General features: G+C 44.0%; 2 protein-coding genes across 12 annotated transcripts; one reads left to right on the forward strand and one right to left on the reverse strand.

The window, feature by feature from the left end:
- Positions 1 to 11,992: 11,992 nt before the first annotated feature.
- RASAL2 (RAS protein activator like 2) lies at positions 11,993 to 215,513 on the reverse strand. Of its 11 annotated transcripts, none has more exons than XM_075038588.1 (19): positions 174,088 to 174,132; positions 167,350 to 167,556; positions 127,703 to 127,830; positions 118,512 to 118,638; positions 79,334 to 79,440; positions 66,109 to 66,218; positions 55,631 to 55,784; positions 53,970 to 54,068; positions 52,587 to 53,141; positions 50,109 to 50,253; positions 46,740 to 46,884; positions 45,611 to 45,847; positions 44,705 to 44,906; positions 41,785 to 41,984; positions 39,943 to 40,804; positions 35,447 to 35,581; positions 33,877 to 34,079; positions 33,287 to 33,374; positions 11,993 to 13,126 (listed from the first exon to the last, which is right to left on the reverse strand). In XM_075038588.1, the coding sequence occupies exons 2-19, from the start codon at positions 167,402 to 167,404 to the stop codon at positions 12,902 to 12,904; spliced, it is 3,777 nt and encodes a 1,258-aa protein (XP_074894689.1). In that variant the 5' UTR covers positions 167,405 to 167,556; positions 174,088 to 174,132; the 3' UTR covers positions 11,993 to 12,901. The 11 variants fall into 11 exon arrangements, with proteins under 11 accessions (XP_074894689.1, XP_074894685.1, XP_074894690.1 ...); XM_075038582.1 differs by lacking the exons at positions 11,993 to 13,126; positions 167,350 to 167,556; positions 174,088 to 174,132 and adding exons at positions 23,220 to 28,515; positions 30,539 to 30,569; positions 151,772 to 152,363 and having other exon boundaries at positions 41,785 to 41,963; XM_075038580.1 differs by lacking the exons at positions 11,993 to 13,126; positions 167,350 to 167,556; positions 174,088 to 174,132 and adding exons at positions 23,220 to 28,515; positions 30,539 to 30,569; positions 151,772 to 152,363.
- Positions 215,514 to 243,941: 28,428 nt separating this feature from the next.
- SEC16B (SEC16 homolog B, endoplasmic reticulum export factor) lies at positions 243,942 to 266,161 on the forward strand. Its single transcript, XM_075037541.1, is given in 28 exon segments — positions 243,942 to 243,965; positions 243,968 to 244,009; positions 245,038 to 245,064; positions 245,067 to 245,380; positions 246,480 to 246,586; positions 248,540 to 248,645; positions 248,765 to 248,879; positions 249,588 to 249,729; positions 250,088 to 250,245; positions 250,877 to 250,938; positions 252,194 to 252,329; positions 252,898 to 253,128; positions 253,732 to 253,829; positions 254,519 to 254,600; positions 254,719 to 254,836; positions 255,440 to 255,551; positions 255,798 to 255,903; positions 256,456 to 256,596; positions 259,504 to 259,617; positions 260,347 to 260,419; positions 262,549 to 262,800; positions 263,376 to 263,446; positions 263,966 to 264,112; positions 264,300 to 264,407; positions 265,281 to 265,362; positions 265,477 to 265,524; positions 265,669 to 265,739; positions 266,029 to 266,161. Coding segments are annotated over 28 exon segments (3,156 nt in total). The 3' UTR covers positions 266,098 to 266,161.
- The last annotated feature ends 22,197 nt before the right edge of the window (positions 266,162 to 288,358 follow it).

Here is a 288,358-nt window from a genome sequence, read left to right on the forward strand (position 1 = left end):
CGCTCTTGCCTACTCCTTGCTAACACAGCTAACAGTTAAAATTGGAAGGAATTTCCTACTGGTTTTATCTTCGAAACTCTGAGTCCTCACATAGGTTACTATGCTTCATCTAGCTCAGGTTTCAGAGATAATTGACTTAAAGATTTCCCAGGATCCATTCAGCTCTTGAAGAAGCCACGCAATTGGGACTACACCATGTTTAACTTAGAGGGAAGGGTACAGAGTGGATATTATACTATGTGGGTCACTCCTGTGAGTTTTCCAGTTTGGGTTAACCCAGATTTCGATGATTGCTTGCTTATTATAGAGAAAAGTGCAATCATGAATAATAGTAACAAAAAGTTCTTTTATCTGATTTCGCCTGTATTTTTAAATAAAAATAAAAGCTTCACAAAGTTCAGATTCAAATTGCTGGAATCTATAAAGACAGAAAAATATCAAAGCATCTCTAAACCTGATCCACAAGTGGTCTTCCCTGGAGCTTTGTCCATGACCACTTGGCTCAAAATTATGACAGGTGGTGGATCTGATGGCTTCTGACAGTGGACAATCTCTAACTCTTAGAAGCACAAGGATTTCTTAATTGCACAAATCTTTTTTTGAAAAATAAGCTATAAATGTCTTAAACAAAAGTTAGATGAAACAAAGCAATGAAGAAGGAAATACAGAATCATAACACAGCAAGATTAGGCCTTCAGATGATCTTAAAGCTGTATGGTAATAAAAAGGGCTTTAACCCAGCTGTATCGTATTAGCCCCTTTTAAACTCTGCTACGCAACTGCAGTTACAAATTGCCTTAGAAGATGTGCTGATGCTCAAGGAACAAATCGGAGGTTTGATTTGCAAAAAAGATATTTGTTTGGCTAGTTCTGTATTTGCCATGCACTCTAATCTGGACCCGTTGCTTACAGGAGATAAAAATAATTTCAGGTAAAAGTTGCATAACCCAAAAAAGTCTGTGTTTGTATAGAGGAATTATCAGTTCACGGATGTGAAGTGAAATTAACAATTTGTCTTCGTTATTTGCTGGAGTTTTCACATTTTAAAACACGTGAACTGAGCGCGCTTGTTTATCCAACCTGAGGTAATGCCAGCAGTCACCTCCTCAATATAAGAGGTCTAAACTGCTGGCTGCATCCCCTTTATGTGATAGAGGGAAGTCTGACACCAGAAAAATATCACAGGGGAGATGAAAGAGGAATTTCATAAGATGAGTTATCTAGAAGTAATGAGACTTTTAAGATGGATAATACCTCAGTCCAGTTTTCTTGTTTGTAGAAGTTAGTTATATTCCTTATACATTCATTAGCTTAGAACTACTCACTTTTTACCTTTCTTAATAAAAAGGGTTAAAGTTGACAGGGATGTTTAAAGTACCGCATACAATGCCACATTTCCTGTTGACTCAGATCCTGCACATACAGACATAAGGACAAACTTACTGTAACTGCAAGCTGGACATGGCTAAGGACAGAGCACGTTTGGTGGCTGCAGCTATTCTGTACGGAAGTATTTAACAAGAACTAAGAGAACTACAGTGTTTCTGGTTAAAAACACATACCAGTGTATGAAGGCAGAATGTAAGGGGTAGCTAAACAGAGGGAAAAGGTTTTATTTGCAATGGAAGGTAAAAAAAAAAAAAAATCATAACACATGGAAAGGGATCAGTACAAGGGGTTCAGTGACACGCCTGCCAAAAGCAAGCAATTTGTAGTAATGCATTGCACTCACTACAAATTGGAAAGGAATTTAAGACCAAAACAAATGCATGAACATACAGTCAGAAAATGCTCTATATATGGTAGATAGCATTTTCTTCTTGGGTATGCTAAAATGTTTACAAAGTAGAAGAGTAAAAAAAAAAAGCTTTATAAACATGTAAATAAATGAACAGGAACGAACTGAAATATAGCTACTGTAATGGAATGTAGACCAATTATATGAAGGGTATAAAAATATTACTGGGGGGGCCTACTTGAAAACAAAAGAAGCCCTACTACTCTTTCAAATGTGAGCGTGTGGCAAGCTGTGCTCCTAAGAGCAGATGTACCTCCACGGGATCTGTAAGAGCAGAACAAAAAGTCCCATATGTGCTGAGGTTAAAAAGCACTCCCCAGATAAAAATGATCAAATTGGTACACAAACCTGCCTACAGAAGAGGATGCAGAAGATAATCCTAATGAATTTGATTAAGTGCTTAATAGCCTATAATGCATTCAGGATGTAATACGCTACATTATTACAGGTACCAGTGTATTTATGTATTATGTAAACCCTGTTGGCACTGAAAGTTAACCTAAGGAGTGAGGTTGACCGAATGCTAAAATGAGACTTTATTGAGATAACGTTGATACTGACTGGATGAATTAACTGTTTGGTTCCTGTAATAAAGCATATAAAAAAATGTTCATAGTTCCACTACAATAAAACCAGACAGTACTGAGTGTTCCTTCATGCGGCTGATTGAGAATACTGGTATTTCTAGATAAAGAGTCATTCTGGTACATCCTTCTTGACAGAGAAGCTATAAAAGTTGCACTCATAGCTCACATTCTAGAAACTTAAAAAAAAGGCATCTCAGAATAATAAATTGCATACAATAGTACTGAAATATTGCTATGGTTTAAAAAATAAAAACAGCCCTAAGATCTCTATCAATGTAAAGACACACGTGTTGGGAACTATCCAGCAGGATTCCTTCCCACCAGCATGTTATGTAAAACTGAGGCTTCTATAATGTGGAAGAACATTTCCTACTGCTCAGAAGAACTGAGGCTGTAAAAGCACATATCAGCTGTGAAATACAGGAGCTTCTAATGGCTTATACTTCCCCACAGTAAAATCCAAAAGCTGCAGTGTAGGGTTTAGGGTTAATCCATCTGGGGTCTGGATGATGGAACACCAATATGATGATCAAAGTAGTAGTTTATTGAGCTTAGCCGATCATTTTTATACAATTCTATAAGTTGTTTAGAAATTCTAATTGGTTGCTGCATGCAAGCATTTGGTGTCCACGCGCACAAGCATAAACGGTGATTGGTTACATCGGTACTGTCCACGCGCACAGACGTAAGAAAAGGTTAGTTATACACGCGCATAAACATAGGACATAATTGGCCGTATTAATTAGAGCATGCAAGGCTTGTCTTAGTCCAATTGGTCGAGATAAGTCCTTGAATTGAGGTTGTTTGTGCCAAGTTCCCTTTATTGTGGAATGCGCACCTGTGTTTTTCTAATTGGGATCTTTCTTCTTCTATCTTCTTGTTTAGTCTGTTCAAAGCCTTCTAAAGGCATCTGGAACACTCCTGTGACCATGAGCTACTTTCAGGCCCAATAACTAAGTTCCATATAATTGAACCCTACACTGCAGGAAAAGTTGGTGTTTTGTTGGGGTTTTTTTAGAAATATGACTTGATAGTATTATATCTTTCTGGAACACAAAGTGATACAATAAACTCAAATATGAAATATAAAATGACTAAAGCTTATCAGAGCCTGGGAAAATACCTCGTGATGCAGTTATGGATTGCACTGCTTTAGGTGATGGGGTAGCGGGAAAAACCCTCCATGATGTGCTCTTTTACCCAGGAAAAGTGTCCTCTCCCCTATAAGGGAAAGATGATAGGACTTGGCCTACCTTCTTAACTTGGTCTGTCTCCACACTTCATTTGCATCTGAGATCTTGTTACAGTCATCGTGCCATCCTCTTTTTATTTAAAGAATAAAAACTTACTACACCAGTACTACTCCCAACACCAGCCTTTGGCTAAATATTCACCCTGCATGTGCTTAAATACATACACACTTCACATTGCTGGGGTGCTTTGGGATTAAAAAAAAAGTGACTCGTCAACACCTGATGTCCATAAAAACTAGTTCAGCTGATCAGAAGATGAGTCTACTGTGTCCTGTAGGTGCTCCCAACTACTTTTCCAGAGATGCTGCTCTTGTTGTAGAGATGAATGCAAAGTGAGGAAGGCATGCGGCTTTTATTTTGGTAATAAGTGTTCAGTAATATGTGGTTTGACAGCTTATTTTTCAGACCACAACAGCCCCACTGGCCACAAAGCTTGAAAGGAACAGTTGTAAAGGTCCTGGAGCTATCTAGGAAAAAAAAAAAAATCACCTAAGAGCAATTAATTGGCTGCTATATACATATTGTACTGCTATATACTGAAAAGTAATTGAGCAGTTTGATTTAAGAACATAGGTGTTTAATTTTAAAAGCAGCCTTTCCTTGGCTAGAATTGTAATGACATATTTTTACAAATAGAAGTTTTGCTTTTTGACATTATTACTGTTGAGAGATGCCAAACGTACACACCCTATGTCATAACTCTTCAACTTGGCTTCAAATTTTAAATAGTATTCTTACATATAAACAATAATAATGCTCCACTGAAAGCAATTTTAAAGATCCATGATCCACACTGTCAGCCTGAAAGGTGATGGAGGAATTAAAAATTGAAAGAGAGAAATATTCCAGTAATAAAAGTTACAGCAGAATAGACAGCACAGAGTGCAGCACTCCAACTCTTTTTAGAGCTGAGTCTATCATAGCCTATTCAATTGTATATCAGCACAAACTTTCTCTAGTGCTAACATACCCTTTGTTGTCTCACAGAGTACGAGTACATGCATAACTGTCTTACATATTTTCTTTTTCTTCAGTACTGAAAGCATGGAAAAATAAATTTGAGAAATAGTGTTTTAGGATGCTAGCTCTGGAAAATTACTACCAGAAACTAGACAAATCCATGCCAGAACACAGCCCTGTGGAATAACAATATGTCTCAGCCAAAAGGAGAAAATAAAGGTGACACTTCAAATCACTGCAGAGACTGCCAGCACAGGTACCCACCGACCAACTGAAGCTCCTGCAGAGTGTTTGTGGAAAGCATCAGTGATCTGTCAGGCCTAGAGCAATCGTGTGTAATAAAGCTCATGTGTTACGGGTACCTACTTGTGTTGCATAGCTAGGCAGAGAAAGGATTTTCTTCTTGCTAAAAATACTTCCTTCCCCTCTCTAAAATAGACGAAAGTATAACTTTCCCTGACCTATTTTTCGTCCTTATTCATTCTGTGGAAATCTTGCAAAGTTGACACCTAATTTCCAGGTGCTGTTGCTTAGCTTCCTAAATTATTAACGAGTGTAATAGTTACCCCTTTTCATCATCACATGGGACAGGGAATAGATGCAGAGATTACAATCACATCACCACCCTCATATCCAAGCATATTTACGACATCAGAAGATCCCCCTACCAGTTTCAATCAATAAGCTGTACTACACATGCATTTTATGTCATGGTCTAATGATACGTTATGCTGGTCTACTCTAATTGTATCAGCAGTGACCCAGGGGAAAGCACAAAAAGTACAGGGGAAATATGGACCAAAATCAGGGGTGTCTGACTTGTTACTGTACTCAAGAGTGGAGCCCAGAAGCCTTTGGTGATTGGAGTGCACTGTGTGTGCTGATTCTGACATGGGTTTACAAAGAAGAGAAGAAATGAAAGGAGCAGAGAGGAGGTGAGACTGGTAATGGGGTGTGTCAGGGAACTACCAAGTAATAGGAGAACTTCATACATCTTGAAAACGTTCAGAATGACTTCAAAAGTGAAAACAAGGGATATTCCATGCCACAGTATCTTCACAGCTGTACTTGTACCAGGAGAGCTGTGTCAGCAGGGCTTCCTATCAGCAACGTGGCCAACAGGAAGAGCTTTTCTGCCAAATTAGCTGTCCCATCTCCCAAGGCCAGTGAGCAGACATCCTCATCTAGCCCTTCTGGCTGAGTTGACTGAAGATGCTCTGCTTCGCAGTTGTCCATCAGCATCTGTCAGCTGGGAGTTACCACCCCACAAAAGAAATCCTGTGAGCATTCTCTCACGCTTTGGACAAAGCTGGATGAGTTAGCACTAACCACTTTCTTCAGCACTTTAAATCACTCCATGGACCTTGCCTGAAGTGGGCTAGGACACAATCTCTTCTGCCCGCACATAAAGAGGGCTGCAGCCTCCCTCCAGGAGAAGAACAGTAACAAGCCACAAGAGGAGAATAAGGTCTTCCACAGTCACGGCTGTTTGCAATGTGAATGTCTTTTCATGGCCTGAACAATGTAAATGCAGGCAACAAATGCAGATGCTGGTCAACAGTGGTACATCTACACCTATAGCTTTTTCTGGCACGGCTGTACAGGCAGACCTTTGTAGTGCTAGGGCTTGAAGCCACAGCCTCTGCTGGATTCAGCTGAAGATGTTTTTGCTCCCAGAACTGTGAGGTGCAGAGACGTTCAGCCAGCATAGCTAAATCCAACAGGGATCATGAAATGGAGCTGCTGACCACCAGGATTCACATCTCAGGAAGCTCAGGTCACTTAGTGTTATAAGCTGCTTGTCTAGGTGGTGATCTGTGGCATGCACAGAACAGAGACACAGCCCACCGTGCCGCCTTTGCTGTGCATCGGCCATGCTCCGGGAGAGGGGCAATGGGGACAGGTTGGGGCAGAAAGCTCTTAAATTTCCACCACCTAAATGGCCAGACTTCAAGAGACTAGGCTCTGGTCTGAGCCAGCGGTGGGAAAACAGGGCAGTTTTAGCAAAACACTGAGATGAGAAATCAGAATGAGATAAGGGGAGTCTGGTTGCAGGTGGAAAACAGGGAGCTAAGTGGGACGGGACAAAGAACAAGTAACGAGCACCAAGTGATCTGGACAACTGCTTGTGCCCTCCTGCTGCCCTGCCCATCTGCTTGGAATTTGCTTTCAAAACAAGTCCTATTTTCCTTACGTCTCTCCTGATCCAAGCTCCCATCTTGTCCTTTACGGATCCGGTGCTGTCACTCAAAATCATTTAGAGCAGAAAAGCCGAATTGAGAAACAAAGAAAACTTATTGTTTAACATACACATTCCTCGCCCGGATAAGTTTCTTTCAGCTGTATTTTCCCTTCACTTATTCAGGTCAGAGCCTTCTGGTTGGTTTATTACAGGCATTTAAAGACAACAATGATTTTATATGACTGTCTGACTGCGTTACAAATTCATCGCAAGTCCTGGCTGCGTCTGACATTTAGGTCCAAACAACCGCATACTGTTGGAGAACCCCCACCCCCCATGAAATACATTCACTGACCTCCCCTTCCAGAAGAATGAGGTCATCAGTATAATGAGCTCTCCAAATTGATCTGTAAACAGCCTGATTCACAGTTTTTCTCTAGGAAAGACAAGTTACGAAAGGGGCAGCTTGAACAAAAAGGGCTTCAGCTCCACCCAGTGGTAATGAGAAGGTTTCCAAACCATTCCTCTGCCCATGCTCTGGGTACCTAGTACCAGGCAGGCACACAACACTCTTTTTTTAAGCTGAGGCACTAGAGACTTCTGCTTGGACACTGCTGTCTTACAGCTTGAGCTGTTACACGACTGAACAGTGTTGTTTCCTTAGTAGCCTGTGCCTTCAAAAGCTGGGGATTTATCGTTACTCTGAGATTATATACATCAGCCATCACCATCTTTGGTATTTGCAAATTTTGAACATTTCTTTTCACTAACCATCTTCCAAATAACCAGCTGGCTGGGCATAGCACCATGACCTCTTCTCTCTCTGCAGTGATTTTGGGAGTGGTTAAGATGTAAAACTTCTCCTACTCCTGCCTTTTAATCAATTTTTTTTATTTCTCTGATGAGGCACCGCTTTTTCTGACATAACGCTTGAAACTACTTTTAGAATTGGAGATGCTTTTAAGAAAGGTTTTTCTTGTCCCAGTTTTCAGGAACAGAATGGCTCTCTAAATAAACTTTACAGTTTGAATGACAGGGACCTTGAGAAATTCAAAGCCAGCTCTAGCTCTGTTGGTTGGCCAATAATTAAATAGTCCACCTCTGACCTAATTAATGCTCAAATACACATCAGCACTTCTCAGGCTCTAAGGCATTAATTTGTGATAAGTGAGGGTCAGGCAGATGCCATCACCTCACCCACTTCCCAAATACCCTCAGTATCACCATCAGCTAGATACATTATTGTTTTTTTGAGTGGCACCAAAACTCCACTTTGTGACTCTTTGGGGAGCAGGTTCTGGATTAGATGGACTCAAGTCCTGTGTATAACTGTGAAATGTTAGAAACCTTTATACTATTTCTCATCACTATTCCTGTCCTTCCCACCTGCCCCAGGTGCTCTTTCTTAACTTTTTGGAAGGCATGGCTCATTTTTACCTCTTTATTACCCCCATGTCAGTATCATTATTGTGGTTATATTTACATTTCAAAGTGCTGAGCCTGTAGCATTTGTCCATGAGTTTTGAGATTATAATTAGATGCAGTGCCTCATTTTCAGCTAAATAGTCCAAAACATATGCAAAGTCTGAAATATATTTTAAACCAATGTGTGCTGCATGTAAGCCAAACTGTTTTTTTTCCTATCTGACAAGTTGCCAAACCTATTCACTTCAAGCATTCCCTTGTGCGCTTTCTCTCTCACCTACGTACGGAGGCCCATATTTATTTTCATTTAAATAATATTTTCACCACAAAACTGGAACGATATGTTTAGCTATCAAAGTATATCACATTCACCAATTAAGATTTGAAAATCATGCATGAACAACATGAAAAAAATTCATCTGGCCTTTCTTCTCCCACGCAAAATCTAACTTGTAAAACCAGTATTTCACAACGTTTTAGAGCAGCTATTTAATTTTTTCAGCTCATCGGTGACACAACCAGTTAAAGCTAGTTTTATATGCAGTAATGATTCATACAGTGCATTGAGTAAAGGACTATTATGGTTTTACTTACAGGAGAAAGGGAAGTAGCCAATTCAGGCAGGCTCTAGCACACATGTATTAATGTCAGTCTGTGAAGTGGCAGGAAGGCGGAGAAAAGGTGGGTTGTGCAGGACAGGCAGAATGAGGCTTCCTGAGGGGAACCTGGAAGATAAGGTTGTCCTCTGGCTGCGGCCATGCCCCCCCATCCCCATGTTGCTTCTGCTACCAGGAAAACCAGAGGGAAGAGGCAGAACTGCCTTGATTTGAATTCAGCGGGCATTTTATCATCAAAATAGCTGAAAAATCTGACCCCTTGCTAGGGCAAATCTGTAATGCCAAGGGAGTTTGGGAACCCTGTGCTTTGTAATCCGTTTTCTTTGCCCAAGCAGCCCAATTTCTTCAGCTCTTACACTTGCATTCTGCTCTGTGACACCATGCTGTCAATAGTGCCTTCCGCCCTTGCGCAGAGAGGGTACATTGCTAGACAAGCTGCTTTCGTTTCTAACAAACAGCCACGTTCACATGTGCAATAAAGCCAGGAGAGTTAGCTTAGGTGTACCTTTCCTGGGCAATTCAGTATGTCTTCTTTGGAACCTCTGCCCCGGCTGAATCTGATAACCAGCTGCATGGGTGTGAATCTCAATGCCTGACCAAACCTAGTAGCCTGGCAAGTGGCTGCTAGAATACTGCTTGGGGGAATCAGATGTATGCATTCTCACTGATCTCTCCCTTCTGCATAATTTAGAGAGGCAGGATCTCTAACTCTAACCTTTCTCTGCAGATACAATCAGTTGCCCACCAATTTCGGGACCAAGACCACTTTCTGCATGTTAATCTGATGCCTTGAGTGTACCGTGAGCAAAGGCAGCAGCATCTCTGATGAAATGTAACCCCATTCTCTCTCAGTTTGTGCCCATCTCCCTACCTTTTGCGTAGTGCTACTGGTGGTTTAGGAAATTCTTGTCCATTTAGAGTATTTTCACAGTGCAGGAATTTTATTTTTATGGAAGGGTTTTTTTCCCCCAGGTTGTGTAGGAAAAACAAAACCTAGAAGAGATATGACAAACTTCCAAGAAAGAGGATTCTCTTTACAGCTAAAACAGTTATTATTTCAGTCTTCCCTTTTCTATGTCATATAGCAAAGCCAGAAGATAAATATTTTGGGTTTTGCCCTTCTGTCACTAGCACAAGCACCTTTTTTTTGGCCTTTGATTAAATCTTTGGCCAAATACAGCCTGATGACACAGGTCCAAATATCCCTTTAACACTCAGGAGAATTTTCAGGGAGAAAAAGACATTCAGAGCTCCTCACCTTCCAAAGATGACCAAAGCCGCAGTCCATATTTCACTGAAGTTCATTCAGGTAGATTAAACCCCAGACAGAAACAAGCATCAAGCTGCCAAGCAGATTACTATTAGACCACAACAAACAAACAAGAAAAAAAAAACCTCCAGCTTTTACCAAAGTCAGCAGTAAAGCTGAGGGGCAGAAATGCTTTGATATTTTCATGAAACATTAACCTTCAAACATAATTACTACAGGCACCGAGATTGTACCTGAAGGCTGCACTGTTGGGGAGAATTGCTGTAAAACTGGCCTGCAGGGCAAGAACGTGGCAGGTAAACAAAAGTAATGTCTGTGCAGAGATAATGGGATACAGGTCAGTGCATAAAAAGCATAGCTTTAGGGGATGGAAGTGCTGTTACTGACAGGAGATTTTTCCCACTTTCCACGTACCAGCAAAGGTGATAGTGACTTGTTTGACATTGCATGAACAGTAATCTTTGAAAACAGACACTGCTGAAGCATAATAAGCTGGATGGGGGAGCGTGAAACCAATGTTGTCCCTGCTAAAATCTTGTTGTAATGTTGAAATCATTTTAATATCTGGAAAAAAAAATAAGCTAGATTTACTCTGAGCAGTTAAACATCTACATTCTACCTTGACGTCTGAGATAAAAGGAACAGATGTCTCAGTCTTTGCAAGATTTCCAGCCCGATTTTGCAGAACCGTAAGTTAAGGAAGAGACAAAAGATAAGCATCCAAAATCTTGTGTTGTTATATGCTCCCTATCTCCTGCCTGTATTATCTGGTATCTGTAAAATACAGTGACTGAGATTGTGTGCTGTTTCTTCTGAAAATACGACATGGGGAGGACAAGATAGGACAATGGAAGCTAAAAATCAGCTTTGCATGGCTCCGATTTCTGGAGCACTGCATTATTCAGTGTGATGCCCTTCACAATGCTGGTATCCTTCTGTGTGTATCATCAGGTCAATATCTAGCCCAAAGTGATTTCTCCTTCTTCAAGTGTCTGGGGTAGAGAGATTTATTTAAATTCCCTGCACTTCCCTACTCATCCTGACCTTTAAAATGACTCTATCAGTGCAAAAGTGTCCAGAAGGTGTATGCAAAAATAAAAGATGTAATTGTTAAAGCTCACATTTCAGGGAATGCAAATAAGAGAGAGGTGGAAAGGGGCCAGGTCTGTTTGGGATGTGATTTGCAGAAGCAACTGAACTGGAAGATCCCAGTGTTGGCAGGCACTGGAGAAATGGTACAGAACAAGTTCTGAACTGCTGTGATTTCCACCAGAGCTCTTCTTGGGCTTCCAACCTTTCTGTGCCTGGGATAAGTTTTGGGGTGTGTGTCAGGCATTAAGGGCCCTGGCCCATACCACTTACGAGCACAATCTATTTGAAAATTCAGTTCCTAAATTTTCTTAGTGAAAAATCACAACTTATGGTGCAGCATTTCTTCCCCAGCTTCTCCAGTTATTTGAATCAGTTTTTTAAATACGGGAAGAGAAGAAGCAGTAATTTAACCAGTGCTGATGATTTCTAATCTGCTATAAGGAAAGACGCAGTGTGCGCCCAGCTTTCCCTCCCAACCGGCAGCAGTCCCGCTATCCCACTTGGAATTTGCTGCGCTACATATTGTCTTTACTGCCCCAAAGCAGAAACATGCATGGAGGGCCAGGCCATAAGGTTGCCATATTCCTATATAGCAAGGAGAGCTGGGAGACTGTGGCGGGTTGACCTGGCTGAACGCCAGGTGCCCACCAAAGCCGTTCTATCACTCCCCCTCCTCAGCTGGACAGGGGAGAGAAAATATAACAAAGGGCTCATGGGTCAAGATAAGGACAGGGAGAGACCGTTCACCAATTACCGTCATGGGCAAAACAGACTCGACTTGGGGAAAATTAACTCAATTTATTGCCAATCAACCAGAGTAGAGTAATGAGAAATAAAACCAAATCTCAGAACACCTTCCCTCCACCCCTCCCTTCTTCCCGGGCACAACTTCACTCCCGGATTCTCTACCTAACCCCCACCAGCGGCGCAAGGGGATGGGGAATGGGGTTTACGGTCAGTTCATCGCATGTTATTTCTGCCGCTTCATCCTCCTCAGAATGAAGGACTCCTCACACTCTTCCCCTGCTCCAGCATGGGGTCCCTCCCACAGGAGACAGTCCTCCACGAACTTCTCCAATGTGGGTCCTTCCCACGGGCTGCAGTTCTTCACAAACTGCTCCAGTGTGGGTTCCTTCCACGGGGTGCAGTCCTTCAGGAGCACACTGCTCCAGCGTGGGTCCCCCACGGGGTCACAAGTCCTGCCAGAAATTCTGCTCCATGGGCTCCTCTCCACAGATCTGCAGGTCCTGCCAGGAGCCTGCTCCAGCGCGGGGTTCCCACGGGGTCACAGCCTCATTCAGGCATCCACCTGCTCCAGTGTGGGGTCCTCCACGGGCTGCAGGTGGAGATCTGCTCCACCGTGGACCTCCCTGGACTGCAGGGGGACAGCCTGCCTCACCAGGGTCTTCACCAGGCGCTGCAGGGGAATCTCTGCTCCAGCACCTGGAGCATCTCCTCCCCCTCCTTCTGCACTGACCTGGGGGTCTGCAGGGCTGTTTCTCTTACATCTTCTCACTCCTCTCTCCAGCTGCCATTTCTGTGTCCCAGCAACTTTTTTTCCTTCTTAAATATGTTATCGCAGAGGCGCTACCACCATCACTGATTGGCTCAGCCTTGGCTGGCAGCAGGTCCATCTCAGATGCGGCTGGTATTGGCTGTCACACACAGGGGAAGCTTCCAGCAGCTTCTCACAGCAGCCACCCCTGTAACCCCCCTGCTACCAAAACCTTGCCACACAAAGCCAATACAGAGACACCAGAGCACCAGCTCTGAAAATAAGCCTTGGGCCAGGCCACAGGGTCTGACACAGGGGGACTTTAGGTTGTAGCTGGGACATCCGAGGACACAGATGCAGCACCGGGCAAATAAAAGTGTTGGGAAATAGTGACTTGCTATGCAATCCTGAGCTGGTCACGTTGCCTCCTTGACTCCGTTTCTGCCACTGAAAAACAGAAGCAATGCAGCTAGATAAAGCTCCTTCCCAGATTAACTCAGGAATACATTGCTCTGGAAACAGAAGACCATATGAGTGCACAGACTGCTTTTAGGGTTTTAGAGATAACATTACAAAACTGGCTTTCTCCAATAGTCCGCTGAACTATAAACATAAAGGATTTCTGCTCACGACAGCCAAAGCTGTGCGTTCAAGGCTGCAAGGATAGCGTAGCATTACTTTGGATTTGCTTATGTCATCTCAGAAATCTGCATGCTCTGATGACTATGATAAATTTGTGCTTTAAATCCACTAATGCTTCAGTCAGAGCTGAGCTCAGGGGATTTTACAGCACTATTCTTGTCTGCCTTCAACTCTGCAGGGGGCTCTTCTGGCTCCAGAGACCTGTGCTTGACAAGAGAGGCACCAGCAGGAAAGACTGTGACTCAGGAAGGTGCACGTCTTACCTGATTTCTTACCTCCACAATTTGCAGCATAGAATCACGAGCAAAAACTTTGCTTCTGCGTTGATTTTGTTCCTGGCAAACTGGGTGTCTCAGGAGGAAGCGAATATACCCAATTTCCAAGTGGATGTCATTGCGTTGTAGCTTAGCATAAAGTAAAGGTAAGCCCCACAAAGTCTCTGCTGGGAACATACTATTAAAATCCTCAGACGCAGATGGAACTTCCTGCATTCAGGATTAGGTTTGTCCTGCTTGCCTAGCATGCATTTTGGACTGAGCTGGAAAGGCCAATCTTCACAGGATCCTTCCCCCTTTGAATAACGCACTGCAATGTGCCAATGACATTCCCAGGGCAATTAGCACCCTCCAAAATGTTGCCCAGCATGGCACAAAAGCCACAGAAGTCTCTTTTTAGCCATGTTACCAGAGAGCAAATAATCCAGCCCACGTGACTGTGTAGTTCATTCTCCTCAGGATTTCTGTTGACTTGGAGCGCATGGGAGAAATTAAAATACGTGATATGGGCAACAAATTTCCACCCCTGCAAAGGAAATGCGAACTGCATTGTGCTCCCATGGCTCCAGTATGGTTTGCGTGCAGAACAGCCTTGCTATGCCTACTGTTTAGCTGGCTGATAGGCCAGGTGGGGTTCCATCATGCATTACAACGCAGTGAATCATTAATGATAACATCCAAGCCCCATCACAGTATTCTTACTGTACGTACTTTCAATAGTTTTCTTACTTTTCCCCCACCTGAACCCCTGCTCTTTTTATCCCAGCCCATTCAGTTAATTTTGCAAGATATCCCGGTCCTCACATGTTTGAAGATGGCTCCCAAATTGGCATCCTAAGCAGTCTTGTTAGCACATTACTGCTGTTCATCCTGAGGTCAAAATAAAGACTAAACAAGATCTCGGAACTGCAGTTCATGACAATTTACTACCCTCCTTTTCAGACATATTCTTACTCACCTTCCAGTCTGGTAGTAATCTTCTGATCTCCAGTTTAACCAACAGCTTTCCATGTGTTATCCGGTATTTGTCCAAAGCTTAGGCAGCTAGATCTACCGCATATCCTCTATGCAGAAAGCCCCCAACTTCCAAACAGAGATATTACTGCCCCTCATTCACAGAAACACAAGGTTCTTTACTTATAGTCTCAACATTTGATCTTAACTTGTTTGTTGGGTTGAAAATTTGTCATAGGAAAGTAGGTTACGTTGTGAAGAACCTTCAGAAATATGGTGTGTGGAGGCTACAAACGCAAATATTATCACCTTTATTACCTCTCAGTGTTTAAAAATTTTTCCTGAGTTCCAGAGTGATGGCCCTAAGGCCCAGTAGATGAGGTAGGCTTTCTCAAGACAGAAGAGGAAGGATCTGGATTTATCACTAGTCTATTAATGTGGGTTCTTCACATTATCATCTTGGTTGCTGAGATCTGCAGTCTTGGTTTAGTCAGTCAAAGCAAGAGAAGTCAACATAGGCCAAGAGTTAATTGAAAAAAAAAGTATAGCCCACTATTTACAAGGCACTATAGAAATGGAACGCTACTTGCGTGCACTGCACAGCAAACCCTAATGTTTTTTATTACAGCTGCATGAGAGTGGAAGGGGTGGAGAGGGTCAGGCACAGCAGTTGCCTGCATTGCACTACAACGACATGCTTCTGTGTGGAAGGCAGCACTAGCCAACTTGCCAAACCTGTAGGATGACAGCAGGATCTGGGCATACACCTTGGGAAGACAGCTATCAGCAGGAAAGGACTATACAAAGCAGCCAGGTAAACGTGCTCCGTCCCTAGGACAAATGCTGTTACACTTGTGGGTCAGCTCTCTGGCCCAGCAAGCATGCCTGGGAGGCACTGCATCATCCAGGAGAGCATCCAAACAGAAATTTTCAAGCCCACTCAAAATTCCTCCCCATTGATACGAAGCAGAGATTGAAGATTGCTGCTGCTTTCCCCATGGCCTGCAGTGGTACGGTGTTTTATTCCACTTGGATCCTGGACTTTGGGATTGGGAAGATCTGCAAGCATCACTTTCTCTCATCTTCCAACAGCAAAAAAAATCTTTCTTCCTAACGTTCCCACTCTCTGTGCAGTTGTTCTAGGAGATCTGGTAACAAGTTTGTACTTTGCGCAGAGGCACTGCTGGGAAACTCTATTTCTTTGGACCTTTTTCCCTGACAGTTTCATACAGGTCCTGTTCACATTTTTCCATTTGTCCTTATTCCTAGGATATCTCCTCAAACATCACTAAAGGGCTGGGGAGCAGAGGTCAAGTGGGAGGAAAGGTGTGGGAAAGGGGAAGTCAGTTTGAACAGCGGATATCTATTGGCTGCTAAACAGTCCAAGTTGAGAGTGACTGGAAACCACAGCATTTTATGGTGGTTGTTTGATAGCCCAAGAGCAATCCTTCACCACAGTTCCTACTACATGGACTTCCCCTACACAAAGGCCCGCTGGTGCTGCGGGCTGTTTTGCTCTCTGTAAGAGCAAGGATTGAAATGCCCTTTAATTCTCAGCATGGTTTGTCCAACTCATCCATGCTGATAGGAGGAAAGCCTATTATTATTGCTGTGCGTGCACTCCTCATTTTAAGCTATTTATTTACCACATCAGTGCATTACTGCACAGCTATTAATCATTAGCTAATTTTTCCTAATAAATATCACTTCTGTCAGAGAGAAATATTTCAGACCCATCTGCGGGTGGGAAGGAGAGATTTGTTATTTAGCTAGTCAGCATCTGCTTTGTCCTCCTTTTTAGGTTCCTTGTACTTCAGCAGGACATAAATTGGAGGGCAGTGTGTGTGGGAAGTCTACGTGGACTTTGTCACAGTGACAGATCTTGATGCAGTCTCAGAGAGGACGGGAGTGAGTTAGCAGGATGCCCTAAGGCTTTCAGGAAAGATGAGCATTTTACTGACAGCAATTCAAAGCTTATTGAATTGCAAATGTTATCCCTGAACCAGTTTGCTGATAACGCTTGTAGCTCTGGTAGGTAGCATCTGCACAAGTGTATTTGCACAAGATACTCAACATACTTGTTTTTCATGCTGATAAGGGAGCAGTGGTTAAAGAAACACTTGTAGCAATGAGTGTGTTTGTGTTATGCATGCTTAGGATTCATTTATCAAATTCATTCCAGACTCGCTCTAGTAGAGGCCTGTCAGATAGCTGTGGCCCTCATAAGCCAAAAAAATGCGGTGGGAACCTGGAGAAATGACTAAAGAATGGTCATACAGCCTGGTACCAGTGTGGTACGTACTCTGCCACTTCCACATGTACTAAAGAGACTAAAATGAAATAAAAAACTTGCACGTTACATGCAGAGTCTTGACAATGAAAATGCCAATCCTCACATGCAGGAACTACAGTTAGGTTGAAATAATAACTCCAAGACTCCTGACTCACCAAATTTTCTCCCTCCAGCTGCTGGGGTGACCTTTCCCATGGGGAAGGCACCCAGCTTGCCGCAAACTGGGTTAGGGCCAGTTCTAAGTTAAGCAGATTCCACATTGTTGGACTCCTCCATGTTCATTATCAGCTGATGCAAGACCTTTGGGCTGCCATTCTGGCGAGTCCATCAGAATGGGCTCTTTATGATGATGCACATCCCATCTTTGACCAAAGTCAACTGCAAATGTTGTACTGGAAGGTATAAAAACTTCATTGTCAATATAAATTTTCAAACTATTTAATTGCATCCTGCTTTGTGTTTGTGGGGTCAGCACCCAAAGTACTGATTTGCTGATGCCCCGAAGACTGTGGGACAATAAAAGCCCTTTTACCTTATGCCGAATAGCGTAATGAACATATCTGGAGCAAAAGCTGCTTTTATTGTTTAGGAGCAGGAGGATGCTAGGTTAGTATTTATTTCCCCAGCCTGGAGGGGCATGTATTGCTGGGGAGCGTGAGCATGACATATATACCACAGGCCTGTCCCAGTTAGAATAAATCTGTGTCAGCATAGTCCTGCATCTGGGTGAACTGCAGAGAAAGGTGTGAACACAGGAGAGCTGCACAGAGCAAAATCACCAGGGAAACACCCATACAAGCCTTAAGTCTCCAGAACAGTGAGACCAGAACCAGCCAAATACTCAAGATATTTAAATCCATCTGAAATCAGATGCCTGAGTATTTTTGAACCAAGGACTAGCTGAGCTCCTTATCAAGGGGAGAAATCTCAGTGGCCTGATGGGCACAGTCACATTTCTGATCTGAGAGGCCAGCTGAGGGGCCTGCCTGTAACTGCTGGTGCAGGCAGCGTGAAGGTCCCCAAATGATGGGGCATACATGTTCCTGTCAGCTCTTTTCTATTATGGGCAGCCACAAACTGCTCTTCCTTCTTCACCCAGCTCCTTTACTCCCCTCTCAGCATCTCTGTGACTGACTGGAGCTTCTTGCTGCAGACCTAAGCAGCTGAAGCATCTGGGAAGGAGGCAGCTGGCTTCCACCCCACTCTGCCAAGGCAGCTCATTCCTGACCCACGGCATTGCAGCCACTCCTGTCCTGGGCTGAGCAGGCAGAGATCAACAGCTGTGCTCGCCACTGAAGCTGTGTGACATGACACACACCTCTATATAAGAGGGGTCTGGGACTGCCACCCAGCTTCTTTCAGGAATGGCTGTGACCTGCATTCAGGGTCCCAGCAGTTAGTGGCTAATGAGATAATTCAGTAGTTCTGAATGGCACTTGAAAAGCCACTATCAGCCCTATAACCATAAATGGCTCTTTTTACCCCGGATTTCTGAGCTCTGAGATAACTGATGCTTGCTCTTTGTAGGCTCCTCTGGTGCCTAAACATTTGAGCAGCTAACACAGGCCTCCTAGCTAACGCTCAGCTTGTCCCTAACCAGAACAGGAAATGCTTTGCATACAGGTGGGAGCATGAATGCCTGTGATACTATGCTAACTTCCTAGAGGACAGTCATTATGGCAAAAAACCCAGCCTAGCCCTTCAGGAAAATTTCCTAGCAGCTGTTAGACCACCAACGCATTGGCAGAGGTCTCATAAAAACACATTGGCCGTGATTGAACAGAGCATTATTGTGCACACAATAGCGACCCGCGAGAGCGACCGAGTACACTGCCTGCTACATCTTTCCACCTTTGCCTTTCACGCACACAGCTTATTCCAGCATCACAGTTGTCAAGTCAGCAGTTGGGGCAGGTGGACTTTCTGTTTTAAGCTCCCTATTTTGCCAAAGCCACAGTCTGGAATCTGCCCACAGGGAATGTATTTCTTTCAAGGAAAAAAAAAACCCCAAACCAACCCGCCACCCCATGACAAAAAATATGTTGCTGAGGGAGTGGTGGCAATCTCTCTGCCCTTCAGACAACCCCAGAGGAGATCCTATGTATTTTATCAGCTTTTTTAGCCTTATTGGTTGATGTAGCCATGACTTTCTAAATGCACCCCAGTAGAGCACAGACCCTGGCATAGCAGGGAGCTACCATTCACAGCTTCCCAACAATGGACAAAAATCTGAAAGGCTGTGCTCCACTTAATCCCAATTATGAGACTCTCGATCAGGTCCAAGTTCTTCAGTGATTCCTGATCCTAAAAACCACCCAACAATATAAAATAAAGTACTGGTACTAACAGGGAAAGGGAAGTCAGCCCTCCTCTTTCATTGCCTTCCCACCAGGGAAGCCCTGAGTCCTGAAAAGAGTCCTTTGAAAGTGCTGAAGGAACTAGTGCACACAGAGATATTACTGGAGAGCAAAGCTTTGAACAGTGAAACACAGAGTCTCTAACCACACCTGAGGTAAAGGGAAAAAGGGGGGACACATTCTAGGCATGAGCTTAAGGGCAAGGCCCTGTGTCCAAAGGGGATGTACACTCCCACGCATTTCAGCTCATGTTGGGGCCGAAATAAATTCTCTGACCGTGATGAGAACTGAAATCCAGCCAGTCACATTTCAAGGCCGTTAGAAAGTAGTTTTTTTACTGGACATTCCTAGTTCGTGTCCCTGGTAAGGACAACTCCTCCTTACAGAGACAATGCTGGCTCTGCAAAACAATTTTCTGCACAGAAGTCAGCTGCTGAATGTGCACAGGGTGTCACAGTCAGGCTGCCTGCCAGGGCAGGGGAGCGGCGCCTGCTGCTTTGTCAGGGAAGCTTGCCCTCTAAGGAAGAAAGGGGAAAGCAGCAGCCAGCGAATTTCTCTTCCCTCCTTCCCAAATGCCAGGTCCCAAATCAGGAGAGGCTGACCCAAACACCCAGCCATGCTACTTCTGCACAGACCTTTTCATGGAGACAAACCCCGCTTCTCTGGATGGAAACTGCTGCTGCAGCCACTGCTTCCTGGGTGGGGAAGTGTCAGTCGTTCTCCCCCATCCTGCCAAGGGCTCAGAGAAGTATCTTAACCTTTAACGAGTTCTTGCCACCCTATTATCCACGGTGTGCTCTTGTATATGGGGTCTTGTTCAACCTCCTCTTTTCTACATCTCCCGAAGAGGTGAACCTTGCCTCCCACCTCAGCCAACACCAAGAAGGGTTATGACATCAGAAACAGCACTGATGGATGCTGAGCCTCCAGCCGGGAGTTTGCACAGGTGGTAGGCTGTTTCAAGGCAACCATCTCCCAGGCACCTATCTACTGTGGCTTTACTGTGTTCAGCTTCCTTCCCCAACAAGTTTAGTTTGCACCTATAAACACAAAGCCAACACTTTTGCACAGACGGCCACCTCTGTGAGCCTTCTAGTGATTAACGAGTTACACACTGGCATTGCACGTACTCCCCAGGAGGGACTGTCCCTGCAAGATACCACATGCTGTGTGGTACTCTGCATTTGTTTGGTTATGTTCATTAGTACTCCTGTTTCCTTGTAAATATACCAGGCCTGTAATTCTGAAAATGGATTTTCTCTCACGTGACTCCCTTTGAAGACCAGGAGAATAGAAAACAACAGTTAGTTCAGGGAGGTGAGATGTAGCTCCCATCAACAGAACAGCCAGTCCTACAGCAGTAATTTGTAAATTGAGAGTTTCAGGTAGGGTCCAGCATGGCACCTGCGTGTTGCCTGACTTAGGTGTGCTAAGTGAAGGGGGAGAAGCAACAAAGGGTAGGGGTGAATAAGCACAGTCTGCAACTTAGCTGTAGCTCTTCCTCCTTCACTGCATGCAGGACTTCCTCCCTGCCAAGCAAAATAGGAACTGCTCTCAGCACCTGTATCCTGCTGCAAATAGAAGCCTGGGCAGCAGAGAAAAGGGAGTGAACAAACATCATTCATCTCTGTGCAGATCACATTTCATTCTGCATTAGATTCTGTCATCACTATGTCATCCTTCACTCCTGGTGTCGACACTAGGTATTTGTCCCTCATGATCCCCCTCTCCCCAACAGTAACACGACAGCCCTTAGGGTCATATTGTAGCGTGAAAGCTGGAAGAACCTGGAGGACGCAGGGAACATCTGTCCCGAGTGCCCTGATCCTGGCAGCTACCCTGAAGCCTGCAACATTGATAATAATTTCCTCTCATTTCAGCCAAGGCTGCTCTGCTACTGAGCTGGGCTAAGTGGGTTCAGGTCCACAGAACTCACGTTTCCAGTCACATCAGCAGGATTGTATGGAGCTGACTAAGGACAAGGGATTCATACTCACTGCAGGAATAACTGTTGGGCAGTCAGGTTTCATGCCTACAACCAAGGCATTTGATCTGCCTCTCACAGCAAAAATCAGGAATTTAATACATCTTCTGGAGATATGAGGATATTTAATCTGTGGGACCAGGAGAAAGGGGAAGGACAGCAACGTGAGATGGGTTCTAGTAAGAGCAGGGACTCTCTTCTCATGAGACTCATGTCTCAATGTAAGCAAATTGGTATTCCACCTGCTAATGGATTTAAGCAGCAGCTGCTGCTTACTTCAAGCACCAGCACACATTCTTGCACATAGGAAATCATTAAAGGTTTTACACTTGCATCCTTTGGGCAGGAGGACTCTTGGAGGGGAGCTTCTCCAAAGGAATTTCCCAGCGGGAGTGAGTGACCTGCAAGAGTGATGAGGACAGGCTCCAGAGCCCTGTGCATTTTGTCCAGAATGGCTAGAAATGGGAGAAGGATTTGCACATTCACATACAGGAGTTTAACACAGTGGAAGTAAGGAGCACGTCCAAGGTAAAGCAGAATTTAACATCCTCAGCAGGACAGGGATAGAACACTTGAGTATCAGCTGCTTTGGGACAGTCACAGAAAAGCCCAGACTTCCAACACTTGTAATTGTATTATCCCAGTGCCATCCTAACTGGCATTTGCGCAGTGCTCCTGCTCTACCTCACTCTCCTCCCTCTGCTTCCCTCAGCACACCCTCCGGCTGTCTCCTCCTCCCCTCAACCCTGCTTTCCCCTGCTCATCCCTCTCCCATTTAGATTCCAACCCCCGCCCCCCCCTCCCCAAAACCATGACAGCAAACACAATACTGAGACCCCTTTGCTGCTAGGTCTACATCCCAGCCCATCCCTCTCCTCTTCTCACCTGCCTCCGCCTTGCCTGTTCACATCTGGGCAGCTGGGCCTGCCCCCTCCCCGGGGCAGCGCTTAGCATTGCCGCAGAGGAGCGGGCGACTCTGCTGGGCGAGCGCTGAGAACGGACAGGACAGGACACGGGTGTGGGAAATTACAGATCCACCTCCTTCAGAGACGCCGTTTGTGCTGCTCTCGTGCCCAGAAGCAGCAGGCGCCCGCTGTTTCGGGTTCTGTACAAACACGCAGGAAGACAACTCTTGGCATGAAAAACATACAGCCTAAGCAAGAACAAGGCAGAACACGCAGGGGACTTGAACAGAACAAAGTGGAAGGCCGGGGCGGAGGCACACAGTAGCAACTAAGAGTTTGCTGTGTGTTTTCTGCAGGCTTCAAAGCTATGGAAAAAAATAAGCATGTGAAATGAAAATACAAAGACTGGTAGCGAAACATCCCCTTGAGTACAGATTTTACACTCAGTAAGTTGAGTATGAAAGGTTTTCCCACTCATTATGTACAAGATTTCACACACATATGAAGAACAAGTATAAATCGCTTGGAATCCAGCACCTGTAAATAAATATTCCTCTGTATGTCCATGCCTCAAACACTGCAGCTTTGGGCTGGCGCATGAGAACCTGTAAACTAGGAATTGACTGAACAAGAAAACTGGGCTGATCACATTCACTGGTCTGGCATGAGAGGAATGAACACGTTAATTAATACAAGGTGACTCTCTTTTCACCACTTCGGATGTCATTATTATCCCCCAGATCCCATGCCTAAAAGAAGCAGAGAGCAATTCTCTGTGTCTCCACAGCTTGTCGCTCTCTCACTCCGCAATGCCAGGGCTTCAGAACGAGAGGTCACCAGTACACACAGGGAGGCATTGCTCCGGGATGCAGCCCTGGGACCTGTGCTGCACACACACCCCAGCAGAACACCCAGAGAAAGGAATTAATTCTGCTGCTCCGCTCGGCCACGGAACCCCTTGGTTTACCCAGGTAGCTCCAGGTGTCAAACGGGAGCTACTCTGTCCCAAACACAAAGTTACGCTCTCTGAGTTTCCCTCCTCCGCCCTCCGAAGTTACACAAAACACAAGCACAACCTGAGAGCAGAAAGAGCAGAATTTTAAATCAGCATAGGTTTACTGAGTCCAAACTGTTTAAAGTTAAAGTTTATTTGTATTCTTTGTAGGAATATCAATAAAAGACCTCAAATGTATCTATATCTGTACATATTACAAGAACCTTCAAAAATTATTCACAGAACAAAAATAAATCTTCTTTAGAACAAACCCAGGCAATGAAATGCAGAAATGGATCTCAGAGACCAAACAGTCCAGTGCTACTAGCATAAAAATACGGCTTGAAAAACAAGTTTATTACTTTTTAAGGTGTACTTTGTTGAAATAAAAAATAAATTATTTAGAGCTATCATTGTAAAACAGTTCTGTGTAGTAACACTCTTATTAAGGCCCTTGAGACAGAAAATCTATTTTTACAGGTAGGATTCCTGGCAGGCATGATCTGTAAGGACATGCTCACTCTCATGGGAGTTAACTTACTGTGGAGAAGGAAATACCTAAAAGCATCAGCCTAAATTTAACCCTTTTTGCTCTGTCAGACTCAGCTGGATACCTGTGGCTGACCACACTAACCGCTGATGGAAATATATTTAATGGTTCAAGCTGGGCAGGAATTATTCTCCAGGAACGACACAGACATTTTTGCAGAACACAAACAGAATTTGTACATAGACAGTAACCTTAGCAGATAAGTATTGCTGACACATTCCATGGGCACCGCTGTAAAACTGACAGACTTCAATCATTGGGTTTTCAGATGAAGTTAAAAGCTGGTGGGTTTAAGCAAGCATTAAAACATGAAATTAATATATCACGTAAAAAAGAAAAAAAGCCTAAGCCAACCCAAAGCAATTGCAAAAACATAAAATAAAACCAATTTCTTGCATGACTTATTAGATGGATACAGAATTTATTACTGGATACACCTCATATTCTCTAACTAGCAAATATACACTTTCCTTTCCACGCTCCTCTGGATCCCCTGCCTGAGTTATGCCACTGGAGAGGCATGTTGCAAAACATGTAGCTGTATGAATCTGTGCTTTTATGCATAGCTGCCCATTTCTAATACACCAGGGAAATAACAGTTGGTAATTCCTGGATGTGAAACCTGTCTATTGCCCTTAAAAAAAAGACTGAATTCCTATTGCTGCAAAGAACAAGTGGCATTTACAGGATGCCACTCCTAGGCTGTGCTCCCTCTCTTCTCTGTTAGTGCCTATCCCATCTCACTCTGGTCATCTCTGTTATTCACACACCCTGCAGACGCCACATGGCAAAAGGCCACAGTGCTACAAAATGCTGTTCCACTTCCCTGCCCCGCCATGCTGGCTGCCAGCGTCTACTGGGAACTTGGAAGTCCCGGTGGCTTTTCGGTTTGGGAAGAATCATCCTAGACCAGTATTGAGTAATGTGGCCAGCAAGGACTGAGATGCCAGGATGGGGCAACTTTTCTGTTTCAGTCTTCGGAATACACGAATATTCTTCTATAGGAGATTAAATTTTTCCTGCACTACTCCAGCTGTTTCCAAACAAGAGCAGCAGTTCCTTGCAATGGCGTTAGACACAGCCTGCTGCATTTGCTCGAAGTATGAACCAAAACCTCATGTCTATAAAGCTCATCATCAGACTTTGCATTATTTACTACTACTATCATTGCCGCAGAAACCCACTGGCTACTAGTCTTTAACCAAATGTGATCAGGCCCAGTTAGAGCTCTTGCTCCAAAATAGACAGACCTTTTGGCTGCCACGTGGTTTAGTGCCACTTGAATTTTATCAGACTGGACAAAATAGAAGCTGGCATTTTCACATACTGTCGGCTTGAGGCGGCTTAAAATTTCTCTAGAAAGCTGCTTGGTAACAAACTAGGAGAGACAGCTGCCTGCAGAACTCGGGAGCATAACGTTTTGTTCTGCAGCTAATCAATTTTAGTCTTGCAGCATTTTGAGTCTGCAACCTTCACCCCCTTTTGGGTCAAGGCAGCTTGTCCTCTACAGCGGGAGTTAGAGAAGTACACTTTGCACTTTAGGTTAGAAACTGAAATCGAAGAGAAACAACCAGCCTAGCAATAAGCTGTGAGGACAATACTGATGGGCCAGACTCTTAGAATAGCAACTTTTTTCTACAAGCATTCAACAAGCTTAAGAAATACAAAGGAGAAGGTACGTTATTAGAATGATACCCTACTGAAGACGTCACCAAAACATATCAATCACGGGGCAGGTATTATTTCCCCTCTAAAAATCAGGGCTGAAATGTTGTCCCCCATTGCATTTCTCTGCAGAAACCAAAGTGGATGCCTCGGCGCCTTCAGCATCAAACCATACAGCTCAGCCAGTGATTTTTGATAGATTACCAGAAAGCTGGGGAACTCCGGTGAAATGTGTTTCCCAAATTAATGCTAGATTAACGCTACCAGAATGACATACGTGCTTCTGCCTTGTTCTAGTCAATGTATTCCTACAACCACTTCCTCTCACGTCTCAGTCACAGAACAGCCGCACTATTTGCACTGTGTGATATGTGAGCAATGCACATGCCCATCTGAAAAGGCTACTTTGGGGAACACATTTCCCACGATGCAGCTGTGTGATTACAGTACATAGCAAAGGGGAAATGCAGATCACACAAAAATACTCAACCAAAAGGGGTTTGCAAAGGTTTCTTCTAAGAGAGCTACTCACAAGACAGATTAATACAAACTCGATAGACTGCCTACGGCTGTGACGCATGAAGGAAGAAGGAAAGAAGGAGGAACTTAAAGGCACAGTTTGAGGAAGAAAATATCAGAGGTCAGCAATGACCCAGAGCTGGAAGATGGTTTGGAAAGTACCGAAAAGAAATCACTACTGAGCAAATGCAGAGCACAACCCTGGGTGTGTCAGACAGCGCTGACTTCGCTATGGATGCTCCAAGAACAAGACAGGGATGCTCCTTGGCCTGTAGTACCAAGTCACATTTGAGCAGCCTTGATCTGAAAGAACTAAGCATTACATATAAATCCCAACTCGCTGCAGCCAGGTCTTCTCTCAATGTAAATTAACAGCCAAGACCTTGCTAGGAGAGATTCATACACATTGTTCTTATACGTCCTACAGTGCAGGAGATGCAGTCTCTGTATTTGTGCATAGTTAGTAATGCAACATATGTGATGACGTCTAACTGAAGTATCATAACACATTAATCAGGCAGAACAGTTAACATACACTGCACTCTGTCACAAGCTGCAGTTGCCCACAGAGGTGAGATTAATTCATTTCCAAAGAGCAAACAAACTTGACAACAGACACTGAATTTGGGTCCTCAGTATTGCCAATCCTTCATGTTCAAGGCAACATGGGTCACTTTCAGGAGGTCAAGAAATTGGCTCAGAAATGCCTACATTTTTAATGTAGTACAATTTTAGAGATTCAGAAACTAAGGCCAGAAAGGATAATCAGATCATCAGCTCTGACCTTCTCCATATCACAGGTTATATGGTTTCAGCCAGGTACCCCCATAGCCACCTCATGAACTTGTTGCAGCCTGAACAGTTTGCTAAATACACCCCACACCGGGGCACCCTCTCGAGGTTTTGTCTCATTTTGAAGTCAACTTTTCCAATTTCTAATTTCCATAACATGTTTGAATGGTTAATCACCCTCACTGTTATTAGTATATTTCTATAATTCAAAACTTCAATTGCTGTTGCAATAATTTTGTTTACTTTGAGAGTTTGGGGGCTGGAAATGTATACCAAAAAGTGAAAGCAAAGATTCACACACTATTACTTGACTCTAGAATATGGGGCTTGAGAAAAATCTCTCAGACTAAATATTGTGGCATTTTATGAAATAATGAGAATTGACAATACTGTGTCATTTATTGTTAATCTTTAACAGTTTGTGAATGTCATTATCTTCCACGAGAAGGTCACTTTGTAATTATGCACGCATTCACATACAGCCAGTAAGTATGCTTCTGTGAAACACAACTGGAAGTTATTGGAGATGAAAGCTTAGTCAAAACTCCTTAGGAAAAAACTGGTGTGTACAGAACTTCAAAAAAACCCCTTTAAAGCATCCAGAGAAAGAAAAATTTAGTGGAAATGGAAGATCTTTTAACACAAATGTGCAGAAAGCATCTTTCATTGGAACTAGACTGGCTAAGCTAGCGGCTGAAATAGTGAAATTGAATAAGAGTTAAAATGTAGAAATCCTCTAGGAAAAAGGAAATTTTGCATACGGAAATCTACTTTGCTGGGCACGGGTACCCTTTGGTTAGCCCTTTCCTCAGAGCATTAACCTGACTGTTCCTGATGGGGTGCAGAGAATGAATTCAGGGTGCCACTGCATGGTGCCTAAAGTGGGGATTGGATAGAAATTTGAAAAAAAGTATTTACAGGTCTGTAAATTCTCAAAACAGAAAATATAAAACTGCATTAGAACTGGGGTAAAAAAGAAAGAATCCTACCTTGAAAAACTGCAGATTCCCTCTGTCTGTTTGATGGGAAGCCTGACTGTGTGCAAATGCAAGGAAACAAGCTTGCTGCTCCAATTTTTACCTTGTTCAAAAAGACTGACAATTTTTTGCCAGAGTCCTACCAAAAGTAAGTACAGGATCCAGCAAGAGCTGATTTTCTTGCTAAAATGTTTGCTATTGAGTTTGCATTCAGTTAAAGAACAGCTAGAGAAGAGGGGAATAAAACCAGCAGATGAGTTTTCTTACAGAATTCATTTCACTACTATTTCACTCCACTCATGTACTTGTAACAGTCAGCCTGATATATACAGCTGCTGTCTAATGTAACCCACTGCTCATCTCTCTCTCTCACCCACAACACACATGCACTCACACTCCCCTCTTCCTCCTCCAAGGACTGCAGTGCTTTCAACAAGAGAAAAAAAATAATAATAATAAAAATAGCAATAATTAAAAAAATCTACAGTATTCACTTCCTTTTGGTATATTACATTGGCATTTTCTGTACATGACCCAAGAGCTCCCTCTATTTACACAGTGATATGGAAGGACTTGTTCTCGGGAGCCTGGTTCTCCTGGCCTTGAGTGGGGAAGTAAAGCCCACCTTTCAGAGTTCTTCTTTCTTTTCCATTTTATTAGCAGCATCATGTAAACTTGTAAGGGTAAGGGGGGGCTATTTTGAAGGTTTCTTGAGTCTGCTCCCTCTTGCCCTTCTGGGGAGATGGCTGGCAGCATCTGCCCAGTTAGCAGCTGCTGTTTTTGAATTCACCATTCTCCGTGATGGAAAGCTTGGTGGGATTGGTGGGGGAGATGCCATTGCGGACTTGCATGCTGTAGCGCTCCTTCACCTGTGTCAGGGCACTCATCAGCCGCGTGTTGGCAGAGTCCAGGGACACGATCCGCTTCTCCTGCAACAAACACCCCACAAAGTCAGAGCTCCTTCACAAATGAAATGCCTTTGCCCCACAAGCCTGCTTTATGGGGAACTTCCAGGACGCGGGGCTGTGGCAGTGTCTTCAGATGATTTCTAGGCAGAGGCAGTTTAGCTAACATTCTCTGGTAAGATGGGATGTCTGCCTCTTTCTGTTTTCTTGGGGTAACATGGCCCGTGCTTGCCACAGGCTTTTCACAGGCTGGTCTGGCCCTCCTGGCCTTTTTGCACGATGGAAGGTGACAGTGAGTCAAAGTTACATTGGTGAACTGATCCAGTCACGGTGGCTTTATCCAGACAGCCTCCAACAGAGGCAGATGGAAATGCAGTATTTTGTCATGGGGGGGGTGGGGTGGGGTGTTGGTGTTAATAACAACAATAGCCAATTATTCTTATTTTTTCAATTATGTTAGAAAAACAGAAACAGGCAGCAGAAAATAAAAGTGGTGGAGGTTTCAACTGGCAGAGAAAAGTGCAAGTGGTATCTAATGGCCATTATCTCTGTATTTTGGATGGAGTGTGCTCAGAGTAAACTCATGGTATGCTTGAAATAAAGGAAAAAAAGCAGGTAATGGCAGCCTGCAGTCACCAGCAGGAGTGAGGGTGCAATAGCAACATAGAGAAGAAGCAGCCAAAAGCTAAAACTAAGGGGTTATTTGAGGTGAAGGGGAAGAGGGCATTGTGGGTGGAGGGGGAGATGCCATCGACAGAACACAAAGAACAAACACTGAACACACTGCTCCTAGACCCATTCCAGCTCAGAGGGGCTCCCGGGCTCTGCCGAATCCAGGGTTCCCACATCCCAGTTTTGATTCTTCTGTCACATAAAGCGCTAGCCTCCACTTCTAGCAGAAAGCTAAAGGTTGTGTACTAAATTTATAAAAAAATAAAAAACCCATCAACAAAACCCAGCCTACTAATAGCTAGATTCTCTGCAGTGGGATAAAGCACTGGATGGTCAAGCCAAAGAGTTGGTGGCACAATTAGAAATGACAGTTTTCATCTTCCCTCAGAAAAAAAAAGTAATGCAGCCACACAAAGCAGCAACAGAGATGGCAAAAGGTAAATATGCTCTCCATGATACCAGCTGATTGGCTTTTTTTCCTTGAGAAGGAAAAATGTCTAATTTACTTGAATGAAAAAAGCTGCATGCAGGAACTCTTCCCAGTCCAGCCCATTGAGAAACAAAATGGAAGGAAAAATGATGCACAGAAGGCACAAACATTAAGGGATAGTTCAGACATACTGCTCAGGAGACCTAAGTGCTACAACAGCCCCTTGAGATTTTGATCCCAGAACATCAGCTGTGTGGTACATCAGTAATCAAGTAATGTTTGCTTTTCTCAGTGGGTTTCCCCACAGGGGTAAGTGTGAGGGAGAAAAAAACAAAGCAGAATTTTAAGTACTGCTTCTATTACAGCCCTGGAGACCAAGCTCTGTATAGCAAAGCAAATGGAGGAGGAGGCATGAGAAATCAACTAACAGCAAGGCAGGCTATAGCCAGCCCTAACACTTGCTCTGGTCCAGTCAACGTAAGTAAGGAGAACGGACAATAGAGGAGTTAAAGGCCTTAGCCTTTCCTCCCATGCTGAAATAAATCCTGTATAACACAACTGCCTTAGCAGAAATGTGTTCTTCAGCAAGTTAAAGCTCCTCCTCCTTGGACTAAATTTCACCTGGAATATATAACTTAAAATTAAAATTTCTTTCCAAAGAATATAGCTTTCCAAAGAGTTAAAAATGAAAGGCTGGTTGTTTTCTGGCACTGATGAGTGCTCACTATGCCAGTTTGTGAAACAGCTGGAAATCTACACTTGGAAAATCAATCTTAAAAGCATGAGCTTGGTGAGTAGAGGCATCTTCTCGCTCAAAGGAAAATACAATCTAACAAACACATGAATTGGGCACAGGGAGTGGGAGGAGCTGGAATGGGTAGGAGGTCAGTGCACTGGGCCAGGACTGGGTACTGCTCAGCTAGAGAACTGATTGGGTTTACTTGCCTGTTTGAATTATCTCATCCCCATTTATGACCTGTAATTTAACACAGCGGAGATGTCACTTGCAATAGCAACTGGGCTAGTACTCTCTGCAGCTCCGCTGCTCCAAGGAGAGAGTTTAGCCAGACCTAGCCCCTGCCGAGTCAGGGAGGGCCAGAGACAGCCTCTGGAACCACAGCGCACATGAGGCGCTGCCCAGAGCCAGTGCAAACAGCACGTACCCTGAGAACAAGGCTGTCCTTGTGCACTGGTGCAGTATTGGGTGCTGCACCTGACCATGAGAAAAAAGAGCAAATCCTGAAAAGTGTCTTGTGCCGATGTAACTAAGCACAAGAAGTCTGGGTTACCGCTGTTTCCTAGCGGCCATTTAATTCTTCAAACAGGTGTGATAAGCCAGGTTCCAACTCCACTCCATAAATCTCACGTAAAAAAAGACCTTTTCTTTTCTAGCCACCGCTATATCCCTTTGCCAAATCAATCATAAACTAAGAAAAATCTTCCAAGTGCAACTTGGAGGGATTGCTACAGAACTCAGAAAACACTTGGCTCCTCTGGTGTGTCTGTTCTGAATCTTTCATCAGTTTCCTCTTCTGCTCAGGCACCCATGAAAGGGCAATGACAACTAAGCTTCTCACCCCATGAAGCAGTTGACACTGAAGCAGTTAAGGTTTGCTGATGACCTTGCTTGGCCAAGTAGCTAACAGCACTTCAGAAGAAAAAAAGTCTCAGATTAAAAGAGGAATCATTAATGCTATTGTTTTACTGCTGTTTTTTTCAACAATTTCCACTGCAGGTGATCAATGATGCATCATTTGGTCAAGTGGGATCAAGGACCACACCCTTCCAGCCCTGAGGGTGTGAAGCTTTCACAAGTCAGCAGCAGTTCCCTCTGCCAACTGGTGACAGTGAGGGATCAGACTGGTCCACTCTCCACCCTGCTATTCCATAACCTCACACCAAGGCTGAGAGCCTACTGGCACAGACAGGTAACAAAGGGAAGGGCAAGTTTCTTACTCAGTCACAATCTCTCAAATCCTCCCCTCCAAAAATCACTTTTTATGAGTTTTCTCAGCGCCCCTTTCACCTTCTCGAGGCAGTTGAAAAAGGCATCACCTCCTTCAAAAACCAGGCTACTGTTTGGATGGGCTGCCGTTCTGTCAGAGTGTAACTGCAAGATGCCCTGACTGTGTCTATCTCCAAAAAAATGGCCCAGCCTGTTCAACTTCTAGCCCAGCTTCCACTTGCCATACTCCTTAATCAGATTGGAGGCTGCTGTACGGTTTCCTCACCACCGAGAAAATAAAAAAATAGACTGACTACATTCCTGTTCATTTTCCAGCACTGCACTCTCCCACTTCACATTTTGAGTGCAAGCCCTCACAGAAGGGATTTAATCTTGAGCTGCATCTAGAAAGGGTGACTCCATGAAGAGCATCTTGCACAATAGCTAGGACCTATATATGCTGTAATTCCAGTAGGATTTTCTTTTTATTCTGCAAGGCTAGGTAACAGAAGTGCCATGTTATTGTACGTGAGTGATTTATTCAGATTAGATGGCACAGACCCAAAAATCCAGCTTTCACGAACAGTCTTTCTGAAGAACTGTGGGAAAACCGGCAGAGGCAGCAGGAAAAACAGAACTTTTCAAATTATCAAAAAGAAATCTGCTATAAATACGCTCCTAGTGTTACCAGGCTTTTAAAACCACAGCTTTTTTCTACTTTATATTTTTCCTACAGTTCCATGTGAGTTCAAACACTTCTACTATTGCTGGCCATTCAACAGGAAAAAAAATGGCCATGGTATGCCCTTTTGTGCTCACTTATGCCAATATTCTAATAAACCAGTACCATCTTTAACAATGTTCAACTGAGGCTACACCCCTCGCCACTCTTTGTGTAGGGAAACAACTTTCTGAAATAACTTGGGTTATTCCTGAAACAGGTCATCTTCTTATCTGTTAAGGAAAGTTTACATTTGGAACTACTGAAAAGCCCAGAAGCAGGAAAGATGTCCTCCAAATGCAAATATCACAAACATAACATGGCAGGCAGATATCAAACCAGTCTCAGGCTCTGTTGTACAAGCTTTGCTATCTGGGATCAGCACAGACACAGAAGAAAAGCTGAAATGATCCCACACAACACACCCACATGCATTGCCTGCTGGGTCCCACTTTCCACAGCTAACTTCTGTTGACCGAGGCAAGCACTGCAGGTTTGTGGCAAAGTGGGCATTTCTCCAGGACTGACGTGGACAGTCAGATGGGGTGAAATGCCACATATGACATTATACAGGGCAATGCTCCATTGCAAGCATTCTCTTTTCTTGACTTGAATGTTCAAAGCCATGCTTTTAGCTTGCATAGCTGAGATGCATGCACATGGCAATTAAACTATGCTGGTATGAGGCACAGCTTTTCCAGAGTTCCCAGGCCCACTTGGAACAATGTCTACACAATGCACTGCTATTCCTTTACCCGCTTGGGATCTCACAAAGTAGAAAAGGTTTTGGAGAAGTGGTCAGTCCTGTGATTTGTTGTCAGGCTGTCTCAAAGCCTACTGTCAGACAGTACAGCCTCTATTAATTAAAAAACCCAATTCTCTCCTAGAAGGCAGTGAGTCACATGTGCAATACCATGGGCCAATACTGGCTTGGGAGCTAGATAACAATACTGGGGCAGGAGGACAGGGGAGAATAATGGGTTCTATGCACAGAACACTTGATTCTTGGAGATCCTGAGCTCCTTACCTGTGCATCAATAATTTTCTGCTTTGCATCGATGACAGCTTGCATCTCTGCATGATCCTTCTTCAGCTCCTCTTCCACTGCCATGAGTCTGGTTAGCAAAAAGAGGTATAAATTAGGACCTTTTAATACTATTCCAGAGGGTTTCAGGTACTCTGGCCTGTTGGTTTGACTTCTCTGATTGTCCTGGCTCTGCAAGAGAAGAATTCTGCTGTGCTCAGAAAAGCTTATCTATCCATCTGACACTCCCAATTGCCTAACCTTGTTATTCTCAAAATGGACATTGCCAAAAACGCAACTGCTCTGAAAAACTCCCACCTTGAGTACAGATTCCAAACAAAGCAAAAAGACCTGTTATAAGTACAACAGAGACCGGGGTTAAAAATTCCTAAATCTTCTCCTTCACTGCCACTTCCTGGCAATCTGAGGCAAGTTTCCACACCTGCATCCCCATTTCTTCATCTCTAAGGCAGGATGGTATCAGTCCAGAGATGTCAAGAAGCCCATGCAACTACCTTCTTTAGTGTCAAAGAGAACACATGACACAGGGGAGCTGCTTGTCCTACACAGTCCTAAACCTTCTAAAGCCTCACCTGCTGATGATACTTTTCATCTGGCTGTCCTTCTCCTCCTGTTGCCTGCGTAGTCTCTCCTCACTGTCTTCCAGCCTAGACTTGTACTCCATCAGCAGCTTCTGCATTTGCTGCTCTTGCACCAGGAGCCGCCGCTCATACTCCTCCAGCCGGCGACTTGACACCTTCAGGCGCTCCTTCAGCTTTGCTATCTCTTGTTCATACTGCAGGTGGAAGGAAAGAAGGAAAGAATCAGATGCAAAGGAAAAAGGAAGAGATCAGATCATTATAATCTGCTGCTGCTGTTCAGAGAAGGACATTGTTTTCTTCATGAAAAATACATTGATAGAACTAAAGCAAATAACAAACAACTGTGAGCAACCACAGACAAGGAGCACATAGGCTCCCACTGAGCGTTAAGCTACTCCCACAGTGTAGGATGTCATTCTGTAGCATGATTTAAGCAGAGGGCTCTGATATGGCTCCTCAGCCCTGACTGGCAAACATCCCCAGTTACCCCAGACTCAAGCACTTCCCAGACTGAAGCTGCTAATAGTGCTCAACTGTAAAAATGTCCTGGGGTGACCAAACTTACAAAACTGACCAGTATGGGACCCAAAAACCTCATTCTTCAGGACCTAATCAAGGCATGAAAACATATGTGAAGACAGCAAATCATTCACTACAAAATAAAGCCTGTAAGTTTACTTGGCTGAGGTTTTGTTCTTCTACTTACTGTCTCTGCGGACAATCACTTCTGCAGTAGTGCAATGAATCTCAACATATTCCACTTTGGTTTGGGTTCATTCACCTTTCTTAATAATCCTATGTTCCTGCTTCTTGTCGACCAAATGTTCTCCTCCTCACTCCCTGCCTTCTCAAAATACGAAACCTCTTACTAAGCTTCATCGCCATAGCAGCATATAGATGTAACTGCATTTGGAAAAATGGTATCTACTCCTGAAAATAAATACGCTTTAAAAAAAGATCATGGACATTTCTGTGTAGCCCAGAAACACTTTACTACCTAGATGACAGGCACTTGCCTCAGGTGAAGCCCAAGACAAAATTTGAATGCAACTATTGATGAAGACTGAATTGCGTTTACAGAGCCTTGTACAATCACTTAGCATATCCTAAGCTATACTCAGTTGGGTTAACGATAGTGATTTTTTTTTTAATGGAGTTTAATGATCACTAAAAATTTTGCAAGCATAGAAAAATGGCAGTATGTTGAGCTATAGTGTTGTCATAAAAAATAATGACTTGAGCAGGATCTAATACACTTAGGTAGTGTGACTCATGATGCACATAAGTGCCAAATACCAGCCTGTAATGTACAAACCCTCAGCTATGTCAGTTTGCACCCATTTGACATGCTACAGCCTGTACGTGGGTTAATCTGTGGTATGGGATACTGTACTACAGATATGTGTGACAGCATGTACAGCAGGAAGTTATGCCAATACAACCTGAGTTTGAAAGCATGACTCTGTCACAGCAGTGCCTGAAAGCTGCTCTGAACTCAGCTGTAGGGTGGACAGGACTCACTGGCAGCCCTCAAGTCGGCTGCATACGGAACAAAATCTACCTTCTCAGCATGCTTGACTTCATCTGGATTCTGCTCTGCATCCTCCTCTACTTCTTCATACTGTCCATTATTAAGAACCCACGCAGCTGTCCTTTCCACTGGTGACATTGTGGCAGAGTCCACAGGCGACTGAACCTGGAGCAGAGATACCTGTAAGCATTTTTCAGAGAAACTACATACAAATCAGCTCTAAAATCCAGTTTATTTGGAGGAGAAAAATGACCGTGAATCTGTCAGTCTCAAAGGATCCCCAAAACCTCTCTTGCAGAGATACTTTACCCTCCCTTGACTTTGGATCCACAGCACTTATTTGAGTCCCTCTAAAACCAATGTACTTGAGAAATTTTTCTTCCTCTCTAAGCAAGCTTCTCTCTGGAAAAGTTCTTGTTTCCAAATCCTGTTCACATCCACTTTTCCCCTTTGCCAGATTTTCAGTAAGGCCTTCTCAACCTGTGATTTCTCTCACAAAGAAAACACAGCAACAAAGCTTTGCTTGCAGCCTGTTCAGGTAAGACAGATTGGTTTCTTTGGAGTACTGAGGAGCTTAACTTGGGAGCACAGCTTTCTCAGCAAGGCTGCAGACAGACTTTGCAATGGAGGATGGGGCCGCATGGCTGGATACGAGACAGTACAGCAGTGCTTAAAAGTGGCAAAGAAGTGTAACATCACTATCAGATTTAGAAGGTCTATTGTAGCATATACACCCAGACAAGGCTGTGAAAGGAGGTCAGGGCCAGCAGTGCTTACTAGGAGAACTGTAAAACATCATCAGAGGCTATCCTCTCTAAGGGAATCTGAAAAGGAAGCCAAGAGAAGAAACAAGAAACTCTCCGCCTGGCTGGGGAAAATATGGCTTGCTACAAATTCCAAGCAATTTTCATGGACAAAGACAAGTTTATAAGCACTGGAATTAGCATAATTACCCCTGAAAGAGCAACACTGTCTTAACTTTTTGAGAAATGCGAAAGATCAACTCCCCCCTCGTACCGCCCCCCCCAACTGTAGCTTTTTTTTTGCACTCAAGCAGCTTTTCATCACACTGCCTTGTTTCAGCATCGTACCAAAGTGAAATGTGCTCCCTGGCAGGGGAATTTTGAAGTCTCAGTTTCTCAGGAGCTCTTGATGGGGGAGTAACAGCTTCTCTACAAGAGGCAGGCAACGGATCATGTCAACCTCCATTTCTGTTTCACTTGTTCACGAGGACAAGGCTGGCAAGTGCTGCATATGTCCTATGCCAGCTCCGGCCAGACGATCTGCCTGCAACAGCTCAGCTGTCCTGAACAGCGATGAAGACTCCAGCACTGGAAGAAGCCTCAGCAAGGATGGGTATAAAGGCAAAGGAAAGGAGTAGGAATTAGGCAAAAATCTCAGGATTTAGGCAGAGGCCTTTTCGCTAGAAAGAAGTCTTCACAGCAGAAAGGCTAATAGCCTCTTTCAAGTGCAGTGTGAAAGCTTGGCAAAGCTCCTTAGATTTTTTTTGATGGTATTTGCTGTCAGGCAGCCACAGTGAGGGAGGCTATGAACTGTGTGTGGCTCTGCCACCAACAGCCTCGTCTCAGAGGTAAATACTTTGGCTCTAGGAATTGCTGGAGGAATTAGGAATAGCTATGGATGAACACTGTCACCGTTCATTGCAGTTATGGAGGACTAAGATAGCAGAAGAGTGACTATAAACGACATCACCAGCCTTGTAACAGACTGCTGATCAGCAGCAATCATTGCCAAACAACCTTGCAAGCTGTAGGAAGAGTATTTTCAGCAGCCAAACTCAGAAAGCCTACAAAGACCAAGTGGATGGCAAGCACTTCACATGCTAATGGGTTATGAGTTATACTCTAATAAAGGGGAAAAAAGAAAAAGCCTGCTAGGAACATGTATTAATTCCCCTCTCTGCCTCTCTTCCAGAGGAACACACTGACATTTCTGTTCCCACCTACCTACTAAATGCAAATGGAAGGCAAAAAGTGACCTCTTCCAGTAAACAAAGGGCCTAGCTCTATATTCAGAAACAAATGGTACTTGTAGAGAACAGAGTCTAATAATTATAACGCCCACAAAGCATGCCTAGAAAGAACATGCCCAGAAAGAACATGCCCAACTTCTCTTTTCTCTTTTTCCTTTTTAAATAAGAACAGAATTCCACAACACGATTTGCAATTAAAAGGACACAGTGGAATTTGCCTCAAAAAAATTTTGGCCACTCGATCTGGCACACTTCAAGACATTTCTCAAGGGTGTGGGGAAGGAAAGAACAAATTGATTTCTATGAATAAAATAGGAGCAAGCACTCTAATGAATCCAGTGGAAACAATTAGTATGGAAAGTAAAGACTCACATCGCCTACAAGAGGGGGGAAGGAGACTGCCCTGAAGCCAGTCATAGTTGTTGGCATCTGTGAAGCTGAATGTAAAAAGTAACTGGAGAAGAGAGGGAAGTCTGAGACAGTCACTTTGATGCTAAACAAGCACAGGTAACTGATGTACTTGGGGGCAGTCGGGTAATCAGCAATTTAAGATAAGCAGTGCCAGGAGTTTGCAAACAGCCAACTGAACGCTTCTCGTAAACACACACAGGGCAGAAGCCACCCATGTAAGGTGTACACACAAAGACTGGAGACACACCACCTGTACTTTCTCTTCCTTATCCTAACACCTTCAAAGTAAAGCCCTCTCTGCGTATTTGTGTAGGCACTTCTCATAACAAGCCCTGAGGAAAGGTACCAGCTCCCCGGGGATTTTGGCTAGGACACTGCACAGAACCATACAATAAAACTCAGCAGATCATACAATACAGGTTCACACTGGATGCCTGAGAACTGCAAAGGGAGTTTTTCCTTCAAATTTATCCTTGTTACTGGCCTAAAAATTTCCTACACCTCCACACTAGGCTTAGTTGTATTCAATTTACTTTACCTATCAACCCCTTTATGCCCAAATGTAAAACACACGCTCCAAAGGAGGACACAAATACATGCACTTCAAATAATATGCAATTACTTTTTTGGTATTACTAACTTGGCATATTAAGCTTTGCTTTGTGATTCAGTGCTTCTCATCTCCTTGTACTTTAATGAACTTGAGGTATCAAAATAGTTTTGAAGCCCGATTGCTCCTGGGTTCCCAGGCATCACCCAGATCCTCCTCCTTTCAACTAACATTCAGGAGTTTGCCAAGAAAGCTATACCAACAGGGATACCAGTGAAACCCTTGGCAGAGGAGGAGCTCACGCTGGCAACTAAGTTCTTCTGCCAGCTTTACCTTACAAGACAAAAGCCTTCTCCCTGCACAGCCATGTCTTCACCAGCACTTTTGCCAACAGGGCTACATCAGCAAGGAGCATCATAACCTGCTCCCTGTGGATGTAGCTTCACCAGCAGCATCAACCTCAGGGGCTGCAACTTTCTGGAGTGAAAAGTCTTCACTCCTGCCTGTGAACAGAGTAGCATCTTTCCTAGAAGGTCTTGTGGAAAGAAGGAGCTTAAAAAATTTCCTTCTGTACTAGGTAAAGTAAATCAAACATGACCATGTTTACCCTCACAGTGACCACAGAAGAAAACACTTAACCTCAAGGAATAGCGCAGGTGTTGCCTTCAAGAGCCTCACCTTGCCCAGCTGATAAGTTTGTATGCACTAGTGTGACATTTCTAAAAACAACCACCTTCTCTCTGACCTGCAGATTGACACATTTTCTACCTTTGCTGTAGTGCCAAACTTTCATATACTCATTTACTCTTTAGCATCAAACTAATTTAGGAAAAGATTTTCATATACAGCAAATAACAACAGTATTTTTTTTCTTCCTTTTTTTTTTTTAAAGTAATGGAACTTTGGCTTTTTGACAGGAATATCTTGATTTACAGTTGCCTATGAACAACTGATAAAGTGCATTAGGAATTGGTACATATAAGCACTCCTGTCCAGAAAGTGTTTGCATTATTCATAGTTTGGGATGATTAATAGTATTTATTTGGGGACCAGCAATAGACTGTTGCATCATGGTGAAATACAGATTTCTCCACACTTAAGAAAACTGTACTTATTTATTATTTTGGCAGCAGCTTATTCCATGACATTTTACCTTTGTTTATTTCTCTGTTTTTAGGTAGCTATGCTTTTAAATTAGCACCACAGGGGAAATGCCGTCTCACGTGGCGATCTTAACTACAATTTGGAACAAAGCTTCTTCTATATTTTTTATTCAGGGAAATTTTCAAGTTTTGTTTCTTTCAGCAGGCTTGCTGCTACCTTAGTAAATAGAAAACTTTTTTTTTTTAAATTTAGTACCAAAGCATCCAAAAGTAACAGGTAAACTAGGCTTGCCAAGCTTGTAAGGGTAACAAGCATGACTATTCTTTACACTTGCTACTGGCCACTTGCTTAAGTGCCAGTACTCTTGTTTCAACTCAATTCAACTCAAAGGCCAAAAAGCTTTGAAGGTCAATGCAGCCATCAGCCAAACACCAAAGCAGAAAGCGCCTGGAAAAAGGCTTTCCTTACCTGCTGTGTTTGTTGTCTCTGAATTGCCCTCACCTTTGGGACAGGGCTCTCTCTAGAGGACGAGGACTGCTGCCGGGACCGGCTCCCATTCTGAATGGGTTCAGTCACCATGGCTCCTGACACTCCAGACATGCTGCCCGTGCTCCGCAGGGATGCGCTGTGCGGCAAGGACTGCGGAGCTTTGGCCCTGGCGCCCAGCCCGGCTTGGTCCATTTTGCGGATCTGTGCTTGGCTGCTGCTGTTCTGGCGGGGCAGCGCGATGGGGACGTGCTTGTCTGGGGCCATGTGGCGCCGGGAGAAGTCCTCGCTCTGCGTGCTGCGCTTGGTGAAGTCCTCCATGCTGCTGTTGCTGGGTCCACTAAGTTTGAAGTCTTCACTGTTGCTTCGGCTCCGGGAGCTGGCAGTGCTCAGGTTCTCCAGGCTGGAGTCCACGGAAGCCTTCGGCATCGGTGGGGTTGGGTTGTTGAGATGGTAAACTGGGTTCTGGAACGACAGAGGCTGGAGGCTGCCCTGTTGGTTCAAAGCTGGGTGCAGAGGCCTTCTCACCTGGGGAGCACTCTGGGGTGTGCTCTGAGTTTCCCACAGCTGTTTGATGTTTGCTACCTGTGTGATCGAGAGCTGGCTGCCGGCCAAGCGCAAAGGCACATCGTGCATAATAGAAGCATGGTCACTGTGAGCCGTGTGAGGATCTTGGAGGTCCATGAGAGAGATGCTACGTCCATTGGGCAAGATGCTTTCCCTTTCATCCTTATCTGAGTAAGTCATGCTCTGGGTGGATGCCTGCTGAACCAACAGTAAGGTCTTGCCCCTAAAATATCCATCTACATTTTCCTGTGTTGGAGACTTCAGCTTATGCAAGTCACTGTGGAGTGGAGAGGAATTTGGTTAATTTTTAAGCAGCCGAGACCCCGAGAGGTCTGTCCCCGAGAAGTCTTTCTACCTCATTTAACCTCCCACCCAACTGAAAGCTTCAAGGAACCAGATTTCCTTTTATGAGCTCTTTGTGTTCAAGTCAGAACACACTCTTCCTTAATTACCACTTATCTTTGAGAATTACATTTGATTCAAGAAGTGCTTCATCTTTATTTTTTTCACAGGTGAAATGGAAACCATTCCCACCAAATCCTCCCTGCTTAAGACAATTCTGTCTCCAGCAAGACTTCAGAGCAGTTCAGTTCCCGTTTAACCCTTCACCAGCATTACATATTGTGGGTGTCTGAAAATTCAACAGGAGTTGTGTGAAGGCTCCTGTAGATCTAGATGTAAGCTCAGATGGCAGACACTTCCACGTGACAAAACTGGCCCTCATAACTGACAGCACAGAAACTACTCTGAGACCACAGTATCCAAGCTCTTTGGCAGTTCTGCCATGTCACAGTTTTTTGCTTCTGATTAACAGCTATTATGGTGTGAGAAATGCTGCACTGAACAGAGGAGGGACTATTTTTGCTATTTCACTGGTAACAAGTTCCACCTACAGCCCAGTTTTTCATCAGCAGTAAATAAGCGGTGTGACCGCCAGAAGGAAACATTATGGCTGACTATGCATCTGGACACTCAGACTGGCAGTAAATTGCAAAACTGTTTGTTAGCAGCTGAAGTCAGTGACTCCCAGGGACACTTTTGAGTCCTGGGTAAGTCAAAAGCTTCAGGTCACCAGTGCCACCTTGTGCACCTCGTGCACCTCTTACTAGGACTGTGTATTCCCCATACAAAGGCCCAAGCTCCCCGCTCCTGCAGCTGATGTGGGCAGACAGTTCAGGTGATGAAGCACTCAACTCTTAACAGACTTAACAACCCCCCTTATCCCACATCTTCCCTTGAGCTCTGGCTGTTACATACCCATCAGTGGGGTCCTCAAATATCTTCTGAAGCCCTGAGGAGAGACTGCCACTGACGTTTGGACTAGAGCTGTGCTCAGTGAAACGCCTCAGCTGCTGCTGTATGGGCGTAGGGTTGGTCATTGATTTGGTGATATCGGCAAGAATACGAGGAAGAGGTCCCAGTTTTGCCACGGTCGCCTGTAGGAAGGAATTTTCACCCTAATTGGACAACAAGCACCGCGACATCCGCCAGTTTTTTGATAACGATGCACAGAGGCGGAGGGGTGGAGGTGGAAGGAAGGAGGGTGGGTGTTTGTGTGCGGGTGTGCCAGGACCGTAATGCAGTGTTACGGAGCAGCGTAACCACGGCGACGAGATGGATGGAGGAGACGAAACGGGGTGCAGCAGACATTGAGGAAAGAAAAGGAAATAGAAAAGAAATTAGGATTGACCCCCAAAAATAAAAATCATGCTCAATAAAACAAAACTATTGCCATTCCAATGCAAAACTATCATGCAAAGCAAACTAAGTCCAAGGTGGGTGAAGTCAAAGTGAAAACTACGGTTATCTACTCATTAAAGGGCATTCAAAGACTACAGATTCAGCTAGTGGGGGAACTTTCCAGGCAAAGGGTGTCACGTGGTAAAGGAAATGCATGCCAACAGACAAGGGGATGCGGCATTCAGGGGGATCATGAGAGAATTGCAAGGGTTGAGGGAGATGGGGAAAGGGAAGGTTTTCATTTCATAAGCCTTTTGCTTTTGGCATCCTACACTGATGCCATCTTCTGTAGCACCCTGTTATCAAAAATTAAGGCATTCTTCCCTACCTAAAAGTGAAAAATAACTGCATGAAAACATCAATGATCCTCATCCCAACATTATCACATCAGGATTAAATGTGTAGCTTCTTGTTCAATTGCATGTTAGCTTAGTGTTCGCCAGGCCTAGATAAGAGCAGCTGAACTTCCAGCAAGGAAGGCTGCTCATTCAGGCTCTTTGTATTTCTCCCCCCCTTTGGGTCACCGCTGGTTATATCATCTACAGGGCATCTTCGAGCTCTTGGGACTGCAGGAAGAAGGTGAAAGTGCTGGAGGTTTATAAGAAAGTAAAACTCCGCTGCAAAGACAATGCTTTTTTCAAAGATATCCTTATTTTTCCTGTAAGCTGGTATTCAATCAGTTTGGCTCCAGAGAAAGGTCTCTTTACAGACGCTTTCATGTAGCACTTCTTCTGTGTCTATTAAAATCTCTGAGGTGAATTCTCTCATCATTTCCCAGTCATTACCTGCAGTAAAGCAGTATTGCATGTAACTTTACCCCTTAATTCTCTTTTTAGCAAACCACTATACCAGCTCCCAAGGGCCTGTTAGGATAGATCTGTGAGTCTAACCTACAGAAAGGGCAAAGCAGATCTGCTTTGACGGTTTATCCAGGTCTGGCTCCTCCCTTTCCTCGCTGCCCAAGACATTTATGACCACTGCATTCAGAGAGCAGCTCACAGTAACTAACACCAAGTCCAAAGATCCATTTGCAGTTCTAATGACTGGAGCTGGGCTTCTCTTGATCTGATGCCTGACCAGCTTGGAGGGAGATGGCAGTGTTCCCTGCACTGGTGGGTTTACCCCAATGTGTAGAATTGGAGGATCTGGTCTTTAGACTGCTCACTTTGCCTGTTTTCCTGAGGCTGCTGAACTGTCTTTATAGCTGACTTTGATGCCTGTGACATTTTGAATGTACACTGTGTGCTTGTATGAGGAAAACAGAAAAACAAGATCATAAATTATTATCAAACTGAGATTAACTAAGATTAATATATATTGCCTTTTTGAGTCAAGGACATTTCAATTTACTCTGACGCAACAAGCTCAGTATTTTTGTTTTCTGTTTTAAATAATGTACTGTGAGAAAATAGATACCCAACAAATAACTATTTTGGCAAACCTTAATGCAATAAAAATATTAAAAGTGCATTGCAATTCACCTCACCTCTCCAGTTTCAAAAGAAAGAATAATACAAATGGAATATGGACAAAATAATGCACCTCTAAAAGTTGAAATATGGAACAGTTCCAACGACTTGCAAAAGAAAAAAAAAAAAAAGACTCACAGCTCAGCTTTTCTGGGTCTTATCAACTACCTTTGCTATCAAGGTTTTAATGATTTTGGATCCTGCAAAGCCACATAGCTAAGGAAAAGCAAACTACTGCCTTTTCTCCTTCTATAGCTAAATGGAAGCAATGCTTATTGTTGGTGATGTCTACTGTGATCAGCAAAACAGAATATGGACAACGCATATGATCCCAGCACAATACACGGCAGAAAGCTTCTTGCTTTTGTTACAGGATAAAACTGAAGAGTGGATCCAGGTTTTTACATGGCATCCTCTCGTACACTAAAAACTAATCCAAAGACTACAGAAATGAGAGCATCTCAGTGGGCTTTGGATGAGGTCTTTAATGAGAATAGTTCTGCCTGGCCAACACATTACTCCATCAGAGCTGGGCAGGGTAGGGCCTGGTGTGCAGCAAATCGCCTCCATTAGCATCAAAAAGGGCACTGCAACATTTTCATTTTCTGCCCAAACACCCTCCCTTTTTTCCAGCTCGCTTATGAGAAAGGACCGTCTGCTCAGGGAATTCCAGGTATAATTTTAAGCGCTATCCTCTCCACCATTGAACACCCGGCCTTACTTAAGGCTCTGCAAAGTGTTTGCACTACTGCTGAAGCCCAACCACTTCACATGCCCCGCTTCAGGCCTTAATCTGAAACCACGGAAAGAACAGTTGTGAAATACCAATATCAAACATTCCTCTCGAAAGCTCTTGAATAAGTTCTCCCCAAAGCAGGCTTCAGCTGCTCCCTTGATGTTTCCTAGTGTTTACTGTTGCTACGATACAATCACCGCATTCACCCTCCCGGGCCTCCAGCCTGCTTTACCTTATCAAGTTGGGACACAACCTCCCATAAGAGGGAATGCAAAACTGAGAGCTCTCTGCCCAGGTCGATGTAGCCCTCAAATCCAGGCATGTTTGAGATGGTATCTGGATTAGAGATCTCCATGAGAAAACGCTTCATTCCTCCCCACTCATGTTCCAAAAAGTCATTCATGAAGGCCATATACTCTTCCTTATTACCAAACCTGCAAGAAAGGGGAGGAGGGGAAACCCAGTCAATAATCTCCACAAAAAATACAGAGTACAAGTGCTTATGGTCAAGTACTTAAATGCTTAACTTCGGACCTGCCTTCCTGAATATGTGGTCTGGGATTAAAAAAGGACAATTTAAGAGATTCACTGCTTTCTTGGACTTAATTAAATATTAGTAATTCACCGTTCCTATTATAATCAAGGGCTCAACACATCTCTCCCCCCTCCCTCCCACAGACACCCTTTCTCTTCTCCCCTTCTCTGCATCCCCTCCCCTGTAAGAGACATGCCATGCCCTTTGTATTATTCAGATGGGAATTTAGGAGGAAGAAAGGAGGAAAATCATGATCCTTGGTGGGAACAGGCTTTTTTTCTTCTGAAATAGCATACACACTGACATGCTAATGCATGGCTCTTCTTAGTTTTATACTGTGTCCCCTCTACTGAATTCAACACAGCCCAAATCTGCATGTGAAAAGGAGAATTTATCTAGCTCAACACTGAGGTGTCTCAAGGGGAACAGCGTTCACATATAAGTGAGAAGTTTCCTCCTTTTCTAAAGCTGACTTCAATTTAACAGAGAATCAGCTGCCTGCAAACATGACTATCAAGCGGGCCTCTCCTTGCTCCATAGTAACGTGCAGTGACTTGCACCCCTACAGGCACAGATTTTTTCAGTTTTATTGTCACCACCTACTTAGCAAAATTGGCGAGATTCTGAATGACTTTAGCAATAAGTGTGAGTGTGCGAGATGTCCGGTCATCAGGATACTCCTGCATGAGGCTAAAGAGACTGGGGGACATGATAGCAGGGCACAGGAAGCGGAGGAAGAGGGAGGCACTGATCAGGCGTTCACTGATGTCCTGCTTGCCCCTGCTCAGGCACTGCTGCTTCCAAGATGCAAATACCTCCTTCAGCTCACGAGGGAACACGCTGAAAAACAAGAAACCAGGAAATAAAATCACATGGGCGATGAGATGCAACAAGTTGAACTGGTGACTGATCACCTGAAATAATTATCTGTGAGAAAACATCATCGGCGCTTCCCCCCCGCCCCCAGTTTTCTCTCTCTAGGCTAGGAAATGTCATTAGACATCTATTCTTAGACCCCCATTTAATCTGGTGATACTTAAGTAGTCTTTAAAGCATCCCTTGTTCATATATGTTAAGTGAAGCCATTTTCAGACACACTGATTTACAAGCTAAGAACTACTTATCCATCGCTATCCTGGAGCAAACAGGATGTTAGAATACTAAAACCAAACTGAACCAAACTGAACTCATCTCCATAACTGAAATCTTTATTTTGCTTGTTAAGCTCTCTCAATATTTCACATGTGCTTTGTTCTGAAGCAGAAGGCCCTTCTTTCACTACTACTACTCAGAAATAGAGATTAATAGAAACCTCTCTCCCAGTGCTTCCTCCCTGTGATCCCCTGTTCAATTCTACAATCTGAAGGGTCTGAAAGTCTTCTATAGACAGCAAAACTTTCAGCTTTTTATTCCAAGTTCAAGCTAAGCTGTTATCTTCTCACTTTATTCAGCCACAGCTCAGTATGTGTTCCCTTGGCAGCGTATTTCAGCAGAATTTCCTGTCAGGTATGGTGTGTGGGACTGGAACCCCTCAATTTGGGCACAAGTTCCACCTGCAATATGGTGTCACACGTAGGAAGGCAGTGAGGAAAGGAAGCGAAGGCAGTCTCATAAGACAGATGGGTCTATGCTATTCCCCATACAACTGCTGTTTTCTCATCTTCAGAGGAGGAATGGGTACCCTTCTAAGCAAATGACCTAATGGGGGAGAAAGGGAGGGAAGATGCCTCACCAGTAAGAATTGATAATCTTGCAGAAGGCCAGCTCACAACACATTTTCAGGTTGCTCTGATGATCTGTTAATTCACTGGATGAACATTTGCTGGGATCCACTTCACAGTTTTCATCTGACTCGTACAAAGCCTTGATAAACTCCCCTGGACAAAGGGAAGAGGATGACAAACCAGGGTAGTTACATGAAAAGCCTCCTTGACACACCTTTAAATCCTGCTTATGTCTTTCCTTGGCAACTGCCTCTTCTGTTCCCCGTGTCTGCAATACAGCCTCCAGACACCAGATGTTGGGGACATGACTCCTCCCAGCTCTTTTGGAGCAGAGCACTTGGCGTACCAGATCAGACGGCTGGTGCTCTGATGCTTCAGCCTCCTGTGCCCTCGCTGCCCCCAAATATAGGTGCAATAACAGGATGGCTTTGCTTAAAACCCCTGCAGACACTTCACTTATAGCCTAAAGAATAGGATTTGACTTTGTATTCAAATTGTATTATCAACTATAAAACTATCCACAGTCTTAGAAATGAAGCTGTGCTATTTGTCTTCATAATTTCCCAAGGAAATGCACTTGACAATGCTATTTATTTTTATTATTTCTAAATTTACCTTTTTTTAAATTTTAAAAAGTGTCACCTTGCTCTTGAATAAGAGTAACATCTGAGTGCTAGCTAGATACTGCTAATTTTCTCAACCTCTTTCATCAACATCTTACAACATTTTTATAGCCTGAATCTTTCAAAATCCTTTGCATTTCTGTCATTCTCCTCTTACGGCATCACAACAGAAGCTGGACACTTACAAAACCACATGAAGTTTCCTTTGTTTGACATACTGGAATGACCTACTTACTAGTTTTCCTCCTATATATGCTGGCACACCAAGTGATTTTTAAATTGTTGTTCACTAGGAAAAACTCTTTTATTAATTCATTTAATGATTCAATGTCTTTTAAGTTCATCTCCTCAGATGATCTTGCTGGCTTCGACCTAATGCCACAAGGCTTGTTTGTGCAAAAGGGTTTTGGTTTTTTGTCTTTGTTTTCATAAAAACCCTTAAACACCTCCCAACCCCCCCTCCCCAAATCTCAAGTCAGCAGTGTTCTTGCAAGCAAAGCAGGCAGCACATTTTCTTAAGCTTTTTTTTTTGTTGGGGTCCAAAAAATTTCTGCTGAAGGCATCTAGATCACTTATTTGCAAAACTCTCGGCATCGCTTCTGTTGAGCCAATTCTGTTTTAAGTGTTGTTTACTGGATAATATTTTTTTTCCTTAAACACATTTGAAACTTACTCCTTATGGTCCACAAGATCCTGCCTTAATTATATATTAAGATGCTCTTACAGATGTATTAAATAGCTAACACCAAGTGTAACGTTGTTAATCCTTTCAAAGAACATGGCATCTGAGCAAAATGACATTTAAAACTTGACAAAGAATTAGATTGGTATATTGTCATCAGCAACCTTGCCCTGAGCTACAAAAAAGCTGGATGACCTTAGGGGATTTTCCATCTCTTACGTCTATGATTTACAATCTTATCGCTCAGCTCTAAATGATGTATTAGAAGTCATTAATTTTAGAATATTTTTATGTAATTACTGCACATTAAGGGCCTCACAGTCAAATGTAATATACTGGTCCCACAGCTGATCGTTCAGTCTGCTGAAAAGCATAGCACAAAGTAATATGCTGCTCATTTCTCCCTACTAGGCAAGAGCCTAGGACTGTGACTTCTGCTGAGTGGTTCCACCCATGAGAATAAAACTACCAGAACAGGCCCGTTACACTTAAGAAATAGACAAAATGCATATAATCACAGATCTGACTATACTGACCCTTGGAGCACTAATTTAGCCAACTATCTCCTTGATGACTTGCCAGTGTCTGGGATTGCTGAGGACAAGCAAGATTGCTGGGAAAGCAAGCTGCCTTTTCTTTTTTTTTTTGTGAAAGGATGTGGTGTGGGACTTGGCTTGGCCTGATCTTGTTTCTCTTGTATCAATTTCCAAAGCTTTCTTCATCTAAGAAACATCAGGGGGATGGGTGGCTCATTGTGCAATCGTGGATAATAAAGACTGTGTGGAGTGGTAAAAGCTAACTGTAGCGAGGCTGTGAGTTTCCTTGGAAGAGAGCATGCATGTTTTTGGTCCTCTTGATTGCAATTTTAGTTGTGCGGACAGTAATTCCCAAGGCAGTAGCTTATGACTACAGCAGAACCTTTTGGTGGAGAGGGGACAATAATACAATTATCAGAATCCACCCTGGCACGTAATCGTGGACATTAAGACCCCTCGGAGGGAATGGAGTACGATATCACAGGTCGGCCTGGCAGTTTTAATGAGGTGGTGAATAAAGAGCATGTTGGATAAACACAGGCAGGAGGCTCCCTGGACAGTCTGCATCTTGATCTCCTGCCCTGTGCTGCTCAGTAGCCTTGCAGCCTCACCCCCTCCAGCCATATTTGTCTAAGGATTTTTGTTGGGGCAAGGTACCGATTTAAAAGGTTAACACAAATGTTTATGAATGAATTGCTCATGGTAAACGTAAGGGCTGAGCAAGTCCAAGGGTCGCTGTGGAACATGTCAGCATTACCAATAGTTGCAGCTGAAGCATCTGTAAATGAATTTTGTTGTACTACCTGCGTTCAACCCAAGCACCCACTGTAGGGTGGGCATCTCACACTTAACACTTGTTAACACCATAGCTAATATTTGCTGTAAACTACAACAGCAAGTGAAAGAGACTGGCTGGAGATGACCCAGCAATACACACTTGTGGATGAGAACTTTGGTTATACTCCGGGTTATCTGGTTGACATCTAACACCCTAGGTGGCGGCACTTCAGCCTGAAGTGAGTGCAGGAGCTTCTTTAGCATAAAAGGAAGTTAGTGAAATATATGCTTCACATTCATAACCCTTTCTGAAACCTCCACCTAATTGTATTGCATGTGATACCAGATTCACTCCTGACACCACAACACAAGGTATTGGTCTCGCTTTCCACTGTTAAACTATGTGTCAGAATCCCTTTTTTAAGCCTGTTTGTATATCAGATGGAACAATCACTGTTGGCCAGAAATACAACACGGTGATACAAACTTTAAGAGGGACTCAGGTATATCAAATCAAGTTTGCCTTGCCTTGGGTGTTACTTCTGCATGCACTGAAGAGCATCTTCCTCTGTGTGGAGGAAGGGCATCAAGAGTGAGACAGCATGTATTTTGCTATCTGAATACTAAACACCCCGCCTGAGTGCTGAGGAAGTTCCTTCCCATCCCACATTGCTTCGTGCACGAGGCTTCAGTCATGTTGCAGACAGTTCAGGGTTAGCCCTTGCAATGCAAACAGGTGACAGACAGACACTTTCTTACCTAGTGCATCGTGAAGATACTTCTGCCCTACCAACTTCAGGTATTCCTCAATAGCTTTGGTAGCAAGTGTGTTCTCCCTGAAGATCAAGACATCATGCTCCCCACAACGATCTACCTCAGACATCACCAAATCCGTCAAGAAGTCCTGAAGAAAAAGGTCAAGTGGCAAGAGGTTATTTTAACCAGACTCAGTCATGCCGGGCTAACTGCAGAAGCCAAGAAGGAAGGATAAACAGAGGATCCAGAGGATTATTGAAATAATTGCTCAGCTTGGGACAAGGGGTGCAGATGCTACATGTAGTATTGGCAAAGGAAATAGCTAAGGCTCCTCTTGGGTTTATTATACTTATAAAATTATATAGATCACAAATTATAAAGGGAGAAGCAAAAGTCTCTCAAAGAAAACCTTTACAGCCAAGCTTGTGTTTCAGATCCTGAACAGAAACCCTCACCAGTTTATCAGTGGCTTTGTCTGCTGAAGGAAACTGTGATATTATATTTATCTTTTAATACTGAATATTGCATACAAACTTGGATTTAAAAATCCAAAATGGAAGTTAGGCACAAGCACTTACAGCTTGGTGAAATTTAAATACAAAGAATGGCTTATATAAATTAAATTCACAAACCAAAAGTGGTTCAGGATTTGGGAAAAAAGTTAACATACTTGCTGTGGATCTATATGGCTTAACTTGAACTGTATTCAAATGCCCAGGTAGGAACTATCAGCAAGTCTTGATACAGTGAGTAACCACTTGATATAGGGTCTCATTCTACAGTAATACTTATTTCCTGAAGTGATAACTTTATGTGAGTCAAGGACACTCAGCACTTGGTATTTTGCAAGATCCAATTTCAGCCACTGTAAAGTTCTCCAGGAGAGGAAGCATATTTCTTTTTTTTTTTTTTTTTTAAACTGTTCCAAAAAAAAAGAACGCCCAAAAACCAAAACACCACCCTGAATTAGGGCTGAGTGATAACTGTGACTTGCTGGTTCTGCTGCAAACAGCATCCTCCTCCAAACAGTACAGAGTGCTGTAGTAAGGTTTTATAACCCCATTAACTACAGAAGCCATAACGCACTACTAGCATATGAATATAAAATATGAGGAACAAATTATATATGATAAATATAGATCAAAAATACATTTAGTACTCTTGGTTTTCAATCCACTACTGCTGTTTCTCTTCAGCAAAATCTGAGAGAATTATTTTCACCTGGTGCGAACTGGGAACATCCAGCTGCATCACCACCAACAAAGTGTGAACTGGAAACGTACCCTCTTTGCAGCTTTAGGTTACGGCAGCCTAAGCTGCTCAATGCTTCCAGTAAACAGAGGTTCAAACGTTCAGGCACTAGGAAGGCAAACTCATAACAATAATTTATCTACCTGTTGCAGCTAGCACTGCAGGAATCCAGAGCCTGCTTTCCAGCAGGATTTCAACACAACCCTACAGGAGCTACCCCAGCTACCAGCTTCTCTTGATCAGACAAACAGCTTGGTAAGGAATGAGTTCCTATCACACACTGTCACAGAGCACCAGCCTTTCAGAGATGTATGTCAAGGGGAGGACAGTAGAAAGTGGTGTATGATTATGCAAACACAGAAGGACCTTTTTGGAGCAGGTAAATTAGGTGTCCCTTGGATGTTACTTACGGCCATCCTTCCACATCTCCAACCCTCTAACTTGTGTTTGGTCGTGCTTAACTTGCTCAAGCTGGCATTACTGGAAGAAGCTGGCTGCAGCCTGGCACTACTCACACACCCACTTGGCAGGCAGCATCCAGATAAATCAATGCTTGTTAATGCCTCTCAGAATTTCCCAAGACCTACAGGATATTCTCCTACAATCTATTCCAAGAAATTGAGGCTCACTCCAATTTCTGCCTCACAGAGAACCATCAGTGTGCACCCAGAAGTCCTAATAACATCCTTGGGGCAGGCAGGATCACCTGTAGAGATTCACCAAATGGCTGTTCAAATGCTGACCAAGTCAATGTTATCATTGATTAGCTGACTTAGCACTGAATCATCAATGGCACCCTGCCGCTCATTGTATCAGACACTTATTTATAGAAGTAATTCTCCAGTTTACTATTCTATTGCTTACTTATTTTTTATCCTGTATCGTGATTTTAGAAATACAGAAAAGGTTCCTGAACACTCAAGTGCAGGCCTTAACTTTTCAGAACAACATGAAGTTACATAGTCCTCCTGCTTATACTTTGCACCCAGTGTCTTTAATCCTTGTATCAGCTCTTGTTGGTATCATGCCTATCTACATGCCTTCCTGGTAGATGCAATTGCCCAAATCTTTTCAAGTATTTTTGAGGCCCTTTTCTCAGCCTTACCCCATCAGGCACCTTCTGCTGCTGCTTCCGGACATGCCAGCCCGGGCTTCCTACTTTCTAGCTGAAAAGATACCACGTATCAGCAGCGAGAGGGAGTCCTTTTGACAGAAGCCGCCTGTTCTTACCTTAGCTCTCCCAGTGCTCTGAAGAATGTGCACCAAAGCACAGGCCATCTCTTCCTTATTCCTTACGCTGATCACAGGTTCCAGCACAGAGCACAGCATAGTGTAGTTGCTGGTAACAAACTCTGCAAATTCTTTGTATTGCTCCATGGGCAAGATGGTGATGGTCTGATAACGGGACTTTATCCGAATTGAAGGTCCCCCCGATTTCCCTTTGTTGGGTGTGGGCGTGCTGACTGGGTACCATTTTTCCACAAACTGGCGACCGGTTACAGTGGCCATGGGAATGTTGACCAGGCCTACATAATTGTTCTTGTCCTTTTTCTTCTTCTTCTCCACATCCTTGTAGATGTGAACTGTGATGCTGTGAAGAGGTGGGAGACCGTAGAACTCGAAGTGCTCTCCCCAGAAAATGTTATCTGCTTTTGTTTTGCTGGTGGTGCGGGCAAAAAGAGTGTCATCAAGGCACAGCTCACAGAAGTATTTCTTCTTGGGGGCCAGGTCCTTTGCCTCAATGATCCAGAGACGGAGTACATTTTCAGCTCGACGGCAGTTGTCCTGTGCAGAAGAAATCTCTGAATCAGCTTTGATGCAAAATCCCTAAAAATTCAGTATTCTGTCTTCTAAAGCAGCAGTGAAGGGCTGCCTTTTGCGTCCAAGGTAAGGACAGAGTCAGAATTCAGAATCAGATTCTCTGATCTTCAGAGAATCAGAATCTCTAGAAAATCAGACATTTTCTAAAATAGAAGAAAAGGGCTGTCTTTTGTATGTCAAACGTGGGGACTAGAACATTTTTCTTCTCAAAAAGCTGTACTTGAAATGGGTTAGAAAACAAACACTCTGCACAGGAGCCCCTCAAAAGCTGCTAGACTGGTGTGGCATGCTGCATTGTTTACTCTTGTGAATAACTCCAAAAGCACTGTTAGCATGTCCCTCAAAGGTGGTATGCCAACTATGGAGGTGACATGCGATATTTCCAGCTGATCAGTAACTTGACTCCCCTTCTCAGTCTGGTTCAAATTCTGGGCTTTTTTTGTTGGTTCCCCCCGTCCCCCAAACTGTGCCCCCACAGGAAAACGTGAAACCTATGAAGCCATGTCCCATCCTTCTGAGGTGCATGGTATCAGAAATCCAGTGTGAAACATGATAAGCAGGCACTGGGGCAGGGATCAGGAAGCATGCCGACATGTATTTGTTCGTTAAAGGTTTGACCTACTGCACTCACTAGAATAGTACACAGCAGCTTTTGATAACACTGATGAGCAGACTTCTCCCCAGACTAAATTAATTGAGGATCCATCTGTGGGAAGCCCTGGTACGCTGGACTAAAATCCAATCATACCACCTCCATTCCCCTGCTAATCTTATTTCCACGGTTTCTATTACCTTATTTGGCTGTACTGTTCTGCGTAGGTTTTCCATCCACTTGTCCCTCTCTGCTGCAGAGGAACAACTGAAACATTTACTGCCACTGGAGTAGGTCACCTGAAACATAAAAACAACAGGCTGAGTCCAGGCAAGCCTAGGAGACATGTAAGAGGCTGCAAAAAGCAAGGAAGAAGATAAGCAATGCTTAAGCAACAAAGTAAACACGAAAAAGGCAGGAAAACAATATGGGACCCTAGAAGGCAGACAGGTTAAAAGGGCTACAAAATGTAGAGAGGAAAAAAAAAAAGACAGTTCAAATTAATAAAATACTGAAGAAACATATGAGGAGCACCAGAGGCTCCTCTTAAACACTTTTAAACAAAGCTTTAATCAACCAGTTATTTTTTTTTTTAAAACACTTAATTGATCCATAGCAATTAAGTGCTTGCAGTTTTCCCTGTTAAGTCCTAGAGGCAGATGATTTGGTTACTAACAGCATAAAGACAAACAGAACTAACAATGTATTAAAATAAGGCAAAACACACTGGAAATGGTGTCTTCAGTAAAATATTTCCAAGACTCCATATATACAGCAACACTCTAAAACAAACCAAAGGAGTTGTGCTCTGATCCGGCCCTGACACGATGCCATACACAACTCTGCTTCACACAGGAGGGAACCACCTTGGTTTCTTTCACTTTTACGTGGCCTGACAAGCTTCATTTACTCTTTCCATTCATTTGTGCATACAATTAAAAAGCAGTTTGAGGCAACAGCCTCAGAGCTAAGTTGTTGCCAGTTTTTTCACTCAACTCCCCAAACCTAAGCAAGCTGAAAAGTGCTTCCAACCAGAAGAATGAGACTGAAGCGAACAGGAACAGTTCCTGGATACATCCCGAGGGAGATGGGCCCCATACGCTGGTTTTCTGCCAGAGCAGTTTTCCAGGTTGTAAACAGATCTTTGTTCCAGAAGTTTAGACACATCTGACTAATCCTGCTGAAGACAGACTGTCACCCGCCCCTGCCACGACAGATGACGATGGCCCTAGATGCATGCAAATAGCACACGTGAATACGCTGTTGGCCCTGCAAGGTAAGGACTGTGCTCACACAAACAGCCTGTTCCTGAAGCAAAGCTAGGAGCCACATAGTGCTGTGCTGCAGCCTGTGCTGAAAAAGCAAGAGGATCTTTGCATCCTGCTCCATGGTGCGACAGACACATCCGCAGTTACTGAAGATTCTCCTTCAGCAACTGGCAAACGGGCTGAGCTAATGGAAGTGGGCTCTGACTGGAAATCACATTTCTCAATTACGGTGTATTTTCTAAATTTAATTTTAGGTAAATTTGGAGAGGATGAATACACAGCTTATGAACAATAGTATGTTTCAACCATACGTTTGCATGCAAACTACAAATGCTTAGATATTTATCAAATTAAAGAGATTTTTCAATTAGAAGACACAGTAATTGAAAAAGATTTCTCCCATTGAGTGAGTGATTCCATTAGCCTCAAGGACTTTAAAATCACATGCTGGTTAGATGGCCCCCACCCAAACCTCAGGATAGCAGCAGCTGCTGATTTGATCTCAAATTACAAAGTCACAGAACAGCATACTGCAAGGGTTCAAACCGACTGACAGCATATAATCGGCTGCATGCTTGGAGAGCGTTCTTTACCTCAAAGCAGAAGTCTTGTCCAAGGATGCTGCTGTGAAGTGGTTTGACAAAGACTTTTTCTTCTGACCCAAGATCCAGGGCCTCCACGGCGCTGCCTGGGCTCAGTAAAGACTCATGGGAACGGGACTCTTTCAGCTTTGGCAATCCACGAGACCTGTAGGTGAACAAGGGGGAAAGGAAACTTTGTTTTTTCTCACAATTACCAAAAGAGAGTTGGCAAGATCCCAGAGAAAGCTGCAACTTGTTGGTGTTTATTCAGAAAACTTCGACAATTAGTCTGTAAACCTTATGAAAATAACATTAGCCCAGTAATCCCAGACTCCTAAGAAAATATCCACCTACACAAGCCTAGGAAGTCCATTCCCACTGATCTAGAAATTGTAGCTGCTAAACCATCAGTGAAAGAACAACAGCAAAACAAAAAGTTCAGAACTTAACTGCTGAAATTTAAAGAAAACCAATAGATAGGTTTGGATATATTACTGAAAATATTTACAACTATCTGGATCGCTAGATAAATGTTGTGTATTAACAGCAAAAAGCACACCAAACTCTAAATCAATGCAGAATGATAGCTACTGTCATTAGAGCAGATGAACCCCCCAATACACTTGATTTTTCTTAATATACAAGGCCTTTACACTAAAGTCAAATATGCAAATTATTTCCCACTTCACAATGCTCAAATCAGTTACCTACATTTAAATTTTGCATTTTCTTCTTCAGCTGCTTCTTCCAGTTTTAACAGTTTCCAATTTTTTTGATACCTCCATTCTCTTCTAACTTCCCCTCACTAACACGTACTGCTTCTCTTTTCAGTTGACTGTCCTGTAAATCCCTGAGCACTACCAGAGCTGGCACCTCCCAAATTCTCAGTACCTTTTTATCAAGGCAGTCTTCTCTTTGCCCCCACCAGTTCCTGAATACTTCTCAAAGACATATCTCTCCCTCCACTATGCTGTAGCTTTTTGCAAACAACAGCAACATTATAAAATGTGCTCCAACACTTTCTGAATTCTCCCAATTTGATTTAATGCAACATATGTGCATAGCAGGGAGCTCTGCTGTCAAACAGCACTATAAAACGTGCTCAATTTATAGGTGACAGTGGTTTCACCTGTGCTTCCAACTCTAAACTGACACCTGGACTACAAGCTTCTGCAATGAAGTCATATGATACTTTAGGCACAACTAGCATTTCTGCTTCAAAAGGTAAACACTATGCGCACACACATCTTATTTTTCCCCTAGCTGGAACTCAGTCAAAGCCTTCACAGACGACCAACAAGGAGGAAGAGCACAGAGTCACAGCTTAGCAGAAAAGGAGTTGTTTACCTGGCAGGTCTAGATTTTGTTAAGATACTGAAGCTTGTGCTGGTCCCTATGTCTGTTCAGTGATCCATGAAAGTACGTCCATAAATATGGCTGCACATCCAGCAAGTGTGACTGAGCACAAAGAACAGATGTGAAAGTAGAAAGGCATCAGTTGTCTACACATTATGCAGACAAAAGCAATGCTCTGAAACTATGCTTCCTCACCTGTGTTTGTCCTCACAGTATTTCCTTTTATTCAATTCCCAGTAGCACGGCTCAGTATCTGTATTGGGTCTGGCTGAGATGGAGTTAATACTCCCCATAGCAGCCCTCATAGCGCTGTGCCCTGCATCAGTAGCTAGAAAGGTGTTGGTAACACACCAATGTTTTGGCTACTGCTGAGCAGTGCTGGCACAGCATCAAGGCTGTCTCCCCAACATTTTCGCCACATAAAACCAATACAGTATCAAATGGAAAATGTTTAAAAATGTATTTATGGAAGAGTGAAAAGCACAGCTAACTCTACCAGCTTCCTTAATTTTGCGAAATAGTTTCTATTTACTTCCCTCTCCTATCTTATACAAAGAAATCCTCATATTTTGTAAGCTTAGCAAAATCAAATTCCTCCTACCCTTGAGCAATTCTATGGCGAAACAGAAAGGGGGGAAAAAAAACCCCCAACCCCAAAAACACTTGGAAAAGGTATCTTCAGTACTTCTAAGGCTGCTTAACAAAAACTTGGGTATCACGAAATATACATGTAAAGCAACAAGCAGAGTTCATCTGACTGCTCTTTTGTACAAAATGAAACGCTGAAGGTATTCTAGTAGATTCATGTACGATAAGATTTATTAAACAGTAAGGGAGAACTTTGTTCCCATTTAATATATTGAATGACCTAAGTGCAGGCAGCAAAAACCTTTCATCAGAGGGATATTACAAAGACACTGATTTCAAATGCAAAACAGCAGCACTGGTACAAATGCGTTGGCTGCCCTGTGCATGCTTTGTTATAACAGGTTACAGCAGCAGCTGAACCAACGCAAACCTAAAACCTCAGCCATGTATAATTGAACACTTGCTGCAGTTAAGGTAGGGCAAGTCTAAAATAAACACACCACAATAAACCACTTTAATATCATCTCTGCAAAATCCTCTCTAATTTCTCCTCCCAAGAAAGCACTGCTGAGGTCACTTGGCTTCCATCCCTGTCCCAAACTCTCAGCAATTCCAGTCCTAACAAAATACTTTGGTGCATGATGCAGGGGAGCTGGCTGAGAGCCTGCAGCCAAGTCCTGCCTTAGCTCCTTGTCAGAGAAGGAAAGCATGGAGTGGTCACAAAGAGGGAGAAGAAGAGGGAAAGAAAAATAATCACCAAATAAAGGAGAAAGAAAAACAGATTTTACAAATCCCAGTTAAGTGGAGGCTGCACTTGGACTAAGACAAATCAAGCACACCTACATGAAACAATTGTACAACCACTTAGCAGTGCATCCCCAAATCATAGCGGTGCCACATGTCACAGCCCTTCCTTTCAAACTTCGTTCTCTGGGCTACATCTCAGACAATAAATCCTGCCGGGCGAGGAAGAAAGGCACAAAAATCCAGGAGGAGTTCTTCCTCAGGCCTTAGGTTACAAATTTCAGACGAGCATCGTGCCAGGCAGATACGCTGAAGCAAGAAGAAAAGTCACAGCCGCACCAGTAAAGAAATCTCTCTTCTTGTCGGCTGTGCTCCCACCCGGCCCCGTGGGTGACACGAAGAGGCTCCTGGGTGTGTGTTGCCATGGTGCGGCCTCCTGTAAGGAGATTAGGGGGGGCTGGCAGCCGGGAGAGGCAGCAAGCTCGAGGAGGCTGCTCTGCAGAGGTAGGAGAGGTGACCTTTCCAGAAAGAAAGAAGTGCTTCCTCTTCCTTTCCTACAACGAGTTTAATGAGACCTGGACAGTTAAAGACAGTGGGAGAGAGTGAGGCATCTTCCAAGAATGCCTCCCAACAGCCTCTGGGGACAGGGCAGGAAGAAAGGCAGGTACACACAGCAATTGTACTCCATGCCTCCACATCCCACCTTGCAAGTTAAATCTTTTAGTAGCATCTGTTCTGCTTCATTGCTCTTCTAACTAGTTAGCTTTGAACATTTTGTTTTGTTGCAGATCAGCTGGAGCAGGGTTAGTTTTGTTGACTCAGGGTCCTGGGGCAGAGGAACATCTATCTGTTCGAGCAATCCCTTGAAGTTACCATATTTAAAACAGCTCAAAAAACTGATTAAGTGGTTTAGAATTGGCACTTTATCTTCCATAAACACCACAGCAATGCTGTAAAGTTGCTGGTTAGATGCAACCACACACATTTACAAACACAAGCACATGCATTTATAAACACTATGGTATATATTAGATATAACAGGTATAGGTATAATAGATCTGCAAAGCAAATCATTGACTTGTCCCTAAATAAGCAGCATCCCAATCAATACAGGCAATAATTATATAGCAATAATACTTCTCTGCTGCTTTAAAGCCTCACCTGATATGGTGAAGCTTTAAGTAACAATGAAGGAAAATAGCTTGCTGGCTTCCCTTTTGCACAGAGGCATAGTTAATTATCCAAGGCCACTAACTTACTTCCCAATGTCCAGCAAAGGGGCTGGATTAACAGGGTCTCTCCTCTATTAGGTTGGAAGCTACTGGTAAAACGAGTGTTGCTTAAAGTCTCTGTTAAAAGAGAGGTAATCCCAGAGAAGCAGATTACTGTAAACAGGAAGATCGCACATGCAAAAGATGGGGGAAGGGTTGTTTGTACAAATCTGTTTCTGTTAAACAGCTCCATTAACAACACAAATCCTGTTTTAAATTACAATTAAACTCCAACGATCAGCTTTTTTTTCTGTGCTGCTTTTTCTATCTGCTTCTGCATACAACAAAAAAATTGCAAAGGACAACATACAAGTTCAGAGCAAATAGTTACCAGCAGCATCAAACAATTCTCACATAGGTATTCTCCGTAATTTCTTTCCAATGGGAAAAGCAGGTGGAGAAGGAGCATGTCAGGGAACATTTTAAACTTCTCACCACTTTTCACATGTTTTGGAGTACTGGTCTTCAGAGCTGCATAATTTCCTCCTAAATCAGAGCCCAGCCAATGCCCCAAACCACTGACCTGGCAGCAGCGTGCAACTGCTGCTGAGAAAGACCTCTTCAACAACACCATCTTGCTGGCCCAAACCCAAGCTGACCCTCTGTCCTTGCAGACCATAATTCAGTAATTTTCCACTACAGGAAGGTCTCAGTTGTAAGCCAGGAACTAGAAAGCTCTGGCTTTCAGTGGTCGCCCATGGCACGCACCAGCCTATTAACTGACTTCTATTATATTCTACCGTCTATAAGGCATGTAGGATAAAGGGTTAAAATCCTAATTGCTCTGGTTATGAAGCTCTCCTGCTGATTTTGACCTATTTAAAAGCCAACCTACAAAGCACAAAAGACTTTCAATTACTGAGTTTACCAGAGAGAGCACTTGGAAAACAAGCCTGTGGACATCAATAATCCAAAAGATAAGAAATAAACGTATAGAAATGAGCTACCGAGGACCAGAATCCCATAATCTGTTTCCTTTACCAAACTGGTGTGAAGGCAAAGAATTCTGAAAAGCATTTTTTGTTCAGCCTAAGCACCCGTCTAAAGCCATGTCTCCACTGGTCTTACGCGAAACTGTACGTCTGCATGCTTCAAATAATTCCAGCACAATACCCGTGTGTTTAGAGACAGTCCCCGAGATCAGAAAGTTGAATTCAATACTTAGCCACTCGCAAAGTCACAGGAGAGAGCTTGGACTGTAATGCAGTGAACTTTCTGCTCAGCGCTGCTATTCGAAATCCCAGCCCTGCTGTACTGGACCCTAATGTCGGCAACATCATCTGCAACACAGGTGCACTCTACCCGCGCTGCAGCATCAGGTTTCCCCGTGCAAGTGTTCATTTTGTAGGCACCACACCCCGCTTCGTTTTCCAACTGCCAATTAGCAGAACATCCTATTACTTGGTCAACAATTCTGCAAGTCTAACCAGTTTTATTATTAATATTTTTTTTTAAAACAGAAACTCAGGGTAACTTGCTTAGATGCAAGTTCTAGTCAGCTGCAATTAAACGTTGGCTTTTTCTGAGCATATTGCTTCAGCCTTCCATTGAGATTCTAGTCTTTCTTACGAGGCCCTACCCAAAGCCTCATTGTTTGAATCCTGGATTTGCAAAGCCCTTCCCTGCCTACCTGCTCTCCCTACAGATCACAGCTTGTCTAACAGACACCTCATATGGTGCAGTCAAAGAGGCTGCTGAATTTCACAGGAGTAGCGTTCTCCTCACTCTACTGTAACTGTGGTCTCTGCTATTAACGTTTCAAATTCTGTTGTTTTGCTGGACCAGAGATGCTTAACTGATTCAGTTTCACTTCACTGCTAAGTGATTTATAGGTGAATGCTATGTGGAGGAGTCCAGGGTTTACAGAAAAAGCATCAGCCATTAAGAAGTATGTTTTTATAAAGGGGTCAAGTGAGCTTGCAGGTGAGACAGAGCAGCCTAGCACCAAGGTTAAGGTTTGCGACAATAGGTTTAACACTGAGATCTTGTTCAGTTTTCAGTGAAAAACAAACAACTGCATGAGGACTGAAAAAATTGGCTGAAAGAAATATGTTCACCAAAACAGGAGTGAGATGTCTCTCCAGAAACAAACCACTCCTCCCCTTTCCCCATACTCCAATATACAGATAGAAGCAGATACTCTGAATGAATACAAGCTCTGAGTGAGTCAAGCCTTAATAACGCATTGTGTAACACAGATTTTTATCCTTACATCTAAATCAGGATAAAAATCACCCACCTTTTTTTGAAAAACAGCATTAAATTAGAATGAACGAATACGAAAAACACAACAAGATTTGCTTCTATTATTGATATGATCTGTGCTATTTTCATACTGCAAAGAAACCAGGAGGGAGGAGCGAGAACTTACCGAAAGTAGAAAAAGCTGTCATTTGAGCAGCGATACCGTTTCACCATGAACCCCAGAGCCATGGCTACCCGCTTCCCTGCAACCTGCTGGAGCCCATTCTGAGCAAGCACACAACGGATCCTGCGCTCGTCTACGACTATCTGATAATGCCATAAAATGACTTTTAGTAAAGCAGGAGGATTCCCACGTGGCAGTAAATCCCAACAGGGCAAAACCCTCCCAGCTGTCTGCAGAGCTTTATTGCAGTCGCTGAGACCATATGCAGCCAGTCTCAACCATCTTCACTCCCTCACCACAAACAAAACTGAGGAGAGAACTGTCGGTCCACTTGGAAATACTCTCAAATTCCTGGCCGCAAACTGAAAATATTAATTTGGTCTCTCCTTTCAAATGTAATTTTCCTTAAGTCTTTTCTCATGCTTTTTTAATACGTTTTATATATTACTGACACTGAGAAAATGTTAGAGACAAATGTGTGGGTTGAAGAGCTCAAAGAATGCAGTGGGAAGCAGGCTAGAAAAGCTGTGAAAGATGATATGGTAATACGGTGCCAGATAGCCTTATGGCAAGAGCTGTTGATAACCTGGTGAGATGCCATACTGGCCACATGTCTGAAGAGCTTCATTCACATCTGGCACGGGTCACAACCGAGCAGAGTCTAAGTGTTCTCACATTAATGCCTTGTAAAGACAAAACACAAGTTTTCAAGTACAACAGACCACCCAGCAAATGACCTGAACCTGGAGTAATAGAAGTGATGCGAATTACGGATTGAGACGTTGTGGATTTCTACAAGACATCTGGATGGTGACCCACAGTGGGCTCGTTTCTGGAGGACCACTGCAGCTCTCTCCTCTCCCCATCCACTAACCCAGTCACACTGAAACAAAGTTAAAAGCCAGAAAAAGTAGGTTGGCCAATTGCTTTCTGCTGAAACAGAAAATCTGATTATGAAAAAATCTGCAACTTATCTCCATCACTCCTTCCTACAGCATTCCTGAATCCTTTCTATTTTAAATCAACTCTGAACAAACCGCATCCATCCTCTGTCACCATCTGGCATGGCATGCAGTGTTACAGTATCCCAAATCTTGATGTGCACCAGGATAAATAATCTTCCTTACTCCGGAATTTTATAGGTATTTATCTATAAACATCTCCTGTTTCTTAACAGGACCCAAACACCTCAAAAGCACGAGAAAGCAACATGAGAGCAGCCTCTATTTCCTTCTAATCCTTGCAGGGTTTTAATTTATAAAGCTATATAATACTTTCTTTGAAGGCAGGGCTCTTGTATCTGTCAGAGCAAGAAAAGGTAGATGCAATCAGTCAACCTGGCCCTGAAAACCTGTATAACACCATGACATCACCTAGCATCACCTGCTTAAAATGGGAAAGGGCTGACTCACCCGGGTAGGACAGGAAAGTTTTTACTGCAACAGATCGAGACTCATACAGAAAGCAGGAGAGCAGAAGGTGAGAGAATGGCAATTCCCTCTCATGAATTAAGAGTCAGCTGCTATGTGTTATCTTCTTTCAGGCAGAAACAGTTGTTGCTGATTTGTCCCATTGGAAAAAATCCCAAACAACAGCATAATTCTAAATACAAATCAATCTTCTTAGCCTCCTCTTTCCTCCCAGTATACTAATCTGTTCCTCATCTTCAGTGCTTCATTCCCACACAGTTTCTGAGTTGTTTTTCCTGCTGTTCTACCCACCAATTGCATTTTTCAGGCACCCTTAGATACAGAGTGAAACATATGGGAGGCAAGGGAGAAATTATTGGCAAGTTTCACTTCACAGTGGAACTGAATTTCTTTTATGGTTTTATTTATAAAATACCATTAGAAAAGTAATAGCTCTAACCATAAACTTTCAAAGTTGGTATATTCAATTGGTGCACTGTCTGATTAGACCACAAATGCAAAGAGAACTCCATTAAACCTTCAATCTTTCCTACAAAAGGTAACTACAAGGTTGAGCAGTGCTGTTACGCTTTCCTTCCAAAAAGAACTTGTCAGCAATATGTGACCCTCACCTGCAGCATGAAGCTTCAAACAGAGCTTGAGGTGAGGCTTATGCTTTTGAACAGCAATACCCATTTGTGCAAAGATTTATCTCCAAAGAACTTAATCTCAGCTTGCTTTCCACATAGCTTGGCTGCTCTCAAATGATCGCCCTTGCCTCCAAACTGTTGCCCTCTGCCCACTTCAGCACACGTACCTCGGAAAGGAGGAAGATCACACAGACTGGTATCAAAAATGCCTCGTTCCATTAGTAGCAAATGATCGTACCAAGTCACAAAAACCCCCAAACACTGTCCCATCTCCTGCCCTACAGATTCAAGATGCATTGCTATAAGGCTAGTGTAGAAGGCCAAAGTAGGAGGGTGACTGGATGGAAAGGAAGGAGCGACCACCGGCTTGTCCCTGTCTAACATCCTGCACATCACTGGCTTTCTAGGGCTCTGTCCCCCAAACCTCTGCGTGGACTCTGCCACTGGAACTTCTCAGTTAATTTGCTCCTGAATCCTCCTATTTAAATCCATGCCAAGGAGACTTAAGAGGACTGACAGAAGAGACCAGCTATGCCTAACGCCATCACTGCATGCAATGGATTTTATGCTTTGCAAGCCATCAGAGAAAATCCACGTTTCATTCAAGTCTAGTTGACAATTTATGCCCATACTGGCAGGGAGTAGAGGGGGGTCCGGTTTTAAAGAAAAGGCAGCTTTGCTGTGCATAATATCATGTCTTAAACCAAAGTTGTAGGATTAATTATAGCTAAATTTATTGGCTTTCCCAGAACGACAGCATTTCCCTTACACTGCAAAAGGAAGTATCATCAGTCCACATTCAGCATGAGTACCAAGTTAGGGAAAGAAACATATATTATTTACAGCAAAGAGCTTTTTGCATTACAAAACTTCAAGCAAAGCTGGTTACAAACAATGGTAAAAATAACAGGTGCTTTATCACATGGTGGCATTATTTAACATGCTTACGCTTACTAAGTTGCTTTTTATAGCCACGTTGCAACTCCCTGAAAACAGGGATTTATAACAAAACTTGACTCAAAACAGACTGGGTGGCCATTGCTATGACTATAGGAGCAACATCATCCACACCATTAGTCACATTCGGTAAGCACCAGTCTTTTCTGTAACTCGTGAAGTTAACAAGACCTTTAACATCCGAAGCCTTGCTATCTCCATGATTTTATGGTGCTGCCTTTCAGATGGAGAAGATAGCACCATTGATTGAAGCAGCACAGCATGACAGATACAACTAATGAATTCAACTCAGCTAAAGGAGAAGGGAAAATGCACTAAACAATATAAAATCACAGAAGCCTGCCGTGGCCTTAAGTACAGGGCAACCTATTTTTCACTCAATCCAGTTCTCCTGCTGGGCTACTGTGGCATGTAACACAGAGTAATGTTTAATAAAAACAATCAAGAGACTTTACAAATAGTTAGGAAAAACCATGTGTGAGAGCTTTTGCTTGCCTCATGTACAATCCATTCCCAGCCTGAATCACCAGCCAAAAACTAAAGAAGCAAGAATATACCAAATGGAGCACTAAGATGGTCAGAAGTCACCGAGTTTTCCAGTTTTCTGAAAAACAGACCGTCTGTTCATTGTAGTAACACTGCAGTAACTATACAACTGACTGACATTAGCAATGATTCTTAACGTGCCTGAATTGCACCGCACATTTCTGGGCTTTGCAAGTGCTAGCTGAGCTGATCTGCTCGCACCAACACAATTCCTCATATTGGCCACTGCACTGACCTGTGGATAAGGATTGCATGCATCAAGCTAAGTTTCTCTAAAGCTGATCAATCCAATGGTTTTGTATCATGAAATTTAAAGTCTGCAGCTTATTTGAAACTGATGCAGAAAAAGGTATTTAAGTCCATGTGCTTAACCTGACCTTTTTGTCAGCTGTTAAGAGCAGTAAAGTTTTCAGTCCTGTGACAGCAGTACACTGTATACTAAACAACTTCTAACATACTAGAGTCAGCCCCTAAAAACACCCATCTGCTGGTTTAACAATAAATCCCCTTCCTTGCTCTCATTCTGTGCATGCTACATGTAGATTTTGCGACATGCTTCTGGATGAGGAGAGATTGTTTTGGGAGATGCATTGAACCTTACCTGTCATCAGCATTGCGGAGAGATGGGAGACGGAAACTTGTGTTCCTATCCAACTTTGACTGACTCTTTGTCCTCTTGATAGACCCTTTCAGACGTTTACTGAAGAAGCCCTAAAATGAGAAGTTGCAGAAGTGAAACACGGAAACTGATGCCAGTAATAAATCAATCAATGCACTGTCACCGAGTCCAAACTCAGCACTGATTCCCACTGACAACGATTACAGAACGTGCTTTATTGGGATTCCTCTGAGCAGGAAGAAAGGCAGGGCTAGATTGTCAATGACAGTTCCAGTATGTGATAGCTTCAAATTGCCATAATTAGCACTACTCACATTACAGGTGCACTTCAATGAATTCCAACTATTATACAAGAGATCCCAAATCCCTCAATTACCATTTAATAAGGAGTAGTCTTAGATATCAGTATTTGTTCCTACCTCCCCTTTACATGCCATGTTTTTAATTCTTGGTCAGATTAAGAGTACAAGATGTCTTTTATTATGAGCTTCTATTGCACCCACAGATGCACCTGGGTTTTCCTTTTTAATTTAGATATAGCATGTTAAGTCTTACAATAATTTGTAATTTCAATAGTCTCACTAGCCGGAATTGAAAATTTCAAGAGATTTCACATACTAGTGACTTCAGATACCAGTTCTGGTATTGCTTTGAAGCAAAGCTCAACCCCAAAATCTACCTATGATCTAAAAATACTAAATCTTCAAGTAATCTGTCTTCTGAACTACAATTGTTCACCAAACAATCACTGACTAAAGACACATTAGTTGGAGGGAGCCTCTGGGGATCATCTAGCCAGCCTCCTGCTTGATGTGGGTGTACTGCCAACACTAGGTCGGTCTAACTCTGACTTTGTCTAGCTAAGTCTTGAAAACCTCTGGTGATGGAGATTTTACCGCCTCTCTGGGCAACTCACTCCAGTGCTGCATTACCCTTCCAGTGAGAAAAATTTTCCTTGTGTTCAAAAAACAAACCTCCAAAGCAGCAATCCGCAGCTGCTGCCTCATTATAGCATCTGCCACTATGGGGAAAAGTTTGGCTCTATCATCTTTGTAATTCCCCTCTCCATTGCAGTAAGCTGCCTTACATCACCCCTTAGCCTTTTTTTTGCCAGGTAAACAAGTCCTCAACCTCTCCTCATAGTTCTCTCCTTGTTGATACCATCAAGAGCTACTGCTGTGTTATCAGTAGTGAAACATGAGTACATCTGACCACTGATACACAAAGGGGCGTGTGCATCTCTATGTGTGGGGAAATCACAGAAATATTTCAACACCTGCGAGTTTGATTTTCTCCTATAGCCCTTTAAATTACTTTGAGCATAATATGCATTTAAAATAACCATATTGTGTCAAAATATTTCCAGGGCTTGCAGACATACATGCATATACATTCTTTGGCATGATCAAAGCAAATACAGAGGTTCTTAATCCAGTAGGATTAAACAACATTTCACTGGCTGAATCTGTTCTGGTCCTTCACAGAACAGCTGCGCAGAGCCACCGTACCCTGTGCACTGCTGTTGGGAGATTTACCAAACACGTGAGTGAAACCACGTTTGTTAAAAATATTATAGACCGGTTATAGGTTGGTAGAATTTGCTCAAAGTGAATGTTCTTTTGGTGTGGATTGAACCAGCATGTATACAGCCTTACTTTAGTTACGGTCTAGTGACAGTGATAGTCAACTGGGGCCAGCCCTGTCTTCCACCATCCATGTTTTGCTTGGATAGAAGTCGAGTACAGCTAATTTTGAACACATTTGCAAGGCAAGCCTCCACAAGCTGCATTTGGGACAGGTGACAGATGTTGCCCACAGCTGCCTCCTGTAAGACAGAAATCAGCAAACTGGAGACAAACAAGGTCTCCTGTTCTTTCCTATGCAGAACACCTACAAAGCAAGAGTGTTTTATTGGCTCCAGGTGACTCAGGCTGAAGTATGTGACTCGTTCATCTCTCAGACTCATAAGAATTAGGCCATCACAACCAGAGATGAGTTTATCTGTAATCTTTTAGTCTGAAAAATCTCACATCTCTTTGACCTCTTCAGGAAGAAAATGAGGTTTATCTATGATTGGACAGGGTGCTACATAATTTCATCTAGGCTCCCTTTCCCACAAAAGGTTGGACCAGGTGATCTTTTGAGGTCCCTTCCAACCTGGGCTGCTCTACAGTATTCAAAGGAAAGGGCTATCACCCTCTTCTCATCAGTGGATGCCAAGTTAACTGTTGGAAAAGAAGTGGCTTCCAAACAGCAAAGCCCGCATTTGGTCAGGTTCAAGACATACACTGCAAACATCTCTAAACCAATTTTCCCGTCTCATATTTGCCTTTATCTTCCCATACTTTCAGCGCTCCTTTTGAAACAAAATGTATCCTCTTCCCTTTAAACAAGCACGCCCTTCAACCCCCCTCTCTACCTTTCCTCATTCTGTTATTCTTGGTCCCTTTACATTCAGTTTGTCCCTCTTCCTCCACACAATTCACTCCTGTATCCTAATCCTTCTTGAAACCACACAATTCCCCTCTCTGTACACACTGGTAGGTGGGTTGTCTCTCTCCTCACACTTGTTCTCACTCTTCGTCTTTCGATGAATAACCAAGTGAGTCCTGCTCAGTTGTCAAGTGTAAAAAAAATCCCACCAAATCCACAGTTCCTCAGGTCCGCACCCATGACATCTTCAGCAAATACAGCCAGATGGCCTGTCTCTTCTCTTCCATTGAGATTTGGATGGTGATGTATTACTGAAAACCTGATGCAGGCTGTAGGATCTTTCCAGCACATGCAGATCATCCTCTCCCAAATACTTGTGTAGGAAACAACCTGCTCACACACACCAGAGCCTGACACACGCCTGTCCATGGGCAGCACAGAGAAACTGGGATGCCCTGTGGGATGGTGCTGCAGGGGACAAAGGAAGAGGGAATCTGTTTTCTGCATCTGAAGGTAGTGCTACATTTAAGACTGCCCTTCAATTTCTGAGGCTTGCCAGCCAGCAGGCTCCTCAAGGTTGAAAGCTGCTATATTCCCCTGAAAAAGGAAATAAAGTGGAAAAGAAAGGGCCTGATATCTAGATACTGCAACCCCTCCCATCTACATAGCATGCTGGGGAAAAAGGTACTGTCAAAATGGAAGAAGTGTTTTTAGCTGTGTGTGCCACTCAAACTCTACCCATGTTCCTGCACTTTTCTTGGTCCTGGTATTAAAGAAGTGCCTTCGAAAAAAACCCGTAATCAATAGATGCTCTTGGGCTTCTCTTGGGGCCATTGCTGGAATTCAAGTAGAGGATGTGTAGCACTTTCAAAGGCACTTTCATATATTCTGACCTCTCAGCATAAAAAGTAACAAACCCAACTACAGGGATTCAGATCTGGTGGACCCTGGCTTCATTCCAGTACCTCTCAGGCTACTCAAATTGCAAACACGAAATAACATGTTTTTCTCCCCTTAAGGGCAAATAAGACAAAGCTGACCCAATTCAGCAGGAGTCCAAAAGTATTTATTATTGAGTCATTCCAAATCCCACTCAGAGGAGGACCATGAATATTCATTTTTGTGTGCATGCACAATTTTAAATTGGCATTGCTTTAACATTAGTGAAACATGTTCTTGGTTTAATTGAACATAATCTATTCCCTAACAAAATAAATATGCTATTTGGGGTTGAATAAGCCTATCCAGAGTTGACTATAAAAAAAAAATAAAAATAATTTGGGGAAGAATATACTTAAGGATAAAAATTATTCAAACAAAGAGTGTACTTATTGGTCATCCTCAAAAGACTTGAAAACATTTGCAGTATTTGCTCTCTGTACCTTGCTGGCAGTTCACGCAGGGCCGGTGCTTACAGATGGACAACCTGGGAGCAGCATGAAAAATTTACACGTGCCAGAACTGAGCAGAGCTTTGCAACTTCCATTTGCCAAAGGAAATGTTTTTAAATACTGAATGTGATATAAAAAAGATGTAGTGATGAAAAATAAACTGCTATCTGCAACAATACCATCTAACTGAAAGTTCTTTTTCCTTTTCCTTCTACAGAGAAGAAATCATTGCCAATGCTAATAACTGTAGCTTGTACCATTAAAAAGATAAAACCACCCTTACTTCCTTTCTTATTGTCTAGGTATTTCTCTTAAATACTTACTTCAACACAAAAATACACTGCTGTTTGGTTCTTATACCTTATGATGAAGTGTCTGAGCTTTAGGAATCATCATGGAACTTTTTTAAAAATAGTGGGAATTTTACTGCTTAAACAAACACCCTCAGACAAAAAGATACAAACTTATTACCCAAACGGCCAGAAATTATAAGACTATGTTCTTAATTAAAAAAGTGCAAAACATTGGTAGGATAAATTAGCTAGGATGCAATTCCAAAAGATCAGTACTGTCAGTCCAGTGAGAGAATGACTGTATAAGAATTACGCCTTAATCTCTCGAGACAGATTTGATGGTCCACACCTAAAGGGACAAAGCTCAGTACAAATTCCCCTCAAAACCACATGTTTAGGGGAACGGGGCAGGGAAGTGCGAGCAAGCTGGGGGAAGAGAGCAAGCGCAAGCGAGCACAAGCACATACTCAATAGGGCATGTGGAATAGGTTCAGAGCAGGTTCATCTTCTCAGCCAAAAGCATCAAACACTGGGCTAAGAATTCCCAATTCCTAAAAATTATCTAAAAATCATTCAATCCCACTAAGAATTCTATTCATCTCATTTGGAAGTTAAGCATCTCATCTCTCACTCTGCCAAGAAGAAATCATCATAGGAGAAGTGATAAATTCAGCAGGCTTTTATAACTTCCCTCTGTAGTTGTACAGGGAAGGCATAGAAACTCTGACCCCAAGTATTTTACACTCAGGGATGGTTGTTGGTCAGGGCAGCTTTGGCTTTAGGAAATGCTCACTCAGTGCCAAAGATGACAACTGTCTGTCCGTCCCTAATCTCAGCAGAGCAGCACATGAACTGCCCAACAAATTCAAAGGCAGCCCAAGTATGAACTACTCAACTCATTAACTATTGCTCCCTATAGACGTACTGATTCTTCACTTTGGAGAGAACAGCCCATGCATAATAAATAATGATTGTCTTTATTGTTTTGAAAGTGAAAGGTTAATTCAGCCATGAACTAATAAAACTATATATAACACGAATTATCCATCAATAGAATGCAACAGTATTAGTGGAAGTTTCAAAGCCCCAAAACCACGGTAAAATGGGTGACAATAAAGGTTCATCTTACATGCAGTGCTGTGGTTTGCAGGACCGTTACCTACATTAGGTATTTCTGGGGACAAACACATTGCCTTTTGGAGGCTTGCAATGCATCTTGAACATTTATAATTCTCGATGAGGAGCACTAATGCATTATTAATAACAGCAGGTGGGTAACTTCATTTACAGAGCGATGAGACTTGTTCCCTCTGAGGGGAAGGATTGGATGGATACAAAGATAACACTCAAGTGACTATGGACGACAGCAGAACTGCTTCCCAACTACTGTGCGTTGTTAGCACACGAAGGATTTTATTTCTTAAGCTGCTCACAAGCAGCTACCAAGGAGAAAAAAAAAAAATAAAAAAAAAATCACAGCCAAGTGAAAATGCTCTCCTGTGCCAGTAACATTGTAAAGCTATGGGAAGCAAAGAAGCAGGGGAAGATAGCCAGGTTGTAAAATGGAAAGATACAACTAGCAGGAAGTTCCAGGGTTTAGGAGCAAACATGGTGAAGTTTACTATCCCCTGTAGAACAACAGCAAAGCACCAATATAACTAGCAAGGAGATGGAGAAATTTGCTTATGAGCCCAGTAACACTCATTATTAAAATATTAGCAGTGACTACCTTTGAAAAGGCTCTCAGCTACTCACACAGTAGAAAAGCAGATGATAACAACTCTACATACATCTTAGTGGTAATATAAAGAACAAGGCAGTGACTTCCAACAGTCAGATTCCACCATCAACTCATCCATAAAGCCTGGCACTGTGTCACTGAAGAGGTGGTTTGTGCACAGGCGGAGAACAATAAAAAGCATGTTTGAATGTATAAACAAAGGATAAAGCACAATAAAAGTAAAGTGGTATTATGTAAATCTGCCATAGCTTTCGCACTAATGCACCACTCTCTTCTGATCTTCTCGTCTCAGCAAGAAAACTAGAACAAAACTAAACTCCAGAAGTATAAACTGATTAAAGGCAGACAAGAGGGGGATTTACAAATGATATGTTTTAAAGACTGACTATTTATTTTAGAAACAAAAGCAAGGAGGGATTATAGATGTATAAAACAAATAGAATGGAAATTAACTAAGCTCCTCATGCACCCTGTTACATAAGAAAACCAAGGGGCAATTTAACATGAGAGGCAGCACATTTAACTGATTGTCAGGAGACCTTTTCTAATGCTATCTATAAATCAACCCGTAGAATTCTCTACCATAAGATATTATACAGACAAATTTTTTCTGCAAGATTAAAAAAGGATTATGTGTTTATATAAGGAAGAATAACATATGTAGCTGCATTAGTCAGGTTTAAAAATAACAAGAGTGAGCAATTATCATGCTTGAGGACACAAGCTGATCAACAGCAAGGATCAGGAAGATATTTTTCCCCTGATGGGACAGCACTGCAGATTTGGCCAGATAACAATTTCAACTTTCCAATGAAAAATTGTCTACAGTCACAGGCGGGGTGCAGAATAGGATGAACAAGTTTAAGAACAATAATAATAAAACCAAGGAAATGGAGAGGATACCACAACAGGGATACGTTCATAATACATCTATTAATAAAATGTATCATAAGATGGCATGTACTTTGCGTGATATGCAGTCAAAAGTACTAAAGGAATCAAATTTCCAAGTCACTGGGAATCATACTAAAAAATTCATGAAGAAACAAGAGCTACCCAATAGCCGGGGACAGCTACATCAGCTTTTCAGATCCCAGTTCAGCAAGGTGTTTAGCATGGATGCAACTGGGAGCAGAGCCTGGCTGCCTTCATGGGAGCTGTCCACATCAGGCACTAGCACAAGAGCATCCTTAAAAGGCCCTATCCAGGAATTAAGGAATAAAGGTCAGAAGTCTATCTAGAGAACAACAAAACAACAGTGATAAACAATAAATAAGAAACAGGTCACCCAAGTCTTTCAGAGTGTTTAACGAAACAAGAGTTATCGGCTTCAGCCAGTGAAGTACGTGGAGAAGTGATGGCCTCCAGCCTACCTCACCACGATTCGAGCAGGTGCATTTTTGTCTTTCCCTCACGTCAGGAAGGAGACAGTAATTTTTGTGACCCTGGCTCTTTAGTCCCCTGGCACACAGCCAGTAAGCAGCCCAACACTTCAGAATACCTTTTGATAATACAACATACATACTAATTAGAAAAATTAATGGAAATGAGCTTTGTCAAAGCTAGTAACACAAACCTGAGAACTGGCTGCAGGAATATCTAAAAAGAGTGGTTATGACAAGTGATGAGGTATCAAGGTAGAAGAAAGGGTCCAATGGGATGTGGTGGGGATAGTGGCATGACTGCTTCTGTTTAACATCTTTGTTAATGATCTGGAAGAAAAGTTAAACAGCACATTAATTACACTGAGCTATATTAAATTAGGAGGTGAAGCGAGGGCCAGGGAGGACAGAGAAATAACACAAAGGGTTGTGAGCAATTAGAAACTGATAACACACATTCCTGTGAACTTTAGTACCAGAACTTGGAGAATCAATTGAAAGGAATTAAAAACAGAAGAGCAAGAAAAGTGATAAAAGGGCCAGAAAGACTGATTTGCAGAGGATGCACTAATTAAACTCTGTATGACTTGACTAAGCCATGGTTTGGAGGTAAAGAATAGAATGAGTTGGTGCACATTTAAACACTATTAAACGAAGGACGACTGGAATGTGACCAGTGTTTATAGCTATATGCATTCATAGTTCCCCTACGTTAATTGCAGGGGAATTAGATAAAGTCAAGTTTACACCAAACATGAGAAAAATGTTCCTGCTGTTCGAGGTCCACCAGACAGTGTCACAGACTGGATAGATCCATCATCTGACTCAATGTTGAAGTTTGATGCAATGAACAAATCCACTTTGGCAGAAAGATATTGTGAAGGTTATAGAGCCTATGAACAGTATTACCCCAGACTAAAGATATGGATGAGAACTTGGTGAGCAACCTAGAGATAGCAAATCACCCATTTATGCCTTCCAGCAACATCTGCAGAATAATAGCCAGCATACCTAAGCCATCACATCACAGGCAAATGATAAAAAATGAAAGCAGATTCAAATGTGTTACGGTAAGAAAAGAGTGGAAAGTGGAAGGAAAAATGTTAATCTTACAATAGGGAGGACAGATTTGAGCACAGCCAGTTTTTCATGAAGGATGCCGCGATGCCTCACACTAAGGTAAATCAACAATTCCATCTCTGCATTGGCGCTGACGCAGAATTAAAAAGATGTACTTGTATGCCATCAGGTCACATGGCCAGAAAAGATCAGACTTGTTCTAACCTGGCAGCATGACGGTAGTGGAGCTGTGCTCTGGAGAAGCAACAATCTTGCTGACTGCATAAAAGATGAGGCTGGGCAGCCGTGAGATCTCATCAAGCTGTGACCTTCACTTAGGCTGGATGCATTGTCTTCTGTTCCATTTAGCAGTACTCTTAAAGAGCAAAGAGGCAGACAGTATTTCTATAGATCCAATTATACTCTTGACTAGAAACAAACCAAGGCAGGCAATCTGTAAGTATCGCTCTTCCCATCAAATGCGCACAGGGTTCCTATAAAAATAATTCTATTTAGTTCAAAGATTGTGTTCTGGCTTTCCTATCTCATTTGCACTTGTTTCTTCGCCTCTTTCTTGCCTTTTTTCCTAATAGCCAGAAGACATGGATGAATCATATGTTATTTGTAATAACAACTCACTAACAACCCTACCCCAAAGAAGCAAAAATTGGAGAGCACAATGTGAGTCTGAAGAGTGGATTAGCAATTCCTCTCTACCCTGCCACTGCAGGAGGTTTGAAGATTTTGATAATCTCATATTTGCCCTGGTCCCTCAATTCCAATGCCAGAGCAATGAGAGAATATGGTCAGTTGCCGCAGTGCTGCCGGGGCTCAACAGTGCAACAGTAGGGAATGGGATGCACTGAGACTGAGACACTCTGCCAGGACATAGTGTGTGTGGGAAGGGAAAAGCTGGTTTCTCGCCCACCTATGCGTCACAATGCCTACTTCTAGCCAGTTCCGTATGCCTTCCTATTTGTTCAGTCAAATAATATTCATTATTAAAAATAAGACTTTTCCTATATATGCGTATCTATAAACAGCACACATCTGTCTATATGTGAGAAGACACACGCTTCCTCATCTCAATTTTCCTACCTTTTGTGCCCTTCTGTTCTCTCTCAATATTCCTCCCAGATATGCTTGGAAATTGTCAAATGGCAATAACACAACAGAACATAAATGTAGACTAATGTTTTAACTGCAGACAAGAATATTTGGGGAAATATGGAAGAAAAAGGAAGGACAAGCACCAAGAGCTCCTATCTCTATGTATGCCTTGTGCTGTGCAATGTCAGCATTAGCAGAATACACTTTATTCCCCTTGGTGGGAGATAAGCAGAACAAAGACGTTGCACATGCTGGTCCATGTAGTGGTTAGTCCCAAGAAAAAGTATGTTTGTAAGAACTGAAATTCTACTTTTCACACAATAGTAAATTTAAACATATGTCTTTTCCTCCAGTGCACACGCAGGAGGTACAGTGGCTAATTTCCTGATTACACGTCAGCCCCCTAAAATAAATCCTTCATTGACCACTGCCACTGAAAAGACTACTTAAAAAATGTCTCGTCAAGGAAATGTTCGCTTAAAGGCCATTATGCTGTTATGAATCAAAATTCCAGATGCTAAACAAATGCCAATTAGCAGTATTAAAAAAACAGATGCCCTGTTCTGAGTGAGTACCACTGCCTGGTGTTGGAAGGGAAAAAAAACCTGCACAGAACATGCTGGAAGCCACTGTCCTGTTGAGAAGCCAGCTTTTAAATAGCTTTTCTGAGAGGCAAACTTAAAAAGCTGTAAAAGCAACTTATTATGAAAGTCTCAGCATAATTTTCCATCAGTATGGAAGAAGGTTAAGCTGTCCCCTGCCTTAAGCTGCTTTATGTTAGAAATCCTAGCAGTGAGTAGAAGAGGTATGGTACAGAGTCAGGTCCATGGAAAGAATAACTGAGACAGCACTACACTGCAGCTACCTATAACCTTCCAACCTATACTGTAGGTGTCAATGTTTGGAAAAACAAAAACGCAAGTTCTCCTATTATTAATCTCCTTTATAGGTACAATAACTCCCTGTCAAATAAAGATGACCTCACACACACACATGCACAAATTTGAAGCCATTATAAGCACCCCTTACTTCACTTGAAGCTCAGACCACTGATCCGAGACTTCCACAAGGTGCCCAAGTCATCTTACCTACTTCTGAGAGCTGGGAAATTCTTAATATAAATCAAAGGAAGAAACATGATTCCTCCCCATCTTATCATCCACCTATTAGATGTGTGCCAATCCGCAAAGTTAACAGGGCATTTTATTTCAGTAGTTTTGGCTTGAGATCATCTGTATTCTTAGGCAATCTGACTTCTAATTGCAGCTTGCTCTTTTAAAGAGATCAGAAGTTGGCACGTTTTAAAACAGAATGATCTCAGCCCCCACCTGCACCACAACCTGCTAAGGAGTAACAGCATATAAATGGGCTATTCAGAGCAAAACCTACGAAGCCAGAAGCCTTGTCCCTATGAGAAAGACAGGAGGGTGCATTATGCTCCTGGGTATACAGGTGGCCAGGCAGACAAAGAAGCATAATACCAGCTACATGTGGCACAAATAGCTTCTAGTTTTTTTGCTGGTTTATGCCCAAGAAAGGCAGCCATATATTGCTTCCTGAGCCTATTTGCCAGAGCCCTAAAAGCCCAATACCCTGCCAGGGGAAATGAGAAACATTCTGCAATGTTCTTGTTTTGAAAGGGAGCAGGAGCTAAGAAGTATTAGAGAACTATCAGAGAAGAATTAGACAAACATTAAAACATCACTTAAAAGATAGGATCAACATTAAAAAAAACCTAACAAAAATGAGGAACAAACTAAAAAGGAGGCATATAAAACAAACAATACAGATAGTAATCAAACACTTCTGATATGGAGCTTGCAGCTGTTAGACGAAGACTATGACAATGCATGTATACATAAAGGCTAGGGCAATTACTTGTAGATGAACACAAAGAAGACAGAGAATTTCTTATAAATGAAGATGAGAATAGCTAGGACTTTTGAAGGCTCTCAGAGTTCAGAAATCCTCCTGGAACTGTGTGGACCATGGGTTCAGCATAAAAGCCTCAGAACTTGACATAACAGAATATTCTTGTGACAACTTCACATGCAACTAGACCAAGACCCTTTTTTCCCCAAGGACCACCCAGAAAACAGGTCATTGAAGTGATAAAGGATAGTTCATAGAATCACAGAATAGCTGAGGTGGGAAGGCACCTCTGGAGATTGCGTAGTCCAACCCTCCTGCTCAAAGAATGGTAAACTAGAGCAAGATGCTGAGGACTGTCTGGCCAGTCTGCTTTTGAATCTATCATCAATGATGATGGAGACTCCACAACCTCTCCAGCCAACCTGTTCCAGTGTTTGATCATCCTCACAGTGAAAAAAGGTTTTTCTTATGTTTAAATGGAAATTCTTACATTTCAATTTGTGCTTACTGCCTCTTGTCCAAAGAGCCTGGCTCCGTTGTCTTTATTTCCTTTCATCAGGTATTTATACACATTGCTAAGATTTCCCTCAGTGCTTTCTCTTCTCAAGGCTAAGCAATATATTCTGCTTTAACTGCTACTTCAGATATTTTTTGAACTAGAGGAAAATGTGATTCATGGTCTTTCAATAGACATTGGAAGTTCCAGTTTTGTTCTGACAACAAAGCCTTTACAAAAGAAAATTCTTCACAATGAGGATAGTCAAATATCAGAACAGGTTGTCCAGCAAGGCTGTGCAGTATGCATCCTTCAAGGTTTTCAGCACCTGATTGGAGAATGCCGTGAGCAACTGGATATAAGTTGGTCCAGCTTTGAAGAGGTGGATAGACCAGAGACTTCCGGAGGTCCCTTCCGATCTATATTATTCTATGACTCTGAAAAGGGACCAAGTATGGATACCCAGTATATTCACTGCTTCCTTGGTCCATTTTTCAATTCCAATAAATCACGAGTTTACAGGTTTATTTTTAAAATGACACAATGTAGGATTTAATAAAGAAACAAGTTTCACACACATATGGATCTAAAGTGAGCTAGGAAGTGTGCTTAAAAGGGATGCGTGCTGTCTAAAGCAAAGCAAGAACATATACACCAAGGTACAAAAATGGTACTCATGTCCATAGAGAAATATACAAAAAACTTGATATTCACTAGATAATTCTTCTTCTGTTTTTCCTCAGGTTTTAAAGTAGGCAGATTACCTGCCAAAAATAGAGGGGTATGAAAATACTTGCAATATTAAAGTTAGGCATTTTAAAACACAAACAAATATTGTTAAAAAATTACAGAGCACCTCATTTTAACTTGAAACATTTGCCCTCAGTCTAATAATAGAAAGGCCTTTGTGCTCTTGGATGCACTGACCAAAGACTGATACAAACAAGAAAATCTGGACTCTAGCTGAAAATGTCTCACGCAGACTCACAGCCAACCAAACTCTCGACAAAAAGTGAATAGCTAAAGAGCAATGAACACACCTGCAGAAATTTCATCAGCTTCCGAATAAACTATAAAGCCATTTTAATTCTCTATGGACTTCAGTGGCATGAGGGAAAATAACATGCTATCGCCAACCTAAACGAACTTTTTTCCTAGTCAAAATTGAATACATAATGCAATCCCTGGTGGCAACTTCAAAAGTATTTATATAGGTCACTGCCCACATTAACACTGATAAGTTTCACTATTTGCAACTTTAGATCAAGGCAAGGAAAATAAGCAAGTTATGGATCTACCAGAGATAATGCATGACAGTTGATAGCAATGCCCCCCCCCCACCCCCCCCGAGCTTAGTTGTACACTGTGATATTTTCATGTCCTCTTCCTATTCAATGAGAAAAAGTCCTTTGCAGGAAAGGCACACTTACTGGCACTTTGAAAGGAGAAGTATTCGAAGCATCCATGGAGTTGGTTTTCTCAGAGGTGCTGGTCCCGGAGATGCTCCGTCTGCGAGGAGATCTCTCTGCTGGGACCTCTAAGGAAGAGAAGAAAAAGAAGGTGAATGGATGCCGGGGGGTGGGGAATAGTCAGGTTTTATGCTCTGTAGGACAGACACCTCAGCAAAGTTTCAAGTGCATTACTAAACTGCTGAATTACACTCACCTATTTTTCTACATCTTATTTACTTACTAAATCACAATGGCATTGCCACTGACAGATTCAAGGTTGTGAATCTGACTTGATTGTAGGCAATAAAAATAAAAAAATGCTGGTAAAGATCAATACTCAAACATATTTAGTACTTTATTACTAGATTGTGAGATAGTATTCAGAGAACTTTATTTTTTTTAATTTTTTTTTTTACATAAGCAATGCAGTAATTAACAGATAACTAAAATCAAGACACAGGGAAGCTCAATTTTAGTCACAGCTGAACACAATTTGAGAAAGGTCAAAGTTCGGTCTTATATGATCACACTACTTGCTCAAACCATGCAACCAGCAGAAGACTCATCAACTGCCCAGGTAATATGACACATATATCTCTGCAGATAAAAAAAAATAGGTCAACTTCTCCTCATTCTGGCAATATGACCTTACTAAGATATGACTTTGGCATCTTAAATCCATGCAGGCTGATCTGATGAGCACAAATATTCATAAAAGACGCACTTATCTTTTTCTAGTATAAATATTAGAATAATAGCATAATAAAGCATACACACTATTAAAAATCTCTACACAAACACACATATACTGTACATATATGCATTTTTATATAAAGCTAGATACACATACATATAGATACCTTTATCACAACTGCTGCCCATCTCCAGCTCAATTGCCAGACTTAAAGGAATCCAGCTTCACAAAACATCCCCCAACACAGGGAGGGAAAAAATCACTTCCTAGCAGAAAGTCCATTGTTATCTTCCAAATCTTAAAGAAAAGGAGTAAGCCGTGACTCCAGATAGTGACATTTTGACTCCTGCCGTTTTCCTTTCAAGAGACAGATGCAGCTTAAACTTCCATTTCTGGCTGCCTGGCCCTGGGGATCCGTGCTACTTCCACTTAAGAGAAAGCTGGATCTCTCCGTTCCCCCTCCCTTCCCACAGCTTGCAGAGAGCAAGCGAGCAAGCGAAAAAGAAACACACAGGACTGCAGCTATTCAATCAATCGCTCCGACTGCACATCCTCATTAGTTACTTTCAGGCTATTAACAGACGCCCAACTGCCGGCTTCCCTCCGCTACAGAAAATTTCACTGTTATATCCTGATTCACAGCAGCAAAAAAGGTTTACAGAGATAGACTGCCAGCTGGTTCCACGAGAGCAGTGTCTCCCTCAAAATAACCGAAGAAAAAATGAGAAAAGCCTTCTTCAGGGATAACATTACTTGTGATGTCTTTGCATACCAGATTTTGATTTCACCAGAGTTATAATACATATCTCCCATGGATGCTTGAAGAATGACAAAATGGAGCATATTGAACGAGAGGCTAAGAAATCTGGACCCTGCAGTATTAGTGTCTCACACGGTAGATATTTATCTTTTAAAAAACCAAACTGCTAACATTCAGCCTCTCAATCTGCTTGTAACCATCGTGAGGAAAGAACTGCTAAGGGGGAGAACAGCCTCCTGAACTGGGCAAACAAAGTCTAACACACAATGTAGCTACCACTGGAAAATGGGCAGGGCACAGCCGCTCGCTGCCAACCACGAGGACGATGCACAAGCCCTGCTCGCACTGACCAAGTAAATCACTGTCTGTCAAAGCTTGCAATAACTGTGATAGAGCAATACCACTTTCGGGGAGATTTCTCCTTCAGCTGATGAGCAGCATCGGGCACTTTCTCTTACAGCTAAGGAGGCATTGCCTGTTCCAGTGCTGGAGGGTAAGTCCCTGTCAGGGCACCTTTAGAGAACACAGTGCTTAGAGCAGGGCCAGTGCTAGACCAAGGTTTCTGAGTAATGGTCAGTCACACTATCGCAGGAGCCTTTGCAGAGGTTGCTAGTTTTATCTGAAGATGCGCTCTTTTATACTGCCAGCCTCCTCCCCCGGCCTCTACAAAGGGAAACTTATTTTCTGCAGCACCTGTAAGTACTGCTCTCCCAAAGAGAGCTGTATTACATTGGATTTAAATGATTGCTTCTGCTGTTCTCACTGTAAATGTAATGAAAGCAAATGGGAGTGATATATTCACTTGCAACTGGGGACTAAAGTGAGCACCTTTTATTTTACATTGAATAGTAATGCGTAACGTAATAGGTTTGGCTTTCTCCACTTCTCACATACAGGAAATCACATCAAAGCTCCTTCAGTAATTTAACACAGTCTGTTAACTTTGCTGAGTCATGAATGAAAACAGGAGCCTGAATTCCCCACTATTTTCAACAATAGGTTCTGCAGGAGTGGCAGTTTAGGAAAAAGTTTAAGTTTAAACCAAATGGAGTTGCAAAGCTACAACAAAGAACATGCCTGTCTCTCCTTGCCTTCCCTGTTCCCCCGACATCCACCCAGCAGCAGTTCAAGTTCTCTGCAAATAAAACACTGAGATTCCACTGGTAAAATGAGTTTCTTCCACTCTCAGACCATCACAGAAGTGTACCAAATGGGAAAGGGAAAATGAAATATTCACAAGGTGCCTGCAATGAACTAAAAATAAAACTACCTTTCCCTCTCTTCTCCTTCTAAAAAAACAAGAGCAAATAAACAACATGCTCAGTCCCCAAAAAAGAAGACCTAGATATAGCAAAATTGTTGAGATATGTTAACTGGAAATCAAAAGCTAAAGCAACCTGCTATGATGCCCGTAGAATGGTGTTTTTGCTGAGTTGTGTAAAAAAATCTATACTGTCACCACCAGGCAAAAAATGAAACGGTTCCCACCCCTGCTCCACAAGTAATGCTAGAGGCTACTCTTGCATAATCTTCACCTGCTGTAAAAATCGATGCACCTCTCATCGGCTTAGTATTAAATTACAACTGCTTTCTGCATTGCTCACTCTCAGGGACCAACACTACAGATAAATCACATTGTTTCTATGGATAAACAATCTGAAACCCTTTTCATCTACTCTCAATTTCTGGGAAGAAAAGAAAATGAGGAAAAAAGAAAAAAAAAAAGGATAGACAGATCTTTCCCCTTTCAACCTTAAAAAAATAATCCATCAAACAAATGAGTTGTAAACATCCCTGTGGGACACTTTTAATTTATCACCTCATATATTGGTGATATGCAGTAATATTTATGTAAATAAATATTTACGCAAATATTTACACACTACATAGAAATAGTCAGTTACAAATTAGCTGAGCCAATTACTCAGCAATGGCAGACGCCTCTGAAGAGGGAACTGCCCAAGGATACAATGAAGGTAGGTCTCTTTTTACATCTTCATATTGCGCCACTCTACCCTCTGCAACACCAAAGCTTGTTTTGTTGGCCAGAAGGCAGGTTTGTGTAAGAAAAGTGCCACTTACTACTATGAGTAGTAGTGATGATTGACCTTCTTTGAAGGCAACCATCTTGGCCACAGCGGCGTAGCCTCATTGACCTCCAGTCAGGATGCGGCTCTCGGACTTGATCTGAACTTCCTATTGCTGGGTGCTCTGGCCACTTGAAATCTGAAACCTTGATGTTGTGGGAATTTGTATTCTACCGTGAAGAGCTTTTTCTTAGGGTGGGAGAAGTAGAGATGAAACAAACCTCCCAGCTTTGCAGGACAGTGCTTGCTACTCTATCTCCATTTTTCTGAATTAGAAATGGATTGGAGAGGGGCAGGGTAAACTATCAGGAACAAAGAAACATCCTCAGGGGTTAGCGTGAAAAGAATGAAGTTACTGAACTTGCAAATAAGGTCACGGAAACAAAGATTACAGGGGTGTCCATGATTTTGTAAAGGGCAGCGCAATGAAAGTACTGCACAGTTTCAGTGGAACTTGCATCAAGACTGCAGCACCTTCCAGACTGGGCATGTGTCCTCCCAGGACTGGCAAGAACATCTCCAGATCCGAGTTCCTGCTTATGGAGTCCAGGAGGTGACTGTAAAGCAGTCCCCAAGACCTACCTGGAGATGCGAAAAAGGGGTAAGCACGCTGTCAATCATAACTCCTGTCATTACTCATAAGGGGCTGGTACTGGTCTGTGTCACAGTGAACAACAGATCAGACCATCTACTCCAGGCTGGCAGGTCCCACACTTCTATAATAAAGTTCTCAGCCTGGTCATATTCTGCACACCAGCTTTTTTATCAGTTGTGACTTTTAGCGGTTCATAACAACACATGGCTTAGCACTAACCAATTATCTGCCACCACACCCTTCACTCTGATGTGCAAGAAAGATTTGGATTTGTGAAAAGCTACATTTACCATCCACTGAAAATAAAAATTATACTACTGACAAAATACTAATTAATATTTCTTTCCCAGGACACAGATTCTGTTGGGGGTGGCGGGGGGGAATCTATCCTCAAATTCATTTTCCAGATATCTTTCTTTGGTATCTTTGTGTTGTCTTTACTAGGAAGGGGGCAGACTGCTGGTGTATATTACCTACTGGTTAGGAAAATAAAAGAAAGAAATTATAATAAGATTTCAGGGATTGGGACTTCCTTTCATTTTGTCTGCACTCATCCTGATATGATGGTCCCTTGGTCTGCGGCTAGAGGGGATAGAGAATATGATTCATAAAAAGAATCAGTTCATTCTGCCTCTCAAGTCTAGCTTAATTACAGGCATTTGCAAAATACAAACCCGGTTCAATACGACCAATTACCTATCCAGAACCAAGCATTCCCAAAGACTGCCTCTCAGGTGCCCTTGTATTAAAATATCCCCAGCTGAAACAAAACCAAACCCCACCCAAATATTTTCACCCCCTTTATATAGCTGCCTTGGCACTCCCCATGAGAAAATGGTAATTGCTGCTGGTCAGAGCATTAGCTGAACAATCAAACAATCCTGCAATTAGCCTCTTGTCTGAAGGAAGGATCAATAAGCTACACATACTATACCCCATTTTTTTAAACAAAATTTGTCATTGTTTTAAATGTTGTAGCACTCATGCAGCAATAGTTACCACAGTGGACAAACAATCTAAATATTTACTTTTTAGCTATGCAATTTTAGAAATTCACCTGCCTGGACAGGTTATTGCACATTTCAAATATGGTAATGCCTAGAGGCCTCTTACCAGAATGCAGCATGGCTAGACTAAGTATCGAATAGGCACCATTTCTGCCCCAAAGAGTTTACAGACTTAACTTGAAACAAGGCTCTATTAGAGTGTGATAAACCCTACACAGGAGTCAGGAGGGAAGAAGTATGTTAAGAAAATAACCCTTCATGGGCCTCTGTGTGATTATTTATTCTTAAAATAAACTTATACTAAAGTAATTATCCCCAGATAAATAACCAAATTCTAGGGGGGTGAAAATAAAAGAGTATCTTGAAGAAAGAGTTGGGGAAAAAAATCTTAGTTATCGAACTTTTATAAGAACAGGAAAGACAAGTGTTTCTCTCAAAGACAGACAGAAGAGACCCTACTGGGGATGTAGCAATGGACTAGAAAGGACTAAAGGATTTCAAGGCCTCCTTCAGCACTATTTTCTACTCTGTCAAAAGGCCAATTACTCTTACAGATTACCTACAAAAGAAATACAGAATAAAAACCTGCAGCACTTGACTTTTTGCGACTTAGTATTTCTTTTACAAACACACTTAAAGAAATAATAGGCTCAAATCTAAGCTTGGAATAGTTGGAGCACTTATGGGTTAGCCATTGGCAGCTAGTTTTTGAAGATATTATTCATAGATGTAACTACTAGTTGAGTGGTTTACTACAGAGACAAACAGAGATTCAAGATTTGTTTCACGAACCACAGAGCTTGTTTCTTAGTTTACAAAGACAGTACACTAAAACTTTTAGCTTGTAGGGCTTGAAAACAAACCACAACAGAGATACTGCCCTTCTACTCTGCTACATTTTTATTAACTATTTTCATTGTGAGTTGCTGGCCACCTACCACAGTGCATAAATAATGAAGGTGCTTGTTTCACCCTGATGGTATGGTCTCCTCCTATATGCACATATTAAAAAAAACATATTAAACCCCAACATACATATATATGAAATTTAAAAAAAATGTTTTATATGCATGAATGAATGTTCATCAAGTGGGAATACTCAGATGGGCTGCTAATTCAAGTACTTTCATTCCAAATAAACTACTGTGTTGAGCCTATTGAGACGGGAGTATCTAATTCACTTTTAGAGCCTTTTAAAAATAAATAAGCATTTCAACAAGTACAAAAATTCAACATGCTCCAGGGCAGTTTATGATGTATCAGTACAGCATATACATTCAGTAACATTATGGCACTCACAACTTAGTTAAGACAGAAAAGACTATTTTTGTCTCATTATCTCTTTAGGGTTGTTTCAGAGTGCTCACGTGACAGCACTAATGAGAAAGAGATCTCTTTGGGTGCAGTCAGTATTTACTCATGGTTTCTTCTACCTTGGTGAAAATACATACCAGCTGACAAAATTAGCGACAGTAATAAAAAGCAGAAAGATAGAAAGTGTTAGAAGATATGTAAGGAGGAACAACGAGAACTGTCTGAACAGCATCTTTCAGATGAGTATTTCCTAATGAAATAGGAAGCCACATATAAAAATAAATAGAAATGTTAATGTTTTATCTTGGAGTAAGCATTCTCTCTCATTTTACTCACTTGGGGAGAATTCAGACGTGGGCGCAATTCACAGACAGTCATAAAAATTGAATTAAATGCCTATGTAAGAAGCTTAGGGTAAAAGCAAACTCAAAAAACCTGATCTGTTTTAAGTCCTGAAGTCCAAGTTCGTGTTCTGACTAAAATACATTATGCAAATTCTAGAAGGTATAACTTAAAGGAGAAAATTGAAATTTGCAGTGATAGCTTTTCCACATTTATCAAGACAACTAGACAGGGGGGAAAAAGCCACATGAAGATACACATCAGAGAGAATGCAACCATGTCACAGTGTACTGAAGTGCACAAAAGCTACCAAGCCTGGAAAGGGAAATACAAAGGAAATTCTGCAAAGCTCACTGGCTATAGAACTCCATCATCAAACAACTGCTAGATACCAATTATGATCAAAACCTCTCCCAGTCCATTAGCAGGGATTTTAAAAGAAGATACTGTGCTTTAGTAGGGATTGAGTCAATCAGCCAAGTCTTGCAAGATGATCCAGGTAAATATCAAAGATTTTTAATTTACAGATAGGTAATTCTGTTGGTGTTAGGCACTTGCGTTGTGCTGGCATATAAAAAAAGTATAATTGAATCAGTGCCCAGTTCAGAAGGTGCATAAATGACAGTTTAAGTCACTTAAAAGACATTTAAGTCATTGATTCCTAAAGGACTTTACAGTCTGAAAGACAAGACCTAACATGCAAAGCAGATGAATACACAGAGGAGGCTGGACGAAAGGGCAAGAATATCATAGGAGAGAATAATTTTTGGCTTTCAAGTACTGACTCTCACAATTTCTTTTTGCAGAATGTTCTGAGGAAACCGTATGTGGCATTTAGTGAGTACAACATCAGCTGTTACTAGATTGATGCATTCGCTTTGAGGTGGAGGAACGAATTCTCCAGGTCTGTAAATGTGAATCAGAAATGTAACAGATGCACGTCCCTAAACTGTTCAACATATCCTCTACATGATGTGCATGGCCATACAAAATTTGGAATAGTTGCCCCTTTTTAACCTCCTCATGCATCAGCTTCTAAAGCCTCTTTTAACGGTTGACTCCACGCACAGCAATACAAATTGCCTGGACAACTGTGCCAACACAAAAGCAGACACAAGGAGCTACTGCACATGACCTGGAGATGCTGATGTCCTCGTTAGTTCCTAATGATCTTGGACTGCCCCTGCTAATTCAAATTACCTTGTGTTTGCTGCAGAGAGATTGCACACAGACAATTAACGCAGATCAGCTGATGCATGGTAACTTGTTCCCGCAATGTAATTTGTTTAGAGGCTTATGACTTAGACACACATTACTATGATATCAATATTTATTATCCTCATTATTAAACAACAGCCTTAAGCCATGGCTTTCAAAACTGATCTTTTTACTCTCTCCGAAAGGGCTGTGAATCAAACCATTCTCTAAAAAGCGATCCTTTGCTCTGGTTATTGGGATATTCCCACAAGTGACTGGCTCTTGGGTGCACCAAAGATCGACAGCTCTTCCCTCCTCCTCTCAATGGGCCAGAAGGCGGCTCTAAGCTTCAGTACCTCTTGCTCACTATGGCAGGATTTTTGCCCTAAGCATTACGAATTATTGTTATGGTCATACAAAAAGAAAAAATCCCAAGGTACTGTAGACATCCGAGGGATGTCACTGAATCTGAAATATGGCCCCAGAGTTAAGACACCATTTGGGAATTGGTATCTCTTTAAGATAAAAGAAAAAAGACAATTTAAGTAAAAATATGTACTTGGAGGCAAAAACTGCTACCTTAAATAGCTCAGCTTTTTGACACCCTTCAGACTCCAGTCTGAATAAATAATTCCTGGTGTTTCTGGGGTAAGATTTGGGAGACATCTTGAGGATCTCTTGTCTTGGAACAAAATGTGAATGCAGGCATACGTGTAAGGGGGGTAAAATCTCAGTCTCTTGAAGAGCAGCCCCAGTGCCCAGCCCATGCATACTCCTGTCCTTGTTCACGTCTGGTGTGATATTCCCAAAAAAGGCCAGAGCACATAGCGATGAAGTGCAAGCAAATCAAAATAGACTCTGTGGGAGACCCTTACTTTCCTCCCACATTCTGTACTGTTCTGGACCTGCTAAGTAAAAGAACTGCTTACCACAGAAAGACTAGTGTAAACTGTATCTACTGAAAAGAGCACAGCCACACCAGGTACCTGCCTGTGGTCAGAATGGAGGACAACAAAACTGGGGAAAAAATAGTATCTGGATTGGCTGTCACCTACCTGACTGAGAAAGATCCACAATGGTGACTATTGTACCTTAGGGGGGGTGGGCGTGGGGTGTATTATAGCAGATATTACAACAAACATTATTTTAAATAGTCCATGGAAAGGAAAAGGGGCATACATATCAAGCAGCCCGTCTGAGCAACTCAGTACCTAGAAATTATCAAAATAGGAAGAAAACAGACTGCATCCTGAGAACAACAGAAACCATTAAGGAGAGAGATAGAATGATTTGTGGAGATGGGATTAAAAGAACAAAACCAAATAACAACAGTTTGAGATAGCAACAGCTCAAAGGGAAAGACAAAACAATAATCAACTTCTATGTCTGAATTCCGTTTAAAACATTTTCAACCTTACTGGTATTTATGCTGGCCTATAAATAAAAGAATAGTTTCAATTTTCTACCTGAATGCCATTAAACTAATGTGTAAGTATCCAGAAACAGAGCACAGGATTGTTTGATTGTGCTTCCTAGATTTAATTTCTAGGCTAGAGAAGTAACTGATCCCACAGCTGAAATTTTTATTCTAAATGCATCTAAACATTTCTTTTAAGAAGAAAAACTTTCAGCAGTCTCCTCTGATTTACCTTACTGCCATCAGAGTTGAGAAGTTAAGTTGTAGGCAAGCTGACAAAAATGAGTGGAAGTAGACTGAACACAGTGATCAGCTGGTCAAATGGCACAGAGAAGAAAAACAGACCAGTAAGTAACATTGTTTAGTCCAGAAACGATTTTCTGCTTGGCACATGCCCATTTATGACTTGACCTTTGCCCAATGTGTTTGCAACTATTTCAAACAGATTGTAACCAAGTTTAATTAACAATTGCATACCACTTAAAAGCTTTTAAACAGAAATAAGGTCAGGTAACTGAAGGACTGAAGAAATTAAGCACCAGTGAAAGTAGTAAAGACTTCCCAGTAAAGTGTTAAAAAAAAAAGTAAAAAAATACAGTTAGTACCCTACCGTACCAAGAAACGAGAGAAGGCTTTTCTCATCTTCTGTGCTGCTATCCAGCCATTCGGCCACATCACCAGGAGAAAGAAGACTCATTCTCCAGCCAGAAAACTTTTCCATACAGAAAACAATAAGTGAACGAAGCAGGGTAGGAAGGGTGGGGAGGAGCTGATGGTCTTGGGATTCCAGTACTCCAGTTATTGTCTACACTGACAACATGAGAGCGTGATCCTGCCCTGTTCTCTCAACCCTACATCTGACAGCCCGTACTGACAAAGCAGGCATGGGTGGGAGCAGTAAGTGGGATCTGTACTTGTTGTCCCTTTGTGTCAGGTTTCAGTCCAAGCAGGAACAGAAAGAAGGCAAAAAAGGGAAGCAGGGGAAACTGAGGTTTTAAAATCCAAAAGAGGTAGCAGGTTATGATAAAATCGGTTTAAGTAAAAAGATGAAATAGGTCTCAGTGCTGAAGAAGCTCAAATAAGTCGGCACAATAGCTCATCAGCTAAGTGTAGCATATCCCTATCATTCCTTATACTGTTGGCTTTGTTTAAAGGTTCAGGTATTATGCTTTATGCTAAAAGTAAAAACAGCAAGCTTAGAGGCAATTTAAGTACCCTCCCCATTACTGAAGAGCCTGCATTCCCCTGTTTACAAGCCCGTTCCTGCTCCAGCTATTATAACAGCATCCCAGCCTTTCTTACAATGATTTTGTTCATGCAATGGCAGGTTGATCAATCTGTGAATAGGAAGCTCCCACCCCTCCCTCTCCCCTCCTCCTGCATGGCGGCGGCATTGATCGGCAATAATGGAATCTGCTTCTGACTGCCAACAGCAGCATTAGAGAGAGGGGGACTGCTCCTCTTCATCAGGGCGAAGCAGCAGTCACAGCCCTGCTGGGCTTCAGCCTCGACTGCAGCAGGGCAAATGAGGAAGAGGTAAGGAGAGAGCAGTGTTCTTGGGGGTTCAAAGAAGTCATCAGCACTAACGGTCAGTTATTTATTTAACAACAACAACAACAAAAAGATAAATGGGAAATAATTCTGCTCTGTCTAGACAGCAAGCTTGCTCTGCACAGCTTTGCAATGAAGACTTGTCATTGTGACTTTATGAAGGGTCACATTTAATTGTACAGGATTTATAGCATATGATTTATTCTGCACAAAAGAGCATTTTACAGGTTTACACATGCACGAGCAGAGACGAATCCCGGTAAGTGAGGGACTCCTGGGCCCCACAAATCAAAATTGCCTTTGTCCTCAGGGGATGGAGCTGATGCTCTGATCAAACTGCACTCTTTAAAGAGACAGCCGCCTTTTGTTCACCATTTTCTGAACCTGTCTTTATTTTAAATAATTTATACAGTTGCCAATCCCTATTACAAACTAGGACACTTGCTGACCACTGACTAAAACCCAAGCCAAAACAGCAACAACGAAAAGCCATTAGATCAGCAAAGCGAAGAATTAGATACCAACCAACAAATGAAGAAAAAAAGAGCTATCAAGTCCCAGCAGGGAAGAAAATTCCAATTACTAAGACAAACTGTAGCAAGTATTGTTTGCGCAGGACAGACATTTTCATAAAACACCTGCCAAGCAGGGCAGATGCTATACAGAATTCGCAATTAATGAGGGAACATGGGACAGACAGTTCAGGAGTGAGGTACCACAGTGGAAGACGTAGCCGAGCAGTCCTCCTGTTCACACTGAAAAAGCACATGCCTCCACCCCCAATATGAACAGAGATAAAAAACCAGAAACATTTCCTACGTAATATAAAATCCAATGATAGAAAGACATCAGGTACATTTCCCAAATATGCAAAAAATGAGCTTTTCCAAGAAATTTTACTGTGTGTGTGGGAGGATCACATTTTGTCCAACTCCTACAAGTAGGATCTTCTTTGAGGTAAGACTGTGCAAACTGATGACATAAATCTACTTGCAATAAGAATGGAATTAAAAAAAAAAATAGAGAAAGGATTAGATAGCTATTTTCTTCTATCTGGTTGGTCAATATGAAACGAAAATTTCACCTCCTACCTTTTAGTGTTCTGTGAAACAAATACTGTGCCCACAACCACCTGACTGTCCATCCATTAAAAACTGGTTTAATCTGCAATATTAACGATCAACTCCATAAATAATAGGTTCTAGAGAAAACAAAGTTAAGAGTATTGATTTCTCATGAATGCTTACCAATTTTGCATCATTTCTAGGAGTAGAGATTGTGTACAGATCCTGTTTTCCTCCCCAGCTGCCTCATCTTGTATCATAATTTAAGCGTTATTCATCCCTTTCAATGTTTTATAATCTTCATGGTAACAGGGAAAGTATATTAAATATCACATATGAAACTGGCTTATTGTAGTAATTTAAAATATGGGAACGTTAAAAACTTTGTAAAAAATGGAGGCAGTACTGGCAAAGACTTCAATCAGGAGGATGTAACTAGGAACTGAAAGGGCATTAAATTTTTTCATATGCAGACCTGTCCTGTGCATTAACATTCCTGGGGCAACACACAGAATGTGGGGGGGAAAAACCTGCATAAATACTTCCCTACTATTTTGTGTGGTTTAACAGGTCACAATATCATGCAGGAAGTCTGTCTGCAATGGACTGTCAGAAGGTGGAGATACGCATCAGAAAAAAAAAAAGCATGAATTGAAAAGTCCTCGTAAGAAAGTCATGAACACACCCTCATTAGAAATCCAGGAAATTTAAAGTGATAGATAGATGTAGAACAACCACTGACATTTAGAAACACCAAATCCATCAAATTTAAAAGTAGAAATAATGATTACAATCATCTAACCTGATTTGAAACACCTTTAGAACATCACCCAGTGACTCTTGTCCATTCATTATTTCTAGTTGAACAAAGACATGTCTTCCAGAAAAAAGGACATCCAACTGTAAACAGACACTGCAAAGACATAAAGAGCCAGTCTGTTCCCTTGGTAAGCTGTTCCAATGGTTAACTCCACTTGTTCTTAGCAATTTGGTCCTTAGTTCCAAGAATGAATTTATCCAGCCTTATCTCCCAACCACTGGGCACTGGTTGACATTTGTATGCTTTGATACTCTCCATTATCAAACTCTGGTATCAGAAATGTCCTCGCTGTTTGCATCCTTTGAATACCTAGTTTCAAACAATCACTTCAAAAACATCTTGGAACTCCTCTGTAACGTGATTTTTATTTTTAAACCTTTTGCTGTTCAAGAAAACCAGAGACTAAACTTGCTCCACAACTGCAGGAGGGATGTAGTGCCAGTCTCGCATTAAAGCTTGCCACAGGCAGAAGAAACACTGTGAATAGCTTCTTAAATTTGTCTTTCTCCATCTTAAAGCAGGTCTTGTGCTCTAGAGCTTAACAAAAGCTTTCAAAAAGCCTTGTCCAAATTTTCCAGGACAGCCAGGTTTTGAGATAAGCTGCAAATAAGCAGGAGAGGAACATTCAAAACATGACTAACTTATTTTCATGCTGTGAGACCTACCTACATTGGAAAAAAGTTTGTTGAACCAATGCAAATACAGATACGAATTGCTCTATTGACCAGAGTGGAAGTATGCAAAATGTGAAAATATCCTATACTGGAAAGATATAGACAGGTAGGAGAGATCAGCAAAGTAGTAATAAAAAAAACCCCCAAACCAGGAGTAAGAAGCAGCTAATCTCTCCAATATTAGCACTGGTAGCCATACAGAATAGCAGGTGAAAACATGAGAAAACTCCTTCAAAGTATTGGGGTTCATCTCCCTCACCCCAGAGTTCCAAAAGCAGATGAGTCCACATGGCTGAAAATTAAACCAAGCCCTTATGTTTTGGAACCTCTTATATAAACTAATCGTTTAAAACTTGTATCATCCCCAGCTGGTAATTCTTTGCATTACCATCAGTGAACGAGCTTCTGCTCCTTTCTGCAGTTGTCAGAAATGTCACCCTCCTACAGTAATGATTTTGAAACCTATGAAGCTAAGCAGCTTTGCCATCCCGTGGATTTAAAAATTAGCATTCTTGATAACTGAAACTACACAGAAGCATGAGTGCTCTGATTTTTCTACAGGAATTTTAGGAAATGATAATTCATAATATATGCAAATAATAGAGCACAGATGCCTTCTGATGCAGATGCTTTGTAAGCACAAAGTCACGGTAGTATTATAAATCATAACGTATTAATGTTCTCTGCATGAGGCATTTACAAGAAGAGGAAAAATGGATCTTTCTTGCACTAGGGACAGACTCTGATGGACTGATTGATGGATATTGCTATAGTCAGTAGATGATGTCTTCACAGCAACATACATCAGACATTGTACACCCAAGTCATTCTTATTAAAATGTTTTACAGTTAATTTAGGAGTGAATAAAGACAGGATATTTGCACACTTGAAAAATTAAATGCTCCCTTCCGAACAGGGGCACAATGGGTAGGGAGAGGGCAAATTTTTTTACAAAAAGCAGGCAGGCAGAGACATATAAAATAGCTTGCTGAGGTTGCAGCACTAGTTAATCCACAAGAAACAATAAACATCCACTTCTCTAACTCCAGGATCAATGTCACATGTACCAGACAAAACTACTCACCTCTACATCTGTCCATTAGGAAATAAGAAAACTTATCCGAGTCATTTTGCCCCAGAAAGATGCAAAGCACTAATAACTTTCCAATCCTATTCAATACCATAGCACAGAACAAGCAAGCTAGCTTGAAAATAAGTTTCCCAGACATCTAAAAATGTCAATTATATATGCAAAAGGCTCTGTTTCCTGCATTAAATAATTTTAAATGCCTATCTAGAATGAAAGTCATTTTGCTTTGAGAAGCGGTATTACAATATAACAGCCTTCAAACCATGCTATAATCTAGTTCAAGACCATCCGGATGGACAAGGCCGAGTAACTCACTGTGTATTATGGAATCATGGTGAAAGGATTCACAATCCTTTTGTGACATGGATAACTTTTTGGCTTAAGCTTCATAAGCAAAACCAGCGTGTCATACCATGACACAATCCTACGAACAAGCTACAAGCAGCAGAACAGAATCATTCTGTGGCAATGTAAATCAATAACAGATTTACGTCAGACATGAGATGATGTGGATAGCCCTGTTGGAGCACAGCAAAGTACACAGAAAGCCCTTTTTATTAGGAAAAACCTGATGGACACTCAGGTCTCTCTTTAAGCCAGACTATTCTGCTGTGGAAAGTGAAACAGCACTGATGAAGTACAAGCCCACACATACACAATATCGTCTAGTATTTTATCCTTTCAGATTGCTTAATAAAGTGATTTTAGCTCAGTCAGTGATCTTTAGCACTCACTCTCAACAGCTCTCATGCAGCTGAAGATGACAACCTCTACATGCCACAGCACTGATGCAGTATTATCTTTTACCAGGGTAATAGCTCCCCTTACTTCCCAGAGTGAACACCACCAGCCTTCCAAACCCAGCTGAGATCAGAGACGTTAACCTAGTGGTTACTCAGGAGGGAGGCAGAGCAAAGAATTTCCTAAATAACAATTACTGGAGCAGTGAGGAATCCAGGGGCAGCGAAAGCTGTGCTTGCTGACAGCCTGTAAAGATAAATAGGGACAGAAAGGCTCAAAATGAAGGTGAGAAAAACAACAAACCTTGAAGTTCTCTAGTATTTAGTAATACAAGCAAGAGCTCCCTTGTACAAGCAACATTTTAAATAAAGTCAGGAAGCTACTTCCACACTTAGTTTTGACAGGGCATTGACGACAAACAGGTCAGCATCTGAAATGAAAATTTAAACTAAACCCAAAGGGGCTAGTCTTTATAAAGCTCTTCCATGCCCACTGAGCCTCCCTAGCAAAATCATCTGGCCTCTTGGCTGGCTATTCATACTTCACCTTTTTGGAAACTGAGCAGCAAGTCCCTACTACAAACACTTCAAGAATGGCTAAATACATAAGCCTAGTCATGGGCCTCTCAGACAAAATTCACTTAAGTCAGTTTACTTGGACACAAAGAACACCAGCACAGAAGTTGGCTTATAATTCCCTTGCGACATAAAGATACATCTAACTGCCTACAGGAATCTAACCAATGCTTCAAAATCTTCTCCATAATAGCAAGCTATGTCTTAAGAGACCTCCCATTACATTGTGTTTCCTTGGTGCATATGAACTATTTTGAGTATAGACAATATCTTGGAATTATAGACATGCTTTTCAGGTTGAAGAAAAAAAAGCTGTCAGAAGCCTATGAAGCTACTTGCTATGGAGCTGAATTTTAAACTACTTTTAAAACACATCTTCAGTTTTTCCATAATATTTTCCTCTTGCACATTCTAACACAACATAAACAACATAAAGCTTTCTTTATGAAGGATATCTGTCCCAGTTCCCTCTCTAGATCCCAGTACTGTGTTTTCCTGGCAAAACTGATGCAAGACTGTAATGCTGTAGGGGTTGGAGGTGAATCCTTCATGCTGCTGACTGTACCTGCCCACAAAATTAAGTGTTGCTGAGTCTAAGACTATACATCCCTATACTTTTTTCCTCCAGGATGTATTATTAAAGTGATGCTTGAGGAGAGCAGGAAGACTGGGAGTCAAACCATCAGCTGAAGATCAACAGAGTGATCAAGACATGTGCCTGCACCCACATCACAGAGAATGTCCCGCATTGTATAAAGAAAGAAATTTGGTTCTATGTAGAGGCCGAGGAAGTAAGCACAGAAGGAACTATCACGCTGCTCATGTACAGCAAGAAAGATGCAGTCTTAAAAGTTCTTTAAAAAATTAATGTAACTGAAGAATACGCAAATTACTGTGATTTTGGTTCTTAGGCACGTTAACCCCAAGTAAGCCAGTTCCAAAAATCAGAAGAACTAGCAATAGGAATGTTTTACTACTATAGGTCAAACTGTTCTGTTGCTGTTGTCCACTTTCCCATGGAAAAACACTTCACCAACATTACAAAACAGTGACCTAACGAGAAGCACTAAGAGCTCTGACACAAGTATTTCTGCTGGAGAGAACTACTGGATTTTCAGTACTTCACTGATGAAGCAACCGTGTGGGTTTTTTTTCCCATTCCCACACCAACTTAGTTCCATTTTTGTACTCAATCCAACTTCAGGTATCCTCAGCATAGCCAAGGGATTCAGCTAAGTTATGCTGCTAGCAGTATGGTAGTTTGTAAGTATCTATTAATGACTACTCTAAAACCATTAAGCTAATTTAATTCCAAATTAGGGCCAAGACATTATTTACAGAGTCATCTACTCTGGAGTGCTTTTCCAAACTGTGAGCCATATGCCTCATGTAAACAGACATCTTGTCTTAAAGTATGAATATATCCAGCTATGTATTTCATGAGCAGTATGTAAAGTCTACTTAATTTCTGATGCTGGTACTCATGCGATGAGTTTTTTCCCCAAGAATGTGTTCATGAAGAATACCTTCTATGCTCCTTCCCTCTGACCAAAAACATTGGGTGTTCAAAACAAAGAGCAGACTAAAAATGTCCTGAAAACATGGAGCTGTAAAAACAAAACAAACCCCACACCTTCCCCAGATTTGCCAAGCACAAAGGTTGATAGGGAAGCCCCTGCTCAGTAACACTGTGAGAGTGACACCTTGAAATGAATTGAGTCTCAAGCTCTTCAATTTAAAAGAGGATTTCGGAGCTAGCATCTTTGCTAGAAATGTTAAGTTAGTTCTAAAGTTATTTAGCATTAGAAATGTTACTTTAATGCTAAGACTGAAAGAAAAATTAAGAATCCCCGAGAGGTGCCAACCTTCAAGAATGGATGAAGAACATGAAAAAGATCAACATTAAGGGTCTGATCCCCTGCCCACTAAGCCCAGTTACATCACCTGCTTCACACATCTGAATATCCAGCCCAGAAATTCAAGAGCTCTTCCATCATTTAAAGTAGTATGAAAGAGGAATGGGGAGTGATTTTTTTAACTTTGATACTGTGAGGACTGAAATTGCCAGTGTCTCAAGTGATATCAGCATCACACTGTTTTTCTAAACAAGAATTTCCAAGAAATGCAAACTACAAATATAAGTACAGGTTAAACATGACCAAAACAAAAGTTAAGAAGAAAGAACACTATTTTTGTAGAGCTACTGGAAGGAAAACAGCAAAAACCAAATACACATATCTGCTGACAAAAAGGAAGGAAACAAAAACAAAAAAAAAGGAGGACAGCTTCCTTCCTTCTATCCCCCAGACCTACATCACCTTGTAGTAGTCCTAGAAAAATAAAGCTTTCGAAGCAAGGAAGCTTTGCTGGCTGCACTTCCAAGTCTCCCAGGTATCAAGAAGAAAAATGTAACTGCCCAGAAACCACACTTCAGGCAGAGAGTAAACTGAAGCACCCGCTCCTCCCTGCCATGTAGCTAAAGGCAGAAGTCTTGCTTAAGCAGTTAGGTGCAGCACCACTGCTATTTTACAGATGATCTTACAGGTCCTTTGTATTTTATCTGTTCTAAATCATTATAAAGGAGCATTATTAGACAGACAGACAAGGAGCAGCACTTAATGTATGATGGATTTATCAGAAATTATATTGGAACACCAAGGAAAAAGTATCTTTTAAATAATTCTTCCCAATGCTTGTAATGTAACTGATAGGGACGGGTACAGTACAAAGGGTCGGCAATCTGAAAGGTTATTACTATCCTTGAGGACTCAACTGCTCAATCCTTTGCACTTCAAGATGCTTACATGCTACGAATTCTTAGAAAGAGAAAACAAGCAGGTTTTTGGGGAAAGGGGACACCTTGCACTAAGCTGTCCTCCAAGTTGCTATTGGGACAGCAAAGCACTTCCCCATGAATGCTGCAGTCAGGCATGAAAAAGGAAAACAATTTTTCTTGCTCACCCTGCAGGCCACATAGTTTGTACAACTCATGTCTTCACAAGTGCTGAATTTTGCCCAAATTCAGAAAAAAATACAAGCGAAACTAATTGATTAAGGCAGTTTTGTTGGAGTACTATCATCACTCATGTTGGTCTCTCCTATTACTTTCTGACCTACTGTTTTTCCTTGGGCATATACTCTCAGCTGGAGCAGGGAAACAGCCAGGAATGATTTTTTTTATTTAGATAAAATTATTGGGATGACATCTCCAACAAGCAAACAAATGAAAGAACAACTTAGTGAGGGCTGGGGTTTGGGTGGTGGTTGGTTTGTTCGGGTTTTTTTGCCTTCTATGACTAGACATGATCACATAGATAATAGAGAACTACAATTTTGAGAAAAACAGTTTCAGATGAGAGAGAACTATATGTTTTATCATTCAGTCTGCAGCATTCTGGTGCCATCAGAATGCATAAGACCCACACAGATGGCTTCAAAGTATTTTGGGAAGCGATTCAACATGATCATTATATGACATTCTACTGACCATACGACTTCTTAAGCTTCTGGTCAGATCATGTAGGAATTGCCACACCATCCCTTTGACTTAAACATTATTTACCCTCTTCCTACAAGGTTTAGTTCAAGGTAACAGCTTTATGCAGCACTCCCACAACGAGTTCAACTTGCTTGTTTTCAGCACAAATTAAACACCAGCGATTCTTGCAGAGCAGGGTTGAGGGTGCTGTGCCAATAGGGAGGTTTACTCCACCCTGAGGTCACTGCTTGCTCCCTTTATATGTCAAGAAACCGCAGCTTTGCTGACATCATCAGGTGGGAGTTCAACTCTCCTTGTCTGGCACAGACAAAAAAAAAAAAAAAAAAAAAAAGAGACTAATTCATAATAACCTGCACTTCTAACACCAGAGACAGAAAACCACCAACAAAAAATTCTTAGTGTCTAGTAGCCTGAAAGCGTGCAGCTTGCACTTACCAGGTATGCAGCAGAAAAGCAGGAGCATTCTGGAGAACGAGTGGTTGTGACCAGCAATATGATTTCCTATCCCTGCCTGTGAATCATGTGGTCTCCCTCCCTCTTTACTACCCAGTTCCACCTGTGTTTATAGGAATACTATGTTAATCTCTATATAAGCATCAAAATAAGGCAACTGCCAAAGCCCAAGGCCTTTCCAAACACTAGAGATGAGTACAAGAAAGGCAGTACTTGGAGCAGTTTTTTTAATCTGTTTCCAAATTAGGGACCAAATTTAGTGGTGAAGCAAGGAAACACAGCAAGGTAAGAGACTGTATAGTTTAGGAAACTTTTACAAGGACATACCAAGTCCTCCATCTTGTGGACATGGACTTAATTTCTGACTGACACTGTATCTTAAAGATTCTTCTTGGACGCTCTGGCGAGAGTTCCCCTGGAGAATATAGCTGACATTTTAGAGTGACCTTAGGACATACCAGGACAGGGCTTTAAGAGCATGAATGCTGTGAAAGCTGGCATTAGAATTACACTGTATTTTGTACATTTGGCATTTTTTTCTGTAGCCATTGCCCCTGAAATCAAGCAAATGTGGAGACAATTACAGCCTCTATTCTAGAAAAAGGACCTGGCCCTCACAGTTTGAGTGTGACTGAGCTTGAAAATCTGACTGAAGCCTACTCCAAAAGGGATCAAAACAAGCAGGAAAATGAAAGTAAAAAAAAAAAAAAGTATTTTCAATCTCCTCTTTTCTAAGCCAGACTTGCATTTCTGAATGCTTGTGGTTGGTGCCACTTTTGAAGGTTGCCCAGGGGCCTACTCCAAGCAAACGTGTCAGCGGAGCTGTTTCACTTCTCTGGCTGGTGTCCACATCACAACATTGCCCACCTAAAGACCCTGCTGAGCATGCTGCAGGTGCAAGAGAAGAAAAATGCAGTGTTGCATGTCATCACAGTGGATCCACTGCCTGACTAAGGAGCAGTACTGTTCAGCTATGGAAGGAAACTCAGTCCAGACTCACCATGGCTGTTTGTAGCTGCCATCATCTGCTCAGATAACCAGCTATTGCACAACCCTGCAACCCAATTTTTGCAGTTATGTTTACCACAACAACTTTGGCACAATTTCCCATTAAATCCATAACATATATAGTCAAAATCTGTTGACCATTTAACACGTGGAGATGATACTGTTGAAACTGTAAGCACTGACTGTAGTTGCATTACTTGCTTGCTGACCTCTTGTGCAGATTTCCCTCTCCCTTACTAGAAGCAGTCACCCATACATGTAGAAAATGAAATGGAAGGGGACCATTAGGTCTCCCTTCTGCCATTGGCCCAGTTTCAAATCCCACCATTATTAGCTCTCCTAAAAAACATTTGTGCTGTCTGATGCCAATTAGCCAAGAAATCTAGATAAAAGGAAGTATTCCCTTTGTGGAGAATTAAAGCTTTGAAAAGGTACATACCTCTACAGACTGGAAAATGAATCTGTCTCTTGACGCCAACAAGCCATTTACAATTTACATTTACAAATGCTGTCCATACCCTGTATTTTGCTGCATCACAGAATTCTCTGACTTCCAATATTACATAGCTGGTGCAATACTTACTCCCAGATATCAGAAAACGGCAAGGAGCAGGTCAAGCCTCAGCATACCAGAACGCCCCTTCCTCCTGCTTATATACAAATGAAGCTGATTTGTTCCCATGAGCTTTAAAGAGCCATGACAGATCTTTCTGACAGAAGTCACCTCAAGTATTTGTTACAGTTACACCATTTTCCCCTCCCCACAGATTTTAGAGAGAGAAAGAGTGAGAGCACTCACAGAGTATCAGATAAAGCTAGGCACAACATGAAGAATTCGCAGGAATGTAAGTTGCTGCTCACGTCTGCCTTCCAGAACTCCCCAGTATTGTATTTTTAATTCACTACCCTATTAACATGCTAATCATCTGAAAGAGCCCCCAAAAGAGACAGGAAATTCTAAAGGGTACCTCCTGGTAACCACCCCAAAATTACCTAAATGAAACTTGGAAGGGACCAGGATTGTGTTGTCTTGAGCTTTTCTGGTTAGTTTGTCAAAAGTTTGCTTGCTTTTGAAAGAAACACATTTGTCCAAAAAAAGCCAAGGCAGAAGGTTTTCATTTTCTGATCATGTAATTCAAAACCAGCTGCAGAACAACCTCATCGGTTCAAGGCTAATAAAAACAGTCTCTCCAAGTTAGCAAATTAGTATTCTCCCTGGTCTACAGATCAGGAGGAAAATGACTATGAAGGACTCCATAATCAGTACCTATTAAAGGATGTTTCCAATGTAGAAAAAAATTTAGCTCAGGAGGTTCCATTCCTGGTTTCCTTAGACAACATTTATCACTTTTGTAGCTACTGAAAAATGTTTAACTATATCAAAAGGTATGAAATCTAAATGCTTTCCAGCTTGCTATCACTTAACAATACATTTTAAGACAAAAGCTGCTAGAAAAGCAAGCAGCATTACTAAGGCAGTGCCCTTTATATTGAAAAGAAAACAAATCCTCTTGTTTTTATGAGCAACCTGTAGGATTCCCTGAACTGCTTTGATTTACCATCCCTTGCTGGAGGACAGGAAGCAAGGTTGGCAACATCATATGCTGAAAACTTCACGCAATGCCAGCCACCAGTAAACACTGAAAGATATTCCCGCAGCATGCCCTTGAAGAATGATGTCTGGACTTACCCAGAAATCCAATGTCATATAAAAATGTACTGACTTATGTTAGGTAAGTAAAGGCTTTCAGGGAGAGGGAGGAAAGTAAACCTAATGATTTAAGTAGCAATAAACTAGATTTTTAACTTTGAAAGCCATTACAAAAACTTGTTTTTCGTCTTTGCATCTACATGCTGTTTGAATACTAATATGTAATTTCTGGACTAGTGAGCAGAAAAGTACCAATAATCTACTTCTTCATTCATCACATTAAATGCATGTAAAAATCTCTTTAAAAACCTGTGTATAAAACTGAAATAATAAAGCAAAGAGTTGATATATACATGCAACATGGAAAAAACCCCTTAAAGTCTCTGGTTGCTTTAAGTCTAGCCACCTTAAATTTCCAGCAAAATACCTATGTGCCTCCTACCCAATCCCGCCTCACTGGAAATATTGCAGCAATACAGTCCCCTATTTGCATGGACGGTGTCAGGAGGGATCTCTCTCACCTGTGAACTGCATTCTGCGGTAATCCTAATACCTCTACCATGGTCCTGCCACCATGCCAACCAGAAAGTCAGCGTAGCCTCTGCACGCTCCTCTCCCGCACTCTGTTTTCTCTGCCTCAGACGGTTTGGAATGCAGAAAAGCCAGAGCCGAAGCCCGTCGAGCGCAAGCCTCTCTATTCAGCAACTTGGCTCGAGTTGAACAATAGCCGCCCTTCGGTCGCTCGCCTTCCCTCGCAGCGTATGGGATGCATGCCATCCTCCCTGCAAACAGCAACATAATCTACCCAGGATGGGTAGCCACTTCATTTTTCCTGTCCCAAGGGAGGGTGGGAGAGCTGGGAGACAGCGCAAGCACTCAGGGTGGGGTGGAAGGGGGTGTGGGCAGGAGGAGACTCCTGTTAAGCAAAACCACGTCCGATGCTGAGAAAATTCTGGGATTTCAAGCAGCTGACTCCAAGTCTAAAATCAGCTACAGGGAAACTTAAGAGGCTGATATCGCTGCATACACTGCCTGGATTACAAGAAGCCAGTCAAGATGAAAACATGGTTTTGCCAGCTGAACAAGAAACTACGACTGAATGTGTCTGACAAAACTGCACTTTATTTGAAGATGTTACCCCACTTCAAATGTTTCTACAGCTTAGGAAATACACAGCACCAAAAAAGCCCTGGAGAGTCACTTAAACAAACAATGAACTTTCCCCCCCTCCTTTGTTTCCTGCACTGCCTTTTTTTGTTTTTCTTTAAATGCAATCTCAGATCTATTGCTTTGGAAGTGAAATGGTGAAGTCTGATACCAAAAGCCTTTTCCTGAGCTCTGTTCTTTTTTATTTTAGAAGTGCTGAGAGCTGAACTTCCAGGTATAGCATTGCTCTAAAATAAAAAGACAAAAGCTGCTCTTTAAGGCGCAGAAGCAAAAACCTACGCAGTTTGGTTACTGCTGCCATCGTAATGTCCCTTATACATTATAATGCCCCTGCTGAGAATAGCATGTCAAGATGGATCAACTTAAAAGTCCATGGTTTGATTCCCAGCAGATCCCACCTGCCAGTCGGGGACCAGAGCAGACAAGCACACACACAAGAGGAATGCAAAGTTGTTCAGCCTGTTGCTAAACAGGCTAAAATTGCTCACGAAGAGCAGCTCTCTCCTACCTTCTGCAGTTCTTGGCAGGGGGGCAGGCAGAGGGTGAACATACCTATTTTACTCTAATTTTGCCACTTGTTTGCAACACAATATTCTCCTCCAATTCAGTCCTTTTTTCCACTAATGCTACCCATCTCCTTTTTTTCTTGCTGAATTACTTGAATCTCCTGTATGTTCTCTTAGGCAACAACCTCCCACCACCTCACAGTGTTTCCCCTGGAAGAAACAGTAACTTTGGTCACCCTACACCCTGCCAAGGCTCACGTGAGAAATCTGTGTGAAAAGCACAGAGTAGCCCTTGGGAAAGAAACTTGTTGAATGTGTGCTTAAACAATACTGACGGCAAAATAAATAATAGAAAATTATAATTGCTCCCTTGCCCTCTAAACCCAATCACTAAACTACGCCCAGGGATCTTGCACCAAGATTAGCACTAGAAGAGAAGAGCAGCTCAAAAAACAGACACCCCCCAAAAAGCCTGTCACTAACAGCAGTATAACAAAATAAACAGTCCCTCTAAAAGACAAATTGGTTTGACCTGCTGCTTAGAAGCGCCTAATTACCGGAAACGATAGGGCAAAACGGTCTCATGATTTCAGGTGAGCCGGATTCTGCAAAAAAGCAGTAACAGTTTATAAGTGATTGCAATCTCCTCTCCCTCACCACCCTTGCTCCATAAAAAAAACAAATACTATGGTAATTATATAGAACACTTCATTCCAGAGCACTGTACCAACAGCACCACAGAAAAGCATCTCTCTGGAGGGTGGAGCAACATCAGACAATTCACATATACCACAGGGCATGATAGAAAAGATGGAAAAATTAAGGACTGGGACATTAAAGTTAGTCTGTACATCTCTTCAAAGAGTTCTAATGCTTTTATGGGCAAATCGTGGCTTTTTTTCTTTTTTTGTCTTTTTCTTTTTTTTTTTAAAGTTTGTCTGATTACATTTCTGGGTTTTGCTTCCATGTTTTGCTTTTTTCATTTGACATCGTTTAGGAATCCTCTGTTTTCTAAATCAGGTTCAAACAGAAGGGTTAAAACTTTGGATCCAGCTCTGAAATAGGGCAATAATTTGCCTATTTCTTCCAAAGAAGCCATTTTTAGTGATGTGGGAAGGTTCAGTCCTGGTGTCTATTTTTGTCAATCCTAAAACTTGCTGTACTGATCTCAAAAAAAGATTTCTGATACGCCGAAGGAGCTGTCCGACTCACACAAATACACCTGCTGAAGACTTAGGAAGACAGTGAATTAGGAAGATACTAAAAAAAAAAAAAAAAAAAAAGCCAGGGGGGAACAAGGCAAACCATACAAGTGTAAATTCTAGAATTCTGCCCCCCAGTTTCAGGAATTTGAAATGCAATTTGCAAAGTCTAGGAATAAAAGTTGTTTCCAGAAGACTGTAACACTGAATAAAGATTATAAAGATTATTAACACCACCACCCCACCCCCGATAATACACCCTCGATAATATTACCTGTGCCCCACTACGCGACTTTTGTTCGAATAACCAATCTTCTGACAAATATAACAATTCTATTTCTCATTAAAAAAAGGCCTGTTGAATTGGAAGAACAGGAGGTTGCTTCCCAGTACCTCAAGAAAAATGTCAATACAATGAATTAACTATTTCCTGGCCAGCATCGCTGCCTCTGTTCAGACCAGGCACGTTTACAGCTTCTGACTCTGGAGGCAGCTGCTGAAGAAACCTGTTAGCAGAGCAGAAGCACTAAAGCAGAATAGATAAAAAGAAAATAACTCAAAGTTGAAACTTCTTAAAAAAAATTTAAATTTTAAATGTAAATCCATTTCTTTTAGTATAAATCATTTACAATTAAAGGCAAGATGTTTACTTAAGATCTGTCTTCCTATGATCTATCTGAACTACTTAAAATCAGAAATACGTATGGGAATGCTCAGCTCGCAGATGATTTTTAAAATGCCAAATTATGCAGAGAGAGAAGCTACTAGAAAAATGTTTTAAAAAACATTGTCTTCATATATCCAGCATATTCCAGAATAATTTATCTAAAAAACCAGTTGTCTGTATTCACCAAAGTTTCTATTACTTAGTCTGATGCAAAGGACTCAGAAATTAATTTAAAAACTAAGAAACATCATTAGGTTTTCTAGCATCTTGGAGCACTGATAATCTGCATAAATTTATATTATTGTAATATGCGCTGAGTATAGCGCCTTTATCGGGAAAAAGTACCGAACTCAGCTCACACGCTGAGTTACCACCAAGAGCACGAGGGAGACGCGATGCGACACGAGGACGGTATTTCGGCGCGGACACTCTTTTTCCCACAAATATCTGGACTGACGGCAGCACGGAGGAAAGCGGTGCTTTCCCTACGTGGCCGCCTACCCAGAAACGCCAGGCTGAGCCCCGGCCGCCTCTGAGGTACCCGTGGGGAGTGCTGGCAGCCGGCGGCTCTCTGTGAGGAGAGGCCGCAGCTGCCCTGCACCAGTTCCAGCCGGTTCCAGCTGGGGTCAGTCGAGGGGCTGGGAATGAAGGCGTGGAGTAGGAAAAAGGGGTGGGGAAAGGTGGTGTTTGAACTTTTGTTCCGCCAAACTTATTTTAATTGGCAGTGAATGAAATTAATTTTTCCCCAAGTTGAGCCTGGTTTGCCCGTGACGGTGACTGGTAAGGGGCTTCCCTGTTGTTCTCTCGACCCACGAGCTTATCTATCTTATTTTCTCCCCGCTCTGTTGAGGCAGGGGGTGAGAGCAGCTGGGTGGGTGCAGCCAGCAGCTGGTCAAGGTCAACCCACCACCACATGCTTTACCAGGAGCAGGAATAAAACATCTCTTCCAAATTCAGTCTCTGAAATCCAGCAAAAAACATTCCTCAAATCCTTCCTGCTTGCTCCTGGGTGGAACAGTCAACACCTTACCCTCACTGTCAAAGCAAGACTGGAGCACTAATTCAACGGTGATCAAAAGCGACCAGGCTCTGGAAGCTCTATTACGGTTCCCAGGCTTTAGACCAGCAATCCTCAACTTCACCTGCAACCAAAGGGTAATGAAGTTGACTGCAAAAGCAAAGCACTTGTTATCTGCGTGACAGTGGTTATCTTTGGGTCAGCAAGATTGATGCTGTGGACTTTCCTGCTACCATTTTAGCTCATACATGCCACATAACAGTGGGGAAAAGACCATTGGTGAGGAACAAGTGAGATGACTGGAGTTTTCAGTGGTCAGATTCTCACCTAAACTACATCTGACTCGCTGAAAAAAAGGTTGCTAGTCAAGTAAATATTTGCAGTTCCATCCAAGATGAGGAAAAAAAAAAAAAAGCAGAAAACCCTTCAATTCTTCACTGGGTAATGCACAAGATAAAGCAGTCTCAAATATGCATCAAGAATTATTAGCTTGTAGCCAAAAGCACTTTAGTGGACACCGAGTTGAATCTTAATGGAGACTAATCACTGCTAGAATGTAAAGTCCTCTCCATCTCCAAGGCTTCTTTTGGGAATTGGGGATTTGTTTGCGACACAGAGGTGCCTGTTAGAAGAGTTTCTGATGAACTCCAGTGGAGTTCAATAGCCCACTTTTCCTCTGTGGCTTTATTATTTTTCTTTTAAGTAAATTATCTCTCTGCTGTACTGCCAAAACATTTTTATCTGTTTTGCAGATAAAGATCACGGTTATAATTCTTTGCTCCCCTTGTGCTATGAAAGAGTGATCACTTACAAAAGGGACAGCAGGTTAGCAAAATATCCAGTACATGTTTGAGTAAGTCTAACTTAATACCTAAGCCAGCTCATATATTATGAGCCCTTTTATTTATGCATCGATAAGAAGTAGTTCACCCACAGGAGGTGTGTCACTGCCCCAGTGAAGTATAAATATCACAAGATGGCACAGGAAATACTGAAAACTCTTGCTTCTTTTATTTATTTTTTTAAAACTCCACTTGTCTACTTCCCAAAGGTATTGCGGAGATTAATTAGCTCATGTTCACAGACTATTTTGAAGATGTAAGAATATTACTGCCTGATGGAAAACAAATCTTCTGAGGTCTTGCATGGAAAAACCCAATATACAACTGGCAATGGATTTCTTGCCCCACTGTAGCTTTCTTAGCAAGTTCTGCCATCCTCAACCAGAACTAATATAAGGAAGAAAATCCCCCCAAACTTTGGATCCTAGGGCAGCAATGACAAGAAGTTCTTCAGCACTTTTTATGCAGACACAGGAAAGCTTTTCATGGGATACCTTCAGAGACATTTCAGCACGGGCAGCTCACGTGCACAGACGGAAACCTGCCAAAGGCCACAACAACAATCCATAATGCCAAAACAAAAATAGAAGGATTCACAGGTTTTCAGCACTCTAGAGATAAGATACAGGGCAGCTCACCAATTATCATAGCACAACACCAACCAACCCTGCTTGTCCACATTTTCTTGTTATGAGAACATCCAACGTACCATGACATGGACAAAGTACACTGAGGAAAGGGGGACATATGAGAGCAGAAAAGACTGGTTGAAATCTAGAAACAACACAAAACCAAGGAAAAAAAAAAGGCAGAAATGACAGTCCCAAGCTTCATTAAAATAAAAAAAATGTGATGGTTTTACTACTCAGCACAGTGCACTTATTTAAAACAAATCTATTTCTTTAAAGTTCCTGGAAGCATGACTTCAATGGTCCTCCAGAAGGACTCCACGTTTTTTCCCACTGTTTGTACAGGCTTGCCCATCAAATACTGTGTGTGTATTTTTCTTGTTTTTCAGTTTGGACTATAAAAAGATTACAGAAACACATGAATGCTACAGAAGTGGATGAACTTGTAACACGATGTATGCACAGCTAGCATGAGATAGGGAACTTAAGGCTGTGCCTAGGACAGAAAAATGTGCAACCCTAACGAAACAGTTTTCAAAAGTGAGGCATGGCTATGCTGCAACTATGAGCCCTAACTGCAATACACGAAGACACACCAGAAGTAGTTCAAGTAACAGTAGCTGTAAGAATGTGGGAGCGCAGGCTTCAGCAGTGGTGGAAGTAATGCAAGCTCTTCTGAAAATCTCGCACGGCCCTTGTTCAAATCTCTGCTGCCTTGGCTCCACTGTTACCGTAAGTGCACTGGCTAGATCAAAGCTAACATAGACAGCAGCTTCATATTACACCCAAGCCACTATAACTCCAGGCTGCTACTAGGGGGGAGCACAGAAATGGAAACAATTTGGCTCTCTACTGTCCTTAAGCAACACCATCTCCTCTGTGTTGGAGGCACCACATGGCTGCAGGGTTATTTGGAACATCTACCAGATCAGATGCAAAGATAATCCATCAACACAACATGTATGTGAACATGATTTTGCTGCATGAAGTCCAGTCGATTCACCTGGCAGGCATGTGACAGAACCGGCACCAAAGAGGTTGGTAAAGCAGGGAGATAGGAGTGTGCACAGCCCTGTGCAGTGGAGACAACTTTGTATATTTTATTTCATACAAACTTCAAACTAGATGCACTTAATCCGATTTTATAAATATTTGCATTGTGCAGTATCAATTTATGCTAAAGCAATAAACTGATCAGCAACTAATTCCATAATTAATACCAAAGTCTGAACAAGATTTAATTACATCAACATTTTTAAATTTAGTTCAACAGTTCAAATTAACTCTAGACAACACGTAAGATAAGGAAATTCAGGCTGTAGGAAGGAAGGTTAATTTTCCATTAAGTGTTAAGCCGGTTGTTCCTGAAGGAAAAAAGGCAAGTATACATGGTTGGGTGAAGTGTAATTACTTTTTGCCACAAGATCAAACAACTATAAAAGAGAACCTACAAAATTTAACAATCCACAGTAAGTTCATGCATGATTTAAGGTAGATTTCTCTAAAGAATTTCATAAATAACTTTTTATTGTTGTTGTTGAGAAAACTAAGGAAAATGATGGCTTCCTTCATAATAAACTGAGGTTTGGTTAGAACACAAGTCAACAGATCTGCCCCAGATGGTCTGAGAGCTACCAGTTCTTACCATTGCACAACATGCTCTACTTATAAAGTATTCTTTATATTCACATAACAAAATTTTAAAATCTGTAAAGCGATTTTTTGTGTGTGCTGGAAGTAGTGGGGAAGGATGTAATAATACATTTCCAGGGGGAAAAAACCACCCTAATGGATTATGTGTCAATACTAGAAAGTTAAGATTATGTGTTCATTTCCCTGTTAATCTCTGCTCTAAAAGGTTTAAGATCTAAACAGATAAAATTTGCTTCATGATGAAACTTGGCTTTCAGCACAGATAATCTTTGTCCAAGGGAATAAAGTTTCAGCAGCATTCAGAACAAAACAAAATCCTTTGGCTTCGCTTGCGTTATAGAAGAAGAAAAAGATAGCAGGTTGGCAATTTTCTGTATACAAATAACTCCAATTGCCTGGGGGGAATGTCACTGAGATCCAGCCATCCTGTTTGTTACATCTAGCCTCCCCGGAGTCAGTTTTAATTTCAAGCAGAGTTGTCTAAATTCTTCACCCTTCCAAGGCAGGCAAATTGCACTGTACATTGTCCAAATTTCAGATGACTTCAGGGCTTTTCCCAACATTTCCTAACCTCCATTGTGGATGCAGAAGATAGCAGGACACTTTACACAGTAGGTGTTTCCCTGTGTAGCCTGTTGATTCTTTAACCATGCCCCAAAGCAGCTGTATTTCACAGGAGATTTTTAAAAATGCAACTCACAGTTTGCATGTATTTGCATTTTGGGATAGAACATGGTGGGTAAACAATGTCATCTAAAGACAGTTAAAGTTTTAGAATTTTAATTGATCTTGGCATAGCTACAATCCCTACTAATCACACCCAACAGTCATAGCACTAGGAGATCGTGACCCAATGCACTAGACAGTGAAGCACGCAAAGCATAAAGTCTTTAGCAAACCCTTGTTTGTGCTATTACGTGAGCCAAAGGCTTCAGATCTCAGCTCACAAAAGGCTCCCACGCATGGGTTCTGGCAACACTGCCAGGTCAGGGTTGAAGTGCAGTGAAGAACAGAGCCGCGCAGCTAAACGTGCACAGTACCCACCCACAGCCTGCAGAAACACAGACAGCTCTCGGCCACCACTGAGCAGCGTCAAACTATACAAGTGCAGAAAGGTGCTTTCTGCGCTGATCTCATTAGTGTATCACCTTTCAGCTGTTGGGGACCTTTCAATTTAGATTTTTGATACAAAGCACTTACAGGTCAAACAGCAAAAAAAATAATTCCCAAAACACTCATGGAGGGTTGCTAATTTAAATCAAAAAGGCAACGGACAGTAATGCATCTGATCCTTCAGACTCCTGGGTTTGCATAAAGGAGGATGTGAATCTCTCACATGTATATTTGTGCATGTATATACAAACACGCTCGTGCAAGCCCAAATCAGGCAAACCCAAAGAGCTGCAAACAAGTCAGCACATCTGAATCCATATTCCTGCCAGAGATACTGCTATACAACACACCCCTCAATTTGAGGGCTAAACCCAAACCCCTGTTTTGCATCCCTGCCATGCATAATAGTTGACAGAAGAGGGATATTTTGCAGACAGCAACACGGTGTAAGAACAGACAGTGCTATTAGGAAAATTATTTCATCAAGACACATGAGAAATCCCTACAGCTGAGATACAGGGAGCTGTAAACTGCATTTTTTTCCTCACTTGCTAACAGATATTCTTCATAGGCAAAGTTGAGTGGTGGAAGGTGAAGGGACAGCCCTCTTTTCGGCACATAAGTTTTGTTAGAAGTTACAGGAAGTCCATTATTTCAAATTCCTGCATCTTTCCTAAGTAAATCTTTACTGGATATGTAAAGATTGGTGCATTGCAGATTCTTTCATTGACCAGGTCACAAACAATCTCTCTTCTTCCAAAACAGACTGTCTTCCTCTCCCCCCCACCCTCTAAAGTAGTAACCTTTTTCAGGTATTCATCCTAAACCTTAGTGCACAAGGATTGTAATTATGTGATGAGCATAGAGTAAATCTATTCTTTCATCACAAAGTACTCATTCCAACTGGAATATACAGAAAGCAAGGCTCAGCTTTGATTGTTCTAGTTGCAAGCAACCTTGTCTTAGAAACAGCAGTTATTGAAATAACCCTAGAAATCTTTTTAGCTAATGTCTGTCCTCTCCTGCCAAGTTTTTACCTGAAGGAAGAAGCACAGGCTGTGTATTTTCTTGGTGCAATCATCCCCACGTAGGAGGGCTCAGCAGCCGCTTGCAGGAAATGTTGTAAGAGGTACATACCAGGCAGCAATGACACCAGACGTCACTTCACTAATCTTCTGTTGCTCACTCCATTTCCAAGCCTCTGGACATAACCTTTTAGAACAGTACGGAGGCAGGATTTCTGCACAGCTAACTGGTCACCTGATAGCAATGCAGTATGGATCTGGCACCAGAACAGATCGGTGCTTCATTTTTATCACTTCTTCCCTTGTTTGCATGATCAGAGAATTTTCTGAAACCAGTGGAATTTTTACTGAAAAAATGAGCTTGAGGGAATGCAAAGGGGGTGATCACTAAGATGAAAATCTATCAACTGTGCAGCTAAGCTAGAGGATCAGGAAGTTAGAAGTAATGTTTGAAACTCAAAATTCCATCTTCACCAAATTTCAAAATTGTACATGTAATTCACCACAATACAGAAGGTAGATTTTATTTATTAGCTCTAAGGTATACCCTTGAAGTTTGGAGATCTAAAATCAATTTTAGCAGCCTCAGTCTTTCTGTAAAAGGTAGTGATAGCTGCAGTTGCTTTGAAACTCAGCCCACTCACTTACGTGCTTGACTTGAGGAAATTCAGGTTTGAAAAAATCCAACTCAGGTGATTTATCACCGAGCTAGAATTCCAGATTAAGTGCCTACTACGTAACAGTTATGTCATCAGGAAAGTAAGGGTGCCTAGTCTCCTATCTATTTGCATTTTAGTGCTTATCTCCCAACCGAAGCACACACTGCAATACTGTTTTCATCAGAAGTTGTCCAGTCTCTTTTCCATATGACCACTAGCCGTGTTTTTTTATGAAAGTTGTGGGAACTCAGTACCTCTGAGACCTTTACCTCTCTCTCAAATTCAGTGTTTGTTGGCCAGGAGACACAAATTATTGGAGAAAGGGGGGGACACAGATACAGCATCAGTTTTACTTCATTCAAAAAACAGGCTGAAAACAATCAGAGAAGTCTCTGCATAAGACAATTTACAGATGCTTTATGACAACAGGCAGATAAACACGTGCTAGGAAGAGAAAGTCAAAAAGGGACAGAAAGTAAAACAGAGAACCAGTGAAACACTGGTTGTAAGGAACTCCTGGAGGTTATCTAGTCCTGTTTTCCACCTGGAGCAGGGCCTTGCCAACACCCGATAAGGTCAGCTGTGACTTTGTCCAGCTGAGCCATGAAAGCCTTGAAGGATGAAGTTCCTACAACCTTGCTGGGCAACCTTTTTTAGTGCTGCGCTACCCTCCCGGTGCCAAACTTTCTTTTAATCTCTCAACCTGAATCTCCCAAAGTGCAACTTGTGGCCATTCCCCCTTGTTTTATCACCCACCACTATGGAGAATGCTTTGACTCCATTACTGCTAAATCTCAAGTAGCCATAGTCTATAAGGTCAACCCCTTAGCCTCTTTTTTTGGCCAGCCTAAACAAGCCCAGCTCTCTCAGCCTCTTTCCATGGGTCACATACTCCTGAACAACAAGACCTTGACAGATCTGACCGCCTCCAGATTCTTAACATCCTTCTTCAAGTGGTGGGCCCAACACTGGACCCAGTACTCCCAGTATGTCAGCAGTGCTGAGTACAGGGCATCAGCATGACTGCTCTTCCATTGCCAAAGTGGTCGCAAAGGCAATCTTTACAGAGACACTCAGAGAATGGAAACTCATCAGGGCATGGGAGATTTGTTCCAAGGAGAAGAGATGGTAACTGTAGGTTGCATGGATGGCATTGTACCAAGGGACGGGGAGAAGAGCTGCAGAGCTGGGAGGGGAGTCAGCAGCTGAAAAACAGCTATTAGTGCTCTACAGAGAGAGCTAAGGCACTAAAGGCCAGTTGGTTCTCTGATGAAGTGAAAATTACACCAGCACAAAAGTTTGGAAGATGAGCTAGAGAGCTATGCAAGGGTGAATAGACATTGACATGAGTACACATTGTATAGGCAGAGCTGACTGTGTAGAAGCTCCTAAAAGGTGTAAGGCTTGCTTACGCACATTGTCCTTGATCTTGGTGGCTATTCTCTCTCCAGCCAAGAAACTGGAGTATATTTTCAGAAAAAAAAAAAGGCTGCTTTACTTGTGTGGTTCCAGACACTTTTGTCAGCAACAAAGGTAGTTTAAGGAGTCCCGGCCTCCTCTCCTCTCACCTTTGGCTGCTTGCTTGTATCACAGAACCATTCCTCCAGAGGTCCTCTTCTACATGCCATGTTAATATTGTTTAAAACAATTAGATCAGTAAAGGCTACAACCAGCAAGCACCCTAGCATTTCGTGTGGGTAGAGGGTACAAACTATGTTTTCCCATTGATTAGTCCAAGTGACTGGACACAAAACAAAATTTCTCAATGCTAGTGACTCAAGGTGAGGACAAAATGAAAATTTGCAGAGAGCATCTTCACCTCTGACCTGCTTTGAGCAACCTTTTCTCAAGAGCCTTCATATTCAGTAGTCATAGATGTGACTGAGAAAAAACAGGGTTAACTTGTTTCAACAAGCGAAACAGTCTTCATTTTCTTCTCAGATGACTTTAACTCCAAATATTAAAAAAAAAATCAATTTGCATCAACACTAGCCTAAGCATCAGAGAATCTCGAAAAACTCTCTCCCTGATGATGCTCTTTTCTAATAATTTAAAAATAAATTAAAAAAACAAAACCCAAACCATTTCCTCACTTTCAATCCCTCCTGATATTTTCACACATGCAGGCAAAAAATCCCTTATTAATGCCACAAAGATGCACCCAGATGCCAGTATCAAAACTTTTGCTACGTATTCTCCTTAACAACTTTCATTTAGTGTAAGCAGGTGGTCAGAAGGAAGCAGAGTAAGAGAGAAGAGGATTATTTTGGGAAAGGAAGCAATAACTGTTACTAGTCTGTCAAACAGTATGAATGGTGGAAATCTGAATCATGCTTTTACTGTATGAATGGTTAATTCCAATATGCTATTATAAACAATGATCCTTTACAAAGGATGTAATCTCCCTAACAGCAAAAAATACACCTGTTAGAAAAAGAGCAGGATCTGAAGCAGAAATGGAGGCAATCCAGAGATGCATCAGCTTGAGATTTCTTCATCTTACCTCTTCCTGTAATATTTAGGTGCTGGTCTCCAGGGCCTATATCACACTTCATAACAGAATTAGCCCATTGAAAGTAATGCTTGAAAGAAGAAGGAAAGAGGCTGTCAAGCTGGAGTTAGGGAGACATCACAGCTACATTTTTAGCTTCCTTGAATGGAAGCACCTCTGGGTAAGTGCTGCCGAGATGAAATCCTAGCAAGAAAATGACATATTTAGAGTGTGCCTATTCACTCACACAGAGGAATTACTACAATGATACAGATTACGTACCAAGGAAATTTCATGGCATATATTTAACGGATGGCTTGTTGACACAACTCTGTACGGTGTACCTTCCAGATAGGAATTAAGAATTCCAACATTAGAAACAACCTCTCCACTGTCTGCAAGCAGAGGGCAAGCTCCTAAGCTAGCAGTAGATGGTGAGTGTCCTCTGGTGTTACAGTTTTTAAATGATCTTATTAGTTTTCGCTGTTTAAACAAGTCACTTTCTATCTTGTGTTTTATCTTTGTGTCCACCCCTCCGGCTCTCATTCGAGGGTGACCACAGTGGTTTCTGCCTGCACAGAAAGGATGGCTCAGCTGCTCTTCTAGCAGCTGCTGAACCATCACAAATTACAGCTTACTGTACTGAAGTATGTGGAAATTGGTGTCTATCTTAGTACACGGGACTGTAAACCATGGTGGTTCAGCAGCTGCCTCACGAGCAGCTGAGCCAACCCTGCAGCAAGGGTAAAAATGAAAGAGACGACAAGAATGACTACAACAGCCCTTGGGTAAAGCAGACTTGACTTAATGTTGACCTCTGGCGAGTTACACATCTCTTGCTTCAACTTCTCAGCTGTAACGTGGGTAGCTTCTCTCCCCCACACTTCCTAGGAATGGTGCTAAAAGGATGTGTGCACAATGCTATAAAGAATGCCACAAAAATTTGCAGAATGGGTACTACTGCTGATTATGCTGATCCCCTGAAGAACACACACCATTCCAGTTGCTCCATTAACAAAAAGATTGACCTCATACAATACTCTTGAGGTTTCATACAAGGTGTAACTGCAGTGCTACAGATGAAAAAGAGTTCCATCACCTGATTTTCCTTTTTTTCAAAATCAATCAATCAATCAATAAATAACAAGAGAGGCATGGCAACCTTACTTAGGGAAAAAACCAAATGCCATTGCTATGCCTTAACCTCTGCACTAGAGGCAGCCCTAAGGAGCTCTTCTGCAAGTAGTTATTTCAGATATCATCATAAGATGCAACGCCTACTGTTGCCATGTTATGCACATGCTTCCCTAGGACAAGCTAGATATTCTTATCAGCTCTACATAGCAACTTCTCTACAAGATATTTTAGCTGCCTCTGCTGTGCTTTTCAGCTTTTGGTGTCCATTCCAAAGCTATTTTAGTCCAGTTGTTATCTGTACTGCCGGTGATACATTCTGGCTGCCACCATCCGTTTCTTTCTCTTTATAAAGATATTCGATGGTTTCCTTCACTGGTTTGTCCTCTGGCTCAACATCTTGACACAAAGCTATTCCTACTGCTTGCTGTCAACCCACTTTTTTCCATTAGCAGGCATTCTGTAGTCATGATAAGAGATGTTTCTCATCAGGATGTGAAAACAAGGGAACTACCAAGGGAGCTACAATCAAGAGATTATATATAACCTTCCCTCCCACTTACTCTCATCTTTCCTCACAGTATGGGCATTGCTCAGTTTTTCTCCAGCTCATGTCTGTCTTCTTCCCCTCCCACTGTATGCCCACTTCCTTTAGCTACACACTTTTTGACATCTATATTCACTACAGTTGCAGCTCTCATATGGAGAAGACATGTGGATATGAGTTTCTCTCGTACTTTTAATATGTTCTTGTCAGGCATACATCAAATAGCACGCTACAAGATGCCACATGCATCTAAAATTGTAGCAAAATACATAGTAAGGCATATACCCAAATAGCACAGAATAGCAATTCAAGAAAAATGAAGAAGGTTACAAGGTTACATTTAAAAACATAACACTGGGATTTCCAGCTATTCAGATGCTCAGTGAAGTCTAGAAATTCTTCTATGTACTTTTCTACACAGTCTTTGCACATGGTATAGAAAAAGAAGGCATTTAAATCCTAGATTTTAAAGGTCTTTCTAGCTTGCAAAGCTGCAAATAATATTCATTGCCTAGTGCAGACTGGTTGCAAATATGATTCTTCCTTCATCCCACTAGTCACACATCTGGAGAAGTACTTTGCCTATAATACTGTGTAAACATGTTTAATACTGGGTTTAGTTCCGAACAAGAATGAATATTTGTTCATATGGCAAAAGATTATCATTTAGAGCTGCATTTGAAATGCCACAAACAAATCCAATAGGGGTTCTGTTTATGTCGCTCGTCCCCAAGTATTTTGCAGCTTTCCCTCCTGAATCCCCAACCTGCCGTGCTTCTTTTCAGACTTCTAATCCAGGAATCAAACAAATCCAAAACAAGAATCCTATCCGATTTCCTCAAATACGGAAGAGTTAAATAGTGCTATTGGCAAGTACAAATAAATAAGTATAATATTTGCAATGTGTTAGTTAACTATCTAGAAGAGTGGGATTTTAATGACTTTTGTGCAATATACTTACAGAATAAAATTATTTGGCATACAAACCAGCTGAGCCTGTGAAATGAAAAATACCTTACCTGCTCTTCACCTTTGATAACAATGTTATCAAGGCTGCTTTACCTTTTAGAGATGCATGTTACTTTTTTCCTCATAGCTCACTCTCTCCCAGGACTGGTATTTTTCACAGCTGAACTAAGAAAGAATTGCTCCTAGATCCTATCAGCCTATGCCAAGGAAAGCTTCTTGCATAGGTTGGGAATAGAAAGAAGAATTCACTTGTGCGTGGTTGCTCTTTCTTCTGGAAAGAGTTGGAATGATGCTCTTTATGCAACCACAGGTGGGGTGGAATAAAGAGGGGGAACCGGGCCAAATCTGGACTTGGGAAACTACTGCAACAGAGCTTTCGTCTGTCATTTTTAATACCTGCCCTTTCTTTTGCTTTCCCTAGATTTCAACATGTATAATTATAGCCAACAGCAGCAGGCAGTTGGCTGGTTCTTTTAGGAACTGCACCCTGAACAGGCATGAGGTAAGTTACAGAAAAACCTGTTATCCAATACTTGTTATGAAAATATGAAGCAAAGGAAATTCCAGAGCAACTCAAAGTGAGGTAAAACATAACCACCTAACAGTTCTAAAAAACAGCAGGAACCACTTACAGCTATCTGCAAAAGCTGCATTCGTACTGACCTGCGTTCAGCAGCTCTCAGTTGTAAAACCCAGGGCTGCCTAGTAATCTTCGAAACATGGCTACAAACCTTCCTGTGTGCAGCAACAGCTCAGCTTCTCTGGTACCCCATAATAACCTCACTGAGGCTTGGATAAATCCTAGTGTTTACAAGTCATTTTGCTGGAGGCATTTACAAACAACTCCACGGTCACACGACCTCCACCACCACCTATGACGCTACCCACCTCAGCAGGTTCCTTTGCAAGGATGCTGCCCAGGAAGCAGTGCCCTTGGATAACAGCTTGCAGCTACAAATTAAAATCAATTTATTGTGGCCAAGGTTTCCACTTACCTAGTTTGGCGGCCCCCTCTGGCGGGTACTCGGGGAATTGGCCCTCGGAGGGGACGCTCACCGTCCGGCGCAGGCAGCGCCCTTTGGTAGCATCCACCTGCGGCTCCTGGACCCCATCGATAGGCACCTGTGTAAAAAGAAAGCTGACAGCTGTTAATGTGCCACAGGGCTACGCTGTTAATATGCCTCTTGATAAGGACTCCCTTATCTACTCATCTGGTAATAACTTTCAGATGCAGTTCGGAACGCCTGCCCTTACCACGCAATTCCTGAGGCTCTGCGGGCAAGCACTGCAGCGGTGAGGAGCGTTAGTGCACATGCAGCCCGGAGAGGGCTGCATGCAGGTGTGCAGCAGCCTGCGCTCCAGAGGTATCAAGTCACAACACAGCCGACCCATCTGACTAGCGAGGCAGTCCTGCCTTTTCAAATTGCTTCTCCAGTGCCGGACACATTGCTAGACAGCCTTGTCCACTTCCATGCTGGGAAAGTCAGGCTGAGGCTGCTGGTCAGATGGCTACATGCGAAACTTTGAGATTACAAAAGCATTTCTGCAGTCTCAGCACACATTCAGTGATCAGCTACAGCATGTCAGAGAAAAATGGACTTTCTGCTGGTCATATTGGGCACACGGAGAAAGGGAATATCTCCTATCATTAAGTCAAACTCATCCTGTAAGTGGGACCTCAGAAGGCTCTAAGAAAGGCTTGGGGTCCTCACTGTTTCCTAGTAATAAAATTCTGTATGCTAATTCTCTTTAAAAGGACTGAATGTATAAAGATCTTGTTTTTCTTCTGAAATATTGGCAGAACTTGACCCCTCAGTGTTTGCTCCCCCCCTAACCTTGCCTTTAAACACCTGGCTGGACAACTGCATTTTTCTAGAGAGGGCCTTATGCTGGAAAAAAAAGTGGTAAGTTATGCTACCTATCACTACAGCTGCAGGACATTTAGACAACAGCCAAGAGCTCTAAGAGAGCCTAAGCTATACAGTCTCTTTGCCCCACAGCACATATGTCTGGGAACAAGAAACGAGCCTGATGTACTCCTAACCCAGTCCCCCAAAATGTACAAAGGGATCTGGAGGATAAGGAAGAGTACCCAACTACTTCAGTAATTTATACAGACACCTTTGTGCATCCTGATTTTGTTTACATGATCAGCATGGGTTAATTCAACCATCAGTTACTTTGCATACAGAAGGGCAGACAGACAAAACCTTCAGACAGCTACCTGCTCGCCAGAGGTGCAATCCAGATTACCACAGCCTGCAGAAAACATCCTTCCAACAGGAAGACATTGATTCCAGCATGAGGAAGACATCCTTCATTCTACCCTTCTGAAGAACGTACACATTGATCTGAAGAGGTTCAAAAGACAGCAGAGATCCTTCAAGCTGGTGAAAGGCTGGTCACCAAAGATGGAGACTGAGTGGGAAAAACGTCTCCAGAACCAAGCTACACAGGCTCTTGGCCCCATGGTAACCACTGTTTCCTTGACTGAGTCACTAACAATGGGTGGGCACCTGGGGCCAGTACTGCCTTATACAGTATTTCTGGGGCCCATGCACCCCAAAGAACTGGCACAGAAGGAGGCCAGAGAGCAGATGTGACGGTTGATTAACAAGTCCAGATAGTGCTTCTGTGTCTCAGCAAGAGGACACTCCAATTGGGGAACTAGGAATTCCCTGAGCCTGCTGGCTGGTCTGAGTCGCTTGTCTGAGGAAGCCATGCCCTGTGTCCTGCTGGCCTGCCTGATAATCATGGTTATGACTACGGTTTTGCAGGTTTTTACATGCTCAGATATTAAGTATAGCTCTGTGTTGGTGAATTACTGGATTTGCTGTCATTTCAACCTGGATAATTGTGCTACTGAGTTACTGCATTTCTTGTTGTTAGCCACCCAGATAATCATACTCCTGATCTGTATTTGTTACCACAACATTCATTAGAGATAAATTGTTTATCCCTAAAGCTGTTGGTCTGGTGTCTGTTACCATACCTGGAAGCTGTAACTTTGTGGGGCCACCTTAAGCCCTTATATTCAACAGTTGGAAGAAACCCCAGGGATGAGGGAGAGAGAGAGCATCAAGGGGCTGGAGGCAGGCACAACCCCTCAGTGCCCAAAACATCTCAGTGCACTTTTGAAGAGGACATTGGCTTCAACAGTACAACTCCGATACATGCAATATGGCAATTTATTTTCATATAGCTATGTAAAAGACAGCTTGCAGCTAAAGGAATAGAAGCCCCTGTTATATTTCCTGTGCTGCTTATCCCTTTGCATCTTCAATCATCTCTGAAAACCAAGTATTAATAGCAAACAAAAAGATATTATTCATTTGTACTGAAGGTTGTAAAAGATGTACAAGATACTGTACTATTTTAGAAACGGGCTGCGCTACAATGGCTCTCACAAACTAGTTCTGGCATTTCCTGACTTTCAAGCACTTAGCATTCTCTTAAGGTCATTTCTTTTAATGCTATTTGTTACTATGCTAGTCTATTTGTCTCCTTCAAACAGTGCTCATTTTTCAAAACAAGTATCCCAAATCCCTCGTGGTTATTCTGTTAAGGCTACTTTCTTTTCTGGTAGATTTTTACAGCAGGTCCTTTGCCAAATGATCTCCGTGCGAGAACACATTAGGAAGTTAAGCAGAGACTAATTTTGTTAGTTTATGCCACGTTCATTCAATCAAGTTCACAGATTTTCAGTTTTCATCTGGAGGCTCTATTTAGTCTTATTCCCTACTAAAGGCTCTTCTGCTCCACCGCCTCTTCTGCCTCTCCTGATTTACTCCAGAGCATTTTTTGGTAGGATGCTGCAAGCTGTATTTCCAGAACAGCTATTACCAGTCACACGACACACCTGCTTCAGCACACCTTAAGAGCATCAAGCTACGACCCTGTGATCCTCCTTTCTCAGTGAACTTCTTGTATCTACACCTAACTGCTAGCTCTATACCAATACAGCTCCTGCAGGGTAGACTTCTCCACTATTAGATTTTTTAACTGAGAAATTAATATAGTCCCTTTTCTTTCAATTATACCTCTTCAGTATCTGTGTGTGCTTTCAGACATGGGATGACAGAAACATTCTTTTAATCCACTGACGTGAAAAAAAGCAGTACTACCACCCTGATAACAGTATATATAACAACAGTGACGATAGCCAAGAGGATGCTATGGATGTACTGACTTGCTGCTGAGGGTGAGGAGGAGAATGATGATTGAGGCCAGGCTGTCCTTTGTGTCCTTGGGAAAAGCAAACAAGCTGCAGCACACCGGAGTTGGTGTCAAAAACAAATCTACTTCTGCATACCAGAGATAGGATTTATCTTCAAAGAGGAACTGAGCCATTAACAGGAAGACTGTCTGAGAGCTCAGGTCCTAATTCTGGGTCACTTAGCCTTTTGTACTTAACATTTGTCCAGACTAGGAAAACACAGTTAGACTGCACACTAAAAAAAGGTTCATTGGTGTAGCTATGTTCTTCTAGTGCAGTACAGTCCACACCAGCAAAAAACCTGCTTTTGTTAGAGTATTTATAGTGGCTTGAGAAAAAAATTATACTGTTTGTTTCACTCAATAATTCCATAAACTGTGTAAGGAACAACATTTTAATGCTACATAGCTTCATCTACACCAGAGAATATACAAACATCCCACAATGTCGTGGACAAGATTAAAGTAGCACAGTAGCTAAAAAAGATCCCCCCTTAATTCTGACTTAAAAGTGCTGTGTTATTTTAAGTAACAATCCTCCAAAACCATAGTCTCAGTCTATACTGACAAAAAAGTACTAAATCCAGTACTGCAGGACCAGTATTTATCGCTTAGCATAAGATCAGCCTGCTCTTAAAAAATACAGCTTCACGAACCTGCAAAATGAGCTTGGTCATCAGCTCTGCATCTCTTGGGGCTGGACATGTTTTTAGAAAGGTATATAAACTGCTCTGTGGTAGCTCAAATGGATTCACAGACTGGGTGGCACCGGAACACAAGCAGGCACACAACTAAATACCACATAAACATCAAGCCAGACATCAGCAATCTTCCCAACCCTCCTCCAGCCCCTGCCATTGCAGCAAGCAGTTCAGCAAAGGATCGAAGAGAATGACAAAGTCTTGCAGAGTCAGGACTCTAATGGCAATTCAGGCTTTCAGCTCTTTTTTTTTTTTCCATCCAGCTTTGTTATCCTGTTCTTTGCCCTGCTGAGACTTCACCAACCTGGGAATTGTCCGACCCTCAGCTGATGTGTTGAAGCTGCTCGTTCAGGGCTGGACTCCAAGCAGTGTAACTCTGGGACAAAAAGGTACGTAGGGACAGTCCAAATCCTGATAATTTTGGCAACCTTCATTGGCAAATTTCACAATTTAACAAGGATGGGTTCACAGCTCAGACTCTAAAATCTTGAAAAGCATCACAGCTCACCTGCCACTGAACATGCTTTTTAAGTATAAAAAGCCTATATTTGGGATTTCTAGTAGTTTGATAATGAAGAGATTTCAGAAGAAATAGGAGTAAGAACTTTACAAGCATTTAATGCCTCTTAAAGTCAAACTGAGCTAGGCTCTTTTAAAAAAAGAGGCAGGAAAAAAGGTTTCTTCATTGCAGATAGATTTTTCAAGATTGGAAAGACTAATTCAGGACAAAAACTTGAGAACTTGCAATCTCTTCTGAACTAATAGTCAGAAAGTTTGGAATCATGTCAACAAAATAGTTAAATAATTCATTTTAATTTTTACCTTTCTTCAGAAAGTTATAAGCTGGCTAAAATTCTGACATAGAAATCCACTTTAAACATGTTGACAACTAACATTTCTTTGGGCTTTTGGAAAATAAATAATTAAATTCATTTGAGAATTGAAGCAAAATCTTTTCTTACAACTGGGTTCAGCTTTGACAAACTCCTATTTACAGGTAAAATATATTTGCTGTAAGATACCAATGTGACAAATCTTTTGGGAATGGCAGTGGGCGTTACTGAAGAACCTCCCCTGGGGCCCCCAAGCAGCAGTGTTTGCTTTTGCTATTTTCTCTTGGGATAACCACTGTTCCTCCACTACTGTTGTCAGTCACAGGAGATGTAAGAGTAGGAAAATGCATCAGAGATGTCCTGCTACTGGCCTCTGTCACCAGCACCAATAAGTAGTAATCTTGTCACAGTGAACGTAGGTCTCTACTACCCTTTGCCTGTTATTAAAACCACCTCTAAATCCAAGAAGGAAGATGAGGTTTTGGGTGCAGGAAGGAAAAAGGAAATGTCTAACACAGTGAAAAGCTTTGTTCATCTTCATTTCCAACTGAACACAAAATTAAAAGATTCTGCAGGACAGCAGCCAAGTTACAGACAAAGACTAACTAAAAAGCAGCCCAAAACCAGATGCAGCTATTTGTCGCATCCCTCATGAAACTGCTCTGCAATGGATTATCTATCTGAAACCGCTCTTCATAAACACTAACTCATTCCCTTTCCCTGTTTAAATGGCACTGATTTTGCAGACACTTTTACTGTGCTCTTACCCTATGGAACAGGTTTCACAAACGATGAAAATACCTACACCTTCCTGACAGTGGGAAACTGTTTTCCTCATAGAAAAAATACCTGATTAGTAAGTGAATCAATCTAGACCTGTTGTCCCAGTCTTGGAAGATGCTGCTAGATATTACCACACCATGATATGTAGCAGTAATTGCACATCTCCTGTCACTCATGACTCCTTATTTGCTAAGTCATCACTCACATCCCTACAGGGATTCATTTCCTTTCTACTTACTTTTTGGGCACCAATCTCTTCCCTTCATTAATAATCTTCATTCTTCAGTCTCACCTATTTTCATTTTATAAAGTTGACAAGGTGTCAAGTAATTAATATTTTTCTACACTGCACAAGGTGATACCATCAGACCATTTTTGTCTGAGTAATTACAGATCTTTTTGGATCAAGTTGTACCTCAAAATTTCTCCGATTTCCAACTTACTCCTGTGCTTGCACAGCACAAAATCTCTCTTGCACGTACTCTATCCAAACTGCCTTGACAATAAATCCATAGTGGTGGCATGTTATAAGAAAAGAGTTTTCTTACTACTCTGTTTATTTCTGTACTGTTCCCTCAGTCTTAAAAATCTGTGCAATTCATAATGCTCTATTTTAACAGCATTAACTGAAAGAAACCAAACTCAGCAATATACCCAAAACAATTACGACATCTTTCATTTACCTGTTTGCATTTTGTATATGTTTTCCTACTTTTTGGCTTTGACATACATACTTGCATAATGATTTCACAAAGTATTATAAACATCAAACATTTCTGTTCCCTTTTAATTTCACACAGGCTAAGCTTCTTGAATTTTTATTCCATGAAGTAACAAAGCAGATGCACAAAGAATAAAATGAGATGCTTCAGACTCACAGTTTTCAAATTACACCAGCCTTGTGATGATGCGAGTGCTCCCTTTCGGCTGCCAGGGCACTCTGCTGTTAACATCTCTTCCCTCTTCCACCACACCCACCCCCTTACTGATGGGTATTCATTCTGTCCCTCACATTGTTTCTAAGATCCTCTTCAGCAGTCCGAAGAAATTCTGACCTACCCACTCTACCAGTAATTTCCATGTTCATAACAGGAACCTCTCCATCTTCAGCTCCTGTTGCCTATCACCTCATTTTGGGTTAATAAAAAATCTCTTCCAGCATCACCTTTCCAATAATTTTACTCTAAACATAATCTTCAATTTTCTTCTTTAAGTAACCTCCCTCTTCCTCATTCACCTGGTCTTTTGCTTAGGCTCCCTATACCTGTAGTCCCACCCATGGGCTTTTTTTGATTCCCCTCCTACATACTTTTCAATCATTATGCTCTTCCCAAGCATTTCTCCCCATTGCTGCCTTAGGCCTGTGTTCACTCTTACTTCTAGATCACATCTCATAGAGCCTCTTTCGCCTCTGAATGACTTGCCAAGTAAAATTTAACCAAGTCGCCTCCCCTTCTTTCTCATGAAAGCTACAATGGATACTTCTATTTCAGAAAAAAATAGAAGAAGGTGCAAATCTGGAGCATCAGCTCTGGGTCTCTGTTAACTGGCTGTTCTACTCCTATATGTTTCGTGTTTCTACAAGGGATTCTATGTACACTGCCATGTGTACAGACTCAGAAGCTAGATTAAAACAACCTTTTATTTTCCTACAGGCTCTGCAAGGAGTTCCCTTTTTCCTTTCACTTAACAGCAGTCCCAAATTACTTGAAAATCAGAATGGCAAATCTGACTCCAGCTACTAGCTTCTGAAACAAATCACATTATCAGCATGTGGAGTCACACCTGCACCAAAGGCATGTCTGCTCAGCCCATCTACATGCAGCATTTCCCAAAACAAGTTATTTCTCATTGTGATAGTGCGGGCAGGCTCCTTTGAGAGCACACTGCAAAGATTTAGTCTGCTGCTCGATTTTTTGGGGTTACTGCTGTATTTAAAACCCCAGGCTCTATATAGCCTGATACTGAATTTCTCCAGCTTCTGACAAAAAAAAAAAGAGTGTATTTAAACTTAGTATATAATGACTTAATACACCAGTGATACATCAGACTTCCCATATTTACTCCTCAGGATCTAAGCAAAAGACTCATCTTACTCCCAGTAAAATGCTTTTAACTGTATGCAGTAGGAGAAATTAAGAACCCATAAGTGCATGATTACCACCTTCAGAAAATTAGTTGTGATATAAACCAGCGTTGTTTTCAATTACATTTCTTTAATGAGATGCATCCTTTTAGCCCAGCTGTGCTGGTACAGTATTGTTTTAGGAATAATTCTCACATGTCCTTAAGTTTCTTCAGTATATACTTTAATTCCTTAGGTGACAGTCCTGTCAGACTAGAAAGAGAACTACATAGTAAACAAACATCATGATATGGGCCTTCCATTTTCCCTGCATTTGATCACCTCTCCCATGCATTAGCATTGATGTTGTTCCCTTCTAATAACTCAAGTCCTGCTCTAAACCATTTCCTCCTACCCTCCCTATGCAACGAAATATTTCAGCTCTTGTAAATAAACCTGATCACAGCTGAAGATGAATAATATTTAGTGCTACATCAGAAACAGGTCTCATACTCTCAGCCTGTACACAGCCATACACAGAAGCTTCAAAAGAATCAAGAAAACCCACAAAAATTCAGGTCCTCTCCAAATGTAGGAAACCATGGTATTAGACTCAAATTCATGGGCATTTATATGTGATAAAATCTGTTTCAGTAATTTGAAAACTTTCCTATTTTATAGCTCCTCCTGAAATACTTATTTTAAAGCAGGGTAAATCTACACCAGAATAATTAAACAAACAAACAAACCCAGGAGCATTATCAAATGCTTCTAAAGCTCATGTGTTCGTGACAGTCTATAGACATCAAATATCACAAGAAAACACATATCGTAGTGTAGTCTAGGAGAAGGGAATTATCAGCATTTACTTGTTCAGTGTTTCAATCAACTAAAACATGCCTATTCTTTACCATATTGACGTTACCTTCATGGGAAGGCACAATGCCAAGTACTACATGCTATATATACAGAGAGTAATTTTATAATTAAAGCAAAGATGGTTGCAATAGCTTTGAGTATCCATGCCAAGGGGCACCCAATCTTCCTTGCTGCATTTAGCAAGAGAGGGCAAACCCCTGTCTCAAACAATTTACCTTGTGACTGCAGCAAGGTTGATTGTACAGTGTGAAGGTTGCACACACCTCCTCTGCCCAGCACTCCCATACAGACACAGAAAAACCCCTTTTCCCCCACCTTTACTGCACTTTTCCCTACCTTTATGTCTGCACTGACATGAGGAGGTAGGTTTACATAGCTGCGGTGGCTTTAACTACCATTAAAAGCAGCAATAACGTAGGAAGATGTAGTGGCAGACTTAAGTGCAGGCTGTAAAACTCCAAGAGGGAGTTTTGGATGCACACAGTTTGCTGTCACCTCTTCCATGCAACTGGCATCTGGGCCGGCAGGATTGTAACTGTGTGTGCCATGCCATCCATACGCAGAATAGGTTAGCTCCCCTTTTCCCCCCCTTTCACACATTTCACTAAACTTGTGAACAAAATAAAGGGGAGATGAAAAAAGCTGCCTTCCTGTTTTACCAATAAAGGCCAAAAGGTAAATCTTGAGTGGCCAACGTGAGCTTCTCTCACCTCTTTCTCCCTGTTGAGCAGCACCAGCTGGCTGTCCGTCAGGATGCAGTATTTCCTCTCCCATGTTGTCGTTTCAGTGTAGGGAGACTGGCCGCAGGACAGTCTGTGTGTAGGTGGCCCTTTCACATCTGCAGAGAGAAAACCATGACGCCAGAATGATTAGCATGTGTCATTAACCACCTTCTTTGCTTTTGCTGTTCTGCAGCTAGATGTGAACCAAAACTGCAATCTGTACTTAGCAGGGCCTGTTTCAGGATATTAAAAGACAAAATGCTAATCCTGGGAGGCACCCATGTGGAACGCTACATAAGGTACACTATGAATACTTATTTATTTATAGCATGACTTACAAAAATGGCAATACCCAAGATGAATATAAATGTCTTTGTCAAAGAGTGAAATATAATTAAAAAAAAAGACCAAGAGCTCTCATGCAAACTTCATCTTCCCTCCACTCCCTTCTCAAAAACGTGGTTAAACGGGTAGGGCCCTGAATGTACCCTAAATCTTAATAAACTAGATTATTTGAGACTAAGGATAGAAAGACATAGGAAGGAAGATGTGGACCAAGGAAGGCAGGCTTGAAGAAGGGAGGGAAAAATTCAAAGGGATGGGCATTTAATTGAGAAGGGCTTACTATCATCTTTTAGTAGGGATGCTGTTTGATTAAATTGTGACAAATAGGAGTCTTCCAGCATTTTCATTTAGCCACAGCCACTACAGTGCCAAAACTCAAACAAAAAAAACATCCAACCAAATAAAACCCAAAACCAAACCAAAATCCAACTTGTTTGGCTCCAGTGCTGATCTTTTAAAATTTATTTTAAAATCTATTTCCCTTAAGTCTCTCAGGCTTGAGCTACATATCACACTGTGCCTCTCACTACTAAGTTTTTCTCCAAGACTAGGAAAGGAAAGCACGTGAACAAGTGCAGCAGACAGACTTCACTGCCAAGCAGCTAAGCTCAAAAGCAGAGAAAGCCGTGGAGCAGCAAGGTACCCTGTCAGTGCTACAAGAAGACTGGGTGCAAAGAAGGCTGCCCTGGGAATTAAATGTGCAGTCAACTTACAAAAAATCTCTCTATAGGAGACAGAAATGCTATATAAATAATAGAAAAAGGGATGTACACAACAGAGCCATGGGTAGCACAATTTAAACAAACTTAGAAAAGTTTCAAGTCATCTCTTTCTAAAGTTTTGAGAGTAAGTTCTCGTTGCTTTATAACATTAAGTTTTGGTTTTACCTTGCACTCTAGTTTTATACAACTTCACCTGCAAAAAAATCAGCCATTCTCAACGTATACACTGTAGATTCCTGAAGTCCCTGAACTACCTCTAAGGGGTCTAAAATAGACACTGCATCAGGGGCTTGCTGCATAGGAGTCCAGGACCTCCTTCAGCTGTTTCAGGAGACCATGAGGCAAAAGGAGTATTTAAAACCAAAGTGTTTTGTAACGTTGGCTTCCTTTTAGTACACATACTTGCACAGAGCTAAGCACAGATGCTTCTTGTAGCTTCTACCCAGCTTCACCACTAGAGGCCAGCGAATCCTCAAACACCCAGCACCTTCCCAGCTGCAAGGAACAGTGCAAGTCCAAACACAAGCATTAAACGTTGAGCAATGAACCCCTCCAACTGAATTCACTCCTTGCAGACCCTGTGTATGCCAAATCCCACCTAATTATTAAAAAAGCCACAACATCTTCACACTCTTTTCCTGCGTATAAGCACCTTTGCTTCCGCATTGAAAGGAACATGTCAACTTCTAAAGCTGGAAAACTAACTTGAAAGAAGGCTTTCAGTATCTAGTTCAATCTCACGTTGCATTAGGATTTTTGTGATTGTTCAGCAGAATGCTTGAAACAGGCAATCTGATACCTTTAAGCAAGAAAAAGAAGAGGACTGCATGGTTCCTACTACTCTCAATAATAAAGAAATGCATCTTTGCTCCCTTAATTTCAGGTGAGATAATTCAGGGAAGAAGCTGAGATTCAGAATCAGGCTCCACAGTTACCTCTCCTAACAAAGCTTGGTTTCCAAGAGTGACAAGCAACGCTGTGTGTCTAAAAATTGCCCAAAACTCTACTCTGGCATAAGCATAATTAAAGGAAACCACCATAATCTCTGTGATGCAAAAGTGCACTTGTGCAAACTCCTGGAGCCCAACAGACTCTCTCACAAGTTATGTATTTGTCCATCTTAGAGAAATTAACCCTCCAGGTAGATTTTTGGCACAACTTCAACTCACATTTATCATGGTGTCCAACCAAACACCTAACCAGATGCAAAATAAAACCACTGTTGCTCCTGTTTAGACCTTGGTTTCCCAAACAGCAGCACATGAACCCTACCCACACCTAAGCAAGACAAACCTACGAGCAACAAGCTAACAGAGGGAAAATGAGAAAGAAGGAGGAAGCCATGGGCTCCCAGCATGAGCGTGCAACAGAAATGTGAAGACCAGAGCTCTGAGGATCTAGTCTCTTGAGTAATGAAAGCACATGATAAATCACCAAGGGGAAAAAAGGATGAAGGTGTGCCCCGTCCTGCTCATGTGGGTGGGCTAGCAGCAAGAGAGTGCCTCCAGCTGCTACGCTGAGCGATAACCAAGTAAACTACATTTTGAACTGCTGATAGACTTTCTCATGGCAACAGAAAACCCTTCTGGACCATTAGCTCCAATGCAGAATCTACAGTCACAACTCGCCCAGCACCGAAAGACTTTCGCACTATAATTTCTACTAACTACAAGCCTTGGCAGGGTACCATCCAACAGATCTATAGGCTGCACAAAGGAATTAAAGAACAGAACAACTTCTTCCACTGCAATAACAACTCCAGGACTTAAGTGAGTCATCAGGCACTGTGGGCCAGCCATGGTTCTGCTGCCAAGTGGGTTGGCTATGTCAGAACAGCTTTCCACAGGCTGCTGGCGCAGTAACATGCCATCTCGGTGTCTGGAGCTGTCAGTCACCACAAGAGAACACCACAGCATTAATATTTTGTGTTTGTATTGGTATCCTTTTGAACACGTCAGGACACAGCCCCACCACCCCTGCAAGCTGACCAAGTGCTCTCTTCAACAAAGAGCAGCAGTTGCAAGCTGGTTTTCTGATGTATCAGATCCTATAACTTCAGTCCACTCTCCGAGGCTGATGCTGAAAGCCCATCTCGCAAACTAGATGGATGCTGAATACATGTTACAAGAAAACTCTCTGCCACAAAAATCGCAGTGTAGCTTTGGTGCATTTGTCCCACCTATTTAATTATTTCTCAGCTAGCCTTTTTGCATGGTCGACCTCTTTGGAGCCTCTCACAACAGCTGTAACTTCAAAACTTATTCTGAAGTATGTTACCAGTTTAGAGTGAAGACTTTGGGACTTTACACAGTATCACATACACACTCAGTCGCTTCACAAACCCTGTTCTGCTTTCTGGTACTCTTCATCTTCAGTTTTCATTTTACATTCTTGGCTCCAACTTTTCACGTGAATGTAATAAAACCCACTGACCTCTTCCACTAATGCCCCATAAAACTAATTTACCACCACTGTTTGAATTGCTATGGAGGTAAATGGCAAAAAGTCCATGTGTAACTAGGACCACTTACACTTCTGGAAAGACCAAAAGTCAGGGCTGTCCTTTTTCACTTTGGGCCTACTATCTATCAGCTCGTACAGGAAGGCTTGTGCTTTGGGAGGTAACTCACCGATGAATGCAGTTTCAGGCAGGAGTTGGAGGAGAGATCAGGGAAGTGTATCTGAAAGCTCTGAGTTTGCAGATGTTACATGTGGGATGGGCTCATGCAGCCACACACCTAAATATGCAAGTTCTGGTGACAGAAGACTTCTTTCTCTGGTCTGATGCAATCCTTTCCATTCTGCATCATTACAATGGGGCATTCAAGCAAGCAGATCAGTTAGTCTACACACAGGATTAAAGGTCATGCCTTATGCGCCTTCAAATGCTAATATCAGTTAAATAACAGCTTGGAAAAAATCCCCTTCTCGGTGTATCCTCCCCTGCTGAACTGAGAAGAGCACCACTGCTCGCCTGCCACATCCGACATAGCTGAAGATTGGAAACTGCGTTGTTTTTCCTGAGGGCTCTGAAATGCCATTAGGCATGTTATAAATATCCACAAAGCTCCCTTTCTGTCAGCCAAATGACAACTTGTACCTTATTATTCTTTAAGTACAGAGCTTATTTTTAAAAAAAAAGGTTGGGGGGGAAGGAAAAAAAGTTCTGCCATAACCACATAACAATAAAAAGAAGTGTTGACTGGTGCAGGGCGAGGGAACAAGGAAAGAAGCAGCCAGTGCCAAGCTGATCCCCACAGAAAGGCTAAGTGATTTTATGAAAACTGACAGCAGTTTTGCAGTATTTGGGGAGTAGTACTAGTGCTATCAGATGGGAACATTTCTGAATCTTCCATTGCAAGTATGCAACAATTCTTTTTTTTTAAATTCCAAATGCATTTTCAAGTGGAGAATACTTTCCAAAAAGCAGGCAATGGGCAGAATCAGAGAATTATTTCGAAGAGATGACACGTGTTCCAGTGTCATTTAGTCCCCAACAGCTCTTCTACAACCAGAAGAGCAGCATCTTCTCTCCTCTTCAGAGCTAGTGAAAAGGACAGAATTAGCAGAAATCACAGCAACAAAACTACATTAAAGATAAATGCATGCCTTTAGTCTCCTTGCCAAAAAGCACTCTCTACCTACCATCAATAAAAACACAGACATAAACCTCCATCCCAGTGATGACAAGAGCACCCCTGGCATGTGTCAAAGCTGCTTTTCTGAACCACACTCTTCCTATGGTGAAATCCCGGGCTTACTGAAGTGCTTGCCAAATTTTCATCAACTTTATTAGGGTCTGTATTCTGTTCCTAGTATTTCCAATGAGGAGCTGCCAAGCAGCTGAGTAACTAATGTAGTGGCCAAGTTTGTATGCAGGGAGGATTTTTTTTCCCCTGAAGAGAGATTAGTATAAGCCCTAACACCTTTTGACAACAGGTCTACTTGCCCAATGTCAATATTTCCATCGTGTTTTATGTACTTACCATAGAGACAGGACTCAGAGAACTTTAGGTAAGTGCTGTCATCTGAGACCTTGTCACTACCCCAAGCCTACCCAGCTGTGCACAAGCATGCAGTCCAGTTCAAATAATCATCAGATTGAACCTTCATCAAGCAGTTGAACAGAAGCTGAAACAAGCCTTATTATTGACAGGAAGCTTCAAAGACAAATAGCAGTTAAAAGTCCTTCACTAAACTTATACCGTCTCTAAAAGCTGATGAAGCCCATGATTCAAGGGAAAGATATGGCAGAAAGGGAAATACACTGTGTCTCAACATGTTCCATTCCCTTAAAGCTGCGTCTTGTAATAAGGCAGGATTTCCGTAAAAGAAGTCACTAATGCGAGTGAAAGTAAACAGCAATAGCACAGTTATGTGACATACAGCTGTGTGTGTATATGCAACTATTTCAGACAGCTGTGTGATGCTCAGACGAAGATCGGCAGGATCTGGATTTAAAACAGAAGGGAATTCAAGCACCACTGCCCTGAGAGCAGACACAGACGTTGGAGCAACCCTGGCTCAGCTAAAAGAGGGACAATGTCTCAACACTTACACAGAGCAGATGACGACAGAGGTCAGTTACTGAAGGTCTGCTAGGAAAAGCACAATCAAGACAACTTCCACTTTCTCTCATGCTGATATATATAGCTTTTGTTTACAGTTCTTATTTCTCAAACCAACTCCCAGCCATACGCAATGGTTTCTGATCCAAGCAGGACTGCAGACAGACACTATCAGAAACAACTGTTCAAAGAAAACCTATCGTGATGCACAAATTCACTTGGGAGAAGGAGGGGACAGTCATCCTTCAAGTTTGTACAGACAACAACCACCATGTCCCACCACAGAACATACAATGCTCATGACTAATTGAATAATACGATAAAGAAAATTCAGCACATACTGTGTGTGGTAATTCAGAGACTCACATGCTACAGAGAAAACATGTCATTTAGGGTTGATTAATTCTTCTCTGAATCATAACACACTTAGAGGTATGTCCAGTACAAAATATAGAAATAAAACCATTAATCCTACCATTTTATTTCAAATCACAGCATGGGCAATACCTGTAGATTTTCTAGGAAGCTTCTTGTAGCTACTGTGAGATATGGTATTGCTCACTTGCCCCTCTAAATCACTGTGTGGCACGGCTCCATTTCACTTAAGAGGTACCTACATTTTTGTGGTCAGCAACAGATCTCTCTGGTGAAGTAGGTGTTATTTTAAGTGTAGAAAGCATAAGCAGATCCTTTGGGATGACAGCCATGCTCTTTATGTAGGATGTTATTACAGAGGTAAGTATCTAGTGTGAATTCTTCCTGTTACATTCAATAGCTGCACTCAACAAACTTCATTACACATCCAACTACTAGCCCTCAATTCAGCTGAATCCAGTTGCTCTCCTCTGGCAGCTGCATGCAACGATTAACCAAATTCTTGTATGGAAACCTAATATCATGGGTAGGAGGTAAAGAAAGCTTAGTCAAACCATCAGATTTCAGAGATCTCAAAAGCTCTCACGCCAACTGATTACAGCCAAAATGCAACCTGGAAAATCCATTCCGCATAGAATAAAGCCATAAAAGATTTAAGTAGGTGAAAATGGTATTTCAGAAGCTGGCAGAAGCCATGACCAGCGCCATGACTTTCTCAGATTCCAATGCATTTGGCACTGCAACGCAAATTCTTCACAAGATCATTAATTTTTCTAGTATAGGCCAATCTTGCCAATCTAACCTATTAACTTTCCACTACTCTTTTATTGAGTGGCAGTGATCAGGCATAGTCTAAAAACTGGTTTTCCATTATCCCAGTGGAGAACCTCATAAGCCACAGACAGATTCATGTAAAAACTGTTCAGTCAGGTGCAGTTTTCATGCCCTGTACCCTCATAAGAATATCACTGTGGCAATTTTTATGCTTATTGTGTGTGCTACCACTTCCCTACCATCAGTATGCCAACTCTGGGTGAAAGAATCTCTTAAAATTTAGAGATGAGAAGTCTGAAGGTATCTGCTGCTCACTGCTTATGGGTAAGGTTTTGAGGTTCTTGCCCTCCTCTGAATGAGGACTGTATGTCTCTTCTGCAAACAGATAAGGGCACAGCTTTTTTCCATCACCTGCTGGAAAGTTTTGATGAGATCTGTGATGGGGTGGGAGAAGGGTTGCCTTTCTGCTCTGAATTTCTCACATGCAGCAGTCTCACCTCAACACACAGAAAGCAAGATTCACCTTTAAAGCTCAAAGAGTGAGCACAACATTTTGTCCACTACCAGAGGTACCAGCCAGATTCTTAGATTTCCTAATTTTCTGCATTAAAAAAAAAAAGAAGCAATTTTTATGCGGGAGGAGCTAAATCATCAGATGAGTGAACACCTAATAGCCAGCCAAGGGTTGTCTCCTTTGCAACCAGCGGGAGACAAAATACAGAATGCTACTGTTCAACAAGCTTGGCATCTCCCAGAAGGATGAGCTCTTGCTGTCTCTCCTCTCCATTGCTGACATCATTCCCACCCCTTCATTCCTTCCCTAGGAGAGATTTGGCTTGTTTGTACAAGAGACGGCCAGCAGTGAGCAAGGTACAGCAGGCTCGCTCCCCCAGCTGAGCTCCCAGAGGGCTCTGCCAATTTAACTTGGTCCTGAGTCAGTACATCTGCCCTGTACTTGCGTTGCTACTTTGCCTATCAAAAGTTCAGTAGTTTTCACACCAAGGCTGAGACTATGGTAGAGATCAGCCAAGATTTCCCCTCTCATTTCCCCATAACACATGCAATTCAAATCCAAACCTTTCCCAAGACTTGTGCTAATAACACATTTACCACCCTCAGCCCCTACTATTTGCTAAAAGGTTTCAGTGTTCCCTGGTACCCGAGCATCCCGTGGAAGCTCAAGAGCACAAATTCAGTTAGGCCACAACCATGCAAGCAGTTTCACCGAGATTTTCTTTTCAAAAGGGAAAATCATGGAGTCGCTCCAAAAAAGAAACCGCAAGTCTTAAAATCTTACGAGTAGTTTAGTGAGCAGATGCTGAGTGTGCCAACAGTCTCGAGCTTTCTTGCAAAAGTCCTAAAAAATGAGAGCTAAGGAGCTAGCAGCAGAAGCAAAAATTAGGCATAAAGCTAAAATTGGCCTGGCAGGGTAATTCTGATTAGAAAGCAGAAAGTTGCACCAGCTCGCTGTCACTGTGCAGCTTCTTTGAGCAAAAGGTGTGGGAGCTCTTAATAGCAGTTTAAAGCTGCCAATTAGCTTGAACACTGCTGAGCTCCTCTAAGCTTCTTATGTGCCGCGTAGCCGATTGCTAAACTTACAAAGGGTAATTGATCCTTGCTCCCCTCGGCTGTGCCTCTCTCTCTGTCCCTGTTCTCATGGTCTGTACCCAGCCAGGTTCACAAGAGACAGTGTGAAAGATGTGTCTATCGGGAGACAACAGCACCTTCTTGAATGGATCGGTGCCAGCAACCTCAAATCATGCAATCATCTGTGCACTTCGCAGCTCAACAAGCGGAACCAGAAAACACAACCCAGTCAAGGTGGGGACCTTACAAAACATGCAGGTGCGCTTCATGCTCAGCCCAGCCTCCCATGCGCGCCTGCAAACAAGCAGCTCATTGTGCAGCCTTGTAAATCTCATGACATCACCACAACAGAAGCTGCTATCTGTGTAAAAACCAATTTGGTTCCCAGGGTACCTAGGATTTCAAATAACCCGCAGTTGCTCAAAGCCATTGCTGTGACCCTTCCTACAATGCTAAGCAGGTTTTCCTTCCTTCTTATTCAGCTCTCATTCCCTGCCCAGGACCACTCATCTTTGCTCCTGAATATTAAGCACATTTTTCTCTCACAGTTAAATTCCCACTTGGCCTACAAAACCCTTTGGAATCTCAAAACAGAAATGGTTATTACAAACTTGTAGAGAGGATTATAAAAGATTACATGCCCCTATTACATAGCTGCCAAGTTCTGAGAAGATTCTCAAGTGACACTTCTCCCCAAAGCAAGGAGAGGCTTTAGTGAGAGGTTTAGGAAGTGGAAAATGGAGAATAGAAGAAAAGTTAATTATTCATAGGAGAAAAAAATCTGCAGTTTTTCCTCTTAATTTATGCATGGTCCTTTTCTTACCCAGCTCTATACCCTTTCCCCTGTTCTCTTCTCTGTAATGCTTGCTCTCACCAACCCCTAATCTCCATTTTACAGCTTCTTCAGCACGGAGCATCCAGACTGGGCTGTTCCCTCTTTATTCTTTGCAAGCAGTGCAGGAAGAAGACTAGAGGAAAAGCATCCTGAACTTAAAAAGGACCTTGGCCCAAGGCAGCTGTGGAAAAAAAAAAACACAACCCAAAACAATTTAAAAGCAAAGCAATTTAAAAGCAAACACTGCTCAGTTCCTGAACATTTTTTGTGTACAAAAATTGTACTTGTGGTCAAAGCTAAACATACGTGTACCACAAGCAGTGCGCAGAGCTTGGCAAAAGCACCATTACCAAGGGTTCACAGACAGCTTTACCCCCCACCCTTGCCAAGAAGGCATCAACCAGCTGACATTCACCTGTCACAGACCATTTTCAAGAGAGCAAGACCCTTTTGCTTTCTTCTGCCAAGGAGGGAGGTATGGGAAGAGCAAAGGTAAAGAAGCATTTCTGCGGAGACAAAAACGAGCCACAGGAACAGACAAGGTGATGAGATAATGACCACAAGTTCAAGTTGAACAACTGAAAAACAAACACACCGTCTTTCAGGCTTTCATGTGCAGTTTGAATTACACCAAACAGGCTGTTTCTTTTACGAGCTTTCATCTTTGGTTTTTCTTCAAGAAAACTGATATATTAATTGTCACTGATCTGAACAACCTCAGCCCATAAACTTAATTTCTCAGAGCAATGGCAGGGTTGCTGAATTCCCCTCCCCTTAAACCTACCTCTACAGAAACACAGCCCCTGTGGGTCTCAAAAAACAACCCTCCCCATGTGTGGTGGCTTACATGGTGAGAGAGAAGAAAGGAAAAAAATTAAAAATAAATAAATAAACAAATCACAAAGCTCTCATGTGATGCTCTCCCATACCTAGGAGTTTTAAATGCTCGGTCACCCTGCCATCACTGCACAGCCTGCTGCTGCTGTACTCTAAGCTATTTCCAACCTGAACATTTCTTAAAGCCTGAGTATACATGAGTGATTAGGGGCTTCTTTTGGGTTGTTTTTTTTGCCTCAATAGACTTTTGGGAAAAGAGACTATAGGAGTCCCAACCACCACTGATGTCTCAGACAAATTTATTTCCCTTGCCTAAGAGAGAGCTCACAGGACACTAAAATCTACTACAATGATGTGCATTTTTTTTTTGGCATATTATCCAGGTCATTCAGGCTAAACTTAGCTTTCTTATTTTAACCACTTAAAGCAAATGACTTAGGGTCCACCTCAAGGGATTCAAATATAATGTAAAAGAAGCCCTCCAGTATTCCCCATGCTATTTAAAAAGACCTACTCGGCTTCCTTCTGGCATCTTCAAAATGTTTTCAGATGAACCTGGAACCAGCTATTATACACCAATTTGTTGATTTGACCTACTTAAAAACAAAACCCCATACAAAAGCACCAGAACGCTCCTCATTCCATTTTTCTCCCTAACGTCTGAAAAGTCTTCATGCATCTCAGTAATGCAATGCTAATATACAAAGGACTGGACTTTTTTCATCCTTTACAGATTGTTCAAACACAAAACTTTAGAGGAAGGAGACTGGATCTTACATAAATGCAATAGGGATTCTGAGCCATATTAAGATTTATGCAAAGAGATGTCTTATTGCAAATAATCGGAATCCCACATTTAATCCAGTACAATGAGGTAACGACCTGTAATACCTCTTTCATCAGCTCTATCCTTTAACCTTTAGTTAAAGGTTATATGAGGTTAGTTTCCCTTTGTAATTTAACCCAGCTATTGTACCTGGTTCTAGGGAGGGAAAGCTGGCTTCAGGAGAAAAATCCACTTTGGTTAAGCATAAGGAGGTCACCACCAATTTGGTCAAGGCAGGACACTGAGTTGCTGACTCAGATCAAGGCTCAGGTGCCTCCTGACTCAGAGCACTTTTGCTCTTCTTTTTGCCACATGATGTCAATATTTGCAAATCAAAGCTCAATTTTGTTCTGAAATTTCAGAATACAGCAGGTGATTTCTTTCGTCTTGCCTACTCTATATGATGTTGAGGGAAACTTAACTGTGAAAGAAAGAAGCAGCATGGGAAGAAGTAACAGTGCCAGGGCAGAGAAATTGCAAGTGCTGAGCTAACACTGTGTCAGGGGAAACACATTCTTGTAGGCCAGCTCAGTTTGGACATCTTAGCCATGCTGAGATCAAGGCTCCTGAGATACCACCAAAACAGGTGGAGCAGGTTTACTACACTTTTGGCAAACCCAAATAAGCGTGATTAATGTATCCTTTGATGATGGGCTAGCTAATTAAAAGGATCTGTAGCGAGGGTGCAGTATTTCAAGTATTCTTCAACTGGGTTTTCCCTCTACTTATATGTTTCCTTCTCTCTCCAGTAGACTAGGCCATGCGGAATAAAGGCAACCCCACATCCTCACCCCAAACACCCTCTACCCTAGAGCCCACACCTACTTAGTTTTTCCTCCTTTCACCTGCTACGTTCCCCAAAACCTGCAAAATATAAAGCTTGTGAGGACCAAGCCTTTTCAGCCAATTTATCTGATGCTTAGTGGTAATGCCACAAATCCCCTAAGTGCAAACATACGCTTTTTCCCAAATGTTTTCCCTGCCATATGTTTTGCAAACTGACATCATGAAGCCCCAACAGAGAATGTAAACCTCCTTCTATCAAAAGGGTAAAGTCACAGGTGCTCAGCTCCAAAATCCTAGAAGGAGAACAAATGAACCCAATAAGGATAAATAACCAGTGGAGAGAAAATGTCTTTCCTACAGCAATGCTAAACAAAAATTTGTAGGTCACAACCTTGCAGAAACAGGCCTGATAACATCTAATTAGCAGTCCCGCTGCGCAACTCCATTTTGTAACAGTAAATCCAACCAGACCAGGAGGAAAGGGAGAGGGAAATCTTTATATAAATGTAATAGTTTTCATCCAGTTTGAAGAGATTTGCTTTATGTTACTGTTTTGTGGGGTTTCCCCTCAGTAGGAATAATCAACCCACACAAGTGATTCTATGAGTTATTACTGAAATTCATTTCATTCCTACTGGGAAACAATTTACAGGGGCAGCACAGATTTTTACTAATTAATTTATTTTTAAATCAAAATACTAAGATTTCTGTTTGCTGCCAGAAGATGGGTGGAGAAGGTGAGGAAAGTTCATGTACCCAAGAGACTATTAACTAGAACCAACTTGGACAATGCATTTGAGAAGCATTTCCTTCCAGCTACTGTAGATAGCTGTCCTTAACATGCCTTTACTTAAGCAGCCAATTTTCCACCACTGAGTACAATGAGATTTCAAAACACACATGAAATCAGAGTATAAACAGACACAAACATCCACTTAGTGATATAACAAAAGAAAAAAACTTGAGCTTCTCTATTTTCTACCTGTTATAAAATACCTTGGCATTTTTAAATATATTCCGCTCCACCCCCACCCCCACCCCTTTTTTTTTTAAGTGACAGTATTATCACAAAATACTGTGCTTAGCTGTCTTTGCAATGGTGTTCTGAAACAAAAATTATTTCTGGGGCTTGAGGGATAAATTCCACCCAATATTATCGCAGAGGGAATCGACTTTCAGATGAAACAAGCAGCAGCTGATAAAGCATGAATGAGGCTGCAGCGGCAGAGACAGCAGGAGGGAGTGGTGAATCAGGCAGAGCTAGTCCACACTAGCAGTACAAAGCAAGAACAATTAAAATACATATGAAGATCTTGTCACAGACAGCAGAAATGACAAACAGATGAGAGGCAGAATCAAAGAGTGAAAGATTAAGGAGCAACTCCCCTTTTTCAAGAGTTTTAGTTTGTTAAAGACAGACGGCGCTGCTTCCACATCATTAGAGCAGGATGGTACCCTACCCCCCAGCCCCTGACGGATGTTAAACTTATTTTTGTAAATCTCTGGCGATAAAAACCATGCATGGCATCTTGTTCATTTCCTCCTTACTACTTAGTTTGCCAAAAACTTTAAGCTCTGCTTTCCTTGCCACATCTACAGACCAGTACTATTTGTTCTGCTCTCAGTGACTAATGATGATCGTATCATGCACATTCCTTGTCTTTGTAAAAGCCTCTTTTAACAACAGTACAAGAACTGAAAATGATATCTTGGTACCTGTTTTGCTAGCCCCGAAGGAATCAGACATGATGATGGGAAAAAAAAAAATTTTTTTTTAAAAAAATAATCTATTTTTTCCTTCCCAAACTCTCATGTGATTAAAATCCATTAAAATGCAAACAGGCTTGAATTTTATTTTATCCATCAGTGACCACACTTCACTGTCCCTGGGCTATGACTGTCTCTTTGTGAATTCTCTGCACATAACAGGAGTCAAGCTTTAGGTTTAGGAGCAATCAATCTAGTAAACCTTGCTCAATATATATGTGTGTGTATAAATTTTATAATGATCTCCATTTTTCATGTTGATTTACATTGATCATTGAAAAGTACATTCAGCTTCATGTTTGCTCATCTCTGAATAAACAAAGTGAAGGCTGTTGGGTATCCAAAGACAAATGAGACATTACAGATGTAGACAAAACCTGTCATCACCCTGAAAGCATTTCTCTTTGAAATTATATAGCCATGCAGAAGTTATTCAGAGCAGAGATTGCTATATGTGTTTTCAATTCAGCCTGGGCCTGTTGGGGGCAGGGTGGGAGTCTGATGAAACACAGAAACATAGAATATTTCAGTTGGAAGGACCTACCATGTTCATCTAGTACAACTGATGGGGCTCTACACCATCACTTTTTTCCCCTCCACATACCTGATGATTCAGAAACATATGACTCGGTAAGGACTTTTTTTCCCTTGCATTCTATAGTTTCCATTTCTGAGGATAGGTCTCCTTAGGTTCATGTGTATAAGTTCATATATAGCATGACTACCTGGAGTTTCACCATTAAAATAAAAGTATCTACATCCATTTGAACATGCGATTTCCCATCAAGCACAACCATGTAAATCAATACAGTCAGTGCACCAGCTGGGTTCATACTGCACAGGAGTACTTCCTTCTCATCTGCAGACTTTGTCCCCTTTTACATCAGCAGACACCCCCCCCCCCCCCCGGGTTCAGGGACATACAAGTCTGGAGTTAGAAATTATAGTTTCCACAGTAACAGTAGGAAGGTGTCAGAAGTCTGGGCACATATGCTGCACAGGCTGTTGTAGCGCCAGCATCCACCAAATTCAAGATGCTACATATGCATACAATAAATTGTTTTGGTTGCTGTGCAAACACAAATTTCTCAATTAGTATATTTGAGCCATTCATGTCTTTTGTTAAAGTAACTCAAAACTCCTGCTCTACACATATAATTCCCCCCAGACAAACCCAATGCCATTTCACAATTATATTTAAGGGCCTTCACTTTTGTTTATAGACAGGTAGTATCCACAGAAAGCTCAGAAAAAACTCCACAATGAAGAAGGAAAAATGTATTTCCTGGAAAGAAGTGTTCCCCTTTTGCAGCTATTAGAAAATATCTAAGCAGGAGCTAATGATCTGTCATTATAACGAGCTCCTCAGGCAGGTTTTGTGGCAACGTGCAATGAGCTCCCTGCTGCTGTGGATAAGCCAGCTAAAAACTACCTTGTTAGCACAGCTAAAATAGTGGCTGCAGCAGTCATGTATCTGTATGGCAGGGGGGGAGTCATTAGCAGCGCTGTATGGGATATGGGCTAGCCCATACATATATAAGAGCTAGCCCAGCCTGGAAGCAGCATGTGGCAGTGCCCGAGCAGAGATGCATGGTTATCGGCAGCACAGAGCTGCCCGTCTCAGCTCTCCCCTGCTGCCCAACCCTGACCTGTGCTCATCGGCACCCAACGAGCATGTAGGAGGGCACCAGCCTGATTTTGGACACGTACAGGATTTGTCTCTGCAGGACCGAGATGAAGAAAATTTTGCACCATCTTTTACTGACATATGTCGGTTTGCTCTTTCCTTATTGTTAATTATGTACACTGCTATCCCACGGACTTTTCTGAAGTACCAAGGGCAACTGGCTCAGCCATTTCCTTGACATTATGTATTGACAGTAAAAGATATATAAACCTCTTAATGCCTAACCCCACAAAGTCACAAGGGCCTCACCTCCCACCCTGCCAGAGTATTCAACACTTTCCTAGGGGCCTCATGCTTTTTACAAGTCTTCTGGATTAAAAGGCTTTTACTGACGCAGGTCATCTCTAACATTGAGACATCGTCAATTAGAGTCAAATCTTCGCATGACAGTTACATGTGCAAGTCGGGGTGGAAGTCACAGTCAGAAATCATGAAAACCAATGTCAAGACAAATGATTCAGCTCTGTCGCAGCAGACTCTGAACGATTATCCCTTCCTCTCCCCTTCCTTTTCAAAACTTCATCCTATTTTTGATAAGTCTCAGTATCATTTAGTACTACCTCAGAAAAGGAAAGGACTGTCATTTCCAGACACCAGTGGCTTGAACCACACTCTTTATCAAGCTACAGGAGGGCTGACAGGAAACCTACCTCCAACCACACTGCAGCCAGAAGCCTGCCCTTACTAAGCACACCGCGCTCAGCAACCCCAGCCTGAAAACACAAGCACCTTAGTATATTAAGCACACAAGTCTTTGTTGCTTAATAAAGCACACAGAGGAACTGGTTACTAAGACAGGCTATTTATACAGGATGCAGCCAATACACTTGATCGGTAATGTAAAAAAGTGTTGGTTGAGTGGAGATGACTGCAGGCAACTGGGAGCTCTTCAGATCTGTGTATTCACCTTCTACCCTTTGCATGCAGCTCATTCAGTGGCACTACCTGGAGCGGTGTCGCTGACAAAGCCTCTCCTCATGTACAATTGCAGCCAGAGCTAATAGGAGTGATAAGGTAGATGGAGACACACTGCAAGAATTTAAAGTTCGGCAGATTTTTTGGTACTAATTTATCAAAACTGCTTGTCAAAACATCTGTGTCACTAAATGACTGTTAGAGGAAAATTGCTCTTAAGAGTGACTACATTAAAAGGGCTTTTATTTTTTCCACAAAAATGCATTGTAAACTCATAGACGTAAGAAGAAGAAAATCTACAGCAACTCAGCTTAGGATGAGTGAGATGCAGCTAGCAGTCTGACCATACCATCATCACAGAAGTATGCAATAATCTCAGAAGATTTTAAGGTTTTACTTGGGAGTAGCCAGAGTATGGGATGCAGGAAAGCATGTCAGTTCCTATAAAACATGCAGAAGCAGCTAAAGTCAGACACAAAATGAATAAGGTCTGCTTACAACTTGCCATTGGACTTGGCATTGTACTTTCTTGCATTTCACTTTCTAGAAAGAGGGATTTGTCTGTGACGAGGCGAGAGGGAGGACAAGAAGAATCAGAGAGCTTTGCAAAATAAACAAATCTCAAGAACTAGAATTCAAACCTCATACAATACAAAGACAAGAAACTATTAAACCAACACATAACTCTAATCCCCTAGGTCTCAAACCTACAGACAGCATCAATAGCAATGTGTGATGGTAGCTGACAGAAATACATGCATCTGAGCTGACAAAGTGTGTTTGCTCACTACCTGTTCTCACATGCTACTGTCAATAACCTGGCTCCTCTCTCTGCATCAGTTTTCAGAGTAGTGGTTTTTGAGAAGGATGCTCCTATAGCAACTGCACACATTAAAATGACCAGCATATTCCCCGTAAGGAATAAAGAGAGAGACTGCCTGCTCTCTAAAACATAAGCTTCTTTGAGAACCTAGCTATTTCGGTATTTTTTTTCACCTTCTCTGTACAAAATATTTTTTAACTTCACTTGAACAAGCAGTCCCGTAACTTGTAAAGAGCTCTCTCGCCCACAGAAGACCAGATGTCTAGCTTCAGCTTTTCTCATAGTAAGAACAAAACCATGCAGGGGACAGTTGGTTTCAATGCTAACATGTCAAGAGTTTCATGCGTTATCTTGTTGTTTACATAAACAGCTTCCTTTAAACAAGTGATGTTTTACAGGATTATGAAGTATTTATTTCAGAAGAGTCTAAAGAGTCTCTTGAGTAACTACCACAGAGAAAGTATCACCACAGAAAGCATAAGGCTAAACAATAATACAAGTTAATTAGTTAAAGCAAGCGATCAAGTAACTCTCTGGTAGAGCAATAGTATAAATAAGGGCACAGAGATAATATTGTACATGTTTGTTTACTTCTAAAACGCCATTGCTTTGAGTCCTAAATCACATACTGTTAGCATTACAAACCTACACCACTCATTATTTGGAAAAAAAAAACCCCAAAGATGTAAAAACCAAATACTTTCCTTTGGGTTTGTTATTTTAAGGAAAAAACAGTCAACATGCCTAGGAAGCGCTCGTTGTGTAAGCATGCAGGCAATTTACATCTCGCACCAAGTTTCATTATGGGCGGCATTTGTGCAAATGCAAACCAGGGAGCTTTGCCTGAAGAATACTTTACCACGGCAAAACTTACCTTCTTGCTACAGGCTCTAAATGTACACATCTACAAGAGTTAAGGTTCCCATTTCAAGTGTCGAATAAGCTTAGCAGGGGCTGAGTCTTCAAGGATATCTGAACCACTGGGTACAGTTCCCCTTTCTGCACGCTCCAACAGCTGCGTTTAGGCCTATCTTTAAGAAGAATGCAGAATTTTGAGAAAAGTCTAACACAGTTTCTTTCATACTTCCTAAGCCTGGGCTTGCTTACCCCTCAAGGGAAACAGGAAGGATCAGCTGCTCTGTGGGGCTGCAGGGTAGGTGCTGACATGCCGCAGACGACCCCTAGACCATGAGCATCTCCTGCTGCCCTCCTGGGGATCCTGCCCCGTCAGGTCTCACGGCTGGAGCTTCTCTTTCCGGAGACTCAACAGTCGAAACGCGAAGCTTTGCCAAAGACTCCAAATCCAACTGCTCCAGACATAGCTCCTCCTCTGGAAAGCAAAGACTGTTTTTCCTCCTCCAGCCACTTCCTTCTGACCCTGTCTGGCCCGTTATCAAAGGAAAAGCTTCTCCCACCAAACCCCCAAATCTTTACTTCACTGGAAGCCCTTTCTCCTAATCTCCACACTTTCACTCTTTGGCTGCCTCTAAGAAAGCTGCATCTCTTCAAACCCCTATCTCCCTGTAAAGAAAATAAAGGAGACAAGACGTCTCTAGGACACAATTACCCTCTCCTCAGATAATTGCCATGCAATAATTTCTCATGATCAAGGTAACCACAGATAATATTCTTGCACGTACCAGCTGTCAGCCTCCTCTGCACAAGCAGCACAAAGTACAACATCCCAACAGTCCCACGGATACGGACCACAAAAACAACAAAAAACCACCTGGAATGCAAGACTCTGCCATTCACTCGCTGTGATTTCATGAGTGAGAAAATAGCTCTTACAAATATAAATGTCCTCATTCATCCCACTGAATGTTATTTTTTTGGATTCAGACAAAATGGTCTGGGGATTAAAGAAATGAAAATCGACAGTCAGTGCTGAATGAGCACAACTACCTGCTTAGAGACACCATTCGTTAAGTGTAATTAAAACTAGATAAGCGTAATTTTATTAGCTTCAGATACTATGGTTAATTATTTTGTGTAGTGTTCATAGATATTCAGCTGAATAGTATTAGCCTATTGCCCAAATTAAACATTGCAATGTTTGCGATGAACCAGGCATGGCTCACCAGCAAAAGGAAATACTTTGGGGTGCAGTGTGGTGGGGGGGTGTTTAAGTGATACTCAAAGCTGTCAAATGCCAGAAATACTCCCCTGTGCATCCCCACCCCCCTGTAATTTTCAATATACCACGTAACACAGTATTTACTACCACAAAGCCACACTACAGTTTAAAAAAGAAAGACCGATACTGGACTGTAATTTGTTATTTTCATAGTTAAAATTCTACAAAAAACTACAGTCATTTTAATAGAATGTAGGGATTAGGTATAAGCAGCTATCTTGAATGTGTTCTGACAATTAAAGGTGAATGAGTTTTAACATTAAGCCTACACCTTGCAATGAAACATAGGGGACTGTAGCTGAAGGCATATAAACTGACATTTGCACAGCACTTCAATGATCGCATCAATTACAGAATAAGCTCGATTCTGTCGAAGTTCCTTACTAGAAACCCCACTAAAAATAAGCTACTTATGAGCAAAAGAGATTTGGGGGTGGAGAAACATGAGTCAGTAGAAGGACTTCTAAAATGAGAAAGTAGTTTTAAAAACATGAAAATAGAAAAGCTGCTCCAATGAGCAATAAATATTAAATTCCCATCTCAGACAGGATTAACAGTTTTGTATTTGGGGAATTGCTGAAAGAAACTGAACGTGGCACTGCCTTGGCTTTAATTTGGGTTATAAATGTGAAAATACAAATATCTAAAGTTTATATGGAAATATATAAGAAATAGAATTTAATGAATCTAGACTGTAAAGATATTAAAAAGAACACAGAGTTTGAATAACTTTAGTGAATTATAAAAAAACCAAAATCAATTCCAGAAAAGCAAGGATATAAAATATTCTCTCTCACTCTAGGCACAAAAAACTCTATAAAATGAATTAAAGCATGAAATCAAAATTAAAAGACCAAAGAAACATATCTTTATCCAGGAGAGGAAAGAGAAGGAAATAATTCTGAAGAAGTGTATTTATAAAAATTGTTACAAGAGAGAGCAACTGTGAAAGCTAAATGCACACTAAATAAAAGAAATCAGTGTTTAGCCTCTCTCCCCGCCCCCAAACCAAAACAGAGATACCCAGGGAAGATACAGATAATTGATTCTACTGAAGAATTATTTTGTCATCAATCTACAATTAAACTTGCACTGCCCTGACATCCAGATAAGAAGGAACAGTGAAATAAATGTTATCAGAGAACTCTCTCACAAACCCATTCTCAACAGTGTTAAAGGGTGTTTTGGGTTTGTGTGGCGGGCTTAAATCACAACAAGAGGTCACTGGTAATACTCAGAAATAATAAAAAAAGATGCAGCAGCTCACATACAACCCTTGGATCCAAGGCTTTGTCTGCATAGCCCCTTCCTTATCTTGTTTCTACCAAAATCATGGTAAGTTTGCAATCAATAAGTTTATCAGAATGACACCTTTCCTTCCTCAAGTTGATACATTTACTAGAAATTAAAATGTTCTTAGATTTCTTAAGTTTTAAATAATAACCTAATGCTGAGTACAAATCCTTTTTTTACCTTTAGGCTTTGCATATACTAATGTAAATGCTGGTTTGAAACGCCTGGCTCTAGAAGTGGTTACAAGTCAGCATATAGGCACCAAAAGCACTTCATTCACACCCAAACCCAGCCCAGGCTTCTCCTGCGAAGACCCACGCAGCACACCGGGAAGGAGCTCTGCTCTTCCCACCGACCGTCTACTCTGTCTGTCCTCTTCCTCCTAAAACCCGTGCTGTAGTGTGTCGCAGAAAGCACGCCACACACGTTGGGGAGCTGCTGCATCTTGTCCGAGCTCTGGGCAGAGCCAAAGGAGGCAGCTTTCCTGAGGTTCAGCATCCTTTCATCACCAAAGAGGATGAGTGAGTCCATCCGTTAGGGAATCCTACAGCCAAGAACTGATGAAGCAGTGTCTGAACATGCTTCCTAGACTGTGAGACCAACTGGAAAATATTTATCCAGATTTTTTTTTTTCCCCCTTTTTAAATCTCACTTCCCTCTTCATGTTGCCAAAAAACCAACTGATCCTCTTTAGGGAGGTAACCATTTCTTGAAGGAGGGAACTGCTCTTCCCTAGGCTTACAAAGATCAGTAGCAAACTCTACCAATAGCTACACAAACCCACGCAGATGACCCAGCCTCTGCGATTCTGGTGCAGAGATGGAGCAAAACACAAGAGGCCAGGCCAAGCATTGGAAGGAAGATAATCTTTTAAGAAGTTGATAATCTGCAAGTATTTCAGAGGAAAGTGGAAATACTTCTAATGAAGTGAGCTTGTGGAAGTGAAGGGCTTGGCTCCTTGGACAGAAAAGAGGCAGAAAACATGCTTCCAGGTTCTCTTGGTTGAACTCCAGAGCACACCTCTCCCACTGTGTAACAACACAGAAAAGGTCCTCTTGGGTTTGGGTCATAGTGGCAAGAATTTCTGTCCAAATGTCCAGATATTTCCTGGGAGACTTTCGATCAAGCTTTTCCAAGTTAAACTGTTTGCATACTTTGGAGAAACCCCATGTCTCACACCATCTCTTGACTAGTAGAGTGCCTGAGCACTATTACCACCAACTTCAGTTGCCTGAGGATTCCCAAATTCTGCCTCTCTGGGAGAGGAAAACAGAATCCATTTTTTTGGATTTTCCCTTGAACATCAGACAGGACTGTAGGCATGGGAAGATACTTCCCACCCGCCAAAGCACCAAAACTGTCAGCGGACAATTTGGTGACCACCTCCCAGAACTAAACTCGGGTGGTATTTGGAAGGAGAACAGAAGATTGATCACTTCTGAGCATCTATACTGCAGTTGAAGAACACAACAGACTAGGTATTCTTCTCTTGCCCCTTTGTCTGCAAGTTACTTCCCTCAGACCTGAGATCTAAACCCCATGAGCTCACACGTTTTGCCGCTGTTTTATCAGGTCTCAGCCTACTGTACTCGGTGGGGCAGGAGGCTCTACCCAGGGGCTCCAGCTAACCCTGGCAAGAGCAGCTCTTCTTTAAGGAAAAATAAGACCAGTGGTAAGCAATTAGTTGTCTTACGGCTATATATATCCCTCATAGCAGCATATCTTACCAGGTGAACTAATTCTCTTAAACCTAAGCTGTTGTCTACTTGAAGATCAGAGGCTGAACCTTTGAGAAGGCAAAGGCTGAAGAGAAACTCCACAGAGGTGTCCATCCCACCAAAATCTCTGTGGTCCCGCAACAGCAGCCCAAGCAGAACCTGGCTGTTTCAGGTGATTTTGTGGGTGCCTGCATCAACCTTGTTTCCCCAAACACTTTCCCAGCTATGACTTCCTCCCTTGAGAGAGTTTGACTTTTAATCTAGAGTCCCATTGTTTTTCTCTCAGTTCCTGAACTGTGACTCGCTTTGCAAAACCAGTTTTGGCAGGCTCAGACAGAGGTTTGTCTGACCCCAAAGAGCCAAAAGGCTCCGTCATTGTCCCATAACTGACATGAAATATTTACCAAGTGGTGGTGTCTCACAAATAATCCTTTTCCTCTGTTTACTTTTCATGCTACTAAAAGCAAAGCATCCCAATAACCTAGTCGACTGACAATACTTTTGAATTATAAGAGAACCATTCGGTATCAAAGTGCACCACAATAGAGGAAAAAGAGGAACTACAGCATGCTCTGCCCTTCATATACTGCGTGATTTTGATCCAAAACGCTTATATCACATAGAATACCTTCCCAATATAGCTTGCTGACGTATACTGGTGGGCAGAAGAGACCAAACAGAAAAACTGTTCCAAGCAGTCTGCAATAGTAATTCAGTCTCCCAGGAGGTCTTAGCAACAGTAGGAGCCTGCAGTACAAATCTTTGTTTCTGAAGTGAACGACTAGAGAGGAGAGAAAAAACTAAACCAACCAACCCCTTAACAAGAAACCTTAAAAAAAAAAAAAAAAAACACCACCAGTAAATCTGTTTTGGTTTTTTTTATGTATTCGATGGAATTTAACAAGCATCATCAAGCCAAATTCCAATTGAGAAAGGTCTTGGAGAAACACAAATCAGTGACTGTACATAAGTAGGTTTGAACAAATATAGTCCTTCTTAGTTATTTCTTCTTTTTGGCCATTTGTTTTTCTTTTAAAGCAATGCAACTACTTCCAGTAGCAAAATTAAGCCTGTCAGGGACATTCCACTGTGACTGAAAGACTGAATACCCCTGCAGACAGAGAATATTCTTCTTTCATTACCACTACTACTAAGCTGAGTTTTTTGAATACTGATGACTCGTCCAGCAGTCTCAACTGGATCCAGATGTTATCAGGCTTTTAATACAATAATCTGGAGGACTCTGGAAAGTGCTGAGGTTTTGGTGAGAAGGAAGGTTTATTTTTGTTTTTTATCACAAATTTAAAATTTATGGTTTTTTTCAAAGCATCATCAGTTACCTGGTTCAGGCTGGGTAGCCCACTAGAAAATTACAGGAAAGACAAAGAGAACAGAAGGCAAATTTCTCCCCTTTCTAGCCCCCCTTTTTTTTCCCTGCTTTACAAGTGTTATCATCAGCAGGGTAGATTTAAATGAAACCTTGGACTGGCATCTTGCTGACCTCAATCCCAGCTGCCTAAACCTTTGCAGCACTGCTATTCTTGGCATCTACCAGAAAGCAGACATCAGTTTAGCTGGTTGATTACAGAATGGTGAATCTGGTATGAGGAACTAGACCCGTTCCACTGTCTTGAACACTGTTTAAAAGACAACTTTATTCCTCTCTCTCCTAGTACTTCATTTACAGTAGCAGGCTTGGTATCTCAATCAGGGCACTACAACACTGCAGAGGCTACTGTGCTTGCAGGAGTGCATACGCTGCACACACAGGATGCATTTGAGAGAGAAATGCTACTGCTTCCAACAGATGATGCTTGTTCTAAAGGGACCTCCAAGTTTTTAAGCACACACCAAAACATCTCACACCACTTCCTTATCAGGAAAGGCCCTTTCCACTTGCTTTTTTTAAGTTAACATAGAATATCAGAAGGTTGCCAATGTCTTGTTAATAAAACTAAGTTAAAAAACAGTTTGAACAACTATCACATGTCTCAAAGAATGTCTCACTACACTCAACTGTTACACAAAGAGAAGTAGAACAAAACAAAAATAAGTTCATTACCTGTACTCAAATCAATTTGATTATCATCTGTCTTCCCTTCATTTACTGACTCGCTGCTAGGCTCCCCTTTTCGACTCATTATCTTTGAAAAGCCACTTGAGAAAGAGGAGAAAATGCCACGGATGAAATAGCCCTGCTGTTCAGAGTCCACCGAATGCATGGCTTGCAGAAATGGCTTTGCGCTCCTGTTTCCAACATGTGGCACAGGTTCAGACAGAGAGCGTTTGAAGGGAACCCGAAATGGTCTAGTCCTTGCCCGGAAAAGCATCTCCGTTGGGTCTTCGTGGAGATCAGCACTGGTAGCATCCACGCTTGCAGAACTTTTGGCAAGACTTGGATCATTGCATTCCCCTTTCAGGCTGCACGAGCCCTCTCTTTTGCTTATCCTCCAGGGGAGCCGAGGATGTGTCTGCCACCTGTACGCTCCAAGAGGTTTCTCTGGGTCAGAACTCATTTGTTTATTCATCTTCTTGCTTTTCATTTGGTGGTACCAATGATAGTCCTTCAAGGCAGCAGTGCCAGCATCTTGTTCCGACAACGATCTTCTGAAGCTCCTGGGAGAGAGACTATAGTGCTTTCTGAAAGCACTCATTGTATACCCCTTGAATTTCAGCTCTTAACTTACATTCCTTGTGGCTTAATAGTCATGTAGCTGTAGTTCCTCACTCACCATTTTAAAGTCCCAGTCACTTTGTTCACTGCTGCAAACTGCAAGACAGCAGAGGTTCTTCCTGAAGATTTTGAGCATCAATCTCAGAACCAGGTATTTCTACATTTCAGCAAGAATGATGTGCCCTCACCTATAGCAAGCTGACTTCTAATGGCACATCAAGCCTTGCTAAGCTTGCTGCTGCTTCCTGCGTTGTCACATTTCTGCACCAAGCTTTCAGGAAATGACTAAAAGAGCCCAGCCATGAAAACCCACAGTGGTGTTCTGAGCCAATCACACTTCGCTTTTTTCAGTCTACATTAAAGATTTGGTTTAAAGACAAAAAAAAAAAAGGCGAAAGTACTTCACTCTAGAGTGACAGCACAGTCGCAGAAAAGCGTTTAAAAATTGCAATACTCAACCAAGAGTAATGCATGTTATATTCTTCAGTTAAGTAGTAAAGTTTATAACTGTATATATAGTTAAGTATAAAGAAAAATACAACATAAAGACTATTCCTAGAGCTTATATTTACCACAGGTATGTTGTATCACTTAAGAATACCTCAGAGTTGCCTTTTAGAGACAGGTAAATAGGCAGATTCATCAGAAAATAGCGCTGGAAGCCCCAAAGAGGAAGGCAAAGGGGAGGAATGGAGGAAGGAGAAGAAACGCTGCAACTTAATGTAGTGAGAGTGTAAATACACTGAAGGGAAATAAGTAAAGGGGAGGAGAAAAGGGACGGAGAGGGTGGGTGGGACTTCACCAAACACAGACCAAGGCAAAGGGAAGGTTTTGAGGCATGATCCTCTGGCAAACAGAAAAGGACAGCAGGCAGATTTTCCTTTTTCTCCTCCCCCCTCCTTTTTTTAAACAACAGAATAGGGTTTTATTTTTATAAATCTAGTTGTAATAAGTGAGATGGAAAATATAGTCCTATCTGTTTAACCAAGAGGGAAAAAAAAACCCCCTTGCTTTCTCTACAATTTAAGAAACAGCTGACTATTTTAAAATCTCATAAAGAAAATATCCGCTGGTGAACTCAGATCATGCTTGCCAAGTTTTAGACCAGAACACTTAAATCTCAAGTCTACTCAAATCCCTGAAAATAGGGGGTTTATAATGGAAATGCTGACAGACCCTTGGCAATCAAGTGACAATGAAAACTACTTCTCTGGTTAAATAAAATGATAATCTGGTCTGGCAGACCAATAAAGCTTAACTGACCCACTATGGGATCTCGCCTTTAAGCTAGGCTGCATTCATCAGCCAAAGCACATTCCTGACAGTTGCAAAAACTTCCCTACTTATGTGTATATATGGAAAAGGGTATCACTGCTCCCTAGAATAGGGATGGAGTTACCCAAAGACCTCCATCACCTCAAGAAATAATTTCTCTATTCAGTAGCAAGTTACATTTTTCAATTAGAAGCAACACAAGCGACTATCTAAAATCATCATGTTTAAGAAGTCACAACAAATAAGCTCAGAAGCGAGAACAGCTCGGACATTGCAATGCAAGTTCTGCATCAAAAATAATGATGCTGACTCTCATGCTTTGCAGGAAGTCATGCTGCTCAGAGCACGAATCTTAAATGACAAAATGTACCTAAACTAGAACTCTGCTACAATTTCTCAGAGCAATGATCTCTCAAGGAAGCACAAGGAGCAGTGAATATGTGCAGAGATATAAGTACTCCCTCCCATCATGAAAACGAGATGGAGAATTCACCAGGAAAAAGTTAGCTCTCACCTTCTGTTTCTTAATTGCTGTGGTTGCTGATCACCCTTTGGTGCAGCCTATCTGGTCCTACGGACTTGCATGGGTTGAGTTCTTCTAAGTAATTCCTGACTTGACCCTCAACTACTGCTGGTAGTTTTTCCTCCTTCTTGGTCCCTTTCACCAAGCACAGAGGCCCGGGAGCCCTTGTTTCTGATGGCTGAAGCAAACACAGCATTGAGGACCCCAACTTTAACTGGGTCTGCTGTTACTGGATCATCCACCCCTTTCAGCAACGGGTCCTCATTTTCCTTGTTGAGCCTTTTACTACTAATGTGGCAGTAGTGCTTTGAACAAATGCTTTGAATTAGCCAGTCTGGTAAAGTAGGCTTTATGGAACTTCAGAAATAAGTATAAATAAATACAGCAGATGACGATGTGGTTCACTCTAATGGCACAAACCATAATCGGCAGAGAAAACTGAGAATGTGAGGTAGGTTTCTGGTCAGCTCTGCAAGCCTGGCTTGTACAAGTTTCCGCTAGCACATCTAGATCTACTTTTGCTTTGGGAGCACAGAAGGGCAGGAGAGGACAGAAAATGGAGACAGACAGTGCAGTAGCTGAAGCCCTCCTGGGATTTGCTTGCTGCAGATTTCTAGCACGCTTTCTAACTCCTGCTGAAATGCAGTGACCAAGCTGAGCACCATACAAACCATGTTTTGAAACAGTGTTTTGAAAGCACTTATCTGCCATACCAGAGGACTCTGTACGACCAACAGGAATGACTCAGCTCAGGTAACATGACACCATCTGCGTCAACGTTATTCTGAAGCAGGGATTTAGTACAACAGCACTTTGGACAGAACGAAACTTTAGGCAAGACACTGGTCTTTGCATAAGGACAGAGATGATCACCAGGACTACTCCTATCCTACTTCTCGTTTTCACCACCATCCTGTGGACACCTGATTGTATGGAAAGATCATTTCACCTCCTTCCCAATACAGCTTGCCTTACATCACTCACTGACTTCCACAGACCATGCCTTTCAGCAGGGTGTGAGAGACTGAAAGAGTTAATGTCTCAAACATCGTGGTGGGGCAAGTTCTGCTTAAAGACAAACCCTGCACAGCAAGGAACCAAGGTGAAAAGCCCATCAGCTCAGACATCAGCAACAGGAGGGAGAGGGCGTGCTGGAGGGTGCGCAGCTCCCTGTTCCGATAAGCTGTTCTGATACAAGCAGGGAAGGAGAAGTTACTCCCCAAACGACCCCCAAGCCCAAAGGCTCACAAACTGCTCATTAACCTGATGAGTTCGGGTGCCCACCCAAAGGAGGGACAAGGATGATAAAAGGACACAAACTGAAGCCCCGGGCACGCAAACCCACCGGGACTGGACCCCTCAGCTGACTGAACCAACACTGGACCCAGGACTGGTGAAATCTTTCCCTCTTCCTTTCTCTCTCTCTGTCTTCTTCTCTCTTTCCTTTTCCACAGTCCCTACACCTCATCCGTTTCAAGATATAAACCGTTGACCAAGTCTGAGACTAAGAGTGGGTCCAGCTGCCCCTAGACCCTTCTCTGAGGAGGACTCTGGAAAGCAAGGGGGTCTGCTCTGAACCTCGTAACTCAACGGGAGGGATCTCCTTACTCCCTGAATTGATGTATATGGTTACACGGTTTACAGAAGTAGTCTTATGCCAATTCCTGTTGTGAGAAACCCTGCCACCTACTACCACGCCTCCCCAGTTCAGTTTGCTTTTGTCATGAATAAAATCTTTAACTGATCGTTTGGTGTCATTTCACCTTAATTTAGCCCGAGGGAATTTCGAGTTAAACACGACTCCCTGGTCTGTCCAGTCTGGGTTGTGACACAGGGGAACGCACAGAAGGATTAACCATGTCTCAAGTTACAGCATGAAGCAATGTGCAAAACCAGTTATGGGTTAACTTCTACTTAATATTTTTATTGGTGTGGTCAGGGGTTGGACCACAGTTCTGTACAGAACTAACAATACAGAAAAAGACAGGCTTCAATAAGCACTCAACATGAAGCCCAGGAACATCAAAGTCACAGTTGAGTTTAAGTTTGAATAATATTAAGAAGGGTCTTTACTTTTGACTTCTGATTTCACTTTTGATTTCATGTTACCACTGCTCAGACAAATGTGTTTCGTGATCAAAGAAAACAGTTATCCAGCTGCCTTCACTTAGCTGAGATTTCACAGTGTACTCTACAGAGGGTAAAATGGTCTTTCTCAAAGTGCTTCTAAAAAGGCATAAAAGGCTTACAGGTTTATTGACATAAAAACACTGATACACAAGTTTGCTTAGTCTACAAATAAGACAATTCTTTTCAATTGCTAGCTCAAAAATTTTAGCCTGGACTCTGAGTCAAACTGGACTCTCTTCCTTATACACATTATCAGTAGCAAAGATGATGCCCAGACAAGCCCTTTGTCTATACTAATCCAATGTCACTGAGTTAAAATTGGTCTCACTTGGCTCCAGCAGTTCTTGTGTACATATAACATGCAAGAAAGTAAGTCACGTAGCAGAACTTTCTCCTTGATCTGTAGTCCAGCTACTCATGCAAAAACTCAAGTCCTTTCAGAGCTGCAGTTTATCTTGGGAAGCATTGACACAGTCTCACTATCACAAAGAAATCAGCTTACAGCAGTGACTGCTAACATATTGGTTATGCGAGATCCCTAACCGTACAGAGCCACCCACTCAGCTGTCAGCAGGTAAAAAATAATTTCAGTGGAAGAAAGGAGCTTGTCAATTAACTTGAGAAAATCTGGAATATTTTCACTTATATCTCCTGTTTTTAATACCTACTGCATAAAAACGTGATCCTCAGCTAGCAAATTTTCGTCAGAAGAAGTTTTTTTGGTAATGTTTGCAGTTCATTGTGCCAAATCATTCATTTAGCTTTTTCAGAAAATTACTATTTTCTTCCTAACAATCCAGTCATTTAATTATCCAATTTGACATGTTTAACAGCATATATTTCACTATTCCTAGATATTTAAGTAATTTATGCACAAAATGCAGATTTGCTATGTTGGAATATAACTGTATTTCAGCTTTAGGATTATATTGGGAAAACAATCTTTCTTAACTTTATAACAACATTTCACAGAAAATGTACACAAGCAGCATTACATTTTCACCAAGCATATGAAGATAATTCTTTGGCAATGGCCTCCTGCATGGGCAGTCCACTCTCCACCACTGAGCTTTCCAAAAAAACTACTCAGCTCTGCTGCATGAAGCTTCAGAAATTCCTCTGAGTATCTTTTGTTTAATAAACACTACCACCCAATTAAAAAAAAAAAGCAACACCACAAAAAACCAAATGCATCATTGCCAAGCAGCTGGAGGGAGAACCTGCCTCTGATGATAAAAATTAATGTTTAATGCTCACTCGCTCTCTGAAAGCTCTCTAGTGCTTGAGTAAAGGCACAACAACATGTAAAATTTTAGTTCATCTTTAGCATAGCTTACATTAAGAAGATGAATTAAAACCTCCCATGACTGAACTATGCCCTTTTAAATTAGTTTTGGACCAAGCACACACTTACCAGTTTCTCATTTTTAAAACATCTGCCAAGACATGCGGTGGGGGGGCGGGGAGTAAAGAGTTAAAAACCCCAACCAACCAACAACAAAAAACCAAAACAAACAAACAAAAACAAACAAAAAAACCAAACCAAACTCCACACAACCACCAAAACCCACGACAAACCCTGAACATTTATTCACCACCCTTGGGTTTTCAACCAAGTCCTCTCTTCTAAATCATAAAGACAGCAGGTTAAGAAAACGCCACTTCTGAGAAGATCCCAGATTAAGTCCCCAGCTACCAGCCTTCAAATGAGTTCTTTAACATGTAGAAAAGTAAAACAAATTGCACCCTGCATCCTCCCCAGACAAACCAGAAGGCATGCAGTCAGGCAGGGATCCTCAGTTTTGCAGTCTAGCTCCCCTTAGCAATTTTTCCCTTCAAGACTAATCCAATGCCCACTGCACTGGAACAGTTCACAGAGGAGTAATCAATACGTAAAGCAGAAACCATCACAAAAAAATCTTCCAATTGACCCAACTTGACATGTAGCTAAATAGCATAGAAGATGAAAGATTCTTCCTTCCCTTTAAATTAGAGACTTTTCGAAGTATTAAGTTTTGTTTATGCAAGGCTAAGTAATTAATGACCTAACATCCCCTTCCCATCTCCTATCACCGAGATGCATCTGTTTCCCCCTGCAACATTTCCTGCAGGTGGATATCACTTCTCCTCGGCTCAGTGCAGACCAGTGCACCTGACTTACTTGACCGATTAATATTTAGTGCATGAAGTTATGCAGAGGACGAATGAAATAGCACCTTAAAATTTGTTGCATTTGGGATTAGAGTGACTGGAAGAGCAAGGCTTGCTGGAGTTTGGAATCAGCAAGGCAGGAACACAGATAACTTATCGAGCTGAAATTACGAGTTCCTGAGAGCAAAGCTGCCACGCATTTATCTCACAAGCTTTGAGCTGGCAATGCCTATCAGTGACCACACAGAAAGCTCACCTGTCCCAGATAAATCAATGAGGTATGTTGTTTTCACTATCACTATGCTGAGAATGAAGTGCATCTAAGAACAAGCTAAATGGTGATACCAGCACATTTAAATGCCAGAGAGCACCTGAGCTTCCTGATCTGAAATCTCCATGCCGAGGCGTGCTGTAACTGTTGCACCATCACTGCCTTGCGTGTCCAAGCCTTTTACCTTTCAGTGTAGCCAAAGCTGCAGTGATGCAGACTGACTCAGCTCTGCGTTTGCCATGGTCTATTTTCTGAAGGCAGGTACTGAAAAACTCTTCAAGATTTCTGCCCTCTAATTCTGTGGCAAAACTTCTCCTACAATTTCTCTGCTGATACAAACTCCCCACTTGAAAGTCCCCTGGCTTCATTTTTCCATGCTGTTCCCATGATCTGCATGAGAAACTGCTACAGCCCTGTCAATGGAGCAGAGCAGAGATAATACAAATTTATGAGATGCTGGGTTTTGGATGGACGCCAGGAAAAGTTAGCAAGACAATCCCATTTCAATACATGGCAAATAAACCTGTAGAACAGTGATGCCAGATTTTAATTTCACTAGCAATCTTTTGTTGTTGTTGTTGATGACAAAACACAGCTCATGCCAAGTTTCAAGGGCCATAAAAACGTACATTTAGAAGCTAGCCAAGCGCACGCAGCGGCTAAGCGAGCCCACACACAGCTGCGAGACACGCCACCCTGAGCCAGCCAAGTGTTTTAGCAACATGCACTGGTGCAAATAAACAAACGTATAACCTGAAGGTAAACACTCTGGCAACTACTACATAGCATGGAAAGTCATAACAGTAAAAAGACCCTTTGTAGCGAGTGGTGGCACTTGCCTCAGAAATTTGTAGAGATTTACAGGTTTCCGTAAGGCAGGCAAGCTCTCAGCCCTGACCTGCAACACAGCTGCTCCCGCAGGTCTGGCTCCTCCATGGGCTTACCACTGTGCTGAGCTATGAAGCTCGTACAGGGGCTCAAGCTGGAGGGAAAACCTCTGGAGCCACAGATCACCAACTTCAGCCCCTGAAGAAAGACAAGCGCACTGACCTACTTCACTGACAACTTTTACAAGACCATCCTTCAACTCTATAAATAAAAAAGTGCTTCTCCCCACTCTGACATCCATTTCTTTATGATTAAAGGTTGGGCTTGGTACCATCTAAAATATGACGTTGTTTTTCAGCAGGCAAAATTACTTTTCCAATTGAAGTGGTTTGGATTGGGGGGGGGGGGGGGCTGGGGGATACAAGACACATTATTCCTGCAATCTTAAAGCAGGGGTTTACCAGCAGAACACAGTTTTATTGCTAGATGTGAACCTTCTGTGCATCAAACCAACTGCAGCTTAAACATTACTAAGAAAGAAAAAATAGTCATAGTTATAAAGGTATGCTAATGGATAAACATCTAAAAAATGGTCTTGGTAACTATGCCCAAATAGCAGGTGCATATATTCAAACTTTCCAGCCTTCATTTTTATGTGACTGTAAAGGAGCACATCCTCAGTGCAGACTGTTGCAAAAATAAGACCTACCAACTCTAGTCTCCACCAAGGATGTTAGGAATTGGGTTTATAATTTCATCCTGTACATTTTTTTAAAAATGAATTGCTCTAACTGTGGTGGCCTTATTTTGTCCTGCTCTTCCCTATGACAGAGTGAATAAACTATCTTTATTTCAAACAGCTCCTTCACCCAATACTAGCTTTGTAAATATATTTTGAAATGTAGCTTCTCAAACACTGGAAATCCCACTGCAAAGCCAACTAGCAGCAAAAGATAACCACCAACTAATTGACAATACTCTCCAAAACCATTGTGTATCAGTGTATTCTTACAGTATAAATAAGGAACAAACTTCAGCAACATCCATAATTATAATTCTTGCATTTACCATATAAACACCACAAGTAATAGAAATACTCTGTCTGTTGTCACATCTCTTATTCTGCATTCATGTTAAGTAGCAAGACTTTGTGGTAGCTTGGGTAGAATGATAGGTAGCAACAGGACATCAGCAGAGAGGTTTTCCCAATGCCCTGTGCCCAACACTTCCCCATTCTGGAGTCTGGTTTACTGCTAGAAAATGCCAGTAGGGAGACTTGGGGGTTTCCATGGCCAAACTAGCAAGACTTTTATAAAGTCCAGTCCGTAATAAGAAAGTGAACAATTAGCTCACACAAACCAAAACATACTTCTGAAGTATTTAACACTCAAGATGTTTAACATGCATGGAATCTGTGCGTGAACTGAAGGAACATGATCAAACAAACTTGATTTTTTTAAATCACCAAAGACACACTTGAGTTGCTGGTTAGTTCTACATCCAGTTTGGAAAGGAGTTCATGACAGCTTTGATATCCAGCAGTGTTTCTGCCTGCTAGACCGGACTACAAATAGCCATGGTTTAAGAACCTGCATACACAACAGCGTTAAAGCGTTAGCCATGGAGATGGGTGCTGGAAGCTGGGCATGCAACCAACCAGGAGGAAGAATTTACAAATCCAGAGCTATTTTAGGCTCTGAATTTAGGCAGGGAAATTCCTTGAGCTGTACGAGAACTAGCCCAACACACACCTCACAGCCCCTCCAGAGTGTTGTATTAATATTAGCAAATTAAAGTGCAATGATTGACAATAAATCAGTGATGTGTAGGAGTTTAATATTAAACCTTCATCTAAATGGAGAAATGGATCACAGGGAGAAAATATGAAACATACCAGTTTCTCAAAATGCCCAAAGTTTAAAAACATTTATCACTAGCTTGAAAAGAGGGTCTATGTAAAATTCTGGTTACCGTAGCACTAACTACTTACACACCACATGGAGAAAAGTAGTAAAAGAAACAACCAAAAGTGAAGGAAAAAGAGATGAGGGGAGAGAAAAAAGAGCAGTTATTAAATTTAAATGACCTTCCAACCAGAAGAGTTCTTTCTCCACAGGTTGTCTGTCAGAAACAATCTTGAATCAGTGCAAAAGCCAGATGTCAGGGACAGTGATGAAGCACTGAAAAGAAGACATACCTTCTGCCAGCCTGAGCCAGCTACAAGCCTGGCGCCAGGGCTGGAGGAGATTTCACAACTGACAACAGCGGCGTGCAGAGCCAAAAGATGAAGCAAGGTGACCTGCGGGCACTGAAACAGCCCAAGACTAGAGGAAAGAAAGGAGCATAACCTCTTTGACTAAATCTAAGTCTGTGTTTGTAACTGTGTTTGTGATTAAAGCTGTCCAGTACAGGACACTGCTTGCGATAACACCGTGTGATCTCCGAGAGATGAACCTGTACATCCTAACACCAAGCCTGAACTGAGAATTAGGATGAAACCCTTAAAAGTTAGTATTAAAATATGTTTGATGGTAACACATACAAAAGAGGCTCTCCCAAAAAAAGAAAGATACAGAATAATTTCAACCTTTGAAGACAGAGGAAGGAGGGAACAGAATTTCTCTTTCAGGGACTATTTAGGGAACAAATTTGTGACGCATGCACACACCTTCTCACTACAGAACAAAAAAGAAAGAACTGGACATGAAAAAGGATTTACAGAAAGCACGAGTCATAACATCCCAGGCAGAGTCCCCAGCCATTAAAACTGTCCTTCTGAGGACTGCTCTCTGTGTGGCAGCTGGGCAGGGAGACCAAAGCCCAGTCCTCAAACTGCACTCAACAGTGAGCCATGCCAACGACACAAGCACTTCATTTCTTTTGTCTTTTCATTCATTATTACTGTACCAGAGACTACGTCTCTTTCAAATTCCAAAATTACTTTGGTTTTGTTTCATTAGGTGTGAATGCTGGATTACCAGATGACAAAACTGCCTATTTCTGAGGTCAATCCTTTCCAAATTAAGTGTGCAAAGTCCCATTTGTAAGTCTGCACAAGCAGCACTTCCAGAGGACAGCCGCTGTTCACCAAGCTCTTTAAAAGAATATTCCCAATTATTTCCATTGCAAAAGTGGAAATTTTAACTAAAAGGTGTAACAGGACTAGGAGAAAAACAAACAAACAAACAAACCCCGTGCTGCATCCTCTTGCTTAGAGCAAAATCCACTCCAGTTGGTATTTCTTAAACTCTTTTTATTTAAACCCTCAGATAGCACAAGCCTCTTTAGGGTGCTACCATCACAGCAATCACACCAACAAAGAAACTAGCTTTCAGAAAGAAACCACTAATTGTCCACAAAACAAATTACTGCCAGCCCTGTGAAATGACCTGCCAATACCCAGCTGCGACCAAGGTCATAGGAGGCAGCGGTTTCAGTAAAGATACTTTTGTCCCACCCTCTCTTGATGTGCAACTATTGTCAAAAAAGTTACTTGATTAAAACATTCTTCCTCAAGGCCTTCGTGTTTCCTCACTTCGTCAATGAAAGGGAAAATGAGCTGTTATTTGCTATTTTTACCTTGACCACCCTAGCACTATTAGTAAACTCTGCTCCATCCTCACTGAGCGGTGCAGAACTGCTGTGAACAATAAGGTCCGACTTTGAAATTGTATCCTGAAGTTTCAAACCAACCTGCCAACAAGCCAGAATTATTTGCTCTAAATATAAAACACAAAGCCACGTTGGCTTTTATAAATACATAAGCAACCACCGAAGCTAGACTAAATTAATGAACATGTGTATTCCAATTCCAATAGACAGGACAGCACTCGTATGGCTTCACTTAGTGACGTATTATAATCTATGCCTTATAAAAACGTCTTTACACGTGTGAAACACTCATATACCAGTGAGACATGAAATCAGGATGTAATCAAATCTCCACAGTTTTATGTACAAATCCCTCAGGACTTCAAGCTGCAAAACCGAATGTGAATAATTGCATCTATTTTCTAATAAAGACCATGTGCCTCAGGAGTCAAGCATGCAAGTTTTCAAGTGGTCTGCATAATATTTTTGAAGGTATTTCTACTTCAAATAAGCAATTCAGTTAAGCAGAGATAAACATACACACACATCAGTGACCTTGTTTAAACAATGCACCAATTATTGTGATAAATCTGGCTGCCAAATCTAAATATAGACTTTTAGGAAAAAACAATGGAGTTTGAGTAGGAGACAGACTTCTCATATTTACTGTTTACCTAATTATCCAATGAATGTGCAATTTGGCCTCTCCCCCCTTTTCAGCCTGCATGACCACTTTCCCACTCGGAGCCAAGAGAGCTCTGGCTGTTACTGGAAACGCAGCGTGATCCGGCACATTTGATGCTACGAGTGCACTTGGTCCAATTTCAAAGCTTGCATCACGGTTTGGGTATGTGCGTACTCTGCTTCCCCCAGCCAGCCCCATGCCTGACACAAGGCAGATAGGCACCGCAGGACTGAGTCACAGCTACAGAAACAGGGATTTTTTTTTGTGTGTGTGTGTGTATATATATTTTTTTTTAATGAAGGCATGGGGGGGGGAATCATCCCATTCAAAACCCACTCTAAGTTTCCAACTTCGGGTGCCTGAGCAGGAAATGAGGGGAGGAAGGGGAATGAGCTAAAAAGGAGGAGGAGAAAGTTCTTTTATTCAGGGTTAAATTTTTAGACTATTACCAGTTTTGTTTTGTCATTGTGCTACAGAAACTAGACGTGTGTGAATTAATGCAGCATTATCCTTTCTAATTTTTGCTAAATCCATGCTGAAGTATTAACCTAATCTTCTTACATGGGATATGGCAGGGCATTTGCTCCCCCCATCCTGCTGTGGCTGATGTTTTTCCGCCACAGATATTCCTGACTGCAGCACACATCCAGCCATACATTCCCTCTTTCCCCAAACCACGTAGGAACAAGTAGAATTCAACCCTTTTGTGTTGGAAAACAAAATCTACATACTGAGGACACTGAACCTGAAATCTTGATTTGCTCTGAAGCGTACCAAGGTAATGCAATTTATAACCATAACGTATGGGAAGGAACACCACTGAAATGCTTTTCCTTCTTGCTAAAAATACTCATGACAAAGTGCTTTGCTGTTCTTGATCTATTGATATTTATAAAAGTAAAGCTCAATTTTGCTGGGCAGGCTGAGGCTAGCGGAGAGAAATCTGTGCCTGCTATTCCCCCTTCTGTTTTAGTTCATAACAGTTATGTAGCACATTTATTCTTACTGTTTCAAAACAAGTTAAAACTAACTTGTAATTTTTTTAACAAGTTTCTCTCTCCAGCTATCATTGCTAGGGTTATTGTCAAACTATTTTTTTATTTCCTTTCTCCATGCTTGCACAGCACAGGCCAAACCCATTTGTGACTTCCCTCCCTAGATGCAAGTTGCCATGCATAGATCAATTATACAGAAATACAATGACTTACAGTAAAGAAATCATCTGGGAAAAAAACAAACATATGGAGCTCAACTTATTTATAAATATCTTCAAAAAGGAGCCTGGAAACATTCCACCCTGGGCTGGCGATGCACGAGGCAGAAGTGGTGGGGAGTGGCAAGGGAAGAGACAGACAGAACAAGGATTTTGGTTTTTTTTTTTTTTTGCCTTAAAGTTTTGTTTTCTTCTTTCCAAAAAAACAAGAAAGGCCAGGAAATCCTCCCAATTTGGCATTCCCAACACCACCACATGAGATGAATACAAGGCCTTCGTTTCCTGTTCCCTTTTCACTTCACAGCAAGAGAGGATGGAATAGGACAATGCCGACGTCAGATCGCACAGGAATGCTACAACAGAAAAAAAGCCCTGTAGGTCGACTCTGCGCAAGCTTGGGGCTATACTATTTGTTTGGGTAATGTGCAATTTCTTATCCCATACCAGTGCCTCCATTTTTTTCCACTATGAAAACCCAGATCAGGTCTTAGGGTCAGTAAAGCTCCTCCTACACTTCTCATCTCTAAAACAAAGACTAACTGGCCTGGCCTCCTGCAAAAACCAATGAGTCTCCCTTCTTACCATCACCAACCAGAAGAATTTTGGTGTAGAGACGGTTAAAAGGGAAGGAATGATGAAAGGAAGAGACCCCAAAGCTCAGAACAACTCTCTCCCCACTTGCAACTCCACTGTAGGAGAGGGTGAGGGGGACAGGGACCCAGTTAGCTCCTGCTCCCACCAGACGTGGAAAAGTAGGAAAGGTGGCGGAGGACACTTAAAAGTCTCCTTTCCAAACCATACCTTGGACTCCTGCTTAGGAGCGGCTGTGCCCTTCTGTATCCCAATGGCAGAGCAAGGCACCAATAGCTTCACGCTAAAAGGTGGCACAGGATTGACACACAATTTTGAGGCTCAGGGAGAAGTCGCATGGTTTTACCATCACACCGTTGGCATGACTGCCAGCAACAGAGGCCAAAAATCACCTCCCTGTGTAAATATACACATAGGGACATGAGGACAGTTGAAACAAAACCAAAATAACCAAGTTTCACCTCTCTGAAATGCTGTCAAGCTATCAAGTCCTTCTTTTATCTTGTTGACTGTCTAAAAAACTGACAGAAGAAAACCAAGTATTACTCTGCAATAAGCTAGAACACAAGAAATAAAAAACCAGGGATAAATCAGAGTTTATCTTCTTAAAATATAAACCCCTCAAGGAATATAATTTGCTGCAATTAAATATAAAAAGACAATCCTCAAGATAATCCTTAACAAATCACCTTAAAAGTTTAAGAAGTTGTGGTTTGGTTTGGAGGATTTTTTAATGCATGTATTAGTGTTTTAAACTGACCTGTCAAACCTACTTCTGAACTTCTCACAACTGAGGAATATGGGAGCCAGAATAGAAAGTGTGCAAGACAGGTTAGTTTCTAGGACCACTGAGATAACTTTTTCAATAAAGAGGTTTAGAATATTTAATTCTTAAACTTGCAAGAAGTCTCAGGTCTCACCTTGTATCATTCATAACTTCACTGAACTTCTGCAGAGCACAATATATTCCTCTACCAGACACAGCGACATCACCATGGGAAGTTGAGTATCCTGCCATCCAACTTTTTGACTTGGGCTCTCACAGATCAACAAGAAATTCTTGATACCAAAGTGTTGGAAAGAGCTCATAATGCTATAGATATTTACTTTCCTACAGTAAACACACCATCGCTCTTACACTTAAGACAGGTTAAATTGTTGATATTTAAAATAAACCTTATACACTCTTTAGATACAAAATATTTTAACAAGCTTTCTTTTGAGTTTCCTTGCCTTTCCTTTCTGGGTCACTGAAGTTGACATATGGGCTCTATTTCTCATGCACAGAAGGCATAAGCTCTTTTTTTGTATTTTCTTACTTGCTTTGTTCCATACACAGAAAGATGTTCCCCAACCAGCTGAGAAGTAGAATGCTCTGTTCCCAGAGCAGATACCATGATTCACTGTATACTCATAAGACGGGGTACGGGATCTCCCACACCTTCCCCCCAAATCCTAACCATTTTGCAAACTTTCAGTGTGCCTAAATTAAATGTTTCTTTTGTCAAGCAAACAAAAATTCACATTTCCTGCCAATCCACTAAACGACATTCAAATCTTAGAACATACACCCAATTTAGCATGTCTTAGTGGTTTGGGTGGAAATTCAGGTACACAGAGACCAAGTTTGCAAAGCTGCAATGGTCATCTTGACAGAAGGAGGATGGTTATGACCATCAAGTCCAGAGAGAATCAACTTGATATTTACTTGTGTATCCTGGATCACAGAAGTACAAGCAAACAGAAGCAAATCCAAATCTCATTGCTCACACCAGGCTGCTGTTGTACCCTGCAGAAGTTCTGGCTATGAGATGACCTTGTGGGAGCATTTCGTTGTCCTGAGCTGTTTAAAACCTTTCACTTTGGTGACAGTGGGTTTACAACTCCACAGTTTAAGGCAGCACATCCAAGGAACCTGTAGCAAAGGTGGGAGAAGACAGACAAATACCTCTTAAACTGACTTTGTTACTAAAATCAGTCTACAGTGGAATTTCAAGTCTACAAAAAGTTTTCCAGAAATAGTGCAAGATTTATACAGAGATGATTGCACATCAGCTCCTTATTCAGAATCTTTTTGTCACATTCACTGGCAAAAAAGTTGGGTTTATTCCTGTCCTTCATTCTTCTACCCTACTGGTTTTTTTTAGTTACTTGTTCCACTCACTGTCCTCTCTCTGCTCTTCCCATGTAACAATTATCAAACACAACCAACAGATGGATTAAATCACACAAGCTTTCCTGTTGTATTCGCTGTATTTTTCACAGCTGAATAGTCCATATCCATTCCATTCCAATCTATAGGGATTTTAACAGATTGCATGTCACTGAAGTTAACAGGAGAGTTCACCCACTTGTACCTCTGCTTTCAGTTCATTTTTGAAAGTCCTTCTCATAATCACAACTCTAGACTCTCAAATGAATTACAGTTCAATAGATTTAACAATGCAAAAAATATCTATTCCAACACTAATTTAAATTTTCTCTTTTTATTGCTTTTTAAAGTTGGCAATGAGACAAATATTAAAATGAGAACTTCAGCTCCTTTACCATTAAGATCTCTAAATTTTGTACTAGATAGTTAAGGGAATTTCTGAATGAATGAGAAGGTGGCAATTTCTGGGTAATCCCACCAAAGCTGGGCGGCGGGGGGGGGGGGGGGGGGGGGAATCACTGTTATCACATTCTTTTTCTATTATTAAATGCAATATAATTAAATGCAAGGATTCCTGGTAAAACAACTGAAGCCAATAACCACAAACTACACTACTGGGAAAATTAAGCAGAATGAAAACCCAATGCAGCAATACAAGAGATTAGTGACATACAACACAATTTCTCACTAAAGAAAAAGAAGGAATAAATGTATATTTAAAGCTCAGAAATTTAGAGCCAGGAGTAAGAGGGGAAACATGACATAGAGAGGAAGGGGAAGGGGAAGGGAAGAGAAGGAAGAAACATGTATTTATTATCTTAAGCTCTTAACTTGAGGGATTCCAGAAGGGCTAAAGAGGCAGCAAAGAAATTCCACTGCAGCTTCTTCTGACGTACATAGGTCTAATGCTGCCATTACCTGGCCATAAAAATTTGACGATTGATGTAGAGCTCTTGAAATCTGACAGCTAGAAAGCTGTAATTTAGCAAGGGTAGTTATTTTTGAGCACTTACTCAGGAAAAAGTTGAATTTAGCTCAGAGAAGAACTAGTTGCTGCCTGTGATTGTCCCAGAAAGTAACAGGCAAAGTTGAAAGATTCATACAGGAACTTTTAATGCTTTAAAATCTACAGACACAGGCAGGAAATTCATGTTTGTACTATTTCTGACTAGCCTAATTATCACTTTCAGCCCTAGAGCAACTTTCAGCATTAAATGAACTCAAAGTTTAAATTCACTCTTCCTTCTACCTAAACTATCATCTAATTTGTTATCTCCTCTCAGGCCCTACTAAGACTGGAAATCTCATTTTCAAAACTAATTCTCTCCCTTACTGTTATCTGATAACAACTCTCAGGATTGCAAATTTAATCATGATAATAGCAGAAGATACTGACAAGTGAACCCAAATGCTTCAAGTGTTTACACCATCAGTAATAATTGGTGTTTATTTACATAGTGGTAGTAGTGGAGAGCTGGTTAGCAGGAGGCAAAATAGCTTCATGTCACAGATGATAATATGACCACCCTCTGTGAAACTTAGGTGGATAAACACAGGGATATCAAAAAACTGATTGTGTTCAGCAATTAAAATAATTTAACACAGATAACGAAACATTTAAAAAAACCCTCCCCCATTCAGAATTACAGTGGCTTTCCCCTGGTATGGCTTAATTCAGTTTGGAATTAATGCTTTGGAAAAATTCCATTGATCACTAAAAAAGCCTGTCTCAAAACAGTCAGGTATCTACAGCGTGTGATGGAGAATGCAGAGATCTCCAGAACTCAGAAATACGCTTGACAGAGTGCTCCGTCTACTGCAACTCTCAAAGCAAAAACACAGAGAGGATACTAAAGAGTATCACTAGTCCAGTTTTTAAAGCTGGAAAGACTACAACATGGAACTCCTAATTATCTTGTGGAGAATCTAAGCCTGAATCTATTGCAGAGCTAGAAAGGAAAGCCTGGTCTGCAGAACTGTCAGAGAGTACGACTTGCACTCCGGGAATAAAGAAATACCCCATTTTGTCATGTCAGAAAGGGACTGCAAATTTACTTCCACAAAGAAAAGCGACTATGGAACAGTACAAGTAGCCTTATTGCAGTCCCTTGGTTATTTGCAGTGAAGAGGAGATACCAGGATACAAAGAACAGGAAAAAGTTTACTTTTAATATAAGGTATCTTCAGAGACAATATTAAGTGATTTATTACAAATGACAACTTTGCTTTTTAGAGGCTAAAGTGTTTTCATTATTTCAAAAAATTAGAAAGAAAAGATATATTAAATTCCCAGTAAACAGAAATAGGAACTTATATACACTATTTAAGATTTTGTACTTTACACTGCTCAATTTCCCCTCCCTAGTGCAATTATCTGTCTGCAGAGGAAATAACACACAACATTCTGTGCTTAGCTAGAAGGTTTATAACAACAATGAATACACAAGGTAATGCCACATTATTTTTAAACAGTTTTTCTTTTTTTTTTTTTTAAAGAACATTCAAAGACTTTCTGAAGACAGGATTCTGATGGCTCCATGACAGAAGAATACAGCATTACTAAATCCAAAACAGACTTCAAATATTTCCGACACCTGTACTGCAAGATTTTCATTAAGCGAGATGCTTTTGTTAGTAAATATGTTCTATAGCATGCTCACTTGAACTGGCAGCATGAATGTCACTGCACTCAGGTGATTAAATTAATACTGAAGCTCCCTTAGCCACAGCATTCTGATATGACAGCTTAGTGGCTACCACCTTTAAAAGTTATACTGTTTTATGTATGGCCATTCACTGTAAAGGTCCCCAATGTATCATCCTCAGCAGTCTCAGATATAAGATATTCCTCATGCTTAAAAAAAATTCTCTGAGGTACCGGAGATTCCTGTTAGACTACCATTATTCACCTGCCAAAAGAAAGTAATGTTAAGATGCTGCAATCATTAAGGCTGTTACTTTTCTGGTATTTGAGAGCTTTGATGTGACAACTTTAACTTTCATTTAACAACTTCTTGCATACAACATCATCTTGCACAATCTTCAGATGATATGGCAGCATCATTTGTGGCAATGCAGCTGAAATAATGGGCGTCATTTCAAATATTAACTAAAAGGATACGGAGCATATAGTTAGAAAAAGGATACTGCTTAGCTACATCCTTTTTTATAAGTTTTTGCTACTTTGCTGTTCTTTAATGTGTCGAGTTTTCCACACAGTTTGTATTTTTATATTTTATAAAGCAAACAATGATGTTAAAGAACAGCCGATTTCAGTTCAGTTGACTTAAATGTTTCTTCAGCTAGGGCATGGCTCAAGCTTATTTCAGTTTATCTCAAATCCAAAAAATGATTTGCATTTTCTCCTGCAGTTGTAGACCAGCAGACAGGCAAATTAAACAGTATTTTCAAAGTAACAGGGATCTCAGGAGAGGAGAAGTAAATACAATAGCATTTGTTAAGCTGTCAAAATGCCATTTACCTACTTTGATCTTGACTTTTTATAACCTTTTTGTTTTAAATAAAGATCAAAACCTTAGGATGTTCAGTTTCACCACCACTTCATGAAGTGTTCACAAGTCCTCTACCATAACCAACCTTAAACATAAAGAGGGGTCATTAAAAAAACAACTGTCTTAAAGAAAGTGGAATATAACTCCTGCTGAAATAGCCTCTGACCATGTCTATTCTTACACATAAGTCACCACTTAGAAGTCCATTCTAAAGACTGATGTTCTTTCATTTAGTTCATTAATCCTGCAATCTCTGAAAGCTGCTGCGAGTTGTGGTGGCTAAGCAAAAGCATAAATTCGGAACAGGCAAACCCAAGATCACTTTCAGATATCCTGTAAGTAAATCTCTTACTAGGAACTAAGAATGAAAGAAAAGATTTTATTTTTAATGGCAAGAGAAGAGTTAAATAAAGAAGAGTGGTAATTAGACACAGACCCTACATAGCGAAGACAAAATGTTCATCAGCCTATTTTGCCGCAGACTCTTCTTCTGCCAGAATTACATGTTGTAACACAGAATAAGGTGTAGATCTATATTCTTGCTGATCCCCATACTTTAAACGCTGGAAAATAAATACCGTAAGTGTCCTTTATGCTTCTTTATACTGTTTCCTTCCCGTGCCATTTCTTTTTCCACCTGACCACTCACTGCAGTGTTCCTTTTATCCATGCACTAGTACGAAGATCTGGGCAGTAAACTGGGATTATAGAGCTGAGGTCTCAGCTCCCAACCTCCCCAAATGAAGAAACCAAACCGGCTTCAAGCACACACCTTCCATGGGGCAGAATGAGTGCTCATATTTATACACCCCATCCAAGTAGTTTTCCAATGGGTATGCCTCCTCTGGGGTCACCCTCCCACCAGCTGTATTTCATATCATTCTCCTGGCATCCTGGACTTCCTAACATCCTGCAGGTATTTAAAAACCCGCATTTAACACACACCCCCACAGCATAAATCATGAGATTTAAGTCTAAAAAAATCTCTCCAGAGGTTCTGAAATCATGCTGAAAGTTAACAAGCCAATGCTTATTACATGTTTCCCTATTGGCTATGTTTCCCTCATCAAAGAATTGTGCCTTCAAACATTGATGGGCTAAAACTTCTCTGAAGAAATCTATGCAAGGTAGATGTATGCTCTAGTCATTTAATAACTGCTAGACTTCTCTACAGAAAACCCCTCTTTATTAATTCTCAGACTGCCTTTTTTTCAAGTGAAATTTCAACTAGAATCACTCCAATCTCCTTATCTCTGAAGCAAGGAAATATATGTATTTATTTATTTTCACTCAGTTTCTTTTTGTAAAGACTGGTTAATTTACCCAAAGTAAGTCCCAAGTTATTTACAGAGAGATCAGGGAGTTCTCCTCTGCAGCTTCCTGTATTTGTCATGTCACGTCTGTCACAACGTAATCAAGGAGATTACTCTGTTTCAAGTGATACCTCCCTTTTTCCTAGAGGCAGAAATTCCTGTTTTCTGGGAGTCTTGAGTGAGCAAAGAGAGACTAGTAAATTTGGGCTAGAAGGCAATAGCATTTGCCAACCAGCAAAGGCCAAACCAGTACTTTGCACATTCAGTCCATAACTTCTACACAGGAGATACTGCTCACATCTGTCTGAACTATCTCCTCCACAAATACAGGCTCAGTTGCAGCCTTGGGAGAGATGAGCAGCAGCCAGTAACTCACACAAAAGTTCTATTTTCCAAGAACAACCTTTCATTAAATTTTATACATTTATAAAATTGGCACTTTCACAAACCTGACCCCACATGGCTCAAATTGTGCCCTCCTGTCCTTGCCAAATCCTGGAGCAGAAAGAAGTTGCTGTGCTTGGGGAAGGTTGTTTCAGTCTCCGATAACTCACCAAATCAGTCCTAATTAGCCTGAGTTATTGAAGAGCCTTCTGCCATATTAAAGATTGATTCACTCAGATATGCCGCTGCAAAAATTGTTTCCTGCTGTGGCAGTTTATGATGTTTGCTTTGCAGAACAGCAGCATGAAGAAAGGACGCTTGCACCAGAAAGACACAAGGCTAATAAAATAAATTCCTGAAATTTGAGCCAGCCACTTAAAAACACTCACCAGGTACACATATAATCACAGTCTGTAATTATTCTAATTTGCACAATTAAGAGCTGAATAAACACCATAAATTTAAATGAAAAACCCCAGGCACAGGCTGGTGCAGCTACTGGAATATTTTAAAATCCAAAATACACAACACTGCTGCTGCTGATTTCTGTAACCACTGCAACACGAGAGCACCTTACTGAAATCCAGTTAGGTACTTACCACCAAATTAAAAGAATAAAAATAAAGCAGTAAAATTGTTTCTCCTACAGTTTATTAGCATTCGTTTCTCCTCCATCCCATCTTTTGGTACAGTCACAACTGACACAACAGTTTATATGCTCCCGAGATGCCTGTCTCCTGCAAGCTCCCCAGTCCCCCCAAAACCTCCTGAATTAAAAGCCATCCGACTTACACAGACTGCTGCTGTTATTTAGCCAAGCTAAGGCAGAAATCCTTGGGCAGGCTAAGGAACAGACTTTAAATGTGACCATGCCCCATAACTAGCGCATTCCTGTGGATAACCATCTTCTCCATGGACAAAGGTTTTGGCATTTCCAGGTAGATATCTCACACTGGAAATGGAAGACAAAAACAACAATACCCAGCAGGTCTCTGCCCACTATGGCGTTTCTCCTCCTAGGCACCTAAACCAACACTTTCTGATCAGTTATCTTTCCCATCAGGCAAAATGTTTCTCATACTCACCACTCAACGGCTTTGTCTGCACTAGCACCTTCCTTACCAGGCTTGCCATACTGGAATTTTTACCCGCGTTGTCTAAACCTGCTCAGAACCAAACTGGGTGGAAGAGTTAAAAAAAAAAACGCCTGCATCTAGTCCCTGTGCCTCCACCAGCCCCTTGACTTTCTCTACCGAGGCTGTACAGAGTCTGGATGAATAAGGCTGAAAACACATACACACACACACACACACACGTGCATGCACAGGAAGCTTGGAACCAAATCAGTATTAAACGTACCGACTTCCTTCTTCATGCTCCAATATCTCTGCTGTAAACAAGCACTGCATATTAGCTAAGCAAAGCCGAAAAGTCCAGCAGAGAAGGACAAAAGAAGGGAGTGGCTCCAGCAAGGAATAACTATTTTAAATGCACAAACATCTTCCCATCAGATTAAAACTAGCTTTTAAATTAGGCAAATTCTGAAGCCATTGTTGTGACAGAATAACTCAAGACAAACAGGAGACCCTGCTTCCTCCTCTGGAGAGGTCTCCTGGATTTCCAGTACGAAGCGTCCCATAAGCTTTCCAAGTGCCTGGACGAAAAGACTTGAGAAGTGTTTGTGTCACTCCAGGGACAGAAGGCAAAGAAGGGGAGGCAGATGCAGAAATGAGCCCCAGAAGAGGCACCACCAGCTACAACTGCTGCACCTTGCAGTGTAGGTGCCATGAACAAGCAGGCGAGGAATGCTTAGCTTGTGTCTGGGTCAGACCGCATGGCCGGGGCTACCAGCCGGGCCCCACAAGCCAGCCACCAGCTCTCAGGAACAAGGTCAGCCTGGCAGGAGCAATTGTGTGTGCAGGGATTAGGCAGGAGTCAACTGCATCCTCTCCAACTGTGTTTCATAACAGCCCACTTGTGTTTTGAGAGATCTCCACCTCACCCCACATAGCTTCAGGCTCCTTTAGTCTTCAACGGGTTTTCTCCACTATTTTGAGGCATTTAACTCACAGTGGCTCCACCTCTGAGCAAACTGGAGAACACACCACCAGCGTGCATCAGGCATGCCACCAAACCCTTTTGCACAAACCCAGAGGGCTCTAACATTTGACCCATTGCTGGCAACAAACGCTCTCTTGACGGATAAGAGGGCAGGCAGGTCAAGCTCTCCTGATCCAAAATGCTCCAAAGGAAGACAACGATGGCTTTGACCACTCCACTGGATCTCCAGCAGGCCCATGCACTTGGCAGGCAGGATGAGCAAGGGCAAGCAGAGCCCAGGAGAGAGACAGCAGAAGCCACTTCTGCCTACTGCTTCCCTCACAGGTGCCCTCCTGCAGACTGTGCCAAGCCAGGTGGCTCTGGAGAGTGTCCTGCCTGGTCTGCGGAGGGAGCAAGCCAGACACAGACTACTGCCCATCCTCTCCTATTGCAACAGGCTGCAGCAGCAGCCCTCCAAACCTGCAAGCCTTGCCATCAGGGAGGCCTGCTGCATCCAGGCATCCTTGGAAGAAGGGAAAAGGGAGGATGGACAGGGCAGCTTTGGTCCATCACCAAGGATCAGTCCAACAGTGACCATCCTCACCCTTGGCCGGGACACAGCCATAGTAGCCTTTCTGCTCGCAGCGGCCCAGCTGCTGGAAAATGCAAGTCTGGTGGACTTCTCCCCAACTGTTTACGGCATGAAAGGCTGAGATGCATGTGGCTTTGCAGCACTAGAAACTTTTCCTCGCCTCTGAAAGTATGCCAAAGTTATAGTAGTTCTTGGTCTGGGATATTCAGCAGCCAGTATCTTTATTGATAACACTAATGAAACAGTGCCTGACCACTGTGTGGTTTCTCAAATTAAGCCGCACAGTGGCCAGCACAAAAGGCTGAGTGAAGAGGAGCTGGCAGCTTGGCAATACTTAGCCCCAAGATGACAAGAAGTGCCTGTCTGAAAGAGCTTTCAACTTATGCCTTTTCAGACAGAAGCATGTTATTTATCTTTCTATCAAAGACCACTTATCTCACAAAAGAGCTTTATTACATGTAAGCTGAAACAGTGGAAGATCTGCAACTATTCAACAAACATCCTTTTTATTACCACCTTGCAAAGTTGGCTACTAAACGATCCCCCTATTTTTTCTTACTCTTTTAATATGGCAACAGCAGATTCCACAGTCCACCTCCTCCCCTCCTCTTTCCACCCTGTCTTTCAAGACAAATCAAATTCTCATAAAAGTAAAGTAAAATTAAATTGCTGCTATCCCTTAAGGCATGTAACTGCGAGATCAAGGGGTTGGGGTCAAAAAAGATAGAGCTGCTCTTAAAATCAGAGACTTCACATGAATCTTCCCAGGGTACAAGGGACAAGTCTCACAACAACCATCCACATAAGGCAGAGAAGTCCAATTACAGACAAGCAGGGGAGCACAGGGCAATCAGTGTGCAAGCCCATCAGTCTTCTGTCAAAGGGCTGCTTCTCCTTGTTCTGCTATCCAAGCTTAAAAAGCAACACTTCATTATGAAAGAACTGGACACAGTTTCAAACCTTCATTTCCATTTAACCAGAAACAACATGCTAGCACCTAAGAGTTTGACTGCGAAAGCATCCCTCCGTGCTTGCTCCCCTTCACTTGACCAGCAGCAGCCGTCCTGTGTGCCGCAGCTGGCCCGTGCCCTGCCAGAAGTCTTCATCCAGACATTGGCTCTCAGTCTTCTCTCCTGACAGCTTCTGAGATACAGGTAGGGAACTGGTCATGCAAGCTGTTATTCTGCCAAACTCTTCCCTGCTAATCTTTCAAGTGGGCCCTGTGATCAACCTCTATCTATGACATGATGATTCAAAAAAAAAAAAACCAACCCCAAAACCAACCCCAAAACCTTAACTGTCTCCAACAACAAAACATTGAGTCCACATGGATTGGACTTAAGACTGCCCAGCCACATAGACATATACCATGCCACAATACGTGCAAATACATGCGCACACCCAGGGACAGTGTGGGACCATCCCCAATCTCTTGAGTAGCCCTTGAGAGGTCAGGAAGCTCACCTCGTGACAGCACTAACACTGTGCAAGTCCCGTTTGGGAAACTGATCTGTACACATGACAATGTGAGGCTCATGTAGTCCAATATGCCAGCTAAATGCCTCAATACAAGTGTTTATGTGCACATCTACCGAAAGACATCCAGAATGTCATTGTTCAAGTGTAATGAAATCACTGCTACAGTACAAAACACAAATCATTTCTTTAATATGCGTCAGCCGAAGAAGGCTTCACATTAACGCCCTCGCCCCTGCCAAGTACTGAAACAATTACTGCATGAATATTAACAGGGGTTCCTTGGCAGGATGATACGATTATCATGGGGAATCTCAGGAGACGCTGCAAGACTCTGCACGATGCCTCAAATTTCTATCAATTTAAAGAGTGATTACTTCAGGCAACAGGGGCTCCTCAGCCTGGTTATGGAGGGAGTTCCACGTAATAAAAATAACAAGCCCCAGGATGATACCACTTGGGAGCGAGGGAAAGAAAACATTGCTGCTTCCACCAACTGCACTCTGAGGAGTCACAGCCCTTCATGTTTTCAGAAAGGGAAAAACACAATAGCAGCTCTGCTGCTTCTCACATCCCATAATGAGAAGAAAAATGGTCCTGAATGTGGTTTCTATTTAAGGTCACATAAAAAGATGAGTCTGGTCAGTTAACCCCTTGAAGAGGTTTTCTGGGATAAACCAACACTGTACCACACAGAGACGGGAATGGGGAGAACGAAGAGCAGCACACGGGCTTCAGACCAGCAAAACACTCTTCCACTCACTTTGACTTTCAACCCCATTTCCCCAGTATTAGGAGCTTTCACCTTTTACACACCAAATTGAATGGTACGTTTTACACTTCTACAGTGAAAGCCGATTACAGCTTCTCACCTGGTTCCAGAAATGCAAGGAGTCATACAGTTTCCCCAGCTGAGCCTGCCCAGGTTTATGGCTCTCTTGGCAGCTAGGACTTTCAAATAATCTTCACAGGTTTAATGCTTTAGTCTAAAGCTTCACAAGCAGCACCTTAAACCTGGGTATCTCCCCTTTGTTTGCCATGTGATTATGGAAAGTCATAGTAAAAGCTTGTTCCTAACAAAAATATACGGTCAACCATATTTTTAATATTACATATAATTAGAGTTTTGCTTCAATAACAAATATACTCAAAAGCAGAGAAATTATCACATTGGGTAGCTAGGATCGCAGGAATTATTTTAAGCTTGGGATCTCATATACGTATGATATGCTTATGATACACAATTCTGGATCAAGACATAAAGAGGGTTTTGTGATTTCAGGTCACATTTGTACTAAGGATGTACTAGCACCTCCAATTTTACAGGCTTTACCAAAAAGGAAGGACATCCTCTCCCCACCCTTGAATACACGTCCTTCTACAGACTTTTTAAAAAAAAAAAAAAAAAAAGAAAAAAAAAAAGTTGACACCCAGCAAAGTGATGTTTTCCATGCATTTGCCCCCTGATAAGCACAAAAATGCCTTCCGCGGGGCGTTTTCCCTGTTAACCTTCCTGACCAAAAACATTAATGCTCGGAAGAAAACGGAACCTAATGCAGTAGGTAATGATACTAAATATAAGCAATGAGTCAAATCACTTTGTTTCTCAGGAGTTCAACTTAACAAGTTGTTTCAGAAGTTCAAAAACACAGTCCCTGTGCAGATCCTAGAACAGCTGACGATTTCTCATTTTTACATCTTTTTTTTTTTTTAAGTGAAATGTATTATTAAAAACAGAATTATTACAGAACTCTGTAAAACAGATGCAGTTCAAGCAATTTTTTATAGCAACTGTTACTTCGAAAAAACCTCATCACCAGTGATCATCTAAAAACATTATAACAACTAGCATAAGTAAAGAGAAATGAGGTACATAAAAAAGCATGCAGGACAGGGAGTATCCAGGAGACCGCTGTGATTCCTTTTAGTGAGCTCCTGCCATGTGTTCAGCAACGAAGCCATGGGATTGTAGCATGCACTCTTCAGGCAAAACAGAATAAATGGCTCGGATGGCCAAGGCCAGGCACAAAGTTGAGCGTGCAATGGGGGAGTCCGCTCCCCAACTCCACTGACGCCAGCAGAAGGACAGGAAAAGTCCAAAGCGTTCAACCACCCTTGAAAGCAAAGTCTCAAGGCTGGCAAAGCAACAGAAGACCAGCGGGAGATGCTTCCCGCTATGCAAAGGACAGTGGGAGGCTGCTTTTGAAACAGAAAAATACACACTTTTTAGAAAGAAGAGATTAAATATCTAAAGGACAAGTCAACGGAGGAAATCAATGAGGCATTAATAGTTTTGATCATTCTCAAAGTATTTACACAGTCTACATTCAAAGACTTTCCTTAAAAAAAAATAAAAAATGAAAGACCTGCTGGAATACTTAAAAAAAAAAATATTCACATTCATATGTTCCTTTTTTTAAAAGTTGATCTCTACAGATATTCACCAATTCCCCACCTCCCACCCCTGAAAATTGTACCCAATCTGGAAAAAGTAATCTAATTGAAAAATTCAACTTTATAAGACTCTTCAGTACCACGTCTCTCTGCACATTAACTAGGAATGAAGACAGCCAGGGAAAAGAGCACTGAGACTACATGGGAGATTGCTATAAATTTGTCGCCTAAGACAGTCTTTATTTGGGAGCAGAAGTATATCTATTTTCTATGCCTAAATGCCAATAGCAGCTCCATGTCTCTGGTTTGCTTTAGCAAAATTTGAAACACAGGGAAATTATCAGTAACTGCAGGCATTATTAATGCTGCTGTGACTGATACAACAATAATGCTTTACAAGACATCTATAGCAAGATGGGGTGTGTGGGGAGAACCACATACACTTCCAAAAATGTGCTGATAAAATGACATACTGTCTTCTTGAATACAGGATGTCAAAAACACATGTCTCTAATAAGTCTTGATAAGACAAAAAACCACTGTAAAAAAGCTGCAAATATGTAGTCACCCTTTTCTGCATGCAGCATGAATTCTCTAAAATAGAGCCATTATTTTATCTACATTTTACTTCAGAATTGAACTTCCCACCAGCAGCTCAGCAAGTTCTCAGTATGGGGCTGAGGTTCATCCTCCCCTCAACAATCAAGTTCACCATGACTGTGGAGGTCTGAACGCATGTGGTACAGTCCCCACTGAGGCTTCCAAGAGCTGTTTTGTCTTCTACTTTTTTCAAACCTCAGGCTCCTTCCCCAAAACAGGTGTCCCTTTCTTCCTCAGCAACCTATCTCCTCTGGAAGAAGTCCCCTTCCTCCCTGCAGCCACTCTTACCCATGCTCGCACACTTCACAGTAGAAAAGAGGAGAAGGAAAAAGGAAAAAAGAATAGGACAGGAATATGAGGCCAGGTTCTCTGATAGAGGGATGTGGAGGTCAAGTACAGCAAGTCTAGAAGAGGGGATCTCGTGTGTGTCCTTAGAGAAGCAGTTGTTGCGATCTCCAGGGCAATTTCAGCAGCTACAGGTAGTCACAAAACAGGCAGTCTGCTACTGTGTGCATGTGCCTGTTCTGCCTACACACAAAATCTGCAAGGATAAGGCAAAAAAATTCCCCCCAAAATATAAACTGCACTGTGACAAGTGTTTCCCACCTCTAGCACAACATTCTTGATGAATAAATTAGCTTTGCTGGAGTTTATCCAGTATTTTAAGGTGCACTGAACAAAAAGTCTATAAAGAAGAACAAGGTTTTAAATTCCGTCAACAAAAGGTTTTGATAAGGAATAATTTGCAGATTGTTCTCTCCTCTCCCACTGCCCTCCCTCCCCGGGAGACAGACAACTTTCTGCATAAACATGCAGGGAAAGACATGCTAAAGATTGCTTTTGAGCTGCAATTTGAGCCAGACCCAAAAAAAAAAAAAAAAGAGAGAGAAAAAGACAAGAAGCTAAATTCAGAAGACGGGAAATCTGAAACGAAAGATGAAAAAGAAATGCACAAATTATGCTGTTGCCAGTAAAAGGGGAAAGCCTTTGTGGCTGACACACAGCCGTGTGTGCCAGCCTGGCAGATCTCAGTGGCAAGGAGTTTTCAGCGGCCTAATTGCCTCCGTTAACTGTTGAGTGAAAAACAGGGAATCCAGACAAAAAGGAAATTTATTTGAAACTGAACAACAAACAGCCAGCGGTTCATTCTGCGGGTTAAGGTGCTTTTAAATGAAATGAACAACAAAGACATCACAGCTTCCTAATCAAACCACATATTTGAAAGATGCAAGGGAGGAAAGAAGGGGAGGGGGAAGTCAGGGAGACTGAGGATGGGAAGCTAAAAAAAGATCAGATATCTGCAACAGATTAAATGGGCAGAAAACAGAAGAAATGTGCACTTAGGTTTTTGTCTTTACATACTCTCCTGGTCCTCACACAGGACTTTGCAGCTCTTAGCCCAGTGTAAACAGATGTACACAAGATGGAAATGGACATGGCATCTCTCTAGAGAAGTAATTTTGGGGTGCATATAGAAGACATAAGTGTATTTCTGTAACCCTATGTTCAACACAGGAAGAAAATGCTGTTTGCACCTGCAGAACATCCATCTCGCTTCTGATCGCTGTTACCATAGGACTGTTCCTGGTTCTTGCCACTGGCTCTGCTGGGGGGTGAGATCAACGATTTTGTTGTCAACACCAGTGTAAAGAAAAACACATCAGACCTCACCTTACCCCGCGCCCCTCATTTCAGAGGAGGATCTCCAGCCAAAGGGTGCTAAAAAGACAAACCAACAAGTGCCTCCTCACATACTTTACTTATTGGTGCTCCGCATAAAGAGTACGTAATTCATTAGTATGCTAATAAATTACCTATTTTATTGTAGGATATTGCTAAGTTAAAATAACAAAATAGTGCTATTACTATGTCAGTAAACCACCTTATCTTTATAAATACCAAAACACGCAGTAATGAAAGTAACTGACAGTAATTGGAGCTTTGTCTGCTCTCCAAGGTAGAAGAGACTCAAAGTTATCCATCTCCCTCATTCTCAGTCACACCCTGCTGATATCAAACTTAGTCATTTGCAGCTTCATTGATAACTCTTGAAGTCTGGAATAGGTTTATTGCAGGTGTCAGTATCTTAAGAGGAGGATGCAGATATTAATCTTTAACATAAAGGTTTTCTTAACCAAGAAGGTCAGCCAACCAAAACAAGCATTTTTTAAAAACCTTTCTCAACATATGACAATTTGTCTCCCTCTCACCTGTTTAAAATAATTCTCATGGCTCTTAAAACATTAAAATACTCCCTAAGTCTTAAGGTTTAGTTCTAAAAATGCAAGAGGTACAAGGCTTTTGCCTCCCCAGCTCCCACGCTTGTCACCTTTCCAGGCAACTGCATCCTTGAGACAGCTCACGGCCACTGAACAGCTTGCCTCCTCCAGGAGAGAGTCCTACGCTCCATGCACCCAACCAGCTGACTCAAGTCACTCCTCAGCACCGGAGCATCCCTCTACCCTCCATCCCCAAACCTTCAATAGAAGAGGACTACTGAGCTCTGGAGCCAGTATAAGAGGGGGAAAAATTCTGGTGACAGCAAGCTGTGATACTGGTTTAGGTGTATTACAAAACGGCTCCAGCACATAATAACCAGAACCACGCTCAGGATGCAGTCCCCAAAAGCAACCGTGGGCTAGCGGGAGAGGACGGTGCAGAGCCACCCTCCACCCAGAGCGATCCTCCCAGCAGGAATTTGGCAGTGTGAGAGAATCTGGGCTCCTTGGGTCCTCCTCCAGGACAGCAGGAGAAACTGGCCAGTCTCTGCCCTTCTTCCCCCAGGATCTCCCTCTTCCCCCACCACAGACCAGACATTTTTAATCGCTGTGACTACATATGAGATCGTACACTTTTGCAGTCAGCAGACAGCTGCCAGAAATCCACTCTTAATCCCTAAACTTGAGCGCATTCGTAAGGAAAACAGAAGAGTTCAGAACCACATGAGAATCTTGTAATTTGCTCTCCAAAATAACCCTAAAGGCCCATGGCAATCCACGTGCAAAGGAATGTATTTTTCCTCACAAAACCTCAAATGAGCATTTCAGTCCCATGTCATCATGGGAATCAAAACTGTCATTTTTGAAAAATCATGGATTTATACATTAGCTGTGTGAAAGTCTGAATGCATAGTTTAATGAAGTAATTGTTTTTCCTTCAGCGGAACAGAAAAGCAGTTGTTTTCAATTGTTTTGCACAACTCTTCCTCATCTGCTTTCCCAAAGATACCCTTACGTGAGCATATGCACACCTCTGCCATGAGGCAGGCACTTGTATTTTAGAATAGGCGAGAGAAAAAAACCCCTACTGTAGCCCAAAAAAGCAAATCACATCTTCACACCAGATTCCAGCTGTGTTGTTAAATGAAAATTAGTGAATTTTCCCCTCCTATGTGCTTGTAATCCTGGGCTTTTACTTGAACTACAGTTAGTGGCTACCTAGCAAGAAAACCCACTGAACTTCCCCTCCTTCCTCCTCTTCAAAAGTTTGTCTGGAGGCAGTGAAAGCATGAAACGGGTAGTACTTATAAAAGAGATGCTCATTTTACTGAAGGAGTTATGAATATCTTTATGCATGAGCAACAGCTACCTTGTTTATTGAAGCGGAGTTGACTCGGCCACTCATTGCTTTCTTGTGACTGTAACTGTGAGTCAACAGTCGGCTGAAAAACTTCAGGGTGCAGCTGAGCATTATGCCAAAGTTGCTGAAGTTTTTCTAAGAGGGGGTAAGTCAGACATTTGACAGGCTATTGGACCGCAACCAGTGGAAGCAATATGCAGCCAAGAATTTACTTACCAAGAGAGAAGCCTTCCCCACAAAAGTGTAAAACAGCTCTGTGATACCATTTTCATGAAAGGCAGGAGGCACTTTGGACTCCCAAAGTATGGTTTCAAATGCTAATTCACCACTGACATGTCAATAACCAGCTAGAATAATTTGTGCAAAATGGTCTTATGTAAAATGATCATTCTAAGGAAGTGGGGGCAGAGTGAGTGAAAAACACGAATGGTGGTGGGTTGATGCCAGTTGCCCACCAAAGCCACTCTGTCACTCCCCTTCTCAGCTGGACAGGGGAGAGAAAATACAACAAAAGGCTCATGGGTCAAGATAAGGACAGGGAGAGATCGTTCACCAATTACCATCATGGGCAAAACAGACGTGACTTGGGGAAAATTAGTTTACTTTATTACCAATCAAAACAGAGGACAATGAGAAATAAACCCAAATCTCAGAACACCTTCCCCCCACCCCTCCCTCCTTCCCAGGCACAACTCCACACCCAAATTCTCTACCTCCTCCCCCCTCCCAGCAGCGCAGGGGGATGGGGAATGGGGGTTGCAGTCAATTCGTCACACATCGTCTCTGCCACTCCTTTCTCCTCAGGGGCAGGACTCATCACACTCTTGCCCTGCTCCAGCGTGGCGTCCCTCCCACAGGAGACCATCCTTCACAAACTTCTCCAATGTGGGTCCCTCCCATGGCCTGCAGTTCTTTACAAACTGCTCCAGCATGGGTTCCTTCCATGGGCTGCAGTCCTTCAGGCACAGACTGCTCCAGCGTGGGTCCCCCGTGGGGTCACAAGTCCTGCCAGAAAACCTGCTCCAGCGTGGGCTCCTCTCTCCATGGATCCACAGGTCCTGCCAGGAGCCTGCTCCAGTGCGGGCTTGCCTCCTTCAGGCATCCACCTGCTCTGGCGTGGGGTCCTCCCCGGGCTGCAGGTGGATATCTGCTCCACCGTGGACCTCCCTGGACTGCAGGGGGACAGCCTGCCTCACCAGGGTCTTCCCCACGGGCTGCAGGGGAATCTCTGCTCCGGCGCCTGGAGCATCTCCTCCCCCTCCTTCTTCACTGACCTTGGTGTCTGCAGGGTTGTTTCTCTTACATGTTCTCACTCCTCTCTCCAGCTGCCATTTCTGTGCCCCAGCAACTTTTTTTCCTTCTTAAATATGTTATCCCAGAGGCGCTACCACCATCGCTGATTGGCTCGGTCTTGGCCAGCAGCAGGTCCATCTTGGAGCCAGCTAGCATTAGCTCCATCGGACACAAGGGAAGCTTCTAGCAGCTTCTCACAGAAGCCACCCCTGTAGCCCCCCCACTACCAAAACCTTGCCACGCAAACCCAATACACCCTCGTGCATTTATTCCCCTGAATAAAGTACAAACTTGGAAGTTGAGTGAGGGGACACGAGAGATTATCCCCTCTGCACAGAGAGACAAGGTGGCTTGGCCTCTTAGTGGCAGCTGCTGAAAACCTTTCTAGTTCTCCCATGGACTGAAAAAGAGCACAGCTAAAAGACATCCCAAAAAAGATCACTATCAAAAGGATATGAATTTTGGTAGAAAATCAGTAAGATGGCACACCACCCCATGTGGGGCAGTGGTAAGGAAGGGAAGCATGCAGACAAAAAAAGATAGGGTGAGATATACCATAAACTGTAGAATAAGGAAACAAGAGAAGAGGAAGAAGAGAAAGAATAAAGCCAGACTGGTTGTTTTGGGGGTGGGAGAAGAGTTGAAATACAGCAAGTGTAACAAGTGAAGTGTATATAACTGTTTCTTTCCTATAAAACCATATGGGACAAGATCATACAGGTATTTTCCACCTCAGCTAATAAGCACATATCCTCAGGCTAGTAAGTGCCAGGTATATTTTTCCAAGGACTTGAGGAAATACTTGTATTAAAATTAAAAATAAAAGGGAATGCTCACTTAATCGGCTATGCAATCTGAATCCTCGCTTATAAATGGCAGGGACTGGAGACAATGAGAAATTGCTAGATTACACAGTCCTCTGCAATGCAGTTAGCAACAGCTGAGGGGTAAAGTTGAAGAAACACCAATGGACTTAAGAATGCCAAATTAAGTTTGCTTGCACAGTTGCTGCTAATAAAAACCACAAAGTCTTTCTCTCGGTCTCTGCACCACCTCATTCACACCACTCCGTAATGCTGAAACAGAACTAAAATCATAGAAAAAGGCTCACAATCCTGTCTCTAACACCATCAGTATTCCCTGCAGTCGAGTGAACAGAGTGGCTACAAAGCTGGATACAGCTTCACGTATGATCCTTCACCAGGGATTTTTGGTGAAGCCTGTTCCCAATGCAGGCAGAAGTAAACTCATTACTCCAAGTGCCAAAGACAGCAACACACGCGTCCCAGCAGGAGAGGCACTTCGGCTTACAGCAAAACGTGTCATTTCAAGCCAATGAAGTCATGACACAGAATCAGACAGGAAAATATTTTCCTATTATCTCACAGATAAACGGAACTTGCTACAACTTATTAAAAGGTCTGTTGGGAGCTACAAAACAGTTTCTTCGTTTTCTAGAGCTGTAAACTCCTTGCCAAACATGAAGGGTTGTCCTGTGATTCACAGAGAGCAAATGTAAAGTGATAATGTGCACTGAGCTACAGAAGCTACTCTGTTGGAGCTCAGTAATTACATGAATGAACTGATCTATTAACAGTGAGTCTAAATACAGCCCCCAAGGGGCTACAACTCAATCAATGGTATTTTGAAAGGAAATGTTGCTATTGCAAGGGAACCGTGATGGCAGAAGGGAAGACTAGCCATGCAGTTATCAGCAACAAGAAATTACCTACTTATGGAATAATAAATCATGTTATTTAAAAAAAAATAAATTGCACTACAAAGAACTTCATTTCACACAGGCCACATTTAGAAGTACATCGGTTAACTCTAATTTGCCTTTCTACAGCAGATTAGCAATAGAAATTCTCAGCTTGCATCTAAATCGAAGGGTTTCCTAACTGCACTAGCAAAGCAAAAATCACAGCGCTGCGCTTCTGAAGAGTTTTATTCTTGTGAAAATTAGTCTGACTTTAGAAGGCAGCATCTCCTGCAGTAAGGAAGACATATCAGTGAATTACTCAAACCAACAGCCCTTCAACAGTTAACCCCACCTGCCATCCTCCTCCGCATGGGGAGAATTACTACTAGAGCGCAGTGCATTTTGTAGAGCAAACTAACATGAAGAGCCCCCTAATAAAATTCTGTTGTAGTCTAAAGAGTCATTCTTCAAAGAAACATGTGTTCCTAACTGTTTTCTTGTGTAAATGACACTGTAAAACAGGTATTTGCCTTCTCAGGTCAAGCTTACCAAAATTAGTCACATAAAATATCTGCATGTTTTCTACAACTTCAGATGAATTCAGTGTTATCTTAGTCCTACACTTAAAAACCATCATTCTGTAAAACAGAAAATATTTGGGGAAAAATTTAACTTTTCTAAAGAATATCACAATTTCTTCTTTTTGTGAGTAGCCAGTATGTAGATAGCATCAAATCCATGCATGGCTGTTATATCTGTTTAAACAATCTATGGCACAGCATACTGAACTTTCACAAACAGCAGTCCTACTTGCATCCTGGACATGTTATAGATTGCTCTGCTTTTGTAACAGTGGTTAGAAAAAAGGAAACGCTTCTTCATTACTCACCTCTCCCCATTACAACAGGGAGAAAGAAAAAAAAAAGCATCTATCACGAGCTGCTGTATCTATATTACATGCAATTCAACCGACAGGAAAAGCCCTTTAAGAAGGAGGAGGATTATTTGCATGTAGCAGAGACCAAGAAGTCAAAGAGCAAATATGAGGAAGGCTACACAATCAGAGATGTGACGCTGCATTCCTTGGAAATACTATCATTTTATTACCCCTCTCTTCAAAGAATTAGGCAAAGCTGCAGCACTTGTGAAGATGAACAAAAGGAAAAAGGGATGGAGAAATGAAGGTGCGGCAAACAACAGTCAAAAAAAAGATTACTCACAAAGAAACTCTCATAAATAAACATGCTTTGTTGCCTGCTTTTTATTTTGCATCTTTCTCATACCTCTTTACTTATATTTGTGCATATGTTTGTTTTTTTCTTTATTTATTTAAAAAAAAGAAAACTGCACACAGCTTGGACTGTATCTATGAAAGTGTAATACTGTATGAGCAGCGAACAGCCACAGGCCAACAGTCAGCAACTTTCAACACAGCTGGCATTTGGGATTCCACAGACTATGGTCCTTTTGTTACTGGAGCTAGAGGACATCAAATATTTATCTCATTTGACTAGCACATGTTGCTCTGGCATACTTATATTTTATGCAGTCTAAGCTTTCAGTCTGAAATAGAGAGGAAGTTTTTAAAATTTGTATTTTTATATTTTCAAAAGAGATTGTAAGATCAAACATTAGTCCACCGTGGTAAACAACCTGAAACAATTGCTCTGACAAGATGTTAACTTTCTGAAATTTTTATCATTGAGTTTGTAGTAAAGCAGGATACTTGAACTATAAATCGTTTTTTTTCCAATCAACCATTTTTATCAGATTTGCTCTAAAAGAAAACACAGAGTAGACAGAAAAGCCACACAGAATACATTTGAAAGATCAGGTCTGAAAGGAGTAACAACAGGTCTTAAAGGGAAACATTTTCATTTCCCACATTGAGCAATGCTGATTGTAAATAAAAACAAAAGTTTAAAAAAGAAAAATGTTGCTATACACTGTCAAGTGTTACGTTATGCAAACTGACATCAGTAAGAGATCTGCTCAAATGCCAAACTTGGGGCTGTGCTCGTTGTATGCCCCAATGCACCATGGAAGTAGGTGCTTGCAAAGGAAGAAACTAGTACTCCACTCCTTTGTGTTTTAAGGGGGAAAACCCACCCTAAAATCAATTCCTTTCAAACTCAGTCTCAACTACTGTTCTGAGTAAATAAAATTATAAACACAGAGACCACTCCTTATGTTATTGAGGATGACCATAGCCACACGTAGTTATTTGGCACAAGGAAGCCACAATCATAAATTATGCTTTTATTACGCATGATTTTCCTTTTATCTTTAGTTATGCTGCACCACCATCCAGGGTTCTTTGGGAGACTCACGCTCCAAGATCCAAAGAACTGTCTTACAGTCCATGAAGCTTTCCTCCTGCATAACACAAATCCTCAAGCTTTCAGCTAGTCATCCTTGTGCCAAGTCCAGCTATTTTGTTCAGTACACAGCATCTCTCCAAGATGAACGTACATAATACGCTTATACCAGATACACTTTAGACCCCATACATGGGTGAAAGTCACAAAGCAGGAGGACATGGGCATGCATGAGCATCTAGTCTACAAACCTTTCAGGACTACTGCCACTTAAGAAATGATAATAAGAAGAGTTTTATTCAGTGAGGAAAATCAAATCAGGTATACAGGAGGCCTTCTTGTCTTGTTTGCTATTTAGGCACTAAATCTAGAATGCTTTTAATGTATAAGACTGAATCCTGCATGGCATTGTGTTCATAAAGTGCAGAAGGAAAATCCTGGCTTGAAAACTAAAAATCAAATTCAAGACAGTTGTAAGCATGAGTGTAAAACAATGAGGACGAGGAGGAGAAGAAAGGGATAAGAACATTTCTCTGAGGCTAAATATTGAGGCAACTGTCGAGGGAGTTTCTCCTTCGGTGAAATCCCTCCTCAGTGCAGAGGAACACTTCAAAGCTAAGCTACCACTCCCTGAAATTCTTCAATTAAGTTGGAGCAGATACTTTGAAATGAGCTTCAAATTATAGAAATTGGCCCTGAAGACTCCTCGTAGAATTACTTTATTTAGATAATCAACAAAATAGTAAGACCAGAGAAAAAGTGGCAAAAGCAGCACAATATCCTACTTTAAAAAAAAAACCAACCAAAAACCCCAAACCTACACTTTAGCCTTCAGAAGTCATCTTTCTGCCTGCCCCGAAACAATAGGACTCTGTTCTCTTTGTACTCCTGACATGTTTTATTTCAGCTACCACACCCAGTTCTGGGAAGGGCACTACGATAGCCGCTGATTTGTTTGCAAGATGGTGCAAGGTGAAGTCAAAGTTAACAATCCCATATCCTGTTTAATCTATTTTTTTTAATTTCACCCTATTAAAAACAGAGACAAAATTCACTCATACATATGCTAAAAGGGTGAAAGGGGTAAAAAGTTATCCTATAATAGCCACTAATTAAAACCCAAAATAACACTGAAAAGGAGTGTAGCAGAGCTTATGAGTAGCAATGAGCAGCTGCAGGCAAAAGAGAAAGAGCTGAGTCCCTTGGGATCCGTGTACTCTCCGAGTTAACAGGGCACAGGCTATGGCAGCCCAGGGAAACACCTCAGCAGAGCTTCCACCACACTGTCCCACCAGTGCGTCTCAGCCTCAATTGGCACAAGCTGCAAAGCAAGGAAAAATTCTTTCCTCCATATAGTCAAGCCCCAACCTCTGCAAAATCTACAACTGACATATCACTCTTCTTCAGTAAGGAGCAAGTAAAAAATCAGATTTGCTTTACATAGCTCCAATGGCTGTTTGGCATAATATCCTGAACTTATTTTCACTGATGACCTGGATATGATAGACAAATTATATTGATACAAATCCAGACTAAATAAAAATAAACCAGTGTATGAATTGGGGAAGTGGGTGTGGAGTGCATATAATTTTTTTCTTTTAAGTTATACATCACAAGGTATATCAGTTCTTTTACCCAGACTGAAGAGGACAAGCAGATAACTTTTAAAAAGTCAGTTGTGTGCTATGATCACCAAGCTGGCCACTCTGCTAGAACAATAAAAGGATTTTAGCCAAATGAGCATTACTTCCTCCAGACTGTCTTTTAAAAATTAAACTCCATAAAGATAACAGTCATGTTCAGAGCTAATTATAGCAGAAACATTAGAGTGACTAAAAATGCTAAAAAGAGGTGGTGGGAAAGGAAGGAAAATAGCTTAGAGGGAAAAAATAAAACAGGGAATGGCAAACCTGTCATGTGTCTGTCACACTTAGCCTTCATGCAATGCTCGCAGTGAGATGGAAAGGTAGGAAGCATGTAACGTCTATGGACAACAAAAGTCCCAAACCCTGAGAAACAAAGATAGACTGAAGCCCCACAAATGCTGCAACATGCCAGAAACCAACAGAAGTCTGGGAAATGTGCAAATTAAGTGGAAAAATTGAGGAAAGCTTCTCACCCTGTTTTTTATCCCAGCTGAGAGCGCAAGGGGAAAATATGCTGCTCCCACACTTGCACCCAACTTCTCAAAGCCCAGCCTGGACAGAGGACAGGTACTAGGCCATTTTATTTTAGGCTAAAGGAGAAGGCTGCCTTCAGCAGCAATTTCAGCAATAGAAGCAAGTAAATTATAAACCTGAAAGAAATCCTAAAGCCAGTGAACCCTGTGAGGAGACCACACTGCCAGGCTCCCAAAGTCACCGGCATATAAAGCAGCTGAAGAAGAATCTCATTTTCATGTGTAATCTGCACTTGCATTTTCTTGTCTTATGATTTTCTTTCTAACCCTATAATCAAATGTTTAACAGCTACTTTGACAGTACACATACTACTTTTTCCTTCTATTCCTAAATTTTGGCTAGTAAACAGGTGATCCAACAAGGACAGACTACTAATTTCTTTGGGAGTGGCAAATCGATGAATGGAGTAAAGTTTACAACACCCAGCACTAAAACCAGGGTTAGTACCTTTCCTTCTAGCACAACTGGCTGTGCCTTGGGAGGTATCTTTGGGGAACCACCTCCTCCCAGGATTGGCAAGTGACAGGAGGGATGTCAGAGCAGTCCCTGGCTCAGAAAGCACCTCTACACAGCAGCTGCCTACAGCATGCACACGTGTGTGCCTGTGCACAGCTCTGTCTCACTGTCCAGAGAAAAATGAGAAGATTCTAATTAACTAAGCTTTCCAATGCAGCAGAGCACATGAATAAACTCTTGCTTACAACGGTGACCTACAATCTTCTCAAACTGGCCAGAGGATCCAACACAGGCTGTACTGCTCAGAATGACAGCACTAGCCCATACCTGGAGGATGCAGAGGGATCCGGCACTATGAAATGGCCATGGAAATGACTTATGACTGAGAGTGGGGGGTAAGCTATTTTTTCCTGCACATGCAAGTGGCTGTGCATCAATAACTTCTCAAACACGGACACACACCAACAACTGTCCTCATTTAAAAGATTCCTCACAGTTGCTACAAGCCAGCAATAAAGTAGATATAAAAGTATTGCAAAAATCACTGTAACAAAAAAAACCTGTCAGCAGAAAAGATACTGAAAAACTACAGAGAAGGTTTCATGCTTACTCATGGTAGTTACAGAGTAGGATGTTTTTTTTCCCTAATATTTGTAAGACCAGATTGTAAAATAAAGTTTCACCATCTGTGAAATCAGCACAAGTATCAAGGACTCTCTAATCCTTCCCAAGCTGAAATGAAGCTCAGGTCCATGCTAGCTAGGTTAAAAAAGCAGCAGGTTTGGTTCATCAAGGACGCCTAATCAAATGGTACAGCATTTGAACAAATATGTGTCCCCAAGCTGAGTCACGGTATCCTTTCTTAATCCCCATGGGGGAAAAAAAACTGCTCGAGAAAAGTGGGGAAAAGGAGTTAGGATAAGCATTTGATCACAAACACAAAACTCAAAATTGAAACAGATACCTCAAATTAAGAAAAAAAATCCTTTATAAATGTGTCCTTTTGAGAGATGGAGCAGTGCTGGCTTTCCTCTGAGCTTGTAAGTCAACTTGTTCATTTGCTCCCTGCACTTTGTCTCAAACAGCAGGTGCAGCCAGGTGGACTATTGGTACAAGTCCATGATAAAATGCTGTTTATCTTTGCAAATACTAATATTCATCAATTCCTCCTGCAGATAAAACAATAAATGTTTGCTTCCACAGATGGAGGGAATGTTATTTAAACCATGATACTATTCTAGTAAATCCGAGACAGATGGGCCAGGATTTGGGAACAACTGAAGTTGCTGTGTTTATGATAAGGGAATTAGAGTGACAGAAAGCCTCTTGCTGGGAAACATGGGATCTGGTAGATTTGCATTTGCTTCATAAAGAAGGTGAATTCTCTACAAATACACTGTTCAAGGTCAGTGAGCCAGAACAGTTTGGAGGTAGTGGGTCAGTCCTAAAAGAGGGCACCCAGATTTCCAGGTACTTGTTCTGTAAAGCACTATCCACAGAGTCCAGCAGATCACTGCAAGCAAACCTGAAACAAGTTTTTGACATATCTTGTTTATCTCTCAGTGCCCAGAAACAGTGAGAGTTTGGGGAGAAACTGGGAGAGAAAATACCTCAATCTCTCAGATCACAAGCACAAGAAAAAGAAGAAAAAAGTATTCAAACAGTTTACTTTGAAGAATATTTTTCTTTAGCATATTAATAGCAATACAGTGCATTTGTGACCCACCTATACTAAGCAGATACAGAGCAATTAAAGCTTTTCCATCTAATATAATCAAAATACTGCTCAAATGAAGACAGGATTGAAACATATTGTATCTCTGTCTCTAACTTGGCTACAGGTTACTGTAGATGACTTAGGGGTTTTTTATGCCAGCAAAGAAAGAGTCAAGGGTGTTAACAGAAAAGTGGACCTGGTACCCTGTGACCAAGGAAGCAAAATTTATCCACTTCAGCAAATGTTGACAGAGCCATTACTCAGGCAAGGCTTCAAATAAGTCAGTACTAAAGTCTTGAGCCCCAACAGTGAACTGCATGGGTCCCTGCTCTTGGTTCATCCACCACAGCTGATAATACACTGCAGGGGGAGAAAAGAAAAAAAGGCAAGCTTGCATACACTATTACTACAGAAAGTAGATGCACACAGGCTATATTAAAAAGACATTAAAAAACTGGCATTTTGCTAATGAGCTCGCATATATCAATGATGCTACCTAAAAGAACGCTGATTAACAAGACACATTAACAAGGCTGCAGGGCAAAAATGAAGACATGAAGAAACCAATCATATGTATATTAACTAAGGCAGCTGCCAAAACTTACTTAAAATGCTTAACTGGACAAGTAAAACTATGGCAAAATTTAACCCAAGTAACCGAGTTTATTGAATAGAAGCTGTACGATTTCAGGCATGGCAGCAGGTGCTGTGTATCTTCTTTCTACCACACTGTCAGTCTGCTCTCTAATAATATATCTTTAAAACCAGACATCGATGATCGGATGCTTACTGAACTTCTGAGAGGGCATTTTATTTTCCCCCTTGAGAAAAAGCTTTGAGCATGATAACAAAGTAATTCCTTTACACTCTGCCTATTTCTCAGTTCTCACTTAAGCATCACCCTGTGAACTTCAGCCTGGTGATAATAATAGCATCAGCATTACTAAAGGCTTATAGTTTGCAAGAGGAACGACAACCTTTTTTTTTTTGTATGTGGATGTATTTGGAGTAAATGGGGAGGAAGCTGAGATATTACAAGTTGAAACTGTGAGGACAGAAAAAGCATGGAATGAGTATGTGTTGCCTAGCTTAAAATAAGCAAAAAAAAAAAAAAATTGCTTCAGGTGGTCATTTTCAAATGCAAGCAGTTTTTGTCTTCAGTGGCCACTAGTACTTCTCCACATCAGAAAAAAAGGACATCTCATTCCAACAGGAAACGAAGGTCAAAAATACTGAAAGCAACAACTTAATATTTGAGATTGGGGGAAAAAAAACCATTACTATTGGTATTACAAAAAGTGACTTTTTAAAGCACATACCTCAACTCCACATGACAGCCACCGAGGCACATAACACCATCCAGAGGGACAGGGTCAACAGGCAGTAGCTGCTTCCTACACCAACCGTTAAGGAAACAGGGTAAGTTTAAAAGGCTGTAATATCTGTATGTATTTATGCCTTCACTGATTTTATATGACAAAATTACAGCTAAAATAAAATGGAAAAACAATGACAGCTCAAGTTTAGCAAAACAATCTTCTAAATGTGCTTTCGTCACATCTCCTGACTTAATGGTTGGCATGACACATCAGAAGTAAAGGAGTTTCTTCGTGTAATTACCATGTCTCCAACTGCTTTATCTTTGTCTTCCTCAAACACTTTTTAAAAAAACCATAACGTTGCTTAAAATGCAAGTGCAAGAAGCATTTCATCTTTACAGCAAAACCTGTTTCTTCTGGTCTTATCAGTATTTTCATTAGAGGTGCTTTTAGCTCCTATCTTCCATCTTCATTGCTTGTATCCATGTTAATGTTGAAACACTTTTAAAGTGCGTTCCAGGTCACAGGCTTAAGCGTTGCTATTTTCTTCCTACTTTTTTCAAAAGTTTCTTAGAACTTTGAAACAATTTCTTCCTGCAGCAATGAACCTGTTCCTCTTTGCATCTAACTGGAATTCCAAAGCCTTTTTGTTTACTTCCTCATTCGCACACAATCCTCCACCCCCCATTTTTAAAATAGCGCAGTTCTGGGAATACATAACTTCTTAAAAAGCTGCCATTGAAATCCTCAAGACAGCAGTATTACTGTAACTTACCAGAAACCAAGTAGAGTTTCTGAAAAAAACCAACCAAACAAAAAAAGAAATCAAAAAAGAAATCAAAGCATATCTAGATTTTGCTGTCTATCCTCAGTACTCACGGATGTAATCACTGCAAAAATGTCACACATTTTATCCCTGCTTTATATTCCTGTTACAGAGGTTTTGGTAGGAGATTTTGGCAATTAAGTTACTCTTCTGCAGTTTTCTTAGGTCAGTAAATTTAGTTACTGCACTTACATCTTATTTTAAAAAGCGGTGTGCCCCCCCCCCCCAAGCCCAAACAGCATGCAACAGAAGGGTCAAATGAAGGATGAGAGGCAGGGGGAACTGAGGGTGGAAAAAAGACAGGTTAGATAAATCAATTTTACATACTAGAATTTATGATTAAGCTAGTATTTTGCTGGGATATTTTAATTTGATTTCAAATGCTCATCTAGTCTTCCCATACACAGCTTTCCCGATCTCTAGCCAGAGTGATGCATCTCGTCTACTTGCTGACAACTAGCTTGGTAGAGCATGAGACACAAAAAAGACACTCGAGGCAAGAAGACAAATATTCAAAGCTACTGATGGGAAAGAAACTCAGGAAGCAGGAACGCTGAAAGAGATGGGGTAATAATCATGGATGACATACTGACCATGAGATTGTTATGGAAGACTGAACCAGTAACTAAGACAGGTTTTGGATGCAAATGAAGGATCCCAGTGGATGTATGTTATGACCATGCCTAGGTCAGTAAGGTATTTTTTGGACATTTCTGGGAGAGTTGCTCACGAACTGTGAGTGAAAAAAAGCAATAGCAGAATACTGAGCTGCAAGACTAAACCCAAGTGGTGTGACAACCTGAAACTTCACCAGCTTCTAAGAAGTTGGAAGTAGCTTTGGGTTACACACAGATCCCTAATCCCTACCACTTTCTGCAGTTTTAAACAGTGTCCTACTCCTACTGTCCAGATTCCCCAACCTTTCATCTACAGCAGCCAGCAAAACATGAGGCTTTACTTATTATTGTAAGCAAATAATGAACATACCAAACAAAATGCTACAGTGCAAGCTTTATTTTTTGAGGTGTTGGATGCTAGCTACAGCAAGTCATTTTCCAGACACTTGAAAGATTTAAATAGAGTAAGATATGATTTCTTTGCATTTACTACCAAATAAAATTAGAAATAAAAAAGTCTCAATATTCTCCAAGTATTTTCTGGAAACATCCCAAATACTAGCATAAATGCATGAGAGAAACTGCTGAAGCAGCATAACCTGGAACATTAAATTAAACTGGAAATATCTATAAGCATTCTTGTAAACAGATCATGCATGAATGATGGGGATAAAGGCTGCTATGAAAGACCAGATAACTTACTGAAATACTCAGCTGCTGAGGATATGAGGGAAGGAAAGGATATTATTGAAATGTTTATTATGGTAATACATAGAAATTAATTTGAAAAAAAATTAGCTCCCACTACACAAGCCTTATAATGAGCTTATAGCCTAAACACTGATGTTTTGTCAGATTAAGCATACTTTGCTTCCTTTGTATTTTATGATGTGATGTAGCTACATGCTATTTTTTTTTTCTTTAAACGGCATCTCCTTCAACATTCTATTACCAGAGAAGCAGGGCTAAGAAACAGAAGTGTCAGCCTTTGAAAGGCAACAGGATTTAAAAATTAACTGAGGGGGAAAAATGTCCAGTTATCTGTTAATACTAGACTTTTTCTTTTTTCAAGAATGTTAATGTCATTTTACAGTTCAGAACTTGCTAGCGTTCGGTTACAGAGATAACAGGATTTACATGATCGTGACAATTTTTAAAATACCCCATCACTAGTACTAAATTCTACTTGTCCTGCAGACAAGTCAAAGCCATTTTCTACTTGTCAAAGATGATAAATCAGTTGTCTGGTGACACTGACACGTGGATTTGTCAAATCCCCCTTGAAGTACTTCGGTCTCTGCTTTCAGGCTGCCTGTGAACTCCTGAGAGCGCAATAACACAACAGAATAAGGGAGGGATTAGGAAGAGTTTAGATTTTTAGGGCTGCTGCCCATTTCCCCAGCTTTCTTGGCATTTTTCTTTCTGCTTTATCATTAAAGTGGGTGTATAGCATCCAGCTGCTGTGTTTTATTCTAGCACTTCACCCACAGAATTCCAGTTAAAAACCAAAACAAAACCCCACACACTGCATTTGAAAATACATTATTTTCCTTATAAATACCAACTTCTCTTTTCTTCAAGACAGGGGCACACCTTAGGAAAGATGAAATTAAATCCCATTTCTTCTACCCACTCTGCCACTACAAGCTACTCAAAAGAAACAACTGGTATTTGAAGCGAGGGGGGAAAAAGCATTGGCAAAGATGCGTGAATGGAAGCGCATACCTTGTGCCTACCAGCCAGAAAAACGTCCATTTACTTACAATAAAGGTGGAAGTGTTCCAGTGAAATATTTTAACTACTGATGTTAAACAAGGTTGACAAGACATCTAACATGAGTTGCTCCCTTTTTAGCCCTTCCTTTTCAAAATAGATTAGAATGGTGTTAATACGCTGTTTGGGCTGTACTTCTAAAACAGATAAAATTGCATTTAAGAGCCCATGCAGGTGTACTTCAGACAAAGACTAATTTGAAAAAATAACTAGCTACAGTTAAAATATATAAGAAATTAGAAAATGCAGAATAGGAAATGGTTTTTCCTACTACCCTCAGAAGTAACACCACTTGGACACAGTGCTTCTCCCAGTGGCAGCTCCTCAGTGCTCTGCAGCAAGCTTGCAACACTCTTGATCCAAAGACCAGACAAATGCAAACAGCAGCTCACATTTAACCAGCAGATCTGAGAAGATGAGAAGCCTCAAAGTGAAGCCCAGAGGCAGTGTTTCAAACTGAATCCTCCTCCCAAGCAAGAGAGCCTGTTGGGGAGGCCTCTCCAGGCACCAGTAAGCACCACCACCTCCAGACCTTTCATACAGACTTCAGAGTAGCAAGGTGGATCCTGGAGTTAAGTTTGGCCTCCAAGGCTTGCTCTGCTCCATCTCCGGGACACTGCAGGTATGGCTTCCTTGGGTCTGGCAGGTACCTCGATTTCTGTAAAGCTCATAGAATTAGGAGAAGCAGCAAGAAATTGTTTCTCATCTTGCCATACAAAACATGAGCTACTTCACAACAAATAAAAGGCAAGTCCCTACTCATGAGCCTGTTCTTCATTGGAAAACTTGAAAAACATAAGGTTTTGCATTTATTTGCTCTCTCTCTGCAAGGAATGCCAAAGAGCTTGCAGGTCTGAGATGGAGGACTAGCATCAGTTTTGCTTTGTCCTAAGATAACATTTGTACCATCCCTCTAAATTTCTACATCAAATCCTCAAGCTAGAAACACAGCATAAGGACATTTTTACATCATTTTGACTGCAAGGTAGTTCATACTTATTCCTGAACTGTTTGAAAGCACATACTTCCTTCTGCATATTACGCTCAACATACAAGAAGTAGGGAAAAAAAGACATTTCTGGACGCTGACAAAGCCTGAACAAATTGCCCTGCAGCAGCATGCAATTCACTGTATCCCCATTTATCCAGGGGGCTGAGTCAGAGCTGTCTTTCCCCAGGGTAAGCAGACAGGGTGGAAATGATGACAATCTATTTTAGAGGCTACAAGATGAACTAAGACATTTGGTATTAGTGTAACGCTGACACAATTCTAATTCTAATAAAGTCATTTATTGGAGCTGCTAAGTGCAGCTGTTCTTCCCCTGTCTTGCCACCCACACTGTACTGCAAGCAGCAAGACAAACTGAGGGGTGAGGCAAAGAAACCAAGTGGGAAAATGAAATAAATCATTTGGAAAACAGCTGGATGGCAAAAATGGTCAGCCCTTAGGCTGGAGAGCTACTCTAAATCCTGCTGTTTTACATTACCATTAACTTGAATCTAATTGCCATCTGGGTAAGCAAGCTACATTTTAAAAGACACATGTAAATTAATCTGCAGTTATTTCCAAAGATAAGCTGTCACTGGAATAATACTCTTGCCAGACAATCTGGAGCAGAGTTGCTGAAAGTCTTTAGAGGCAAAAAGTTTTTTTCCCTGGAAGTGCTGTGAGTTCTTAAGAAAAGTTTATTGAGGATTTCTTCCTGGCATGAACAATTTATGTGCCTTGATACTCTTAGTATTAGAGAGACACAATTATGAACAAAACAGGAGATAAATTTTCATTTTCAAAGTTGCTTCTAATTCAGGCTGCATTTGTACTATTGGGGCAGGGAGAGAAGAATCATACTATCCACTCTCCCCCCCTCTGTTGTCAAAGGAAAATTGAGCAAAGTATAGAGCCAGCCAGTATCATTTTCAATCTTAAGCCAACAGCATTCAGATTGCAATATGGGTTTCAAGAATACAAAAGGGGGAAAAATGCAGAGGATTAATACCCACAATAGCTCATCAGAATATTAAGGAGATTGCAGATTGTCAGAGCTCTGGAATCAGATGCTGATAATTCATCAGAGCTCCTGCTCAGCTTCCAAGCAACAAAACGCATCTGCACGTGTTGGGGAAGAGATTTGCATTCATTGTTTCCTATCTGCTAATGAAGGATAAGATAAAAAAAAAAAAAAAAAGGTATAAAACTCAGTAGCTTTCCCTCATGGATGCCAGTGTTTCACCTGCCTTACTGGATATTTCAACCAGAGAAAAGGAACATCCTAAAAAAACTGCAAACCACTAAAAGCTTTAGCATGCCATGCCTCTGGACTAGCACGGCCCCTGTACCGAGCTTGCTTCCAACAAAAACAGCACCACCCCCCTTTCACTCAATATCCTGCTGGCAAGAAATGTGGAGAAATAGCTGGTCTGTCCAGCAATCTACTGGGCAACACAGCTTGCCACCACAGTGCAGCTGGCATTCACAACATTTGCTGAATTCTTCATTTTCTCACCAATGACATGCAGTTCATTTAACCTCAGAGCCCTGGTAATGCTCAGTCTAAACCCTAGGCTTGTCTTTTGAGGGAAGTGACTCAAATGCAACCACTTTTAGCTATGTTTTTAGCCCCTTGGACTCTTCCAGCACTCCATTTACAAGCATACCTCCACCTCACATTTATACCAGCACACATGCCCATGTCCAGTTAAACATGATACAAGGCAACAAGGAAGGGAGTGAGGATGACTACTTACAATGGTGGGCTACAAGAAGAACTTTCTCCTCAAATGCCTTGCTATCTGCACCACTGGTGAACACCTCTTGCTAGTTTAAGGTCTTCGTTCATCTTTTGCTAAAGGTTTTCCTAAGAGGGTTAGGGGCACTGCACACCCAACACCAGTGGAGTGAAGAGAAGGTTATCTCCAGATACTAATGGGAGCTGGACATCATCTTTACTGAAATTCCTTTGACAATTACACACAAACACAAAAACTATTTCCCTCATGGTTTTCTTCGCTGTTCCAAGCAAAAACTTCACAGTTGCAATTAATAGCATGCTCATTTTATAACAGAAGCACACATAAAGATCTGGCTACTCTTTGCTGTAAACCAAAAAGCCATCAAGGTTCCAGGAAAGGACTGCTGTGGATTTTTTATTTAGGGTAACCAGTGTTTATACCAACATGACACCTGAGTGAAACGGAGTGGGAGGAAAGCAGCAAGTCTTATGAGATGACAATTACAAATGCTAAGCTATGTCCACTTTGTGAAATTACAGAAGTGAATTATTTTTTCCAATGTTATGTAATACCTTGAGGTATTAATCCCTCCATAAGACTTAGCTAAATGCTATGTATCTGCTGAAAACTGCACATCTGCATCACATTAACCGTTTTTTAAGTGTCCCCACAAATAAGTAAGCACATACTTCATGCCCCAGATAAAAAGCAAAAGCACCACTAATTGAAGAGAGATACAGCTAAGCCTTGAAATGAATCACCACCAGTGGAAATTACAGAAAAAAACCACAAGGAACAATGCAAAGGAAGAATACCCCAGAATGAGTAAAAGGAGTAAGAACTGGGATGTTCCTTCTTCTAGCTGTGCAAGTACTTAAGTAATAAGCATATGACATATTGCTGGCCCCTTGCAAGGACAAGAGGCAAATGTAATGCCCTTAGAGTCACAAGGCTAACCAATTCAGTCATGAGTAATGAGAACGCCGACGAAATACAGGCATTTCCTTCCCTAGTTCTCCAAACACCCACCTCGAGGGTCTCAAAATGTTTAGCAAAAGACCTTAGGAAGGAAAGTACCTAAGAGTTAGTCATGTCATCTACCCTGGGTGTAAGTGGAAGGCCACTCAGCCAGGTCCAGGTTTCCATCTACCAGTATTAAAAACTGACTGGTGAGCTTCCAACATTTCTCATGGAAGGCACTTCCTTTTGGAAGAGAATGAAAAAAGCAACCTTAAAGTGGTGAAAGTAGGTCACCAAGAAGCCACATCAATAAAGTCTGGAAACAAAGCAGGGAGGGATACTCTGTCAGCTATAGAATCGAGTGGTTATTATAAATGGACATCAAAAGTACGGCTAGAACATTTCGACTGCTAAGCCATTTCATGGATGAAATTAAGTGATACACTACAGTGTTTCCTTTGTAAGCCTCCTGCAAAGCTACTATAAGTTTTAAACATAATTGCATGCTTTTTAGACTGAACTCATGATAACCCTTCTAAACTCCATCAACAACAACAGCCATCTTGACAACAAAAGTTTGTTATCAGATATCAACTCCCCAACACCCCTCTCTCACCACAGGTTTAATTTAAGATTAATTCCAAAGTTATCTTAGAGCCATCTAGGTACAGATCGATCTGTAAACAGATGTGGTAGTTATGTTCTACAACTGGATGGATATGTCAGCCAAGAGATCTCATGTCCTGGACAGCAGGCCAGCAGATACCTCTGCTAATCCTGCAGAGCTGGCTATCCAAGGTTGTCAGCCTGAATGCATGGAAAACTAGGGTCCATCAGTCCACTCTCACCTTTATTCCTAAAATGTTAGTGAAACGTCAAAGCTAATGTAACCTGCAATCATAGCAAGTAGTTTCTCAGCAAGGAAGAAGTAGGTCAATTTAATTCTTGGCACCTGTTTATAGGAACACCTACCTACTCATATGGGAAACCAACTTAACTCCTATTAGAGTACTTGCTGTGTCCTGGGCTGATCTGGTTTCAAACCCATTCTGAGAAGAGAGTTGGACTATTGCAAGGGAAAGAGTTACTGTCTCTTAATAGTAACAGCTGTTGCACTTCAAATTCTTCATATAGATAGGGCTTATAATATATTTTTTTAAAAAATGTTTAAGTCGGAATATAGGACTAAGGAGATAACCTCCTTCTAGTTGCTTATGGATAATTCACAGTTGCTTACTGGCTCATATGTGTAAAAATTATATGTAACTGGCTGCCTCCTCCTTTCGAGCACCAGGTTAAAGGTGCCAAGAGAGCTATTAAACCCAAATTACCCAAATGTACAATTTGAAATAACTGGCCTAACACCCCGATGAAGTCAGGATCCAGATAACCTTGACACACAAGACTTCAGGTGAATGCTGCTCTTACACTAAACATATATTTATCCTTGATAGCCATACTGCATTTTCAGAAAGTTTTCTATTTTAACCTTTTTCACACAGAAAAAACAATGTGTTCTGACAAAGAAACAGCAGAAAGCAAGTTGTGCCAGTATAGGGAAGATTAATGCCTTTTCATACCACTTAGCTGTTTAAGTATTATTATTGCATTCCTCTCAAATTTTTTTTCCACCAAAGTTTCAGACATATTTTCGTTTTCACAGCATGCAAACTCCCCCTTTCCAGCACTGGGCTGGAATCAAAAATATTCGTTTCCTTCTTATCATCCTTCCTTTCTCCTACACATTCATCATTTCAGCAAACAGAGGCTGTTTACTTCACACTCCTGACTTCCCTATTAGTAAGTCAAAAAAAACCCCCAAAAAATTAGAGCGGAAAATGCTTAACTTCCATCTATAAAGCTTGTCTAGGCTAACAAAAAAAAAGAGGTTTTCTTCCTTAATTTGATTTAATGGTTATAATGATTTAATGGTTATAAATTGAGAAATTAGCAACCACTGGAATCAAAATGAGAAAATGAGGATAGTTGAGTTTGAAATGGCCTCGGTTCACACTGCTCTGCCACTACTTACAGAACTTGACATGAACAACCATGGGGGCTTCTTTAAGCAGAGGAGTCACCAGCCCAGAGCATGTGAAAGAAAACAGACATAAATATTTATGGCAAGACCATAAAACTTTTTTGCTACCTTACTATATGGGATATAAACCTCATTACCTCTGAGGAGTTTAGGCTATTTGAAAACTTCAGGCCTTAGCTAATGGAAGGAGTTAAGGAAGCACCCCATGAAATCCATTCAATCGGGTAATCAATCACCCCACACCTCACTGACATCCTATGCAAGTGCTGCCAGAGAGCCAGAGAGAGAGACCCCACAGGCCTATGCCATCTAGAAGATAAATCTTCTCAAACCAGTTTTTAAAGGATTTTTTTTTTTTTTTTTTTTAAACACAGTATCCTTTTGCCATAGCTCGCTAATTTCTGTTTTGGTGATACCACTCCATTTTTCCTGATTTCTTATTTTCCAAAAGACCTATCAACTACCCACCATCTCGAACAAAAAGATGGAAAATAAATACAGAAATGTACCTCTAAATACCAAATGCTCAATATCAGTTGATGAGGAAGTCTAATGATTTCCTAGCAAGTGTGAGCATATTGTGCTTTTGGTGCGTGACGTACGTGTTCCACTATACTCAAGCAAGCTAGGAAACCCAGCAAAGGTAGCAGCTTGGCTGAACAGCCTGAGATATAACATCATACTGTAAATAAGCATCTTTTCAGGAAGCTTTTTGTCACTTTTTCTTTCATAGTGCCTGCACTGCACTGTACTCCTGCACATCAAGATAAAACACCTAACTAATATGGAAAACTACTACGGATCAGTCAACTGTTGGCAAAGCCAACAAAACATAAAAGTGTTAGACAGTGGCACAGGGTCTCAAATGCCATGGAAAGGATGTGAGAGCTTCAGGTGTTTTAATCATTGCTCTATGGTTTTCCAGTTTCAATCTGCAATATATTTTCCTCCCCCAGTCTACAGTGAAGAGTCACCTACTTGGAAATGATGATTTAGTCAAACACCTGGCCCTGTCCGCAAATTAAGATAAGTTAACCAGTGCCAGCTATCCAAACTCCTTCAGACCAGCAGTCCAGCCTGCTATCACTGTAATGAGACAAGTTTATTACATTTTGAAGGTCAACAAAAGTTTAGCTTTGGTTGGTTTTTTTTGTTGTTGTTTGGGGTTTTTTTCTGGGGGGGGGGCAGCAGATGTAAGCAGACATAACCACCTGAATGGAAGTTTCCCCTCTGAGAGCATCTTGCCCTGCTAACCTACAGATATGACAGCTAATAGGGTATTTGAGAGGATTATTAATAGTCACAAAAGGATCCAAGTAAAGTAGCAGGTTTAAAGGTATCCCAAACATGAAGCAGTGCAAGTCAAAGTGTGCAAGCCAAGCACTGTAGAGGTCTCAGGAGATCTGACTTCTGTTGCCAAGTTTCTTGTATGTCCTTGGGCAAGTTGTCTGACCTATTTGTGCCTTGTTTCTTCACCTTCCCAGCTCACAGCACCACTCTCAAATAAAACCATTAATGCTTTGGATGCACTCACATAGCAAGGCAATGAATGGTGCAAGCAAGTGAAACTGATCCTTCCTCCTTTTACCACAATGGGCAGCACGGCAATTGCTAATAAAGTAGTCACCGTTTGCCATGACAAAATGATACACAAAACTGAAGTGTAGTGATCATTTCATTCCTTAACGAGATTCAAGGGCTGGATTCAGTCCTCCCAGCCACTGCTACTTTCCACACGTTTTCCTGGAACCCTCATACTACCCACTGTGCTGACTAGTGCAGCATCTGTACCCTATCCTGTTGAGACGTTATCAGTGCACTAAAGAGTCATCTAAATGAGGGTGTGAATTACCTCTACTTATCTCAAGTAATGAGAAACTGAAGAAAGCAAGCAGGTTTTTAACTCTATCTGCCATACAATTACCAACCATGGAAAAGAAATCCCTCCAGAAGTACCAATTTTATCCATATTTCCTCTAAACCCTCACTGGCAAAAAGAGATGTGTTTCCCAAGAGGGAAAATGCAATTTTTATATTATGCTGTTATATTCTGTGTAGTCACCTTAAGTTCTTTTGTGAAAGATATCCCCCAAAAATGGATATAACATAAATTTCTAGGCTTTCCAACTTATTCAGCCTAAACACTGCTATTCTAGAGTTGGGGAACATCTTCCTCTTGCAAGAGAGCTTGAAGCTGTTAAGGGTGCAAGGTGAAGAAAGGGCATGCAACTTGGGAGGAGTACAGGGATCTTGTTAGATCACACAGAGAGAAAATTAGAAAGGCAAAGGCTCAGCTAGAACTAAATCTGGCCACTATTGTAAGGGACAACAAAAAATGTTTTTACAAATATGTTAACAGTAAAAAGAATCCCAAGGAGAATATCTATCCTTTGATGGATACAGAAGGGAACATAGCCACCAGAGATGAGGAAAAGGCCGAGGTACTTTATGCCTTCTTTGCCTCAGTCTTTAATAGGGAGACCAGTTATCCTCAGGGTACTCCACCTCTTGAGCTGGAAGGTGAGGATGAAGAGCATAACATACACCCCTTAATCCAGGAGGAAATAGTTAGTGACCTACTATGCCATCTGGACACTCACAAATCTATGGGACCCGATGGGATCCATCCAATAGTACTGAGGGAACTGACGGAGGTCCTTGCCAAGCCACTCTCCATCATCTATCAGCAATCCTGGTCAACAGGGGAGGTCCCAGAAGACTGGAGGCTTGCCAGTGTGACTCCCATTTACAAGAAGGGTCGGAGGGAAGATCCGGGGAACTACAGGCCTGTCAGCCTGAACTTGGTACCAGGGAAGATTATGGAACAGTTTGTCTTGAGAGTGCTCACATGGCAAGTCCAGGACAAGCAGGGGATCGGGCCCATTCGGCATAGGTTTACGAAAGGCAGGTCCTGCTTGACCAACCTGATCTCCTTCTATGACCAGGCGACCCGCCTAGTGGATGAGGGAAAGGCTGTGGATGTTATCTTCCTTGACTTCAGTAAGGCCTTTGACACTGTCTCTCATGGCATACTCCTTGAGAAGCTGGCATCTCGTGGCCTGGATAAGTGCACCCTCCACTGGCTGAAAAACTGGCTGGATGGACGAGCCCAGAGGGTTGTGGTGAATGGAGTTAAATCCGATTGGCGGCAGGTCACAAGTGGTGTTCGCCAGGGCTCAGTATTGGGGCCGGTTCTGTTTAACATCTTTATCAATGATCTGGACAAGGGGATCAAGTGCACCCTCAGTAAGTTTGCAGTCGACACCAAGTTGGGAGGGAGGGTCGATCTGCTTGAGGGTAGGGAGGCTCTACAGAGGGATCTGGACAGGCTGGATCGATGGGCTGAGGCCAATCGTATGAAGTTCAACAAGGCTCAGTGCCGGGTCCTGCACTTCGGTCACAACAACCCCATGCAGCGCTACAGGCTTGGGGAAGAGTGGCTGGAAAGCTGCCCGGCAGAGAAAGACCTGGGGGTGCTGGTCGACAGCCGGCTGAATATGAGCCAGCAGTGTGCCCAGGTGGCCAAGAAGGCCAACGGCATCCTGGCCTGTATCAGAAATAGCGTGGCCAGCAGGAGCAGGGAGGTGGTTGTTCCCCTGTACTGGGCACTGGTGAGGTCACACCTCGAGTGCTGTGTTCAGTTTTGGGCCCCTCACTACAGGAAAGACATGGAGGTGCTGGAGCGTGTCCAGAGAAGGGCAACCAAGTTGGTGAGGGGCCTGGAGCACAAGTCCTGTGAGGAACGGCTGAGGGAGCTGGGGCTGTTTAGTCTGGAGAAGAGGAGGCTGAGGGGAGACCTTGTCACTCTCTACAACTACCTGAGGGGGGTTGTAGTGAGGTGGGTGCTGGTCTCTTCTGTCAGGTGGCTGGAGTAGGACAAGAGGGAATGGCCTCATGTTGCGGCAAGGGAGATTTAGGTTAGATATTAGGAAAAAATTTTTTACTGAGAGGGTTGTCAAACATTGGAATGGGCTGCCCAGGGAAGTGGTTGAGTCACCATCCCTGGAGTTATTAAAAAAGCGAGTGGATAGGGTGCTTCAGGACATGGTTTAGTGGGCATGATTAATGGTTGGACTCGATGATCTTGAAGGTCTTTTCCAACCTAAATGATTCTATGATTCAACTCCCTACTACCCAGAGTACTGAAAGCTCTCTCAGACTTAATGCTACAGTATCTGTGGTCTATCTGAAAGAATTCTCTACGCTTTTTTTCATGCCATCCAGACTGGGAACAGGACTGAGATGAAGAGATTCTGTTGAATCTTTTGGACTATTACATGAAAGCCTAATGTTGGTAGGGATTAAGTCTAAGAGATGGGTGATCATTTTTAGTCACACGTTTCTAAACACTTCTCTTCCTCTCACCACAGTACTGATTTCCATTCCCACACCTCCTTGGAACCAAGGACCAAGTAGACACACTTCCCTCCCATCTCCTGATACTCTACTGTGTAAACCTCCATCCACTTCCAAAAGCATCTGCCATTTTTCATCTTTGCTATTTCCTTTTTTTCTCTGGTCCAGGCTACAAATTCCAAAGGGCAAGCAAAGCAGCTACTGTCTGTAAAACGCCAAGCACATCTACAGTGCAGTACTGTATAAATAAAATGAATTATCTTAACACAGAAGAAAACGGGGCATTTTCAATTAAACCACTAATGTCCAAGAATGCAGACACAGCACTACAGGAAGGGGAAAGGTGCCTGCAAGTTTTAATCAAGCCAGAAACTAACAGAGAAGCATATGCATTCTTATGCAAATCTACACTAGACTCACTGCACATCTGCTGAAATGGGTGTCGTTTTCCCACAGTTTGCAGAATTAATGTGTTTAAGTGCCTGCCAGTGCTTGCAGTATAACAGCTAATTTTTAATGGGGTATTCCCAGCTGTTAAAAAAAAAATAAAATTAAAATCCCTTTAGATAACAAGAGATCTAAATCCAGGACTTGGTTTTACATTTTCTTAAGTGCAAAAACCCCCTTCACCTCCAAGAGCTCATTACTCACACTACTCCAACTTGCTTTATAATTAAAAATAATGACAATTCTTGAAGAAGAGTCTTTCTACAGTTTTGTGACCTTTTGAAACCCCATTAAAGAGAATTAACAAATGTTATTCCCTCCTGATCACTTTTATAAAGGCTTTCTAAGATAGGGGAGTGTCAAAACACACAAAGGACTTTATGAGAAGTTTACAAACCAAAAGACAGTAATTTTTCTTCTCACTTGGTTACTTTCCTTGCAGATACAAATTGTATTTCAATGATTACTATGTGCCTTTACAGAGGATTTTGAAAGAATTCAGATGAGAGCTTAACTCTGTGACCTTAGGGCTAAGAAAGCATATATGCCAGAAAATGCTGAAATCTCAGCTATTTTTTATAAAAATCTATAAATACAAGTTGAAAGGAACCCATGATCTCATAATAAGTCAACGGGTCACAGTTATGCTCCTCTTATCTTCCCTTTTTTTCCTATTGTTTAAAAATAGGAAACAGCACCACATGAAAATGTTCGGCCAGAGATAAATTGTGTGACTGAAATACAGGAGTCAGGAAATTGATGTTTTAAAATAATGTCATACTCATTTTCCCCAACACACTCTAGTATTGTTGATGCCTCCAAATATTTAAGTGACTTAATAAATTAGTAACCTAGGTAACATTTGCAGCAACACAGTCAGCTGAAAGACCCTAGCTAAAAATGCCTAGAAAAAAAAAAGTAAAAAAATCCATTTGTGTATAAATTAGCGTCAACGTTCTTTAAAAAGAGGAAGGGCAAACAGTTTTAACATCAAAGGGCTAATTCTGCAATAAAGTTTGGGAGTGAGGCAACCAAGAAGAAAACAGGCTATATCCAGCACACAGCTCCACTCCAAATCACCACTGCAAATACACAGGAAAGTGAACAGAGATTCAACAGCTGCAGTAGCACAGAGGACCCATAATTCACCACCTACCTGCTTGCAAGAATTCCCTGCAGTCAAAAAGAGCTATCAGAGGAGCTGTCATACAGCAGGTATGAGCAGATCACCTGTAAGAGCACTTTAGTCACATCTTTTGATATTCCCCGCTGCTGGCTGGCAAGGGAAAGCAGTGTCTCTGCCGACAGTACACTTGCCTGTTTTTAATCTGTAGCAAATGCAGTCACTTGAAACCTTGTTTTTGATAAATTCTACCTTTTACAAAGGGGCAACAACTAGAAATCATTGTTATTTATCATCTCAACAAAACAAAAAAAAGCTTTATGCCTTCACTATTTAACGTCTATACCCAATACACTGCAGCAGTACCTGAAGGCCACGATAAGGTCAGATATCACTATAGTAGGTATTGTCCAAATACACAGGAAATGACATTTCCTGGCCCAACAAGGTTTATCTTCCAAGCCTGCTTTTGCACCAACTTTCTAGGCGAGTTAAAAATAAGGCTATTGATCAGAAGGGAAAGAAATGCTTATGAACACTGACCTTCTCTGCTTTCCAATACAAGACTGCCTGCACAGACACGCCAAGCAGCTCTTCAGCTCCCTTTCAGCTTTCCAAGGGTCTCATCCGCACCTTCAGCTTATCTCCTGTTAAGTTCCTCATAACAGCAAATGATCTTCTGCAAGGAATCGCAGCTCTGTACATACTCGTAAATGCAGCAGTATACAAAACAGTCCAGCTACACTGTCTGCACACATCTCAAAGAGAAGAAAACCCTCTACAGCTATCACAGCTGTCTCTCAACTATCAGATTGCCTCGCCGCTTCAATTTGTTACGAGGCGGTTTTTTTGGTTAACATTAAATACACCCTTCCTACCTACCCCTTGTTATACAGCCTCCATATTACTTTTTAATTGAGCTTCTGGAGATGAGCGATAAGGTTCAGAAGTGGAGAGGACGCTATCCCCCGGCTTGTTTCAGGCAGCCTCGGACGTCCTCAGCAGCTCTTGCACCACCGCAATGAAGATGCCGCCACCTGGTGGGATCTCCACTGCCTCGGGTGGAGGCGGGGGGGGGGAGGCACGCTGGACCCCGGGGAGGGGAGACTCCCCCCCGGGGAGGGTCGTGGCTCACACTTACCGTCCTCGCATGGGCATCTCGGAAGAGGCTGGCCAGCAGCTTGAGCAGGGCTGGAAGGAGAGGATTTGCTGACAGTGAGAAGGTGCTCTTCATGATGAAAGCCTGTTGGTGCTCATCCAAAGCGAGATGGTTTGGAAATGGATAATCTTTGCATTTTTAGGTACAACTGCAAGCAGCGGAAGAAGAGAAGAAGGAGGGGAAAAAAAATGAGAGAAAACAAAAGGTAGGTAGCAAGCTACCTACAAAGTCGTAGCAAGGCAAGCTGTAAAGATCCAGAAAACCCTGAGAAATAGAGTTGGAGTCATTGACACAAGGGTTGAGCAAGGTAGACAACGGATTGCTGGAATGCATAACTCACAGAAGTTGGGCTTTTGAACTGAATTTCATGTGATTAGGAGATGCTTCTGTTCAGTGCTCAAGCCACAGCTATTTTTTAATCTCCACATGATACTACGTGCATTACCGTGGCTTTAGTCCTGAGCATGAGTCTAATATTTTCTGAGGGCCAATAATTAAAAGCCTGGAACTCAGGTTTGAGGCAGCCCAGAGACGTTTCTGTCTGGTTGCATAGGGTCTAAGGCTTTTTCTGGAGTCAGAGCCAGCAAAGCTGTGTCTGTAGATCAATATCCATGAAAAAGCATGGAGCCCTTCAAGCCTGTGTTTGAGGAGCCTTCTCTTTCTGCCAGGAGAAAGGGGAGTGAGGAGGCTTATTCTAGCAGTAAGGAATGTATCCAGACTGCTGGCAGGATTAGAGGACAACGTGATGAAAATATCCATGTCCGATCTGCACTCGAGTTGGTACAACTACTATCATCTTTTAGCACCACTGCTAAAAGAGAAAGACATTTCCTAGTCCAGATAAGGCCCCAGAGCAACAATGTCTATTCTCAGGATGAACATTCAAGAACAGACTCTTCCCCACGGTATTTTCTATGTATTTCAGCAACTCCTATGTTGGAATTGTAGCACGTGAGCATTTGCAGCGACCTTAGAGCAGGCACAGTGGAAACGAATTTGACAACCGCTGTTACAGAAGTTTACAACCTATTTAGACACAGACTGTAAGTCAGGCAAAATCTGACTCTGCCCCCATCACATGCAACATTTAACACCAACGCTGCGGTGCTGGCTTTATAATTCATGGCTACAAAATCCATGGATGTTCAGTCAGCCACACCAGGCAATATAATTGCTGTTTTCACAGTTAGCACTGAGAACACCGTAAATTCAGTTATTCCCCTGCCTCCTCCTCCCAAAGTCTGCTACAAAGAGCAGAGAAAAAGACCTCAAAACACTGGTGCATGCTTTTAGAAGTCAGTTACCCCCTGTACAGAAAAAAAAACCCATAGCATTAATCCAGGCAAGATACCTCTTCCCTCCTACCCATTACACACATGCCACGAGTCTGAAAGGAAGCCATCCTCCAGAACACATGTTGATACATATTTTACAGAAGCACTAGTTGTGTGTCAAAACTAGTTCTTGGAAACATCATCTAACAACACTCACATGATTTGTGTTTCACGAGCAATTAAACCTATCACTCCGACAAGCAAATTTGCTGTTCCTGTTCACTATTCAAACATCAGGTTAGAGGAAATTGCTTATGTTACAAACTCTGTCCTTCAGTAAAGAAATTCTATTTCCATGGTTTGATAATGTCATTGCTAATTCATTAAACCAGAAGCTGCCAAACCTCCAGAACACAGAATGAAAAAGCTACACTTGAACTACTGCAGCTAACAGAGGAAATGCAAAAACAGCCAGACTATGATTTAGATCTCAGAGTGAAGTCAGACAAGACCTCAGTGTTGCACTGAAATCACATCCCAGACATTGTAAAGTCCTACTGCATTCACATCACTGTCATACTGCTGGCAAGCCACAGAGACCAGTAATGATGGTACTTTACTACTAAATTCTTTTCTCCATGCTTACAGATGAAGTTTTACAGGCTCTGCAACCAGACCAGCTCCCCTCATGCAAGTAATTATCTCCTTGGATAGAGACAAAGTGGATGGCACACCACTGCAGAAGAAAGATGCAGAGAAATAAAAAGTCGCCTTTAAGTGGCCGCTGAACTCCCTTCTTTAAAATAAGTGTTTCCACTACTTGAACCACTTTTCAGACAGTCACCTTTCATTTGGAACAACACCCCAACACAGTGGTCGTGGAAAAGAGATGCTACGACATCAAAAGCTGCATTTCTTGCCATGCTAGAAAATGCTTCTCTACTTTTCAAATGCTAGATATTCCCTCCCTCCCCCAGCCATTCATGGTGAAATAATTAGTGTTAGTGTTCTCATTGTTTATCAGACAATACAGACAATAAGGCTAAGCCTTCTGCTCCTGTTTTCTTTCCCTGTGCTGCTGTGGTTCCTCAAACAACTGTGCAAGGCTTTACTTTGAATCCTATAAATAACACTTGTCACTCATAGGTTTGTAACCCATATTTAGTTGGGCACAAACATGGCACAGTTTCAGCTTGATTCATTGTCCGCAAACTTCTCCAGATGTGTTCATGCAAGAAAAAAAGGCTAATAAGGAGGAGGAAATAAATAAATACTAGCTAATCCGATTGCAATTTCATAGGGAAGGAGAGAAGACACTACCACATCAGATCCTTTATGAGGGAGAGAGATAATGAGTTGTTTTTAAACACAGACTAGGAATAATTAGTTATTGTCCTTGGGCTACAAGATGTATTTTTACATGCTTGAATTCTATGCTGATTTTTATAGCCTGTGAGCTAGCTGCTCTGTCACAGGGAATTTTTTCCCATTTATCAACATGTTAGTGTCAGACTACAAACACATCACAACATATGACTTTATCAACAAGCAGTGTTTTTTGCTGTGGCTAATTTTGAAACTGCATTCCTGCTTCCACTCATACGAGATATAACCTTGGGTAACAATCAGATAGGCTGGTGCCAGACATCCTCTTCTTAAATACATTCTCATTTTACCTTTGGAAAGTATTCTAAACAAACAAACAATCTGGAGGCGATCTGCTTTCTTTGGAGCTCCCCTTGACAATAGCAGAGAGATTTTTTTTTTTTTTTTAGAAGGCTGCATTTTATAGTCTCAGCATTAGGATGAGAGTAACAAAAGAAAGCCACGCAAGAAGCAGCAAGCTAGACGTAGTGGAAACAACTAAAAATCCCGAACTTCTATTACAATTAGTTGTGCTAAGTATAACTTTGCTCATTGATGCACCAGACAGAAAGCAGACAGACAACCTCATCCCACTGCACCAGCTTTTCAAGCTTCCAAAATAAACACAAAGGTCTTTGCACAGACTGTGCTCTCCAGCAAACCTGCAGCCCGATCTTCCTCATTTGATATGTGCAAAGGCTAACGCTGGTGGGTACTCACAATAATTAACTGCCATCAGCCAAGGAATCCAGCAGAGTTCTTGTAGATGACTTATTTATGTCATCTTTGTGCTTCAGCAATAATGAAACCAGTAACAGGTCAATGATACAGGTAACAGAGAGCATTTGCTTCTAGTTTTACAGGGCAGGGAAAACCTGGAGAATCTCTTTCGGATTCAGAGCAGGGGAGGAAGACAACAGGGACAACCAGCAGCCTGACAGGATCCGATGTAAAAAAGTACCAATAAAAGGAAGTGGTTTTAGAGGTTCTCCATAATATTAGGCAATGGTAACGTAGTAACTGCAGGTGCACGCACCACAAGTCCTGCCTTTTCAAGGATGGACCATCAAATTTGTTACAAACAAGACACCGTCTGCAGCGATCTTCAGTCTGAAAGATTGGAGTAATTATCGCTAGATTACCAAGACAAACGAGAGGGAAAGATATGTAAGAGATAAAACAGAATTTCCACAATTTAGTGCTGATCGAGAGATTAAGCCTGACTGCATTTCAGTTGGTAGCCTAAACAAACGAGAGGCCCGGCCACATAAATCAAGTTAATTTTAAAAGGTTACATACCAGGGAGAGTTAGAGAAAGAAGAGGAAAAAACACCGGGTCCTGTCCGCGGGCCAGACTGCTAAAGATTTTAACATCCTTTTTGTAAATAATAAAGGTGCCAATTTAAGACACACCAGTAAGTCTGGGGCGACGGGACCCACCGTATCAGTACTCCCAGGCCTGCAGTACCTCATTAATACTAATCAGAGCCGGCGCTGGCAGGCGGCGAGAGCTCAGCCCTGCGTGCACTCGCATCCTGTACTTGACTCCCGGCGACACAAAAGGTTTGGATGCGGATCCCCGCCCGGTAACACCGCCACGTCCCCCTCCCCCCCGCCGCCGCCGCCGCCCCCGGCTCCGGCACCGCTTAACGCGGGGCATCCTGCATCCCAGCCGGGGGGGACCGGCGGGAAAGGGGCTGCCGAGGGGCGGGCTGCGGCTGAACGAGGGGGCTCCTGCCGCCGGGAGAGTGGGCGGGGGAGGGAGGGGGGGCACACACCCTTTGGGAGACTCGGGGAACCGGGAGCTTCGGCAGTGGCGGGGGGGGGGGGAAGAAAAGGTGAAGGAAAAAAGTTAGGGTCGGGAAGTTTTCCGCCGCTCCCAACCTGCCGCCGCAAGCCGGCAACGGGCCCCGGCCCCGGCCCGGAGCCCGGGCCCGCCCCCCCGGCGCCCCCTTACCGTAGACGCGGACCCAGCCCTGCTGCTGGCAGACCGACTCCAGCAGGACGCGGTCCAGCGCGCCGCCCGCTGCCGCCTCCAGCTCCTCCGAGCCCAGCTCCGGCTCCGCGAACGCCTCCGCCGCCCAGGCCGCCGGCTCGCCCGTCGCTACGGGGGGGGCCTCCATGCTGAGGCGGGGAGGCGGCGGGGGGGGGGGGGGGGGGAACGGGACGGGACGGACGAGGCACCGCCGCCCGCCCGCCCGCCCGCCCGCGCTGCGCCCCGGCCGCGCCGCGCCTCGCTTCGCCTCAGTGCGCGCCGCGGCGCGGCTCCATCCCTCCCTCCCTCCGTCCGGCCGTCCCTCCCTTCCCCGCCCCCCTGCGTCAGCGCGGGAGGAGGCGGCGGCCGCTGCCGGCCCGTTCCAGCGCCCGGCGGCGGCGGCGGCGGCGGTGGCGGTCCCGCCGCGCCCTCAGCGCCGGCGGCATCCCGGACGAACAGGCGCGAGCAGTGGCGGGCCGAGCGCCCGCGCGGACGGGGCAGGCGGTGGACGGCGGGGCTCGGCCAGGCCAGAGTAATCGGCCGCCGAGGCAATGAGCCGGGACTCCCCCTCCCCTGCCCTGAGGGAGAGGGGGGCGGTGGCGGGAGATGGCGGGCGGCGCTGGGCCGGCCGTAGCCCTTCCTCCCCCTCAGGGGAGCGGGCAGCGCTCTGCCCCGGCCCCCGCATCGCCACCCCGCGCCCGCCTGCTGCCCAGGACCGCTTCCCCACGCGGGGCTTCTCGTCCTGGCCCCCGAGGGGATTCATCCCGGCCTCTGAGGGGGTTCAAAATGGCCCCCGAGGGGGTTTCACCTCAGGCCCGGCAGGCCGGCCCCGCCGCCGCCCCGGTGCCCACCTTCCTTGCGGGTGCTCCCCGCCGCAGGGGTTCATCTCCCCGGCTGGAGCCGGCCTGTCGGGTGGGGGGGGGGGTGGGCGGGAGCAGAGTTTGTGTCATGGTGGAAGCACCCCAAAGAAGCAAAAATCGGGGGATAAGGCCGCTGGGGGTCTCCTGAGGGGTGTGTGCCACATGCATCTCATAGCGGGCCTTTCTCTGACCTGCCAATAACATCACAGGAATGCGAAGATGATGGGTTTAGTCTCAAAAAGCAGTATGAGATGGGGGTTGCCCGGGTTCAGACTCTTTGTCAGCATTCACATTGCACTTCAGGGCATGCCTAATCGAGACCGTTAAATGTTTCATGCGCTTACACTGTCCGTTTCTTCCAGGTACATGGGAAGGAGATGCACTGGGGAGAAAGGAGGACAACTGGCTTGATTAAAATAATTTCATTTAGGAGGTTTGTGGGTTGGTTTGTTCTGAATGCCTGTTTACTGACCTCCCTGAGTACACTGGGTTTTCATTGTCTATTTTGTTTTTTGGTGAAGCTCCCAGTGCTTAAGGTTCTTGCTCTCTAAAAATCCGGTATAAAATAGCTGAATATAGCATGCATCCCACAGTGTCTTTTAAGTCACAGTCTTGTAAGTTGAATTTTCAGGGAGGGTGGGCAAGGGGCTTCAGTTTACTTTGGGTTCCATCCCTGTAATCTTCTTGGTCTGAGTTCGTGCCTGTCCATGATCAATACAAACTGGGTAAATTCATCCAAGCGCATAGATTCAGTGATTATCTCCATGGTGCATAGAGGATTTAGCAAATCGGCCATCTCCTCAACATTTCTCACTGAAAGCTAAAGCTTAGCATGGGCTGTCCCTAAAGGCTCATCTCTGTACACAACTTCTGTATTAGTATAAAGGGACTAACGTTTTTTTTCTTTATTGAAACAGCTATTGCATTAGCATGGACCTATAGCAGTTATACTGCCATAAAGCTGCTTTAAACTAGATACGGCTCCCCCACTTTCTAACCGTGCTCTGTTACCTTGTTTTATTTTGCAATACAACAGAATAAGAGGGTTCACGCAGTGAGTTACTGCACCTCTGCTGAAAAGCAGTAACTTCCCTCTGAAGGGGCTATAACTCTCTAAGCTCTGCAGCTTGGCAGGTTGCGATCAGCTGCCCGAACCTGAACGTTTATCTTGGGAGTTCCCAAAAGTTCCTCTTGGGAGCTGAGGACTTGCGAAGTGGCAGCACACAGTGCCCTCCTGATCCAACTGGATTGGAGTACCCCCATACTGGTATGGTTCTTTCTGCGATGGAAGATGTATTAACTATTTCAATGGAGAAAGAAAAAGTCCTGCCAGCCCTATGATTAATTGATGAAATCTCATTTCCTGTGGGTTTCTGTCTCATGCTTGACTGAGAGCTTGACCTGAATCTCGCCCTACAATTGGGTCATTCTCTACCCAGTTGGGAGCCCTCTTTTCTGAAACGGGATGAGTTCGCGTGGCAGTTTTTCCGTTGTATGGTGGGAATATGCACCCTGCTGCGATTTCCAAGCTGAGATTGAAAACAAAGAAACCTGCAAAATGTTTGGTTGTTTTGTGATCGGCAGCACTGGTGTAGCCTGGTTTCCTACAGATTTATGTCTCGGCATCGATCCCCTGGTATCTAGCAGAGGGTGGACACCCTCAGTGGAGAGGCTTGTAGGATCACCCTGCTTTACCTTGCTGCCAGTTTTCATTATTCCTGCAGGGATTTAATTAGCTCTTGGACCTTTATCCCTCTGTTTGTTTTGTTTGAAACAGACCAGCGAGATCAATGCTTCTTGAGGCTGTAGAAGGTGAGGCACAGGATCAGGGGAAAAGAGAGATCCTGTGAGCTTGATGGCATCAGCCTCAATTCTCTGGGAAATGAGGATTTTTTAATTACCCTTATAACCAAGAAGAGTTAAACCAGGCTGAAATCTGGCAAGGATTCATCCCTCCATCACTGTGACAGGCACGGGGTGATTCTGCACAGTTCTGGACAGAAGCAGCACAGCTGGGACACCCAGTAAGCTCTCCTGGCTCCTTCCTGCCCCAAAACATGCTCTGCATCATGGTTTCCAAAGGACTGGGAGCTGAGGGCGTGCAGGCTACTCCTTCCAGAGCAGGCATCTGCGTAAATTGCCATAATAATACCGTAAAGCAGTAGGAAAACCTATTTTTCCCTCCTACGTTCTCTCTACCCCTGCTCATTCCCACTGCTGCTGATAATATAATGACGTACATATTCTCCAAGCTTATCATTTAGTGGCCACAATCCAATAAACTCTTAAGGTTTTCCCCTCCTACTCTCCCCTCAGCCCCCTTCTTGCTGTCAACCTCCCAGAGACTTTTCCGTCCCTCACACAAGCCTGGGGTCTTTACCTGCTGCAGCTGCAGGCAGCTTCCACAAGCAGCTGCAGGGGGAAAGGGGGATGAAGCTGCTTTGAGAAAGAGAAGAGGAGCTGGCGTGTTGCGAGGGAAGGATGTGGCTGCTGAGCTACTGCCAAAAGGGTAATAGTGGAGTTTTAAAAAAGCTGCTGCACAGTCCTGGGACGACAATTACACAGGAGCGGTGCAAGACACAAGCAACTGGTTCCCATCAAGTGAGGACAGGTTGTATCTGCAAGTATGATGAAGCCATCCTAACAGCAAGGTCTGGAACAACTGGATAGTGAGGTTTCTGAAATTCACACAGTAGCAGAAAACAAAATCCATTCTTGTGCCTTTATTTGTGGGGTTTGGTGCAATATAAACAATAATAAAGAGCCGAGATGACTAAAATAGGAAGGCTGGTTTTGCAGGCATGACAGTAGCAAAAATAGACATATTTTATAAATAAAGATGTCCTGGAAATCAGAGACTCCTGAGTTTCATGCTCATCAGCTCAGCTGTTCTGGCTGGGGGTCTTCTCTGCTAGTAGTGCACAGGGGATTTATGGAGGCATAAATGAGCAGTAATATAAGCACATGCATGAAATTCCCTTCATGTAAAACAGCCCCATTAGTTGATCTACTCATGGCTGTCATGTTAACCCACAGGCTCTAGTTAAATTAGGTCTGGAGGTTTACTCAGAATAGGTTAAATCACAGTGTTTGAAAAGAGCTGCATGTGTATTTCCATTAAGCCAAAGACTGTATGTGTTGTAGAAGAAATTGAACTACATCAGTCTGACTTGAGAAAATAAAGCTTTTGAGCTGAGCTTCTTCCAGGAGAACGAATTCATGTCTTCAGGAGTGAGCAAGTCTCACTTCAGTAATCTTATCTCAAAAAAAGGCAATAACAAAATGAGAACAGACATGGAGGAGGGTGGTAAGGACAGTGGAAGTGATGGGATAGATACCATATGAGGAGGAAAAACTGGAAAAATGAAAAGACTCCAGTTTGGAAGAACAAAACCTTGGGGCAAGTGCAGAGAAGTCTGAAGAGGTCAGAGAGGTCTGGTACAGACCTGGAATTATTTTTCCCTGTTCCTCACAACACGAGAGCGAAGGAGCACGGAGAGAAATGTTCAGGAGCCAGGTCTAAAGCAGACAAAAGGAAGTACTTTTTCACACAACACACAATTACATTGTGGAACTTATTGCCACAGGATGTCATGGAGGCCAAAAGTATAAATGAATTCAAAAAAAGGATTAGACAAATTCATGCAACCTCCGGCTCAGGAAGTCTCTCGACTGCTGATTACCGGGAGCCAGGAGGGTATGCCGGAGGAAGGATCACTTTATACTCTCCCTCTTCCGATATCCCTTCCTAAGCATCTGGAGCTGGCCGTGGTCAGGCGCTGGTTATTGCCCAAGGTGAACATTTATTCTGAGCCAGCCTGGCAATGCTTATATCCTCCTGGTAACTACCTATGGATGGAGCTTTAGGGACCAGAGGCCTCTCCTGGCCAGATACAGGACTGACCCCTAATTTTGTTACCTCCAGCCCGACGCGGTCCCAGCAAAGTCCTTTGTGGCCACCCTTTGCTGATTTAGGCTGGTGTAATTGAGGCCAGATTGAGCCCTGAAACCTTCGGAGAGACTCTTCCGCTTTCCCTGCCCCTGGGATTAAGCGCTGAAATCTCTGTGCTAAAACCTTCTTTGAACAGGGATGGCAGATAATGCACAAACTGATTAAAAAAAACCCAGCGCTAGGGAAAGTTAAATATTAAAGAGCCAAGGCCCAGTTTTAACTGCTGCTGCCGTCCCTCCTTCATCTCATGCCAACTGCCTCCAGGATACATATGCTGACACTGAATTTCTACCTCTCAAAAGCGGCCGCAGCATGGGCTTTAAACTCAGGCCGTTAATGCCGAGATAGGAAGCAGAAAAATAGAACAAAGGCAGCGAGGGGCTCCTCCGGCTTGCACCCGCTCTGACCATGCCTAGTCCATCCCTGCAGCATCGCAGGGTGGCTACCCCAGCACCCCCTGTGCCAGCAAAGCATTTTGCTCCTTCAGTGTTTCCTTTGACTTCCCAGTGTTAGTAGGTCTGAAATATTTTGCTGCCTGCTTAGCCCTGTTGTAACTAAACTATAATTTTCACTAGCGGAGAAGAGGGATTTCAGAAAAACATCTGGTCTCGTTTCATCAGGATAACAGCTCTGTCTCTATTTATACACACACCAGGATTGTTGTAGCTCTCAGCTGTTCTTCACTCAACGTCTCCTTTCAAGCTGTAGTGTCCCATTCCGTTGGGGCAGGCAGCAGGTCGAGGCCAGCCTGCTGCAATGTGAAACAAAAAACGGTCCTAAAAATGGGGACTTGTGAGAACGTGTCCTCTCAACACTTGGCGCTTGCTGTCTGCTGGGCTGGTGACAATGTGCCTCGATGGATGGGGTTGGTCCTCTCCTTCCACCCTGGTGGAGAGAAAATGGGGAATACCTGTCCTGTCCGACTAGGAAAATAATAGCAATTTGCTCAGTAATCCCAGAGATTTTGCTGGTTGGGGATCAGGCCCGAAATGAGCTAACCTCATCAGTCTGAATAAGCTGACCTCAGTAGTCTGAATCTTCCTCTGAAATCCAAGTTGTGGATTTCAGAAGAAAATTCAGACCATTGAGAAGAGACCGTCTGGCCCTAGCTCTTCTCTACAAGGTGTTAACAAATTAGTGGTGACCCTGCAGAGACGTGGGAGGATCAGAGACTCCTCTTGGGAAGGCAGTATGTCCTCCTTAATTCACCATGGGGGGGAAAAACACGCTCTGCTGCCTCCACTCTAGCACTCACGAGACATCACATCTCATTCGGCATGTTGAAAGAACCCTCAAGTCAAACAGCTGAGTACCTGGAAAATTACCAGATAGCACGTTCAGCAGCACAAGTCACTGTATAAAATGAACTCTCATCTCCTGAACGATGATGGTGTGTAGGTTGGTATTAATCATCTTGAGAAAGTCTACCCAATGCCCTGCTTTTCCCTCAAATGGGCTGTTCCTCTCCTCACATCCTGATCCACTCCTAGCCCTGCGTACCCCCAAAACATAGCTATTTTAGCATCACTCCCTCTCTTCATTTCAGGAGACCTGGACTATTTATTAACACCACTACGAAAGGAGGAGCCACTCAGAGACACAGATTTTTGTAATCCCAATGAGACCAGCATTTTCAGATGCTACTATTGATTGTACTGAGGTTGCGAACTCCCTGGAGCAGGATTGAATTTCACCCTGTATTTGTACCGTCTGATGGGATCCTGCCCCTTCAATGTACTACTTCAAAATACTATTCTCAGCAGTGACCTGAGGTTGGGTAGATCAATATTTGTTTACTCAGCTCGGGTCTAATTTTCACATGCGCTTGTTAGTCCAAATCCACCTGAACGCAACAGAAAGGGCCACTCCTGCATATTGCACGAACCAGGCAGAAACGTGCACCCTTCCCAAAATACCACCCTTTAGGAGCACCTCTTGAGGAAGGAAGTGTGACTCAATCTTGAGTGAACATGGTCCAAATATAAACCCTGGTGATTCTGTGGACACTTTGGGGTGGAGGGGTGACCATTTGAGCCCTTGTGAGCTCTTCACTTCCACGACTCTTCTGTTTGGGAATTTTTTTTTTTCCCCTCATTTAAGTCAGTCGCTTTGCAGCACATTGAGTACCTTCGCAAAATGTGTCAGAAGTGCACCAAACCATCCAATTTCTGTCTAATTGCTGAGAAATGTTCTCTCGTCCTGAGCAAAACTATGCAAAGAGGACTAAGCAAGCAGCTTGAGACAACAGCACCTTAACCTGCCAACAGGATGCTCTTACAATGAAATCTGTCTTCATCCCATTCCCTATATGAACAGCAAATGTGAAGGCATGCGCAGCACTGATTTTTTTTTTTTTTCCCCTCCCATGGGATTCGGGGAAGAGGGAAATGAAGAAAGGCTGGTGCTGGAATATGAAGTTCTGATTTTGGATATCTTTTCTTTGGGCCCTGGGGTGTGAGGACTGGACACAAAGCTTGAGGAATGGCTGGATGTGGCCTTGCTGGGGCACTTGAAGTCTGATCAAAGGCACTCACTCACAAGTTGGTGCAGGGCCCCTGTTAAAGAAGGTAGGAGGTTCCTCTCTGTCTGCTGTAGATGCTCAAATCCTCTGCTCTGGCAACATGTTCCCTCACCTTGCAGGTCAGGCATATCCAGATGCAAAAAATCCTTCAGCTTGTCAAAAGCAGTCAGCTGGCTTTAAAGCCCAAATGACTCACATTTTTTTATTTTTAATTTCTGTTTTTCATAGGCTGCTGCTGCCCATACTTCAAAACAAAATAACCAGCCTCCAGCAACCTTCAGAACAGATCTGTAAAACTCTCCAACTGACTCTAACAAGCGAAGGCAAGACTGTGACAAACCTGCTGGCTTTCTCTTCACGGACTGGATCATCTTCAGGGAGCACAGAACTGGCGTTTAAAAATGTAGCCTTTGAACTGGTCCTTTTTTGTGATAAAGCTGGTCGCCAGGACATTGGGGAGGTGACGACAGCAAAGGCTGTGATGAGTCAGTGCAGAGGAGGCTGTGGGATGGACATGGGGTCAGTGAAAGGGTACATTTACTGGACTGTGCTCAGCCAAAAAGGTTTGGGTTTTATCTTTGGGCAAGAAATGAGGCCAACAAGGAAGGAATGATTTATTTGTCCCTATTTTTCTTGTCAAACTCCAGGTTAGATCACTTGGCTGGAACTTTGAGAAAAGAATGATCTCTAAATTTATCTACCTCTCTAGGAATACAGGCTTCTTTTTCTGGGCTGCCTATATTATTAATTTATCCAGCTTCTTTCTGCTAATTTTTGTTCTGCATTGACCGAACAGACGGGTTCCCTTCCTTTGCTATTGTGACTAGAGACAGATGCGAATGAATAGGCACTTGTGCTCTGTTGTGTGGTTACCTAGAGAGGCGGCTGTTTGCAAACAAAGCCTGTACCAGGACACAAATAGCCACGTTTGGTGTAGCCTGGAGATGCACTTCATTAAAAATACTGCCGTGGGGTCCCCCACGCTGCCCTTCAACATTTATTATTGGAGCCGAGTGCGGCGGCTGTGGCAGCATCCACCAAAGCAGAACTGATCAAGAGCGCTATAAGAAGCTGACATTTCAGAAGAAAGGAGGAGCAAAACGTATAAGCTCTCCTCCTCTCCCCTCCCAATTCTCTAACCTATTGTTCCTTTAGATGTTTGAATAAATAAAGGAAAAAACACTGCTTTGGAGCACAAAGCAGCTGTTTCATAACAGCTCATGTACATGCAAATACAATGTCTGTCTTTCTCCCCTGTCCTGTGAGCAGACCCAGATGGTTGATACACATTACCTTGCACCACAAACAGTAGTTGCTTGTGGTTTCACAGGGGCTGGATGCCAGTTTGAGGAATTTCCTTGTGGAGCACATGGAAGCAGTGACTGTAGCTGCCAGCTCTCAAAGCCAAGTCCAGCCCTGGCTCCCACAGGGAGGGCACCTGCAAAGATGTTGCGATGAAGAGGTATCCCTGGCTGTCACCTGTAAATCTCCTGGGAGCAGAGCCCCATAGGGTTGATGGTCATCGTGGGTCCTGGTCCAAGACTAGGCATCATGGTGACACGACTAAGATACCAGCATAGCTGTTGTAGACTCAGTCCCTGTTAAAAATACAGAGATCATTAAAGCTACATGCCTGTGCTTGTCCTGGTTTAAGCTGCATTTAAAATAAAATGTAGGAATCCCAGAGTTAGGTTGTACAAAAGAAAACTGAGTCTGAGAACAAGAATTGCCTTGTGGTGGAAAATGGCTGTTCTGGTCACAATAGCCCTTCAGCCCAAGGAGTGCAACCAGGATTTAGGGTTGCAGGGAGGAGATTCAGGACATTGGAGTAGTACAGAGGCAGACCAAAAACCATAAAAACAAACCAAGCGCTTCAGAACACCTGAACAGAAATGAACACAAGGTTATAACCACATGACAATAATAACAGCCACAATCCGAGCAATGATGTAGCTTTGCATTTCTGAGCAGCATTCTCTCCTGAGGAGAAGGTCTAGCCTTCCTTGTTTACCACGTGAGCCTCAGGTCTCAATCCCTCTGCCTTTGTTTTGCCTGCCAGAGTCTCTAGATGGATTTGGTGCTCTCTTGCACTGGGTGTTAGTCCCTGGGTATTTATTAAGAGATGGGCAGCAACATCCCTCCAGGAGTCATACCTGCTGCTCATGCTGTGCCTGCGTGGCATTTGGGGCATTGGATGTTCTACCTCAGTCAATTAAAAGTGTAGCAGGATAAAAATACTGCCATTTCCTTTCTGCTTTGCCAGGAATAAAGCATGCGTTTGGAGTGCAGATGACAGCAGTGCCATCCATGCAGGAGAGGAGAGACTCCTGAAGGTGTTGAGCAGACAGGAGCAATGCTCAGCGGCTGCAGCACAGGGAGAAGGCAAGCAGCGTAGGATGGTACCACTTTTACAGTCCCTATTCTGCCCTTAATTACGAGCTTAAGTGATGGCTAATAAAGATGATCCAAAACAAATAAATTGAGCTGCTGCTCTAATTAAGCGGCTTTTGCTGCGTGCAATGAGCCAGACCCATCTGTGTCATAGTTCAGCAGAAGCCAGGAGGGTTCCACGAGGGATTCATTTGAATTGCATCTGAACTGCTTCGAGGAGGAAAATGCAGCACTGACCATCTTGTTTCCTATGCTGCTAGCCAAGAAACACTGATCCATTCCCCAGACAGTCATCCTGGGCAGGGGCACTGTCATTTACATACATTTCATTTGATTGCATCTGCCTTTATAGCAAGTACATTAACGTGAGACTTTCTGTGGCTTATGGGAGGGAAGCTTGAAGCTGTTGGGAAGCAGTGATTGTATTTCTGGCCAGATAATAATACAACAATAACACTTCATGTCTGTGCCCCTGGTTTTTAAACCAGCCCCGTACAGCAGAGACAAGAAGTGATTACTACTGGACATATGCTTATTTGATGGATGAAATAAGCTGACAGACTCCCCTTGGCAAATTGGAGCAAAAGGCTTTTCAGATCATCCACTTCATCTCACAGGTAGGGGCTGATGCCTGGGAAGGGCAGAAGTAAAGGACAGTACATATCGAGAGCACCCATGCTGTGACTGCCCTGCAGATATACAGCTTTAATTTCAGGAGCCTGAACTCCCAAACTGCAGCTAATGCTCCTGCAAGCGTCTGCTCTCCATACATGCACTGCCCAGTCATCTCTGCAGGTACAGTCCAAAATGTTTAGGGCTCCCTGTGCATCAGTGCAAATTTTTGCCTGAGAAATAGTGAGCATCTGGGAGATACGTAGGATATTTTTCCTCCCTCCTCTGTATTTTCCATGGAAGAGTATAGTCTCAGCACCATATCTTCTATGACCACAGCTGGTATTTTAAAATCCACTTGCCCCAGAGAAAAGCCAGTATGCGATCCTTTTGCAGGACTCCAATCCAGGTTGCATATGACATCTTGTAACAACATGGCCCAGCATGTCTGAAAATGGTACCAGCATTCAGCTTAAGCCTGCTCCCTTCTACTCCATGTCACTATAACACACCAGGACTAGTGGTCATGACCCCAGTAAGAAAGGCACTCTCTTCCTTAGCTATTAAAATACCATTTATTGGAGATAATAATAGAAGGAAAAAGGGGATAGCATAGAAAAATCTCACATCCATTCAGATGCAGGGCACTGTTTTGCAGCATCAGCTGGACCTCCGATCAGGGCTCGGCACCCTGCACAGATCCCATCCATTAGTCCTATCGCCGACACATTGGTCTTTAGAGCTCTTGCAGGATTTTATTAGAAGAAACCAACTCTGTTTCTCATCCCATGTGCCAAAGAAAAGGGTGGTCACACAAACGTGCTGCTTCACTTGAAGGTGAAGACAAGGACATGCAGGTGATGTGATTGGTCGTGCCAAGCAGGGGCTGCCTCCGATACGATTCATGCCAAGGGATATGCGTGGCACGACATGGGCTGGACAGCCGTGTTGCATGTGCGGCACAGCACAGCCCTGTGCCTTCACAGGGTAACTGCTACATGGATCAGTAACTGCTGGACATACCATGGTCTTCCTCTTAGGGTCATAACTGCAACAAATAGCCACACTGATTTCTCCAGACCCAACTTTCTTGTCTCATACTCCCTCCCCTACATACCTTCCCATCTGCCTTCCAGGGAGAGTTATTATAAGATGTTTCAGCCCAAGCAGCACATTATTTTCTCTGAAAATACTTTTCTCTGAAAATCATGAGCAAATGGCAGTGCAGCTTTGGAGCAGGAGATTCCCCGAGGGGAAGGGAAGAGCTTGTGGTTAAACCATGGGATGAAGAGTCAGCAGATCAGGGTTTCTCATCCCCTGGCTCTGTGAGCTTTGACTCACCCCATGGCCCTGTGTGGTTCATGCATTTTCAGTTTCCCCATCTGGAAAACCGGTGTGATGACACACTGCAATGGCAGCACGCAGCATTTTATAGCTGCTGGGAACCACCATGTGCTCCTGCAAAGGCACACTCTCTCACTGCAAAAAATCGAGCTTTCAGGATGTAAAATGCTCCTCCGCAAGGTTTTCCGCTGGTGTGGTTCACTGGAGCTGCGAAGGTCTACTTAGATAGTTAAATATTTACCCAGCATTTAAATATTTACCCAATATTGAAAGCGTCAGTCAGCACTTGACGCCCAGTCCCCTTGGGATGCAGAGCCACGTGGGTGGCCGTGCCCAGGGACTGCAGGGACCCTGCTGCCTCCCCAGCCGCTCCGAGGTGTGATGGGGCACAGGGGGGCCTGGAAGGCCCTGAGGCACCCTTTCTTTTTCTCCATCCCCTCCTCTCTCCCCTTCAGCACCCACTGTCTCCCACAGGCCTGCTTGCAGCTCAGCCCCAGGACAGGGTTTCCTTTGCTTCCCCCGAAGCCCAGCACTGAAGATCTTTGCTCCCACACCACCTTGCTGGAGCATCCCTGAGATTCTCCTTGGCTTTAGCTGGGAGGGCTTTATGAAACACTGCCCTGGTGAGAGGATGGTACAGGGTAATACCTCCTGCAGGCTCTTGTGTTTCAGGATGGGAATCCTGGGACAAACCTCCTGGAGAGGAGGTGCTCAGGGCTACCAAGCTGGCAAAGTCCCTGGTCAAGTCATGTTCCTCAGGGGAGCTTGTACCTGCCCTGCTTGGTCTGCTCCCTTCTCCAGGATCTGTTGTTCCTCTGCTTCCCTTTTTCAGCTCCAATCATCTGCTTCAGCACCTTCTTCTCTTTGGATCTCTCCTGCTGTCCTTTTCCCCTCTGCAGGCACTATTGCCAGTGGAGGGGCCACCAGCTTCATGGAGAAAGCCCTGCTCTGCCAGTTTGACAGTATCTCTGGTCCCTCCCAACTTGCTCTGCCCTGTCCACTTGCCCTGAAACCCTCCGCAACACGAGGGGCTGCCTCTTTTTGTAGTATTTGGGCAACACCTTACAACAGCATAAGCCCTGCTTTCAAATCAGCCCCTTAAATGCTACGTTAGCAAGAACAATAGAGTCACCTCTCCTCACCGACATCTCCCCAGGCTCTTTAAAGAGAAGAGGATCTTTACCTCCCTTTTACAAGTGTGGATGCTGAACTTACACAAGTGACTTGGACAAGATCTTCAGGCACAGAAGCAGCAGCAGAGCAGGAAGATCTCCTAAGTCCCATCCCAGTGAAGTTGGCTAAGAACAGGACATAAAAACAGACAAAGGTTTTGTGCAGGTTGCAAAAGGTATAGAAGACAGAAGGAAAGAGGAAGGTTAAATCCAAGATGCAAGGCAGCATGATGGTCAGTTCTCATCCCCCTCCCACATGTCATTTCCAGTATCTGCCAGCCCATCCCAATGTACACCCCTACCATGGTGGTAGAGTGTTCATTACATATTTACCATGTCCTTGAAAGAGCAGAGCTCTCAGAAGTGTGGGGGGTTTTTTTCCCCAATTATTTGCACTGGGGAAAGGAGATGACAAGCTTAAAATCCACGGGACCTCATGTACCTGCACCAAGGAGATAAAATCCACAGAATTCTCCTGTAATAATCGACATAGACTGAAAGAATAAACATCCCAACTTGAAGCATAGCACAAAACTGTCCCAGCACAGTATGTACTCCTCAATGCACACTGTCCATTTTCCACCGGGTCCCGTGTGACCACATCCCAGGGGAGAATCCACACAGCCACAGCAAAAACAGTTGCTGTCTCTGGTTTCATCTGCTGGAGGCTGTGACCCCATGACTTAGAGAGCACCAGTGTCTTCTGAGAGATGGGACAGCACAGTGGTCAGCGTGGCAACAGGAGAGATCAGGATTTGGTTATTCCAACTTTGCTGTAGACTTAGGGCAGGGTCTCTAAAACTCTTCTGCTGCTGTAGGATGGGAGGGAGTTAATGTTTGTCCCCTTCTCTCTTGCAGGTCCCAGTGGGTGTCCATTACTGCAGGTTAAATTTTGCTGGTATCTTGGCCTGCCAGGGACTGTATCTGGAAAACCATGCTCTTCCCTTCACTCCTGGTGAGAAGGTGACTGGTCTGTGCAGAAAGCGTAGTGTGACTAAAATGAACTAAAGTATTAAATTCTCCTTGAGAAATGAAGGCCGCTGCAGGTAAAGCAGAGGCTCACTTAAGGCATCATCTTAAAGCCAAGAAGACCACCGCATTGTAACGTCCTTTCTGAAAATACTCAACGTAAAATATATTGCATTTTCAAGGTAGCCTGCAAAGAGCACTCATGCTAGTCTGGGGAGAGCTACAGTAAATATTAAGCTTATCTGAAAGCTAAGAAAACCAAAGCATAGAGAGGTTTGGGGCAGGGCTGGGTTCTTCTGTCCAAAGCCTAGAGCTCCTCAGTGCTGTAATAATTCACACAAGCACGTGAGACAGCCTAGCATTGCGGGTAGGCATACCACCCTGGCACCCTTCAGCCTGGTGTGGACACAGGGACTGTTCCCCTGCTGAAGGCACATCCTCGCCCCTCCCAAAAAACCCCTCTGGCCCTCATGGCCCTGCATCTTTCAATGCACAGGTGATGCTTGTGTGGTCCTTCTCACACTAAGCCCTTCAGGCTGAGCCATCTCCTTTGGCTTTGCCAGTCCAGGAGAGTTGCATCTTGTGCCTTGATCATAATTCTGAAGTCCAAAGGCAAGAAAATATCTCCTTTCCTCTGCAAAAACATACCAATATTCCCAATTAAAAGAAATCCCTACCTAGCTAAGCAAGAGTTTGCTATCTGCTGAGCTGATGCTGCCATCTTCTGCCCACCTGGTGCTTTGCTGCTGAAAACTTCTCCAGCCCTCGGCCCAGGGACCTTGCCCATGTGCAAGGTAAAGAAGATAAGAAAAATGCAGGAATGTAAGAATTTAGGAATGGTCTCATGGTCCCTCATCGGTCACTGTGGGTGGAGATCCAGATGCGTGTCATGGAGGTTGTCCTCTTCAAGCCTTTGTGGTTGTCGATACGAGGGAGGGGTGCTGAGCTCTGCTGGACAGAAAAGGCGTAGGCTCTGCGTGAGGAATCACATTCAAAAGATGAAGGGGGTAAATACATGCAGTTAGTGCAATTGCTAAGTGGACTGTTATTAGATACAGCTTGAGCTGCTCACGGTTCTTCCTGAAAACACGGGTAAGTCAAATGTTTAATTCGGAGAGAACAGCAGGACGGCGTGACTTCTCCCCTGACACCCATCCAATAAGGGTTTCTTTTTGGCAGGGATACAGAGTAATTGGTGTGACTGGCACTAAAGCTATGGTAGCAGAGTGCATCACTGATCAGAAGGTAAGGATACAGAGCACTTGTTTTCCAAAATTGCAAAAGACTTTTGTCTCTTTGTTTGGGGCTTTAGTTCTGCCAGAACGACTCCCTCACAACCCTCTGATTACTTTTTTCCCTTCCCCAGGCACCACTGGCAGAGTGGGATACTTGGGGGGAGTTTTTCCAAACAGCAGGCTGTTAAAAGATGTAAAAACTGTTCAAACAAACCTTTTCACATACCAGGCCCCCATGATGCCTCACCATGGGTTCAGTTCAGCAGAGCTTCAGCCTCATCCTTCCTTGGGATTACTTGTGTCGCAGATCTTTGTACGCAGATGCTGTGGCACATCCCTGAAGGTGTTGTACGAGGACGTGGTGGCATTGCCAACCACCTACAGCACAACCTCACTGGTTCTCGACCACAGGGCATGGCTTCAGCCTGGGTGAGTGGCAGCTCAGAGGGCAGCACAAGAAGCACAATCCCAAACCTGGACATCTCAGTTATCAAAAATGTTGGGGCATCTTGTCTCTTCTATACACACCTGTATAAGCTGGGGCAGATCATTTCAGGTTTGTGCCTTGATTTTCCCTCCCTCCAAGTGGGGGGGAAGTGTGCAGATCCGATGGAGGTGAGGAATGCACAGCATCCAGGTGGGATATAGCCAGCAAGAGATGTGGTCAGCAGCCCCGACCTCTTGAATTTCAACAGTATTAAGTTGTCAGAGCCTGCAGGAAAAGCAACTCCTATAAACTACATATACACAGATACAGCACGAGCTTTAAAACTGTTCAACATGAACTTTCTACAAAGAATTTGATGTCCCTTGTAAACCCGTTCAGCGCTGAGAGACTTTATAAACCACAGGCCACATGCAGTGGTGAATCCATTCCCCATTCCCCTCACTGGGAAGTGTCCTGAGCAGGCAACATTGCATAGCTGTCTCACCAAAGGCGAGCTTGCTGTCCATGTGCATCTCTCCTGATGGGGCTCTAGGGCAGCAGCTCGGGTTTGGAGGAGCAGGGTCATACCTCTGTGCCTGGGCTAGGGAGCTGTACTGGGGGATGGCTGTAACTCACTGGATTTTCAGTAGCAGGTGAAATGCTGAGTTCTCCGCTCCTCTGAAACATGGAAACGTCACTAGACAAAGCCATAGAGATTAAGCAACTTCCTGATGTTCATACAGAGAGACAACACCACAGGTGGGGACAGCCTACAGAAATCATGTCTACACCTCGATTCATGCAATCCTCCTCCCCCCGCCCCACAGCGGAGGCAATTACATGGTGTGACTGAACAGTACAGGAGTGACATTTTCTCTACAGCCTGGAGTTAATGTACTTCTGCTTGTAAAGTCAGATGGCAAACGGTGATCCTCACTTAGCAGATCATTTCACTTTGCAACATCAGAGCTTTGTGCTGGGCCAGAGCCAGCAGCACCTTAGGTTCAGCTGAGCCAGGCGAGGGGACAGACCTCCTTTCCAGAAGTACTCCTTGAACAGCTGTGGTACCCAGCACATCCCTGATGGTGGGGGGATTCTTGTGGCCTGGAAACATATTGTCCCTTTTGGAAATCAAGGACATGTTTTTCTGCTGTGCCATATACATATACACATCTTAAACACATACAGAGAAAGAGTTGGGTCACTGGCTCCAACTTTCTATTTGCTATAAATAAAATAAAAAAGAAATGTACCTCCAGCCTGAGATGCTCTGTGATTCTCTGAGCAGAGCAGATTTCACACTGGGTGGTGCATTTTCCTTTGGTCTCAGGTGATAGTGACAACTGGAAGCGATCCCAAATACGAGCTGGCTCTGAAGAGCGGCACAAGCCATGGCATGAACTACAGCCAGAGCAGACAGAGAGGGGGTGAAGAAGCTCACAAGTAGCAGAGGGGACAATGTGACCATCGAGGCCATCAGCAGGGACATCTTCAATGCAGCTCTGCAAAGATGCGCTGAAATAAAAGCCCTGCGTTGCTCTGCCTTATAACAAACCTGTGCAAGCACAGGTGATGCTGCTGACCTGTTTAAGGGTTTTGCTGACCTTTGGGGGAAGGTTAAGCAAACCCATGGGGCTGTGTTTGCAGAGATGCAGCCAAGGGGAGGCTGTTTTAGGGTCCAGATGCAGCCCACCACCTCCCAGGGTCAACGCTTGTGCCTAAGCCCCCTGTGCACAGAGAGTGGGTGTGGGGAGGACAGGACCTTGGCTTGTTCCCCCCCACTTTTTTTTTAAGTTTTAAAGTACATTCTTTGAAAACCAATACTAAAGTACAACAGCCCAGCCCAGAGCTTTTCATACCTGAAAGCTCAGCACCCCTCCTGAGAACTCAAGTACTGCCTCAAGACAAGGTGTGAGACCTCTGCTAGATCTATCTTCTTTCCTCCCTGTCCTTGCAGGTTGGCATGGGGAGCAGGATTGTGGGGTTGGATTTTGCTGGAGGAAAAACCCCCTCAATTCCCACTAATCTGCTGCTTCTAACAAATGTGTCTGCAATGGGAGCATACCGAGTCTGTACTAGGAAGATGATTTCCCCATTTTTTTTTCTTCTACTGTGTCCTCCATTCCCCAGCATTGCCAGGAGGGAAATATCCATCCCCATGTTGGAGCACTCTTCAAACTGAAAGAGGTAAGCATGGAGCAGATTCCTCAGGATTATTTTTGCAAAGCTTTTTTTGTAGATAGAAACAGATTTTTATGTGCAGTTAGGCCCCTGGCACAGGAGCCTCCAGAGTCCTGCTTCTCTAAGAAACAAAAATATTAAATCAAGAAATCCCATTTTCCCCTCACCCTTTTTAATCTTCTTCCATTGGGTTTGATCCAGGGAGTCGTTAACTCCTGGTTTAGTACTGCAAGGCCAGCATTGCAATGTGCTCAATGGCAAAGTCATATAAAAACCGCTTGCTCACATACCAGAGAGTTTGTGTTCTTAAAGAATAATGTGCTGGGATAAATTAGTGGATCCTGATGTGCCTTCATTTGCATTTTTCCCCCTAAGCACCTCTGAAGGTGTTCAAAACACTTTTTTTCCCCTCATTTGATGGTATTTTAATCCTTAAGTAATGGCTCAATTCCTCAGAAATATTTACATAGCCACCATTCAGCACATTCAGGGATGTAAGGCAGAGGAATACCCAGGAGCTGGTCTGATCCTGAGTTATTTCAATCCCAGCAGTTGATCCCAGGGATGGAAAGCCCAGATTCAGATGCAGGCTTCTCCCATGCATCCTCATTCTGCCCCTCCCTTCCCTGCAAAGCCCTGCCCTGATGGCCATCACCTAAATACCTGTGGCTTTGAGTTTGCAGGTAAATGAAGCCTCCAACTATGTGCTCCAGCACAAGGCCACAGGAAAGGTCATCATCTCCATGAAGCAAATGTGCAGTTTCCCCAGGACTCAGCCTCCCACTCTTTCCCTGCCCTGAAGAGGAGACTCCCCAAGCTCCCACCCCAGCAGTGGACAAGCCAAATGAGTCAGGGACACAACTTGGTTATGGTGGCTTAAGAAGTTGCTGCATGTCAGCTGAACTGGTTTAGCTGTTGACAGCTGTGTGCTTTTAGCCTGCCCCCTTTCTGGGCTTAACCACCAGCTGGAAAGGCTCCTGCCAAGGCTGAGAGCTCTGCAGCCCCAATCAGAGAGGGGAACTTTTGCAGCCACCACCCAGTTGTGTGGCTGATGCTTTGCTTCATGCCTTCACACAGGGGACCCTATAGTTCTGTCAAGGATTTCTTACTGTATAGTAAATCAGAGGATCCCGCAGCATCAAGCATACCTTGTGAGTGTCCTCTATCACCACAGCTGCAGGAGCAGTAGTTTTGACGAGGTTGCCTGGCCTCCCAAAATCTTGAATAAATTTACACAGCACTCAAAATCTGACCCCACAACATTTCCCTGTGGTAGAGTCACACGTGTAGTCCAGGCATTAAGCTCACTTCTCACACAGCTTGTCCAACTTCATCAGTAGGTTATTGCCCACTTTTCCCTTATTGACAACAGCCTAATGTCATGTGTTTGCTGTGGTTATTGGTTACAGGAGCAGAGGAAAGTAGCTGACTTGCAGCTTCTTTTTACAGTTTGAGCTGTACAAAGAGCAACTGAAGCTAATCAGGGTCCCACCAATCTCCATTTGGGAGCCACTGCTGTAGGACATTAGAGCAGAGCCCTACCAGGCACCCAATTAGCAGCTTGACAGAAACGTCTGATCTGAAATGAGGACCAAAATAAGACAGACATGGGTGGGTGGATAAAGGTTTGCATGTATGTTTTGAACAAGGAATGAAGTCACTGACCCATCCTGCCTCCAGCAGTGACCAGCAAGGAAGGGAGACTGCTCTACTGCCTGCCTTCCACCTTGCCCACCTGTGTCCCCAGGCATTTCTGCCTGGGGAGAAGGAGTGTGCTCTTGACCCTGCATCAGTCCAGCTTGGTCCCAGGAAGGGTGATTACAGATACCATTGCCTTCATAAACATCACTGCAAACAAAGGGAACCCGAAACTCTGGTAACAAGCTGGCTATACTCTTTGAAGCTTAATGAGAGAGACTTGAACTACAATGAACTGTGGAGACAGAATAGTCGAACCATTTCATGTGACAATACTTAAATTTGTCTGTGCTGTGCCCTACTGTTCCAGCTTTGCATAAACTGGCTACACAAGCCGCTTTAGCATTGCCTCTGATTACAAAGTGCTTCCTCTGCTGCAATACCCTCCTGGCAGCGACTCCTGTACTGCTTTGCAGTGCCTTAGACCCTGGAGGAAGTTATTTAACTCTCATCCATCCTTTAAAAGCTTTGCAAATTCATCACCTTAAGCACAGCTTCTCATTGCAGAAGAAAAGAAGTGGGGTTTTAGCTTATTTCACTGGTAATAGCAGAAAATGGCCTATTGCAGCAAAGAATTTATCCAAATAAGCTGTGAGCCATAGCTGTCCTGTGGATAACATCCAGCTCATTTTAATGTCCTGGAAGCACTCTACAAGTATCTGCTATTGAAGCATCAGTGTACTTTCGTTAAATGCACTACTTAAAGATAGCAGTCAGCATAGACCACTGAACAATGGTTTCATTTTATATGTTCAAGCTATCTCCTAAGTTATTGACAACACCTTAGGTTAGCAGTCTGATGGTGATAAAGTAGTTAGTGTGATGGTGGAAGAGCAGGACCCTTACCCTGTTGCACCCACTAGTCTTCCAGCAGTATTTAAGGACTTTAATACATTACACCTAGATTACTGCATTTATTAGTCTTCAGTCATTATCCTTCCATCAATTTGCTTTGTTAAAATAGTATCTTCGGTGTCTTCAGGTCACACCACAGGAGGTTCCACAGTTTAGTTATGCACTATACATACAGAAAACCTAAAGAAACTGATTTTAAGTCTACCCAACAGTATTTTTTTAATATATATTAGAATCACAACAAGTCGCTCACCACTGAGTGCTGCCTACCTCTGTCACATCTTCTCTTGATCTTCCTTTGCCCAAGTAGAAGAACCTTCAGGCCTTTAGAGACCCCAACACCTTACAGCCTTGCCTCTTCAAGAACAAGGAAGCCTTTCAAAGGCTTATGTTCTTTTCTCACAAATATTTGCTTTTGATAAAATAATAAGCACCTTTATTATCCTGTAGCTCTGAATCGTTTTTCAGGTTCTAGCCTCTATTTCTTGATCTGATACACAGCTTCAAAAATTATTTCACCCTATAGCTCCTTGTGCTTGTCCAGCAGCTAGCCCTATAGCAGAACCACCCTTTCCTGCTCCACCTCCCTATAAGTCTTTACTGGGCCTCTGAGTGCCTTAATAAGCTTTAGTGGCCCTGACTAGCCTCACCTGAGCATCCCCACCCATGGGCCTGGAGCCCTATGTAAGCTCAGTCTGGGGGCTTTACTTCTTCTTTGAGTCGTATTGTAGAAGCACTAATCTGTAGCTGAGTATAGGTAGGCTAGCCTTTAGACCCTACTGCTCCGGACCTAGCCTAGTGTGTTTGTCCTGGGTACTTTCTCTGAACCTGACTCTGAGCTGTGGGCTGACTGGCCACCTGGACTTTAGATCTATCTCATCCCTACAGAGGTACCTGATGCCTGGACCTGGGGGCTTTCAACACTCTTCCCTCTAGGTTCTCCAGTACCTAGAGGAGGTAAAATCTCTTTTGTTACTTGTTTTTATGCCCTAGTGTTAGCAGTTGATTGTCGCTCTTGCTGAAGATCTTCCGCCATCCAGGTGGTTCGTGTATGAATGATAGTTTTCCTGGAGCAGCACCGTTCTGTTGTCCCCGTGTCTTCCCTTTGCAGCAGGAGCTGTGGTAGTGCTGGGCTTTCCCCTGCAATGGCTCTGTGGGGCCTGTTGCCCCTCTGCACCCACATCTAGGTGATGGGTGGCACCCTTGGGACGTGTTTCCCAATTGACCTTCTACAGCCTGGTCCTGGCACCTTACACTGAAGCTCCCAGGTGCTGCGAGAAGGTTGTGCATCCCACCCAACCTTCATTCAGCTGAGCTTATGGGTGTCAACAAGCTGCTCAGGCCAATGGTGGGTATCTGCTACTGTTTGCCAAGTAATTTGGTCTTGTCTTCTCCTGAATAGATGCTTGTTATCCTCACACTGGGGTAGCTGAGCAATTTGGGAAAGGAACATGCTGTTTGCCAGGGTATATCACATCTCTGCTAGGTAGAGTAGAGTGAGGGGGGGAAAAATTGTGTCTACCCACAGAGTGTTGCCTTTTTCAGGAACTGTGAAGGATTTCTTCAGCTCTTCAAAATGTCTGGAGTTTTAGTACTTACAATCAGCAAAAATTGGAGCGGAATATCAATGGAACACAGCTTTCAAAAACTCATTTTCTTTTTCCTTTCAAGCTGACAGTAGGATTTTAAGAAAAACTTTGAATAATGGATACACTTTTGAATAATAGATGTTTCACAGCCGAAGTCCCTTGACTTTTCTCTCTGTGCCTGAATGAGAAGCCTTTTAATTGCACAATACGTGGAGAGGAGGTACAAAATACTTTGTGTCTTGTGCTGCTGATTAACTGATGCATATGCTCCCATTAAACATTCAGAGAGGGGTAAGTGTATCCCAGCCCGAAGCTGTATGTTATGCACGTTGGGTTTTTATCAGCTAAGGATCTGGCATGAGATGTTTTGCGTTTTTGCTTGTCTCTGTCATGGCTGCTTGTAATTTTCCTTTTTTTTTTTTGTGGTTTGTATCTTTCCTGCTTCTAGGGAGGTGTTCTTCCATGTGAAGAGTATGCACCTTATGCTCTGAGCTCATGCAATGTGGTACGAGGTCACCTTGTGAAGCAAAGCAGCTTCCTGAGCTTAGATCATGGGACAAACTTTTAAATAGGGTTTTCCAAAATAGCGGTGCTTATTGCAAGGCTTTTGTGAGAGATCATCATACATGGTGAAAGAGTTGCCCTGGTGTCTGTGCCAGACTGGTTGCTGTGCCATGGTGTGATGGTGAATCTATAATGCATGGAACAATTTGAGACCCCTGCAAATCAGTTGCATGGGATGCAGGGAGGGGAATTAGCAAGAACAGCAGTGGTATGGGTCTTCCCTGCTCTTATTCTGGTATGCTGCTGTCTGTCCCTGGAGCTGGCTCTTCTCCAAGTTAATTCAGCTGTCATGAAAGTTTAACTCTGCAGAAGGGAAAAGACAAGCCACTGTGCCCCTGAAAAATGTAAAGGGTGGGTTTGGGGTCAATGGTTCTTTTTCGGTACTCTATCTTTGTCCTCAGTTTCCCTAGTTCTTGGTGTGGTGCCCAGCACTTTGAGTGAACCCAGACTGGCTCAGCCAAGCGAAACCCTGCTGTGTTGGTACTTCTCTAACTTTTGTGTGCATAAAACCCCCTTAAAACAAGAAGCCATGATCCCATCAGTTCCCCAGTTTTCTTCCCAAGCACAAATCCAGCCCAGGGACCAAGCCTCAATGAATAAATGCTGCTGGACCCTGGCTCTGTCCTGGTCCCAGCTGACTGCGGGGGAGTGGAGGCTCAGCTTATATAGAGAAATCCTGCGAGTTTGGACTATTTTGATATTAGACCACAGAAGACCTATGGAGGCAGCTTGTTGGGGTGGCACAGAGGGTCCCCTGGGCTCCCTGATATCAGGCTTTTCCCTTTCATTTAGAGGTTTTTGGTGATCCTTACCCCCACACACCGCGGGAAGCTGCTGGCCAGGTTTCTGGCTTTAAACAGAGCTTGTTTTCTCTCAATTTCGCAGCTTCTTGCCTTAGAGGACAACTGCAATTTAGTTTTGTTTCGCAAAATTTGACATGACTTGAGACTGTGATTTACTGGCCTTGAAGGATATGGTATATGTAACCGTGGAGGGCATAAGTGGCTTTTCATGGTAGAGGAGTCATAAATTGAGATGAGAAAAAATGAGGGAAACATTACTGTCCAACTTTACAAGGTAGCACTAAGAACAGGACACAGTGAAGCCATCTGTAACTGTCAAGGGTCTTTATTGTCCCTGGGTGTAATAAAGCTCCTGAATGAGACCCATGGTCTCAAATATGAAGGCAACCAACATTCTAGTGTCTGAAAAGACACAAGATGGCAATCTTTTCAAAAGGACACCCTGGAATATCTCGGGGCTAAAGATTTCCAAGCTATCAGCTTTCCTTGCTGCAACGCTTGCTGGAGACCCTGGGAAAGGGTCAGTGTCCAGCTCGCTCCCTCTGTGGCCACCAGTAAAGGAACCTGAAGGTGTGTGAGGTGAGGTGGAAATCTCTGAGGGTATCAGCACAAGCAGGGCTGGTAGTCCTGGCTGCATGTTCCGATCCAGACAAGAGCTCAGCATTGCTCCCCTGCTTATTCATGGTGCATAACCCTGTGAGATGCAGCAGTTGTAGCTGCTGGTGTTTCTTCTGGGGCTTGTTCTGACATCTGCATCCCCCTCTTTGCCTTCTGTCCCATCCATATCTTCCAACAGACACAGATCCAGAGGAACATTTCATATAGCAAGGAGATTTTAGACAAGGAAGAATAACCTCCTGTTGTTTGTTTTGTTGGTTTTTTTTGCTTAATGCCACAAAAATAGCTTCAGAATTCATCTCACTTAAAAATTAATTTTCCCTGGTTGAGCAGGGGGTGCTGTGGGGCAGGTGAAAGAATTACCTTTGCTTGGTTTTCAGCATTCGCCCAGCAAATATTTCCAGGCCTCTTGGTTTTATATGTTAATTTGCAGCTTAAAGGTTGTAACACATTGCAATGTGGCAAGGCGACAGGGGCGGTGTGACAGTTTCCAGGCTGCTCGTGCTCGTTTTATCTGCAAATGGTTGAATTTGCAATGTGTAATGATCTCTGTAAGGCAGTTAGCAGCGAGATAAACATCAATTTTATGGCTGGGAAAACATAAGGGGTGTTGCACAGAAAAATGAGAGGACCTGAATACTGAAAGATCTCTGACCTCCTCAATGCGGTTGGGTTTAGCTCTTGCATTCTGTTGGCCCTCGTGCATCCCAATCCCTTCCCATGGTGTGCTGAGCTAGGTGAGATGCCATGGCAGAGCCTGCCACCATGGGATGCAGGAGCAGCGTGGCCTTTCCTTTAAGGGTGAGAGATGCAAATAGCAAGGATTTAGTATTCACAGCCAAGAGTTAAGAGGTTATGCTGAAGTGGGAATGAAGTAGGGCGAAGACTTCAAAGTTTTGGGGGGCTTGCTTTGTAATAGGAGCTCATGCAGAAGGCTGGAGTTACCTTTCTCTTGCAGCCAGGCTAGGGACATGTACAGCACTCTGCACAGATGTGCTTTGATTTTCACAGCTCTGTTTCTTCATTGGGTACGATGTGGCTTTTTCTTAATTTACTGGATGCTGGATGCCTCTGGAATGCAATTAATATTCTTGCCTAAGTCTCAGAAAATTAATAGGCATGTCTGGATATTGCTGAACATGACTGTGTATGTGCGAGGGGGCGATGGGAGGGATGGCTTAGTCCCCGAAAGCTGGAAACAACCTAATTTGGGGAAGAAAGGTGCAAAACCATCAGTGAGAAGTTTAAGTGTGTGAACTGACTACAGGAAAATGGCAAGTGGTGCCATGCTGGCTGGATCAAATCCACACGATGGTGCTAACGCAGCGGCTGCAGGTGGGAGCAGACATGATCTCAGCTGCTTTAGGAGCCACCACCTTCCTCCCACAGGGATGTCCCTGGCCTGGGAAGGCCCCAAATGCCACCCCCAGCTAGAGCAGGAGCTCTTACCACGCCTTCCTTGTCAGCCTGGCAGGAGTGATAAAGGTAATCAGTTAATTAGCTGCTGTTGAGACCGATTGACAATGAGGGCTCTCCCCACGCTGGTGCAGGTGCTCAGCCTGCCTGGGAACCTGAGCCCCAGGGTTTCCTGAGTGTTTTTTGTGTTCTTGGTTTGTGTAACATATAATATACTGTCAAATGTCTTGAATGCCAGCAGTGTGTTCAGGGCTGGTGTTCTCACTGTATAGAATCTTTAAGATAGGTTTTCACGTTCTGTGTAGCTCATTTACTACTTGCATTTCTGCCCTGCAGATGTGATGAGATGAGTTGGTTTCAATTTTTTTCTCTTGACTCTAGCCAGCCCTTTCAAACTCCCGTGCACTGTGACATGATGCTTAAGACATGTCTATAAAAAAGTGTGTATATCTCTCTCTCTCATTTCTAGGGGGCTAAAGCTCAAAGATGAACAAAGCTTCCTATTGATACCACTTAAAAAAACATAATAATCTCAGAAACAATTAGAAACAACATAAATCACCTAAAAATAGCATCAGGTGCTGAAGCCACCTGGATTTCTCCTCTTAGGTTACAAAGATTTCTAATGAGGCTTGGCTAATTATTTTCACCCGTTGAGGTTGGGGCGGGGGACGATGACACTGGCCTGAGTGTCCAGGGCTGGCTGTGAGCAGAGCCCCAATGTGCTGTGCAGACACCTGGAGGGGGTGAAGAAAAATGTTTTCCACCTAATCTTGTTACTGTGACAACAGTAGTGAAACCTTTTAAAGTGGAAAAATACGATTTCTTAAAGCGATATTGCTGTCCTTTCAGCTCTGTCTGACAAGTGCTATCTGTAGCGTGTGCTGCCTGCTTTGCAATAGTCCTGTAAGTTCAATGGCAGTCCTATGGCACAGAGTCTGGATTTCCAAGAAAGCTATGAATCCTTTTAAAATAGAAATTTCTTGGCTAGAAGCGATGTAGTTAAAGGGTTACCCACTTCTTGCCCTCTTTCTAGCCTATCTGGTCCTTTTATCTCTGTTTTTTTTCTTCCTTCACTTTTCATTTCCCAACTCCTTCCCCTAGCTCTCTCCTTTTCCAATGCACTTTTCTGCTTTTTCTTTTAAACTGGCGTTCCCCAGCTGTCCATTTTAAGCCACCTTTGCTGAAAGCTCAATATTACTGGTAGTTTTTTGCATCTTTTTCCCTAGCATGGGCCAGTACAGTGTTTCCACCCATCTCAAACACAAGCATTGCAAATTACAGCTGCTTTTCTGCAAGTCAAGCTCCCGAGTCTTCCTTGCAACCCAAATCCCTCAGGTTTGGCTGGCAACAGCAGCCCGAGAAGCTGGGGCTGCTCTCAGCCTCTTCATGTGGTGCTGGTTCAACCCTAGCAAATTCCCAGTATAAATTAGTGTGGTTGCTAGAAAACAGGTTGGAAACATCCAGCAGTCACCTCTTGGCTAGGAACATAAAATTATTAGGCAGCAGCCAAGTGGAAGTATGATATATTTATATATTAAAGAAGTGGGATGCTCATGGTCTCTAAGGATCCTTTCTAGCTTTCCTGGAAGACATGACCTGTCCATAACACACCTTTTACCTTGTTCAAAGCCTCCCAAAGTTTTGAAGGGCAGATGTGAAAGGCATAGGAGATGCTTAATTTTGTTCTGCCAAAACAGCTTGGCAGCACGAAGATGGTGCTTCCCTGGTTTGTGTTTCTTCCAGTCAGCTCTCAGTATGGCTGAGTGCTAAGGATATTTTTTTATCTGAAACCTTGAATTCTGCAGAGACTGAGTGCTTATTTCTTAGGATCACCGGGAAAAATTTCTTACCCTCCCAATAGGGTGGAAATTTAAAGCTCTGAAGCTATAATATTGTCCTAGTTTCAGCTGGGATAGAGTTAACTGTCTTCCTAGTAGCTGGTACAGTGCTATGTTTTGAGTTCAGTATGAGAAGAATGTTGATAACACTCATGTTTTCAGTTGTTGCTCAGTAATGTTTAGACTAAAGTCAAGGATTTTTCAGCTTCTCGTGCCCAGCCAGTGAGAAAGCTGGAGGGGCACAAGAAGTTGGCACAGGACACAGCCAGGGCACCTGACCCAAACTGGCCCACGGTGTATTCCATACCATGGGACGTCCCAACTAGTATAGGAACTGGGAAGTAGGGGCAGGGAATCACTGCTCAGGGACTAGCTGGGTGTCGATCGGCAGGTGGTGAGCAATTGCCCTGCGCATCATTTGTACATTCCAATCCTTTTATTACTACTGTTGTCATTTTATTAGTGTTATCATTATCATTATTAGTTTCTTCTTTTCTGTTCTATTAAACCGTTCTTATCTCAACCCACGAGTTTTACTTCTTTTCCTGATTTTTCTCCCCCATCCCAGTGGGTGGGGGTGAGTGAGTGAGCGGCTGCGTGGTGCTTAGTTGCTGGCTGGGGTTAAACCACGACAAATATACGGAGTCTTCCAACTTCATTAGAATAGGGTTTTGCCTGACAGTGCCACCGCAATGCAAGGAATATGATCCTGCCTGCAAATTCCAAAAAAATCGGTGGTGTGGTATCACAGTGGAGGTAATTTGGAGGAAATTTCTCAGGGAAAGCGAGGACTGCAAGGATATTAAAAAATTAAAAAAGAAGAGGGGAAAAAAAAAAAAAAGCTCTTTTTCTGCTGGTCATCCGATGTTCCTCCGTGCTGCCCTTGGGCTGAAATTGGGCTGCCTGCATTCAGCAAATGGAGGCTTTGGGGGTTAGGAAACCATGTGTACTTTCCCTTGTGGAGGGGGAGATGATGGCATGTCGTTAGGCTGCTGGATGTAAGATGCTGGCTCTTATATCTAGCTTTTACTGCAGTTTTCTGTGATGCCATTTGCCTTAATTTACTGCTTTTTTTTGGTTTTTAATGTACCTGGGAGAGTTTGGGAGAGGGTCTTCAGGCAGGAATCCCTGGTCGCTTATAGAGTGAGGCCATTATTGCACTATATGGACTTAGATGAGGCAATGCTGGGGTGAATCCCAGTTCCATCCTGCCCCAATTCTGGCCTGGGCAGTGGCTGGTGGGACAGACATTACTTGCTTGAGCTGGGTCCGTATTAAACCAACAGCTCAGCCAGCAGGTTTTATTTATTATTATTTAGGAAGTGTGAGGATGTATAGAGGAGGATACTTATGGCTTTAAAAACAAACCCACAGGAGAAATATCTGGCTTTTTTTTGAGCTCTGAGGGCTGCACGCTCCATCTCTTGGGTGAGAGGAGGCACAAGTGATGGGGAAGGTGACCCTCAGGGATGCAAACAGCAGTGCAAACCCTGCCGGGAGCCGAGAGAGCGGCCAAGGGAGTCAGTCTGGGGCGGAGGAGCGGAGGTTGCCCTTTGTCCCCCGCAGCGGCCAGCGGCCCATGTGGCAGTGGACTTTGGCAGTGGCACCCCAGGGAGTGGAAGACGGGCCCCGGCGGCCTCTGAGCAGGTGTGTGTGGCTGCTGCGGGGGGCGGACGGCAGTGGGAACCCCTGGCCAAAAATTAGGGGGGCCCTCGGTGGGACCAAAATGGTGGGTGTCTGGATGCTTGTGCCTGGGGGGCTATTTAGGGCAAGGATTTAACCCTGATATCACCTAGAAGGGGCACAAACTGAGCTGCCTGTGTTGAGATCTGAGTGTCGTCGTCCCCCCCCCCAGCACTGAAATGACCCCAAAATGCCTTAAACGTTGAGTGTGAGAGGGGTGACAAGTGGTTCAGATGGCATCTGGCTATCTGCCCGCATCAGGGGAGGTTTGTGAGCCTTTGTGGGGGCAGTTTGGGTACCGATACTGCAAGTGTGGATGTGGGGGGCTTGAGGGTGGCACCCCCCTCCGGCAGCTGGGGCTTCACCCATGTGTTGTCTTGGGCTCTCCTTAGGGTTTCCTCTTCTGCGTGGGACCATTATAAATAAATCTGGTGTCTGCTTGAACTGCTATATTCTTGCTGGAGCTGGAAGGCAGGAGGAAATCCCTGTTTCCACCCCATCTCATAGCTCACATGAGCAAAGCTCCGTTTCTCTCTGCCTCTGTCCCTACTCATTTCTTTAAGAATAACTCTCCCTGTCCTGCTTGTAGCTTTGCCAATATCCCTCTACCACATATAAAATGGGGCTTCACCGCCTTGTTGCAGAGGTAAAGCTGATTTCTAACCTGCCTGGGGAGACTGTGAGTGGTGGTGCTGGTGGTCTGCTGGTTGGGGGTGCAGGAGGATGCTACCTGGATCCTACCTCTGGCTCTGGGAAGAGCTGGATGCCTGTTGCTTTCAAAAATGGACCATTTCATCCTGGTGTTTTAAGGGGAGCTTCAAGTTTAGATGTGGAGATGGCTTTTCCTTGCCTCTGGGCATTTTGGAAAGGATGCTGTGCTTCAGCAGGCTCCCAAAAGCAGGGAGAAAGTGGCAACAGACTTCCTGGGGGGCTTTGAGGGGGGGTGAAAAGCCACTGATCAAACGCACTGTGCCTTATCTCGTTGCTTGCAGGCCACTAAAGCCATTTGGGACTTAACCTCTCCTCCCACCCCAAAACCAGAGAGGATCTCACTGGCAAGCTGGTGATGGACCCCTGGGCCCCTGCCTGGCCGCCCCAGTTCCGGGAGAGGCAGGTAGCCCGGGCGGGGTGGGGAGGGGCACACCGTGGCCCCCCACCACAGCCAAGGTGGCAGCTCCTCCGTGCAGGGCCCCCGCGTCAGCCTGGCCCCTGGGATGGAGGTCACCTCCCCGGCCACCCCTGGGATGAGGTCCGCCACCCCTGGAGGGATGCCCGCGGACCGGCTTCCCGGGCTGAGTACTATGAAAGCAGCAAACCCAACAGGCCGTACTCCAGGTGAGAGCTGTCTGACTTTGCGATGCTCATGCTGAGCCCCTTCCTTGTAATCCTTCTTGAAATCAGATTTGACCATTTTACCACTCTTGTGGGCTTGTGACGCGGGTCCTGCCCTTGTAGCGGCATAGGGGAAACAGCAAGCAGCCTCGAGGAGGCAGTGGGTGATTAGGTGATGTCCAGCTATTAAAGCAGCCGGTGACTTCTATATTTAAGGCTGTGTAGCAGTTGCAGCTCCGATTTCTTCCTACAGCTGTGACTTCTGTGGTTGCTGTTTTACAGGCTTCGTCTTGGTCCTGAGGTGCATTTTTCTTGAAGGTTTGATTAAATGCAGTTCTTTTTTACCAAGTGCAAGGTGAACAATAAAAATACAAACGGTAATATAGGAGCAAAAGGGAGGTTGCAAACTCAGCTGCTGAAACAGCGGAGGGTGGAAGGATAATATGTGGGCTAGAGGATGCTCTCGCTGCTGAGAGAGCTTTGAGCGCTCCAGCAAATTTGCATTGATTTGCCTGAGTTACTGCCCTTGGCGAGTTATGGCGTGGATACGCAGAGTTTTGTGCTGAGGTGGTACAATGCTCGCACCGGCAAGGTGGGTGTTGCACAGGGCTGACAAATTGTTGTGTAAATTGTGAAGTGTTAAGGTATGTGAGTGCCGGGTGGGTGGCTTGGGCTTGGGCTGGGGCTGAGCTCCGGCACAGGGCAAGACCTGCTGAGCTGTGCGGTAGGTGTGGGAGCTCCAGAACTTGGTAAAGAAGGTGCTTTTGGGGGACCTCTCCTAAAACGTGGGTGAAAGCTGATCCCCATGGCAAGTCCACATCAACGAGCTGAAATTCGGCATTGCCTGAAACTGCAGTGCACAGCTTTCTCGTAGATGTGGATGGGAAAGTATCCAAAGCTCTTGCTGCTGCTTTCAGGTGTGATGCTGGACCAGTTTCTGGCCCTGCTACTGAGCAGGGCACCTTGGCAGGGGAGCTGGCTTTATTTCCATTACCCTTTCTTCCTCCAAAGGTCCCATCCAGGGCATGAGTCTAACCCTAGATGTGGTCCAGAACCTGCAGCAGTGCCCTTTCTTTCTCAGATTGAGTATGTTGTGTTTCAGGCAGGGGTATGAAGACCCCCACTGGCAGTATCCAGCAGCTGGCTATGGGGATGACTACACCTACCAAAGCCGCCAGTGGCAGCCAGTGGCCTGGCAAGATGACAAAGGTATGAGCTTGTCCTTTGGGTCTGGGGATGGAGGCAACCTGCTTGCAGAGGAGGCGATGCTTTCTCCGGGATAGAATCATAGAATCATTTAGGCTGGAAAAGACCTTTAAGATCATCCAGTCCAACCATCAACCATGCCCACTAAACCGTGAAGTGCCTTGTCTATGCGCTTTTTGAATACCTCCAGGGATGGTGACTCAACCACTTCCCTGGGCAGCCTGTTCCAATGCCTGACAACCCTCTCAGTAAAGAAATTTTTCCTAATATCCAATTTAAACATCCCCTGCCACAACATGAGGCCATTCCCTCTTGTCCTACTCCAGCCACCTGACAGAAGAGACCAGCACCCACCTCACTACAACCCCCCTCAGGCAGTTGTAGAGAGCTATAAGGTCTCCCCTCAGCCTCCTCTTCTCCAGACTAAACAGCCCCAGCTCCCTCAGCCGTTCCTCACAGGACTTGTGCTCCAGGCCCCTCACCAACTTGGTTGCCCTTCTCTGGACACGCTCCAGCACCTCCATGTCTTTCCTGTAGTGAGGGGCCCAAAACTGAACACAGCACTCGAGGTGTGACCTCACCAGTGCCCAGTACAGGGGAAAAACCACCTCCCTGCTCCTGCTGGCCACACTATTTCTGATACAGGCCAGGATGCCGTTGGCCTTCTTGGCCACCTGGGCACACTGCCGGCTCATATTCAGCCGGCTGTCAACCAGCACCCCCAGGTCTTTCTCTGCCGGGCAGCTTTCCAGCCACTCTGCCCCAAGCCTGTAGCGCTGCATGGGGTTGCTGTGACCGAAGTGCAGGACCCGGCACTTGGCCTTGTTGAACTTCATACGATTGGCCTCAGCCCATCGATCCAGCCTGTCCAGATCCCTCTGTAGAGCCTCCCTACCCTCAAGCAGATCGACCCTCCCTCCCAACTTGGTGTTGCCTGCAAACTTACTGAGGGTGCACTTGATCCCCTTGTCCAGATCATTGATAAAGATATTAAACAGAACTGGCCCCAATACTGAGCCCTGGCGAACACCACTTGTGACCTGCCGCCAATCGGATTTAACTCCATTCACCACAACCCTCTGGGCTCGTCCATCCAGCCAGTTTTTCAGCCAGTGGAGGGTGCACTTATCCAGGCCACGAGATGCCAGCTTCTCAAGGAGTATGCCATGAGAGACAGTGTCAAAGGCCTTACTGAAGTCAAGGTAGACAGCATCTACAGCCTTTATCTCATCCACTAGGTGGGTCACCTGGTCATAGAAGGAGATCAGGTTGGTCAAGCAGGACCTGCCTTTCATGAACCCATGCTGGCTGGGCTCGATTTCCTGGTTGTCCTGCACATGCCATGTGAGCGCACTCAGGATGAACTGTTCCATAATCTTCCCTGGTACCGAGGTCAGGCTGACAGGCCTGTAGTTCCCTGGATCTTCCCTCTGACCTTTCTTGTAAATGGGCATCACATTGGCAAGCATGGATGGGATGGGTTCTTCTCCCAGGGTTTGCACATCTGCAGGGCTTTCTCCTGCCCATGTTCCTGTGCTGTTGGTGCCATTTTCCCTGTGCAGCACTGCCCTCGGTTTGCATTTGGGAAATGTGAGCAGGTACTAGTTGTACCCAAGGGAATGTTTGATCTTGATCTCCATGGCTAAAAACCTGTGTCATTCCTGGTTCCAGGCTGAACTTGTTGCTGATGATCCTGTGTGAGCAGGGTGGCCGGGGCCTTGTTTTTGCTGTTTCTAGAGTTCCTGGCCTGAAGAAAAGGGGAGGGAGGAAAGAGGAAAGGATATTAGTGCTGTGTTGGCAAATGTGTACAGGGCTTTATCATACCTCCGTGTTGGGCTAATTTGGAAGCAAATGGGGTGTGCATGGCAAATTGCCTGACTCATTGCTTTTCTTCTGCAACTTCATTATGGCTTGTTGCTTTGGAGGGGCAATGCTAAATCTTGATTCTCTCTCTAGACCTGAGACAGGGAGAGACTTACACCAAGAGTACCACTTTCCGGGACCAGCACTACTACAGGGGTTACCACCCCAACCTGGCTGCAACCCCCTGGGGGCAGGACAGGTAAGGGTGAGGGGTCTGGGCATCACCTGATGCAACCATCTGCTGCAAAATTAGTGGGTTTGCGGCTGGTCCCAAATATCTCTGACCTTTGGGGCTTCTCCTTTTGGTCCCTTCTGCAGGACACAGACCTACGACTCCTATGAGGAGAGATATGTCTCGGCTGCCCGGCCTGAGTGTGCAGGGGGAGAAACCCCTGGCAGCGATTTGGGGGAGGCCAGTGGCCAGCCCTCAGAGGTAACCTCAAGATGGGCAGGGGTGCAGGACAAGAGGCTTGGGGATCTCCCAGGGATTTTGGGAGCAATCCATGTGTCTCTCCTCCAGCTGGGAAGGAAGCTGAGGAGAAAAGGGCTGCTTTGCTATGTTGATCTCAGTGCTTAACGGTCTCTAGGGATTATTATAGTGGGTTATTAGTATTTATGAAGTGCCCATCTGCTGGGCTGTTGTTCCCCCAGGCATGGGGCTGTACACCACTTCTGCAGGGAGCCAAGAGCAGGACAGAAATCCAGACTTGGTGGGATGCCCTCATGCATCCTCCTGAGGTAGCTGAAAGCCGTGTCTTTTTCAGCTCTGTCCACCAAGGTCTGCTCCATCACACTTCTATCCTGATCACTGTGTTTTGGAATAGAGCAAATTAAAAGATCAAATCAAAGCTGCTCTGGTGGTTTTGCTCCTGGGCAGAGCTTTTTTTTCTGATTCCCAAGCACCGCCTGCTGATTGTTGGGCTAGACTTGTGGCTGATGTAAATTATTTTAAAAGCCATTGTGTATGACCAGTGTATGTGCCGTGATGAACCTAAGATGCTGAAGAGAGTGAGCTGCTCAGATGGGACTCAGCTGTGCTGTTCCTCCTGGGCAGCAGAGCCTGTCCCACTGCCCTGGGAGCTGAGAAGCAGTGGGGTCCCTAGTTTCTCAGCCAGGTTTGTGTTTTCTTCCTTCCTTGTAGCCCTTGGGCCAGCCCAGCCTGCTCCTGCAGTACCGTGAGTCGGGGCTCAGCTCCAGCAGCCATGAGCTCAGCCAGTACATCCGTGATGGTGCTGACCACTATGACCCTGTGCTTTCAGGGACCTGGAGCCCGGCACAAGCAGGTGAGGTGTTATGGGGCCCTGGGCCCCTCTGATAAGGCAGGGGAGCAAGGAAATAAATGGCTGGCGTTAGGAGATTTGCTGTCTCAGAGCTTGGTCCTTTCCTGGAGGAGGCTTTGTGGGTGCAAGGCATGACCAGGGGGCTGCAGGGTGGGTGCTTGGTCCAGTGGCTCTGCCTGGGGGGTGCAGAAGCTGCCACATATTTGCCTTCTGCTTTAGGGGACAGTTCTTGCATAGGGGGGGATCAGTAGAGGGTTACTTCAGTTGAGGGGGCCAGGTTGGGACCTGGTCACATCCTCCATAGTGGAGGCAGTGTGGGGTCAAGATAAGGGGACTCATGGTGGCCTGTGTGTCGTTGCAGGGGGGCCCTTGGTGTCCACCCCAGACCCGGTGGTACCCCTCAAGTTCTCGCTGCCACACATGGCGGTGTGTTTTGGAGCTGGAGGCCAGCTGGTACTGGTGTGTCCCCACTGCCCGGCCGAGGGGCAGCTACCCCATGTCGAGCTACACAGCCTGGAGGTATGCCACAGCCCAGCACCCCAGACTGCCCTCGGTCCCCTTGCTGGAGTGGCTCCTTTTGCCCTGAGGGATGCAAATGCTGTTCATCACCCGAACAGCTGCCTCAGCAGCCTTCCCATCCCCTGCTGCCATCTTATCTCCAGCCAACACGGACCCTCGAGTCTACATCATGCCAGCCCATGCCTGGGAATTGCTTTCAGCCTTTGGGCCCCACATCCTGCCCCTTCAGCTACGTAACTCTTGTCTGTGGTCTGTTCACAGTGTTCCCTCCTGATGGGGACAGATGTGGGCCATACCTCTCTGAAGGATAATTCTGCTCACCTTTCTGAGGTTCTCCGATACAGAGGCCATATCCATCCCTTGAGTCTACCACAGCGCTTCAGTCTCCTATTTTGCCTCCCAAAAGAGGCAGATGCCATCTCAACAGGTGTTTCTTACCTGGACCTTAGCATTGGTGTCCATGTGAGGGTTTAGGGTCTATGCTCTGGGGTTACCTCAAGACATGCTTAGCACAGAAAGTAGGTTCACCAGCACTGTTGAGCCCTTGGCCAAGGCACTGACTTTCAGCTAGCCTAGTTAGGACTGGCCTGATTGCTGGAGTCCAGATGCTGAATTTGCTCTTGTTTTTTAGGTAATCCTTCGTGACACAAAAGAGCTGGAGGAGCTACGGGCCTTCCCTGGGCCCCTGGCCAGGTATGCTGCACCAGCAGGTCCAGGAGCTGTGTCCTCCTGGCTGTGCTGGCACGGCTGGCCTGGGAGCACCTCTTCTTTGGGAGGAGACATGAGCTCAAGGAAGACTTTAGGGTCCCCATGGTTTTGAGCTATCTGCAAAGGCCAAGTCCAAGTTAAGACTGGGAGCCCAGCCCCTGTGATGCAGTGTAGGTTGGTTTGGATTGTGGGAGATGGTTATTTTGAATATTCATATGGTGTGGGTTTACTGTGGTTTGCATGTCTGACCTTATTTTGTACTCATGTCCCAGGAAACTGATTTTTGGGAGATCTCTTTGGATTTCTAAAGCCCTGGGTCAACCCGTGGTTTAGCTTTTCCTAAGTTTTTTGTCTCCTGAGACTGTTGAGCATGGCAGGGTCAGACCCAATATGCATGCACCTTCATCCAGTGTGAGCCTGGGGATGAGTCATGGTGTACTGCATCAGGTTGTCTCTGTATCATACTGGTTACACCAGTGTGGTTTCTTGTCACTTGTAACCAACCTGGGGAGAGGAAAGGAGTGTGCAGAAGGAGGAAACCCTCTTACTGAGCAAAACAGCTGCCTATGCCCAGAAGCTGGGTAGAAGACCTGGAGGTTACTTGTGCTGAAAGATATGTTGGGAATATCCATACAATATGTTGGTGTGATTGAGTCAGGATCAGCATCTCCCGTCATGGTCCCTCTCCCCTGGCTCATCTTCTCTCTCAGCCACTTTTTCCAACTGTCTGATTTTTTTTTTTGTAAGACAGCAGTTCTGCCTGGTTTGCACATAGCTTAAAGGTTTCTGCTTCTGTTTCAGACCCAAAGAGTTTATGTGGTCACAAGCATGTGTTTCTCCCTGCACTGTGCTAGTTAATCAAAGATACTGCCTGTATGCATGCCTGCTCCTACAGCCTTGGATATCCACAGCTGTAACAGCAGCACAGCTAAGCAAAACTGAGGTTCTTTGCAGATGGATGGATAAAAATATTATCAGGAGGGCAGAGAGAGGGTTTGAGATGCCCTCTGCATGTCTGAAACACAGAAATGTGCAAAGAGTCATAGTAATGATCAAATTTAAGCATTTTTGAGCTTGGTGTGGCCAGGGTGGTATGTGGTTGATGCCGGGGATCTTCCCCGTCTCTCACTTTGAATCTTTGGCATCCCCATCAGTGAACCTGGGGATGCTTTGAGTCTGAATGATGTCCTAGATTGCTTTGCCTTGGGTTTCTTTTGATGCCTTTCTTTGCTGCTGTAAGGGAAGACCTGCACAAGGTGGATGTGATGACATTTTGCCAGCAGAAGATAGCCACAAGCTGTGATCTCTCAACACAGAAAGGCAGAGATTCAGCTCTTCTCTGGAAACTGCTGGTCCTCCTCTGCCGGCAGAATGGGGTAGGTGTCCATGGAAAGGGGCTGACTGTTTTGATCTTAGAAGTGAGGCAAGTTACATGCCCCTTATGTGCCTCTTGATTCAGTTGCTATTTTCAGGGGGGTGCACCTTAAAAGCATCCCATTCCCACAGTACCATCAATCAGTTTGGTACTGCCTGGATATTTGGAGCAAACCCTTCTCTTGGATTGCTTTTCATCCTTGTGAACTACCAACAATCCAAGCTATAGCAGCTCTGAAAAGCACTGTTCCCACCTTCATTGAGGAGCCAGCATTTATGCTTAAAAGGGGATTATTCCCTTAACCTGATGAAATGCACCCAACCTAATCTGTGGCTGCTTGTTGGAAGCAGATGAACGAGATCTTCAGAGTGAGTGCTGTGAAGGTCTTGCTAGTTGTGCTGAATCCTTTGCCCTCCAAAACTGCATGCTGGTGGCCAAGGCTGGTCTTGTTGGGAGATGCACTAGGATTGAGGATACAAGTGTAAGCGTGTCTGACTGGAAGTGCCATCAGCCTTTGCTCATGGGGCAGCATCCATGGGCCTCCTTGCTTCTCCCCTTCCCTTTCACAGTCCATGGTGGGCTCAGACACGGCTGAGCTGCTGATACAAGACTGCAGGTGCCTGGAGAAATACAAGAGGCAAAACCCTGCGGCAAACCTGCTTGGCCTGACGGATGACGAGGGGATGTCGCGTCAGCCGGGGACACTGGACCTCATCACGGGGGAGGTCCCTCCCATTGTGGAGACACAGGCACAGATAGTGGAGAAGTTCACTAAGCTCCTCTATTATGGCAGGAAGAAAGTAAGTGGTGAGTGGGATCCAGGACAGAGGGCTGACTTTTGTTCTTGGCCCCTTTGGCCTCTTCAGGTTTTAAAAGGAAGGGTGGTCAAGAGATGCCCTATGGTTGTGGTATCAACCGTTCAAGTTGTTTGTACAATAGGGCTTATGGCAGTGATTTTCCACCATTGGGAACTGGGATGGGGCCCTGAGTGAAGACAAGATGCAGATGCTTTTACCAGCACTGCGGGTTTAGTTACAGCTATGTGATCTCAAGGGATACCAAAGGCACAGGGAGAGAGAGGAGGGTTGCATGCAGAGAAGGTTGGGTGCCCAGGCTGGGATCCCAGAGTGGTGGCATTGAGAGCTAACAGGCAGCACAGACCTGGAAATCCAGGAAAGACAATATTGCTATGAAGGTCCCAGTTCTTGTCATCGTGTGAGGTAGAAAGATAAAGGGGCCTTTGTGAATGTGGGAGGGTTTTTTGGAGGGTATTAGTTAAAGCTGGAGCAGCCATTAGATCTTGACTCTGAGCTGGGTGAGCAGAGGGTCCTCTGGCAGCAGGGGAGGGCAGGGAAAAACATAGAGTTAATGCAAAGCCTTTTTCTTCTCCACCTTGGCTGCAGGATGCTCTGGTCTGGGCCATGAGAAACCAGCTGTGGGGCCATGCCCTCTTCCTCTCCAGCAAGATGGACCCTCGGACCTACAGCTGGGTGCTCAGTGGGTAAGTTGGAGAAGTTAAAGCCACACATGATGCTCTGTGACTGCCTTTGCCAAGCCTGTTACCCTTTGGGTGCCCTCAGCCCCAGTGCACTGAAAAAAGAGCATTGATTTCAGCTGGATGCTTTCAGAGGGGGCAAAGGGGAGAGGGGGGCATCCATCTGGATGGCCCAAGTCCTTTGGGCTTCCTGATGGACAGGAGAAACCAAGCGGGGGGAGCTGGAAAGCAGAAGGAAAGCCATTCCCTGGAAATGTGGGGTGGATTCATTCTGAGTCTTTGGCTTTGCCTTTGCTGCCCTAGCAAAGGCAGCCATAGGGGTAGGGGGAGCTGAGCTACCTTCACTGTGATCCAGCCTGGTCTGAGCTGTTCATCCCACGCGTATGAATGTTTTCTGGTGGAATTAACGTACTTAGTCTGGATTGGGTTGATCCCTTCAGGGAGAGTTAAGCAGAAATTTTCTGTCTTGTGCAACCTGAATCCTTTTAAGGAGGTTTTATCCAGTGTTGTCCTGGAGACTTGCCTGCTCTGGAGGTAATGCAGCTCATCTGCCTTGTGGGCTGATGATCCTTTCTGCCTTCTCTGGGAAGCCCCTCGGAACACTGCTTTTCTGGGGTATTTGGGATGTGCCCTTGGAGGTGAATGAGGGTTTGTGGTCCCAGCATGGCAGCCCTATCTCTGCTGTCTCCTCACAGGTTCACCAGCACGCTGGCCACCAATGACCCCCTGCAGACCCTCTTCCAGCTCATGTCAGGAAGGATCCCGCAGGCAGCCCTGGTCTGTGAGCAAGAGGCTGGCCCTGGCACGTGTACCCCCTCTGCTGTCACCTGCCTGTGACACCCACCTTGTGGTGACCATCTCTGCTCACCTTTGCTCTCCTCTTGCCTCCCTCCAGTGCTGTGGGGATGCCACGTGGGGAGACTGGAGGCCTCACCTGGCTGTGATGTTGTCCAACAAGGCTGGAGATGTGGACCTGAACCACCGAGCTATCGTCACCATGGGAGACAGTTTGGGTGAGCCAAGGCTGTTGTGAGCAGTTGTGTTCCAGCTGTCTTGTAGTGGTGGGTGGACACTGGCAATGTCACCATGCATGGCATGGATGTAGGCTGGTGCCAAGATGGGGTGTGCATGCCCGTACCCCCGGACTTGCGGTGCCTGTGCGGTGGCAGGGATGAGGTGTTGATGGGTCCTGCTGCTATTTGTGCTGGCAGATGAGTCAGGCCCAGGCATATCTATTAGCTGCTCATTTGGAGACACCTGGAGCAGCCAGACCCAGAGAGGGCATATATAACCGCAGGGACTGAGACTTGTTCCCAGTGGCAGGGACTCTTGGGGATTTCATGCCAATAATGGCACCCTGCAGAGCTGAAGCTGGAAGCTCAGGCTTCCCTGGTCCTATCACTGAACTGAAATCCCCTCCTAGGTACAGAAAGCAGCAATCAGGGAAAACAGACAAAAAACAGGGAGAAGGGAGGGATCAGGGTCTGCATGGACAGGGAAAAGTGGGGCGGTGGGGTTTGGGTTTTCCTATGAATTTGGGGGCCTCCAAAGCAACACTGACCACATGGTGATCCCTCTCTCAGGACTAAGTGTTTGTCTTTTTTCCTCCCATCCAGCTGGCAGGGGAGCAGTTGAAGCAGCTCATTTCTGCTACCTGATGGCAGATATTCCTTTTGGTTACTTCAGGGTGAAGGCAGACCGCATGGCTCTGCTGGGCAGCAGCCACTGGTGAGTGAGCCCAGGAGGCTGTGCTTTTGCCAGAGTGATGTGTCCCACCTTCTCCCCATCCCCGGGATCTCACTTTTACACAAAAGCGATCCCTGTTTGTGGGTTTTTACTGCTCTTAATGTGAGCTTTGCTCTGGGCCTCTCCAGCTGCACGCCGGCACAGTGGTGGAGCTGTGAGTCTGTGTGTGGGGCTGTCTGGGAAGAGAGGTCTCCTCCTGCTTGCTGAACCTACCCCTCTCCTCTGCAGTCAGGCATTCGCCCAGTTTGCCAGGACAGAGGCCATCCAGCGGACGGAAATCTTCGAGTACTGCCAGCACCTACGACAGCCCAAATCCTTCCTGCTCCCCTTCCAGGTAGCGGAGATGCGCAAGCACATCTGGTGCAGCAGCTCAGACCTGCCACAAAACATGCATCCACCCTGAAGCCAGAGATTCAGGCTGCTCTCCAAGGCTTTTCCCCTCACTGGGCTTTGGGAGTGATGGGGAGGCTGCCCCAGCCAAGGAGGTCCTCCAGAGCAGGGCTTTGGGCAGATTTTGGGGCACAGTGTGTTTGATCAGTGCTGGCTCATATTGCAAATAAGTACCCAGCTGTTGCTGCCTTGGGCACTGCACAAATTGGGTGGATAAATGAAGGTGGTGGGCTGGTGTGCTCTCCCCACCACCTATCTGCTGGCTCTGGGCCAGTCTGGCCTTGCGACAGTGCTGCGGTTCAGGGAGCAAGGCTGGATGACCCCGTGGGGATGGGTGGGGGTGCCCATGGGTCAAGTTGAAGGTGACCTCTGGGTGATGAGACCCATGATCCAGAGTGCTCTGAGTCATGCTGGGATGATGTGCTGGGGCAGAAGGGCCCCACAGGCATGAGCATGTCCTTGCTCACCTCTGTCTGCTCCGCTTCCCTCTCCCGAGGTGTACAAGCTCCTCTACGCCTCTCGCCTGGCTGACTACGGGCTCCCAGCCCAGGCCCTGCAATACTGCGAGCAGATCGCCACAGCTCTGCTGGGCCAGGATCTGTCCAGCCACCCCATCCTGGCCCAGCAAGTGATGAAGGTGAGTCTCATACTCCCCTGCATCCTTGGCAGGGACCAGGTGTGGTAGGAAGCATCCTTGGGGGTTCCCGTGGCTGGGGGTGCTTGGCAGCTCTGAGCAGCCCCCCCAGGGTTTGCTGCCTGGTGTGTGCCAAGTACAGTGAAGCCAATGCCTCCATGCAGTCTCTAAACCCCACGGATTTAGGGTAGAAAACAAAGGAATTGTGTCGACTGCCAAGTAGGAGCAGAGTTATTTGGAAGCAAAGGATGTTTTTTGTTCTAGAGAGGCTTTTTGAACTTCTAAATAGCACAGACATAAGAAGCTGAAGTTTGAGTGCTTGACATTTCCCCTCCAGCTCATCATCCCATGATTCCATTTACCTGCCAGGGGCTCTTTTGGGGTGACGGTGAATAGGAGCATGTCCCTGCTTCTAGCACTCAGGCCAGCTCATCTGCTTCATGAGTGGGATGCTGGGGCAGGGAGGGGTGAGGCAAAGTGTCCCAGGTCCCCCGGGGCAGGTTGGGCTCTCAGGAGAGCGGGTCTGCCCACCCCACGCACATTACCAGGGCAGTGCTGAGGCTGCTCGAAGCCTTCCTCTGTTGGGAAGGGTACAAATGCCATGGTGCTGTGAGATGAGGGCAGCAAGGATTGCCCATCTGAAGCGGGTGCTGCAGAAATCGCCCAAAACTTGGCTCATGCAGCGCCCCCCCCCCTCGTCAAAACCTATTTACTGTCTAACAGCTTCTCAGATCTGCTGTTCTGCTGGGGATAATGCTTCTCCTGGGAGAAAACACTTTCATCTGAAAAACTAGTCCATTCGTAGACACTCTTGTCTTTGATGTTTTAGACTGTGTTACAAATTATGATACACATTAGTGTTTGATTAAGACTTCCTCTCTTTTGAAGCTGGGGACGATATACAACCAGGTGCTGGTTCATTAATATTGGATCAAAGTGCACATTAGCTTTTGGATTAAACATTCCCCCCGTTTAAGAGTAATCATGCTTATAATTTCCTCTTTCCTGCAACTGATTTAGGATGAACACATGTGTGTTTGCAAAGAGATGGGACAGTGGGTCTGTAGGTAGTACAAGCTCCTGGCTGGGTGCTGGGTTACTCCGCTCTCTGTCGCCAGTCCCTGTCCCAAGCTGGGCTCCAGCTGCGTGGGTCATATCTTGCTGTAATCTGCTGGAGTTGGAAAGTGTGTTTTGTGCTTTGTTTTTAAAAACTTTGGGAATAGGAAAAAATGGCCAATGGGGTGGAGGGGATAGCTGAGACCTGTGTGGCTGCAAGGTCAACTCTGGATGGTTTTCGGTGGCCCTTGATGCGGCAGCCTCGTAGCAAACTGGAGAAGATAACTAAGCATGAAGGAGCTGGGAGGGAGCTTGATAAATCCTCAAGAAGTGAGTCGATACCAGTAAGAGAAAATTCAGTAAAGGCTCAGATGAAGAGCAGTGCTTTGAGTGTCATCTCCCCTCATCCATCTGTCTTGAAACTGGACCCTTGTCTGAGCAATTTCTCCAGACTGCGATTTAGCTCTGCAGGGAGCCCTCCATCTCACCCTGGGCTGGTGGGATGGGTGGCCCCAGAAGAGCCTCTTGCTCTGTTGATAGTAGCTGGAGACCCCACGTGATTGAGACGGCTGCAGCCAGGGTGGCAGAGACCCCTCTCTTGCAGGAGAAATTAAACACACAGCAGCAATACTGCAGAGAGGGACCTGGGGGAGATAGTGGAGCATGGAAAAAATACCGAGCAGCAACATAACAGAATGCTGTTGCAAAAAAAGAAAAAAAATTCCAACGTTATAATGTTATTCTGGGCTATGAGAGCATGAACTGCATGTGTGAGACAAGGAGGTGATAATCCCCCTGTGCTCAGGTCTCTGGGGTCTTGGCTGGGGCACTGTGCCCTGTTTGGGATGCTGCGCTCAGAGACAGGGCCAAATTGGAGCTAGTACAAAATAGAAGAGCAGGGGTGATAAGAGATTGAGGGGAAAATGACCTCCAAAGAAGGCCTCAGGGTTATTTTTTCCAGGCAAGATATGCTGGGGGAGGAAGGGGTACCAGGGGAGCAGGAGGCTGCTTTTCAGGGGATGGTGCCTGATTGTCCCTGCATCTTCTGCGGGAGCAGGAATTGAGAAGCTTAATTTGCAGCAGGGAAGATTTCACTGCGATGTTATGAAAAAAACTCTTTAGCTCTAAGGATGTTAAGCATCAGGACAGGCCTAGGAGGCTGCAAAATCTTCTCCCTGGAGATTTGTAAGTGCAAATTGACAAACATGGGCTGGTGTGGGCACACAGGATTTTCTTGAGCGTTGGCAGATGGATCAGGTAACCTCAGAATGTCCCTTCCAGCCCTGCATTTCTGTTGTTTTCTGTGTGTTTATTACTACTGGTAATGCTTGTTGCAAAGACAGGTGAGCCCTTAGCTCAAACCCTACCAGATCCCATCCATCCTTGTAGGGTAGGTAAGGAGTTGATGCACAGCCCTGGGAGTTGGGCTGTTTCTGGGGCTCCTGGTGGGGTGTTCTGCAAACCTGCTGGTGCTGCAGGCTGGCTGTCAAGTAGGATTAAGGTGCTCATTTTCCTCGGAGGAGAAAAGGATGGTAATAGCTGCCTCTCTGATGTGAAGAGCATCTTTGACGTGGGTACTTCGACATCTATGTGGAGGTGGCTGAGATAGCCCTGCTGGGCAGCTCTCTGCGGGGCACAGGATGGGCCAGCACCTCTCTGTGGCAATGCAGGAGAGGGAATAAATCTCACATGAGAGGCTGGTGTTACTTTTACCCCCATATTATGAAGAAGTGCAGCTCTGGTGGTTTTCCCCTGGGCCTATGTGCCCAGCCATGTGTGATTGCTGCGAGGGTTGGTCTCTTCCCTGCGGAGATGAGATGTGTGATGAGCCTCGTTGTCCTCCTGGCTCTGCAGCTAGCCGAGCGGCTGAAGCTCTCTGACCCTCTGCTCCTGGAGATGCCAGAGCAGGACCAGATGCTGGAGCCTGACTGGCTGCTACAGCTCCGAGCCTGCTGCCGGGAGTGGGAGGTAAGGAGGAGCGGGGATGCTGCAGGGCAGCTGATCTGTGTTTGTGTTTGTCTGCAGAAGCATCCTCCTCCTCTGCCCTGAAACTAAGGGGAGGGATGGGTATGGAGGTTTGAAGGCCGTTCGAAGGACCAGGTGCCTTTCCTCTTGGCTTGTGAGCTCAGAGACATGGTCTCTGCTGGGGGACCTGCAGCTTCAGTGGAAGCAGGGGGGTTGCAGTGCCTGAGGGTGTGAGCAGCAAGGGCTGCAGAGCTTTGCATGGGGTAAAACACTCCTTGTCTTGGCTCAGGGAGGGCAGTCAGGGGCTGGTGGGTGAATGATCATCTCCTCTTGCAGTGAGGATGTTGCAGAGGACACTGGTGGGGCATCATCTTGCAGACATATGCTCTCAGGTCCCTTAACTGTAGGCTGATCCTTGGATTAATGTTTTTCATTCAGGTTTCATGTCTGCTTTTGGTTTTGTGCCCTTTTCTGTCTCCAGTTTCTCCTCTTGCCTGCTCTCAGCAGGGCAGTGGTGCTGCAGCCCCCTTCACTTGCTAGGAAAGGGCTGTGCCTGTGCTGGTATGGGTCTCACCTGTAACCTAGACTCCTACAGCCCAGGGTGGGTTGTGAGCCCCAGCCCCACCAGCCCCATGCTTTTCTTCACAGTGTCTTCGTGGTTTCCTTAGTCTTTGCCCTGTGCCATCCCTTTTTCCATCTGTTTTATCACGTTTTCCCTCTGACTCCTTGCAGGTGGAAGATGACCTCTCTCTGGAGGTGGCACCCACTCAGCCAGATCTCTCCTGGGCTGCTGCATCGATGGCAGGTAAAGAAAATGAAGGAGCAGGTTGCAATCGCTGCAGCAGCCTTCTCTGCATGTGGAGTTGTGCTGCCATGGGCTGGGAGGCAGCTCCCTGCTCCCCAGAGCATTTCTCAGCAGCTTCTCCTTGCTCCTTACATTCCCCCAGAACTCAAAATTTTGCTCTTGCCTGGATGCATCCCTCCAGTGTGGGGCTGCCGGGGATGGGCTGCAAACCCAGGGGTTGATGCTTATGCCCTCTGTATGATGTCTGAGTAATTGGGCCTAATTACCACAGCTTCAGAGTCCCTGTGGGTGTTGTGGGAGAATGGGGACTGGGGGTGGGCGGCTGGACGAAGCACATGCCTCCCAGCCGAGCCTCAGGAGAGATGGCCTCCTCCCAGGCAGTCCTTCGAGGATGAAAACTGGAGCTGAACTAAGGGGACTTCTCACTTTCAGAATGAAAGATTCGGGAAGGAGCTTGTCCCTCTGCATACTGGGCTGCAGAATGCCTGTTGGTAAAGCCCCAGTGTTACCCCTTTGCTTTGCCTCTTGGTGACCCCAAGAGTCCCCTCCGGTGACATTCCACCTAGAGGGTCAAGAGACATCAAGATGAGGGACATGAGCCTTCCCTGGGTCCATTGGGAAGTCCCATTGAGAAGTCAGGGGCTGGTGACCCATTGGCATTGCTTCATGGCCACCTCCATCAGCCGGATGCCCCAGCACAGCCCACTGCTCCTTGCTGCTGCTCAGATCCAGCTTTCTGCTGGGAATGCTGGCACCAATGGGTGGAGAATAAAGGCTTGTGCAGACAGGATAAAACATGACAAATTCCTCCCAGCCTTTTCTTCCTATCAGCTTTCCCTGCTGCTGCCAAATTCTTCTTCAAAGAGCTCTCCCAGGCAGTAAAAAGGATCATCAATCCTGATTGCCTTCTGCTGCTATCAGGGCTGAGGCTATGATAACCCTTCCTTGGAAAAAAGTCAGAGGTATGATGAGGGCTTCTCTGAGTGGCCAGGTCTGCTCCATGTAGCCTCTGCAGCTCACTTTCCCGATGCTTGGCCCTTTTGTTCATTGGGAAGACCATCCAGAGTTGACCATCCGAGGGACCTGCATGCAAAGAAAGCTGGCTTGGTGCCTGAGTTCATCCATTTTGGAAAGACAAAGCCTAAATCAAGGTGCCAAGCTGGGATCCATGTGGTCACAGCAACCTCCCTCTCCATCCTTACAGCCTGGGCTGTCCTCCCTGACTTTTTCCAGCTAAGCTTGCCAAGGAGCATGGAGTCGAGTATCCAACCTCCTCCCTGTGGATCTCAAGCATCTCCAGGCTGTGTGGGAACAGCTTGCGGGTGTGAAGCCAACCCTGAGCGGGCTGGAGGCAATGCCGGTGGACAAAGCAAAGGGTTTTGTAGCACTGTATCCAAGAGATGCCATAGTCTGTCCCTAGGCTCAGACCCCAGGGGTCTGGGTCCTGCCTGGCCGTGTCTTAGGGTGATGGGAGAGAAAATTCCCAGTGCCCAGCATGTTTCTGGCTGAAGGCTGCAGAGCTGGAACAAGCAGGACATGCACCTTGGACCAATGGCAGTGTGTTGCCTGTGCTGTGTCTAACATCAGACAGAGCAACGCATGTGTGTGTTAAATAAAACAAACCCCACTTGCTCAACATGCCTTTCAAACAAACAAAACCCAACCCTGAATAAATCTGCCTAAAGCAAGAAACTCATCTGTGGGTGCTCCTGTGGAGCAGAAATGAAGGCTGCAGCTTCCTGGTGAATTTTCTTTCTTGCCTGGGGTGTGCAGCAGGAGTGGAAGAAAAGGCCGGAGGCCCCCGGACTCCTTTGAACTGCTGGCGTGAGCTGCTTGGGCTTGGTCTCTTCGTTTCCATAGCATTCCCCTTCTGAGTTCGTTTGCAATGTCAGGCATTGGAGGTTTTCCCCCCCGCTGTCTTTCACAGCCCACCTTCCTTGAAGCCTCTGAAAGGTCACCACTGCTGCGCTGTGCCCTACCTCCTTCCTTGCCTGTGTGTGGTCCCTGGGGTCCCTCCTCATGCCGCTGGCTCCTGCTGATGTATAATGGAAAAAGGGAGAATTCGGTGCAACAGCCTGATGAAATTATAAACACTGGCGTAAACTCCTGAGGTGTGGGTTTTTTTGCAGATGGAGAGCCTGGTCAGGAGCTTCTCCGGAGCAAAGGCTACCAGTATGACCAGTGGTACCAGCCCATGCCACCCCAGGAACCCAGCTCCCACGAGGACATGTCTCTCCAGCCCCCGGCCCCCACTCAGGTCGCAGCATCACCACTGCTCGGCACTGGGCAAGAGCTGCAGCCCCCCGCGCTCGGCCTGGGGACGGCCGCCCCTCCAGGAGGGGTTTTTGCTGAGCCCCCTCTGCAGGTGGTGCCACTGGCAGGTAAGTGCTCTAGCCTTCCTTCTCTGCAAAAATACCCGTCCCCAGTTAGTAGCAGTGGGATGGGGTGTTCCTCCGGGAAGTGTGATCCCCTATGGCATGTGCATCACTTCAAATGCTGCTCCCTTCACCCAGAGCCTTGTTTCCCTCCAACCTTGCCCCAGACGTGGAGCCACGCTTGCCCGGTGGTGTGCACGCAAACCAAGTCCACCACTGTCAGCCACCCTGGGCAGGTGGCTCTTCATTTTCACAAGAACTTGCCCAAAGCGGCAAGGGAGGGCAGCTCTGGGTTGCTGGCAGTGATGCCGCTTCCCTACCAGATGGGGAAAACCAGCTTCACGTCCAGCAGCCCAAGGCAGGTTTTTGGGATGCACCAGTGCAGGCTTGTGACTTATTCCCTCCTTGGTGCTGGCATGGACAGGGACCAGAATGGCCTTTTGCATGTCTCAAGGGGGGACATCTTGGCCATGTGGCCTTGCTCTGGAGTGGGAGGATAGAAGTACTGCAGATATCTCTGACAGACACGGCAGGAGCTTCTTGGGCCAAGCCCTGACTGTGTCCTTCCCTTTGCTCCACAGGAGGAGCTGGGGAGCCCCAGGATGCCCCGCTGTCCCCTGGAGGGGTGCAGCCATCCCTCCCAGCAGAGCAGGTGAGTCAGAGGGGTCAGGGAGACCATCCTTGACTCATTACTGGGGGATTTGGGACTTGCTGTCTTGTCCTTCCACATGCTTAGCTCACACGGAACCCCCCCATCGTGATGCCAGCCATCCCCTTAGGGACCTGACGGGTCAGGGTAGCCCTCTCCAGCCTCCTACCTCTGGGACCATGGGCTGCCCACTGCACCCTGCTGTGGGTGCTCTCCCTCCCCACCTGCTGTGCGAGGGGCACCGGGGTCCCTGGGGGTGCTACCTGTTAAGCCTGGCATGGAGGAGTCCCGGGGATGCTCTGATCATAGAATCATTTAGGTTGGAAAAGACCTTCAAGATCGAGTCCAACCATCAACCATGCCCACTAAACCATGTTCTGGAGTACCCCGTCTACTCGCTTTTTGAATACCTCCAGGGATGGTGACTCAACCACTTCCCTGGGCAGCCTGTTCCAATGTCTGATCATGCTTGGGGTGGCTCATTTGGGAACACGACGTGGCAGCTCTGATCTCCGATGCCAGGAGGAGTTAAAGGCAAGGGTTAGGACCATCTCGGAAAGCTCCACTGTCTCCTTGGAAGATGACAGCCGGCCTTCCTCAGAGAGCACGGCTGAGGACACCATTGAAGAGCCAGCACCAGCAGAGGCGGTGAAGCCGGGTGAGGATAAGGTGAGCATGCCAGGGCTGACGTGAAGCCCTGTGCTCTGGGCTTGCCTGTCCCTGATGCCTGCTGTCCCTGCCCTGACCTGGCAAAACAGTACCTGCTCCCATGGCTGGTCTGGGGGACAGCTGGGTGGCCGTGGTGTCCTCCCCTTCTCACCCATTTATGTTGACTGTGACAACCTGCATTTCCCAGAGCTCTGGATTCAGGTGGTTTGGCTGGTTTCGGTCGAAGCCCACCAAGGAAACATCTCCCAAAGCCGGGTCTGAGACGGGCCCAGAGTCCCCCACGCCGGGACCACAGGTAGGCTGTGAGAGGCTGTCCTGTCCCCAGGTGACACCCAGGGTTACAGCCATGAGGAGGGGTGACACGTCTCCCCCTTCACCTGCTATTTCTCCCTCCGTCCTCATGCAGGTGGCTGGGCTGTGCTGTTGCACAGCTCCCCACGGCCGTAGCTGTTCCGTGCAGGGACAGAGCAGGACCAGGAGCCCTTTTAGCCTGAAAGTGAATCCTTGGTTAATAATAACTGTAAATTTATAAAGCCTCTTTGAACCCGGAGGTCCTCCAAGCACTCAGCAAACTATGTGGGGATGGCTTGCCCTTTGCCAGAGCGGAAAGCAGCAGCTGCGAGCGGCACAGCTCGGGCAGGTTTTAGGAGCTGAAGGGAAGGAAAACCTCTTTAACTGGAAGCACAGCAGAGAGGGGGAAGGAGCCATGTGTGGTTATCCCAGTCCTGGCCAAGTCCTCAGGGTGTCATACCCCTGACTGCGGGCTGGCGGTGGGCTTGGAGCGAGACCCTCCCCTGGAAGTTTCTTCCTGGTTGAGAATGACCTACAATCCTGGAGCAGGAAATTTTGGGATATTCTTCCAAAACTAGCAGGAGATGAGGAACAGAGGGGGACCCATGGACCCTGGTGGCCCCTTACACTGTACATGGGCTTGGTGTCCAGCCTCCTGCCTAATTTTGAGCTCTCTGGGTGGTTTAGCATTGTGACAGGGGTTGCTTGTCCTGACCCTGTAGCTGCCCCTTAGCTTGGGTGCCTGTAGCTCTTGGGGTACCTCTCCAGCAGGATGGGTGCAAAGTGGCACCCCGACAGTGTGGTGTGGTATATCTGGTGCAGAGGTTTTCTCACCATACAAAGAGCTTCTGCTCTAAATGGGTGGATGTGGTTTCAGGAACGGATGTCGCCATCCCCACATGAAGCTCCTCCTGTGGCTGGGACAAGCCCTTCCGCTCAGCCTCCCTCCAGAAACCCTGGTAAATGCTGCATGGGTCCCCTTTCCCCTCTCCCTGTTGGCATTTTAGAAGCTGCTCCTCCTAATTATGTTTGGTGGGTTTTTTGTTGGTTTTTTTTTTGCTTGCATGCCCCAGGAGGAATACAAGGTGAAAATACTTTTCCTGTTACTCCAGCATCCATTGAGATGAAAGGCTTGTGGGATGCAGGTGGTGGGGAGTCAGCAGGAGAGCAGGTGAGGAGAGGAGAGGAGGGAGGTGTACTTGTGTGTGATGGGGGCGTCTGAAATTGGGGGATGGCTGTTAAGTTTCTCTCCCTTCACCCCTTCCAGACTGTCTCCCATGAATCTCCCCCATCAGTGGGGACAGTTCCCCTCTTCAACCCTGTCCAGGTGTCTCAGGTGAGAGCATCGTCCTGTGGTGTTGCTGGTTAGAGCTGGGGCTGGCTCTTGCCTTCGGGGGTGATGCCAGGTTGCAGGCAATCTACTATGGGCAGGGGGATATAGGGGATACCAGCCCTGGGTATAAGGGTTTGGTGTTTATAAGAAAATAAATGGGGGGAGGACAGTGATGGGGGGGTGGTGATGGAGGAGGGAGATAGGGGGGAATGCTTGTGGCTGCATCCTGAGGACAGCAGGTCTGCATTTTGGGGTACAACCCTCCCTTACACCACCTCTCTCTGCTTCCCAGCTGGCCGCTGCTGCTCGACCCAACCAACCCAGGCTGCTTTCCCAGCGCCGCTACCCCAACCCCCGGTGAGCGGAGAGCCCGGGGGTGGCTGAAATCGACAGTGGTGACCATTTGCAGAAAGTTCTTTAACCATAAATGGTGTTTGTGATTATTTTGAAGGGGGGTGACAGAGGTTTGGCCTGTGACCCCCGATGATGTGCAGGGTTGTCCCGGGCTGTGGGTCTCAATGGCTACCACCAGTTTTGTGGGTGTTGGGGGAGTTTATAAGTCATATAAACGAGGGACGGGGAAGAAAAAGGGTGTCCGGGGGAGAGTAGTCTGAATTGGGTTGTAGGGCGATGCCCCACCTCACCCATTGGACTCAACCATGGCTGGCCGTGAGTCTGTCTCAAAGCACCGCGGGGCCACGAGCATCCGCCGGGGTTCCGCGAGCAGGAGAGCGGGGTGTTGAACCCCTACCGCCCCCGCCGGGAACCGGCTACGGCTTCTCCTGCCCAGGCCGGCCCGTGATGCGCGGCGCCCCCCCTTGCTGGTGGCTCACCCGCCCCTCGCGGGCGGGGCTCTGCTAGAGCCGCGGGCGGCCCTTCCCTCAGACCTTCCCCGAGGCGGGGCGTGGGTGACGGGCACCCCGTGGGTGGCCTCGGCGGTGAGCTTCCCCCGGACGGAGAAAACGCCACTCCCCTCTCCCCTATATATACTCACTTCTCTCTCTGCTTCTAGGGCAGGGTGAGCGGCCGGTGCTACCCAGCAGGCATTGCGCCGCATGCTAATATAGAGCCGCCCCTTCGTCGGGGGCGGGGCCGGAGGGGGCTGTCCCCTCGCGGCCGCTCTGTGTGGAAGGTGAAGCGCGGCTCCGCGGCTGGGCTCCGCCTGCCGCCCGACACCGGGTGGGCTGCGGGTTGGTAGGGCTGCGGGGCCCGGGCCCACTCGTGACTATGGGGGCCAAGACCTGTTTGTGAAAGGTTGTGGGGTTGCGGCCCCCCCCCGCCCCCCCCTGCTTTGTGACAACAGGTGGGGTGGAGGACTGCTTGCAGCAGGCTGCGGGGTTGGGGCCCGCTCGTGACGGGCTGCGGGGCCGTGACCTGCCTGTGACAGGCTGCGGGGTTGGGGCCCACTCGTGACGGGCTGTGGGGCAGAAACCTGTAGGCTCTGGGGTTGGGGCCTGCTCATGACAGGCTGTGGGGCTGTGACCTGCCTGTGACCGGCCGCGGGGTTGGGGCCCACTCGTGACAGGCTGTGGGGCAGAAACCTGTAGGCTGTGGGGTTGGGGCCTGCTCGTGATGGGCTGTGGGGCTGTGACTTGCTTGCAGCAGGCTGTGGGGCTGGGGCCCACTCGTCGTGGGCTGTGGTGCCAACACCTGCTCGTGATGGGCTGTGGGCCGGGTCCAGGCTGCCTTCGGCAGGCTCGGGAGGTGCTGCGAGGGCTGGCGGTAGTGGGCGAGTGTGGGGGTGGCTTACTTTAAAATGCCTGCAGAAACGTGAGCCTCCGTAGTGCTGGGGCTGTTTGCTTTTCGTTTTAAAAAAGTCTGTCGAGGCTGATGCAAACTCAGAGCACCTGGCTGGGCGGACACTGCCAGCAAGTGCCCTTAGTGCTGCTCACTAGGCTCTCCCTCCTTCCAGGCCAGATGCCTCCGGGTTTGGTTTGCAGGGCTGCACAGGTTGGAAGCGACTGGCTGAGCCTCGGATGCCACGCTGGGGTGAGTCTGGCTGATCGCAGCACACATTCCCAGCGGATTTCCTGGGGATGGGGCTCCTACTCCTGGGATGCTTCTGTCTCTTTCAGTGTGGGGAGAGGGATCCCCAGGCTGTGCTGGGGCTGTGGCCCTGCTGGGTGTCCTCACAGCTCTGTGTACCGTAGCCCTGTGCCCATACACCTTCCTGTCCCTCAGGATGCCTTGGGGGGGCAACCCTTGGTAGGGTCAGTGTGTTACTTCCCTGGCTTTGTAAGGGCTTTTTGCCATTCTCCAGTCTTTGGAGTTGGTTTAAATGGGCTGAGCGGTATGCAAAGCTCTCACCTTGGGCCTTAAATATCCTGCTTTTCTGAGATTGAACATGGTCTGTCCTGTTCCTCAGGCAATCTCTTTTGGAGGAAAACTATACATGTAGGGGACTTCTTGCTTGTATAAGTTTGCAGATCTGGCAAATACTTTTAGAAATAAATTTTGTTGTTTTGGGATCACTCCTCAGATCTTTATTTTCTGACTCTACTTTTTACCCCCCTCCACCCCCCCGAGGTTTTAAGGAGTCAGGTAGCAAAGTTTTTCTGAAGTAGAGTGTGCTGCGGATCCCCTTAGGAGAGGCAGCTCTGCATGCAGCTGTGCATCTGGGGTTACAGGAGTTTCCTTGCTTGCATGTGACCTGTTGCACTCTTTAGTCTCGGTACCATGGGGATATGGAGATCAAGAGTCATGAAAGAGTTAAGAGGCTGAATCAGCCTTGTTTGGTGCACACCTGATACACATGAGTTGGGTGTCAGGCTTCAATGAAGGAGCTAAAAAAGAAGAGGCTCTGGGTGATGCTGGTGGCGTCTTGGAACAGAGAGGGTATCTTGTTTCTGGTGAGATGTGATCTTCCATTAGCTTCTTTCTGTGGAAACCTAGAGGTAGGGCAGCTGTCTGCCTGGAGTAGGAGGGCTGGAGGAGCTTATTTTTTCCTGTGCTGCTTTGGGTGTTTTGGTGGTGGTGACTCTCCTGTGGAAACTAGGTGCTTGGGAAGTTTGCCTGTGAGTTGCTTTCTTGTGGCCTCCCAGTGAACTCGAGGTAAACTGGGACTAAGACTCCCTTTTCCTTCCCCATCCTCTCCTGAGAGCACAGGAAATGCATTAACCTGATGCTAATTGTTACTCTGACTGATAGCAGCAATTAGGGTCTGTAATCTGAGATCAAGTCTGCTATGAGGAGTGTTGTAACTGCTGCCTGGGGGAACTCTCTGCTAAATACCCTGAGCTGGGATGCTTCAAGGAAGCCCTGGGTTGCTCCTAAATGCTACCAGCTTGTAGAGGGAGGTGTGTATGTTCCCACTGAGCTGGGCTAACTGTGCCCAAAACACCGTGATTTACTTCAGAATTACATACTTGATTTCCTGGTGAGACGCTGCTTCCTCACTTCCCCGCCGCACGGCAGCATCCCGCTGCCCAGCCTCTCCTGGACAGGGTTGCTGAGAGGAGGCACTGCTGTACCTGGCTTTGCAGTTCGGGCATCTGCTTCCCAGATGCTTTCAGTCTTATGTGGGTCCCACTGGGCATGGCAAGGCCGTGCTCATTTAAAACTGTTATTTATTAAAAGAAGTGCTGGGTGGTGACCCCGTCTCTGTCCCTTCAGCTCCTGGTGACATCTGTGACGTAGCTGGCCTTAAGAGGTCACTCATTTCCCCTCGCTTAATGATCTGCTGTAGAAAGCAAGCTTTCATTGCTTGCTGAGTGTCAATGGGACATGAATATTAATGAAACCTCAGTGGTCCTGTGGCGCTAACTGTCACAGCCATGGAGGGCTCATTTGGAGCTGCCGGGCAGTGCGTGGACCTCTGATGGAGTGATAATAAACTGTTTGTGAACTCTGCTCTGAGGTGCTGCTGAGGACTTTGAACTTGCAGGCTTCTGGCACAACACCATGAGACTGGCTTGGTGTTTTCTAAAGCAGGCTCTTGCACAGCAGACTCAGCATTAGCAGGAGAAGGACTCATGGGGATATTTTGGGTGCTGCAGGTTGGGAGAGTTTGTTGGTTGCAACTTCAGGTGGCAAATGGTCTGGTTAATGGAACCTGATGTCCTCCAAGGCACTGAGCTGGGATTGGGGCAAGGGTAGATGCAATGCAACATCTATTAAAATGGCCTCTTTGGGCTGCTGCTACCAGGTGGGAATCACCGTAAGGATGGGATGGTGGCTGTTATATATGTACAAGGGAAGAGCATAATTCTGAGTCTGTGGGAATCAGGCTTTTGCTGTGTTAATCCAGGCAAGTTCCTTCCAGCTTCTGCTACCCTGTGTAGAAAAGTTGGGGTGACGACTGAGGTCTTGTAAATAAAACAGTTGTCTTTGGAAAAGTGAGGCTTTTTACATACTAATCTGGAATATATTACACAGACAGTGCACTGTGCCTTTTAACAGGGTGTGTTTAGTATTTGTGCTTGAATGGCAGCAAAACTGCTCCCCAAAAGATTATATTGGAGAGAGAACCCTGGGTTTAGGTCTCTTGCTCTGAACCCTTGTGTGTCTCCTGAAATGAGTGCCTAGGGTCAAGCTGTGTGGGGTAGATGGTTGGTGACTCTTATTTTCTTATCTGTGGAGAAGAATCTGCTTCACTCCCGGAGTAAAGCAGACCTGACTCATTCTGCTTTCACTTAGAGCAATATCTTCTTCCCCTCCAACCTGGGGTGTTCCCTGGCTGTAGAGATCACAGGGGCCCTTCTACAGGGATTTCTGCTGGATCAGGGCCTTAGGATTTTGGCAGTGTCTGGTATATTAATGGACATCCTCCCTCAAAACCTTTGTATACTGGTCCATGTAAGAATTGCCCTATTGCTGAACAGATTTTTGCACTGTGCTATATTGCTACACAGAAGGACTGTTCTGAATCCTCTGATCAAAAGAAGCGTTACATTTCCTGCAGATCCTGCCAGGTATGGCACAGCTGAGCTCGTTTAACTTTAAAAAAATGATGGGATTTGTCTGTGTTGTCTCCAAGCTATGGCTGCTGCAGGCTGTCATGTCTTAGCAGTGTATAAAGTCTGCTTGCATTCTGCAAGGTTGTTCACCTCCTTCATTTAACGCCCAAGGAGGAAGTGCAAAGGTGGGAGCCAATGGCTGTGTATTAGTTGTTATTACAGTGTCTGGCAACTTCATTCAAACTGGCTTCCTTTTACAGTAAGTGAGGTATGAACAGATCAGAAGGCTGATCCTTCCCTCTTGCCCCCCAAAAACTTGTGGAAGAGCTTGGCTGGTGCAGGAGCATCATGTGCCTGGGGAGCTGGCAATCAGTTCTGTGACCTGGTTAGTATGACCTGGGAGGGTTGTGGCTGAAGAAAGAGGAAAAGGGACATTTCCCATGGCAGGAAGACTAATCGGCTGCTTTTAGGAGGTATGCAGGATGGTTTCATACCCCCCTCATCTTTGCTCAGACACACTGGAGATCCTTAGCCCCCAACGATGGTAGGAAAGACTGACCTACAGAATCCTCTCTGAGCCTGTGCCCATGCACTAGTGTTTCTGGAGTATAATCCATGTGAGTAAGAAGCAGGAGGGGCTGCTGTACCTGCAAGCCCTGAGGGACCTATGCCACTGCTCTTGGAGATTTAAAGTTCTGAATATTACCTCAAGGATGTGGATTATATTCATGGAGGGGTAAAAAGGGCAACACCCCCCCCCCCCCCCCCCAAACATTAGAAGCCTTTGGCAGTGTAGGGTAAAAGCATCACCTTTCTTGACATGTTTGTCTTGAGCAGAGATTGTATCTAATGGTAGGATGAAGAGAAGTCACATACTGTCTGGTGTTAATTACAAAGGGAAAATGGCATGAAAATCAAGTGAAATTGAATCCCACTACATTTGATATTCCCAGAGTTGAAGGCCTCAGTGCATCTCATTAGTTTAAAAACCCTGATGGAGAGAAAGCTCAGCTTCAAACAGGAAATTGATATGACTTTGAGACCTAGGAGAGGATTAGCTGCCTGCCTGTGAACTTGTCCAAAGGAGTTGAACATGTAAATGTTCCCGTAGAGCAGTTCCCTGCGAGAAGGCGTGCTGGCTAATTAAGGCCCTGGGGACTGCACAGTTGCAGTGAGGGAGGGATAAGGTCTGTGTGCATGGTAGGTCCTGCTGCTGTTTTCTCTTTGCGGTGGAAATACTGCAGGGGCTATGTAGACAGGCCTAAAGCTTTGGGTGTATGGGCTCTACTTGGAAGTTGGTAAAAGGCATGCTTTGATGTACTTCTTGGTGGGCTTTGCAGGTACTGGGTTAGGATTGAACTAAACAGGCTATGGTGTTTGGGGACTAATGTGTTGGCCCATCTGGCAGAGATGTCTGTGGAGGGTGTGTGGCTGGGAGGCGAATGTGGGTTTTGCCCACAGGTGACTTAAGGACTGGCTTTTGAGCCAAAGAGTTTGGTTCCGTTTTGGGACTCTGCAGAGATGCTGAGGGCCTAGAGCTCTGTGGATGTCATATTTGCATGCCAAAACACATCTGATTGCTGTGACCCAGCATGTGATGGTATGAAAATTGCAACACCAAGGCAATGTCCTTGCTGTATACAGAAAGCTGCAACTGCCTTTGTGTTTTGTTTTGGTGGCTTTTTTGGGGGGGGGGTTGGGGGGGGTGGTTGGTTTTTTTTGGTTTTGTTTTGGTTTTTTTTAGTACTTGAGCTGATAGGAGATATTTGCCAGGGAATGAAGGCCATCAGGTATGCTGTGCCTGCCAGTTTGTACCTGTGAGCCTATCTGCTTTGGGCCCTGCTGGATTTACCCTTGCAATAAAGTGTTTTGTAACAGCCATATGTGGAGAAAGGATATTTCCCATTTTCTCTTGCAAACACCAGCCGTGCTGTATGCAGTCTTAAGGCAAGGTGCTAATGATGAAGAATCCACAACTTGGTGGCACACCGGGGTTTTCAGCAGTACTTTTGCTCCTTTTGAAAATGAAATGTGTTTGTGGGCTGACTGTGATCTCTGTGGCAGGTGGAGTTTGCAGACCATACCGATGTCGTTGTGCTTCTTGTGTATTTGGCAGGCAGTTTCTAGCTGGAACATTGCAGTCCACGGGCAGGGTTGCTGGAAGGAGGGCTGGCGGGACTCTTTGCTTTTGGTGGGGTGATGGAGGCTGTGGAAGCCTGCAGGGATCTGGCTGTCAGCATGATGCCTCTGCTTTGGACAGAAACCCCTGCCCAAGTGGCCAGGAGGTGACAATCTCTGCATCCCTCCAGCATGGGCCTCCTCAGGGGAAAATCTTGTCTCTTGTTGAAGCAGTGGCCTGTGGCAGGCTGTGCGGTTGTGTACAGGCAGGGATCCTCCTCACTCATCCTCTGCCTGTGCATCTCCCAAGCCCTGCTTAAAATAAACAGACCTTCAGGTTCTCCATCGGAAGAAGAACTCCAGTGCAGAGCCCCAGAGGAGAATCCTTGTCCTAGCACAGTGCATTGCTCATGCTGATGTTGTTGCTGGAGAAGATGTTGGCTGGAGCAGGGAGCTGTGCTTTATGTAATTTGACGGTGTTGCAGCTTCCATCTGAGGATAGCCTAGATCGGGATTCACCAGCTTGGCAAAGGGAGGAGGGAGGAGGACTTGAGACACACCTATAAAATCACCCAAAGAGGTGATTAGGAGGCAATTGTTTGTTGTTTCCTGCAGGGCAAGAAGCCAGGGCTCCCCACCGAAAAATAGCAGGCTGCAGGTTTAAACCAAACAGCATTACATGCTACATGAAGGAGGGGGGAAATAATTCAGCCCTGGAAACTTGTTGTCCTGGGATGTTGTGGAGGCCAAAAAATATCATGAACCTTTAAAAAGGAATTCAGCAATTTTATGGCAGATAACTCTTGACGATGGGCCTAAACATAGCACTGGAGTGATTTACAGCTTGGGAGCTTGTGAGCGCTGGGCTGCTAGGAGCTGGAGAAATGTCCTGGGAAAACACCTCCATGTTCCACCTTCTGTTCAGCTCTTTCCATTAGCATCAAGCTTGGTTGCTGTTAGAGACAGAAGGCTGAACGAGAGGGACCTATGGTCTCTTGGCTGACGGCTCTCATGAGTGGACAGAGGTGGGTAAATGACCCTACCACGCACCATCTGAAACATGACCCTCCTTTTTGGGAGGCTGTGATCAAAAGAGACATTTCAGGTCTAATGCTAGTGATGTGTGGTTCCTTGGTACAGGCAGATACTTGAGTGATTCCTCCGATGTCCATGCCTGCCTGTGCAGAAGTTGAGGCTGTATTTAGGGGGTTGCTTGGTGACAGTTCTTCTGGGCAGGTTTAGGGAATTAAACAGTAAGTAGGATTAATAAAAATGTATCAAAATATGTAAACATATGTATCATCTCTTTGATAATGAAGGAGCAGTTAATAAGTATTTGCAATCAATGTTCATACGTGGAAGCTTTCTCTGAAAACATTTCTGAGGCTGCTCAAACAAGTCATTTATTTCCATCATTTTAACAACCTGTTTTCTCAAGGCAATTGAAATGACTTGCTTAAAGAGCTGTTTCCCCTCCTCTCCACCTATGACATGCTCCATTTTACTAAGACTTTGCTCAGTCTCTGGCTCCTGGCTGTGTCCTGAGCTGCTGGGCTGGATCCTGGACCTACTGCTGGCTGGGTTCCTGCTCTGCTGAAGGTGTTGGCAGGGCAGGTGGAGAGCCTTAGGTGAGGGTAACTGGCTCAAAATTGCTTACATGGAGATCCCTACCCAAAGGCCAGCACAGACGGGGGAGTCAGGAGCTGCATGGCCTGGGTGTATGCGTGCCACTTGGAAACACATGTACTGATTGGAGGAGCTCTTGGTTTGGCAGCTTTGGGAGCAGGGCACTTTTGCTATCCTGCTGAAGCAACGCTTCCCACTGATGTGTCCTGAGGACTCATAGAACACTGTTTTTCTTAGTCACCCAACCACTGTGCCTGGTGCTTTTGGTGCCTTGATGAGCTGTTATATACATCCTGGTTCTTCTCTGGCATAGAGAGAGATGCAGGTCCCTATCTGCTGCTTCCAGGACATGTGGGCATCATATAGGTATGGATGTCTTTCTTTGGGCTGTTAGAGCACTAGTTCTTCCTCTTCACAGACAGCATTGTGGGTGGCTGGTTCCCAGAGCAATGATGTGTCTTCTTGAAGACTATGATTAGTTGGGGGTGGTGCAGAAATAGTCTAGATCTCCACGATACCAGTCCAGCAAAGGCACTGCATTGTCTTGGTGCTAGCACAAATGAGTGTTGGGCCTGTGCTTCTTCCTGAAAGAGCTCTGGGGCCACAGTGTGTAGTTTTAAAAAGTTGCTGTTCTACCTCCCAGCCTGGGCACATCCCAGGACAGGGCTTGAAAGGTCAATGCAAAAAGTGGGCATGATCCCTGCTTGTTAACAGTGGCAGGGTCCACTTGGCTAAGGAAAGATGGCAGGTGATGAGTGAAAGCTTCAGCTTCCAGGGCTCTTCCCCACATACTTCTTGCAAGGATTTCAGTGCTCAGGCTATGCTGTTGCTTTGCCTTTCCCTGAGCCCTGGGGAGCTGGGAGCCATGTGACTTTTGGTGTTCCCCTGTTCCCTAGGGTTATGCCTTGTCACCCTCTCTGATGATGTGTTTGGGCTCTGCTTTGTGGGATAACTAATAGGGCTGTCAGACCCCTTGTCCCAACAACTTGAGAAGATAAATAGTCCAACATGCACAGCCACCTTCACAGGTCCTGAGGCCCCGGCAGGAACCAGCACCATGACAGATGGGCTGACAAGCCGGGCTGACACAACTGGGTCAGCGTGAATGTCGAAGGGGTGGAAGCTGTGTCTCTGTCTCCCTTCTGCTTGGCACCCCAGTGCCTCTGGGCCAGATGCTGGCCACTTATCACCACCTCCTTCAGTGACTGCTGTAAGCTGGCAGCATGAGAGCCTCGTCTAGAAGAAAGACACTAGTCATGGTCCTAATGCTGCTCTGTGGAGGTACCATCTGCCCTCTCCTTGGATGCCGCTGCCAGGGCAGCCTGGGAACATAACCCAGCACTGATGCTCTGTCAGATAAGCATCTGGTTAGACAGTGCTCTACGCCTCTACCTTCCTGACGCACCATGGTGCTGCCTCCCCTCCAAAAAGGTGAGCTTCATGTACCTGCACACACATACATATATATATATATATATGTATATAAAAAATTTTTTTTTTTTTAGAGAGCTCCAACTTTGTGCTTTGCGGCTTGATGCCTTTTCCCTTGCCTGGCCTCCTGCAGTCTCAGCACTGTGTGCCTCTCCTCTCAGCTGGAGCCAGCTTTTGCGTGCTGTGGGAAGGGTTAGTTGTTTGGAGAGGACTGTGCAAATAATCACGAGTTTCTGCTTTTGTATATGGGTGAGGAAAATTTGGCAAGGCGGCTGTGAATGAGTCTTGTGAGCATCCTGCAGCGGTGAGCTGAGAGCCCTGAGCCAGTCTCACTGTGCAAAATCCATTAGCCACGAGCAGAGCTGCTTCTGGGCTCAGCATTCAGTACCTGTTATGGGCTGAATTAGTCCCTAATTTCTGTCCCTTACAGTTAAAATGACTCAGACATTTCTTTTTGAGATGGGGTATTGCTTCTGACTAAGTATCCTACAGCCATGGCTCTACTGACTATTAAATTGTTCTCAGAAATGCAGTGATCATCTTGTCTCTGGGTCAGTGTATGCCAGTGCTGTCACCTGCATGTTGCCGTGGGGCTAGAAGAGGTGCTTTGCTGTGGGAAAGCAAATGCTGAGACACATCTGAGGACTCAATGGCTGCAGGCTTAATAAGATCAATACCACCTCTGCAAAAGATTACATGGTATACTAGGCAGCAAATAGACCACTTCTGCTGGATTTGGAAACCATTTATAGAGTCTATTAGGGACGGTAAGGTAGAAGGTTGTATCCAGAGTGAATTGCGCAAATGCAGTAGTTGAGACTCCCACATTAAGGGTTTTGCAGTCTATTAAATAATGGAATTAAAAGCAAAATAAATGAGAAAGTTTTATCCAAGAAGCTTTACCTGCAGCCACGTCACCAGTTGACGTGGCAGAGCTGGACTGTGGCACCCTTCTGGCTGCTTCTGCCTGTAGAAGGGCTAACCTGAAGCTAAGGCAGTGGCTTGACTCTGCCTGAAGGCTGAAGCTTCACTCTTGCAGAAAGAACAGAGGAGAAAAGAGCTGCCCAGAAGATGGAGTGCTTGCTCCCCTCTCCATTGGCCAGTGCTGCCTCCCTGAAGCCTTGAAAGGTGTCGGGAGGGGGTGTCTAACAGGCTTCTGTCACAACAGAGAAGAGCCGATCAAGGGGCAAGCTTAGACATCCTCGCTGCTCCTACCCAGCAAGTTATTGGGTCTCCCACCCCACGCTTGGCAGGTCAAAAGGTGTCTTGTGCTGTGGAACATCCCCTTTTCCCCTGCTCCATCTCTCGTGCCATGCTATGTGTTCTGCAGCTAGTGTTAATGCTGCTATTGTACATGGCCCATGGTGGGCTGGCTTGAGTTGAGGAGCAGCTTTTGGGAACAGCCTCTCTGGGCTGAGGCCACTCTGTTGGCCTTGTTTGAGCTGGCCTTGTACTGCCATCACCTCCTGCAGTGTGCCCTTGGAATAATTAACTCTAATAACACGTGAGCGATAGCCTTCCTGGTCACCCTGCCCCAGGGAGCGAGGCAGGGCGCTCAGCTCCTGTCATTTCTCTGGTGCTCTGTCCAGTCTCATTTGAAATGCCTTGCAGGATGAATTACAGTGCTCTAAGGGAATCTGCAAAATAGGATCACAGGCCAATTGAATCCATCTGCAAAGTATGGGAGGACGATATATCACCCTGTGGATGGATTCTGCCCCCTCATCTTCATTTATTTTAAAAGAGTCTTGGACCTAGTAAGAACAACAGATACTTAGGCAACAAGCTCTGTGGTGTAATGAGGAGCTGGATCAGGCCCTGCTGACTGAAGGTGGGTGATGCAGAAGGGAAGTTGATGCGGAGGACGTACGTGGGAGGAACTGTGCGGCAATGGGTAGGGAAGCAAGGCAAGGATTTATACAATGTCACAGGTCAGCCTGGTCCCTCCAAAAGCAGAATAATGTTATGTGAGTGTCTGGGAATGTTCTACATGGTAAATTGTGCTGGGAGAGGCAGGTGCTGAAAATGTTTACCAGCCGTGGGAGGTTTTAGGGAGAAATAACAACCTGCCCAAGTTGGTAGAAGCAGCTTCAGTAGGAGCCATGCAGGTGCTGTGACCTACATGGAGGTCTTGGGTACCCTGGACTGTCTCAAACAACTCTGTGCGCTGACACGGGGGCAGCTGAACACAGCCCTCAGGGTTGGAATTAACAATTCCTGGCTGGCTGGCCTGGCTGTGCTCCCCAGGGAGTGTGGTTGAGGTCGCTCACCTTGGCTTTTGGCCCTGGTGTGGTTGGACTGCCAAGGAAGGAGTTAACCCCCTCGCAGTTTGGGTGGATTGAGGTTGGCCTGGTGTTAGTTACCAAGCCTCCTTTCTCCTCTAGCTGGGATGCTCCAGCTATTGCCCGAGGGGGAAGGGAAATGAGTTAAACCCATCTTCAGACACGTTTGTATTGATTCTGTCACTTTCTTGCTGCTTGCTGACAGGTGATGGATGGCTCATAATGCGGCCGGCACAGTACATTACGTTTCCCATCCAGGGACTCCTAAATCATTTCAGATTTTCAAATTCCCTAATCAATATTTTATCAGTAGCAGAAGAAAGCGGAATGGACCCATTTCTCAAGAGGTAGAAGAGTGAGTGTGTGCGGATGTGTGCCTGCACATATATAGGCATGTGACTTTGTACATTTATAATCACAACTAAAGCACTGTTAGCACAACAATTATAATACCTGCAACCATAAAAATAAATACAGAAGTAGGGTTGGGAATGTTGCTTACATTTAAGTGACTTCAGGATGAAGCAAATTAGAGATCTGGGTTTTTTATTTGAATGTGGATTAATGTTTAGTGGAGTTTGAACTGCCAGTCGCTCCATCCTTAGGCAGGGTACAGGGAGGTCAAGGCAGATGGAAACATGCCTAGTTTTTGGGGGAGGAAATCAGATTTGCAGCCTCCTATAATGCAGTGAGGCTCAGATCTGTCACCCGCTGCTGAAGCAGTAATGGGGAAATGTCCCTCACGAGTCTGTCTGGAGTTGGGTTATGTGGGCCAGGTGAAGTTGTAACTGGTCAAACTGCTGCTTTCCTGGGACCGGAGTGCAGTAGGCAGGGAGGGATCCTATTGCTGCCATGGTGTGTTGGCTCCTGGCAGATGCTGGGACACTGGAAGACTAGGTGGGAATGTCCTTGCAATCATGTGTGCTTGAGCTGGTCCTGAGCAAACGGCATGTGCCTTTCTACCCTTCTGCTGGCACTTGCTGTTGCAGTAGGATGTGATCCAGGACCAGATGTGGGACCTGGTGTGGTGGGGCTGAATAAAGCTAGAGAAAGAAGTAGTGGTGCTTTTTGGAGGAGGTGCAGGTGGGCTCTGTGGTGTTAGGCTACTGTATGAAGTGGCTAGTTCCATACTGAGGGCCAAATGCAGTGACTTTGCATGTCCTCCACACTAGGCAACCTTCACCAATAGCTCCCAGTTCCTGCCTGGCATCTGGCTTTCTGCCAGGCTTTGGGATGGAAAAACTCAGGAAAGAATGGAGCTAGTTCCCCCTGCTGTAGGAGGGGAGGCTGTGAGAAGTGAAGGAGGCACAGGGCTTCGTTCCTTCCCCTGCAAGATGATCCTGGTGAGACAGCCAGGCAAGGGGAGGAGGAGCATGCCTGTCTGCCCCAAAGATGTCTGCTTTCCCCCAAATCCTCCCTGTGCTGGTGGTCCTGCACATGTGCTCCCTGCATCCCCTGACCTTTTCTGTTTAACAACCTCTCTCCATTGAACGACCTATTCTCTTAGACTGTTTTGTTTTTTTTTTTTTATTCCCAGGCTGGATGTTTTCCAAGTAAAAGATTTATTCTTAAGATGTCCTGTCCCCTGCCCCCTGAAGAGAGCCTCCAAACAGCACAGATGTGAAGCTAAACATAACCCTCCTTGTTACTGTCACCTCTCCTCAGTGTTTGCCTGGGTGATCTGGTGTTGTCTTCGCTTCTGAGTGTTGTTTTACAGCTCAGTTGTAGCTTGCTGCTGGAGAATGTAACATGGCTTAGCTTGCAAGAGAGAGCAGGGTTACTGGTCTTGGGAGCATGCAGCTGGAGTTCTTGGGTTGCACTTGCAAAACCCATGCTGACTTTCTGTCCCCGTCCCAGGGTGTGTGGGGACCCTTAGCCCTTTCGGCTAGTGTGGTGGCATAGGCTGCGTAATAGGAGGGCTAGACTCTGCTGATAGAGGTAGTTTAAGTGAAAACCTGTTGTTTAATAGAAGAAACTTCCTACCTTTCCGTCCCAACCTCTGCATGGTCTCTCTTAGGGGAAGAAACACATGTGCTCACCTGCTCTTTCCCCAGTGCAATAGTTGCCTCACCGCCAGCAGGGAGGTATTATACTACTATGTTTTTGTACCAATATTTTTCTGCATATTCAGAGTTTTCTATGGGCTTGGTCTCAGAGACAGGATCCCAGCTGTGCAGTGCTGGGTGCCCATATATGGGTGAGGTATGCCACTATACCCTTTTCTCTCCCCATTGTTGCAAGCTCTGTCTGGTTTGGCAGGGATGGGGAAGGCCTTTGGTTTGTGCTGTCCAGATTGCTCCCTTCCCCAGAGGCACTATGCTTAACAGGAACCAGCCTTTGGTTGATCATTGCAAAGGGATGCGTGGAAATAATTGATTTCCCTCTTCTGAAAGCCTGGGCCTGATCTGCTAGAGCAGGAGTCCTTCTGAAGGGCTCCTGCATACTTCACACCCATCTGTATAGTGGAGGTAGGTTGTAAAAGACTGCTTTTCTTTTATCCTTGCTTAAAGAAGAAAGACTTAATTGAACCAGGGACAAGTTACTGTTTGCTGTGTCATTTAATGGTCTTGTGGCCGTTTGGAGTTGGGTCTGAAAGGCCTGTGGTGAAGTGGAGCTCCTTCAGCCACGCTGTGCTGGGCAATGTGTGTCTGCAATTGCTGGAGCAGAGCAGGAGAGAGGAAAGAAGCTACTGAGGCACCTCCCAGAGAGACAAGATATTTGTCATGTAGCTGTCACCACTCTTCAAAGCAAACCTGGTCACCCAGACTACCTGCTGCCTTCTCTTTTTAATGTGCAATAGCATGAATTGCCTCTTCCCCTCCTGCTTTGGTGTTAACCTCTGCATGTTCTGATGCTTTTTGAGGATATGTCATGTGTTTCACTGTGAGCAGGACAAGAGTCAGACTCAGACCCAGACCTTGGTGCTTCACAGTTGCCACCTTTGCCACAAACGTATGAGTCCCTGTCAATAGCTGATCTAGACAACTGCTGCACTTAGCTGATAAACTCAGTCCTTCAGCAGAAGAGGTGAAGCCCATTGTTTGGGCACAGATGGCCCTAAATACTGTCTCTTTGGATGAGAGATGTTCTGAAAAACTGTGTGGCTGAGAGAAAAATGGGCCCTTAGCATCTGAAAACTTTGCTATGGAATTGTGTGTTGCAGTTCTCATCTTCATGGTTGCTGTGCCTGGGAAAGGGGGAGAAGCTGGGAAGCTCTCTGCAAGCAGTACTGTGAGGTATAGCTCAAACAGGAGGGGATGGGATGAACTGACTCCCCAAAGGCCAGTGCTTAACCCCCATTTGTCCATAGGGTAAGGAACGTGTTCAACCCTGAAGCTCCAAGACACAGCTCCACCCTATATCTTGAATGCTTTTAAAACATACTTGGGGGTCCTGGAGGGATCTCGGGTTAGGACTGGAATTTGTGTCCTTCAGGATAAAACCCTGTGGCAAATAGATCTCAGCTTGGCTCACCATCTCCCTTGGCTGGCCAGGCCAGGTTATCTTCTCCCTGGGCAGTGGGACAAAGCTGCTTGTGGTGGTACAGCTGCTGTAAGGGCAGAGGCCTCTTTTCTGAGTTAGCCCTGCCCTTTGCTGTGCTAGAGACTCTCTAGATGCCTAGAGAGTTCATGACAGAGCTGGCAGTTGCCAGCCTGACCAGAATATCCTGCAAGAGAGCAAATGTTGGGTAGCTTAGAAATGCAACACAATGGCTCTGCATGGATTTCAAATGAGCTGTGGTGGCATAAAGGGGAAATGCCCAGCTGGCTTTAATAGCTGGTTTAAGGGAAGTCCCTTTGTTCATTTAGTCTTTGTTTAAAGTGGTCTGGGGAGGTGAAATTTTCCTGCTTCATCTGGGTCTAAGCTGGGTGCTGATAAGCAAAGAGCTGTTTTTCCCCGCCAGCCACTTCTGCCAAGCCAGAAATAGCCTGCTGCAGTAAGCTCACCATAGCAGCATTTCTCATTCAAAAGTTAATAAGCTTTGAAATTGGATTTTAATCAACTAATCTTTGATCCTAGGCACTAGAGCTCGATTAGGAAGGTCCAGTAAACCAAGTTCCATCTTTCTTCTGCGCTGTCTTTTTTTGCCCCATTCTAGCAAAGAAAGGGCTGGGAAACGTTTTACCGTTTTTGAGGACTTGCATGTTTTAGGGTTTGTGTTGCCCCTTTCACTTTTTTGATCTGATCCATCCCATGGATGAATGGAAAAACTGATCTCTGGTGGACATCTGCTTTTCCAAGGCTGAAGTCTGTAAATGTTTTTTAACAGCTCCTTTTGGGGAAAGTGCTGGAGCTCTTTGAATACAAACCTTTATTAGAAATCAGATGAGGTGGGATAAGAGATAGAAGAACTGCTGTGGCCCTAACTGTATTCCTTCTATTCCCAGAATCAAAACAGGGTACCATGAATCCTGTGTCCAACAGAATCATGAAATAGCTGAGGCTGGAGGGACCTCTGGAGATCGTCTAGTCCAACCTGCCTGCTCAAAGCAGGGCCAGCTGAAGCAGGCTGCCCAGGATCACATCCAGTCAGCATTTGAATACCTCCAAGGATGGATGTCTCTCTGAGCAACCTGTTGCCCTTATAGTAAAAAAAGGTCTTGTGTTTAAGTAGAATTTATTGTATTTAAATTTGTGCCTGTTACCACTGAGAAGAACCTGGCTCTGTTGTCTTTATTCCCTCCTATGAGGTATTTATGTACATGGATAGGATCCCCCTGAGCCTTGTCTTCTCTGGACTAAGCAGTCCTAGCTCTGTCAGCCTGTCCTTGTATGTTGGTGTGCTCCAAGCCCTTAATCATCTTCATGGCAACCATCTGGTCTGTCTCACCCCTTCCTCCCTGTTTGGAATCATGTGCAAGCTTGCTGAGAGTGTGCTGTGTCATGTCATCTAAGTCATTGATGAAGGTCATTAAGGGCCCTTTCTTCCTCTCTTCCTTTGGGAATTTTGCCAGGCAGCAAAGGAAACTATAGCTGGACTGCAGGGTTACGTAGTTACGCTTCCACTCAAGGGATGGGACTCAGTTCAGACCTTTCCAACTTGTTATTCAGCCTCCCCATAAATCTGAACAAACAATCCTGTCTTGGTTTACCCTCCAAAGACTTTTCTCTTGATCAGATAGAGTGGAGGCTGATTTTATTTTTTAAAACGATATTTAGATTCTGGTGCACAGGCACCCGTTTTCTACAGAAATACTGGCTTAGTGAGCTCCCCGGGGATCAAACACAGTTCCTCTCTGTGCTCATGTAATGGTCAAATCAAATGGGAGAGGTTTCTTTCGGCAGCAGAGTAAGCACACAGAGGCACTGCGCTGCTTGCATGCTGTAGTCTTGTTATCTCAAGAGCAGTCCCAGGCACTGCTGTTTTGTTCAGGGTCAGGGCTAGAGTCTCTAATGAGCACCTCTTTACCTAACATCTCAGCACCCAAGCTGCTGGGAGAGTGGTAAAAAGGCTCTGGAGCAGGCTTACCAGAGGTGGTTTGGATTTGATAGTGTGCTGGTACATCGCTGGGCAAGCCAGTTGTGCTGTTTCCGAGCGGAGTCTCTTTGTGTCTCTGCTCTCTAGTACTTCTGCTAGCTGTTATGGAGGATACTGTAATTCCCTTGCCCTGGGCTATGAACAGCCAACTAGACATTTATCTCCTTTCCTCTGAGGAAGGACAAGGGAGGAAATGTAGCAGTCCTTCCAAACACACTTTACAATGTAGAATATCTCTATGCAGTCTGAAAGTGCCCTAATGGCCAGCTTTTACTATTTCCAATACTTTTCAGGGGAGTTAAGTCCTGTGATGGTACTTGCCAGGAATATGAACTGTGGATGTTAGCTTTAGGGGGCTGTCCAGCCTGTGCTAGGTTGACAGGTAGCTTGAAGGGAAGCTGGTCTGCTGGATAGGACTTAGCTGGCCGTATGGAAAACAGCGTGCTTTGGGTGAGTCAGCTTCCCCTGGAGGTGATGCTTCCAGCCAGCCACAGCCACGTGATAAATTAAAAGTGACATTAATCTAGCAAACCCTAGGCCAACACAGTTAGCAGAGCTGATGGTACCAAGTTATGAAGAGGAATGAAGTTAGGCCTGGTTAGCATCTTCTTAAGGGCTCTGGATCTTACAGATCTGGGGTGTACTGATCCCCAAACCTCCCCAAGCTGCAAGTGGATTTTAGAGGCCCTCAGCTAGGCTGATCCTCAGAGGGAGTCCAGAGGAGGCTTGATGCCCCACAGAGTGGCAGACAGGGTCCCAGAAGCCTTTCCCAGGGTGTGCTCAAAATAGAGAGGTCTTGTCTGACATAGCCCCAGCAGTGAAAAGAGGATGCCCTTGCACAAGGCAATCTGCAGAACCTTTCTCGGGTTTCCTCCTCATTTGTTTTGCCTTCTTACGTGCTGTTTATAGCTAGGGCTAGTTTTCGGCTTCTTAAGTTCAGGTAAAGAGCAGCCTCCCGACAAACCTCAGTCCTTTCTTGTGTTACCAAAGACCAAAATGGTCTTACTCTGATGGCAGTTGATGGTCAATTATTTTGCAAAGCTTTTTGGACTGAAGTGGCCCAATCCCATAACAGAGGAGCAAGAAGTCTAGTGTAGCTAAACAGCATCCTGTCACTCAACTTGTCCTCCAGGCTCTGTGAAAATGTGTGAACAAGCTGCTAGCAGCTGTGGTGGTGGGTGCAAAGGCCTGATTCTGCTGCCCGCTTTGGGGTGCGTGAATGTTGCTTAACCTTCTTAAGGCTTCCTATCGTGATGCTTTAGGGCCTGGTTTCTGACAGGTCTCTGCATCTTCTAGCTTGTGTCCAGCTCTCTTCCCTGCTTGACCCCATCAGTGGTGGTTGAACATGGATTCAGGTTTGGACAGTTCTTCATGTGCTTGGGTGAAGAGAACAGGCATAGCTCAAACTAACTGGGAGAGAGTACCTCTCCCTATCCCTGTCTCCTGATCCTCATCTCCAGATGCTCAAGATTTTCCTTCTTGTTACTGCCAGCCACTGGAAGGACTAGAATCACTGGAGATGCCCCTCACTGGATGTGTGCATGTAGAAGAGGCACTGGCTTTAGGAGAAACTGTGGAGTTCACCTGCCCTAGCTGGCTAAACTACCCTCTATTTATAATCTGTGTACAGTCACAGTGTAAACCAGAGAGGTGGTATTTCATGTCTGCCATTATAACAAGTGAGATGATGTAGGAGCAGGAGCTTGCTGATACAAACAGCTGTTCTCTTCTGGAGAGCGACCCAAGTTAGAGCTGGCTGGTGAGCACAACCCCATTTTGCCACAAGTTTAAAGGGTTTGAAATTTTTCAGATGGCATTTGGATGGAAAGGCTTCACGTCCAGTGAGTTGCTTGCTTTTTTTTTTTGGTCGAGGGGGAAGGCTAAAGGAATTGTATAGGTAGAGGTAAGCAGCTGATGGTCATGAAAGTTAGAGGTCACTGGGGTCTGAGATGTGAGTTCAGAATAGAGGAGATGCATTTTGAGTCCTTGCTCTGCTTGATTCAGAGCAAACTTTTATCTTTTTCTCCCTGCTTACAGCCTAGGGAACCTCTGATTTGATCTGTGCTCTTGGTCCCCTAATCTTCCTCACCTAACTTCATGGATACATCTCCCTGAAAAAGGTTGGCAATACTGAAATAGCATTTTTAACTGTCTTTTTCATGGTTGTGTTGTGTTGTGACAGGTTTGGATATGATTATGGGAACTAGTAGGAGGATGCTATAGAAATGCTATATGCTGTGATTGTGCAAGCCTGGGCAGGGAGGAGGAAGAAGGATGGAAAGCTATTGTAAAACCATTGTTCCAGGGGAGAGGAGAGCATTTGCCTGGGACTGTTCCAAAGGACTGGTGCTCAGTGTGCTGACAGAAGTCAGTCTGTCCTTCGCTGCAGTTTTGGGGTAGGTCCCAGGGGTTCCACTGTGATGAACCACTTGAAAGATTTGATTATGCTTGGAAGTTTAGATTGGGAATCCACCAGAGACAGGTGGTGTCCTTTTTTTTTTTTTTCTCTTATTCTTTACATTTCCTTTTATGACAGCAGAATTTGTTGCCTTTATCATTAAGGAGAAGGACCAGACCCTAGATGTACTTGTGTATGGATGGCAGTCCCCAGCTCTCCCCTAGAGGGCTGGGTCTGGCATGGGCATGCAGCTATGTCAGGGGGTGATGTGGTCCAGCCAGAAAGTTGCCTTGTGTTAGCACAGCCCTGCTGCTCTTGCTGACACAACTTTTGCAGGGCACTGCGTATATCTCCATATCGGTCAGGACCCAGATGACCTACTGAGTTTACTTGTCTGCCCTTCTCCCTCTCCCAGCACAGAGTGTCACCACCAGCCCAGCCCTGGGCACGTGGGTCATCCCTAGTGAAGGACACAGTCTTGTCAGAAGGAAATTGTGCCCAGGTGATAATCCCCAGGGACTGCTTTGCAAAGAGGTGCCAGAGCTGTGGGGGCCACAGACTTACTTGAATTCCAACAGCGAGCTCATTCGTGCCAAATCCCATTTGCATCACTGTGAAAAATGGTAAAATCATCGTTAGGTGTTCACTAAAATACTCTAAATTTTGCAGAACATGAGGCATGAGTCAGGCATTGAAACCAGCATCCAAAGGAGGGAGGGAGTAGGGAGAGGCAGCAGGAGTGCTTATGAAATATTTTGTTTCACTGGCAAGAGGACAAGAAATAATTGGGCCCTAAATCAAGGAAATGGGAGAAAAGGAACAGCAAATCAAGGGAAATGGTGGAAAATTAGGTCTTAGAGTAGAGAAATGTGTACACATGATCACCTGGTGGTTCTGGCAGAGATATATGCCCATAAATCTCTTTTAACCTTTTCCGTGCTGCTATAAGGGGAATAGTGTCAGGTTGGCTGACCCTGTCCATCTTTTCTAGAGATTACTGGATTTGGCTTCAACTTGCCTGGTACTGAATGCCTACTGAGTGGCCTGAACCCCCTTCAGAGCTGGAGAGGGAGCTCCCAGGGTGCCCGGACTCCTTGGGGAAGCCTGGAGACTGTTACCCCCAAGAGAGGGTCCATCATGCAGACGCATCCTGTGTCTGGGATGGGCTTGGGTGGATGGGGTGAGCTACAGAAGACTCTCCTCTAGGGCTGTAGTGTGTGTACGTAAATACCTTGGGGTTCACGTCGGCAGGAATGGCTGGTGTGGTCTGCTCCTCGTACACTATAAATTGGTGCAGGTCTGGATTTCTAGAAGGTGAAGTGGACCTTAAGCAGCTGGGGAGAACATGTCTGGCCCTTACTGCAGATGGTCAAAGCTTTCCCTGTCTGACCATGACTGCAGCTGCATCCTCCACAGGACCCACTAATACAGTATGAGGGATGTCTCCCTTCCAGACCTTCTTGAGACCTAGAAGAGCAAGGTGACCTGTAATGCCCTGCATGGAGACCCAGGCACCTCCCTTCTATTGATGTCTGGGCACAGGACGTCCCAGCAGGCTCTTCCAGCTGCAAACCTGTAATTCTGCTATTTAAAAAAAATAAAAATAAGAATAAAAAAAAATCCCCTTTACTGTCCCCTTTAAGGTCTCTGCCTAATTTTTTCTGATAAAAATAATGAAATATAAAAATAAAGCTTTCCCTGTTTGCTTTCTCCCAGCCCTCCCTCTCACTGCACAGTGCTCATTAACTCCCCTAACACTCGAGTCAGACACGGCCTCTGGTTAAAAACAGCAACCGCCCTCATGCCTTGCCTGTTTCCCAGGAGCTGGCAGCCAGACAATAACACCGACGGGATCATCTTCATCAGCGGATGTCAGGCCCTCTGTGAAATTTAAGTATCTTGAACTTGGAGTTGGGCGGAGGGAAAAAAAAAAGATTAAAAAAAAAAAAAAGAATGCTGGAAAAAGGAGGAGAAAGAGGAAAGTTGCTGTTTAGGAGAGGCTGTGGGAGAAGCTGCCCCTCTGCCTGTTCCTGCTGGGGGCTGTTTTGGGCAGGTTGGAGTTTCTGCTCCTGGGATTGCAGGCGATGTGAGTTATGTTGCTGCATTCCCCCCTGCCCAGGTTTGTAAAATCAGCATAGCCTTTCTGAACAACTCTGATATCTGGGGGTGAAAGTACTCTGCGAGAGTGGGGTGTTAAATTATTCTGTTGGAAACAACAGTCTCAGCTGAATGTTGTTTTAAAATAGCCAGCCTAGGCCCATGTGGTTGCGTGCGGTTTGAAGAGCTCTATTAAGCAGATAAAAACATTGTCTGCTTGCTTGATATTTAAGCATAATGGGGGTTTCCAGAAATGTCTAACAAACACTGTTCCCACAAAGCCTTTAAAATGTTTT

Source organism: Buteo buteo, chromosome 10, assembly GCF_964188355.1.
Source record: "Buteo buteo chromosome 10, bButBut1.hap1.1, whole genome shotgun sequence".
Taxonomy (NCBI): domain Eukaryota; kingdom Metazoa; phylum Chordata; class Aves; order Accipitriformes; family Accipitridae; genus Buteo; species Buteo buteo.

Bases quoted from the DNA above. Each gene is read 5' to 3' on its own strand.
- RASAL2 (XM_075038578.1), bottom strand. From the start codon at position 152,363: ATGAGTGCTTTCAGAAAGCACTATAGTCTCTCTCCCAGGAGCTTCAGA. The intron at 40,805-41,784 runs GTATGTAACAGC...TCCACTCCACAG, and splicing joins TTTGAGGACCCCACTGATGG to TGACTTGCATAAGCTGAAGT. The intron at 35,582-39,942 runs GTAAGGAAAGCC...TCTCTGCTCCAG, and splicing joins AGAGACAACAAACACAGCAG to GTTCAGTCGCCTGTGGACTC.